Source organism: Mixophyes fleayi, chromosome 4 (assembly GCF_038048845.1).
Source record: "Mixophyes fleayi isolate aMixFle1 chromosome 4, aMixFle1.hap1, whole genome shotgun sequence".
Taxonomy (NCBI): domain Eukaryota; kingdom Metazoa; phylum Chordata; class Amphibia; order Anura; family Limnodynastidae; genus Mixophyes; species Mixophyes fleayi.
Genome location: NC_134405.1, coordinates 77,120,496 through 77,408,853, shown reverse-complemented (window position 1 = coordinate 77,408,853; position 288,358 = coordinate 77,120,496). Strand labels below are relative to the sequence as shown.

At 40.8% G+C, this 288,358-nt stretch overlaps 1 protein-coding gene across 2 annotated transcripts; it reads left to right on the top strand.

The window, feature by feature from the left end:
* Positions 1 to 123,140: 123,140 nt before the first annotated feature.
* On the top strand, positions 123,141 to 255,545 carry LOC142151640 (prolactin-releasing peptide receptor-like). Of its 2 annotated transcripts, none has more exons than XM_075207486.1 (3): positions 123,141 to 123,335; positions 180,598 to 181,616; positions 253,892 to 255,545. In XM_075207486.1, exons 2-3 carry the CDS (start codon positions 181,201 to 181,203, stop codon positions 254,523 to 254,525), a joined length of 1,050 nt encoding a protein of 349 aa, XP_075063587.1. In that variant the 5' UTR covers positions 123,141 to 123,335; positions 180,598 to 181,200; the 3' UTR covers positions 254,526 to 255,545. The 2 variants fall into 2 exon arrangements, with proteins under 2 accessions (XP_075063587.1, XP_075063588.1); XM_075207487.1 differs by having other exon boundaries at positions 123,141 to 123,463.
* The last annotated feature ends 32,813 nt before the right edge of the window (positions 255,546 to 288,358 follow it).

Here is a 288,358-nt window from a genome sequence, read left to right as displayed (position 1 = left end):
GATAGGGAATTTAGAATGTAAGCTCCAATGAGTCAGGGAATGATGAGTACAGCGCTGCGGAATTAGTGGTGCTATAAAATTGATTTTCCTCATTGAAATATCCCTCCAATGAGTTGTTGGTATACACTTCATTTCTTCTACATCCAGGGCCGGATTAAGGGAATGGAGGCCCCTGGGCTAAGGGCGCCTCCATTCCCCCGTGAGGCCCCCAATGTGAGCCCCCCCCCCCCCAGCGCTTACCTGTCAGTTCAGTCCTCCGTCCCCGGCGTGCTGTAAGCTCCTTACTGAGGAGATCTCGCGAGAGTTCACTCGCGAGATCTCCTCAGTAAACAGATTACTGAGCGCCGGGGACGGAGGACTGAACTGACTGTGCTCAGCAGCATTGATCGGGCTGGGGGCGCCCCCGCCCCCGTACCGATCAATATTGCTGCTGAAAACTTTGAAGGGCCCCCTGGATGCCCAAGGCCCCTGGGCTATAGCTCAGTTAGACCTCGGGTTAATCCAGCCCTGCCTACATCAGTGACTTATCAAAGTAAAACATAATTGGTTTGAAGGGCTGAAAACATCTGTGTAATTTTAAAGGCAGCACTTCAATTAATTATAGTTACTTGGAAAAGGATAAAAAGTTTGTAGGAAATTTATGCTTATTGTTGGAATAAAAAGCACAGGAGGCTGGGGACTGGTGTTTCAATAAGAATGTGAACTGTAATTGTGCATTATTTGTGCGATTGGCTGGACAATTGTTAGGAGAGTAGTGGGAGGCATAAAGTGGCAATAAAGATTGCATTGCAAACACAAGTACCTCCTGTCACAATACCAAGGCACCTAAAGGCTATTGGTTAAGTTAGCTGGCACAAGACCTAATCGACATTTGCCAGGGTCACCTACAGACCCAGGGTCGGACTGGCTCGTCTGGGTACTAGGAAAATCCCCGGTGGGCCCCAGCACCTTCAAACTCTGGCCCCTATTGTAGGGAGGCGGGGCCACTGTCCATGCTGAGTGGTGAACAGTGGGCCCCAGTGAGGATGCGACACTAGGCTGTGGCCTCGGCGTCGCAATGTTAGGTACGAGGAGCCAGCTGCAGCCAGCCAAAGACAGAAGTGATGCAGGTCCACAATTGCGGTAAGTGAAGTACTGCTCTCTGTTGGTGCAATCAGACTTCCACAAACCTTGGGGACCCACAAGATCAGATGGAACCTTGGTAGACAGGTAAGTAATATTTTCCATAATGTTTAATTTATGAAATGTCACTTAAAACTGAGTTTTCCATTTTGGGTGAAGTTATAGTTCTGCTATATGCATACCATGAGATAATAAATGGAGCATGTACAGTAATTGATACCATCGGAAGTCAGCCCCAAAACCTTTATATGCAGCGTCTCTGCTACCAGACCATGAATTTTCTCCAGATAACTAACATCCATTTTGCATCTAGGTAATCTACTGTACTTTTGGTTTTGATGCTTTTGATCCATCCTGCCACATGTAAAATGTTAATTTTACTACCATAAAAGCCTCATATGGAATATTTTTGCCCAAAGATATAAAGCTTATGGCCATCAATGCAGCCTCATCACCTAATCTATATATTCTACCATCCCTCCACAATTTCATCTTATATCATTGTTCAGAACTAAAATTTGGGTAATAAAGAAACACGATTAAAAAGTGTTGTACGCAGGAATTAAATTCTCAAAAGAGCATAATAGTTATTGAAAAAATGTCAGTACTCCAAATATAGATGAAAAAACATCCTTCACATATTTATTGATCAAAAATGTGTCCATAATTCCTCATGGTTTGAATGATATGATTTTCTAGTGTGAGTTGCTGTGATTGATGGTGCTGATGTTCTTTATGTGCTTCTGATGTTAATAGTTTATTTGCTTCTATTCATATTGTAGGTTGACATTGTTATAGAATGCTTTTGATTTAGGATTCAAACCTTTACAATTGCATGGTTTTCATTTTTACTCGACAATTAAAAGTTATTTTAGATTTGATAAAGAATTTTCCTTCAGCTGTGGGTTCCTCTGTGGCATCTATCATGTTAAATGAATTACTACTTCTGAAGTAGATTTTTGTAAGTTTTTGAGGTGATTCATAAGACCTTCAGAGAACAAAGATGAAGAAATAGCTCCAGTCTTTGCAGTCTTTTGAAGTCTCTCCTCTAGTACCTAGACACAGCTTTTTATACTGGCTCTGATTCCTATGTTTGTGGCTTCTGGGTACAGGGATCGAGCTTTCTCTGCTGGCTACCTTATTAGTAGCAGTTATCTCCCAGTGGCTAAATAAGGGACCAAGGCGCTGCCCATCTCACTCCTGGGTGCTCTGCAAACACTGGCTTCCCAAAGTCTGGAGATAACATTCTGGTTTTCAACAAAGGAACCCAATCACTGATGATGAAGATAGCTGTAGTATCCTCCCTGAACTAACCTCCTTTTCTTGCAGACTTTTTACTTCCAATAGAGTAACAGCAAGGCTTATGGAGTATATTACAGGCTTATAGTGAAGTCTAAATGTGGTCTGTTTATAATAAAACATATAATGATCACAGAAACCCATAACAGTGCATTTTTATGGGGAACAACATTTTCAATAATGGTCCTTGGCAGTCGTAACCTTTATTTACCATGCCTAGGAACCAATTCTACCTTTCCATGGGAATAGTGGAGATAAAAGTACAAGTACACCAGTTACAGTCCATTTATTGAGGGAAATAAGGTACATAGAAAGTAGGGAAAGCTAAACTTTTATTTTGCAACATCACCCCATTCAATAACTTCGCTCACTGACTGCAAAGCCAGCATTCTCAGCAGATTGCACAGGTACCAGTTTGCAGTGCATAGTAATATGCATCATCCTCTAGCATCCGTATGGTCAGACCTTCTTGTTTTACTATATTACAATATATACGATTGCATAGCACAGTCATATATAACACAATTTTAGTTGCAGTGAGTCAAATGATTATTGTATTTAAGAGTCAGATCAGGAGGAAGTACTGGTAAGTATTTGTGGTTATACTATATGTATTAACTGCTTGTCTCTCTGGGGTAGAGGGGAGGGAGGAAAATTAATATTAGATGAAAATTACTCCTGCCTTTTGTTTATACATTAGAAGAGCGGTTTAACACATCTTGAGATGCTTCAAACTCTGCATATGGGCGTAAAATTTATATGCTGCTTTTTAGAACGTTTTTCTTTTTTGGTCTCCTATGCATCCAGTTAAACTCAACTCAGCATCAACTCACCACAGTTCAATAGAATCTGTGGGTAGAGAGAATTGTGAGGAACATTGACAACAACATGAGCAACATGAAAGAGTACAGAATTCAGTTAGCATAGCAAAATCTACAGGACTGTTCCACTCCAACATCTGCAATGTTGAAATATTCCAATGAGTTAAGTGTTCATGTAGGCAATATGTGAAATTGACGAGATTGTTAGACAGTAGGGAGATATGGTTGCTTGTTGGAAATTCCAAACACTTCCTCTGCTAACTAGCAAACAATAACCCCAACCCCAGGTACTAGACAGCTTACCATAATGTAGCCTCTAGTAATGTAGTTGCAGAAAACTGGTTCTCGGTTCTTGTCAGCCTTGTTGTTAGTTGTGGAAAAGAAACTGAAAGCATGACCTGTGGAGGCTTCCGGTAAGCAGACAGCTACAGCTTCTAGAGATAAGAAACAGGTAGAGCGGATACCATTGCAATTGTTCTGTCCTATTGAACGGCATCCCCATTAGAAGACTGACAGTATTTAAAGGAGGAAAGTTTGACACTGGACACACCCCTGATGAAGTCACAACCTGTGACGAAACGCGTTGGGCCAATTGGAAGCATCCACGGAGTAACCACGCCCTCCGGACGTAACAGGGTTCTTTCCGGCACTCTGAGACTGAGGACGGCTGGAGCTACTCAAGAAACAAGGAACTGCTTAATCGCGTTCTCCTGTGGGACTCTGAGTAAAGATATATTTATGGGAACAGACATCGCTACTCAATGTGAGTGTTTTTAATGTCATTTCAATAAATGTACAATACGTTTTTACGCTATGAGCGGATTTTTTTCTCTTCTTACCCTGTATATATGCTAATCGGGTTGAGGAGGAACTACAACATTTCCTACAAAGTGATTAAGGACACCATCCTACACCCGGATAGAACTGTGATTTTGAACTGGTAACGTCAGAAACATTCCCCACAAGAAGTGGGGTAGGACTTTTTCAGCTTGCATAATACAGTATTTGTTTTTTGTTTGTCCCCTTCTGTCTCCACATCCTTCCCCCTGCGCCGACTTCTGTATTTATTGCAATTATATGGTATTGTGAAGTAGGGGCTATTCTTCACTTGAAGTAGTGGCAGCATCCCTTTTTCCCTTTCCCCCAATCCTTGGAGTGCGCAGATCTTAACGTATGTATTTGTCTCGGTAGTAGGGTCTTAGTCAAAAAAGTGGTTTTTAATTTTGGTTCTTCAGGAATGGTAAAATATGGTCTTATCAAACAGCAAGAGCATCTAGAAAATAATTACAATAAATATCTTATTTTGTTATACATTAAGGCACAATGTGTTTTTTCATTGATTTAAATTATCACTACACACCACAAGCATGTACAGTAGCAACCGACGACTCTCCTGAGTGTGGTGCATCTTCAGTATCCAACCCGGTGTTCCACTGTAGAGGCTTGGATTCTTCTGTGTGCTGTGCTACTACAGCTAACCAATCCTACCCTGCTGTGCTGTACCACTATAGAGTCTGCTTTCCCTAATCCTGCCGGATCTTTCATCTACCATCTACCCTCTATCACATCAGGGAGGTACCCTGAGGGTCGTAACCTGCGAACTTCCGGCAGCAAAATCCATCCCACTTTGTGACGGTTCTTGGTGAAGACCAGGGGGTTCGTTAGACTCCGTGCCTTGGGAAGGCCTGCGTCAATACTGACTGATGGGATTCTTCTGTGAGACGTGACAAATTAAGACTCTTTCTGTATACCTAGATTAAGGAATGTAAGAATTGAATAGCAGGAATTCCAATAATAACTGGTGTGACAGTGCCCTTACACATATTTTTAATTGCAGAATTGTGACCTTTGTCATGACTGTGTATACACATCTGTGAAAAGTTTTTTTTTAGAATTAGACCTGCATCATATACCAAAGACACATAATATTTTTCACTGTCCTGATCTGGCCCTAGCAGAGCACATGGATACCATCGCAACTATGCAGTGTGGAAACCCATGCTTTGATGTTCTCCATGTTCCCAAACTGCACAATGCGGGTAGGGTAGACATGGCTTATGGTACTACAAACCTCCCTCACGATATTGTTCAATATGCTTCTGTGCCAAAAAGATTTGTAACGCATGGATATACACGAGTGCTGACTATTTTCCATAGGGTAATTGCAGATCTTTTTTTAATAAAGAAATTGCATTCTGTATTATTGTGTTTTTGTGCTCCAAGTCAGGCCTTAGAACATCCACTAGCATGCAGAACACATCTGGGGTAAATGTATGAATGTCCGATTTCTGCAAGTCGCCGGAAATCGGCGACTTTGCAGTGAAAATTTAAAGCGGCGATGGCTTCTAAAGGCAAGTTTGCCTTTACAAGCCATCCCCCCTTTAAATTTTCACTGCAAAGTCGCCGATTTCCAGTGACTTGCAGAAATCGGACATTCATACATTTACCCCTTGATGTCATACTGGAGTTTACAAGCAATTCAGAATCGTTCCATGAATGACATTTCAGTATTGTGATCACTTTTCATTGTTTGCATAATTACTACTGCTGGCTTGACACAAATATACCAGGCATGAGAGCAATGACAGTGTGACAAGCATCGACTGTTTCTAAATGATTCTCCAGAAATGTTAGTTTCTGTAGTCATGGTGATTTTTTTGGTCATCATGCTTTGGTTATTCTGAACACATTCACGTTCACAGTTTCTGAGAAGACAATACCCAGATCTTTTAAAAATGACATATCTTTGTCATCACTCCAAAATGTCAATTAACAAAAAATGAATTGTCTGCAATGTATAATTCAGATTCAAAAGAAGGTGACATTGGAAGTTTTTTTTTTTTGTCTTTAGAATCCATTCTAATACTTGATCATCTAAAGAATATTGTAGACTGCAAACAATAAAACTAAATATTATTCAGTTATTTTATATTTATATAGCATTATTTATTATTGATAGGAAAATGTATGACTTTAATTGCAGATTCTAAATATTTCAAATGCACAGTTTCCAAATCACGAACAAAACAATTATCAGGTTCAGTTCAGCTAGCAATTGATCCAAACTAACCTTTACTTAATGTCCTTAATAGAATTAAATTAAGTGATGGTGATGAAAAAAATGATGGTTAATCAGCTACTAGCAATTGCTCAGACTAAATTATGGCAACCAAAAGCCCTCTGACAGTTCTAGACCGCGAAGTCTGCGTGCACATAACCGCCCCAGAGCACAAATCGGCGATGATCCTCCTTTTTGAGGGAAGAGTGCTCCACCGCTACCCGAATGCGTAATTTGTGGCTCTGATTGGCATGCTTTCCCTCCACAATGAGACCCTCCTTAAAGAAAAAGACACTGGTCAAACATGTAATTTAAAAACTACTATTTCTTTCCACATATTTACATATTGGAAGTGGAGGTGTATATGGTGGTATGCCATACCGCCACTTCTCCTACTGTCATGATTGTAAAACTAAATTCACTTACCGTATATACTCGAGTATAAGTCGACCCGAATATAAGCCGAGGCACTTAATTTTACCACAAAAAACTGGGAAAACTTATTGACTCGAGTATAAGCCTAGGGTGGGAAATGCAGCAGCTACTGGTAAGTTTCAAAACTAAAAACAGTGCTGGATATCGTTAACACTGGGCTCCCAATAATACAAACGTGAGGTTGTAAATGAATATATCAAAATTTATTGTTATTAAACATCAATAAAATTTTATAAGTACATAATATATACCCATATCCTAATAAATTGTACACAAATGGTTAAACTAAATCCTCTGCACTTGGTATCAAGCCTAATAGGTGAACACAGATATAAATAACATTCACTAAAGACAACTCAGATCATTAATATATAAATCAATGAGACAGTCTGTGGATACTAAATACATGTGCCAGTTAAGTTTATTCGCCTTTAGAAGGTGATGAGCAGTTACTCCTAAGTGTTCAGAACAGTACAGTAATTTAGGCTTTAGTAATGCAAAAGATGCTGCACATACACTAAATAGAATTTGATATAATAGCTCAGATAAAGATAAGTTTGATTTTGTTTGCTGGAAGAAACATTTTAACAGAACAATACAATTTGCTTTGTGTGATTTAACCCTTATTATACTTGAAGTTTGGGATGTTTTTAGACTTTTCAATGATTTCACAGTTATGCAAAAGAATCTTTAGACACTTATTTATAGGTGACAAAAAATGAAAATATTGGACTTTATAAAACTGCTGCAAATAATTGCAGTGGACAAGTCAGGGTACTCACATGTGTCTCTGTCCAGCGGGGCTAGATGGAAATGTCCCGGTCTTTAGCTTTGACTGAGAGGTTCCTTTTCATTTAACTTTATTGTTCCATGTGCAATAAACACACAAAAACGGGCTACAATAAAATGGTGGCTGACAGTGATCCACAGAGGCTGCAGATGCCTGCAGATGAGCGGGGGAGACTGGAAAACGGAGACCAGGTAAGTGGGACTCGAGTATAAGCCGAGGGGGGCTTTTTTCAGCACAAAAAATGTGCTGAAAAACTCGGCTTATACACGAGTATATACGGTATATATTCCTTACGACTTCTAAATTTCCACTTCAATCACTTTGTATAATTATAATGAAGCACTCACTTATACAATTACACTTTGAATATACTCTGTGCTGAAATAAAATGGTGACCATAAAGGAAGGTGCCCTGTCCAAATGTTCCTATCTACACTATACAACAGTACTGGAACAAATGGCTGCTTTATAGGAACAAACATAGAACTTCATGGGTACATTAAAAAAAAGGTCAAAAGGAAGTGACAGGAAGGTCACAGTACATAAAAAATGTACATCTAGATGGCCATATTGGATTGTTTTCTGGCAAATGAAAGCACACTGGATATCTCAAGATTATTATTCTTGGCGTTGCAGAAAGAAACCTCCTGCTTGAACTCTCCAGCAATTCAGTGAGTACAGGGATAAAGCTCTATTGACTATTTTTTTCCTTCGCTTTTCTCTTGGAATTTATACTTGATATAGAATGCAATTCTAGCACTGTGTATATTTTTATGCAGCTAGAACTATATTGATATAAGTTCATTATTGATCTTCTCTAAAAAGAAAATGTGAAATGTTTTATTGGTTTCACTCCTGACATCACAACAACGGACGTAAGTGTCAATTTTATCTATATAAGACTCTGACAAATAGGTGTTTGAGAAAACTGAAAAACGGAGCAATTGTTGCCAATAATGTGGACAAATTTATATACATGTCAGTCAATTCAGAAACACAACGTGCAAAAATGACCGAGACCGTAAGGAAGGTGATTCTAAGCACATTCAACACACAAAAGGGCGAAATTCAAAAATATATGATCTAGCAAGAAGTAGTGGTTTACCTGATATCTCATTATCTGCAATAGACTCTGTGCCTATTATTATTATTATTATTATTATTATTATTACTTTTTATTTATAGGGTGCCACTAGGTGTCCGCGGCGCCGTACAGGGACAAACGAAATTACAATACGAGGTGAGACAGCACAGTACAGTAAACAATAATCACAGTAACTCAGTGAGCTCAAGGCACAGCTAGAGGGGCGGGGGGGGGGGTGAGAGGAAGGTCCGCCAACAACGGCACCTAGGAGGGAGGGCACGGATGAGAGGGAGACCCCCAGGGGGAAGAGGGCCCTCGAGGAGGAAGGCAGGGAAGCTGACGAGCAGAGTTAAAAGTGGTGAAGACAGGAGGAGAGAAGACCCTGCTCAAAGAAGCGTACAATCTAAGGGGTGGGGTAGACTGACAGAGAGTCACAGGGGAGAGAGGGAGAGAAGGAGGAACTGAGGATAAGGATAGGGGAAGGGGAATGAAGCGGAAGAGTCAGAAGAAAAGGTAGAAAAGGTATCCCCCTTCGTCTGTATCATATGCTGAAGTGGCCCGTGCAATTAAGGAAACGATGGATCCTCTGATGAAGGCCCATTTAGTAAACTTACAACAGCCATGCAAATGTTAAATGATCAATTGTCTCATACAAATACAGACTAATGCGCAGAATATTGGATATTGCGACTTTGAAATCCCAAGTTTCTCTTCTACAAAAAATCTCAGAAACAAATGATGAATAAAATAGATGACCTGGAAAACAGGTCTAGATAAAATAATCTGCGCTTAGTAGGACTGCCGGAAACCGTAAAAGGTCCTACATTAGATCAATTTTTATCAACCACTTTGCCAGTCCTCCTTCAGTTAACAGAAGATCAAAAGGGGATTATAATAGAACAAGCTCGTAGTCTCAGTCCATTGATGGAAAATGGGGCTCAAAGACAGTTATATTTAAGGGTCTTAACTTTTCACATAATTTGCTACTTAGGTCTGCAGCTATATATAGGGAAAGCGGAATGGCAACCCCACAATCAAAGGCCCTATAGGTGCTAGATCGCCTCAATTGAATCAATTAGTTTTGAATTTCAACAATTCTTTATTCAAATTTATATTATGTAACACAAAGTGTGATAGGTTAAAAATATTCACATATCACTTGCTCTTTTTTATTTTTGAAAAGTTTCATATTGCACTGTATAAATTTGGTCAAAAGAATAAAAAAGGAATTAAGTATAATAAACGATTTCACTATTTATATCATTAGTTATGGAATTCTCACAATGAAAATTTGATACTGATATCTTTAAATATAGGTATATGTACTATGATGGAAAAATATCAAAGTAGTAAATTGGGGTTTTTGAGTGTATTTATTTACAAGGGTAAAGATCAATATCTGATTATATGTACTATTTTATTATTTTAAATTTTGCAACTTGATCTCTGTTAATGTTAGCTATGATAAGAATTCAATTTACTGGCTCAAAGTTTTTTGAACTTTTATGTTGCTTAGAGCGAATGAGATTTCTTGTGTTCTGGAGTGGATTTTATATCCTTACATCTCTAGATGCTTTCTTTTTCACAAATACCTTTATTTGTAATATTTGTTACATTTTTTAGTTTCTTCTCTTTATCTTTATTGCTTTTTATGTGTTTTGAGTTTATTTACATTATCAATATTCTTGTTTATTAAAAAGATGATTTGGGTGCAAATGCCATTTAAATGCACATTTGTGCACGTGTGAATGACAAACGTACAATATTTAAATGTGTGCATCACAGATTCCCATAAACTAGTAATGTGGGGATCTTTACCTATCACAACATTTGAGCAAGTTTATTGTGTTTTGTATTTTAATGTTTTTATTTGGAATCAAAGCAAAAAAAGAAAACAGTGATCTTCATAATAGGGGTTACACTTACAGAAAGAATAAGGGATTAAAGAAAAATGACACAATAAATAAAAAGGGTTTGTCGTATAAGTTCCATACCAATATTATGATTTTCCTCAAGAAATTATTGCAAAGATGTTATTACAAAGAAGATAGATTTCAAATAATAAAGAGGCATGGAATAATGGTATAAGGGTAGGTAAGAAAAGGAGGAAAGGATGAGGGGGAGTTAGCCTCTCGTGGTCTCTTAGATCTTGGGACCTGAGTCATTAAAGAAAGTAAGGCAAAAAAAAGCAGTAAATATTCTGCGGGACAAACCATGTTACAATGGAAGGGTTGCAAATTAGTTTAATATTTTGCACATATGTTAAATACTGCCTGTTTTTTCATGTAGTACACAAATACTTGATAGCTTTATTTGTACACTGAAATTTAAAGTTAATCTGGGACATGCCCTACCCCAACTATAAATCTGTCCCCACATTTTAAATTTACCTTCCCCTCCAATGCAACATGGTTTTTGCCCAGGCGCAATATTGTTCCTTTTTTATGCTTTGCTTTCCTTAATGACTCTGGCCCTTGATGTTTATATTTGCATCGCCGCAACATCAGTAGTCTAAATTCATACCTGCTTGTTGATCTGAAATATGTTTTCATTTGTATTTTTGTCATCCTAGCAAGGGCTTCAATCAAATTCTCCAAAACTAGAAAACAAAATCCATACTATCTGTTCTCTATGCATGATAGCTTACAGCCAATCCATCATCAGATATTTATATAATACCACTAAATCCGCAGCTCTGTACAGAGAACTCACATCAGTCCCTGCCCCAATGGAGTTTACAGTTTAAATTTCCTAACACACACAGACTAGCATTCAATTTGATAGCAGCCACGCAAACACAAGGAGAACATACAAACTCCACACAGATAAGGCCATGGTCAGAAATCAAACTCATGACCCCAGTGCTGTGAAGAAGACGTGCTAACCACTGAGCCACCGTGCTTTTGAACATGTAGAATAATTTGTCTCTGAACATAGATAAAAAAAAGGTGGTGTTGGATGTATCCATTGTTGTAGAATACTTTTTTTTGCCACTACAAAAATTAAATTATAACTAAGGTTATAAAGGCAAAAGGTTTATTAATTCAGATTTGACATATGTTTCAACCTGTAACCAAAATGTCTTAATTGAATGGCAATTGCACAAGCAATGGTATAGAAAAGCATTTGGTGTATTTTGGAAGCTTCCAATAACCCAGTGGCTTGGGATATAGTAGGAGATAAATAACCTATATATAAAATTCTATATAATTTCTCTGTGATCCCAGTTAGTGAGGGATTGTAATATTGTATGATATAGTAAGATGGGGACAAAGTTCCTGCCACTGTGTGAGCCCTGTTCTATGTTCTTGTCTATAAATAGAATTGGATATAGTGTTGTAGAAAAGAGAAAAAGCCTTATGAGTGTTTTATTTGTTTTGAAGCAATTCTCTAACTGTTTATTCCAGTCAGAAGTTGATAAGATTGAACTTGTTTTGTTAGTGTAATGCTGGGCTGCAGGTAGACTAGTGCATGTGGTCAAATGTGTTGTAGGTTAGAAATTGCTTTGGTGTAGGATATTGGTTTGTTTTTTTAAATCCGATAATTTTTATTTGTTTTTTTAAGTACATACAAAACAAAAATAAATCAAACAAAACAAATACACAAACATGGCATCTCAGAAATGTAATGCTTCCAAAATTTCACAATAAAACCATTTTTTTCCCGAATGTACTTGACAGCGTTATGAAAGAGTAAGATTATATGGTTCACTACAGATAGCTTTTTAATAGTAAAAAATAAAAAGTGCAGCAGAATTCCAAGCCTTTACACTGAACGAGTCTTCCACTTTGCCCCCTCTCCCCAACCTTCAAAACATGTATTAATCAGAAGACACCAAGGGGTAAATGTATCAGGGTTCCACTGCCATAATGACAACCAACCCCAGGCTGTTCAGCATTGGGCTGGATTCCCTAGGGAGTGGGGTCCGCCAAAAAAAATGAGCGGGGACCCTCCCTCTAGGGACATTCAGGCCAGTGCTGAAAGCACTAGGGCTCTTCCTACACCCCTGGGCAGTGGCTGTAGGGTAATAACTAGAGATGGGCGGGTCCGGTTCTCCGAGAACCGAACCCACCCGAACTTTGGGTATCCGAGTACCGAGCTGAGCAGCTCGGTACTCTCCCGCCCATTCCGAATCCAAATCGAGGCCGAACGTCATTGTGACGTTGTCGGATCTCGGGACTCGGTTCTCGCGATACTTCAACTTTATAAATACACGCCTCCACAGCAATCCATCGCCATTTGACAGAGGGAGAGAGCAGGGTATAGTCATAGGCTAATTAGAGCAGGGACAGAGAATACAATATTGTTCTTGCAATTGCTCTAACCAAAATCGCTAGTGCAGAGAGGAGGATAGAGGTTTATTATTTTTTCTTCATATTTGGCACTCCCCAGCGCTTTTGGGGTGTCCCCCATAATTGTGCATTAATATTTCTGGCTGTCAAAAGTCATATCTGTCAGCAGTATCTACTAAATAATTTGTAGCACACCTCAGTGCTTTTGGGGTGTCCTCCCTAATTGTGCATTAATATTTCTGGCTGTCAAAAGTTATATCTGTCAGCAGTATCTACTAAATAATTTTTAGCACTCCTCAGTGTTTTTGGGGTGTCCTCCTTAATTGTGCATTAATATTTCTGGCTGTCAAAAGTCATATCTGTCAGCAGTATCTACTAAATAATTTTTAGCACTCCTCAGTGTTTTTGGGGTGTCCTCCCTAATTGTGCATTAATATTTCTGGCTGTCAAAAGTCATATCTGTCAGCAGTATCTACTAAATAATTTTTAGCACTCCTCAGTGCTTTTGGGGTGTCCTCCCTAATTGTGCATTAATATTTCTGGCTGTCAAAAGTCATAACTGTCAGCAGAATCTACTAAATAATTTTTAGCACTCCCCAGTGGTTTGCGCTCAGAATGGATTCAAAGCAGTCCACATATGATCTAAATGAGCAACCAGGTTCTGTCACCAGTCCTGATGTTAGTATTCCCAGTACGTCATCTGGCCAAGGCGATGTCAAACAACAGAGTGTTTTCAAATTAGTGCAAAAAACAAAAACCAAAAAAAAATTTACTGTATTGAAGCGAAAAAGAAGTGTAACTGAGCAAAAGTTAAGTGACGATAAAAAAAAAATTGCAAGCATGCCATTCTACACACGCAGTGGCAAAGAGAGAATGAGGCCTTCACCTTTGGCTATTAGTGGCAGATCCCAAAAAGTTACCCAGCCTACAATTGGTGCACAACTACTGTTACGCGTCAAAGCCGAGCTGCAAGATAACAGTGAGGCATTACAGGAGAATATTTGCTCTGATTCACAAATGACAACAATCCCTGTGGAGAGTCCATCCAACGTGGGAATGTCTAATCGTGACCATTCTGTTAGTCTACCCATAAAGAAGGGCCCTTTCAGCAGTTCTGCTGATGTGTGCCTGAACAGCCCGAGTGTAGCCGGTGATACACCAAGTGAGGATGACACTTTGTCTTTAGAAGAGGATGTGGGGGAGATTTGGGTATCCGACGATGAGGATGCGGTTGATTGTGTAAGTCCTGCAGCAGTGTGGCACCAGTGGGAGCAGTTCTGGCATGTGAGGTTCTGGCACCAATATGCACTTTCCAAACACAAGCAGGGATGACGCAGGGGGCAGACCACAACAGTTTGGAATTATGGTCAAGGTCACACATTTTTTTGACAAATCCTTCAAACCAGCCCAGATGTCAACCAATCCTACTATTAACATGCAAAGGATGGTGGAGGGCCTATCAGGGATTAAACTGTATTTTTCATAATTTTCACTAATAATGTTTGGGTGTAATATACACCCAAAGACGAGTGCTCAATTGCTAAGAGTCATTGATGGAGAGGAAGACAAGCAGGCTTGTCTGTAGAATTTGCAGGCAAATTGTGCTGCGTTATATAGGTAACACCCAAAGAGAAGAGCTCCATTGCTCCATTGCTAATTGTAATTGCTGAAATAGAAATAATAGGGCTGACAGTCTTGGTCTAAATCTGCAGTTACATTTTATTGTACCATAGCTCATTGCGAAACTGGAGAGGTGGCAGGGTTTAGTGATAATCTTCCTCCAACAATACTAATTCATCCCAATATCCCAATATCATAGAAGTCTGTGTAGTATGATGTAATTGCTGATAATGGCCTTCCAAAGGGAATGACTAGTTGATTTTAGGGCAGAGCTGTCACGGTTTTTGGGCAATTCTTTTACAGCACAGCAAATATCAAAATGTTTAGCGGACTCATCTGCATCACCACTGGGTGTCTTGGGAAAGCAATTTCTTTTACTACAAGCAGTTGCCAGAGAAACTGAAGGAGAAGACGTCCCAACAAGATGTTGATAAGTCTGGGATCCTTGCAAAGAAAATTAAGTATTTCATCTACAATTAAAATATAGTTAGCACATTTACTTTGTTTTATTGCACACTATAATTTTATGTAGCACCTTTTCAAAATCTATTATTAAGGCAATCACTTGACTCAAGCTAACCGTGTCTGCACTTTCTTCACAGGTAACTACTTCGCTGGACTAAAGTATATTCCCCTCAAATGCTAGTCTTCTTGCAGCTGCTGTATTCTCCTACATGCTGTTGCAGAAACCACAAATTGACCCTAAATGTTTATGGACACAAACAGCATCTCCTGCATGTCATTTTTCAAAAGTTCTGTAACACCAAGTTGATAGTGTGTGCAAAACAGGAAATGTGATGGAATTCAGCCCCGCTGTAATGCTGGACCAATATTGGGGTCGTAATCAGAAATGACATATCCTCAGGAGACTCCAAGCAGGATTAGCCATCTTTCAATGACATCCCTTAGTTTTTGGAACAGTTTGTCAGCTGTATGCCTCTTAGTGAAGCTGCTGATACACAGAGTAGCCTACTTCTCAAAAATGTGATGTACCTGGGTACATGCTGCTGCTGTCCATGCTGGGGAAGGCGAAAGACCAACCCAGTGGGCTTTCACAGTCATATAATCTTTTGTTTGCCCAGTTCCGCTTGTACACATATCTGTGGTTAAGTGTACAGTGGGTAGAATACCATTTTGTCACCCAATAATGACATTTTTAGGAACTTTCCGGTACAGGAGAGAATAAGCTTTTCTAGTAAAATGGTATAGTGATGACATTTGCTAACAGGGACATAACACCTCAATTAAATGTCTTAAACCAACTGTATTAATAGTGGACATTGGACACAGATCTAACGCTAGCATAGTACCCAGGGCGTCTGTGATCTGCTTTGCGACTGGGTGACAGGTTTCATTCTTGCTTCCTCTTGCAGAGGATTGTTTACTTGCCAATTGTTGGGGGGGAAGATTGCAGGTGCTGGGATGTAGATGAGAGAAGGGAGGTAGATTATGCTGGAATGCTTGTTGTTAATTTTTTTTTAACCAAAGTTTCTGATTTTCCCAACAGTTTGCCAATAACTCGCTGAAAAATGACGAAACATGGATGAGGATCCCAGATGGTTAAGGTCCCTACCTCTACTGAGTGTGGCTTTCAAAATGTTACAAATGGATAGACAACTCTTGCCAGGATTCGTGTAAAAATAATTCCACACTTAAGAGGTGGATTTTTGGTCTTATGCCCAGGCATGACAATGGCCTTTTTGTTATCACTGGCAAGAACTGCAGCAATTTTTCTTTTCAAGTGTATGAAAATCATATTGTGACATAGGAGGTGTTCAAAATTGAATAAAAAATGACTGGAAATTAGTGTTACTGAGGTTAATAATAATGTAGCTACAAAATAATACCTAAATTATGTTATTTTAGCACCAATAAATGTAATTTTTATAACAAATTGCAAAACAAAACCAAACAAAACCAAAACCAAAACACGCAATGGCGGTTTTGCAAAACCAAAACCAAAACACGACGGTAATCCAGATCCAAAACCGAATCCAAAAACAAAACACGGGGGTCAGTGACCATCTCTAGTAATAACGGCGATATAAATGTATAAAAATAAACAGATGCCATTTTGTTTTGTGGAACTACAAGTCCCAGCCAGCCAGGGAGCTGATACTTGTATAACTACAAGCACCAGCATACCTATGACAGCCATGGCATGTTGGCACTTGGAGAAACACAAGTGCCAACATGCCCTGACACTCATGGCTGCCTGGGACCTGTAGTTCTACAAAAGAAAATGTTAAATACACCACCACACCTTGTTTAGAACCACATACATTTAATAAAAATAATAAAACCCCAATAAAGACATAAAACATTCTCACTTATACCACATACTTTTATTAAAAATAAGTTCCCAAAATACTCACCACTAATGTTTTTATCTGTTGTCAGCAGCTTTTTGTAAGCCTAAAATGTCTGTAAACCAAGTCCCATATAAATTTGTATCCAAAAGTCCGGCTTGACCATGTCCAAAAATCAATTTGTAATTTCCAAAGTCCATACTTAGCAAATTCTTCATTTGTTCTGGCCAGGAGGGCCCCATATTTGTAAAACCCCATCTGGAACATGCTTGTAAACAAAAAGAAAAAATGATGAGAGCCGACGCAAACAGCTTCTACACTCTAAAAGCTCAGACGCGCAATGAACTTCGTTCATACGCAAGGTCTCTTTGTAGTATTAGGGGATTTTCCCACGCTGTCCCTGAATGGGACAGAGCCCTAAAATCTGGACTGTCCCGTTGAAATTGGGACAGTTGGGAGGTATCCTCTCCGTGTTGGAATTCCGTCTCTCCCAGCACAGAGAAACAGAGAGGTAGGTTTTAAGGTTCTAGCTGTTTTTAATCTTGTGCCAGGCAGACCATGTGGATATCTACAATGGGTTTTCTGCAATCTCTAATGGTATTTCTCCTTTACAGAGATGAAGGAAGTTAGATACAATTTTGACATGAACAGTTATATGGAGGTGTTAGCATATACGTCATATATGTCATGTTGGGCAATTCAGTCCTTTATGTAGCAGCATATTGCTGCTTGATTTATATAAGGTTTATTTTTTTAGGCTTAATTTTGAGTTTTTTGGACATTCCAAATAAAATGTTTAAATGCTGAATCCATCACTACATTAGAGGTTATATAAGTGACATAGTTTTGTGTATGGGCTTTCATAGCTGTAATGACTAAGATGAGTTTCAGAAAATACTGTGACATCCAGGTAGTATCAGCAGAGAGACAACTAGATACCTGGGTTAGGAAGGTGGGGAGAGAGGTCAGGGGATGAAAAATAGATATGTGTGGCATCAGCATAGAGGTGGTATTGGTGGCCAAATTATTGAGTAAGATCTCTGAGAGAGGTGGTGTAGATAGAGAAGAGCTGAGGGCCAATGAAAGTGCCTTTGTGGACACCAATAGGAAGAGGTGAGGAGAAAGAGTCAGAAGCAAACAAACTTAAAGAGTGGCCAGAGCGGTCAAAGGCAAACCAGGAGAGCTGTTTCATGAAGGCCTAGGGAATGAAGAGTGATAGACTCTGTCCAAAGCAGCAGAGAGGTCGAGGAGTATGAGAAGAGAAGTGATCTTTGGACCTTTGGTCAGTTTCAGTTGAGTGAAAGGGACGGAAGCCAGACTGGAGAGGGTCAAGAAGAGAGTGGGAAGAGAGAAAGTGGGTCAGACAATTGAAGTCGTTCTTGAATTTTAGACGCAAAGGGAAGCAGAGATACAGGGTGATAGTTGGAGAGGGGATGGGGCAAGGGAGGGTTTATTGAGAATAGGGGAGATGAGCGCATCCTTGAAGGCCAAGGGGAAGATACCAGTGGGGAGAGAAAGATTAAAGAGGTGAGCAAGGTGGCAACAGGAATTGGGCAAGAGGGACCAGAAGGGACAGGATCGAGAGGACAGGTTGTAGAAGAAGAGGAGTAGAGAACACAAACTCAGGCACGGTTAAAGGAGGGTAGGAGCCAAAGGTGGCAGAGTGAGTAACAGAGAGGAAAGGTGGGGGGAGGCAAGTCTGACAAGAACAGATATCTTTGTGGATGGAGTCAATTTTGTCTTTGAAGTAATTGGCAAAGTCAAGTGCAGTGATGGAGGAGGTGAGGGAGGACACAGTAGATAATTAATGGTAGCAAAGAGACGCTGGGTTTTATTGGACAGGAAGGAGATTAAGTACCGTATGTGAAATATCTCTAATATGGAGAAATGCGTAAAATCTGCTATTATAAGGACCAGCACAAGATTTGTTCTTTTTACTCTATGAAGGAAGATTCCAACATTTACATCTGTTGATCCAATTCTGTCAACTCTTCTACTTGGGAACACAACATTGAATGTGAGCAAACAACTCTTTTTTGAGATTGCAATGCAGGGAGTTACGAGGGAACAGAGGTGTCTGTAGCCGATGGGTGATCAAAACCGCAGACAGTTTGCCAGGTCTCACCTGTGAAACCTCCCCCATAGAAATGGAATATGTATTTAGTTCCAGAAATGCAGTTCCTACTTAGAGTGGAGAGGCTAAGTGGATTCTATATGTAGCAATATATCTATTTGCATCAACTCTTCCTTCTCATTTTTTCTGAGTTTTTGAAAGACTCTCTATTGGAGCCCTTATAAGTATAAGTGGTATCCCCCTTTTTTCATACAAGTGGACTTGTAGGTCAGACCAATAACTTATTGTCAAAATAGCGCTGTGTCCTGATTGCGAGAATTAAATTGGACTTATTTATTTGACTACTAATGTTTGTATTTTTTTGTTTTTCATGTATTCACATTTGTTTTTATATGGTTTTATGCATCAACCAGTATATAACTATTTTATAATACATTTTTCTATATGAAATTTATTGAATTTGTGCTGGTTAAATTTACCTGGCATAGAGATTTGTGCTTTTCATATTTTCTATTTAATTTTTGTATTAGAAACTGAGGATTGATACACAACAATCCTATAGAAGAGTTGCAATCACTATTGCAAAGTTTTATTGTTTTTGTGGCAATTTTTAATAGTGTGGAACATATTGATTTAATTAATTTTCCCTACTGGGACCTCACAGAAGCGCCCATTTGTATCCTTCCTTAGGATAGGATATTTTAAAAAATAATTATGTGAAATAGGCTTGTTTGGCAAGAGAGTGGGTAGAATAGTAGGAGGAAAAGATTAATTGAAAGTGGATAAAGCCAGCAGTGGACCAGGATTTCCTCCATTGGCGTTCAGAGGAACAGAAGCACCTTCGGAGGAGACTATAGGCTTGGGCCAGTAGTATGGAGTAATGATGTGAGGACCCATGTGGGGGAGTGGTTGTGAAGTGTTTAATGAAGAGTAAATATGGTACAGGAGATTTAGTCATTGAGACCTTTGAGAGTCATGATATAGGAGAGTGGGCACGGTCCAGTCCAAATCCAGTTCATACTCTGTTTCAATTCATCATACTTATGGCAGGCAAAGCCTTGAGTAGGCTTGAAAATATAATGATAGACTGAAACAGCAGTTGCAGGGAATGGCTGAGCAATTGGAACAGCAGACTGATTAATCAGAGGGGATGTCGCAGTGAAATACACTGACAGATAATATACACTTTCTTGAGGTGAGAAGGAAATAAGTTCAGTGGTCAAAACAGAGTTCTTGAGATGTGAAACTTGCAGACAGGGAGGGATGGAAACATCAGGAATAAAATATAGAGTTGCAGGTTTATGAGGAATGTTGTCCTCATGTAGCTCATGTAGTTATGTTTCCACGTAGAATATTCCCCTCCAGATCTCCTTTTGTTCAAGTGTTTAATTCATACTTTGCTATACAAAACAGTGTATACGCTTGTAACAAATGCACACTGGCCTCTGTTCAATAAGTGAATTAACCCCCATGAATAGCACATTACAAAGACAGTCAGAAATTATTAAGCAAACTAGTAATTAATGAAATTTCAAATAACCCAAAGCACCTGAGAACTGTAGGATGATGACCTCCTGTAGCAGTGGTATTGGGTAGCATGTTCTTCTCCTTTTTATGTCCTATTTAACTCCGAATTATGCTATATTAATTTTAGTACACATGTAACTAAACACTTTAGAACTAGACATACACTAGCTATGCAGCCATGATTGGCTTGTAGCCATAGTACACTGATTATATACTTTATATATTTTTTGGAATAAATGCAGTAAAGTAGGTACCAAATCATCTTGCAAAACTTTATAAATAATCTTCTTTGAGTCCATCCAGACCTGGAGATTTGTTTAATTGTAATGATTTTATGGCAAAACTAACTTCTTGTTCAGTCATGTCCTCGTTATCTCTCCCTCTGCTCTGAAGTTTTGGGAGCTTCTGTCAACAATGAGTGTGCTAAAGATGAGTAGAATCATAGTCTCTCTCTCTCTGTCTGTCTGTGTCTGTGTGTGTTAGGGAATTTAGACTGTAAACTCCATTGGGGCAGGGACTGATGTGAATGAGTTCACTGTACAGCGCAGCGGAATCAGTGGCACTATATATATAAATAAATGATGATGATGGTAGTATGATTTAAATTGCTCTGCAATTTCTGCATGAGTAGTATAAATTTATCCTGTGATAAGACTTTTAATTTTAGTTATTACATTTTTTTTTTTTTGTTTGACCGGGTTGGGTACCTTACCGCAACTATGAAAATGCCAACAACAGTTTCCCCAACATAAGTGTGATACTGTCATTCATGAAAGACAGGTTATCCCGAATGTTTGAAAAACAGACCTCCAACAATTGTGAGGAATGAACGTTCCGGCACCAGAAAATTACATCAGTTTTAAGGTCGATATTATTTGTGCTGTTAAGGGGGTAATGCAAGGAGGCGCCGGCTGTACAATGTAGAAGCTTTGCTAAATAAACATTGTACAGCCAGCGCTTCTTTGCATTACTCCCTTAACAGCACAAATATTAGTGTCAGCGTTTAAACTGACGTCAATTTCTGATGCCGGCATGTTCATTCCTCGCGATTGTTGCAGGTCTGTTTTTCAAACATTCATGCTTACTCATCTGTCGTGAATGACAGATTCACAAGTAGGTCAATCAAATCCGAACCCTTTAGGATTTCAGGGATTCCTATAGATAGGAGATCATTCCGCCAGTGGCAGCTTTCTAGCTCATCCACCATACCTGTGAGATTTTGTATCGTTGTAGTTTGAAATTCAACTGTTTTGTATTGAAATATAGCATCTTTGTTAACACTTACTCTTTATTCTAATTCTGTTTGTTTGGTATTTAATTCTAAATGAGATATCATTGTGTCAAAGGAACACTGTATTCCATTCATTTTCTTTTCACTCGGCATAATAATCAATAACATTTCCCTAGCCGCTTACATGCATTAGAGGGAGGGAAATTATCTTGTGAAGTGAGCGTTTATGAGTCGTCTGGGGAGTTGTTGTGTTTAGAAGAACTCCTATAACACAACAACTCGCAAATTTTGGATTCTATTAGTACCGCCCTCCACGGCGATCCAGCCCCATTTCACAGAGGGACACAGAAGGGGTAGCACAGTTCTTGGCAGTCTCTAGTGCAGCCGGGCAGCGTCATAGGTAGAAAGAAAGAGGAGGGGTAGAAGTGTTCTTCAAAGTCTCCAGTGACATTCAGGAGAGCTCCATTGCTAATTGTCATTGCTGAAATAGAAATAATAGGGCTGGCAGTCTTGGTCTAAATATGCAGTTACATTATACTGTACCATAGCTCACCCAGAAACAGGAGAGGTGTCAGGGTTCAGTGCTGAAACAGAAATTGTAATAATAGGGCTGTCAGTGTTCTTAAAAGTCTTCAGTGACATTCTACTGTGCCATAGCTCATACAGAAACAGGAGGAGTGGCATTGTTCTTGTCACTCTCCAGTCTCAGTCATGATTATACTAATCCCTCTACCTCATGTGCTAAAGCCTATGTTCAAGTGCATAGTGGTTTTAAGTCAACTAAGCAAAAATGTAAATAAAAAGCTTGTACCTTTTTAAAGAACTAAACAGCTCTCTAATAAAGGTGAAAGTTTACTGTAGAAAAACATAAAATTCCTAACATGCCATTCTTCACAAAATATTACCCAATATACCAGCATCAGCTAGATCCCTTCTCTCAGATAGATCTCAGCACCTGCAATCTACACTTCCATCATATTCACCCTCATATGTGTACATCATCCTTAAACAATACTAATTCATCCCAGCTGGAATCCGCCATCATAGAAGTCTGTGTATTTTGATGTAGTTGCCGGTAATGGCATTCCTCAAGGAATTTGTAGTTCATTTTATGGAAGAGCTGTCACGGTTTTTGGGCGATTCTTTTAGACCACACCAAATGTCAAAATGTTGTGCAGACTCATCTGCATCACCACTGCATGTCTTGGGAAAGCTATTTTATTCCTAGCAGAAATCTCCAGAGAAACTGAAGGAGACCTCATTGTGTCATGTACCACTTGAGCTGTCAGCTCGCTGACCAGGAGATCATTGGAAAGAAAGAGAAGACATAGCTCTTAAACCTAGGATCAAGCACAGTTGCCAAAATGTAATGATCCGATATTAAGATGTTGATAACTCTTGGATATTGGCAAAGAGAATAAAGTACTTAATCTACAAGTCCAACATAATTAGCGGAATTGATTTGTTTAATTTCCTCCTTCTATTTCTCTTGCTGCTTTTCAAAAAGTCTAATTAGGGGAATCACTTGACTCAAGCTAACAGTGTCTGCACTCTCTCCACAGGTGACTACTTCGAGTGGTTTCAGCACCTTGCACAACACGGAAAGTATTCTCCACTGTGCTGGACTAAAGTACATTCTTCCTAAATTCTATTCTTCTTGCAGCTGCTGCATTCTCCTACATGCTGTTGCAGAATCCCGAAAATGACCCTATATATTTCGGGACAGAGACAGCATCTCCTGCATATCATTGTCATTTTTTAAAAAGTTCTGTACCACCAAGTTGATTGTGTGAGCAAAACAGGGAATGTAATGCTCTAACAATATTGGTGGCGTTATCAGAAATCGCATATCCTCAGTAGAGTCCAAGCAGGATAAGCCATGTTGATATGACATCCCTTAGTTTTTTAAACAGGTTGTCAGTGGTATTACCTCTGATCTGCGTCTTGTTTCGTCTCTGATAACCTCCTCTCGCTCCCGCCTTCAAAACTTCTCCTGTGCTGCTCCCCACTTATGGAATTCCCTGCCAGACTTCAATCAGACTTTCCCACAGCCTTCAAATCTTTAGATGCTCTTTGAAAACCCATCTCTTATCCTCAATAACACTATACACACTAATGCACCCTCACAACTATCCCAATCTCCACTCTGAGCCACACTCACTCCTTTTGTTTCTGCTGTGCCCTCTTCCCTTTAGAATGTAAGCCCTCTAATGAGCAGAGTCCTCCATACCCTTTGTTTTCATGTCTCCATTCATTTTGTCTGTTCTTGTTTTACGCATGTCTTGTTTTATGTATGCCCTTGTCTTCCCTACTGTATAGTGCTGTGGAGCACTGTGGTGCCTTACAAATCTACGATAATAAAAATATGCCTCTTAGTGAAGCAGATTATACATTTTTCAGAGGCAGGCTACTCTGTAACGTTCTTGGGTACATGCTGCTGCTGACCCTGCTGGTGAAGGTGAATCACCAACCCAGTGACCTGTCACAATCATATAATCTTTAGTTTGCCCAGATTCTCTTGTCCACATATCTGTGGTTGTGTAGAGTTGGTAGAATGGCATTTTGTAGCCTAATAATTACATTTTTACGAGATCTAGCTGAGAGAAAGGAGGTACCTGATGCTGAACTGCTTGATTTTATTTTTTAGCATAAGTTTCTGATTTTCTCAAAAGCTTTCCATAAAATTGCTTCAAATTGCATAATATGGATGAGGTTCCTAAATGGTTAAGGTCCCTACCGCTACTGACTGTGGCTTTACAATTCTACAAATGGCTTGACAATTGTCAGGATTTGTGTAAAAATAATTCCACACATAAGAGGTGGATTTTTTTGGTCTTATACCCAGGCATGGCACCCAAGCTTTGTTTGAAAGTGTGTGAAAATAACATAGTGACCTGTAAAGAGGTCAAAATTGACTGCAAATGTTCAGGTGGGGAGTTTGACTGGGGCGGTACACCTGTCAAACCGTAATGCAGGTGTCCTAAGGCTAGCTCAGGGAGGACAGAAACCTCCCGAGGAGCAGAAGGGAGGATAGTGTTATTAAGGTTAATAATAATGTAGGGGGGGAAAAAAGCTAAATTATGTAATCTTAGCAAAAAAATAGGGATTTTAGATATTAGTTAATCCAGATCCAAAACCAGAATATATATATATATATATATATATATATATATATATAAGTCCATAACTACTGGGACATTGACACAATTCTCATATTTTGGGCTCTATACACCACCACAATCGATTTGAAATGGAACTAACAAGATGTGCTTTAACTGTAGACTTTCAGCTTTAATTTGAGGTTATTTACATCCAAATCAGGTGAACGGTGTAGGAATTACAACAGTTTCTATATGTGCCTCACACTTTTTAAGGTACCAAAAGTAATGGGACAATCGAATCAAAACCTATTTCATGGACATGTGTGGGCTATTCCCTCGTTATTTCATCATCAATTAAGCAGGTAAAAGGTCTGGAGTTGATTCTAGGTGTGACATTTGCATTTGGAAACTGTTGCTGTGGACTCACAAAATGAGATCGAAAGAGCTGTCGCTATAGGTGAAGCAAGCCATCATTAGGCTGAAAAATCAAAACAAACCCATCAGAAAGATAGCAAAAACATTAGGGGGTAAATGTATTAAGCTCCGGGTTCTTCAACACCCGCGAGTTCGGCGTCTTCAGCGCTTAAATTTAAAGCGGCGCTGCCTTATAAAGCAGCGTTTTCTACCTAGTATTTAATGTTGCAGATCATTATGCAATGTAGAAACATAAGGAAGAGCTCAATTCTAAATTGCAGTGTTAAAGCTGCACAGTATTTGTGTACAACGTACAAAAGCAGTCCGTATTTTCCCTGCATGCAAAAAAATGCATTTTCAATTCTTGATTTGCAACTTGGTTTGGTCAGGCGCAAATTTGTTCCTTTTATTTTCACTTTAAATGAGGCCCATCCTGTGACTTTACTACTGCTTCCATCAGCAAAACTGAGTTTAATGCGAGACTGTGTTGGCAAAAACAGGAGATCACTCAGATAATAGAAAATGATCTATGAATAGAATGTAAATTAGTGTAAATGATTGCAAATTTATTTCAGCGTTTTTTTCCCATCAATTTTAAATTTTTTCGGTTTTTAACAAAGCGAACACAGAAATATGAAAATGACACTCATCTCTAGTTGAAACCCCTCAGATGTCCAGTATACAGCTCATAGCCCAAGCTAATGGTCATTATACTATGCAAAACCACATCATGTGACCAGCATACAGTGCATAGTACAGTCTGCAATTCTGTTGGTTATTACAAACCCGTGCAGAAATTGACTGCTTCTAAAGCATACATGCCTACTTTTGAGATCCCCTATTCACGTTGCCCCCTTCTTTCCGTACATTCTGTGAGGCCATTGTCAGCTCACATGTGTTCGCAGCACGTCTGATGAGGACACAATAATGCTGACTAAGTGAATGAAATGGTGTCCCAACCGGCGATGGGCAGTAAGAGAGGAGGCCTGACATAATCAGTGAGTAGTGGGTCCCTTTGCGTGTTTTGGCCCCTGTATACCCCTAATGACGGCCCTGATACTGTGGCCCTTTCCTAACAGCACAAGAACCATACTGTCTGGGTCTCAGGCAACTGATCACTGTATACATAGGAATTTCATAAATATTAAACGATAAACCAGGGCACCCACATGACCTGAAGTTTGTTCAACCTTCACCATACCACCTTTTAGGCCCTAAATAAGATAAACAGTTATAGGAATGTATTCCAACAAGCCCTGCTAATTTATGTTCATTAGTGGGTTTGATTAATGGGAAAATTATATTGAGTTAGATTTTGGGTAGAAAAAAAGGGGACTGTCATGGGAAACCTGGGGCACATTGGAGCCTTAAATAAACATAGCATTGTATGCTATTTGATACATGCTGCCTAAGGATAGCCTAGTTTGTCCAAAAACACAATAATACATTTGTGTTAAAAATAGAAAACACAGTTAAAATAAAACATAACATTGGTCTGCTCATGTAGACAGAGGGGTTCAAGTGGTTATGTCTAAAAATTGGATCATGAGTCAAGCTTGAAATACAAAAAATATTTTGGTGAGTGCATCCAACATAACTAAACTGCAATTTAACTTGCCATTTCTGAAAAGCTTGTTGCCATAAACGCTAGCTATTACAACATCTCGGATAACAATTTTAACCCAAACGCTTCATTATGGATTCTTGGCAAGTTCTGATCCAAAAATAATCTATTGCATGCCTCAGAAGTTGTTGACTGTGTTGCATGTAGAAGCCTGCCTTAAATGAAATCATAAATGTAGAGTCCTGTCCTCAGATAGTTGTTAATCAAGTAATTGTTTTGGCTAGACTGCCCATTGCGCAGTTCACCTTCTGCTGTATTGTCTCCTAGTGAGACCTCCACTGTCTCATAATGTAAGAAATCTGTCATACCTGTAATTTGACAGATGGCAGCTTTGCACACATGTTGAAACACAAGCTACACCTCACTGCAGCTGCTGGCAACAGCAATCAGGGCTAAAGAGCAACACCTGATTATGATCACATCTCAACACTTCTGCAGCCCATTATACCCTTAATACCCCATTCATACTGCACCAAAATCCCTGGTTTTTCCCGGGTCGAGCTCAAACGACCCGGGTCTTGGTGCAGTATGAATGGTACAAGTGAAAAATCCCGGGTCTAAAAACCCGGGTCTTCAACCCGGGATTTATCGAGGGGTAATTCCTGGGTCGGACCCGGGTTGCCTGCACTATGAATGGTGCAACCCGGGTTTTTGTGTGTGTGTGTGTGTGTGTATATATATATATATATATATATATGAGAGAGAGATTTTTTTTCCATATTCCAGCCAATGAAAAGTGCTCTGGTGATGACTCCTACAAATTGCCAGGGCACAGACTTGTGCAGTATGAATTGGGTCAACCCGGGAAATTCCCGGGTCCAAGGTGCAGTATGAATGGTGTTTCTGAGCTGGGACACTCCGAGCCCCTGCAAAAACCCGGCTTCAAAAACACGGGATATTGCAGGGGTGGCAGTATGAAAGTGGTATTACTTAAAGCCTAGTTTTGCCGGACAAAGAAAAATGGATTTTATCATTGTCTTGTGTGAGGATACCAGACTCACATGTAGCTATTTTGCCCACTCAGCGCTAGCTCGTCCGATCACATGTGCCTTATGTGCAGGCGTAGGGTACCCAATACCTCTTCGAGCTCCATATCACTTAGGCGTACAGCTGGAAAAGTCTAAATGTACAGCCTACAGCTGTCTGGCACTTCTAGCCCAATATGGCCAACCGGTAGTGGAGAAATCCCGCATAGTCTTGAGTAAGCAGTCGATGCAAATTCTCACGTTGCCACTGGGTGCTATAAGGTATAAATAGGAGAATTTAGCGGCATCTAAAAAACGACCTGGCGACATTTAAGAACAAGTAAAACACAGCACAGTACTAACACCATGTTGCAATATACTCGACAAATGTTCCTTAACACATAAGCAATGCAATATTACAGTCAGAGATAATTACAACTGGGATAACCTTTATTAGACTATGCCTGCCACCCAGATCTTGCCACACCATGTTTTGTGACCAGTTTCATATTGACGTTTATGGTATCCGCCTTCCTACAACCATTCTCTAGTTTCCACTGTTATGACCACGACTTATTCTACAATTTCCATTCCTAACTACATCAACTTACATTTTCCTCCATCCTCCAATGGGCCTCCTCTTGTGCATCTATACTCCAGGAATATTCAGCCAGACCACCACCGAGACAGGTTCATCACACTCTAGTATGGAGTGTAGCCCGGCCTTAATCTCATAAAGAGGATTGAATGGCCTATCAATTCTAAATAAAGGTGCATTGTTTGAGGATTAGTCAACAGAAGGACTGCCAGTTCCCTCACAATCTTTTACTTTGCAAACTCCCTTTGTCTCAATCAACTTCTTTTCTCTTCTCCTCTGTGTCCTCCACAACATTCTTCCCACTGTCTATGCCATTCTCTTCTTCATTTTTCCCCATCATATTTTCCAACAACCATTGTACTCTAATATTTACATTATCTTATCCGTCAAAGCTAATTGCTCATAGATAATGAGGCTGATACTCAAAAGAGAGAATAAATCTTGAAAGTGATGCTGGGCCTCTTAACAAGACTGACATATTACTAATTACTTTATTGTTTTGTTAAGAATTTCAGACATTTATCCTGCAATATATGTATACAACATTGTTATAAGTTTCCCTTCAGCATTTTAGTCACATTAATTTAATTCTCATAGCTACATTTTCTCTTTCAAGAAATTTCTATTAATCTTAGACTCCCGGGCCATTCGAGGTAAGGTGAGGTTAATGCTCGAGTACACAGAACTACTGCAAGCTGCGTCTGTGCTTCATCCGTCATCCACACGACATTGACTCCACTGGCCACGTGAACTGCCCTTGTGATCATTATAGTGATCAATGTTTTTTTACAATTGAGTTTGAGCTGCATTTTGATTTGTTAAATGACAGTTTTTGCATATCTGCTAACATTTCTAATCATAAATTTAAGCGAAATAGAGCACACTTTACCCTGCAGACCAAATCCATTATGACCATCAAAAATCTTGAGTTTTTTTGAAACATTAGGATTGTGGATTCAGAGCATGTAAAGAAAAAATACATTATAGTTGTAAAAAGAAAGCTGATCAGGATAACTGTACTCGCATATAACTTTTCCTGCGTTGCATGTAGTTATACAAGCAATATTCAGTCTGGTTGAAGAAGAAATGTAATTTCAGTCCTTTAAAGCACATTGCTAGTCTGTATTCGATTTCCCTTAACCTCATCTAGAGGCTGCCAATATATAATTGATTGCAATATTGTTGTTGCTTATGATATTTGCTTGTTCCCTTGTTATGTTACAGGCATCCTTCTGTGTAATCCTCTTATTGAATATTATATCCTTCCTCTCACTGAGAGGGAGTTTAATGCTTTAATGATGTATACAAGCTTCTGGGAAAGTAATTGGTTTCTTGTTTCAGAGCTCGCTGGAGTAGTCTGTAGAGTTATGTAAAAGACTCTCTGATTTCCTGTAATTTCCTAGAGTGGTGCGGTAGAAAGGAGAGAAAAATTAAGCAAAAGAAGAGCACTGGAAGAAGAACAAAGACTTAAAGAAATTAAGAGATGGTAAAGAGAGGGACAGACAGTGAGGGTATTTTATTAATGTTTTTAGTTTTTCTTTTTGTGGTTTTTTTTTTAGCAAAAATCAAAGTTTATTGCTTTTATAACGTGCCAGTTTGTAATGGGTAAGAGTCTTATGAACCCTTTGATCTATACACAGGTACTGTATGGGCATAGACAGGGGTGGGCTGGGCTGGGGGGCAGGGGGGCTGGTAGGGCCGGCCGGTAGGCCCCCCGAATGCAATTTCTCCTGATTTTTACCGGAGGCCGCATCTCATGACACGGGATGTGGCCGCGTCAGCGCACAGCCGGCCGCATCACATGACACGCGATGTGGCCACGTCGTCAATGACGCGGCCGCGTCCCTTGTCATGAGATGCGGCCGCATGTTGCTTTTTTTTGGGCCCCTATGATAAGAAACCGTTATCAATCACACACTTTAACTCTGTATTCACTTCAGACTGGGATCCATTATCTATACTTTTTGTTTTTAAGCTTCATCATTTAAACTAGAGATGTTCACTGACCCCTGTGTTCTGGTTTTAGTTTTGGATCTGGAAGAACTTTGTGTTTTGGTTTTGGCAAAACCGCCCTTGCGTGTTACTGGACCAGAACACGGGGGGAAGGGGGGCAGTGAACATCTCTATTCAAAACATGAAACACAAAGGCTTGCATATTTATAAAACAGGCAATGAATGTAATGCATTATACGAACATCGGTACTATACCACCTATGTTAGAAGAGTAAATGAAATCTGTTGAGTTTGTGTAAAGTACTGTTAGACTTTTATACTGTTTTATAATATACATAGGTTTTACAATTAGAAAGTTAATACAACACATTTTAAGTGAAGCTATATCTTGTGTGCGTTTTTTCTTGAAAAAGCATAAGTTATTATATGAATATTGAGAACTCACGTCAGGAGGCAGTTATGGAGAAGTTCGCTGCAGAAAAGGAAGCAGCTGCCATAGCTGAATCTGAATTCTTGGTGGCTGCAGATCACACTGATATAAAAGGAACCATCATTGGACTTGATTCAGAGCTTGGATCCCCAAAGATCTGCTGCAACGCACATCAGAAAGTATCCATCATGTCTCTAAAACTAGTAGCAACCCTCCAGAAGTGCAAAGTATGCAACCAGTCTTTATCAGTGAAAAAAGTCAAACATGCTGTGCAGTGCAACCACAAGTCAATGACAAACTGCAAAATTACAAGCAAGAGAACCCCACACAATGTGAATCCACGTGGGACATGCCTCACCCACATCAGGAGTTTGAGTCTGAAAATTACAACAAAGGCAGCGCCTCCTGCCCACAAAAGTGATATCACACAAACCGGCTGTAATCAGACAATCATAGCAGGCATGAACACACACCACTTACTCACCATGTTCACACAACATCATCTCCTAGAGCCAACCAGGACACATTAGACTTTGCAAAGTTTCTTGAATGATAACTAGTAACTTTCAAAGTTTAGTAATCTCCTGAAAGTTTCAGAGCTTGGCGATCCTCCTTTCAAAATGCAATCAAAGGCTTAGACCTAGTGAGGAGATAGACCTCTTAATTGGTTTGGAAACAAGTCTGTTGAACACTCTAAAAGGATTGTAACGATCAATATAAACTACTCAGTCTGGCTTTAAAATGATCTGGGATGGACTTGACAAATGTTATGGCTTTCCAGAAGCAATTTAAAAGAATTTTCCTAGATTACCTAACAAAGGTTATCAGAAACTTAGAGAACTGACTGACATGTTAATGGAGATTCAAGTAGTCAAGTCTGAAGGAGACTTACTGAGACTGCCTACCTTGACATAGCCAGAGGCATTAACCCTATAGTGCAAAAGCTACCATACAATCTGCAGGAACAGTGGGTGACGCACTGCTTCAAATACAAACAGCAGGACAATATGCCATTTCCCCCAATCTCTGATTTTGTAGACCAGCTAACTAAGAACAGGAATGGTCTTAGTTTTGCCTTTACCCTGTTAGGTGCTACCTCCATGCTACCTAATTGACGCAAAACATCAGTCTCAGTTCACAAGACTGATGTGTATCCTCCAGAGTCCTTCCACAGATCTGCCAGATATATTAAGCAAGAAACTAGAGACAAAGACCCTGGCAAACAGTGTCCTCTGCATTGGAGACCACATCCTCTCCTGAAATGCAGAATCTTCAGGAAGAAGTCCCTGGAGAATCGCAAAGCCTTCCTGCAAGATGATGGCATCTGTTACAAGTGCTGCTCTTCAACATCCCACTTCGCCAAGGACTGTAAGATCAGTGTCAACTGTACAGAGTGCAACAGCACAGATTACAACACAGCTTTACACCCTGGGCCTCCCCCATGGACTTTACTACACAGTCAGTGACACTGAGCATGGTGAGGAGCACAATGGAGAGGGTAGAGTCACTACTGCAGTCACACCAGAGATTACTTCACAATGTACCGAAGTCTGCAAAGAAGCCATAAGTGGCAGATCTTGTTCCAAAATCTGTTTAGTTAAAATCTACCCAAAAGGCCAGCCAGACAAAACTGTCACACTCTATGCAATCCTAGACGATCAAAGTAACAAGTCTCTAGCCAGGTCAACCTTTTTTGAGATCTTTAGTATCAAAGATCCTAATACTCACTCCTTAAAGACAAGCGCAGGGAGTTTTGAGACAACATGGAAGAGAGCTACTGGCTATCAAATAGAGTCCATGGACAGAAAGACATGCCTTCCCTTACCAAAAATCATTGCATGCAACCAGATTCCAGATAATAGGTCTGAAATTTCTACACCAGATGCAGCTATTCATCATGAACATTTGAAAAGTATAGCACATCTGATACCAGAAATGGACCCCCAAGCCCAGATAATTCTACTCATAGGGAGAGACATTTTAAGGGTCCACAAAGTCAGAAGTCAGATCAATGGTCTGCACAATGCTCCTTTTGCTCAATCGCTAGATCTAGGATAGGTCACAATAGATGTATGTCTAGGAGACATACACAGACCAGCTTCTGTTAACCGCATGCTTACCCATACTTTAGAAAACAGAGGTCCATCTCTCTTATAGCCATGTTACAATCGCTTTCTCCTAAAATTACTGCCACACTGTCCTGTTATAGACTCCTCTAGTGACGACCACATCTGTAACACTACCAAGGGCATCTAGTGTGTACAGTCTTCCAAAGAACAAAGAAGAATGATCAGGTGGCTATGTCCAATGAGGACAAACTATTCTTAGAAATAATTCAGAATGGACTAGTCAAAGAGGAGGCAAACAGCTGGGTTGCGCCTCTACCCTTTAGAACTCGCAGACCTCGCCTACCTAAGAGACAAGAAGTACATAAACGCTTCTCTTCACTTAAATGTAACTTTCACAGAAAACCAGAGATGAGATCACTTCTCTTTAATGGCTACGCTGAGATAGCTCCCATCCTCAAAGATACTGAGGAATGCTGGTACCTACCTATGTTTGGCGTATATCACCCAGAGAAACCAGGTCAGATCAGAGTTGTATTTGATTCCATTGCCAAGTTTGAAGGTATCTCCTTAAATGACATTCTGTTGACAGGACCAAATCTTAACAATAAACTTCTTGAAGTACTCATACAGATCCGGAAGGACGCTATCGCCTTCACTGCTGATATTCAGCAAATGTTCCATTGTGTACATGCAAGGGAAAAGACAGATGACAATGACTCCTCTTAATACATTGCAGAGTACTGAATGATGGTACACATCTTTGGTAACAGCCCCTCTCCTTCAGTTGCCATCTATGGACTCAGGAGGGTGAGCTAGAGAGTTCAGATAGACAACTCCTAGAAAAAGATTTCTACATGGACGACTGTTTAAGTTCTTTATCAACAGATCAAGACTGCAATCAGCCTCTTCAAGAGAGCTCAGGAAATGTTTCTCTGCTCATATCTCAGGCTTCACAAAATAGCTTCTAACAGCAGATGAGTGATGGAAGCCTTGCCTTCTCAAGATCATACTAGTGATTAAAAGGCTCTGGGCTGTTATGGGAATTAAAATCTGATTCCTTCACCTTTCAAGTGAACAGTGAAGAAAAGCACATCACTCGCAGGGGTGTCTTGTCTACAATAAACAGCTTGCATGACCCCTTAGGATTTGCAGCTCCCGTCACTATCCAAGGTAAAACCCTGCTCAGAGACCTAAGTTGCAATTATCGTACTGGGATGCCCCACTGCCTATACAGAAAAGGGATCAGTTGGACGAGTGGAAGAACTCTCTATCTGCCTTAACTAATATCTTTAAATAATTCCTTTATATTACCCATTCATATTCTCCTGTGCCTTCTACAGAGGTACAGAAGCAGAGACTGTGTATTCTCCGATGCTTCAGTTAAGGCAATAGCAGCCGTTGCATATCTTAAAACTGTGAACATAAAAGGACAATGTCATATCTGATTTTTATGGGCAAATCAAGGTTTGCACCACATCCAGAGCACACTGTACACAGACTGGAACTTTGTGCTGCAGTACTAGCTGTTGTATTATCGGAACTCATTTTATCTGAGTTGCCTATTGAGCTTGCAGGGGCAGAATTTTACACAGACAATAAAGTATTCTTAGGCTACATTTACAATGAGACCAGACGGTTTCACGTTTAAAAAAGCAATTAAGTGCTACGCATCAGGAGATCAACCACTACTAAACAGTGGCACTATGTATTTAGTATTCACAATATTGCAGACAACGCTACAAGAGTTGTCACAGCCAGTCTCTTTAACGACATTTCATGGCTCACAGGACCTGAATTCTTGCACAGAACAGATTGGAACATTCCAGAATGCAACATTTTTGAGTTGCTAGATGTAAACTCAGATGTCGAAGTCCATACACAAGTGATTACAATCCATACTATGATTTCAGGTTGTCAATTTGAGCCGCACAGATTCCAAAGACTCAACTTAGAAATAACTTGTTAGAGCCATTACCTTCAACCAACCTCATTATTCTCAATGTCTTGCAAACATCTTCTGGGACAGGTGGAAGAGACAGTACATCTCTACCTTGCAACCAAGAAACAAGAGGATTGGCAACTTGCCAAATTTAAAACCTGGTAACATTGTACTCTTCAGAGATTGCCAATCATAAGTGCAGTGAGTGGCCTTTAAGTTTTGTCACCAAAACATTCACAAGCAAAGATGGGAAAGTCTATAAGATCTGCAAGCATGGAGAGACTTGGTTGTTTTAGACCAGTATCTGAGCTGATCTCATTGTTACCTTTGGATGACTTAAGTGGTGGCATCAGTTGATACCAGGCGGGGGGAGTGTTATGTCCTCAGCATTGTTTTTACATATGCATTTATTCCTGTGTAAACTCCACCTAGTGGTCAGCCTAGTGTCAGCTTAACTAAATAACTCGGACATCTATAGCTAGTTCTCAATGCATCCTGGGTAATGACAGGAGGTCACCATTTTAGATCCTATGTGCCAAATCAGAGAAGCAGTCTATTCTTCCCCTTAGCACAGCATCGATGGTAAGATATTCTGTTCATTTGTGGCATACTTTTATAATATGGTATTGTATGTGTTCATTTTGTGATTGCAATCTACCATATATTCGTTAGTTTTACCACTTGTTCTACCATGATGTTTACTATTTGAATAATCACCATTCTTCAGATTTTCACATCTAGACTGGATTGTTAAAGTAGGAGTGGTTATGCAGTCTGTGTGACTGTACTATACTCAGGCCAATGGGAAGTTATATTGTTATAGTGAGGACGAAACAATAATGTATTATGAAAATAGAATGAATAATGGTATTATATTAGTTATAAGATGAGAGGATACATTTGCCCTTTATTATTGCAATGAGGCTGTGGTTTGGGCTGCCAATGTCATTTTTGGGGTCCACAGTGTAACAATGGAGATTGTTCCTTTTTCTGAGACTTTGTCCACTTTCACCCACCTATAAGCCTCTATTGGAGCATTTTGTGCATTTTATTAGGGATAGAATATTGTAATAAACACAAATATAACTGCTTCAAATACAGTATTCCTCCGAGGAACTTGTATTTCCCCTGCACATAGGATGTGTGAGTAGGTCTCACATCTTTTCATTTCAAAAGGATGAGTATCCTTTTGTGTAAGGTTATGACAGACAGCTAGTAACTAGTATGGACTAGATGGGCGCATTTATTAAGCCTATTCTGGAATTCTATCCCTTTTTCCCAAAAATGTTGAACAAAGCAACAGTCACCAAGGATAATCTACTGGAACACCACTGCTCAACCGATTTTCTCTATGGTTTCCCATAGTGATAACAGTGCAGATTGTTTAAAGTACAATACAAATAAAGAAATGTAGAAATAGAAGATGGTCAGTGTCATGATGAGAGCATAAATCTGATATGCTGAAATAGAATATTGGATGTCAGGACCCAAAATAACTCTTGGCATGAATACCTAAATTAACCTGATCATCAATTCAGATAAAGGTGTGACCAAATGAGCCCAGGAGCAGGTAATTGAGTTAAGCAAACCCTGTGTGAAGAGACCAGCTTTAGATATGCAGATCACAGACATCCATTGTATTTGATCATGTATTTCCCTAGTGTCTAAGTAAATTTTAACGAAACTAACAGAAATACATATGAATTCACATAGAACACTAATATATATAACCAATGTATTATTAAGACCTGTACTTGTAAGAAGACGAACTTTACCCTAGTTTTAGCTGGAAAAACAACTTATATAATATTACTAATGAAACACAGGTTTTTAGTAATTTTCCAGTTCTGCACACTTCAGGAGAAAAAACAGATTAGATCATGGTCATACGATTTGTATTGAGCAACCATCTCCGGATATTTCCATATGCTGACCATCCAATAGAACATGTTATTTTAATGATAAAGTGCCAGCAGTGATGTAAGCTGGGAAGGTGTGTTTTAAAGTAAGAAAGAGTTGCATATCCTATAAAAAGTATAAGTTAATCAAATATAGGGGTCAATTGGCATTTTTTGAGACCCTAGATGTACTGCTTCGTCCAGTATGGCTGTATCTATGTATTATATCTTTTTAATAAATTATAGAAATATTATATTTTGGAAACCTGCTCATCTCATTTATTTAAAGAGACGGAAAGAAAATAACTTATACAAGCTGGGGGCTTGGTCCTATCATTATCACATACCACATCTTCCTCTCTTTCATGACTGATTCAACAAGGGGGATGATTTGATGACCTACTCTCCTCTGTATTGGGGAGTATCAGATGTAAATATATCTGTGCTCCGAAGTGTATCGAGGTACCGAAGCAGTCAGTGAAGAGAGGGTGGGGGTGGATGCTGATATGTAAAGTAACCTAGGACCTCATTTCTAAATGTGTAGTAGTTAATTAAATGTGTTTCTGCAGAAACTTAGTAACTTAAGAAAAAAATTGTTGTTTTCAATGTTGCTAAAATGTGCTTTTTTCCAGTGTGGACTGGCCACCCATAACTGGCAAAAGACATTTTAGTGTTTTAACACTGTATACACTTGTTTGCAAAGTTAAGAGATGTGACTTGCAAAGTTAATGTGTTAAATGAAATGCTTTTGCAGTATAGGCTGATGACCTATATTTGGCAGAAAGCGTTGTGATGTTTTGTGATCTACTGTAGACTTATTTGAGGAAAAAAATAAGTTATAAAATACGAGTAGAAACGTTGGTTTCTCATGATGGACGCATCCCTTAAATAAACAGAAAACTCTCAGTCGGGATGGAGTTTGCTGTTTTTAAGGAGAGAAAGGGCGTGGTGGCTCCCCGGGCAAATAAGTGTGTGCCTATAGAGTTTAAATCCTGATTTCATGAAAACTCTAATAAAAGGGATGTGAACCTAGACGTAACGAGAGATTAAATTCTTTTATAAGAGTAAAGTGGAAAAAAATAAGATGTTAAAAATGCTATTCCATTATTAGTTGTTAATAAGTGACATGAGCAGTGAAAAAAAAGAAAAGCAGAAATAAATATATAATGAACAGCCAGCGCGCAGCATATATGTGTTAATACTGAACGGGTTTGAGGTTTTTTATATAGTCCTAGAGGTTTACAGATGTTGGAAATACATAGAGCTAAGCCAGAGGACGGGATTGGTAAGAAGCTGTTTAGATGTAAAATACTTCAGCTGTTTTTACAATTGCAAACCTTGAAAAGTGAATTTTTTTTGTTATATACATCTGTCTCTTACTTCAGTTATCCATGCTGATATTCAGCTCTATTGTGGTAAATGCTGGACATTTACAGAAATGAAATAAGTTTGTTTTGTGAAGACAATAGGCTAAAGATAGTCTGATTTTTTTGTAGTGCCTGTTAAGACTTGTGTAATGCTTAAATGTGGTTTTAAAGCATAGATAAATGTCCCGTTGCAAGTGTTAAAGTCTTTTAAGCTTATCTTGTAAGCGTGCATTCCAGAGGTTTTTTTTGTGTGTGTGATTTCAGTGAAACATCTGGTTTTAATAAGCGTAGTCCGTTATGAGAAAATGATGTGTTTAATTTTCAAAACGGCACGGAGATATATATATTGGTTTTATGAATCTGGAAGATGTACAGATTAAATTTAATGTTTAAATAAATTTTTATGGAGGTATTAAGTAAATAAATAGTATTTGTCAGTTTTATAGCGAGCAACAGCAAAAGACAGGGTCACACCCATATTGGAAGGGACTTTGTTGATTGGATCGGCAGAAAGGCATGAGATGAATATTTAATTAAGGTCTTTAATGTGTGTTAAATAGTGAAATAGTAATTTTGCAGATTAAATGTATGTTAAAATGTTTTCAGAGCGATTGCATAATATTTTTGGCAGGTAGTGTGAACCGAATCTCTGGTTACACATAGAACACAATGTTTGTGTTTAAACTTTGAGAACTATGTGCTGTTTAATAAGTAAAATAATTGTTATTTGAAATACGACAAACAAAATCTGTGTTATGTTAACTTTATCAGAAAATGGTTGCATTGAAAATGATAGTGGTTTGAAAATGACATCTGTGCAGTGATTTACATAGGGGAATTGAGAAATAATAACTGCGTCAATGATCCATTTGTGTTTTTTGAGGTTTCGCCATTTTGGAAAAATGTCTCTCCTTCCATCTTCCACGTCTGATGGAATGGGGCGGATTTTTCATTTGTCTTGCCAAGAGGAGGAATTAAGTATATGGAAAATTTTCTGTGTTCTGAGTTTGTAACATCGAACGGACAAAGGACTGGACCCCACCCTGTATACCAATGCAGATCTCAGTCATAGATTGCGCAGCGATGATTTTTAATGCTAATAAGAAGTATTCCGAATATTTTTTTGCTGTTGCCGACAGGGGGGTTCAATCTTTATAAAGTTTTATAGACAGTTCTAATTATTTGTTATAATGTGTGCAGAATAATTTGCAATCTTTTGTACCCACAGAAAACCGGAATATGTGGATGTTCTGCAGTGAAGAAACAAAATAATTCTATTAAAAAGATTAAATTGTTGGACACCTGGTCAGAGATATTTAGATTTCCTAAAGGGTGGTCCTGATATTTGAATACTCTCTACCTCAGAGTAATGAAAAGAAGAAAAATAAATAAAAGCAGTACATTTATTTCTTGATATGTCATAATTCTGAAGCCAGTGAATATTAGGATTTTCAGCCACAGCTGTATGCTGGATGAAGTTGAAAAACATTATCTAGCATACACTCCTTAATACATTGAGGCAGTTGAAGAGATTAAATGACTCTACCCCGGCATCAGACATCTAAAATTGTAAGAAATGTTTTCTTTTGTACTGATGATAACACTGTTTTCGGATATTTAGAAGATAATTAGTATACCATTAGATAGGTAGCAAAAGCATTAACTTCATGTTTAAGGTTTATAGCCATAGGAGCTATTATTGTGGAACAGACACAGGATATTGTGTTGCAGCGTGAGTTACATTTGTTTGTCCCTCATGTTGTCACATAACTCCTGAATAATGCACAGACTAGACATGTGTCTGTAGCAAGGTGTATACAATGGGAAATTAAAATTAAATTAAATTGCATTAGTTCTTCTAACATTACAATATGCAAATGTCAGAATCTCAATTTTGCTACATCATTATCTTAGAAACCTCACATGACAAGGAAGGCAATGAGCATTATTGAATTGAGTAAATGTGTAAGTTTTTTTCTGTATTACCAGACATTTCTGAGACTACAGTGAAGAATCTAGATTAAAGGTTCTTTACTGATGAAATTGTTTTATAGATAAATGCATGATGAGCTCACTAGTGACAGTGACAGGATGTGCAATCACTATACATAATGAGTTAACAGCACTCATCAGAGCGTGTCAACTAGGTAAAGGAAAACGAGTAAACATTTACACAGAGTTACGCGTAGTAGCTGAATACCGTAGTTTATGATTTTGGAATTATTTGAAAATATAGCAGTTACCTAACATCAACAGGAACACCTATATAACATGCACAAACAGTCAAGCAACTGAAAGAGGCTATACAGTTGCTAAAAGAGGTTGAAGCCATTAATTGCCAGGCACATACCAAACAGACAGATAAAGTCTTACTAGAATATAAAAAAAATAAAGTGAAAGTTATTCAATCAATTTATAGGGTATAGCAGGTGTTTGAAAAGGGATGGGTTATCCTGAAAGGAACAAATACACAGAGAGATCTCCCAGTAAACTGCTATAGCCAGCAACAGATTTGCAAGAAAACATACTAGCAGTCTCAGCAGCTCAAAAAGCAGCTTTTAAAAAAAGGGGCAGCCACATACCCAATTGATGATTTTTAATGATATCACACTTGAGAACTTACGACAATGTCAGTAAAAGGCTATATTGAATGAAATTAATACATGTAAATTGAAACAATGTTATGAAACAAAGGACGAAATTTGGGTAGATATAGAAAATAAACCAGTAGCTTTAAAAATGTTATGCTTTACAAAAAGTGTTCATGGGTTAGTTAGTACACATGGGAGCAGATAACAAGATTAAAATTGTTATTTCTTGTTGGAATGCCCAGACATACTACATATGCTAAGTTTAAATGTGAAATGTGATAATTTGTCTTAAGAACAATGACGGAAAGTGAATGCCTACTAAGGTCACTAAGACAGTTGTCTAATATAACCTTTTCAGAGGCTACAAATTAGTGTATTGATTTTATTTAACGAAGAGATAAAAAAGAGTGAAGAGGGTTACAGTATGTGTTAGTTGGTATTGATAAGTGTTGGTGGGATGAGGCCTAGTTAATTGCCTCAGACATAGTGCAACTTATTGCTAAGAAGATTTTGCCAGAATTTGTATGTAGATGTAGTTTACCCAGAGAGTGGACTCATTTCAGAGAAAAAGTGTTTCAAAGAATGTGTAATATGATGGGAATATATTCAAACTTTATACACTATATCATTCTCAAGCTTCAGAGAAAGTTGAAATAAATGGAGTAATTAAATAATAATTAAGCTTACTAAAGAAACAAGAATGGCACTTCTTTACTTTATCATGGTATTAGAATCACTTCTAAACTTCTTCTCAATATCTCTCCATATGAACTGTTATTGGAATTCAGCCAAGATACGTTATTAATCCACAGCCTTCAAGCTGCATCATGATCTAATTGTGTAATATGTCATACAGTTGTCTAAACCGTTGCAGAAGCTTCGGAAGGTCCAGAAGAACACTTGAACAATGATATTCAACCAGAAGCACTTAAAGACTATTTCATGGTAAGAAATCTCTTACACTCTGGTTCCCTTACAGATCTATGGGATGGTCCTGCTAAAGACAAGTTCTATAATGACTGTTACTGCCATAAGAGTTGCAGAGAAAGACATTTGAATCCATAGTTCCCATTGCAAACAGGTCAAAGACCCAAGCTTAAAAGAACCAAAGGACTCAGATCTGAATACAGATAAAGAGACTGAGTTATGTTTAAAAGAACTCTTCAATCAAGATGGAAGTGATGATGTATAATCAGCTACAAGTTTATCGACTTATGACGCAAAGAAAATTCAACCTTGCTGCCTTTCTTATAGGAACAATGATACGTGAAGCCTCAACATGTTATTTATATATTTTGGAAAGGAATTGAGGAGAAGTTGGTAAGGTGATAGCCCATCTGAAATATTAGATGAGGATGATTTTAATAAGACCATTTCTGCTTCTTTTCTAAACAGGGGAACCAGAGAATTCAGAAATTGTAAAGGATTACCACCAATTCCAAAATGTATTTGTGAGTATTGTGGTACTCCGCCAAAAGAAAGGTGGTTAATATGGAGGTCTGATACTAATGAATATTGCTAGAGAGAATATCTAGTTGACAGTATGTATGTTAAGTGAAATGTTAGGAGTTATAAATTGTTGGATGTGTACTAAAACTCCTTTATTGAGTAAAAATATGCCAATGTTACCATTTCCAGGACCTTATGAAGAATGACACTCATTAGTCCTGATATAATATGTAAAAAAACAAAAGTGAGATTTTAGTGATTATGGTCGAATTGTTGAAAATATATATATAACTTGACTAAATCTCCGGTTATAGATTTAGCACCACATATAACTGAATACATTTTTTTATGTTTAATAAAGCAATAAATGAGGTTAAAACAATAACACCTCAGATAAAGGACAGCTTCAGGTATATACATGGCTGCCATAAAACAATAAGTATTTCAAAGTTGTAAGAACTTGCATGAATAAGTATAACACAGTGGTTATAGTGCCCAAACCATATGGGCCGGAGTGTAAAGAACCGTGTACGTTTGATGTAGACAGAGATTTAGAAATTACATAAAATAAGAAAGCTAAATTAAAGATAGAGCTTCAAACGGGATTTAACTACGTTTGAAAGGTATGCCACCGAAGCACTAAAGAGTAAAATATGTTCACAATCCACTTTGTATTAGTATAATAAATTTTTGAAGCATACACTACCAGAACCAGACTTAGGCGAAGAGATACTAGATAAGAAATGTCACGTGGGGATGATAATCTCAACCATGGTGTTAGAATATTGTGGTTCATTTATTTTACCAGGAAACATTTATTATATAAACATATATTGAAAATATGCAATTAAATGATTATTAATTAGGTATTATACTGTTTAAGAAAAGTGGTTTGTCAGTTTTATACAGTGTTGAACGATGAGTTAAAAGATATTATTAATAAAAATATGTTCTACTCATTAATAAGTCAGTAAGACATAAAGTGTTTATAAATATAAATAATATGTTTACTTATGGAAATTATAAAATTATGGATTTATTAAATTGAACGTTTGCCAGGATTTAATTGATAATGTGACTGAAATTTATCATGATCATTTTCATTATGTTGGACTTGATTTACAGGTATTTAAATATGAACTTTTACAACACTGAGTAGTTTTGGACTATTTAACAGCTCAAACAGGAGGATAAAGTTTAATTCTTGAGACTGAACTTGGAGTCCATTGTTTATTACCAAATCAACGGTACTTCCGATCCACAAGTTATAATTACGTTATATAAACAACGCCTATAATCGGAAGAAGGATTTTGATGACAAAATTATTATAAAGACTTTTAAAATGATTCATCATGGACATGGTTATAGCCAAGCATATGGTTCTTTGGACTTGAAAAGTGGCTAACAAACCAAATGTATATTTACATGAAACTTATTGTGATAATAATTGTGACAATATTGTTTCTGTGCACTTGTTTAAAGTATGGTTTGTATTGTATACAAATATTTGCGAGAGTCAAACCTATCCGAGAACATCAGTGCTGGCAGAAATATATACTCCTATTCAATTAAGTATAGTCACATGAAAAGGTATCTTTTATGTGTATACAAAGGGTGGAAACTGTCAAAGTAAATTATAACGAAACTAACAGAAATACATATGAATTCACATAGAACACTAATATATAGAACCAATGTATTATTAAGACCTGTACTTGTAAGAAGATGAACTTTACCCTAGTTTTAGCTGGAAAAACAACTTATATAATATTACTAATGAAACACAGGTTTTTAGTAATTTTCCAGTTCTGCACACTTCAGGAGAAAAAACAGATTAGATCATGGTCATACGATTTGTATTGAGCAACCATCTCCGGATATGTCCATATGCTGACCATCCAATAGAACATGTTATTTTAATGATAAAGTGCCAGCAGTAATGTAAGCTGGGAAGGTGTTTTAAAGTAAGAAGGAGTTGCATATCCTATAAAAAGAATAAGTTAATCAAATATAGGGGTCAATTGGCATTTTTTGAGACCCTGGAAGTACTGCTTCGTTCAGTATGGCTGTATCTATGTATTATATCTTTTAAATAAATTATAGAAATATTATATTTTGGAAACCTGCTCATCTCATTTATTATTTAAAGAGACGGAAAGAAAATAACTTATACACTAGCTAATTTACTTCCTTTCAATAGGTAGTGTAAACACAAACTAACTCCTGGGTGTAAATTGGAGAACCATATGCCTAGAGGAGATCCTGGTAGACAGCATGTGAAAGCCTATACAGGTATATAGATATGTGAACTTGAAAGGAAATTAATTCATTTTTCATATTTTGGGAAATCTGGATGCCACTCTGTACTGAGGGGCAAAAAACACACAAGGGTCTTGAAAGATAGATACCCACTACACAGGGAACAGCCATAGGCACATGTATTTCAGGATGAGATTGGATATTGTTGTAATTCCCTTATGTTTGGTATTTAAATGTGCGGGAGATTATGACCAGTTTATTGAGGGGGGTGTTATTTCTCTGAGGTATATCTGTGAAGAATTACCAACAGGTCAAAACTTAGGAATAGTTTGACCAAACCTGAGGTAACACCCAGGGGACATTTCCGCCCCCCACATTAGCATTCACGCTGCCCCTGTGAATGCCGTCCCATTTGAGTTTGCTTAAAACCCTGTGTCTGGAGGGACAAAGGGTCAGACTTTTTGGGAAATCAATTGACATTGATAAGCTGTCCATCTTCTTAGCCACATTTCTCTTTGGCCAGAAATGCAATTCATGTAAGTGCAAATTTGAATGTAATCCTTTTTATTTTAAACTGTTTTTGCTTGTTATGTCAAATTTATTATTTGTTTATTCATTTTTCTTTATATCTGAATGCCCTGTACCTTTTGTATATTAAATCTAAAATTTAATAAGTTGCGTCCTTGATACTCTAAAGAATCCATAGCCTGTGTAGAAGAGAGATTGCTCGTCTAGGTTACCCTGTGTGTGATTTGTTGATACATTTGATTAACAAGCAGTGTGTGCTTGTATTTACATTTGTGTAACAGTCTGGAGGTGTGAAGAGTTAACCCTGTGTGTGCTGGTGTAAGTCTTGCTAGTTTGTGGAACTAGAAGCCTGGGTGCCAGTGTGAGACCATATATTGGGGTCTTATTGCCCGTACCCAATAGGTGGTGGCTGTACCTGAAGTGTCTGGGGGTGTGCGAGCTCTGTGTTTGGGGGCGATTCCGTAGGTCTAGAACCTGTGTGATAGGTGAGAGAGACTGAGGGCTGAAATCGTGTGTGACCTCATACAGCAAACACCGCAAAGTCACGGCAGCTCGGAGCACGTTCGTGACAATCAGCATAAGCCCCCTGTTGCCATTTCAGGGGTCCAAATTTTTGTAATGACTCAGGCCCAAATATCTCTGGGGTGGTGAAGAAGAGCACCAGCACTTTTCAGAGCAGGGTGTGACAGAAATTATGGGATACTTGCTTTTCTCTAGATTTGTGCTGGCTGCCAGTGGTGTGGAGTCTAACGAACCCCCTGGTGTAAGAACTGCCACATAGCGGGATGGGCTTAGCTGTGGAGGCTCGCAGGTCGTGGTCCACAGGGCAGTCCCTAGAGGTAGGGCTGAGGGAGATGACCGAGGTTAAGTAGGGAGAGTTTGGTAAACTAGAGAATAGCAGATATCGTGGTCAGGTAAGCCGGGTCTTGTACACAAGGATTGGAGAGCAGGGAATATCAGCAAGAAGAACTGGTACACGAGAGGAATAGGCACAACACAGGTACTGAGTCAGGAACGGTGCCCAAGTGTCAGAGCGAGGTTTAAATAGAAAGGAAGTTTGAATTCCCTGCCCCGCCGTGCGATCATGTGAACTGCCGACACCCGGAAGTGAGAGCCAGGAGTGGAACGGGCAGAGGTGAGTGTAACACAGGGCTGTTAGCCTCTGGGGGGCTCTTTTTTGGAGCCCTTCCAATCCCTCCAAATCAAAGCACCAGCTCTATGCTCAACAGATGAGGGTAAGTTTTCACTGAGACTGGAGGACCCCATACTCATTGTCTCCCTGTTATAGTGGATCAAGCTCCGACAACGAACATACCTAAAAAAAAAAAAAAAAAAAGGAAACAAGGACTGTGACACCGACAGGGATATAATCAAGACTTACCTGAAAAGCAACATCTGACGAAGACATGCTGACAGTTACTGAATCCGAAGACACTTCTAGTCAGCACTTCACTTACACGTCAATTAACAGTGCGACCTAGAGAAATCAGAATTTATAGCGGAACCTGCAAATACACACTTGACATTAAATGTACCCAAAAACAACTGAACATGTGAGTATGAATTTATGTAGAAATTGGGAGCTGAATGAAAATAAGATAGATACCTGAAGGAAGGATAAGGGTTAAGATATAATTTTATATCATGTTCTACTTCTCATGTACTGTAAACTTGATGAACTTATGTCTGATGGTGTCCCTCATATATATTAAGTAATGGAAACTGTCAGATTTCAGTCTCTTCTTTGTCTGAACGTATTCTGGTTAATTGGTGCCCGAGTGGAAGCACTCAGGCTTAGAAGGGCCTTAACAATGAACTAATTATCTATCTCAATTAATGCTCTGTATATATCCTATAAATGTTTGAATAAATTAATAATTATAGGGAGTTCACTGTCGTAATTATATATTCTTTGACACTTTAGATATGATGTTTAAAATTAACTTGCAGATGTTCTGAGACCCTCGAACCATATTGCTTAATAGCCAATAACAGTCAAGTCACTCGTCATATGATTTAATGGGGTCTTTGGACAAAGATTATTATCTTGTATCTATGCATGTTTTGTTTATTGAAGACATTAGTTATAAATAATGATGTTTGGACAAGTGCCAGCCAAAAGGCTATATAACTGTATGTAAGCTTTCGATGGTATGTCTATTCTTGTATGAATTAGACATCTGCGTATAATTAAATAAAGGAAGATTTGCTATGTATCTGACTCTGCATTCTGAGATATTATTTCCATATCGGAATGAAGTTGACTGCAGAATTAAGTGCATATTGAGTTCCACAGAGTTAAATAATTCTTGCCTTGTCATTCTGCGGTAGGACTGGGAAACATTTATGAATATATTCTGCAGCCAAAAATGCAAATGTTCACAGTGAAATCTGTAAAGAGGTGAATATTTTGTTGAAGAGTTTAAAATCTGTCTCATATGTAATCATTAATTTTGGGCTTCTTGGTGTGTCATTGACGGAAACTGTCATTGATCAGATTTGATGTTCTGTCTGTAGTTGTGCAGTTTAAATAATCAAAGTTGTAGTGAACATTAAATGAAAAATTCCACCATCGAAGCCTGTGAAATTCTGCAGCCAAATGTGGAATTAAGCGATTATTTCTCAGAACAGGTTTGAAAATGTTTCTCACTTCTAGTTTGCGGAATATGGAATTTTATATGATAAAAGGAAAAAGAAATTAGCTCGACACCAGATTATGGACTCCTTACTGCTAATGTGTTAATATTACTATATTGTGAGGGGGTGCTTCATTCAACATATCAAATACCATAGAAAGAAAGAGAAAAAGAGTTGGATATTGAAGCACTCCAGTTCTTGATTGCTTTTATAGTTAAAATCCAAAGCTTTATTAGATACTATTAAAATACAATTGTTAACCAGAAAGATGTAGGCGAATTATAGCTAAATATATAAAGATAACGTAGGGTAAGTGATTCAAATAATATTGCATTGATAAGTGATCATAATCAGTACCACTTTTCTATTCGCTTCATACACCAGCCACATTATATGCTCAAATACTTTTTATTATAGATTGTATTAATTATAAGAAATATGATAGAGAATGCACAAATATAAATAAACAAATGTCATAAAAATGATATAAAAAAATAAAAACAAATATACAAAAATAGATAAGCAACAAACAAACTACAAATATAAAATAACAATAAAAATAAAAAATGTATAAAAAATTAAATTTAAACAATAAGGTAATTATTTTGTATTTTCAATTTTCTTTCACCATTCACCTTTTCTTTTTCCTTTGTAGCTTGAAATATAGAACCAAATATTATTATTAATGTTAAATTTAAATGTTTATTTTCATCTGGATAGAGATTGGTAACTTAGTATTTGCGGGACCTTAATACTGTAGAAGAGTCAGAGAATTCATACATGTAAATAAATACAACCATTTACATTCCTCCCTCTGAGCAATAACAATTTAATATTAAACAATAACATGTTTGACATGTCTATTTACCGCTGAAATATTGAAAGGACTACTGTAGAATAACCAATGTTAGCCTTGATTGTGTCCTGTATGAGGGATGTCTGCATTAATAAGGAAATTTGCCCCCTCTATACATTACATGGGAGACCTGTGATTGGCTGAATGATGAATCAATCTAAATGCAGGACTACAATTGGCCACTCAACATATATAATCAATATCCTGGCAATAGACAGGTAATTCCCATGACTAAGCTGTAACATGCGAAACGTACGTCGGGCCAGACGTCCCATCATGTGACGTAAGACCCGGAAGTGGTAGGGACTGATTGCGGTGAACGGCTGCTAGCTGGTACTTAGATCAATTAATTTAGAGACTAATAACCACCTCAGAAACGTCTATAGAATACCAGTAGAGAAGTGAATGTGAATAAGCTAGAAGTGTGTTTTGTGTGACCTTCTAGAAGTTCCAATTCCAATAGATAGAGCCTGAATTGATGCAAACTATATATCCCTGGTGTCTATTGGACAACATAGATAAAATAATTAACAGAGCCAAGAAGAGCTCAGGTACCTGGCTTGAAGGTTATGCATGGTACCAACAAGAAATAAAAAACAAAAAAAATAAAAATAAGCCCTAGGCACACTAGCTAAGGATACTATATACACATCCTTGAAAACGTGGTTCTAAACAAATTTTGAAAAGATATGATATAATATCAAATATCTGACATATAACCAGTAGATAAACATCTGTCTTTGATTAAGTGAACTGGGATATCTCAGTGGCTCATATTCACCTCTGCACAAATATAAACATAATTAATGTGCATAGGAGTAGTATATATGATCATTTTTGAAAATATACACATACCCTTTGGCAACAATAAGGGCCTTAAGAAATAATAACGTGTACTTAATACACATTTGAAAAAGGATATTCTGTTCATTGTCCAAATACTGAATTGAATTTAATAAGAATCATGTAACACATGGATGGAATTAACGTTCTCTCTATTTGACCAAAATATTATGGGAAACAAATCTTACCTTATGAGATCTAAGCATTGGAAATAAATAATAACAATAAATAATTTTTGTGATCAGTCCCACCCTAGTTCAACTTATTTTAATCACTTTTCCTACTTTATCTCTATGGGCCTGATTCATTAAGGAAAGTTAAGCAGAAGTAAGCAAATAAGACAAACCCATGTTGCATTGGAGGGGGATGTCATTTTAAAATGTGATGGCAGATTTATAGTTGGGGTAGGGCATGTCCTAGATCAACTGTAAATTTCAGTGTAGAAATAAGCTATCAAGTATTTGACCCTTGAAGAAGTCTCCGTTCAAGATGAAACGCGTTGGGACACCTTTTTGACCCATTCCGGTATCCGTAGACAGGAAGTGACTCTGCGCTCCACTGTGGAACGCATCTCCCCCGCGGATTCTGGCATACACGATCCGACTGTTGCAACCAGCCTGCCTGTTCTGGTGCTCCATTCTGAAGGAGATCATTGGACCTTGATTCTCCTTCATCCAGCAACGCTTCCACGCCGTTTACCAACACTAGCGTGAGTTCGGTGGTGCACACTTCGGTCATCACTCCATTTTTCTATTTGTATTTTAGTTAGCGTTTCATGCTGTGCATGGTTTCATTGTAGTTTATTGTTATGGCCAACATTGGGTCTTATTAAACTGCTTTTTAGTCAACTCCTCCTGGTCACATACTTTTGTTCAGTCTGAGAATTGCATTTCTAACTCCAATATTATTGTGTATCAATCATAGCACATATTACCAGCTGATATAACCCTCTTTTTCCTCCTTCTTTTTTCCTTTCCCTTCTATTTTCTCCCCCCCCTCCCTCTTTTCCTTTCTTCTCCTTCTTCTTTTTGAGGTTTATCCTGACAAACGTAGACATGTGTGGATTTCTGGATTGATCCCTAATTGGTTTATACTCCATTGACAGCAATTCCAAATCCTGCAAGTGGTTTTCAGAGACGTTGTGTGTTTTTTTTTTTTGTGGACTTATAGAGCCAAGGATTTTTTGCCTTTTCTCCATTCAGACTATCTTATAGTCCTATCCTTGGTATGTATTGATACACCACCTTTAGTTTTGTCATATCCAGCCATTGTATGTGATGTGTTTTATTTATTCTGCTGCTATATTCACCCCTTTTCTTTATTAACACTTTGCGAGCGCAGTTGGAACATATTTATTTGTACTGTATCTACAAGGAGGGATTCCTTGGTTCCCCCGCTGCTCCGAGTGTGTCACCTAGTCTGATATTGAGCGCATATGTATATCTATTGTATCAAGTATTTGTGTGCTACATGAAGAAGCAGTCAGTATTTCCCTTATGTGCAAAATAAGAAACTTATTTGCACCCCTTGCATTGCAACATGGTTTTGTCCAGGAATCTTGAATAAGAAAACTTACTCAATATTTTGCTTAACTTTCCTTAATGAATCAGGCCCTATATTTTTATCTATAATTTGCCTATATCTTTCTGTTTAACAATTGTATTTTAATGGTATCTAATAAAGTTTTATTTTTTAACTATAAAAGCAATCATCAAGGACTGGAGTGCTTCAATATCCAACTCTTTTTCTCTTTCTTGGAATATGAAAGTTGTAATAGGCTGTATTTAATGTAAAAAGTTGTCCCCGGAAAATGATTGTGGGATAAATGAATGGTTATTTTAGTTATCAGATGGCTGGATGCATTTTATTAAACGTTTCATTAAATTGGATAAGGTCCTATTCTCTACCAGTACAAATGATCAGGTTACCATTAATATAGTCACAATATGCTAAAGATCTGGTGATCTAGAGAAAAAGTAATTGTTCTCAAGTTGTTCCATAAAAAGATTTGCAATATATTAGGAACAATAGTTGTATGTTAATATAAATTCCATAAGAAGTACAACCATATCCAAAGGCAGGCTGTTGGGGTCATACCTGGGACTTACCTTCTTCCTGGTGGAGACTGCACTTTTCCTTTGGCGCTATGTTGGATTAACTTTTCCTGGCCAGGGATCTCCTCGATGCCTATGGACATCAAGCCTAAAGATACTACAGATAAGCCCAGTTTTTTTAAAATTAATGTACGAATAATATACTCATTTTATTATTATTTTTTGTGGAATTAAACCCTTTTGGTAAAGTTCTACATCTGGTGGTTTTCTTCACTGAGCCCTCATTATTAATTTATGTGTTTTATCTAACACTGTTTTTTGGTACACATATTTATTAGTTTCTCTTATCTTTTGAGAATATACTACACTATAGTATATATTTTGCTTTTTGGCTAGCAGCTTCCCATATGGTCATACCAAATATTGAAGGGTATGTATCCACACTAAATTTTTTCATCCTAATCAGATAAGCCTTATTTTTGTTTACTTTTGGTATGTGGCTTGAGATGAATCACTGTTTGAATTCACTATGAATTGTATATATTACACTATGTTTGGTGCTTTTGTCTTGGTTTATAAAAACTACACAGCCTGTGGTTGTCTATTATGGTAAATACCTGCAAGGACTGACCATCTCTCCAATCAGTGATATTATACTTTCTGCCTCTTATTTATTTGGCTTTCCCTATAAATAATTTAATTTTGTCACATCTGTGCATTTGTCTGTATTCTCCTTCCATGTTTCTGCCAGGTGCCTTAGTGCCTGCAACTGATTTACTCTACAGTTAGCTATTGTATCATTTTTTTAAGTCACATTTGTTTGTTTTTTCATTTATAAAGTGTTCTATCTGTAATGCTGCCCAAGGGATATCTATGATAATACATATTACAATGTAATATATCTGTCAAGTGTTAATACCCAGGTTGTAATATGATAGCCAGCAGGATAAAATATGCTAGTGATAATATCAGTATTATGAATAATGCCAATAATAAACTCATTAGTATGTAATATGTTGATCATAATGCCTATTAGGATAAACTATTGCATCAATACTCAGTAGTACGTATTATACCAGTGATGAGCCTAATAGGATAAAGTATCATAGGAAGATTGTCCAGTAAAATGTAATGTTGGGTAGTAATGACCATTAGCGAATAATAAGACACTTATAATCGCCAGTAGATTGTGGTGCTCAGAAAAACTTAGTCCTCTTTACCACTGCTTCCTCCTGTGCCCAGTAGTGCTTCCCTTCCATCGCTGTCTTCCTTCTGTTCCTCCTGGTGATCAGTATCACACATTCCATGACATTGACAAAGCAAATGGCAAGACAAGGCTGTAGCGACTAAAACTTGACGTGTGGTAGCTCTCAATGATGATGAAAGGATCGATCCAGGGGATAAATGCATTCCTGATCCCTTTTTCAACCAGCCCCTGATGTAACGTGAACAAGGGACTGTATATTTGTGATCATGGGACTATGCCTTATTAGGCATTAGGCAGCATATTACTGGGCTAGTAAGGAGCCCCATCATTACACTAGGCCCACATCTAGTCTAAAACTGACCAGGTTGGTATTGTATTGTCCATATGGCAGGGAAAGTTTTCTCTGTTTTATGTTTAACCAAATTATAACCCTGTAAATGGGCACAAAGACCATCTGTTTCAATTGCAGTTTTTTTAACACACAAGTCCAGCCAGCATCTGATTCAAAGCTGCCAACATTTTAATTTGTTTCTAAACAGCAGCTATTTCAATAATTAACATTTCTGAATATACTACAAAGAAAGAACACTTGCACAAATATATTCCAATCTAAATCTGCCAAGTCCTTTTCTCTGCAAGGTTAGTTTGAAGAACCTGTTTTTATTCAATTCTACTGTAGCCAGACCCAGTAATCATAATTGCTGCAATGCAAAGGGGAACAAAGGTGTTTTTATGCACTGTTGATAGCAGCACGCTAGTACTGCAGTCCTCTGTAATGTATAAACTAATAAACACTTTGTTATAGTGTCAAAGGCTTTATGTTGGTTCACTTCTATAATGGTCCATTAAAGGTTATCACATCTGGGACCAATGCTGCTGAAGACTTCCACTTATCCTGGAACTGCCACCTATCATTCTGATTCATACCTGTCATTTGACCCTGATCATTTCACTTTCTCTCCAACAGCCTGGAGGCTCAGTACCAGAAACACAGAAAACTAATACGCTTAAGATGTAATCTGCCTCTGTCCATTTCCAACTCAATCCACATAAACTTTTGTTGGCTTCAACTTGACAACTCAGCAAGCCTCGCTTACAAAGAGCATGTGATGTTTAAATTGATCATGAAAGTGCGGGGAAACTTTTTTCGTATGTAAACCTTTTTTCTTACATTGCTTGAATTTTGCTTCTTCACTGAAATGCAACATTTAGGAACAAAATAGGTCCCATTGAACTCCTGGTTCTCCACGTCTGCCTCTACCCCTTCCTCCTTGTACCTTTTCTTCTCCCTTTTTTCCTGGTCCTTTGCTATCCTTTTCTTATTTACAACTTTACTGGAAAACCTGCTTTGTTGTATTTAACAAGATATAACAAGGAACCAATTGAATGTCATACTGTGTTATTCGTTGAATATGTTCTGTATTGTTGTGTCTTGAACAAAGTGTAAAAATAAACAGATTTAAAAAGAAATAAAGGTCCCATTAAAGAATAAAACCCAGAGATCACCAGCTTTGAGCTGGTGGAAAATCCAGGTCCTTGTGGGAAGTGATAATGGTTGTGCTCCCCTCCACATGGCAAAGAACTCTGCTAAAAATGCACACAAAAACAGTCTGCACACATAAATGCGCATAGAAAGGTTTGCTAGAAACACTTGCACCTGATTGCAACTGGAAAGGTGGGACAAGGGAGAGAAGGTCTTAAAACAATAGGGATAGATGGGTCACTACAGACGACAGGGGTGGAGACGACAGGTTTTATTTATTTATAAACACCCTTTGGGATTAAATATTGATATAGCAGCCTTTTTGATTTTATCAGTTTGTTCATATATACCCAGCATAATTTAATAATACAATGATCATTTTTAAGTTGTGTTATAACATATTATTGTATATATTGATTCTGATACATATATAGCCTTGCGTTCAGAATCTAGTATGTATTTAGCTGTATTTATTTTATCATTTTAGTGTGATATTTTTGATTAGAATATAACCTCCCATTCTTTTTCATTTATTTATGAACCCATATATTGATTTATATCTATTTTAAGGCTTTAATTACTGAATTGAATATATATTTTTAAGAAATTATTTGAAATATATTCTTTTGGGACCAGTATTATATCAGACTACTGATTGACCTATTTATGTGATTTAATTCATTTTATTTGTACATATGCCCCTCGGGACGAACCCAAAAAAAATATTTTGGGCCGCTCCCTATACTTGCCCAGTCTGTACTTGGCTGGACCCTCCCTCTGGACCAGCCAACTTCTCTCGTTGGACTTGGACCCTTACGATCCGTTCCCCCTCCCTTCTTTCCACTCTGTGTGCTGCTCTATTGGTGTCACATGGGACGCACATCACGTGACAGGTGCCGTCCTATGTGTCAAGAAGGGGACAAGAAACTGCACGCGCATGGATGGAAATAGACAAGTGCCTGGGGGGGGCGTTGGTAGTAGTATATTAATAGTGGGCGTGTGTGTCAGCATATGAATGTAATGTGTGAGGGGGCCAGCGTATGAATATAGTGTGTGTGAGGGAGGGGGCTCTTAATATAATGTGGGAGGTAGGCTATTTCATTTAATCATAGAGTGTAGCTGTGGGCTAATTATTGGGTGCTATTTTATTTGTGGGGTGATGGTGGGGCAATTTAATAGTGGGGCCTATTAATTTAAGATGGGGTTATTGAACCTTTAATTTAATGCTGGGGTAGTTTGGGACTATTAATTGATTGAGGGTTGTTTGGGGAAAATGAGGTCTATTTATTAAATGTGATTATGAATTATATATAATGATTGTTCTGGGAAATGGTTAGATTATTTTTTAAATGTAAATGCTATTTAAACTATTGCTAGGGCTGTTTGGAGGGGAGAATAGGTTTATTTATTAATTGTGTATGCTATTAATTTAATGTTGGGGCTGGATGGAGGCCTAATTATAAAACGTGGGTACTATTTTGATTTAACATTGTGGCAGGTTGGAGATTTCTACATTTCATGTACCCGTTTTTTCCCAAATAGGGACCCCCAACATTCCAGGATCCAGACAAGCAGCAACTGATCTAAAGACACCAGCAGCCACAGGTGGTGAAAGTGACAAGAACAGGTAGGAGAGAGCAAGACAGTCTACCAGCTGTTCTGAATCTGTTGGAGCAGTCCCAAATTTGGGTGACTGTCTCGCTTAGTCAGGATTTGGTCTGACTGGAAGCACAGTTGGGAGGTATGTCCTGCTTCACACTGTACTACTCTTGAAGGCAGAACTGCATACACTTAACTGTAGTGCTCACAGTATTGCCTGTGTATTTGTCTGAAATGATAACCATGTTACATCATAGGGGCCCCCCTGTCAAAAGTACTCCAGCCTCCACATAATCTCAATCCAGCTCTGGGCCAGTTTGTCAGATTGCCACCAAGTGCTCTGCTCCTCCTCCCAGTAGCACACCTTAGATTTGATTTAGGTTAACCCTATAACAAATAATAACCCTATTAGTATATAGTGCAAAGCAAAAAAACAAGCCCTTTTGCTGGCACAAACATCAGTGGGTGTATTTACTAAACTGCGGGTTTGAAAAGTGGAGATGTTGCCTATGGCAACATCCCCCCCAGGTTTTTAAAGCAAAGGTACTTTTTGCATTTTGATAAATCAGCCCCTATATTCAGTACTGTAATAGAACATTATTATATAATCTATTGCTATATGATTTATTCTCCATTATAATCAACCAGGTATGTGTAAAAATAAATAAGTGCTGTAGGGAGAAAGAAATTATAAAAAACGATGCAATACAAAAGGGAGGTTTCTTTTTTGTTGCATTATTTGTTTTCATTATTTAAGATTTATCAATTATAATAAAATATTGCTGGCTTAAGCAACCGTAAAATGGTCTTTTTTATATTGATAAATATATATTGTACCGAAAACCACCCTTTAAGGAAGGGCCTCTATTTATGTGCCAGTGAAATGTGCTTGCCCCCGCGCTAAAGTCTGCCAGCCCCTGAATTCAGGTGTCTGCCATTCTTCATTCACTGGGTTACCACTGATTCCTAAGCAGTCTCCTACCACATACACAATTTATTTGGTTCTTATTAGGTTGTAAGGGGATATTCTCAAAGAAAAGATTATAAAATCATGTTCACCTGCATTTTCCCTAATAAATATCATTCACTTTTTTTCTTTGTAAGCACATTGAGCACTGTTGTATTTATCTTTTGACTTCACCGTTTTCACTTTATTATTCTCTCTTAGAATATGAGACCTAGCCCCAAAGAATACCATGTGCAGTATATTGTATCAAGGTAATACAAGCTCCAAATTAGAAAGACAAGGATGTATTCAAATACCAATAAATCAGATAGAATGGCAACTGGAAGAGAACCCCCAAATAATTATAAAACCAACCTATAAGGGGGAGGGATAGCAATTCTTTACAAAACAGACTACATGGCGGAACAGGAAAGGCAATTGAAGGATGAAACTACACATAAGCTACTCCCAGAAGCACCTATCAAAAGGAATTATAAAGCCTTCTAAGCTGGACAGCACTAAAGGGTATACAAAAATGAATATCAATACCTTTCCACAATGCACCCAAAACTTCCGGTTATATATCATTTATTCAAAATCCATAAGTCACTTGAAAAACCTCCCGGCAGGCTGATAGTCTCTGGTATTGGATCCCTGACAACCAATCTATCTAAGTACACTGACTGGCATTTACAATGTATAGTAAAAAGACAAAAGAGATATTTGATAGATACCAGACACCTGCCTGAGATCCTAAAAGACATTGAATAGACACCTGAATTTACTTTTCATGACCTGCGATGTGGTATCCCTTTATACCATCCTTGAGCATAAGGCTGGGTTTAGACACACGAAAGCCATACTGAAAAAGAGTCAGATCTCCTACAGGATCAAATAGACTTTCTGGTTGAAAGTATTGAGTTTGTCCTTCATCATAACTACTTTTGGTGCAGTGGGGATTACTACAAACAGGCTTGTGGGATTGCGATGAGTGCGGAATTTGCGCTCAGTTATGCAAACCTGTTTGTAGCCCACTGGGAAGAAATGCATATATGTAACAACCCATTCCACAGTAGCATCCTTAAATGGTGTTGTTTTCTAGATGTATTTTGTATCTGGACAGACAGTAGAGATCAACTTACTCAATTCCTTGAACATATTAATACATTAGCTTAAATATAAAATTCACAAGTAACATCAGCAACCAAAAGTGTGAGTTTGTAGACCTAGAAATCTTTGTTAATAATGGTCAAATTGCAACTAACACATTTTTCAAGCCGGTGGACTGCAACTCATTCATACCTACATCCAGTAGACACCACAAGAATTAGCTCAAAAATATACCTATGGGCCAATTCACAAGGTTTAGGCGAAACTGTTCAGACCTGACACGCTTGTGTAGAAAAATTATGAGGAAGGGATAATTGAGGGTGGTTACTTGCAATTAAGAGAAACTGAAAGAGAGTCTATTCAAAAACAGATATGAAAAAAAGAACCCTAAACATGAAAATAAAATGACTCCCCTTCAATCCAAAGTACAACAGCGACCACAAAAAGGTGGAACAGATTATCAGCAGACACTAAAACATACTTTTAGGTGACAATCAGCTCAAGAAATTACTTCCCCCAAGACCAACATTTGTATACAGAAAAGCAGATAACTTAAAGACCAAACCAGTCCACTATCCCATCTGATAAAGCAACCAAAGAGGATGGCACTTGGCTAAAAGAGAAAACAGAGGAGTTTTTCTACTGCAACAGGTGTATAGCATGTAGAACCAGTCAGACCAGGGACACAAGACCGGTGACAAATTTCATGTATAAAGCAACTGGTGAAAGGGTTATCAATAGGTAGGGAGCACAAGAGTGGCAGAGCATCAAAGAAATATTAAAATCCATCTCAGGACATAGTGTCCTGGACTATTTTTTAAAGTATCATGAACATGACCCCTCCAAATTACACTTATGGGTATCTGTAAAGTGAAAAAACCCTGTTGGGGAGGTGACTATGTGAAACTTATATCACAAGTAGAAACAATGTGGATATACAGTCTTGGGACCCTTTCATCGAATGGTCTGAATATAGATATTAACACCTTTTTATAACTCGGCCACCTTATATAGCAGTCTCTGCAGAATATAGATGTCTTTTATGCAAAAAGCGTGAATGATTGATAACATCTGTACACCTTGACAATATGAATTCTGAGCATAGTATATTCTCATCTCTTAACAAGATTCGAAGGCTAAAATTCTTTGCTAAAATTTTATTGCTATGATAAAGTCTGAAGTACTGCAGACACTATGAAGACACAAACTTTAATGCATGGACATTGCCTGTACAATATGACAGTGTGCGTTTCTAGTTTGAAACCTCTGTATGTGAAGCAGAATGTTACAATACACCTTTTGAACCACTAAAATTTCATATTTTACCGTATTTTCCAATATATATCTTTACCTGTATTTTTTTTACATTAATTCCCATGCTATCCACCTAACAGAAGGAATAAGGACTGCTCAGAATGGCTAGTCTAAGTGCCAGTCACTTATGAGAACCAATTATGGGACTTTTATGTTGATTATGTTTCCTTTAAATATGGGACAATTACAACTTACAGCTAATCTACAACCAGCGTTCCCTGATGAAGTCCGCAAGGGTGAAAAGCGTAGGAGCTTAATTATATACTGATTTGAAGATCATGAGCCTAATTTCCTATTGCCTTAACTTATATTCTACTGAAACAGAGAAATCAGAATGCCCTTGCGCATGCACAATAAAGCAGTCACAGAACACAGCCTCTACGATCACATCTGTGCAGGATCAAACAGCGGCTACATAGAGGAAAGATATCATCCAGACACGAGGATGAATTATTGCAATTATCCCCATCCTGAATATATCGATCGCCACTGCTATTCCCTCTGGGAGAAAGTTTCCCATATGACTATATCTGTGCTTCTACATTTCTCGTTTGCATATATAAGACGTGACTATTACTTAGAATATAAAAGGACAAAGTGAACTCTTACAGGTCTGATCGCCAGCCCTCTGGCCTGTTTTCTGATTACAAGGCGCCACAATGTTGAATTTGGACAAAAATGCCTCCACACTACTTATCATAGGACCAGTCTAATTTTGGACACTACCATCATTCAGTACTAGTGCTTATTAAGCCTAGTTCATTGGACTGATGTTTTCCTGTTCTGGACAATACCATCGTTTACTAGTGTCATTTCAGAATAATTCAATTACTGTGATTCATTGTCAGCTATTGTTTTGTATTTGTTTTGATTTGGTTTTATTTGTTTGTATTAGTGCACTGAGATTACTAATTTTGGTGATTTGTTTTAATACATTGCTTATAAACCATTTGCAATATTATTTTTCTTTTGTGCATAATTTATTGTTATTTTGACATACACCCACAAGTGCATCATTTATTTCACTGACATCATGTACATTCTCTTACTGCGCCTGAGATTTTGTGTAACTTTGTAATATATGCTCCAGAGCCTGAAGTCAGCACCATGGATAGTTCCCATCTCTCACTTGATTTAATTGGCAAACTAATCAACATGGCCACTCAATCTGGATGAAAATAGTATTTCTGACATGTCTTTTTCTGGTCCCTGTCATTACTTTAAGTGCTTATGACTTGGTCTGTTATTTGCACATCTAGAAATACTTCGAGTTATGCTCTGGTACGTCAAAAGTACACTTCAGTAGCAATTTCCACAAAACATGCAGTAAATCTCTGTGAAATATTTGGGATGTGTAACCAATATAACATGCTTTTTGCTAAACCTTTCGTTTCTCTTAACATAAAAAAGCTTTTAGAGTGCGAACATAAAATATGTAATATTCCTTTATCCTTATACCATTTTTTTACTGCTTGTGATTTCCTGTAACCAGACTAGGAAAGATTGACACTATATACTATGCTGTATATTAGGCCATTTCAATCTTGTACATTGTCAAGTACATCTGTCAAACAGAAGGAACATTTTTGTTACAATCGCACATCACAAACAAATTGTTTCATGATAGCTTTTTGTTCCATAGATGTTTATTCATTTGTCTCCTTCCTGTCCTTTGATGAGAGCTGATCTTTTGCACCAATGGCATTAGGAGCAAAGAGGTATGTGAGAGGCAATAGATTTAGCTGGCAATATGAGTGTAACAGGGTTTAGTGTCTGACACTGCAGAGTGGGTAAATACTATAAAACAGATTGTACTGAAGTATTGGAATTAGTCCACCGTTGTGCTTAAGAAGTATATAAATAGTTTTCCATCCAAAATGAATATTAGGTCAGTCCCTAAAGGTGGCTATGCATGGACTTCTCCTGCTGCATGACTGTACAACAGGATCACACACTTAGTCACCTAGGAAGGTGGCCATATTGGATGAGATCTGGCCATTTCACACCCAGGTTGAGATTACGGATAATTTTCTAGGGATATAATGTGAGCTTCCAACCACATTTTCCTACATGACTGGAGAGTTTGATTTTGTCAAGATCGTTATTAGGGATCACACATCTTGGGGCCACATAAAGTGTTATTTTGCCAGTTGCCTAATATTGCCTGCACTATTACATCCTGGCTAATGGAGTGAAATGGAGACGCCACCAAACTGTTTTTTTTCCGCATGTCTTAAGTCACAAAGAGTTATAGAATTATTTAAGAGAGAAAATTCTGCCTTTAGTTGATCAAAAGATTTAAGATAATTATTCACATACTGTTGGCTAAATGAACGTTCTCCCAAGGCATTACGATTGCTGTTCCTGCATAATTTACTTAGCTCCCTAACTTTGGAGTTATTCCAAACAAAGGGCTCTGAATCAATGTCTGTATTAACTAACGCCACAGGCATGATATTCCAAATTAGCACTGCCTGCCAGAGAGGTGGTACCACGTCTCTGGAGATTCTTGTGCTCAACAAGTTTTGAAGCAGAGAGGAGGAACTGATATAATTTATTAAATGATGAGATCATACAGCAAACCTTACACTAAAACTGCCAACATAGTTTTAAGGTAAAGGATGATGCATTCTTAATTGTAATCTGACTATTCTCTTTTCTTTTCTTTTTTGTATAGCTGCTGCACGCATTTCTGTTAATCATATGAAAATATAAAATAGAATATACTTGATTTGCAATAGAATTATGAGGTTCGACTAAGCAGCTGAAGTTGAAATCGGTCACCTAAGTTTCCGTTTATATTCATTGTTTAAAAAAAAGGAGTCTTTATTTGTCATGTTACAGAAGCCATCAGTAAAAGTAAAATGAGCCATACACACTGCTTTATTTATTTGGAAATTGCCATCTGGATTTTTTTTTTTAACTCAATTATTTGTATTAACATTTTTAGTTACAAACCACACCCAAAATAACATTTAACTCCAAACCGCAAGTGATAATTAATATCTCCAGCTGCTAAGAAATAATTACATAACATAAGTTAGTTTGGGGTTTTTTTACGGAAAAGCAGGGAAGCAAACGCTGCAGAAATTCAATTGCCAGATACTGTAGACAATCCAGATCAGAATGTGACTTCGGAGAACAAGAGGACAACAGGTCATATATCACAAAATATTTGAGAGATTGTCTGTTGATGTCAAAGCTAAGGAGGAATTTACACATAAACAATTTTATAATACACATACAAAAATAAAAGTACACAAGTAAGCCAAGCCTGGTGCACAGTACCAAATACTCAGAGTCCTCTGCAACTGATTGCACAGCATATCGAGACTTGGTCCACCTGGACAAAGTTTTATAGTATTTTTGCGTGGCATTCTTAGATTGGTAAGTATACCTACATAATTTACTAAGGCGATCCAAGTGTGAAAACTCAGGCACTCACTAGCCATCCATGTTCTTGCAATAATAACTTTGACCAAAGTAAACAGATTGATTACATATTGCATTGAAGCATTACTTAAAAGCAATTTCAGTTCATCCCAAATATACAGGTTTTAGAGCAGGGGTCGGTAACATTTTTCTATCAGTGTGCCAGCTAAACTCTTGTCAAGCCCAGAGTGTAAATGTATTAGGCAGCAGAATCTGCAAGTCGCAATATTGAACAACTTTGCAGGGGAAGTTTTGCCTTGAAAGTCATTGCTGTTTTAAATTTCCCCTGCAAAGTCACCAAATATCGGGGACTTGCAGAATCCGCTGCTCAATACATTTACCCCCATGTCTCTCGCTCTCTCTCACTCCTATCCAAAGGCAATTTTACCTCCTGTATGGTGTTACCTCCATCGATAGCGGTATTATATCCAGAGGTAACCATCTGAAGAAAAGAGTGCTTAACCGCCAGACTCAGGTTCAGTTATGTGGTGTTGGACGCGGTTTTAAATTTTTTCGGTTTCAGCACTTCTGATCGGCAGCCAACAACACTGCCTACCACATTCAGGAGAAGAGAAGGAAAGGTGTGAAAAGAGGAGAAGTGGAAGACAATGGGGTACAAGGTGTGGTACAATAGGACTGTGGGGGAAAAAGGAGGAGGAACAAATGGGATGGGGGCACTATGGAGACATGCACACAAAGACACAGGCAGCCATAATGTAAGACAGATACACAAAAACAGTTTGGGCACATATGTCAGGGGACAGAGGCACACATGGACTGAGGCACACATGGGGAGGGGGGGGCAAGGGGCAGAGGCACACTTGGGAAGGGAAAAATGGAGAAACGAGAAGGCAGGGTTGGAATGCAGACGGGAGAGCTAACTTACTTGGTTTAGGCCCCTCATTTACTGTGCACTGTGAGAAAGGCACTGACTTTCTATCAGGCACGGCCATTAATGAGTTTGAAGGGAGGGAAAAAAGAGGTAGCGGCAGGGACGCAGCTGGAGGCTAGATGCTGTGCTGCAGTTAATGTTTAAATAACCACATGCATGCTGCAGTCCAAACAGAAAGTACTTGTTCCCCCAGAGAGACCGGCAGCAAAAGCTTGGAGCTCCCAAAAACAGTATTCCCCCTTGATGTCTGGATGTGGCCTAAGGGACAATGTACAAGTGAAAACACTTCCGCGTGCCACATCTGGCAAGTGTGCCGGGGGTTGCCGACCCCTGTTTTAGAAAATAGGAGAGGGACATTTATAACAGTTTTTTTGTAGCTTCCAAATTAACGAGGTTTGAGCAGACATCTTGATAAGTGCTCTTTTTTTCCCACCAGACCAGAGAGAAGAGAGATCTATTTTTCTTTGAGAAGATCCATCCCGGGAGATATAAGTGGACATGTTGCAACAGGTATAAGAATTTAGGTTGGAGAAACATATGGATTAAGTTGATCCTATCAGACATGGTCAAAGGATATTTTTCAGGGGGAATTTTTTTAAGAGTCCTGCTCAATGCCCATCTGAATTTTTATTATTATTATTATTATCTTTAATTTATAAGGCGCCACAAAGAGTTTGCAGCGCTCTCCATGACATATATAGAAAACATTGACCCATGACACAACATAATGCAGAAAGAAAAAAAATGAAGAACAAAAAATGCAAAAACACAAACAAAAACACATACACACAGGTAACATAGTAATGCAAATCAAAATATATCTGGAACAATGTGTGAAAGTGATGGTAGAAATCAGCGAGAAGTAGGCCAAAGCTTAAAAAAACAGGTCTATGGAAGCAGGCCAAGAGGTACAGAGGGTGATGGAACAGTAGAAAGAGCACCCAAGGAAAGAGGGCCCTGCTCCTGAGAGCTTACATCCTAAAAGAAAGCGGAAGACACAAATAGGGTGGTTCTAACTGGGGGAGAGAGCCGGGACAAGGGAGTTAGGAGGGGGACTGATAGACTTGTATAAAGAAATAAGCCTTAAGGGCACGCTTGAAGCCTTGAGAGTAGATGCTAACCTAATGGAACGTGGAAGATTTTTCCACAGCTGGGGAGCAGCCCGGGCAAAGTCCTGGAGACGGGAGTGAGAAGATGTGATCAGTGAAGTAGTGAGGCAGTGGTCACAGGCAGAGCAGAGGGGACAGCTAGGAGTGTAGGTAGAGATGAGATTGACGATGTAGGGAGGGGAGGAATGATTAAGAGCTTTAAAGGTGATGGTGAGCAGTTTAAATTTAATTCTGTAGGCCAGGGGGAGCTAGTGTAGAGAGAAAAAGGTGAATTAATGAGGTCGGAGACAGTACTGAGGTGTGAAAAAACTAGATCAAGGGAGTGACCACTGCGGTGGGAGGGAGAGGAGGTCCATTGAGAGAGACCAAGGGAGGAGGAGAGGGAGAAAAGTTTGGAGGCAGCAGGGTCTGAGGAATTGTCTATAGGAATATTAAAGTCCCCCAAGATGAGGGAGGGAAGGTCAGAGGCGAGAAAGTGAGGGAGCCAGGTGCCAAAGTGATCAAAGAATTGACAGACACGACCAGGAGGGCGGTAGATAACAGCAACACGGAGGTGGAATAGGCAGATAGAGTGTACCTCAAAGGAGGAAAAAGAGAGGGGAGGGTTCAGGGGGAAGAACCCGAAAAGAACAGCAGGAGGAGAGAAGTATGCCGACGCCACCACCTTGTCGGTCCCCAGGTCTGGGTGTGTGGGAGAAGGACAAGCCCCCAAAAGAGAAAGCAGTAGGAGAGGTAATTTCCTCAGGGGATAGCCAGATATCAATGATGGCAAGCAAGTTGAAGGATCTAGAGATAAAGAGATCATGGATAGAGGTCAATTTGATACAGACTGACCTGGCATTCCAGAGACCACAGGATAGAGGAAGAGAGGGAAGAGGAGAGATGTGGATGAGATTGTTGGGGTTGATCGACTGCAACGGTGAGTAAGATTTGGAGAGAGGGGCATGGCACGGAGAAAGGGTTGGAATTGAACGAGAAGCAGAAATAAGATGGGACTTGTCAGCAGACAGGAGATGAGGGGCAGGGAAACAAGATGTCCATCTGGATTTTTATATGATCAATAGTAATAGTGATAACTTGCATGTGTGAATTTACTCATCAAACAGTGTGTATCCAGCGTAAGATCACTAAAAATGTTTCACAATTGAATATGCAACAGATATTGAAAAGTACGACAGGATGATTGTGATCCACGGACATATACGATTTATATACCTCAGGTTCCGAGTTATGGATATTCGACTCCAACCTAAAATAAGGGAAAGATTACAACATCGCAAGGTACTATCACAGTACTTCACTATGTTTTAATCTTAGTTTACCACACATCCGGATAAACATCATTCAGAACCTGAGGCATACAAATCATATATATTGCTGGAAAGCACATACAGAATGGACCTATACAGAGGAGATGTTTCAATTTTCCATTTTTCGAACTTAGTGTTTTATTTTGTTTTGTTATGTGAAATAAGCTAAGAAAATCACGTATAGACGGGAAGTGGAGAAATGGTTTAATGTTTCTGCTAGGAAATAATAATGCACCAGCCTGTACATGAAAACATGACTAATGGAGCTGCACTCTCCACGCACTGCAAGCACAGTCATTGAGGTTGCTATTTTACTAAATGCATTACCATCCTACAATGATTAATCTATTTACATTCACATAGAGATATGAAATGCAATAATGAGCCATTATGAAATCCACAAATTAGGCATTTTGTTATATGAGCTAATGCTTTAACCTCTAAACTCCTGCTTGTGCAGTAGACAAATTACTTGATCAAGTGAAGGTTTAAAAGAGACATTCTAAATAGCTCCCAGGAAAGGACATAGAATCTGCTCTAATCACCTGTAGGACATACAATGGTGACAAAATCTATTTTCTATTCACTCCTCTAAATCATAGGAGGTTATTAAATAGTTCTCTTTAAAAAGAACTTATTTTGAAGTCACCTTTATGTAATGCTCCCTTTGTATGCATGAGTGTGGGAGTGTTCTGTTGGATGGCAGGTATCACTCACCCGTGCAATGCGACAGAGTGCGTGCGGCACAGTTGGGGGGGGGGGGTTTAAAAGTAGCTATTTCCTATTCCATTTCAAGTTGGTTCCCAGGAGGTTTACATTCTTACTGAACTTGCCTTACACATTAGGTTTGCACAGCAGAGTGTTGAGTAAATGTGCATCTAAGATCAAGTTCATGTCTCTTCAGGTTAGTCCTGAATGTGATAATCGTTGGGTGTTGAGACCTATTTGACTGCAGTGAGACGAAAATATGATGAGGGAGCTTATAGTCAAGTGTAAAGAGAGTTTGAGTTCCAGAACCCAGTGAATGCCTTGAGATAGAAATATTCAGATTGTATGAAGGCTTGATGTAAGAGACTGGTGCAGAGTACAATAAACCCAATCTGACAGGGAATTGAGCAGTTAGAGATGGGAGGTCTGCCCACTTGAGACACCTGAGGGTGACAGCTAGCAGAGATTGAGACCAGATGCTGAGAGAGAGCAGTGACTGGCAGTGTAAAGATGAGTAAAATTCCCTAAGAAGAGAGAGAGTGTCAGCTCTTTTGACCATCTGTGTCTTTGTGACCTGCATCGAAGAACTGTGCTGGAGAGAGTAAAAAAACATGTAAGTGTGCATTTATTTAATCGATAGAGATGGTACTAATTCCATTCTAATAACTATGTGCCTGTTCATAGGGGTGCTGTAATTCCCAGCTGCAGTCAATTCTGACTTGCTAAAACTGACTGTGAAACATTCCAGCATTAGAACATAACGTTAGTGAACTTCAGGTCACTTTCGATCGTGACGGTTACATTTATGCTATTAAGGAGGCAATGTGAGGACCCGACGGGTGTGCGATGTGTTTTAGGAAGAAAAGGTCAATACCCCGGCGCGGGGAGGGGAAGAGAAACGGGGGAAAAAACCTAACAGCAAAGGGACAGAGAACCAAACCAACAACAAAACCAAAAAAACACACGGTTTGTTCATCCAACTCTGTTCTGGAATGTTAGAGGATGTGTTTAATTAAATCTATAATACCATTTTGGTGGCGAAAGTTGCTAAAGGTGAAAAATAGATCCAATGTTCTATTAAACAAACAAGTAAGGAGCCAAGGAATGTACAGCCCCTTTTAACGGGAGCCAATGACACCATCTAGTGGCCTTAACAAAATATTAACCATTTAATGGCTGCTACATGTTTTCTCCAGAAGGCATATGCACAAGCCTAAAAGTATTTCAACCAGGTATGAGTTGCACAAAGATGTTAAAATCTTTCAAGATTTTGTTGACTGACAAATGAATTAAATAAAAGGTCTACTGAAGCACAAGGAAAACTATAGAGTAAAAGAGAGTTAACTGAAGTTAAATGAGTATTACAATAATAAAAACAAACACGCATGCCCAGACCTAAAACTAGAAGTTCAGCTTTCGGACCGTTACTTCCATTAAGACTAGTGAGGGGACAAGTCGTAGTTTAGAAAGCTGCGTGCCACATGTATAATAATTACCTCAAAGTGCCCATAAATATAACCCTACTGTATCCCTATACATAGGAGAGTCTACATGTCCACAATAAGATTCTGCACGGCTGTGCAGTATATACTGAGATCCTGCATAAGAGTGCATTATAAGACTGCATCTGCACACTAGCTATATACAAGTGTGTACTGCATATAACTTGTATTGCCTGATTAATGCAGCTGTTGTTACTGCTGAATACTGCTGTACTACAAGCAACTGTGATTAACTGCATTCATCTGTTATCATCTTTAAATAAACAGCAATGTGTTTAAGTTACAAAAGTTTTGTGGCATAACATCCACATTAATACCGCTGAACACCTTTAGTAACATTAGAAGGTATAACCAGGGGCGGGCTGGGCTGGGGGGCAGGGCCGCTCAGAATCACAGCTGTTAGGGCTGCCCCCCCGGATGCAATATCGACTTTTTTTACCGGTGGCCGCATCTCATGACACGGGATGCGGCCGTGTCAGCGCACAGGCGGCCGCATCACATGACATGCAATGCGGCCGCGTCATGTGATGCGGCCGTCTGTGCGCCCCACGGGCTGAAATCTGCCAGCCCGTGCCTGGGTATAACCTACAGTTAGTTACTGAGTAATTCCACAGCTAGGAATCATAGATCCCATAGTGGACTGGTGAAATGACTGTCTTTGATTTAGGAAACTCGGTTTGAAATATTGGATTAACTATCTTTAAATATTTTTGTGACTGGGTTCTCTTCCCCCCTTCATACATGCTAAGTGCCCAGTAATCCTTTTAGGGAGTTTTCTGGTAAGGTGGGCAGGAAGGATGGATGGATTACCATTTGGTTGTGAATTCATGTGTGCCACAAATAAAACATTGATAACATTACTTTACAGTGACTGCTATTAATTGCATATGTGGCCCCAGTATTCCTAAGAATCTGAGTTTAATTGTGTTGAATTAAACTTACAGGGATACATTGCTGGCAATAAGGGGAATCTTTCTAAACAAACGTGCAGCTCACACTATAAAGCATACATAGAACATGCTGCCCCAGCATGAACCTTCTACTGGAAATATTCATAGTTCTGCTGTATTGTAAATATTTGTCTTCCAGCTAAACATAACATTCCTTTCAGTGTTCAGTTGTCCATACATAAAGAGTAAGAAATAAATACTAAGAATTGTATGCAACATATAGAACAAGAGAAACCGTATTACAAATAACATTAAGTAACTTCAGGGCAGATATTATAATTCTTAAAATTGGAACATTTCAATGTAATGTAAATGTACAAAAACTTGTCCTTAAGTCATGTCAGATGGGGTGTATGGAAATGCATCCAAACAGAAACAGTCCCCTGAATTGAAAACTTATGTCAGATTTTTTTTATCAGCAAACAAATAATAATTAATTGAGTGAATGAGAAAATCAAGTGATGTAACGAACTGAGGTCGGGGCTGGATTGTGTAGAGTGCACTATGTTCAGCCTCGGACTGGCCTGCCGGACAGCCGGGCTAACCACCGGTAGGCCCCGCCATGATTAAGCTCCGCCCCCTCCGTTGTTAGGGCAGAGCTTACAGAACAGACCAACACTTGCTGCGACGGTGGCAGGGAGACGCGGCTCTACCTGTAATAACAAGTATTCCAACTGTCACTGACATTCCAGACCGTATGATACTTTCATTACATGTATGCGGTAAATCTCTGAGGACAGAGCGGAACTATTCTTTGGATACATTGTTTTGACACGGACAGCCTGGAGGTGCGCACCTTGTGACGATCAAGATCTCCCCCGCTGTAGAGACGCCAGGACGGAGTGCAATATCTCTCTGCGTGGACAATCACAATTGCAAGTATCTTGCTTAAACTTCAGAATTCATTACTTTATTATAGGGATGCTCCAAATCCAGGATTCGTTTGATTTATAATGCAGATCTTTATTTCCCTGTAATTTTAGTGCAAAGTTCTTGTTTGCATAAACAAAATTACAGCTATCATTTTAACATTTATATTCCTCCTGCTTCATTTATAGTTTGCCATTTATGGCTTTGATTTGTAATGTATGCAGGGAAATCTCTTGAAAAAGTATTCGGTATTGATGCTGGAATAGGTTTGTTCATACTTCGTCATGTACCTCTGGAAGCAGGTAGCTTCTCTCAATGACAGTGGTATTTTGTGCAATGTAAAGAAGACATGACAATTAAGTCGATTTAAAAGAAAGATGGTCACTACCATTTTCTTCTGTCATCATCTAGAGACAAGGTTTATAGAATGACAGTTTCAGGATTTTGCAAGCACTCCAGGTGCTACAACACCTGGAGTGCCACAGGTTAGCCAAGCCTGGTCTAGTGGGACAATCCCGATTTTTGGTGACTGTTCTGCCCAATCTAAGGGGCAGGTCAAGACTGTGTACTCTTTATACACACTGCATTCTTTATATACTACTCTATGGTGCGAGCTGTCCTTCGTGGGCTGACCATTCCCCCTCTAGTGTCTGGTCTCGCCTTTATAATGGCTGACCACACCCACTCTGGTGGGCCCCTAGCGTTGCAGTCTCCCGGTGGGCCCTTCATGCCCCAGTCCGACACTGACTATGTTCATATCTTTATTATAACTAGCAAAGCTACAAAGGGCTCCGTGTCTACATTTGGGCATCTCTTAGACTTGTATACCTGGCCTGGAGTGGCAGAACAGGGACAGACAAGCATAAGCTGAGTACAGTAAGGAGGCCTATCTTTTACAGGTGTCGGAAGTCTGGAGTAAAGAAACGTGATGACATCAGCAGCACTAGCAGCTTCTGATTGGCTGATTGTGTACTGGCCCCTCCAGCTCAAGGTACTCCATTCATTAGTGTTGCAGCTATATTATATCAAAATGTGTTTTTAACTCAGATTTCTGATTTGTCTTTTATATTTGGATTACAGCAGTAAATAATATTACCATTGGCAAATAAGGGATGTGCGGGTGTTTGTAACGGGGGAATTCATGTGGCTGCGGTGTTCCTCAGAACATCGCGGCTGCACATTTTCACAGTAACTACGTTAAAATATCTGCTCATTTTTCCTCGCACCTCTATGGGAAGCAAGGACAAAAATCTGTGTAGATTTCTGTAAAAAATCTCCACCACAAAGTGTCTCCGGAATGGTCGCGAGTCACTTGTGGCTAATTGAATTGCCCCCCTATCACTATGGGATTTTCACTTCAAAGGTAACAGCCTTTTGGTTAGTGACTAAGTTGTAACTGTTGGGTGAAGGTAACTGGAAATTTAGTCAACTTTATTCAGCTGTAACAACAAAGGTAAAAATAAAAAGTATGAAATAATGAAATAAAACAACAAACCTAGTCCCATAGGACGTGCTGACACACTTCTTCACCCTTCAGATGAGCAGCAAGGCTGCTTACCATGCTTATAGTGGTGTAACCAGGACTGGTGCTAGCATGTCTGGCACCCCCCTGCAAAAAATAAAAATTTGCTCTCTCCTCATTTATAAATTATTTGTTCATTCATTAATGCTTTTTCTTTTAATACAAATCATATAATACACTTTTATAAAGAGAGTAATACAAATAAATACATTAAACAGCAAACATGAATTGCTTAAAATGCATAGCGTGGATGTTTCCCGACAGACCATATTATTTCAACTTACATATAATAATCTTATCTACATCAAATAACAACACAGACACCAATTTAAAGTTTGGAAGAAGAATATTGTATTTATTGAAATAAACTGAGGACTTGGTGGCGGACAAGAGCAGGGCAGTCAGACTATGCAAAGCCAATAAAGGTGGAAATGTCAGATCATTATACCACCATTTCAGGATCAGACCTTATCTATTGGCCGGTGCTAAAAATCTGTCCAAGCGGATTGACTACACCCCCTCTGCAACTGCTGGGAGTAACCAGAATATATTGGCAAAGTGGTCCTCCTCACAGGTGGACCAACAATATGATGACACCGAGCGGGGTAGTGACCTGTGGTGTAGTAATATTCAGCACTTGAGTCTAACTAATGTAGTACAAAATATATATTGATATGTCTTGATTGTTAAAACATATATATTTATTAACAACATACAAACATATGAAAGAGATTCCTTTGTAAATAAATGTTGCTTGGGTATTGCGTAAAATAAGTATTAAAATTCACCAAGGATATACATGTAATAATCCATAAAAAAGTAGGACAAAAAGATATAAAATTGCAACAAAAGGAGTCCTTGCTGCCAATGATCATTGGTAGTCTCTAAAATTAAGGAGATCCCCTCCTATCATGTAAAGTCTCTACATCAGTGGGAAAACTGTCAAGCTTGTAGAGATGCTTGATAACAGAATGGAAAATAAGCCAAAATACTTGCGATTTGTCCTTTTCTTAAGATATGATGAACAGTGGAATGTCCTGATGAACATTCCACCTTAAAAAGCACCTTGAAAAATTTGAAGGAGATTAAACAAAGAAATTACGCTAAGTATGTCAGACTTGTAGATGAAGTACTTTAATCTCTTCACCAGGATTGAAGCGTTATCAACTTCTGGAAATCATATCACTACATTTTGGTGACTATGCTTGATCCTAGGTGTAAGAGCTATATCTTCTCTTTATTTCCCACTGTCCCAGATCACAAGAGATGCAATGAGCTCCTAGTGAGCAAGTTGATAGCTGAAGTGGTACCTGACACGACAGCGCCCCCTCCTTCAGTTTCTCAGGCTACTGCTGCTAGGAAAAAACTAAGCTCTCCCAAGACACCCAGTGGTGATGCAAATGAGTAAGCACAACATTTTGACATTTGGTCTGGTGTAAAAGAATTGCCCAAAAATCGTGACAGCTCTGTTGTAAAATGAACTACAAATTCCACAGGGAAGGCCATTATTGCCAATTACATCAAAGTACAGAGATTTCTGTAATGGTGGATTCCAGCGGGGATGAATTAGTATTGTGTGAGGATGATGTACACACTGATTAGGGTGAGGATGATGACAGTGTAGATTGTAGGTGCTGGGATCTATCTGAGAGAAGGGAGCTAGCTGATGCTGGTAAGCTTGTTAATATTTTGGGTAGAATGGCATGTTGGCAATTTTATGTTTTTCTATAGTAAACTTTCACCTTTATTAGAAAGGTGTTTTTTTCTTTAAAAAAGTACAAGCTTTTTTTTTTACATTTTTTTTCCCTGACTTAAAACCACTCTTCACTTGAATATAGGCTTCAGCACATGACGTAGTGGGATTAGTATGAGACTGGAGAGTGACAAGAACAATATGACTGGAGAGTGACAAGGAGACTGCCACCCCTCCTGTTTCTGTATGAGCTATGGCACAGTAGAATGTCACTGGAGACTTTTAAAAACACTGCCAGCCCTAATATTTGAATTTCTGTTTCAGCACTAAATACTGCCACCTCTCTTATTTCTGGGTGAGCTATGGCACAGTACAATGTGACTGCAGAATTTGAAAAAGAAAGACAGCCCTATTATTTCTGTTTCAGCAATGGCAATTAGCAATGGAGCAATGCCACGTAAACTGTAGACTGGCACCAAAACTGGATCCTCTCCTGTTTCTGTGTGAGCTATAATAACACAGTACAATGTGACTGCAGATTTTCAAGAACACTGACACTATTATTTCTATTTCAGCAATGGCAATTAGTAATGGAGCAAAGGGCCTCTCCTATTTCTGTGTGAATTATAACTCAGTAGAATATCACTGGAGACTTTTAAAAAAGCTGCCACCCCTCCTCTTTATGTTTTAGATATGATGCTGCCCAACTGCACTAGAGACTGCCAAGAACCGTGCTACCTCTTTCTGTGTCTCTCTGTGAAATGGCGCTGGATTGCCGTTGGGTGCGGTACTTATAGAATCCAAAAACTCATGAGATCCGACGAATCAACAATGTTTTGTCTCGTTTTCACTTCCAAGGGCGCGCGAAAGTACCGAGGCGAGCCGGCACGGTACGCGGATCGGCAAACTTCGGGTAGGCTCGGTTCTCCGAGAACCGGGTCCGAGCAACTCTATTTAATTGGATTAATGGACCTTACTGTGTGTTGGGAAATTCAGACTTAAATTTCCAATTGATGTAAATGATTTTATATTTTGCGCATTATGGTGGAACAATACAAATAAATTATCATATTAATAGTACATTTGCAGTCTTGGCACCGCTTGAAATGATTCACAGGATGAAATGTCACTTCTAAATCCAACATTTTAATACTTTAGGACCATCATCATCTTCATTTATTTATATAGCGGCACTAATTCCACAGCGCTGTACAGAGAACTCACTCACATCAGTCCCTGCCCCAATGGAGCGTACAGTCTAAATTCCCTAACACACACACACACACACACACACACACAGAAACACAGACTAGTGTCTATTTGATAGCAGCCAATTAACCTACCAGTATGCTTTTGGAGTGTGGGAGAAAACCGGAGCACCCGGAGGAAACCCACACAAACACGTGGAGAACATACAAACTCCACACAGATAAGGCCATGGTCAGGAATTGAAATTATGACCCCAGTGCTGAGAGGCAGACGTGCTAACCACTAAGCCACCGTGCTGGACCAACCACTTTATTCAATTTTTCACCCCAAAACTGCTCAGTTTAGCTTAATTTACATATGACTTAACTTAATCATGAGTGTGAGGGGATATTGGTACAGTATAATACAGGGGTGATCTGAACTCCACTGTATTCGTCCTTCCTTTGTTCCCATGATATCTTCCAGTCACTTGTAGCTTGTTGCTCTTTTCTCTATCTCCCACATATTCATTACATATGAATGGCAGCCACTTTTTCTTTGCATTGGAAAATAGTGAGCGACAAAGGGCTCATGAAAACATGTCAGTAGCTCAGATTAAACAAAACTTCATTACTCTACTTCATAGGCATATTTCTGCACATTTCCTAAAAAAAATTCTCATTGGATGTACTGAATGAAAAATATTTGCAGCTATTCTGCTAGGAGTGTGATACAAATTCCAATGTTTGTCTCATGTATCTGCCCGTTCTGTAATTGAGAACTAGCAAATTTATTTTATTTATCAACATTTAATGGCGACGAATTGCGTGTGAGCAGGTGAACCAATCACTAGCCAGTATCTCTTAGTTGCAGCTTATGATTGGTCTTCCTGCTCACTAACTCCGGCTGTTTACTGATGAGGGTTTAAGAGAAAAATGGAGAAGCCACAGGAAAATGGCTGAATGCAGCATCCCATGAGGCCACTTTAGTAAGATGTTTTCCTAGGTGGCAGTACACTTTTACATGTTAATGGTACATTGTCCCCTGTAAACTGTTCCCTTTAAAATGAATGTATACTGTATTGGTTTCATCAATCTCTATTTTGCATTTGGCCTTGTTTTCTAGACTAGTTTTTGTGCATATATAACAAGATAAAGATTTCCTCTCTAGATATTTACTCTTGAGATATTACTTACCACTTTACAGTCATTAGTAAGTGCTCAGCCTAATTATGTTTTTCATAGACCTGATTATATCCGAGTGAGATGCTTCTTATTTTCAAATGCTCAATCTACAACTTGCCTCAAAAACTTAAATGCAGAATCCCTTTACAATCAGTGCACCATATACAGTCATGGCCAAAAGATTTGAGAATGACACAAATATTGGTTTTCACAAAGTTTGCTGCTTCAGTGTTTTTAGACCCCTTTGTCAGATGTTGCTATGGTATACTGAAATAAAATTACAAGCATTTCATAAGTGTCAAAGGCTTTTATTGACAAATACATTAAGTTTATTCAAAGAGTCAATATTTGCAGTGTTGACCCATCATTTTGACCTCTGCAATTCGCCCTGGCATGCTGTCAATCAACTTCTGGGCCTCCAGAGGCGGGTGGACAAACAAAAACCCACAAATTTTGACAAACTTCAAGCACTGATTCGGGAAGAATGGGCGGCCATCAGTCAGTATGTGGCTCAGAAGTTGATTGACAGCATGTCAGGACAAATTGCAGAGGTCTTCAAAAAGAAGGGTCAACACTGCAAATATGAACTCTTTGCATAAACTTAATGTAATTGTCAATAAAAAGCCTTGGCACTTATGAAATGCTTGTCATTTTATTTCAGTATACCATAGCAACATCTGACAAAAAGATATAACACTGAAGCTTTGTGAAAACCAATATTTGTATCATTCTCAAAACTTTTGGCCATGACTGTACAATAAAATATACACCTCTATATGTTTGTATACACCTGTTTACACACTGCACTTATACTAACTATTTAAAATTTGTAAAAAAAATAAATAAATGGATTTGATATTTTAGAAGTAGTGGTTTTTTTTTATAATTATGTTAAAAAGGAAAATAACTATGTAACTGTATTGAAAATTAGACATTTGCTAATTTAATCACTACGGTAATATATTATGGCAAAAGTAATGCCTAGAATATTATTTCTACTAGTTATGTTCACATGATTATATAACAGCAAGATGACTTCATGATCAGCCAGATGCCTGCGATCGTGTTAAAATACTGTAATAAGTAAAATGAACTACTTCCCTTATCTCCATTTATCACATGTTAGCCCACACCTATACCCCAATATAGAAAGTGCCTCCTCTGCAAGCAGTGGCTACCTAGTTGTTGTTCACAGCTGCTGGAGAACTAGAGTTTACATAAGCTTAAGCAACTTAAGCAATGGTGACTTAGGTCACTTTTTTGCCATTCAACATATTACTCCCCAAATCAGCTTTACACAAATAAGTGACTGCACTGAGGGCAAGTGCGGCTCTACTGTAGTAAAAACCAAGCGCCAATCGGCACCAGCAGGACTGAAGCGAGAGTATGTAAGGGGGGGGCTGATATTTTAATAAAGGGCCCAGGAGGAGTTTTATAAATGAAAAAAGTTACCGGTAAATCAAATGAGATCCTTGTATTTTGCATAGACCTGTGCTGTACTTCCGCGTATTATGTTGAGCCTTAATGAGTGATAGGCTATTTAGATAATTCTGTGTATGCTGGTCAAAAAAGAATTTCTTTGATATAAATAGAAGATACCTTACAATGTAAAGCATACAATGTCCTTTCAGCTTTCTAGGATACACTTTAGCAACAAAAGACATGTAAGGACCATACACATAACTTTTTTTGCATAAGCACAAGAAGACAGCTTTATTTAAATTGTTCCCTTAAAAACATACTTGCCATCTCTCCCGGAATGTCGGGGAAAGTCACGAAATCCGGGTAAGTCTCCTGGACTCCCGGGAGAGTAGGCAAGTCTACCGCATCCTGTCTCCAACAGGCCTCAATGATGCGATTCAATATGAATCGCGTCACATTGGTCCTGCCACATTGGACAAAATGCAGATTTGTGTCATGGGGCGGGGCCAAATGATGTGAATCGCCATGCCACGCCCCTGTGGTGACATTATTAATATCACCCTAACCTCCCTCGTTTCTCACAAAATGGGGAATATAGCATGTACTTTTTATAGCCCTTGCTTTTGTTCCCCAGCTCAACAGAATACCACTGCAGAGTCTACTTACATGTGGATAAGGGGACATTGTAGCTCATTGTAAATATGTATATTGTTTATTGTATCTTGTTGATATTACATGGAAGATATTAGTCATTGTCCTCAAAGTGAAGCCCGGTGGGTTATGGGTAAAGATCAGATTGCAGGATACAGATGAGGGGGGAAGGCCAATTAGTATCTTTTTTTCTCAACATGACTAGTTGAAACATTTTGTCTAGAGCCCAGCAGAGGACCTTCTGTGGAAGTACAGCTCATCAATCCCGTGATACAGCACCCATCTGGGCCGGACTGGGACTAAAAATCAGCCCTGGCATTTAAAGTACACAGGCCCACCTCAGTTCCAGCAGGAAAGAAACTATGTGCCATCGCGCAGCGGCGACTCGGAAAAGGGCGTGACCACCTTATGCTGTGGCAAACATGGGGCATTGATACATACATTACAATAAAACATTACATTTATCACGCGCTCCCAGCCACATCACGACATCGCCACAGGCACATTATGACACCCCCAGCCCACTGTACTTATCTTTGCTTCTGGTGCTGCGGACATCTATAAGGGTGGGAGAGTGAGCAAGGAAGCTCTTTGTCTCACGAGAGTACAAAATCTTGTGATACTTAGAGCTCTTCGGGTTACTCTGCAGTCTGTGTCCTGTCCAGGAACTGGGAGCAGCTATCAGTTCCCTTCCCCTAACCAGAGCTGGATTAAGGCTCAGAGGTTCCAGGATATTTAAGACAGCAGGGCCCATATTAGGTAACATGGTTATCATTTTAGACAAATACACAGACACTACTGTTAGAAGCACACATCTCTGCCTTAACAAGCAGTACGTTGTAAAACGGGACATTCCTCCCAACTGACCTTGCATTCAGGACGCCCCACCAGATTCAGGACAGTTGGCAGACTGTCCTGCTCTCACCTACCTGTCTTGGTCACTTTCAGCACTTGTAGCAGCTGGTTTCTTTAGCTTAGTTCTTTCTTGTCTTGATCCTGGAATATTGAATGCACTATTTTGGAAAAAAAATGGGTACATAAGCTTTAGAAAACTCCAACCAGCCCCGGTGTTAAAACAATAGCACTTACGTTTTATAATTAGGCCTCCCTCCAGTCCCCACAATAATAATATTCACATTTAATAAGTAGACCTATTTCCCTCCAACCAGTCCCAATATTAAATTAACAGTATACCCATTTACTCAAAAAATAATTCCCTCCCTCCAAACAGTCCCAGCAATAAATTAAATAGCATTAAAGTTTAATAAATATAGCCATTTTCAACAACCATCCCGGCAATAAAAAATTAATATTCACATTTAATAAATAGCCCTCCTCACCAAAATCAGCCACATATTCAATTGATAGCCCTAAACCACCCCAGCATTAAATTAAATGTTCCTTCACCTCATCTTAAATAATTAGCCCTCACCTACACTCCACCATTAAATAGCCTACCTCCCACAATATATTACGTTCCTCCCGTCCCACACATATTATATTAAAATACTGCGCGCACACACACATGCACGCTATATTAAAATACTGCACGCATGCACACTATGTTAAAATACTGCGCCCACATACACGAACACTATATTAAAATACTGTGCACGCGCACACACACTATATTTAAAATATTGTGGATACACGCACACTATATGAACATGGCTAAACACACACGCTATATTAACATGGGGCCGTACGCACACGCTATATTAACATGGGGCCACACACACACTACATTAATATGTGGGGCCACACACACTACATTAACATGTGGGGACACACACACACACTTACCTTATTACATCCGATCCAGCCATGTCTGCCCGAGCAGCAGCACTTCCTTCCTGTGCTGCTCAGCGAATGGAGAGTCAGTGACGTGTCGCTTATGCAAGTGGGACGGCACCATGTGACAGGAAGGAGGTGCTGCTGCTCCGGCGGGCATGCGGACCGGCACATCCAGCCATCGGCTCTTCTGGCACTGCCAGATGGCCAGTCCGGCCCTAGCACCCACCAAAGGTTAAGAAGGATAGACCAAGGGGTTTGCCAAGGGAGGGGAACACTGTGGAAATTAGTCCCTAGATATAAGGAGCCACTCCAGGGGAGGGGGATATTCATTCTGGTACTGGAAGCTGCATGGTGGCTGGTTTTAGAGTTGCCATTCTCTACCAATGAAATACATCGGCAAATCCACGGGTCGTCAAGTCCAGACAGCCAGGTGACTTACTCCTTAAGCTAATGGGATAAGGGACAGATAATGTGGTAAACCTGCCTAGCATTTATTTACTGTGTGTATATATTAATCTAGGGCCTGATTCATTAAGGATCTTAACTTAAGAAACTTCTTATTTCAGTCTCCTGGACAAAACCATGTTACAATGCAAGGGCAGGGCTGCCAAGAGGAATTCAGGGCCCCGGTACAACAAATTCATGGGGCCCCCCTTATTGTTGAGTATGGTAAAAAAATTAGGTAAAATTTTTTTCGGAGGTGTGGTCATGCATTTGGGGGCGTGGCAAATGCACCATTGGAACGTGGCTAACACATCAAAATCACTAGGCTCTCAATTCACCCGAGCGTCACATATGTCCAAGCACTCCTGACTTTCAGGACATCTAGCACCACAGTGTAGTATAGAAAAAATGCAGTGTGTACACAAAGAGTTCAGTCTTGGCCTGCACCTTACATTGGGCACAACACTCACCAAAAATTGACATTGTCCCTACTAGAATCACAACATTTCACATACTGTCCTGCTCTCTCCTACCTGTTCTTCTCACTTTCACCACCTGTGGCTGCACGTTTCTTTAGTTGCGGCTTGTCTGGATCCTGGAATGCTGGGGGCCCTATTTGGAAAAAAATAGCTACATTTAGATAATTCCAAACAACCCTGGCGTTAAATCAATACCATCCACGATTAATAATTAGGCCTTACTCCAGCTCCAATATTACAATAATGTGCCCCTTCATCATCGCCATGCCTTATGATCACACTGCGCCATCCATGCTACTTTTGCCCCCTTCATCTGGCTCCCCTTCATCACACTATACTATGCTGCTCCCCATTTTTTAACCCCACTGTGCCATGCTGACCCCTGTTTTTTAACACCACTGTGCCATGCTGCCCCATTTTTTAACCCCTCTGTGCCCCCCCTCATTTTTTAACCCCTGTCATGCTGACCCCCCCGTTTTTAATTCCTCTGTAACCCCCTCATTTTTTAACCCCTCTGTCATGCTGACCCCAGTTTTTTAACCCCTCTGTACCCCCCTCATTTTTTAACCCCTCTGTCAAGCTGCCCCCCTTTTTAACCCCTCTGTGCCCCCCTCATTTTTTAACCCCTCTGTCATGCTGCCCCCCGTTCTTTAACCCCTCTGTGCCCCCCTCATTTTTCAACCCCTCTGTCATGCTGCCCCCCCTGTTTTTTAACCCCTCTGTGCCCCCCCTCATTTTTTAACCCCTCTGTCATGCTGCCCCCTCCCCCCCATTTTTTAATCCCTCTGTCATGCTGCCCCCCCCCCCGTTTTTTAACCCCTCTGTGCCCCACCTCATTTTTTAACCCCTCTGTCATGCTGCCCCCCCCCCATTTTTGAACCCCTCTGTGCCCACCCTCGTTTTCCTCCCTTCACTTACCTTTTCTCCTTTCTTGGTCTTCTCTGCTGCTCTGTGCTCCATTGCTCCAGACTGACTGAATGATAGGCATGACATGATGACATCACACCCGGCAATCAGACAGTCTGAATGGAGCACAGAGCAGCAGAGAGGAGGGATGCCGGCTCCGATCAGGTGAGTATGGTGGGGTTTTTTTTAAACTAGCCTGCTCCCCCCACCAACGACCGAGCCCCCCCCCCCCACCGCAAAAAAGAAAAAAAGAACGATAAAAAAAACACCCAAAAAACGGCAGCGCAAGGGCCCAGGCCGGGCCCCCTGACATGCCCGGGCCCGGGTAATTAATACCCACCCCCCCGTCAGCGGCCCTGTGCAAGGGGTGCAAATTAGTATTCTGTTTTGCACATACCGGTAAGTTAAATACTGTCTGTTTTTTCATGTAGCTCACAAATACTTGATAGCTTATTTGTACATTGAAATTGAAAGTTGATATTTGTGTGCTACATGAAAAAACAGACAGTATTTAACTTATGTGCAAAACAGAATACTAATTTGCACCCCTTGCATTATAACATGGTTTTGTTCAGGAGACTGAAATAAAAAGTTTCTTAGGTTAAGATCCTTAATGAATCAGGCCCCTAGTGATTGTTTTTGTTACAATAAATGTATTTTTTTACTTTCTATCTGCATTTGCCTGAATGATTAATAAGAACCTTAGAAGGTACTGGGTAGGCTTTCCTGGCTTAGGAAGGCACCCGTGGGTGGCCAGCCAGGGTGAAATGGGTAGAATTGGGCCAGAAAACCTATTATCTTCACACCCCCTTCCACCCTCCTACCACACTCCTCTTCAGGGATCGGAAGGAAATCCCTCAAAGTAGGCAAATATACTTGAAAAGGACTGTAATTGGCAAGCTCTTCAGCATATGCAGTACATTATAAATATAATAACAGTACAACTTTAGCTTTCATTTTACTATCCCTATCAGAAACAAAACAGACAGAAACTAAAGTTTAAAAGTACATACAAAAAAGATGCTATGATAAATGAACTTAAGTAGAAAACGTTCACAAACAAAACATGTTCCTGTGGTAGGTCTTTAGTTCTCAGCACAATATAGACTGCATATATAGATGTAAGGTAAAGCACATAATGGAACACAACCCCAGCTTGACATGATTAAGGGCAGGCTGCAATTTCACTGGCCGGCAACCTCACATATGTCTTTTAAATTGCACATATTTTAAGATATACGCAACTCAAAATACACTGTAAATATACAGCTGTATCGAGCCATGTATCTTGATGATGATCCACTACCGCCCCATTTCACTTTTCTCCTATGCCTCCAAACTACATGAGCGGGTTGTCTGCAGCCGCCTCACCAGACACCTCTCGACCATCTCCGGTCTAGCTTCCATCCCTCCAATTCACCAAAACCACTCTGCCCAAAGTTACCAATGATCTCCTCTTGGCTACATCCAGGGGTAACTTCTCTCTCCTCATCCTCCTGAACCTCTCTGTGGCCTTTGATACCATGGACCACCCCCTCCTGTTGCACACCCTTTTCTCTCTTGGCCTCTCTGGCTCTGTCCTCGCTTGGTTCACCTCTTACCTCTCTGCTATTTCTCTGTTTCCACGTCTTGTTCATCCCCCCTTCCACCCTCCCTTAGGGCTCCGTTCTTGGCCCTCTACTCTTCTCACTCTATACTTCTTCCCTGGGTGCTCTCATCTCTTCCTTTGGTCTTCAGTATCACCTTTATGCCGATGACCTTCAACTCTACATCTCTTCTCCTGATCTTTCCTCCCACCTCCTTTCTCGTGTATCTGACTGCCTCTCCACCATCTCCTCTTGGATGTCGTCACCCTTTCTCAAAATTAACATTTCTACAACAAAACTCATTGGGCCTGAGTCATTAAGGAGAGCAAAGCATAAAAAAGGAGTAACTTTGAATCTGGGCAAAACCATGTTGCATTGGAGGGGGAGGTAAATTTAAAATGTATGCACATATTTATAGTTGGGGTAGGGCATATCCTAGTTCAACTTTAATTTTCAGTGTAAAAATAAAGCTATCAAGTATTTGTGTGCTAGATGAAAAAACAGCCAGTATTTATCTTATGTGCAAAATAATAAATTAATTTGCACCCCTTCCATTGTAACATGGTTTGTCCTGGAGAACATTTACTCTTTTTTCTTGCCTTACTTTCCTTAATGACTCAGGCCCATTGTCTTTCCTCCTTCTAGATTCAGATCCAACCTTGACCTTTCAACACCATCATCTCCTCTGTCCCACACCTCTGCTGCCATGGCGTTACCCTTGACTCCTCCCTCTCATTTGTCCCCCATATTCAATCCCTTGCCCAATTCTGTCGCTTCCAACTTCCGGCCCTTCCTTTCTCAGGTAGCCACCAAAACCATTATCCATGCACTCTTGACTACTGTAACCTTCTCCTCAACGGCCTCCCCCATATTCACCTCGCCCCGCTTCACTCTATACTTAATGTGGCCGCGACACTCATCTTCCTTTCATGTCACTCCTCTTTTTCCTCTTGTCACGGTTCTCAAACAGAAGTACAGCTAGGAGTCATGAATTCGGTGAAAACACTCTGTGTTTATTTGCAGAGAGGTGATAACAACAGGTAATAAGGAGCAGTGATAAATACCAGGTTCCAGCTGATGCAGCAAGTAGCATGAATGTCCAGAAACAATCAGGTAAGGACAACAGGAAATGACATCAGGATTAGGGCAACAGGAAAGGACATGACAGGATGGGACAACAATAACCAGCAATGACTGCTGGGAGGAACAGGTATATATAAGGGGAATGAGACACACCCAGGTGCATGAGATAATTAGTGAACATACAGGTTAACTCCTTAAGCACAAGAATAATGCACAATAGCAGCACCTCTGGTGAAAAGAGGTACTGCTGGAACACAAAATAGCAATACAAATAATAGAGTCCAAAAGTCCAGGAGGCAGGTTGTTACAGTACCCCCTCCCTAAAGGGCGGATTCCAGACGCCCATATCACCAAAAGTGTTTGAAAGTGTCCGAGTCATAGTCCACTATCGGGCATGTGGTGGAGAAATCCTCATCCATGGACAGAGAAGGTACGGAAACCATGTCCAAGGAATGCGGGAATCCCGAAGTCTCACCTCTCTTCTTTTTACATTTCTTTTTCTTTGCTTTCTTTTTAGGGACACAAGATTGCTCAAACTGAATAGAACATGCAGGTAGCCTCAAAGGTTGGGCCACTGGAGACAACGAAGTTGGCACAACAGACATGCAAGGAGTAAAACTGACAAGTGCTGGAACAAATTCTTTGAACACTGCCTCACAAAAAAGTTGTAAATCGGAAAAGGATGGGATCTCTGGTCTCAACAAAGGGGCTGGCCCATTCCAGAGCTTTCCCTGTAAAATTGGACAACAGGTAATATACTTGCTTCCGTTGGCTATCTAAGAGGTCAGGTACTGATGGTAAATAGGATATAAAAAATTTAATCAGAGCATTAAATTGCTGTATATCCCCATTGAAGGTAGGTGGTAGTTCAGACTTGGTGGCAGGCCCGGACTGGGCAGCAGGCTTGGCAGGAGACCCAGAATGGGCAGCAGGCTTGGCAGCAGGCCCGGCAGCAGGCCCGGACTGGGCGGCAGACTTGGGAGCAGGCCCGGACTGGGCGGCAGACTTGGGAGCAGGCCCGGACTGGGCGGCAGACTTGGGAGCAGGCCCGGACTGGGCGGCAGACTTGGGAGCAGGCCCGGACTGGGCGGCAGACTTGGGAGCAGGCCCGGACTGGGCGGCAGACTTGATAGCACTTTGAGAAGCCTGAGGGCAGACAGCACTTTGAGAAGCCTGAGGGCAGACAGCACTTTGAGAAGCCTGAGGGCAGACAGCACTTTGAGAAGCCTGAGGGCAGACAGCACTTTGAGAAGCCTGAGGGCAGACAGCACTTTGAGAAGCCTGAGGGCAGACAGCACCAAGTGGTAACTCGGGCTGAACCGCATGGACTGGCAGCTCGGGCTGGACCGCATGGACTGGCAACTCGGGCTGGTCCGCATGGACTGGCAACTCGGGCTGGACCGCATGGACTGGCAACTCGGGCTGGACCGCATGGACTGGCAACTCGGGCTGGTCCGCATGGACTGGCAACTCGGGCTGGACCGCATGGACTGGCAACTCTTCTGGAGCAGACTGGAGGGACAGGACCCCCTCTGGAGCAGACGGTAAGGGCAGCGCCCCCTCTGGAGCAGACGGGAAGGGCAGCGCCCCCTCTGGAGCAGACTGGAAGGGCAGCGCCCCCTCTGGAGCAGACTGGAAGGGCAGCGCCCCCTCTGGAACAGACTGGAAGGGCAGCGCCCCCTCTGGAGCAGACTGGAAGGGCAGCGCCCCCTCTGGAGCAGACTGGAAGGGCAGCGCCCCCTCTGGAGAAGACTGGAAGGGCAGCGCCCCCTCTGGAGAAGACTGGAAGGGCAGCGCCCCCTCTGGAGAAGACTGGAAGGGCAGCGCCCCCTCTGGAGCAGACTGGAAGGGCAGCGCCCCCTCTGGAACAGACTGAAAGGGCAGCGCCCCCTCTGGAACAGACTGGAAGGGCAGCGCCCCCTCTGGAGAAGACTGGAAGGGCAGCGCCCCCTCTGGAGCAGACTGGAACTCAGGAACAGAGACAGCGGCTGAAGACTCAAAACTGGACACAGTGGCAGGAGACTCGGAACCGGACACAGTGGCAGCAGGCTCCAAGCTGGAGGCAGATGATGTGACCTCAGAGCTGGAGGCAGATGATGTGACCTCAGAGCTGGAGGCAGATGATGTGACCTCAAAACTGGAGGCAGAGGCTGGCACCTCGGCACAGGAGACAGAGGCTGGCACCTCGGCACAGGAGACAGAGGCTGGCACCTCGGCACAGGAGACAGAGGCTGGCACCTCGGCACAGGAGACAGAGGCTGGCACCTCGGCACAGGAGACAGAGGCTGGCACCTCGGCACAGGAGACAGAGGCTGGCACCTCGGCACAGGAGACAGAGGCTGGCACCTCGGCACAGGAGACAGAGGGAATGGGTGCCTCAGGACAGGCGGCTGGAGCTGGCAGATTGGGTCTCTTCGCAGAGAACAGGAATGCTGGAGCATAAACAGATTTGGAGTGCCGAGAGGAAACAACAGGAGATAGTTCAGTAAGCTGACGTGGTCTACGGACAGGACAGTCCTGCAAGAAATGTGCATTGCTGGCACAGTAGAGACACAGTTTGTTGGTTACTCTGCGCTGTCGCTCCACTTCGGTCAGATGGGGGCGTGGCCCACTTGTGAACCGGGCATTAGTTAAACTGCAGTTGTTAGTTAAATGCAAATTTGACATGGTATTATTGCAAGGTGTTGGCGGCACGGATTCAGCAGCAGACAGAGTTGGCTGGGTCAAATCAACAGCATTAGATTTCAGTGAAACCGTCTCTGATAGTCTCCTGAGTGGGTCCAAAAGCAAAGTGGAAAATTTGGCCAGCTGGGAGCGTAACAATATAATGTCCATTTGTAAGGTTTCTAGCAGGGGTAATTCCATGATTGGTAAAACAGACATGTTGCAAAGGACAAATGAAAACTTGATTGCAGCAAAAAAAAGTCCCAGAATAAAACTAAACTTTCACCTGACTCCAAAGCTGTTTTTTGGGCTGGTTATACTGTCACGGTTCTCAAACAGAAGTACAGCTAGGAGTCATGAATTCGGTGAAAACACTCTGTGTTTATTTGCAGAGAGGTGATAACAACAGGTGATAAGGAGCAGTGATAAATACCAGGTTCCAGCTGATGCAGCAAGTAGCATGAATGTCCAGAAACAATCAGGTAAGGACAACAGGAAATGACATCAGGATTAGGACAACAGGAAAGGACATGACAGGATGGGACAACAATAACCAGCAATGACTGCTGGGAGGAACAGGTATATATAAGGGGAATGAGACACACCCAGGTGCATGAGATAATTAGTGAACATACAGGTTAACTCCTTAAGCACAAGAATAATGCACAATAGCAGCACCTCTGGTGAAAAGAGGTACTGCTGGAACACAAAATAGCAATACAAATAATAGAGTCCAAAAGTCCAGGAGGCAGGTTGTTACACCTCTCCTCTCTGACTTGCTTTACACTGACTCCCCTTCCCTCACAGAATTCTTTTTAAATTCCTTACCATCACTTACAAGGCCCTCTCCCACTCAACTGCACCATACATCTCCAACCTCCTCTCCATTCACTCTCCCACCCGCTCCCTGTGCTCCGTTAATGACCGTCGCCTCCTGTCCTCCCTGATCACCTCATCCCATTCCTAAATCCAAGATTTCTTCCGAACTGCCCTTCTCCATTGGAATGACCTCCCACGCTCCATCTGGCTGTTCCCTAAATTATGCTCCTTTAAGCGGGCACTTAAAACTCACCTCTTCCTCAAAGCCTCAAAGCCTACCAGTCTTCCACCTAACCCTCTCTCCATGCTTGTCTCTTCACCTCCCTCTCTCCATCTCCTTGCTTGATCCTCCTGCTCTTGATCCCCTGACTCTCCTATGTGCCTGCTGTCTGTTTGACCTCCCTTTAGGATGTAAGCTCTCATGAGCAGAGCCCTCTTCCCTCCTGTCTCTGTACCATTTTTCTTCTGCTCCATAATTGTTATGCCTGGAGCTTCTGGAGTCTTGGCAATACTCGTCTATTGTTATGTACTGTATTACCCTGTTTGGTCCATTGTTTGTATTGTGTATGGCGATGCAGAAAAATTAAAAAGTGCTCCCACAGTGCTCCCACACCAGTTTTTAAAATCACAGTACAGATGGCCAGGGCTGGTGCAGCTGCAACAGATGCGCCTCCCATGTGGTCTACTCTAACTAAACACATTTCTGTTGCTGTACATAACTTGCTCTTGCACGCTCACAATCTGCTTGGGGAGCCGCGAGTGAAAGTTACCTGCCTGCAATTGGACTGATATCCAACTCTAATGCAGGACGATAAAACCATGCTACAGGTTAAACGTGTAGTAGAAAATAATCCTAGAGTCATTGCATGATTATATCATTTATAAGAAATGAAATGTATCAAATTGACAGCCGAAAACATATATTACAATTACTATCGTAAAATACAGATAATTACTTATGTCACCTCTGATTACATGATTGCTATTTTGGCAAATCAGTGGTTTTGGAAGAATTATTTATCTAGCTATATTGTACAATTCATTTAAAAGAAGTTATATGCCTGTACAAAGATGCTAGGGTTATCATTTTATACAGTACACTGCATAAATGTTTCCATGAGCCACTTCGTTATTTGACAAAGATTGATACTGTCCAAGCTTATTTAATGCTATTTCGAGCACCTCACTTCTTTATTTGTAAACCTGCCATTCTCGATTTTCTTATTCTCATCTTCTATGTGACAAAACCTAGAATTATATTGTTGAAATATAATATTACGAAGATTTTAAAGGATTATTAAATTTGATAAGCACCTGAGAGATTGAATTATGGATGTAAGGAATGGTATAGAGAACGGTATAGAGAAGATAAGTAAGAAATTAGTGAACAGGGTAGAGATAGGCAATATTTCCTATACTGTTCTGCAAAATATTCACCTCACTCCTTGTTTGGTTGCAAATTTTTTTCCATTTCATTTAGCCCAATTTGCTCCCAGCCCTACCCAGGGGCAGGCTGGGCTTGGGGGCAGGGGGGCATCTGTCCCCTGGGCCGGTCCAATAGTGGGCTATCTTGGGCTCGGTCACTGGGCCACCTGTATTTTCTTCCCTTTAAAATGTTCCTAATAGGCTGCTGAGTTGACTCTTACCCCCAGGCTACAATTTGCCAGCCCTTCCCTGGCCTAACCCCAACAAAACCACACATCAGAATTAATTGACCATTGTCCCCCAGCTCTGTTCATTCAGTGAAATTCAAATTTACAAACTCAAAAATTGTATCGTCAGAACTTTGCACTACTGTGTCACTGTTGTAACGTAATTAATGCAAAATTTTGCTACAATTTCACCCATGTCTACTCTGTGCTGGTATAAATCTTCAGATTGGCTATATGTTGGCCTAGCCCCTCCCACTTCAAATTGGTCTACACATTGATGGCTTGCCCAGCATACACCAAGGTGCACATCTGTTTTCTGCTTTCAAACAATGTTTTTGGGAAAGTAGAAGTGCACATGGGTATATGGAGAGACGAAAAGATCACATCGACACTCCAAATTCCTACTGCTGTAGAAACACCCCTTTCATCATATAAAACGCTTCCGTTTTTTGAATCTCAGCCAGCAGAAATCTGGTACAAAATTCAAGTTCTTTTGTGGAAAAGGCTGTGCGCCCTTCCACACACAAAGGAACGCACCTAAATCTAAGCCCTCTCCCATCCTTTACCTCATTTCAATAGTCTTGTCTCGCGAAATAAAATCTAATTTCTGCACTGCTCTGCAAAACTAGGAGCCTTCTCCATACTTTGCAACCAGCACCACCCAACCCATCCAATAAGCCAGTGCAAACTACCATGTACTTTGCCATAAACCCAGGCATACGTGCGCAGATGTCACCACCAAAGAGGTTCTTGCTCTGCATCCTAAGCATTTTGTACTTCTTAAAGAAACGCCGTCTGTGCTGTTAACATTATGATTGGCCACATGATTAGCAACACCCATTTTATCTCCTGAATGTCTGTGTGTAGTTTTGAAGAATGAAAATTGTTAATGGGCCTTTCAGCTGCAAAGTCAAAAAATCCAATGGGCAAAAATCCTATAGTGACTGACCTTGTTTCACACTACACTAATATCTACTATATAAATGCCTAGTGACGTGTGTGAAAAAAAAACCCAACAAGCTGCAGCGCCACCTGCTGGGCAGATTTATACACTGACCTATATATTTCTTGAAGGAGAAGTGACAGTTGGGAGTGGTTGGTGGTTGCCGGGGGTGACAGTGGGGAGTTTTTAACACCTTAAGTAGCTTGATGAAGGATGTGGCGATGAAGATGAAGGATGAGGTGATGGAGAAAAATGATGAGGTGGTGACATGTTAAAAAAGGGCGCTTGCATCGGGAAGTAACGCTCTTCCCCTGAGGAGGCCTGGGCTAGGCCCAAATGCATGACAAGAACCTTTTTAACACCTTAAGTAGCTTGATTTGACTAGAATGCATGAGTATCATGCACGGGTTAACTTGTGTATATATATATATATATATATATATATATATATAGTGTATATATATATATATATATATATATATATATATATATATATATATATATATATATACACACACACACACACCCACACATATGTAAATATATATATATATATATTGGAGCCACATACCAATTGACTTTTCTTTTTATTATTTTCCATTTATTACCATAACACCAGAGGTGTTGAGAGAGGCCTCAGAGTTATCAGCGTGGGGCTGGGTTTTCCTTTTTTGAAGATAATCATTTTAATCATGAAAAACTGTATTTTGCTTTGCTATTTTATCTAATTCAGATATCCTGCAGATTTTTCGTTTTCAGTAGGGTTGACGTATGCAATCCCCTATTAGTAACCCCCATGACCATCATCCCTGTTTTAGCTGACTAACATCATTGGTTTGAATGGGGTATTTGCCCTTTTCAAACACAATATTTGTGGTTTGTGACATGTAGAAGGGTGCTGAGTGTACAGTCATAAGCAAAAGTTTTGAGAATGACACAAATATTACTTTTCACAAAGTCTGTTGCTTTAGTTTTTATGATGGCAATTTGCATACACTCCAGAATGTCATGAAGAGTGATCAGATGAATTGCAATTAATTTCAAAGAAACTCTTTGCCATAGCAATGAACTTTATCCCAAAAACATGTCCACTGTATTTCAGCCCTGCCACAAAAGGACCAGCTGAAATCAGGTCAGTGATTCTCTTGTTAGCACAGGTGAGTGTTGATGAGGACAAGGCTGGAGATCACTCTGTCATGCTGATTGAGTTAGAATAACAGACCGGAAGCTTGAAATCATTATTTTTCCTCTGTTAACCATGGTTATCTGCAAGTAAACACGTGCAGTCATCATTGATTTGCACAAAAAGGGCTTCTCAGGCAAGGATACTGCTACTAGTAAGATTCAACCATTTATTGGATCATCAAAACTTCAAGGAGAGAGGTTCAATAGTTGTGAAGAGGGCTTCAGGGCACCTAAGAACATCCAGCAGGCACTAGGACGTCTTCTAAAATTGATTCAGCTGCGGGATCGGGACAACACCAGTGCAGAGCTTGCTCATGAATGGCAGCAGGCAGGTTTGAGTGCATCTGCGCGCACAGCAAGGCAAAGACTTTTGGAGGATGGCCTGGTGTCAAGAAGGCCAGCAATAAAGCCACTTCTCTCCAGGAAAAACATCAGGGACAGACTGATGGTCTGCAAAAGGAACAGATATTGGACTGCTGAGGACTGGGTTAAAGTCATTTTCTCTGATAAATCCCCTTTCAGATTGTTTAGGGCATCTGGATAAACGCTTGTCCGGAGAAGGAAACATGAGCGCTACAATCAGTCCTGTGTCATGCCAACAGTAAAGCATTCAGAGACCATTCATGTGTGGGGTTGCTTCTCACCCAAGGGAGTGGGCTCTCACAATTTTGCCTAAGAACACAGCCATGAATAAAGATTGATACCAAAACATCCTCCAAGAGCAACCTTCTCCCAACCATCCAAGAACAGTTTGGTGATGAACAATGCCTTTTCCAGCATGATGGAGCACCTTGCCCTTGGTTCAGGAATCAAAACATTGAAATTTTGGGTCCATGGCCAAGAAACTCTGTAGACCTTAATCCCATTGAGAACTTGTGGTCAATCCTCAAGAGGCGGGCGGACAAACAAAACCCCACAAATTCTGACAGACTCCAAGCATTGCTTAGGCAAGAATGGGCGGCCATCAGTCAGTATGTGGCCCAGAAATTGATTGACAGCATGCCAGGGCGAATTGCAGAGGCCTTAAAAAAAAAAGGTCAACACAGCAAATTTTAACTCTGTAGATGAAGATTCTTAAGAAAAAATACTAGATACACTCTACCAAAGAGTGTATCTAGCAAACTATTAGAAATGGAAAATGTAGCTTGTAAATATAAATGGTGTCCTATTCTAAGTCTATTTTGCTTATTTAACAAATAATTCCTTTTCCTAATAGTAATAGTTTTTTTCTGAATAATTTGTTCCCAAGTCAGTTCTTCCCAGCATGCATTGTACTGTAAACCATTTGAACAATTAATATTTGAGAAGTAAAATCAGTTTTACAGGCTATGCGGCAGTCAAACTGTGGTAAAGCTTTATAACTGTTTACTTATTGTGATTACTGTTCCGACACACATCAGTGAAATTGTAGTTACATTTTGAGGATATGGATTTGTAGTGGGAATTAATATACTGTCAGTCAGCCATGACTATAGGTAAAATGTCATATCACTGGTCCTGTAGCAAAACTGTGCTGCTCTCCCAAACTTGGATTCTACTGTGTTTGTAAAATATGCTTAATACTCAGAAGGCATTTAACATCACTGTAGCCATAATCTTTCCACCAATTTCAAGCTGAGTCTACAATTTGAATCATACAGAACATTCATTATCACAAGCGCTTGTTCATTAAATCAATCCTCTGATCAGATTGGAATACGCAGCACGTTCTTACTCCCATGGGCCACTGTTCTACAAAATGATAGCTAATGCCAAAGTTCCACAGTCTACAGTAGAAGCTGGCAGGATACCGGGGCAACCACAGGCTATTTACACACACCAACTCGCAGAGATTGTTAACATGCAGTTGACTCCTGTACCAAGTCGGTACTCACCTGGCTAACTTTCAGGCTGTCACCTGCCTCTATTACCATGAACGTGGGAAAGTACTCTCACACCTAGGCAAAATGTATCTGAAGAAATCTTAAGTTTTTTAAACACACAATCACCAAAAAAGCCCTAGCACTTTTATGAAAGGGTTAAATCAATCACACTATAACAGCTATACATAGCACAAAGGGAACACAATACAATACCTTTCTGATCTCTTTGTAGCAAACCCTGGGAATTCCGCTTCAAGCTTAATACAGTGGTAGTGATGTTCCTTTCCAGACTCTGCAGGAACAACAGCGGTCCTGCTTCAATATCATATTTTGGCCAGGAACATGAATCCATAAGACCCACGGGGAATGAGAATGAGAAAGAAGATCACTGGTCCTTGCAGTCCTTTACTGTAAACTTTGCATTCTTGATCAGTTCAGCAGAAGTTGGACACCCTAACCAGTCCTGACTTTCAGCTTCCGTAATCTCACTGCTAAATGTACGCTCCAGTCACAGGGCAGGGCCTTTTCTTCCCGCCCTGTGCCCTGTGACTGGAGCATTATCTCTGAATCCTTGTTGGGAACTCCCTCTTCTGATTCACTTATGGAGCAGACTGCAATTGGGATAGTATTTTCAGGGCAGCTACAGTTTAAACACAATGGGCCTGAGTCATTAAGGTATACTGAGAGCAATTTGCGTTTGTTTCAAACCACACGTAAATCGGCTCTGCATACTCCCGAAGTCCACAAGGAACAGATCTAAATATGTGTGGTGCTGACTGCGGGTGTAGACAGGGGTGGGCTGAGCTGGGGAGCAGGAGGGCATCTGTTCCCCCGGCAGCTCTGTCTGGTACCTCTTTTGGGCTACCTGTTAGTGAATGCGGTGCCGCCCGCATATACAGAATGCTATCCAGTGCACAGGCAGCCATATCACATGTTACGCGATGCGGCTGCGTCATTCATTAATAAAATATTGTACTACAACCTGTAGTACAATATTAATGAATAACACGGCCGCATCGCGTGATATGTGATGTGGCCGTCTGTGCACTGGATAGCATTCTGTATATGCGGGCGGCACCGCATATACAGAATGGCAGCAATACTGCTCCATGGACAGTGCTACAGGGCTCCTCCCATAGCCTACCGGAGCCCTGTAGCAGCAAATCACTGAGGGCCAGGTGTCAGATTGACACCCTGAGCCCTGCTTTTCCTCAACCCAGTACCAGCCCTGATTGGGCAGCCCTAACAATAAACATATACATGGGAGCCTCAATCTCACTAGGAGGCTCCCATGAACTAGGTAAAGATTAATTAATAAATACATAAATAAATATGTAAAAATATATACATATATAACTATATAATTTAAATAAATTAGTCATTAATATAAATACAGAAATTATATATATATATATATATATATATATATATATATATATAAAATTTATTTAATTTTTTTCTTTATATGCTGGTGGCTTGCAATGGGAACTTCCAATACAGTAGGAGGCTCCCATTTAGGCAGGGCAGGACAAACACCCACCCCTGCAGCCATTACTGAAGACAAGAGCAAGGAAAGCACAGCAAGAAGAAAGAAAGACATTACAATCACTTTTATTCAGGTAAGTGCATGTTCAGTTTTTTAATATTATCTTTTTCATTTTTATTGTTAAAAAAATAGCATTTTTTTTGTATGTGTGCGAATAGATAATCATACAAATAGTGTAGTGCTATTTGTATGATGATCTATTAATAGTGCTTGATAAATAGGTTCCCCCAACAGGCGATATCGCCAGCGATAACCCTATTAGCAAAATCATGCCAGTTTGCTAGTAAAAACATCAGGTTTTTTTTTTTTTAAAGAAAAATGGCTTTTGTATCTTTGATAAATCAGCCCCTGGGTTCAGTACTGTAGTAGAACATTTTATATTCTATTGCTAAACCCCCCTCCCACCTTCAAGGACAAAGAGGCAAAAGCATGTAAACATGCAAAGCCCGTTGTACAGCACCGCGCGACAGCTGTATAGATTATCCCTGGCGAATTGGAGCTGCTGCGCATGTGCAGTCACAGCAGCTCCTCCCAGGCATAGCCAGACAGTGGAAATCGTCCCTGGCGCCCTGCGGCTGAACGGTGAGTCCCAGTGACACTGGGCGTTCAGCTAATTATATATAAATATATAGGATATATATTATTTATTAAAATAGATTATATTTTTTACTTTAACTGTATTTTACAGTTACTGGGTACTATATAAAATGAAAGTTAGCTAGATGGCATAGGATTGTGTTTATCAGTTGAAGCAGCAAAAATGTTATAGGATCCGCTATTTTATATTTTATTAATCATTACTAAAATATAATGAAATCTAATTCAAGCTTTAATATAAGAGTCAGGCTTCAGTAATTACTTTAACTACTGACTAATAAAATAGAGGATCCTATAACATATTTGCTGCATTATATATATTGCATATATGTATGTAATATAATCAATACTGGTGTCATAGTGTCAATGCTTTTTGTGTTTTTTTTATTGATCATGTTTTAAATATGTGTTATCATTTCAAGTTTTAATGTGCGTTATCAAAATTATTTTTAATGTGGGGTATCAATTGTATTTGTAATGTGCATTATCAATAGAGATGCTCACTGACCCCCGTGTTTTGGTTTTGGATCTGGATTACTGTCCTGTTTTGGTTTTGGTTTTGGTTTTGCAAAACCGCCATTGCATGTTTTGGTTTTGGTTTTGGTTTTGGTTTTGTTTTGCTATTTTGTTGGAAAATCAATGTTTTTGGGCATAAAATACCACATGTTTCCTGGATAAGTAATGTAATTGTAAAGCTAATAAATTATCAAAAAAACTGTTTAATTCCTGGTAGGTAGGCCTTCATTAATTCTACACACAAACCAGATTGTCTTCCTCTCCATCTATGCATATTGGCAATGCAGCCATTGTCTTTGGGTGTATATTACACCCTACATTTATAGTTAAATATGTATAGAAATGGACAAAGGCAGTTTGGTTTCTGTCTCTCTAGGCTCCCCTCCACTTGTAGAAAATACAAAAAAAAAAACAGCCGTTATAGACTGTAAAATATTTATTGAAATGGACAAAGCCAGTTTGGGGTCAGTCTGTGTATGACACCCTACCCATAATGAGAAATTGCCAAAACAGCAGCCTTTCAAGACGGTACGTGGTATGGAAATGCCCCAAGTCCCTTTAATTTTTGGGGGTACATTGCACCCTAGACTTAAATAGAAAGTTTTAAAAAGATGTTATCGTCATCATCTGGAGCTTCATCTTCACCCTCATCAGTGTGTACGTCATCATCACAGACTATCAATTCATCGCCGCTTGAATCCGCCATTAGAGAACAGTCAGTGCTTGGATGTCTTGGATGGTGAAGGCCTTCCTCGTCGAAGATGTAGTTCATTTTTATAAACATCATTTTCTCCACATTTTTGGGAAGTAACCTTCTACGGCGATCACTGACTAAGTTCCCTGCTGTGCTGAACACTCGTTCAGAGTACACACTAGAGGGTATGCAGCTTAAGTATTGCAAAGCAAGTTTGTACATGGGTTTCCAAATGGCCTGCTTTTCTTCCCAGTAAGGAAAGGGACTGTCTGACATTTCCATATCAATTACCTCTTGAAAATAATCCTCCACCATCCTTTGCATGTTTAATACTCGTATTGGATGGAGTTATGGGCAAGGTGACAAATTTTTGGGAGAAACCCTTCAAACCAGCCCAGATGTTAAATTGTTCTGGTCTGCCCCCTGCGTCTTCCCTGCTTCTTTTTGGGAAATTAAATTTTTTACGAGCAGCAGCAGTAGCTTGAAAAAGTGAAGGAGGACACGTCGTCATGCCGAGGCCCAGTTCAGCGGCCAACTTGCTGAGCAATAGCTCCTTGCAAAAGTTCACATCTCGCTCATTTACAAGTAAAGACTCAATGTAGGTCTTAAACCTTGGATCAAGCACAGTGGCCAAAACGTACTGATCCGAGTTCAAGATCTTAATAACTCGAGGATCATTGTGAAGCGAATTAAGTACTTGATCGACAAGGCCAACATACTTTGATGAATTGCTTGCTTTCATCTCCTCCTTCAGTTTCTCAAGCTGCTTTTCCAATAGTCTAATTAAAGGAATGACTTGGCTCAAACTAGCAGAGTCTGCACTCACCTCACACGTCACAACTTCAAATGGTTTCAGCACCTTGCACAGCACTGAAAGGATTCCCCATTGTGCAAGACTGAAATACATCCCCCCTCCTTTCCCAATGTCATGGCTTGTGCAATACGCTTGGATGGCTTTGCGCTGTTTCTCCATCCTCTGGAGCATGTACAGGGTGGAATTCCACCTAGTTACCACCTCTTGCTTAAGTTGTTGGCAGGGCAAGTTAAACTGCTCTTGGAGCTGCTGCAATCTCCTACATGCTGTGGCCAAATGCCTGAAATGGCCTGAAATTTTACGGGCCACCGAAAGCATCTCCTGCACCTCACGGTTATTTCGTAGGAAGCTCTGCACCACCAAGATGATGGTGTGAGCAAAACAGGGAATGTGCTGGAAATCACCCAGCTGTAATGCTCGCACTATATTGTTGGCGTTATCAGGAATGACATATCCTGGGGAGAGTCCAAGTGGTATAAGCCATGTATCAATCACATCTCTTAGTTTGCGTAACAAATTGTCAACTGTATGCCTGTTAGTGAAGCCGGTGATACAAAGAGTGGCCTGCCTGTGACAAATGTTACGTAGTGGTGTACATGCTGCTGCTGTTCCTGCTGGTGAAGGTGAATGACCAACCCAGTGGGCTGTCACAGTCATATAGTCTTTGGTTTGCCCACTTCCACTTGTCTACATATCTGTGGTTAAGTAGACAGTGGGCAGAATTGCATTTTTCAGCGCAATCTCTACATTTGTACACACTTTTTGGTATAGTTGTGGAATAGATTTACGGGAAAAATGGTGTTGCGATGGAATTCTTTAACGCGGACACAAAACCTCAATTAACTGTGAAAAACCAGCTGCGTTTATTGTGGATATTGAATGCAGATCTAACACTAACATGGCAGCCATGGCGTCTGTGATTCGCTTGGTGACTGGGTGACTGCTGTCATATTTGCTTCCCCTAGCAAATGATTGTTTTCACAGTTAATTTTTTTTTTTTCTTTTTTAATTCTTTATTTTAAATGGTCAGTCAATGAAAAAGAAACATGTACAATCTGAGGTAAAACATTTACATTGTATGCTCACAGTTAATTGTTGAAATGTAGGACTGGTCTTTTTCTTGGCCTTACTCTGGGCTGACGATTCACCCCCAGCAGCAGCAACAGCAGCAGCAGTGGGACTAACACTTTCTTCAGAGGAATCAATAATAGTGCAGGAGTCATCCAGCCTTACTAAGTGGGATACAGGGCTAACTCAGAGCGCTACTGAGGATATTGATGAGGATGGTGTGGTGGGTGTATTTTGTAGCCGTCGGGATGTCGGTGACCGGAAGCTCCTAGCTGATGATGGAGTGCTGGTATTTTTTTGGGAAGAACTTTCAGCTTTTCCCAACACTTTGCCATGAACTCTCGTCAAATGGCGTAACATAGACGAGGTTCCAAAATGGTGTTGCGATGGAATTCTTTAACGCGGACACAAAACCTCAATTAACTGTGAAAAACCAGCTGCGTTTATTGTGGATATTGAATGCAGATCTAACACTAACATGGCAGCCATGGCGTCTGTGATTCGCTTGGTGACTGGGTGACTGCTGTCATATTTGCTTCCCCTAGCAAATGATTGTTTCACAGTTAATTTTTTTTTTTTTCTTTTTTAATTCTTTATTTTAAATGGTCAGTCAATGAAAAAGAAACATGTACAATCTGAGGTAAAACATTTACATTGTATGCTCACAGTTAATTGTTGAAATGTAGGACTGGTCTTTTTCTTGGCCTTACTCTGGGCTGACGATTCACCCCCAGCAGCAGCAACAGCAGCAGCAGTGGGACTAACACTTTCTTCAGAGGAATCAATAATAGTGCAGGAGTCATCCAGCCTTACTAAGTGGGATACAGGGCTAACTCAGAGCGCTACTGAGGATATTGATGAGGATGGTGTGGTGGGTGTATTTTGTAGCCGTCGGGATGTCGGTGACCGGAAGCTCCTAGCTGATGATGGAGTGCTGGTATTTTTTTGGGAAGAACTTTCAGCTTTTCCCAACACTTTGCCATGAACTCTCGTCAAATGGCGTAACATAGACGAGGTTCCAAGATGGTTAAGGTCCCTCCCTCGACTGACTGTGGCTTGACATACACTACAAATGGCTATACAATTGTTGTCTGGATTGGGGTAGAAATAATTCCACACAAGGGGTGGATTTCTTTGTTTTTATGGCCAGGCATGACAATGGCCTTTTTCTTGTCATGTGTCAGAACTGCTGCCACTGGTGCAGAACTTACGCAAACAACCTCATTCTCATCAACATCCTCATTAGCGCCCTCGTCGCCTACACAAATCTCCCCCTCATCCTCTTCTAATTCCAAAGTGGCATCCTCAATTTGTGTATCACCGGCTACACTCGGGCTGTTCAGGCACACATCAGCACAACTGCTGAAAGGGCCCCTCTTTATGGGTACACTAACAGAATGCTCACGATTAGACATCCCACTGTTGGATGGACTCTCCACAGGGATTGGTGTCATTTCTGATTCAGAGCAAACATTATCTTCTAATGCCTTACTGTTATCTTGCAGCTTGGCTTTGAGGCGTAACAGTAGTTGTGCACCACTTGTAGGCTCGGTAACATTTTTGGATCTGCCACTAATAGAGAAAGGCGAAGAACTCATTCTCTTTTTGCCACTGCGTGTGTAGAATGGCATGTTGGCAATATTTTTTTTATTGCCACTTAACTTTTCCTCAGTCACACTTCTTTTTCACTTCAACAAGGTAAATATTTTCTTGGTGTGTGTGTTTTTGCCTGATTTCAAAAGACGGTGTAGTTTAACATCGCCTTTCCCAGATGACGTACTGGGAACACTACCATCAGGACTGGTGACAGAACCTGGTTGCTCATTTTGCTCATATGTGGACTGCCTTGAATTCATTCTGAGCCCAAAGCACTTGTAGTGCTACAAATTGTTTTTGACACTGCTGCCAAATAGGACTTTTTGGACAGGCAGAAAAATTTCTGCAAAAGAATGGGGGACACCCCAAAAACAAATGGGAGTGCTAAATATATTTTTTTTACACTGCTACCAAATAGGACTTTTTTGACAGCCAGATAAATGTCTGCAAAAGAATGGGGGACACCCCAACAGCACTTGGAGTGCCAGAAACTGAATACAATCAATCACTGTCCCTGCGCTGATATAGCCAGTATGACCTAACCCTGCTTTCTCCCTCTGTCAAATGGCGATGGATTGCTGTGGAGGCTGGTATTTATGGTTTTCAAATCTCGCGAGAACCGAGCTCAGAAAAACGAATACGTCACAATGACGTTTTGCCTCAATTTCGAATCCGAATGGGCGGGCGTGCTCGGCTCGGTACTCGGATACCCTAAATTCGGTAGGATTCGGATCTCGGGGAACCGAGCCCGGCCATCTCTAATTATCAATGCTATTTTGATGTGCGGTATCATTGCTAGTTTTAATGTGCAGTATTAATGCTAGTTTTAATGTGCGGTATCAGTGCTAGTTTTAATGTGCGGTATCAGTGCTAGTTTTAATGTACTGTATCAATGGTATTGTGTAAAACAATTTGGCTAGACTAAAAAGTGTATGTTGAAGGTTTATTGTGTAACTTTTTTTTTTTTGGCCTTGTTAGGAATTCAAACATTTGGAACCCCCCGCTTAAAAACCCTGCGTTTGCCCCTGTCTAAACACACTGGATTTTCCCTCTTTGCCCCTGTGCAAAGTGTTTGTGGGTGTATGTATGTGAATATAGTAAATATATATATATATATATATATATATATATATATATTTATATATAGAGATATATATATATATATATATATATATATATATATATATATATATATATAAATAAATATATATATATATATATAGATAGATATATTCTTTCTATGGGCCTGATCTTGATTCTGAGTGTGTTTAAGTACAATGCAGTTCTGCTTTTATCTCAGCATTCCCAATCACCTTCTGCACTATGTTAGGTACACTTAGGAACCAGGTACATAACATACTGAGTATTATAAGTGGTATTCAATTGTTATTACATTTGCTTTAATCATATTGTGTATTCTATTGTTGTCAAAGATAGCAAGTGTGAAGCCGTATAATGTTGTATATTCTTAGTTACATAACCTATTATTACAATCTGTTATTTGGAGCCATATTTTTATACTGGTCTTCTACTCACAACATTTTTTGGGTGATTCCGAAATGATAGTTGATTCCAGACTGATATTGGAGAGCTCCAAATCAAAAACGAAAATGAACGGAGGTGCTCAGAAAGCTAGACTTGGCTGGAAAGGATCCTAAACAAATGAAACTGTCTATTACAAGGGTATGTTAGATGTTAACTGTTTAAGAATACAGACTCAACTGGTTTTGGATAGGTACCCACTGTTATTTTCGGTGTTTAAAACTGCAAGAGAAAATGCATTTACCATGTGTTTGTTACTAGCATTTTCCATAGCATTTGGAGGTCATAGGATTGCCTAATACATTTACCCACTGTAACAGAACACTAAAATAACAATGTGTTCCTGAATAGTGGAACTCAACATTAGCAGTAAAAGTGCTATGGGTGCGGTGACACTACAAACAATAGTTTCTGATATCAGACCCATTACATGCCTTTTACTAGCATTAAAAATGCATACCAAAAAATGCCAGTGGGTCCAAGGCCTAAGCGTGCATTCACTCTTACTTGTTTATCAAGCATAAAATACTATTATTCATTGTGCATGGAACATTTGTAGAGAGGACGGGCGCTGACTGCATCCACAATACAGCAACTGAAGCCATCAGTCTCACCTCACAATGACCTGGTGATCAGATCTGCACACCCTATTCTTTTGTATGCAATCCCACCCAAGCAGCACTTCACTATGTAGATTTGTTTCCTTTCATCCGAGCACCCAGCTCCGCGCATGCACGGTAGTAGCTGCACACAAACACTCGGTCAAGAACATCTCGCGGTTAACTGCAGCGTCCACCGACCATCGACCCGAGCACACATCTCAGACTGCACGCAGCCGCCTCGGGAACCCCTTACCGCCTACACTACGACCTGCCCAAGCAACTACGGTCACACAGCGGGAAACGACTAGACAACAGCCGACTGCACCGCAGAATCACCTGCCGAGCGCACTAACCTCTGAAGCAAGGTAATTGCAACCACCTATACAATCAGAGGTTAATAGCAGCACCTGCTGTTACACAGCCATCCCCGGCACACACAAACTGTTACCACAAGCACTGGCATTACTTCCCAGCGCCTGGGACATTTATTACCATCCACTGTATTACTGTGCATCTATCATTTATCCTTATTTGACTATTTATCACTGTTTATCTGTTATTTTTGCTACTGTAACGCCTGTTTACATATTTCATTCACCACGCAGTGCCCACCGTGAGAATATACAAGATATTGTATATAGCAGATACCATACATTTTGCCTCACCCCATTGTACTTGAGCGCACTGTGGACCATTTCTTTTAGAATTTACTTAGGGGATTGGTTAACCCCACCCCGATGCAGCCCGTACAATTCTATAACTGTCTTGTACATCCTCCACCCCCCCTCCCCCTTTCAGTCATAAAATACTAGTAATTATCTAAAATACATTACAAAACAGTTAAGTCACGTTTTGTGAGCTTTCTGCTCTGAAGTTTAAGCAGCTATGTTTTATCATACTTAACGTAATGATTATGCTACAAGTATTGGAAATATTATGCATTATACAAAGTATTGATCAAGGTGGTGGTACTTGTATGAGTGAATATACAGCACACAAAATTTTGTATGAAAATGTTTTACGTTGTTACAGTGCATGGATTTTGTTGAGAGAGCATGTGTTCATTTTTAGAGTTTCAGATACATATTTATAAATTGATATATTTGTTGATGTTCCTTTTGTTTCTCCATGCCGAATATTTAAAGCTGCACTAATGTCTAAAGTGGTAAACATTTCGTTCACAGCTTTAAATTGGCTGCAGTTGAGTGGGGAAGACGGAGTGAGTGAGAGGACCAGAATCTATCGATCAAAAGCCGCAATGTTCACAATTACAGCTTATCATTGGTTCTCCCCCTCTAAATCACTCAAAGCATCACAAAGCCCAGTTTTCATCCAGAAAAAAACTCCCTAGCTATGGGAAATATATTCTGCCCTAACCAGTCCCCATGACTGTGTTGAAGGGGGTGGTCCTACAAAGGTCTTGGTGGTAGTGCAGCTTAAAGTTATATAGCTTAAAGATCTGGAGCTTCCTTGACACAAAGTTTATTTCAGGCAACCGATGTACCACATAAAAGGCATACCGAAGAGATTATTGCTGGGCACAAGTGATAATACAAACCCTCCAGAAGTGTTATATGAGACGGAAGAGGATTCAGAAGCCAACGTCAGTGATTTGGAGGTTTTCCCTGACAGCAGCTCTCAGCTAATCCTTCAATTACAGCCACACAGTCATTCCCTGGAAGAACCTAGGAGCTCTTCTGAGATAGACTGTTTCGCAGTAGAAGAGAGCCATGACTTGGACGTGGTTGTAAAATCTACAAGTCTGTTGTATGTGCTTTCTCCCAGCTCTATTGCAGAAAAAATTGCATTTATTGAGCAGCACCCTTATCAGCCAACTACCATTGATTGTGACAACATTCCATTTAACGAGGCAGATTTCTATTATCGGAAACAACAAAATGGAGAACATGTTAGGCGCTCTTGGCTAACATTTTGGGTACAAAATCGAAAAATTGAAGCATTTCTCTGCAGCATATGCATTGCTTTTTCAGATATTGTGTCACCGTTTGAGAAATTTCAGACACTGCCATCAAGCTGTCAATAAGCAGTGCCGTAACGAGGGTGGTGCGGGCGGTGCCCAGGGTGCAAAGCCAAGGGGGCGCAGCAGCTGCCCGCTACCTGCCTTCAGCCCTTAAGTTCCACTTAAGGGCTAAAGAGAGAAATAGATTTTAACTTACCAGAGTTTGATGCATGCGCGTTCCACTGACAGGAAGTTCGGCATTTGGAACACAAACTTGCGTTACAAATGCCAAACTTCCTGTCAATGGAACGCACATGCGTTCCACAGGGGAACTTAACGGCTGAAGCATCAAACTCTGGTAAGTTAAAATCTCTCTCTCTCTTTCTGTCCTCCTACCCCCCTTCCTTAGATGGGGGGCTCCGGTGCCCTGTCTCGCCCAGGGCACCAAAATGTATAGTTACGGCACTGTCAATAAGCATGAATCCTCAAAAAGTCATTGTAATGCTGCTAGTGCATACTTTATTGTAAGGAAGAACAGAAGCATTGACACATTAATAAACAGGGATCAAGCTTCAAGACAAAAGAAAAAGATACTTCAAAACATTGAAGTCATGAAACGTATATATATGATGTAATAAAACTTCTTGGGAAACAAGGTGTGCCATTTTGCGCCCATGGAACTAATGAATCACTCTACAATCTTAATAACAGGGAGATTAACCATGGTAATGTTTTAGAAATTATTTTACTGTTATCCCATTATGATGTCCCATTAAAAAGTCGCCTTGAAAAATGTATTCAAGAGAGTGATAAAAGAAAAACACGTTTGCAAGAAAGAGGAAAAGTAGGAGCAGTTGGTCGTGGAAGTCTAGTGACATTTTTATCATACAAGACCGTAGTTAAAGTGATTATGGCAATTGATAATCGTATTAAGCAATTAATTGTTACAGAAATTGGTGCAAAGAGATTTAGCATTCAAGTTGATTCCATACAAGAAGCAGGAATTTTAGATCAAGCAACAGTTGTTATTAGGTATGTGAAAAAAGAAGAGATCAAAGAACTACTCATTTCTGTTCTCCCGGTTACTGATACATCAGGCCGAGGATTCATTGAACTATTGATGTCTACTTTTGAAGTGCTTGGGCTTGACTAAAATAAAATTGCTGGTGAGTCATTTGATGGTGCACAAACATGAGTTCATATGTAGGCTTCCCAGCACAGATTGCTGAAGTAGTGCCTGATTTCATTTATATTTGGTGCTATAATCACATCCTCAATCTATGCATTTCTGATAGTTGCAAAGGCCTTGAAGCCAAAAATTTCTTTGGTCTGTTAAATCGCATGGCATCTTTTATTGGAGATTCCCACAAACGTATGAACATATGGGCCGAATAACTGCATAAAAGACAAGGACAAGAAAAGCTTTTAAGATTGCAGAAACTTGGCGAGACAAGATGGTGGGCAAAGAAGAAGACCCTTAATTGGGTATTTGGAGAGAGGCAGTCCCTGTATTTGGATGCTATTGAAGTTTTATTTTTAATCTCGCAGATGGGAAATTGTGATTCAAGGGCCACTTCTGAAGCTACAACTTTATATGAAAAACTGTACAAGTTCAAGACCATTTTAACAGCAACAATCACATTTTTTATGTGATTGGACCAGTTTCAAAATACTTACAAACCAGTGGTCTTGACTTTTTGGTGGCATGGAAAATGGTTGAGAATGCCATTGACCCAGCTAAAGAAAATTGATTTTGATAATATTACAGAAAAAGTTATACATTTTGCATAAAAAATGAATGACCTTATAGCCAATTGTGAAATAATCTCTTTCCTTGAGATTGAAACTGAGATCCCAGTGAGAAGGGTTGGCAGAAAGAAACGAATGGCAGGCGAGATCTCAGTTGATGAACGTCCAACCGATAAACTCAAACATTTTCATGTGACAGTGTACAGAGTAATTTATGACCAAATTTTAGCAAGTCTGACAGAGATTTTCTGAAAATAAACAGTTGGTGCTGGACACCCAGTATTTAGATCCTAGATTTTTGAAAATATTCAAAATGAACACTTCTTGCAGAGGACACTCTAAAAAAGATTTCTGAATTGGCTAAAATTAATGAAGAGTCTCTTATTAGTGAACTTAAGTTTTACGAACCTCTTTCCTAAGCTGACAGGACACTTGGATGAAACAAGAAGGCAAGAGGTAACTCCAGAAGAAGCTGGAGGGGATTAAAATGAATGGGGTGTATCTGCTGATATAGAGGATGACAAAACAAAGTGCAAATCATGTAAAAATTGCTTCCTCTGCTGTCACAGATTACTTCTAAAGTATAATCTTTATTCAGCTGCTTATGAGAATCTCTCTGTGGCATATGAGTACTTGCTGTCTTTCACAGAAGTGGCATGTGAAAGAGCATTCAGCAAACTGAAAGACTACAAGTTACAATGGGACAAGACCTACTTGAAGCATTTATGATCATGTCTGTAGAGTGAGACCTTTTGGAACTTGTTCAATTTCAAGATGTGCTGGAAATTGTCTGTGAAAATTCACCACTGATGAGATCTTTGATAACTGTGTGAGAAATCCTCATTGTTTTAAGACACTTAATTTTACAGCAGTTTTGTCTCTTTTCTAGTGCTATTATGTTTGATTTCTGATCAATCTGACTTAAATTGGCATATGTTGTATGTGTACATAACATTTTTTTATTATGTGCACTTTTGTAAAGGTTATTTATGCATACATATGTTTTTGGTCCCATTATGTATTTTCATTATTTATAAGTTATAATAATAAAGTACCGCTGATTAAGTAACACTAAATCTTATGAAATATATATTGTGCCGAAAAATATAATTTAAGGCTGGGCAGCTACTTATGGGCCAGTGCTGTGTCTTGCCCCCGGGCTAAAGTCTGCCAGCCAGCCCCAGGGTGTAGGTTTACTCTGTTCTACTAGATCAGATACAGGATACATACAATACCTATGTGAAATATAAAATCTCAAAAGAACGCACAGAAAAAATATATTACACAGTTAATGTTACCTGTCAATAATATAGTCATGTATGATACATGAAGATTTAAAAAAAAAGTTTGCTTTTTTATATTTTTTTCCCCTTGGAGAAACATTTATTAAACTGTTCTTAATATCTGCTGTACATAAAATAAATTTTTACAGTTGTTCCTTATTGCAAGCACATGTTTTTGCACACACACTCAGCCGTCAGCACTAGTATCTTATCTTCGGATCTTAAACTAGTCCACCAGTTGGAGCAAGAGATCTGGCAGAAAACCAGCTTGTGTGCGCCTGAGTTTGACTTGGACGTGACTGCACGGGATCACCCTTACTGTACAGTGCCTACATGCATCTGCAGATTCCCCACCCCGTTCACTCCCCTAAATCATAGGCTTTAGTAACTGTTGCTTGCGCTCAAAGCTGGCTTGGACATGGCTGTGTTCTATTGCGTATCATCTGGTTCTGAGCAAGCGCAGCTTGATATTTGCGAACAATACTCACAAAACTGGCAGATATGTTCTTTAATTGCTCAGGCCCAAGATATATAAAATATACATATACGGAAAACACACGAAGAAGAGAGAGTCCCAGCAGGCTTAAACATTGAATGTTCCCAGTACCCACCTCTTCTTAACCACAGAGATCTGGGGGACATAAAGGAGTAAAAATTTCCCTGGCCACAAACCACAATCCATTTTCTATGGAAAATTAGTTGCCACAATGGTGAAACACAATTAATCCCAATAATAACACCCAGATATTTTAATAATTGAGGGCATTGAAAATCTTTTCTCGCTTGGTTGATGAGTCAAATTTCACTGATTATATTTTGCTATTGTTGTGAACACGTTTGTTCTCAGTTAGCCAAGTCTGAATGTTTTTGAAAAATGAAACAAGATGGGGATTAATATCAGCAGCATTTTCAGCACTGTGGTAAATGGCTACTTTATAGGGCAGAGGTGAGCAGTTAGATGCAAGGACAGGTAGGTCATTAATGAAATAAGGGATTGTAAGGGTCCAAGGGCTAGATTTACTAAGCTGCGGGTTTGAAAAAGTGGGGATGTTGCCTATAGCAACCAATCAGATTCTAGCTGTCATTTTGTAGAAAGTACTAAATAAATGAAGTATTGAGTTTTGAAGGCTGATATGTTTTATTTGTAGAACACCAGATGCAGTAGATAGGGGAGTGATTACTTATGGCAAATGTGCATTTTTAGAGCCTAGTTGTAAGGTTGCATTGGTTGCTTCACATTAAGATATTGAGTGAGCTGGACACTATGAGATAGCAGCAACCAGGGTTTATAGAGGACAGAAAAGCCACCTCCACATTTTGTTGATGGCCTATCATGTCTGATTGAATTGTGGTAGACCACTGAGGATATCTGTGATGGAGTGACTTTAGCCAGATTTCAGATAATGAAAGGATATTGGAGTGATATTGAGCAACCCATGTCTTGAGGTCAGATGTAATATGTAATATTCATGCATGCAATGCAGAGGCCCTTTGCATTATGGTATGATTTACTTAGGAGCTACTAACTAATCTGAATATCCTTAATCATCTTGCAAATAGAACAATAGCCCACCAACAGCTGCGGGCTTGTGCAAGACAGGGTACACATTAATAGTTAGACTAAATAGTAATTAAGGCTTCTAAAAATGTTAGCAGTGTAATGGTTATGTAGTACAGCTAATGAGTCACTTATGCAGTACAATTACAATAATATACAATTAGGTATACACAAAAGTCTGAGGGCACAGGTTGAGTATAGGCAGAAATATACAGATGATGGACCTACAGATGCATCAAACACAAATACAAAACTTCATAAAACAACTACAAGACAGGTTTGTGGAATGCAGCATGTCATTGTTCCACAGTGCACAGACCATTAACAATAAACAATAGATGGCAAAATCACATGATAACAAAGAGTGGAACAGATTTTAAACAAGCATATATTGGCAGGCTATGAATGCAAATGACATAGGCAGATGTCACAGTAACAACAGGATAGGATGTAATTAAAGAAACATAATATGATGGAGTGTATAGGGAAAGGAAGATAAAACAGCTTAGGAGAGTAGGTAGAGTACAACATTGCCTTTGGTGTATTAAAATGCATTGAACAAACCTTAAACTACAAATGCCTGCCCTAAAAAGTGTTTTGCATCCCACCTATCCCTGCATTAAAATAACCTCCTCACCAGAGTTTGTCAAAAGTATAATGTTCTGATCAACAGACAGTTATTTCAGGTAATGTTTCTGCAAAGATGGAATGAAGTTGTCTAAACTTAAAGGACAGATTTCCAGTAGCTGGAAACAGAGAGAGAGAGATAAAAATAGAATGTTTGCCTATATCAGGAGTCATATGCAGTTGAATGCAAAGCTTGTTATGTAGCACCATGAACTGATGGTGCTTTGCAAAGGATCCAAGAAGGACACAAGAGGTGTTTCTTCAGTTCTTGCTGGAAGTGGTGATGGCGCTGAACAGGATGGTGAAGGAAGGAGTGAGAAAGCGGGACAATGCAATATGCTAATGAAATACACAAGGCAGTATAAAAGAGAGCTTAAATGCCAACTAAACTATACCCGGTTCTAGAACACATTATTGCATGCCTATCTGATTAAAGATAATCTATTCTAAATTCTATATTTTTAGTTAATGAACAGTGAGATCTTCAGTTTTAATTGTTCTTTCCCATAAAAGGTAGATGAGCAATCAACGAGATGATACAGAGGGTGGCTGCTGTTTTTCAGGGAGTGGAAGCCTACCTCAATTTCCCCACACTCACCCCATGGATAGAACCATTAGAAGAAGCCGAGGTGATGTGACCATGTTCCAGCATGTCTGAGCCAGATCTCACACATTTGAGTAAAATTTGACATATTTTGTTTTTTTTATTGTGAAAATCCAACCTCGAAAGCGAATGTTAAACCTCAAAAAAGTGAATGCTTACTACAAATTTTGAACCAACAGTTTGAATCTGACTCTATAGGCGATTGTACAGTGAATATGTTGAGGCCATCAAACTGGTGAAATGTGATTGAATTTTGAGTTGGCACAAAACTTTGGAGCCTCCCTGGTGCCTACGCAAAGGAGAAGAGTTTAAGTTCTCCCTCATCATCATCATCATCATTTATTCATATAGCGCCAACATATTCCCTCTTTCTAGCCTGACTGTTACAGGCCCAAATAAATGATTCTAACATTTATTTTTATTTTTATTTTTTTAAATCAGATACTGTTTATTGAATTTTTAGTCACATATAACAAAAAAGTGACCATACAAAAACATTTAAACATACACCACAATTAGTCTTAAAGTGCTTCTCAAATACATCAGGTATTTCCATATATAGTTATACATGGAACAAGCTATATATACAAATAATTGCACCATTCAATAATTGGTCATTAATCTCATTCCAGTCCTTAAGAACAGGACATTAGTGAGGCACACTTTATAGCCTATACCATTTACGACTTTATCTTTACAGAAATGAACAATTCACGGAGTGATCCGCCAATCATATATTGTATATTTGCAACATATTAATGCATAGATTACACTCCAACGCCCCCATACTGCACATTATGATTCTAACCTTTTATTTATCAAAGTATACTATGATGGTGTCACGACACAACAGTTATAACCGCTCATAAATTAAATAAACTATAATCCACAATGCAGCTAAATGTGATTAAAGTTATTACTAATACAAAATATACAAATGCAAAATAAAAAAAAAACATTGTTGTATAAATAGAAACAAGTTAGTAATGTAGATATCTAATAATGTCGTAGTTTAGTACTGGCTGTAATTCAATTTACATATTGTCTTGTTTAGTGCACATTTAATTCAGATATTAATGCCTATTTAGGAATGATAATTGCACACCGGTGACATTGTAGGCGAAGCCCTGAGAAGTATTATTGAGGAGAAAGTGCTTACACTTGAAATCATGATGAAGATTTGAGCGTCACATTGGTTTTATAAATAGAATGGCATGATTCAACAAGTAAAAAGATTAAATATAAGAAAGCTCACAGAGTCTATGAAAAGGACACTGAAACATTTGGCTCTTCATGAAACAAAGCCATTTGTGAATATAGTTTAGAAAGAGAATGATATTGATGTGTGTGTGTCTATATGGTACAATTCTGCCTATCAGACTGCATTAAAAACAATTAACGCTAAAAACTAATTCCAAAAATGTCTTAAATGTATTATTCTCTTTACAGATAGATGTAATAAATAAATACACAAATCATAAATGATTCTCTTGTACTCAGTTATATTTTTAAACTTCATGGGAGGTTCCTATTTTTATATTATGTTCCAGCATGATTTTACATGAACTAAGTGTAGCTCGCTGAGTCATTTTGCACATGACATAGCAGGTGCTTACTGGTAAAGCTAGTTTAAGACATATATCAGTACAGTGCTCACAGTAGGGAATAATTAAAACAGGCTTTAGAACCAGATGTGTGGAGCCCCCACATTCTACATATAGGTATCACCTAGCCAGACACACTTATGGAGTAAATGGATTGACCTGGCGGGAGAGAGAGAGGAAATTGGTGCTTGGAGTTACATGGACTAAGATTGTCCAAAACGTTTTTTTTTTTTACTTATATGATTGTGAATTATAATGTAAGTAAATCTGAAATCCTTTTTCTAATTTCTTAAGATGGCCACAAATACAAATTAGGTATTTTCTTAACTAACTGACTTACTTAACTAATTGTATACAGCAATCAAATTTCTATTAGATCTTTTGTTTTGACACAATAATCCTAACACACATACACACACACACACACCATGATAATAATAATAATCTATGGATATGCTCAGTTGTAAGATGTTCTTTTTACTAAATTTAGCATTTGGTCAGCAGAAGCTATGATTAAAATTTTAATGACAATGAATGAGTTGATGACTGTGCATCTGATTTTTGCATTCCAGTTACATTGTATCCGATTGCACACATAAAGTAATAATCATTCAAGCCAGTTTGAACAAGAAAATCTGTGTGCTGAGTTAGTTTCAACTATTTGATTTGTAGATGCTGGATATCTGCAACACAAAGCGGTACTTACATGTAAAGTTTTGTGTGATTCTCTGACTTAAACTCATTGATGATGATGACTTAATAAGTGTGTCCAGGTTATTATATGTCTCTACCACACCTAATCAGACTCCCTGTCTTCAAATCATTAACACACTCTGAAAACCCACCTGTTTACTAGGGCCTACTCTACTCCCACCTATACTGGTCACACTGGTGCCACATCTCTGCTGGTAGCCCATTCTGGTAGTAAGATGTTGCTTGTTCACTGCATATGTATGCACACTTGGAGCAAGTGTTCCAAGGTTTATACCTCTGTGAGAAATGTGAGCAATTGGTCTCTTTGGAAGCCCAGGTAACTGATCTAAAGCAGACCATTGCAACATTGAGAGACATTGCCAACCTGGAGCAGAGTTTACAGATCACCGTTGATGCGTTAGCTGAGCAGGGTGGAGCAGAGACAGAGGAGGATGCACAGGTAGGCAGCTGGGTAACAGTTACTAGGGGTAGCAGAGGGAGGAAGAGGCAGGCCAGTTCTGAGCTAGGCAATCCCAGCAGATTTGCCAGATTGAATGAAGATACTGTGGAAGGCAGTTCAGAATTGGTAGAGTTGGATGACACTGCTTCCTCTAGCAACCAGGGGAATGGTCTCTCCAGCACAGAGGGGACCAAAGTTACTCAGGGACCCAGGCAGATTGTGGTGGTAGGGGATTCAATTATTAGGAAGGTAGATAGGGCAATCTGTTACCGGGACCGTGCATGCCGAACAGTGTGTTGTCTCCCGGGTGCTCGGACTCGGCATATTGCGGATCGGGTGGACAGATTGTTGGGAGGGGCTGGGAATGACCCAGCAGTTTTGGTGCATGTTGGCACCAATGACCGAGTAAGAGGAAGAAGGGGTGTCCTAAAGAATGATTTCAGGGACATAGGTCGCAAACTTAAGACAAGGACATCCAAGGTAGTATTTTCGGAAATACTACCTGTGCCACGCGCTAGTCCTGGGAGGCAGCGGGAGATTAGGGAGGTTAATGCGTGGCTAAAAGATTGGTGTAAGAAGGAGGGTTTTGGATTCTTAGAGCACTGGGCTGATTTCGCGGTCAGTTGCCATCTTTATTGTCGTGATGGATTGCACCTGAATGAGGAGGGGGCTGCAGTGCTAGGGGAGAGGATGGTTAGAAGGTTGGAGGAGATTTTAAACTAGGCTCCGGGGGAGAGGGGCAAGCAAGTATTTATGGGATAGACATTGAGAGTAGTAAGGAGGAATTTAACAAGAGTAAAGGGGGTGGAGAGGGGGGGAAAGGGAAGCATAGCCGATAAGGAGCGGCCCTTTTTAAAGCGAAAATAAATACCTAAGGGAGGCAATAGACTTAAGTGTATGCTTGCAAATGCAAGAAGCCTGACAGGTAAAATGGGGGAGTTAGAACTAGTAGCAATGAATGAGCAGTATGATATTATAGGTATTACTCAGACCTGGTGGGATGATACACTTGACTGGGCAGTCAACTTGGAAGGCTATTCTCTCTTCAGGAGGGATAGGGTAAATAAAAGGGGAGGAGGAGTATGTCTTTATAGTAAGCCTGAATTAAAACCAAGTATTCAGGAAGTTATATACGAAAGTATATTGATGATAATATAGAGGCATTGTGGGTGGAAATATCCAGCGGAGGAAAAAGTTCAGAGAAGTTTCTGATAGGGATATGCTATAAACCGCCAGATATTAGTACGATTGAGGAAGCCCAACTTCTACAGCAAATTGAAAAGGCTACACAACTAGGTCAAATTTTAATTATGGGGGATTTTAATTATCCGGACATTGATTGGAGTACTGAGACCTGCGGTACAGCTAGAGGAAATAGGTTTCTGAGCACGCTAAAAGACCATTACATGTCCCAATTAGTAGAGGAACCAACTAGGAACCGGACTATACTGGACCTAGTAATAACAAACAATGTAGACCTAATATCAAATATTCAAGTAAAGGAGCACTTGGGAAACAGTGATCATAATATGGTCTCATTTGAAATTAGTTTCCAGAAACAACAGTATAAGGGATCAACTAGGACTTTAAACTTTAAAAAGGTAAATTTTAATATGCTAAAGGAGTCTATAAAGAGCATAGACTGGGACAAAGCCTTTGAAGGAAAAAATACGGAAGAAATGTGGGCTGTCTTTAAAATGTTGTTGGAAACATACACGTTTAAGTTCATTCCTATGGGAAATTAATGTAAAAGTATTAAGTCTAAACCAATGTGGCTAAATAAAAAGGTAGGGGAAGAAATGCAAAGCAAAAAGCGTGCATTTAAATTGTTTAAGTCTGAAGGGTCAGAGGAGTCCTTCCATAGGTACAAGGAATGTAATAAAACATGCAAAAAGGAAATTAGATTGGCTAAATTAGAAAATGAAAGGCACGTTGCAAAAGAAAGTAAGACAAACCCCAAAAAGTTTTTTAAGTATATAAATGGCAAAAGGATTAAAAAAGATAATATAGGACCCCTAAGAAGTGAGATGGGTGAATTGATAAATGATACTAAGGAAAAAGCAGAGGTATTAAACACGTTCTTTTCTTCAGTATTTACCAGAGAGGAACAAATGGCAGGAGTAACACATAAAAATGGAAATGAAACCATGCCATTAATTAATACTTGGTTGTCAGAGGAAGAAGTCCAAAGGCGACTGAAGAATATTAAGATAAATAAAGCTCCAGGTCCAGATGGCATACACCCAAGGGTCCTTATGGAGTTAAACTCGGAAATAGCTAGACCGCTATTCTTAATTTTCAGAGATTCAATCTCATCAGGCTCAGTACCAAGGGATTGGCGAATAGCAGATGTGGTGCCGTTGTTTAAAAAGGGGATGAGATCCCAACCAGAGAATTATAGACCTGTAAGCCTGACATCAATAGTGGGGAAACTACTGGAAGGTATTTTAAGGGACAGTATTCAGGATTACTTGGTACGCAATAAAATTATTAGTGGGAATCAACATGGATTTGTGAGGGATAGGTCATGTCAAACTAATCTAACTAGTTTCTACGAGGAAGTTAGTGGGAACTTAGACCAGGGCAGGACAGTAGATGTGGTCTACTTAGATTTTGCAAAGGCCTTTGATACAGTGCCACACAAAAAGGTTGGTTTACAAAATAAAGGAACTGGGTCTAGGAATCAAAATTTGTACTTGGAGAGAGAGTTGTGATAAATGGAACATTTTCTAATTGGTCAAAAGTCTTAAGTGGAGTACCTCAAGGTTCCGTGCTGGGACCACTCCTTTTTAATATATTTATGAATGACCTTGGTGATGGTTTAGAGAGTAAAGTTTCTATTTTTGCAGATGACACTAAACTCTGTAAGGTTATAAAATCAGAGCAAGATGTAGCTTCTCTACAGAGGGACTTAAATAAACTGGAGGATTGGGCGGCTAAATGGAATATGAGGTTTAACACAGATAAATGTAAGGTTATGCATTCAGGGATCAAAAACAAGAACGCAATCTATAAATTAAATGGAATTAATTTAGGAGAATCTATAATGGAAAAGGATTTGGGAGTGCTCGTAGACAATAGACTTAGCAATAGTGCTCAATGTCAAGCAGCAGCTGCAAGGGCAAACAAAGTATTGGCATGCATAAAAAGGGGCATAGATGCAAGGGAAGACAGTGTAATTTTGCCACTGTATAAATCGTTGGTAAGACCTCATCTTGAATATGCAGTACAGTTCTGGGCACCACTCTATAAAAAAGATAATTTGGAACTAGAAAGGGTTCAGAGAAGGGCGACAAAATTGATAAAGGGTATGGAGTCATTAAGTTATGAGGTAAGGTTAGCCAGTTTAGGCATGTTTACTTTAGAAAAGAGGCGTCTAAGGGGAGATATGATTACTATGTACAAATACATTAGGGGTCAATACGGAGAGCTTTCATGGGAACTTTTTACCCCAAGGACCATACACAGGACACATGGTCACCCCCTAAGGTTAGAGGAGAGGAAATTTCACAACCAGCAAAGGAAGGGGTTCTTTACAGTAAGGGCAGTCAAGATATGGAATTCATTGCCAGGGAAGGTTGTGATGGCAGATTCAATAGATATATTTAAGAAAGGGTTAGACAAATTTTTAGCGGAAAGGTGTATCCAGGGATACGACCGTTAATTTAAAATAAAGGATAGTAGTGGATATAGGGTAAAAATTGGATTGCAATATTGAGTCTGGGGGGATTTTCAAAATTGAAACAGATTGGTGGTTGCTTACTCTGGATTAATTTCAAATATAAGTGCAGGATCGCAGGAGATCCAAAATAGGTTGAACTTGATGGATTTGTGTCTTTTTTCAACCTCATCAACTATGTTACTATGTTACTATGTTACTTGCAACAAATGATTTAAAAGTGTGTGTTTTTAATCCTATATCTGCTATTGAATAGCAATATTACTGCACTATCCGGCACCCCCTCTGCTTTGTGTTTATTTTCAGATTGGCCCCACATGAGGAGGTGAGCTGCAGATTGATGTACTCTATCATCTAGAGACTGGATACAAGAACCTTCTGATTATACTTCTTAATGTAGGAGGGTAAAGCCAGCTAAAAGACTTGTGATAGCAATATAATAGTATAAAATACATTAAGTGGGAACTTAATGCAGCAAACCCCTGAATTTATAGGTGCCATAACACCCTTGCTTTTGTCAAATGCCTTTGTACATTTTGATATATACATGACATACATATAATACAAATACGTAAAGTATATAAATGATGTAAGTGTGAAATGAACATAATTGTACTATTGTATATATAAACACTGCACTAGAGTAGTTTGGGATAGTTTACTCTACAAACTATACTGTACACAATATAACAATGTGTGTATGTAGGGGCTATTTATGTTATTACTTTGGACAATATTTCTTGACTTGGGCGATGCCGGTGTAACCATTAAGCAGTTGCCTGGGGCACCGGGTTCTGGGGGTCAGTAGTGTGGACGGGTAAACACATTAATAATGTCTCTGACTGAGAAATTATTAGTTACCTTAATGCTGGCATGCAGGGAAGTAAAACGGGATGTGTGATCACCTAGGGCGCAACGCCCATCTGCTATTTCCCCATGCTGCAGACCCCCAGGTATATATAAGTGAGGTGATGCTGCATTTCAGCATCTGCCTGGCTCCTGGCAGTTTTGCAGCATCAACACGCGTCAGTGGAAAGGAGCCGAGAGAAACCAGGAAGGCAAAGAAGAAAGAAGATACAAAGAAGCGGACAACAGAGAAAGGAAGAAGAGTAAGAGGCTGGAGAAAATAGGGGGGTGAGGTGGATATAGAAAACTGGGGGAGATGTGGCTGGAGAAAACTGGGGAGAAGAGTACCTTCAGAAATGCCCATAAGATACAGATTATTCATTTAAAGGGACTGCAGGGATGAGCGACCATTTATGTTTTTAGTATTGCCCACTATTTGGCTCTTCTCTGTTGCTGTCTATTAGTATAATTGATTTTACAACTGCAGAAAACATTGACAGATGCAAATAAATATAGAAAGTTGATCTAAATGACATAGATACAGGAATAACCTGTTAATTTATTAAATACTTGTGGGCAAGTGGGCATGTGAGAAAAAAGCTGGTGAGCTTGGGGGCATTTGAGAAAAGCTGGTGAAGTGGGGGTGGCATGTGTGACAAAAGTGGATGGGCAGGGGATAGCAGAAATGAGAATAGCTGGTGGGCATGGGGCATGTGTGAGAATAGCTGGTGGGCAGGAGAGGGAGTGTGTGGGCATGTCAGTATGTAACGGGTGTATATTAAGTTTTTTGTTCAGAGATCTAACATATGGAGTCGCCCCTCTAGATAGCCTGAATTTGCTCCTGGGCAGTAGTGGAGTCTGGACAGTGTTCTGCATCAGACATCTGGATGTCAGTGCATCTGAACTGCACCCTTGCCAGCCAGGAGGAGGTAATAGGTTTATTTTACAAGTGTGTAGGGGGCTAGAAAGTGAGTATTGGGGTGGGGGAGTGTAGGCTGGAGCTTTGCTTAGGGTGCAGAGCAACCTTGCCCCAGCCCTGCTTGAAGTAATTCTACATATCTGTAATTCCCCATAAACACATCTATGCCCATACAGTATGTAAACTGTATGTAGACTGCAAAACTGAGCTGTTCAGTACTTATTCTTTAACAGGAAATATTTCTTTCTAACAATGAAATATTAAAATTAGAAACAGCAGATTATCCACAGTGATGCAGCATGCAAATATATTTTAAACATAGTGTATAACGTCAAACATATTCACAGACAGAAATTAAAGTTAGTACAGTATATTGATTGAAAGCTGCCTTCTCTACAGTATTGAGTGCATCTGTGAATTATGTTAGCATGTATATGAAATGTTGTCCCCACACCACATAACACCTGGGTGAGGTGCAAGTTGAGGAGGGAAAACCATATGTATAAAATGCAAGTGGTCTCATATTAAAGGGCAAGTAACTTCAACTTGTGTGCCATTATTTGTCTTGTGTACAGCAAAGTACATGTAAAAATGTCTGTTTTTATGTTCTGTAATTAGGTAAAAACATTTTGAATCCCTCTTTAAGAATCTTACAAATGTATCTGTATGAAGGGTTAAAAACTAAAGAAGGGTGCACTCCTATGCAAAATGAGCATTCAGGGGTGTACAGTAATATCTCTGTATTGGGTGCAAACCACATTATCTTGTCATTCTTTGGTGTAGTATTGCATGTCAATCAGTTTCAACTATTCCTTTTCTTTACATATGATAGTTTTAGTATTTCTGTTGTAAGCCAAGACATTAATGAAAATTCTACTGATTTAAAAGGACATTATTCAACTTTTAATTATATGGACACTGTAAATTGACACTTCAAGGCACTGTCCTATCCTGGTTCTCATCCTACCTTTCTAATCGCTCTTTCCGTGTTAATTTCTCTGGATCCACCTCCACTCTGCTTCCTTTATCAGTAGGCATCCCACAAGAGTCAGTCCTAGGTCCTCTGCTGTTCTCTATCTACACCACTTCTCTTTAAAAACTAATAAGCTGCTTTGGATTTCAGTATCATCTCTATGCGGAAGATACCCAAATTTGTCTGTTCTCTCCTGATCTCTGTCTTTCTGTGATATCTGTGTTGGACTTTGTTGACTGTCTTTCTGACATTTCGTCTCGGATGTCCTGTCGTCAACTCAAACTCAATCTTTCAAAAACAGAGTTAATAATATTCTCACCCAACAACAGAAGTTACCTACCTGACATTTCTATTTCTGTTGATAACATGACTATAAACCCCACCCCTCAAGCTCGCTGCCTAGGTGTGATCCTTGACTCTCAACTATCCTTTGCTCCCCACATCGACCCTATATCTAAATCATGTTACATACATCTGAAAAATATTTCCAGAATATGCACATATCTTACACAAGACACTGCAAAAACTCTAATTCACGCACTCATGATCTCCCGCATTGACTATTGCAATTTCCTCCTTACTGGTCTTCCACTAAATAGATTCAAACCCCTACGATCTATTTTGCACGCTGCGGCCATACAGATTTTTCTTGCAAACTGTTCTTTCCTCTGTTAAGCCACTCTGTCATTCTCTACATTGGTTGCCTGTTTGTTACAGAATTCAAATAAAATTAACATACATCTCCTCACTTGTCTCAAAATATCAACCAATGCAACAACTCCGTTCTGCACAAGATCTGCATCTCCCATCCACTCTCATTACATCCTCCCGTTCCCGGTTATAGGACTTTTTTCAAGCTGCACCCACTCTGTGGAATTTCCTCCCAAGCACAATAAGACTTTCCTCTAGTCTACAAAATTTCAAGCGTTCTCTGAAAACCCACCTCTGCAGGCAAGCTTATAATGTTCCTCAACCACCCTATTAACCTCAATAGGTTACCCTATTATCACCCTTTACACAATTCACACAAGACAACAACCCTCTGACCCCAGACCAGCATTGCTGTGTGGCTGGATCACATAACATATAAATCACTTTTTAGTTTTGCAATCTGGCTGGACCGAAATCCAATATAGAGACTTATCCTCATGTATCCAACTGCCATTGTCCCATAGATTGTAAGCTTGCGAGCAGGGCCCTCATGCGTCTTTGTCTGTTTTACCCAGTATTGTTTATTACTGTGTTTGTTCCCAATTGTAAACCACTATTGAATTTGCTGGCGCTATATAAATAAGTGTTGATGAGGACAGGGGCGGATCTAGACTTTATGTTTAGGGGGGGCGATTTTGCATAATCACGCCCCTCCTTTGCTCTGATTGGCTAGCCTGCGTTAACCCCACCTTTCGCTCGCGATTGGCCCCGCCCCCTCCCGTTGTGGTCGCCTGCTGGGACCACTCTGATTGGCTGGCCCACATTTAGCCCCGCCCCCGGTCGCGCTTAGCTCCGCCCCTCCCGTTTTAATCGGCGGCTGGGACCTAGCTTTTTGCTGCTAGGGGGGGCGAATGCCCCGATCGCCCCCCCCTGGATCCGCCACTGGATGAGGATAATATTGTCGCTAATTTGTAAGGCACAACAGTGCTTCAGAGAGCTGGGCAATGGGGCAAACAGAGTGTAAAACAGGGATATACAAGGTAGACAAAATAAATGCAGTTAAGGGAAGGGAAGGCTATGCTCATAAGAGAACTTACAGTCTAGCTTGCTAGTTCTATTGGATAAATGTGAACTGGATTTAATAGAGCTGGGTTACACCAAATGCTTTAGTGTTGGCAATAGGGGAGACCCATAAAACAATGTGGTCCTCCCAAATCAACTTTAAATCTGAAAACTGAAAAAAATATATACAGCTGTGTGCAGATCATGAGAACTGCAGCTTGTATACAACAGAGAAATGATGAAATGGTCATCCATGACCAGTGCAGGCTTTTACCACCAGGGCTGATCTGCCTCCCAACTTTGCTTTATGTAAAATAGTTGCAGGCTGCAAACTAATGGGCACTCTGCTCTCTATCCCACTACAGCAATTATGCCAATAGATAGATACAAATGTAAGCTGGCATCCTTCTATTTTACATATGGAAAGCACCAGTTACACATACAAAGTAAAATGATGATCATTTACAAATGGACTGTGCCTCAATGTATTCTTTTGCACCTGGCTTAATACATTTATGCATCAATAAGCAAAGCATTCTTATTAAACTGAACTTTTTATAAGTTCTCCTAATGTACCCAGTATGGATTTAAGACATCTAGAACCCCATGGTTTGGAAAACACAAGACGCAATATGCAACTATATACCAGACAAAATAACAATATATTTTTTAATTTGATACAAGTTATTCTGGTTTCTTTTTATTGTTTACATTTTTTTATTGAAAGAATATAGCTAAAGATCTAGCAATGTAACAATATAATGCATAGATTCCAATGCTTTCCATTTTTAAATATATCAATCAAAAAACAACATAAAAGCAAAAACAAGAAGATACATGTAAAAATATGAACTAAAAAGAAGGCAGAAAAAGGACTAGGGGTGGGGGGATATGGGATGATGTAGGGAGGAGGACCACAAACATTGCACATATGGTCAATGCCCCAATCTCCAAAAGATGAGGGAAAATAGGGTGATATCATGGTAACCCTACGCTAAAATCTCTCAATAAATATTCAAACATCTGCTGCAAACATGTAATCTATATAACAATCAGTGATCTTGAATTTCAACCAGGAAAACCAGGTGGTGTTAAAAGCAATGACTAATTATTGGCAAAAGAGGTGAGGAGGTATATATACTAAACTGCGGGTTTGAAAAAGTGGAGATGTTGCTTATAGCAACCAATCAGATTCTAGTTTATATTTATTTAGTACATTCTACAAAATGATCGCTAGAATCTGATTGGTTGCTATAGTCAACATCTCCACTTTTTCAAACCCGCAGTTTAGTAAATATACTCCCAAGTCATCCATTGACATATAGTAGTCTATTTAAGTATACCAGTCCTTGAGAGATGGAGGATCGGGGCATTTCCATCGGATAGAAATAACTGCCTTAGCTGCGTTGCTCAGGTGACTGAGCAGCAATTTTTTTAATCTATTAATAGGGATTTTAAACAAGTTGAGGAGCCAGAAAGCTGGTTCTAAGGAACTTCATAATTTAGAATGGTCTTAACAATATCCCCACCAAATGTGCAGGTAACTCCCCAGAGCACCAGAGCACCTCCAACAATTGCCTGAAGTATTTGGGTAGATCTTCTGAAGTAAACTCGGATGTCTATACCAAAGTGTCAATATTTAATATTGTGTTTCTACTACAGATGTACTGATGGAGCATACATGGAAAAGCGGGAAGACCTTCTGCCATTCTTCTAATACATTTTCTGGTTTCTTAGGATAACCTTGGACATACAGCACACTTGGTTAGGAAGCCTCTTATTTAATGCAATATGTTTGTATCTATTACACCAGGGGTATGAGTTAGAATCTAATCTTTTGATTAATCAACTCAGGCTTCAATATCAGGTTGTGATGGGCATACATGCTGGTAGGCCCAGGACAATTGCAACTTTATTAAAACAGCCCTGAATGTACTGCTCATTCTATCCTTAATAGCATATTAAAAAACTCAACATAGCAAGGTGAAAATTGGGCAGATCATTAATCGTCATCAGCTATTTATACAGCGCCACTAATTCCACAGCACTGCACAAAGAACTCACTCACGTCAGTCCCTGCCCCATTGCAGATTACAGCCAATTAACCTACTAGTATTTTTTTTAAATGTGGGAGGAAACCCACACAAACACGGGGAGAACATAAAAACTCCACACAGATAAGGCCATGGTCAGGAATCGAACTCATGATCCCAGTGCTGTGAGGCAGAAGTGCTAACTACTAAGCCACTGTTAATACAATAAAAGTATTTGTGCTATGTGAAATATTAACTAAGGCTGTTCAGTATAGTAGCAACTTATTGTGGTCCAACAAATGATCTGCTCCTAGCTTACAGAAACAGCACTCTATTAGAAAAGTATAGGTGCGATGAGCAGAAAGCAGCAACAAGCAAACACAGATTTTGTGTTATGCAATGTGTTTCCTTTATAATTGATCACTCATGCTTCATGTATTCACTGCCTTCGAAAGGATAAGTACTTAATTAATCAACACATACCTTGCTTTCCATCTGTCCACTTCCAGTAAATACCCAGTAATTAATGTAACACTCGCTATTTAGAGCACCATTTCTTCCCACTATCTCATCAGCATCATTATATCAAACTACTGGGTAAATGCATTAACTCTTCTGTTGTCACATACACCCATCAGATCACAGGGAGGGATTTACAGGCAGGATAAAATACAGAGCTGCACACACACAAACTTGTATTATGCATTGCATCCAGGACCAATAGAGACACCAGAGCGAACCCTCACTGAATACAGCACTTCAGCCAGTGCAAGCTATTTAACCAGCTCTGTAATAGACTAGTTCATTCAGCACACACTCTCAGTGGCTTACTCTATCCCTCCAGGTTTCACTGCTTATGTTACCCTGGATGTAACACAGGATTTACAATAATTTCACCACTATCATTCACAGGTGAGAGGATTTACTTATGAGAAGCCAGAGGTTAAAAGGGTCTTTTTGATGGGCTTCCATGAATCAAGCAGAAATAAATATGTTGGATCTCTTCTTTAAAGGCTAATAGAATTTCATGTACAGTATATGTAAGTAACCATTTATTTTGATTACCAGTTGTCACCTGAAGAAAACAAATTTCCTTAGCGTAGCTACAAATATTAGGTTGCTGGAGCGATATTACTTGTTTTATTCTTTATAGTGGGAGCATTTTCTTTGTAAATACTTAGTTTATTTATTTTTTTGGAGTGTACCAGGTCCATACAATTCTTACAGCCAGTAAAGAGAGATTAGATTTCCATTGAAGTGCTTGTATAGCTGAGAGACGTTAAGATTCTAAAAAATAGTAATGTGTCTAACTTTTTTCTGCCTAACAAATCTATGCATAGTTTACAAGTATCTCTGTTTTTGAAGCACATTTATAGTTTTTAATCCCTGGAAATGACTTTTATATTGACCATCTTCACAGTAACACATTTATTTTTTTAATTTGTGCATTTTTGTAAACTGTTCATATACCATGTGTAATTAACTAATGATTTATTGAGACTGTTTAATTAAAAAACATGATTGAATAATGGTCATAACCAGTGCTGTGGTCATATCTGCCCAGAGAACATCAATCTCCCTGCTCAGCAGAAAATGATCCATGGTTTATGCAGATGTTTGTAATCATGATCCATCCACATGGTCCTAATTGTGCCCAGTAGCTAGAGTGAATGTATCCATTCAGCAAAATGTATTCTATTTCTTTGCAGCTGCTATTAAACTGTAGCCTCCAGCAGCTCTATATGGAGCACACAGAATTGCTACATCCAACAATACAAACATGTTGTCAAGACCTGAGGATTATTGCAGGGTTAAAAATGTAGATCCTCAGTTAGAGTTAGAAGCAAAGAAAAAAAGGAGAGAAAATTTACCTCTTGGCAAAACAATGTTGCACTACAGGGCAGGCAAGTTTAAAATGTGTGAACAGATTTATAGTTGGGAGGGGCCATGTCCTAGCTTAACTCTAAACTGCTGTGTAAAAATAAAGCTGTCCAGTATTTGTGTGCTACATGCAAAATCAGCCAACATTACTATTTTCCATGCATGACCTTCTGTCTGGTAAATCTAAGGGTCACTTCTCCCTGCTCATCTTCCCTCTATCTCTGTTAACAACATCACCATCTTTTCCGTTTCCCAAATAATCTGCCTGGGTGTCACTCTGGACTCTTCCCTTTCCTTTGCCCCCACATTCAATCTCTCGCCCAATGCTTTTGCTTCCAACTCCAGAACATCACCCGCATCCAGCCCTTCCTATCTCAGGATGCCAAGAAAACCATCATCCATGCAGTCATTATTTCCCATCTTGATTACTGTAACCTTCTCCTCACCGGCCTTCCCCCTTTTTCACCTCGCTCCCTCAGGTCTATACATAACGCGGCTGCAAGACTAATTTTTCGCTTCTGCCTCCCCTCTCTGCCTTGTCTTACACTGGCTCCTCTTCCCCTACAGAATCCTTTTCAAACTGCTCACCGTCACCTACAAGACCCTCTCTCATGCCACTGCCCTTTACATCTCCAACCTCCTCTACATTCACACTCCATCCCGTTCCCTATGATCTGCCATTGACTGTCCATCGGCCATTGCCCATTTCCTCCACACTGATCACCTTATCTCATTCCAGAATCCAAGATTTTTCCAGGGCTGCCCCCTCCACTGGAATGACTTCCCATGCTCCTTCATCATCATCATCATCATCAATTTATACAGTGCCACTGATTCCGCAGTGCTGTACAGAGAACTCATTCACATCAGTCCCTGCCCCATTGGAGCTTACAGTCTACATTTCCTAATATATATATATATATATATATATATATATATATATATATATATATATATATATATACACACACACACACACACACACACACACAGACAGACTAGGGTCAGTTTTGATAGCAGCCAATTAACCTACCAGTATGTTTTTGGAATGTGGGAGGAAATCGGAGCACCCAGAGGAAACCCACGCAAACACGGGGAGAACATACAAACTCCACACAGATAAGGCCATGGACGGGAATTGAACTCATGACCCCAGCGCTGTGAGGCAGAAGTGCTAACCGCTAAGCCACTGTGCTGCCCGACTCCTGCTCCATCCGACTGTCCCATAATTTGTGTACCTTCAAATAGGCACTTAAAACTCATTTGTTCCTCAAGGCCTACCACCCATCCACCTAACCTTTTCTCCATGCTTGATCTCCTCATATCTCTTCCCCTGTCCCGCTACTCGCTTCTCTTGCAATTGATCCCCTCTGACTCCCCATTGTGCATCCTGTCTGTTTGCCCTCCCTTTAGGATGTAGCTCTTACAAGCAGGGCCCTCTTCCCTCCTGTCCCTCTATCTATTCTTCTCCTCCACTCCACTGTGCTAGCTATGATTGAAGCTACTGAAGTACTGGTATTTTTGCTCACTTGTCTGTACTGTTTTTCTCTGTATTGTTCACTGTCTGTTTTCTGTACGGCGCTGCAGAAATCTTGTGGCACCCTATAAGTGTATAAAAATAATAATAATAATAATAATAACAATAATACACGGAAAGAAATGGGTGCACTTGTACTGCTTGAATTGCAATATGGCTTGTCCAGAAGCAAATTTGCCCCTTTTATTTTGCTTTACTCCTAATTCCAGATAAGGCCCGCAAACTTTTTTGATGCATTAAGGGTTATCTGTTTTTCAAGGGGCAAAATAAACTGTTTCAACAAAAAACCTTACAGTAGTTCTAGAGTGCTGCTCTGACCACCCTATTTTTGTATTGCTCCTTCCATATGGTTTTATGGTTTACCATAAAGGTTTTAATACAATGTCATTGAATAGTGTATATACATACGTGCCTACTCTTTGGACCTCTTGGGAGATACTCGAGGGAATGTCCAAAGAACAAGTGCGTCATTATTCAGCGGGCCAAGATTAAGTAATTTGCATCAAATTGCATCGCCAGGGCCCTGTCAACTTGAGAAGAAAGTGATGCAAGATCCAGGAAGGTGGCCTGCAATGCCATGAGTCCAAGAGGACTTCCCGAAATTCATAAGTCTCCCAGACATTCCAGGATAGTAGGCAAATGTGGGGATATAAAATACCATTTTGTGCAAGGTTTGTCTTTTACAATTATTCTTTTTATTTTTAACTATTCTAGTGAATAAGGAAAAGATAAGAGTGAAGAGCTCACTTTTTGTTGCATGAAGACCATTTCAAAGTACTAGTAAATTCAAATCTGACGGGTTTTTTCCCACCAATATCCCTAACTCCCTTAGCTGTGGAGGGCTTCACCGTGAAGTAATACTGTAAAAACACAATTTCTCCAGCAGGGCTTCTCAGTGATGCCCCACGCGGTTAGGGGAGTAGATAGAGGGAGAGGGCTATATTAGTAAGGGTTGAGATTTGAAATAAATATTTTATAGTTTTGGGTTTACTGATCATTTAACACAGTATAAATGTTTCTGGCAAGTAAGACTACATTGTTTTTCCATACTGCTTGTTAGCATAATGGTTTCTTCAGCTTCATTTTGTTTCTCTGTATGAGCGGATGTGCACAAAGTGTTAGATACAGAATGTATTTTGTAGACAGAATGTAGGTCATAGACAACACTTCTAAGAGCAGAAACAGGACACAATATTCCTTTTACAAGATCCACTCAAACCACGCTCAGATCCACCCAACCAAGTCAACATTCTCATGGGACACTCCTATGAAAACAGAGACTGCTGGATGGTATGTGAACAGGCAGTTCCCCAAATCAGAGTGCACATTGCACCTCCAGATACACCTACAATTTTCCCTCTCCAAAATGCACCACCAACTGGGAAGATATCGACTCCTCATGTATGACAATTGTCCTGTGCTCACCAGTCCCCCCTTTCATTCTCTCTTACACTGTCTTCTCTTTCCATTTCCAGCCCTATTTGTCTGACACAAAATGTTTTATCCATCCCAACGATCCTGCTCCCACTACGACCCACTACGGCCCACTATGCTCCAGAGAACAATTGAAAACAAACACACTAATAAAACAAGACTGGGTATTAACAACAGACAAAGGTAAAAGGGCCCTGCTTCCAATCTCACAATGTATCATTAGTACAATCACATGAAACATTAAATAATTATGTCAAAAAAACTCAAGCTCTATGGAGGTCTACCTATACTGCTGGTTGTGGGTGCAGACACATTACAGAATTTGCACGACATCGTTCCAGCATTTATAGAGATTTTTAGTCTGTTTATAAAATCAAATCAAATGATATGATATGATGTGCTTTGGTATGATTAAACTTGATTGTTGGAAATTGCACACTAGTGCGATATCGGACCTAACAGTCTATTATCGTGGCACAATAATCAGGTGAAAAACCTGTAGTGTGCACCCAGCCTTAGCGTCTCATTTTGAGTTAGGAATATTCCAAATAGAAGGAGAAATTTTGCACCTTGGCAAAAACATGTTGCTCTGCAAGAGGGCAAATCCAAATGTGGGGCCATATATAGAGATTCCCATTATTTGTGTCATATTTGCCAGCTTTAATTCCTCCCTTACGGGAGATTCCGAAACAGAAATGAAGTGCGAGTAAGAAGGGGGTCAGGGAGCTGCGAATTGTGTCATAGGGGGTGGGACCAAAATGATGAGATTCACGACTAATTGCATCATGGAGGCCCCCATCCCACCCACTATACTAGATGCGGGAGAATAGCCTGCTCACCTGGGAGACCTACCCGGAATCAGTAGTCTCCCGGACTTTCCAGCAGTATGGTTTGTGTGCTACATGCAAAAGTATCCAGTATGTTTCCTGCATGCAAAAATAAACTGCAATTGCTCCCCTTGCATTGCAGAGTGGTTTGTCCAGGTACAAATATGCTGGATTTATATATACCCTTAGTATTCTTTTAATCTACCTGTATTTTAAAAGTATGTTATTGTTATATGTACTACATACATGTAATACTTATTGGTATTAGTACTATAACATTAGTGTATTAATACTTTGCAGTACTACATTTATAGTGCATCCATTAGTTCTAGTTAAATAATACTCAGAGTTTTAATTTTAGAGAATGTATCTCTAAATAGCTTAGGTAAACTACTGTTAAAGCCACCCAGCATATATGTCTTGTATTATGCATGTACTTCTAGAACAGAGTGAATTCTGCTGTACGTTAAACTGGCAACACTGAAGTTTATTGACAAATGTAAAGGAATTTTCTGCTGACTGATCAGTCATTAGTTGGCTTACTTGTGGAAGGGGCTGCAGACAAAAAATAGAAGAATCTTGGGTCAAACTTAGAAGAGGTATATGGAGTAGCGTGGAGAAGATTAGACACCCCTATAAATATGCCAAATTGGCTTATATTGGGAATGTCAGTTCAGGTTACATTGCTCCATCAGGATGCTTCCACTAGCAATAAGGGAAATGGCTGATTCAGTAGTGTAGTGTAGGTCAGACAGTGGTAGGGGATTCAATTATTTGAAGGACAGATAGTATAATATGTCTCCAGGACTGTGAATTCTGAATGGTTTGATGTCCCCTTGGTGCTATAATTTTGAAGTTCCTGCCACATGGCAGGGTCTGAGGAGGACCTAGCGATCATGTTCCATATTGATACCAATGACAAAAGTTAGAGGTTGATGGCTGGTAGTCCTAAGTGATTTCATAAAATTTTTACTAGAACAAACCTGCAGCTGTGAATTTAATCCTTCCATATAGTGGTGTGTAGCTGGATTCATTGTGCAAAAGGATTACAATGAAAATAATGCTCAGTTTGGTAGAGCTACACTGGTGTCTCACTGGGAGTGGTGTGCCATAGGGTGTCGCAAAGAACGTATCCCTGTGGCTCAGTCTTTGGAAACCATTATACCTTTGTATCACTATCAGACCACATATATGTGTAACTGGAGAACTTCAGGTAAGACTGAGTCACGGTGACAATGTTTGTACAAGCCCATGACAAGGAGTGCCCACTGTGACTGTATGACTCCATTTATGTAGCCCCCAGACGGGTGCCGGTAGTGGATTCAGTAAGAGTTAGATGAGTGATACTCAAAACTGATTTCAAGGAATTAAGCTTTAAACACAAATCAAAGCAGAAGTTACTGAATACTGCCCATGCCCTGTGCTACACCTGAAACATGGTAAATACGTAGCTGAGAAGTGTGTGTAAGTAGGAGAGTCTTGTGTTTTGCTTAACTGCAATGGTTTCTTTCTTGGTCACCAGATCTAGACGCTGCATGGACAGACAGGAAATGAGCAGCTGTGCTAATGGATAAGGTGGTTAAAAGGCTGGAGGAGATTTTAAACTAGGAGGAGCGGTTAAGATAAAAACAATATGCAATACAGTCTAGGCAGGAACAGGACTTAGCCAAGGAAAATGGATGCTAACTGTGGGTGGGGTGGGGGTAGGAAGAGGTGAAAGTTATAACCGGGCAATGAATGTGGAAGTATATTGCATCTTCTGCCCTACAGTATTAACCTATATTAATTATTCCTCATTGTGACTGGATCACTTATAAATAACTTATGGTATAAAATTATTTAAAGGAAATAGCGCAGGGCGCTTATTTATATAATTGCAAATGTACTTATTTTTGATATTTTGTGACAAAGAAATATCTTTATTTCTGAGACCAGGGGAAGAAATTAGTTTTTTGTTTTAACTTTGCTAGAGGAAATCCATTATTTCTGAGGTATATATCTGATGCAATAAACATTTTTTGAGGAAGTCTTTTATGTATTGTGGTGTAGGAAAATGACTTATTTGGGTTTTGTAACTTTTCTTTGGGAATTCTCAAGTGGAGGAAATGTGTATTCTGCAACTGTCTGAAGAAAGGACCCATGTTAATCTCATTTTAATTAGACCTTTTGATGTGTGAGGGCACAACACCTGAAGGCACAGGAAGGTTTTATTAGACTTGCTGTTAGATTTCCTCTGTGTCTAAAGCAAGAGGCAGGAAATCACAGCAAGTTTTAGGATATCACATATAAGTGTAAATATTGTTAGCTTTGCATTTTATGTAAATCCATGTTTGGGTAAACATATTGCATCCTGATAATAAAAATAGCTCAGACCTCAGCGGGCTGGCTTACCCTGTGAAGCTGTGTCCATAACTGTATAAAAAAGCACTGTTTGTATTGAAAGTTGTTCTTCTTGTTTCATCTGACCTGCTCACTGGTACCTTCAACCAGTGTGAGCAAATAAACATCACTTGTTTCAAAGACCTGCTTGGAAACTTCTTTATCCCTGTGACCTACAGATTAGACCCAACTCTAATGCGTTTCCGGCTGTCCGAGGTTTGGACACCGCTTTCCAGTACCACCGCTCTGCCCACTATCCAGCAGCTTTGGCCAGTGTGATAGGCCAGGGGGGATCCATCCACAGCAACTCTGATCCATAGGAAGAGGTCAGGGGTACCAGCCCAGGTACACCAGTAAGGGGGTACACTAGCAGCGTCAGTTACCCATAAGAAACCCGGTACTGGATGCCAGTAAGGAGTCCAGTGGTGGCAGCATTTGTAAGCCCCTCCTATTGCGGTTAGAGGGTGCATTTGAGATAACGAAAGGGAACGGTGGCAAAGTGAGCCCAGTCGGTTCCCAGCAACAACAGACAGGGTGGCATAAGCGGTACATCCTGTCACACTCATATTTTCCCAGAACTCGCTACATTACAGTTTTAGTGCATTTCCTCTTGTTCTAATGCCACTCATCCTGCATAGAATGCTTCCCTATTATACCTTGTTCAAATCCATGCTATGCTTGAAAGCTTCTGTGATAACCTCTTCTCTCTCTATTCATATCTAGATCCTTTAGTTCTTCCTGGTAAGTTGTGCTCCATGTGGACTATGTTCCATTTTAGTTGCCCTTCTTTTCCCAAGCTCTATTTTACTTAAATACTCTTGAAGATATGTCCTCATTATTAAATACAGTACTCCAGGTGAGGTCTCACCATAGACCTATACAGGGACATTAGCAATAAATAATGGTGAACTACATCCATATGTGGTGCCAACTATAGATGGGTGAATTAATTCATCCAATTTTAATTTTTGTCTGAATTTCACAAATTTACTGCATATTGTTTTCCAGATAAATAAAACCCTCTAGCGAATAATGTGACCCCCATCCACATTTACAGCACAGCTACTGGAAAGTGCAGTAAATGAATAAACCATTTGAATGCAGTACCCATAAACAGTATAATGTATAAAAAAATAAACAAAATGCAAATAAAAAACAAGAAGCATGCCCTCTGCCCCAAAATCCTCAACCGTTAGATGGATGGTCTGGTTTCAACTATAACTTAAGCACAGCAGTATTTCTCTTTATAAGTTAATGAAAACTCCCTCCCAATTGATGTAAATATCTATCACATATTGGAAGTGATACATGAATACTTCTCTACCTCTGTAGAGTCTTTTCTTCCTGTACCCTGTGTGGAGACACCAGAAAATTAAAGCCCCGAATAGCCCTCAGCTTGGTTGGTTTGGAGCCTAGATGCCAGCTGGAAGACCTGGTACAATGATGGGTTTCAGAATTCACTTAGGCAGAGATCAGTGGAATAAAACCAAATATAAAGACATTATTATCAGAAATACACACACTTAGCAAAACAGGGTAAATTAACAACAGCCAGAAGCATCACCATAACTAAATGTATTAAGCAATCCTCACCCCACTGCAGACTCCAGTACCACAGGACATCCACTTCCCTTTAACCAAAACACAGACACGTCTTCGCTCTTATACCGCAAGGTATAGTCCTAGCTTACTGTCTCCCTGCATCTGGCAGGCTCACCGCTTCGCTGAAACCACAGAGCCTTGCTGAACAGTGATTGCTCTTTCTAGACCACCAAAGCAAAAACCTATAGGTAGTCAAGTCCGTACCAACAATCCCTGCTCCCAGGCTGGCATACCGCCTTTTAAGCCCCCTAGAATTCCATTGATATGGGGATTGTAGAAGGCTGACTTAAGTGTTCTGGAGCATCATTGGCTCAACAAGCCCCAGGGGGTTGGCATGCTGTTTGCCTACAATGCTTGGATGCTCCCCAAGCCCCCCTGTGGATCTGGCTCTGGGCTGTCTACCAGAGAACTTGGAGAATCAGTAAGTCCTTAAATTTTCACACAATAGAGCTTAATCATGTTAAAACCATGATTCAATTGTTTTTGGGAGTCCTTTCTTCCAAGCCAGCTCTTCCAGTGTGATTCCACCAACCACTAAAGCCACCAATACCTGCAGAGATCTGAGTCAGGAGTCATAAAGAAAGGGGTGACAGGGCCATTCAGGTAAAGTAGCAGTACAATAATGTAGCTCCCTTGGGACATATTTTAAGTGACCCTCCCCACTATGACTCTCCTTTTAAGATCAGAGCTTTGATTTTGTTTATATTTTACAACAGAGCATATCATTGTCAGCACAAATTCAATCTATGCATTTTCATTGTAGAAAGATGCCACATGAACTAATCCTTTATTGCATAGGTTGGCATATTTCCCCTTTGTATCACACCCTGTTAAACCCCTTGCTATATTTGAAAGCTTCTATCAATCCTGCTCTTCTCCAAGCTGTACGTACTGAGGTCCTTTATTCTATCTGGCATGATTTGTTGCAAGCAGACCATGCCCCATTTTATAGGCCATTTTTTTATTTAAGTCCTTCTGGAGATATGAGCACATATAACTTAACAGAGTATTTTAGGGGAGGTCTCTCCAATGACCTATATAGTGACATCACCATCTCTTTTTTTTTCTCATTTTATTTTTTTTGTTACTAATCTTTCTTACTATGCAATGTTAAATCCAAATAGTCTTCCTTGTTGATTTGTTACATTGTTTTCCTATGTTTAAGTCTGCTGAAAATGTCTCCTAGATTGCCTTCCTCCTCAGTAGTTGCATGTCTATGCCATTAATACTATATACAGCCATTGGATTTGTGAGACCCAAGTGCACCTTTTTGTATTTGTTTAGTCTACTTATATCATCACTGATTTTATTCACCTTCGTGGTGTGTCAACACTGTTACTTATCTTTGTGTCATCTGCAAAAAAGACATGCTTTCCCTTCAATACCAGTTGCGATGTCACCAATAAAGATATTAAAAAGGACTGCTCCAAATTCAGATCATTAGGGCTACTCCACTGATATCATCTTCTGAATGCATTCAATTAATTACAACTCCCTGTAGTCTATCCTTCAACCAGCATATTCTCCTATACCCAACATTCCAATGTATTTATTATTCTGTAGGGTATTTGATAACACAGTGTCAGAATGGTTTCATGAAGGACCAGGCAGGCCTAATTTGTTTTTATGAGAAAGCAATTTTGAAACTGGATCTTGGCAAAGCAATTGATATTTGGGTTTTGCGAAAGTTTTAGATACTGTTACACATGAGTACTACATAATGATAGATATAAACTGAACGTAATAAGGTAACGTTACAATTTTTGTGGTGTGTCCCAACTATCAGTATTGGAATCTGTAGTTTTTAATTGTTTTATTGCCCTTGTAGATGGCCTAGAAATGAAGTTTAACATATTTGTGTAAATGAAATAAACATGGTATTCACATTGTATAAGTTGCTAGTTAGACCACACTTAACATGTCGGGTAAAGGTTTGGAAACCCTAAATTAAGAAGAATATAAGCGAACTCAAGAGTCTTCAGTGGCAAGCAATCTTATTAATAAAGGGAATGAAAAGGTTAAATTAGAAATATAGGTTATTAAATTTGATTTATTTTCATCCTAAAAAGGGATTTTTTTTAAAACAAAATTTTCAAACAAAGATTTAAATAATTAACTGTTTATATGTAGGACCATACAGAGGACAAAAGGATATCAATTGTGAATAGAAATAAAACCGTTTCACCACCAGCATAGGAAGGGGCTCTTTACTGTAACCATGGTCAAGCTGTGTAATTTCTTTTGACATGAGTTGACAATGGCAAATTTACTAACAGAATGTAATGGACTGGATGCGTTTGTTATGAGAAATGGTATCTGTAGCTATAATTAGAAAAGTACATTATAGGGTGATTGTTCCAAGGAATTTATGTGATTGACATTTTTGAAGTCAGGAAAGTTATTTTTTTCCACTGTGAGGCTGTGTGCTGTCCTATGGATTAATACAGTTAGAAGTTCTGAAATGTTGAACTTGATGGAGTTGTGTATTTTTCAATACTTACAATATGATATTACAGTATCATGCAAACCAGATGGTTATTATTGTTATTTTATTTCGTACTTAAATATAATGTGCCGGCATTCTGCAGTGTTCATGAAGGGATAAGCAACCAGATAAAAATACTAGGTGATGATAAACTGTATTTAAGAATTATAAAGTATACAATGCACAGGTAATATGAATATATGAATATACTCCTGTAAAGATCTATATAAATTGTCAGTAATCTCTCATCTCATCATGTGAGATCGTTCTTATGTGTGCATAGGGCAAATGACTACGTTAAATCAGTAGGCAGATGTAAAGGTACATAAATTATGTTAATCAGACTGCATGCAGTGTTTTGTAAACACATGCTGGTAGGCACATAGTATACATAAATTTTATTTCAAAATAAAATTATTTGATTAAAATAACAAGTGGTCATCAATAAAGATTGATAAAGTAATACTTCAAATGGATAAATGCAGGAGTCAGCACCCCGGAGCCGTTTTCACTGGCACACCGGCCCTCAGAACTAATCCAGACATCAAGGGGGAACACTGTTTTTTGGGAGCTCAGAGCTTTCACAGATGGTGAAAGTGACAAGAACAGGTAGGAGAGAGCAGGACAGTCTGCCAACTGTCCTGAATCAGATGGGACAGTCCGAATTTGGGTGACTTTCTCGGTCTCGGTTAGTCAGGATTTGGTCCGACTGCAAGGACAGTTGGGAGGTATGTCCCGCTCCACACTGTACTGCTCGTGAAGGCAGAGCCGCGTACAACTAACAGTAGTGCACACAGTTTTGCCTGTGTATTTGTCTAAAATGATCACCCCCTGTCTTAAGTGCCCCGGGCCCCCCAGAGTCTTATTCCAGCTCTGGTGATACTTTAGTGGTTCTTGCATTGATTCCATTGTCTGCCTTCTATCTTGCACTGGTCCCATTCTCAGATCAATTTTTTGAACATATGGCCAGCCCCAATTGCATTGACAATATCATTAATCCTTCCTCCTTTGCACTTATTATATCACCAGCAAATACTTGGAATAGCTCTCCCCTTCACTTATGCCATTGTCTGGCAACCCTCCCTACATTGTTATTAGTTCAAACCACCACCAATCACTGGGCACATTTAGGGCTCATACACAATAATTACAAAAGTGTTTCCCTGCAGCATTTCACCTTTGAAATCACACTGGATAGCCATTTATTATTAGAAGTACTGTTAGTGCCTCTTTTGAAACACACCATACACATTTTTATATAACACACACACATATATATATATATATATATATATATATATATTAGAGAGAGATTTGGCTGGTAGTTTGCATCTCAGGACATCAGGGAAAGTTGCCTCAGTGCGTTGAGGTGCTCATATGCTCCTCTGGCAGACTGATCAAATACGATTGTGCCAACATGTTTCGTAATAGTTAAACCTATTAAACAAAGTCAGATATGAATCTATGAAGGTAATATTGGAAGGATATGTTAGTAGGTAACTAAACAAGTTTGAGCACAGAGGCATAAAAACGTTGCAAAGGTTTCATGTATTTTTATAGCACAGGACTGTCAGCTTTTTCCCTGCATTGCCTTAGAGATGACCCACTGTGTCTTAAGTGATCACATCAAGGTTTTTCAAAATGTTGCTACAACCAAATTCCAGTAGTTCTAAATCCCGCTTACATTTGTGTTGGCCCCACCTACATGAGGCCACTTCAATAATTTTTTCAAGGGCCACTTTAAGTTCCCAATCTGCCCCTGAATACATGTATTAACTGACATAATATGGATGGATGTCAGTAATTTATAATTTGCTGTTCTTAGACAAACATGAGCATCTGGCATGATTAGTACTTCTGACGGTTATGGTGTATTCAGAATCTACAGTGTCATGAAATCACTGTGCTTCTGTCTGACTATGGACAGCACCGACCTTTAATAACACAAAAGTTACCCTGATATCCTCTAGGTCTGTCATAAGACAAACCCTGCATCCATATCCATTAGGCATTATTTCCTGTAATATCTATTTAGTAGGACCAGGCTTCTCCTAGTACACACATTTCCTTGTCACTGCTGTGCATAATAAGTGTGACATGTATCATATCTGTGTTATTTCACTCTGTGCATGCAACCTGTGGCTTTGCCAATGATATGTGGCATAGACTTATGCATGACAAGCATAATCTTGGAAGAAGCAATAGGACAGAAAATATGAAATAATTCTTACATTACTGCAAGTTCAGCTCAGTTTCAGCAAATAACAAATACACTCCACCCTAAGAGATTGCAAAACATGCTGGTCCAATTGGAACAGAAAAATTAGCTGAAGAATTTTGAGGGAGATGACAAGAGAGTAAGTAATACATATAGCAGACAAATCAGCCATTCCAGTTGTGGGACCTAGCAATCTTTAAGAGAGGCAAAGAATTTATGAAACGTTGACTTCAATCGACTGCAGGACAGGACACGGGAGAGTGGTTTGGTCTAGTTTCTGACTCAATAAAAAAAAGCACTAAGAATAATATATGCTTAATTGGGGGGGGGGGGACTCTGTCACAATTTAAAGAGCACTACCAGTAGCCTAAAATATATATATATATACTGTTAATGGGGTTAATGGGGAGAGCGTCTGACATAAAGAAGCACTAGCAGTAGACATAACATGCTGTATACTGTTAATGGGGGATGTGGGGTTTCTGACACATTAAAAAAGCTATCACAGTCAGTGCACAAATAATAATAAAAAAAAACCCTACTAGAAAAGATTATATATACTGTTATTGGAGGGGGGGGGGGGTGGTTGACATAAGACGACAAATGAACACAAAATACGCCCTACTAGAATACATTATATATACTAGTACCGGGGTGGGGTTTTCTGCCATAAGCCAGAGCACACACCTAAAGTAAATGAAAGTCCTATTCATAAATACTATATATATTATTATTATTAGGGGTGAGGGTTCTTGCAGGGCTTGATTATCCAACAGGTTGACTAGGCTGCAGCCTAGGGTGCAATACTGTGACAGGGAGGTATAAACTGAAATTCACTTCAATAGATAAGGGAATATTTGTTCTCCAAAGTAAAAAGAAAACATGAAAGAAAAATGTAGGTTTTAATCTTGACGTATTCCCATTATAAAGGCTGGATACAATGAGTCATCTTTGGGCAGGCACTTGAGAATAAGCAAGTAGGAGAGGCAGGAACGGTGACAGGCACAGGAGTGACAGCCCCCTCATATCTTCACTCTCAGTACCTCTCATTCATGCTTCCATTCTGCTATACAGTTCTGATTTTACAATGACAATGAAATCAGTGACGAACATTGCTGTAACCCAGTTAAAAAAGCCAAGTGTAGTGAAATTTCATCTCTAGTTCTTTTACATGCTACATGTGAAATTGGCCTTATTTGCAATGTCCACTTTTTCTTTATGAACCACACTATGGTACTATACTTTGTTCTCCATGGGTGACCACACCCCCTTTAATGACTGACCACACCCACTTACAGTTGGTCACACCCCAATGCAGTGGGCCCCTACCACTGCATTCCGCAGGTGGGCCCTTCATGTCGCAGTCCGACACTGGCCCAAACTGTTTGTGTGTATCTGTCTTACATTATGACTGCCTGTCCCTTTCTCTCTCACTCTGTGTCTGCATGTCTCTCTTGTCCCCCCTTCCCATTTGTTTCTCCTCCTTTTTTCCTATGTGCCCATACAAGCCAGAGTCCTATTGCACCACACCTTGTACCCCCTTGTCTTCCACTACTGCTCTTTGCACATCTTTCCTTCTCCTCTCATGAATGTGGTAGGCAGTATTGTTGGCTGCCAATCAGAAGCGCCGTAGATGAAAACCAGCAAAACCGCGTCCAACACCACATAACTGAACCTGAGGCTGGCGGGTAAGCACAATTTTCCTTTAATGAATCGTATGTGCTTTTCTTCAGAGGGGTTACCTCTGGGTATAATACTGCTATCGTTGGAGGTAACTCCTACAGGAGGTAAGATTGCCTTTGCACAGGAAAGCCTATTTAACACAAAATACCTGTTCTTTTATATATATATATATATATATATATATATATATATATATATATATATATATATATATATAGCACAACTGGGCTTGACAAGATTTTAGCCGGTCCACTGATAGAAAAAGGTTGCCGACCCCTGCTGTAGTACAATACACACCGATCAGCCACATTATTAAACTGAAAAGAGAATGGTATCTGAGGTACTCTTGCACCAGACAGGCTGTGGAGAACCCCAGTATAAACAATTACTCTGTATACAACTGTGTCTGTGCTAAATGACCAGTCAGCTTAATTAGACATTGAATAAACTAGTAATATATGGATAATAGTCGCATTCCTTTATAAAGTCCAAAAATATGCATTTCATTTATACCAGATAATAAAAATTAGCACATAAAATATGTATAAAATAATGCTAACATCACATAATGCACACTAAGATATTATAAAGTATATACACATCTGATCCAATTAGAGCAGTATCCAAATTAATCAATAATCTTATAAAGCTTCCTTTGCTAGAATATTATACTCAGAGTATCTATAAAATAAAGCAGAGCTCCAAAAAAAATGGTATGGCAGATAATTGAGTTGAATCTTATCAGCGTTGTATAAATACCGGCTAAGTTCCCATTCACAACGGTCTCACCACATATAAAGTATCACATTCAGCGTGAAATTCTTTCTTAAAATGTCATTTGAGCCAGTTGGTATAGCGTGATTAGAATCAAACACCAGGGGGTATATTTACTAAACTCCGGGTTTGAAAGAGTGGAGATGTTGCCTATAGCAACCAGAATCTTGGTAACATTTTTTACCATGTACTAAATAGATGATAGCTAGAATCTGATTGGTTGCTATAGGCAACATCTCCACTTTTTCAAACCCGCAGTTTAGTAAATATACCCCCAAGTCTGAAGTCTCATAGTGCAGTGATTAGATCCGGTAACAGATTTGCAATATACCAGAAGAGGAATCCTTAACGTATGCAGTTAGCGCAGTAGTAAGGCTCATTGTGTATTTAACACCTCAATCTCTAGGAAGTAAATGCTTCTGATGAAAGTGCTAGATGAGCACAAAAACGCGTCAAGGCTATTTGATTTGAATTGATATAGCACCTTTATTATAGAGATTGAGGTTTTGAACACACTGATCCCCACTGCTGGGTCCACAGCGTATGTGAAATAATTCATCATGTACCTTGTTAACAACCTTGATATATTTGAAAGTTTCTATGTTATTCATTCTCTTTCTTTTATGTTGCATGTGCACCATTTTAATAGCCTGTCTTTGCACAAGCTCTAATTTATGTCCTTCTGGATATATGGCCTTCAGAACGGGACATAATATTCTAGGGGAGGTCTCGCCGCTATATAATGCTAAACTGCATCCATATGTGGCATTGACTAAAGATTGACAAGTGATTTCTGCCGATTCTAAACCTCAGCTGAATTTCAAAAATTTGCTGCTGGCGAATTGAATTACAAAAGAATCCAGATTTGTGAAAAAATTGACAAATAAATAAAACATAGCAAAAAACAGAAAAAAGTTTTGGAAATAGCAGAGCACTCTGGTCCAATATTAAAATGTAACTTTTATTATAGATGCAATTAAAAGAATTGTTGTTTTATTAATGGATACCCCTCCAGATAAAGACGGTGAAATCTAAAAGGAAGGAAATGTGTTTTGTGCAAACTGTGTTGTGAAAGAAAGTAAAGAAAAATATTTTTTATAGTTTTATGAGTTATTGTAAAAAATTCAGAGGGTAGACACGACTTTAATAGAGTACATGGACATGAGGAATGATAAATAGATGAATCCTGTTAAATTGCCATGTGGAATATCAAGTATACGTCCCTCAGAGTTAGTCCCTGAAAAAACCACACTGAAACTTACTATCTTAATAAAATTAGTGCCTGTAGTAGGGTCTTAGTCTGTTATGGTTTAATAATTGTATTGTTCACCCATACTTGTATCAGGTCACGAATTATAGAAAGACTAAGGGCTAGATTTACTAAGCTGCGGGTTTGAAAAAGTGGGGATGTTGCCTATAGCAACCAATCACATTCTAGCTGCCATTTATTTAGTACATTCTACAAAATGACAGCTAGAATCTGATTGGTTGCTATAGGCAACATCCCCACTTTTTCAAACCCGCAGTTTAATTATTCCCACATATACGTGCCTAGAGTAAAGAGAGATATATTATATCTGATATATTCAAAGTAATGAACTAAATTCAGCCTAATCAAGAACCAAAGTATTGGTTATGCATCACTTTTAATTTTATATGGAGCCAGGTTATATTGCAGAATCATTTATCTGCAACATGGAAAGAGTAGTATCGGCGTGTCTTGACCCATATTATAGCCAATGATATTCAAAAACGTGATACAACTAACAGAAGTGTCAGTGGTATTATTCGGGGATACAGCGTGTTCTTTGAATAAAGGCCTTGTCAGTAACGCTGTTAACATAAACCAAAGCACCTCAGATAGAGCCAGTACTGGGAAGAAATGAGCAGTGTTCCAGCCGCTGGTATTTGTAATACCATGACGCTGAGTTCGACCATTACTGATGTCCTGGTCTGTATGCTGTAACTAAATCTGCAAACCGTTGTCCCGCTGTGTCACGGGCTACTGCGGTGCATAGATCGACTGATTGTATCTGACTGAGCTATGTCACAGGTTAAAGCATTATATCAATCAACTAGCAAACTGGCTCTCTAATAAGGCAACTGAAGTACATTCATTCAAAAATGGTATCATGCAGTAATACGGACTTGTACTTCAATCACTTATGAGATCTGAGTCAGTGGGATAAGAGTGGCCGAAATCACCGCTGCCGGGTCTCCCTCTGAGAGAGTGATGTCACAGGAGACGTCTTAGCCCCAATGTACGTTTCACCTAACAGAAGACTTTGTCAAGGGAGTTACACAGTAACTAATGACGGGGATTCTTATCTGACCAATCGTGTTCTGATTTCTATTACTGATTGACATATATATAAATAATACACAGAGAATGGAGATATGGACAACTCTATTCCATTTTTGGTCAGTGAAGGACATGCCCTCCTCCCAGAGGCTCACCCTCATGCACTGCAAAGCACTAAAGCTCCTCCTAAAACCAATGAGCTGTGGGTACAGGGCTGGTGCTACCACTAAGCGAACTACACAGTTGTGCTTGGCACCAATGGTTAGGGAGAGCCTAAAACATTATTTTTGATTCCCCTGAAGTGCTCCCACATGGAGCGTTGGCCGCTGGCATGAAAGATGGGGCGGCTCCATGTCAGTGTTACACCCAGAGTGTGGCACTATGATGTCACAGCCAAACACCACACTTATAGTCCGAGGAGGAGAGGGTGCCACCCTCACCTGTGGCCTGCTGCTTCAAGCAGTGGGGGGGAAGGAGTTCAATGAAAAGGTTGGGGGGACGGACACGTCCATCAGGTAGGGGATGTCCTCATTGCTTGCAGAGGCCCTGTTTGGGTGCCAGAGTTATTAATGGCTGTGATAATATCAGGATGTAGCACAGTCCTAGACAATTATACAGCTATAGCAGGGAGGAGATAATTATTACAGATTTGGCTTTCCGATGCCTTGTTGTGGATTTCTCATTATTATTCTTCCACGTTAATAACAGTTCACAGCACAACACCACTTACTGAATACAAGAAATGTGGAGAACACAGATAAAAGCAGCATATACTGTTACGAGCCGCGGCGGTGTCCATAGCAGCCATGGCTCGCTCTCCTTTGGGCCCGGTGTCCCGGCCGTCTCCTTGACGACCAGGATGTCACTTCTGGTTTCCGGTCTGACCGTTGCCAAGGCAGCGAACGGACGCTGTGCTGTCAAATGCCTGGTGGGGAGATTAGCCCGGCACGTGCGTGTTAGGGAATAATTTATTATCGGCCTCCTGAGGCTGATTAAGATAGGCTGGCCTGCTTGGTTCCCATTGGCTGCTCTAGGTATTTAAGGCAGGGAGGACTGGACTTCCCTGCTGGTTATAGCGTTTCCAGTCCTGTGCTGTTGCTGACCTGCTATTGGTTTCCTGTCTGCCTGATCTTCCGTTGTGACCTTTGCTTGTACCCTGGATTTTGCCTGTTTGTCTGTGACCCTGACCTTTTGGCCTGTATGCTGGACTTTGTCTATTTGCCTGTGACCCTGACCTTTTGGCTTGTATTCTAGACTTCGCTGTTTCGCTACGGGCCTCTGACCTTGGCTACTGATCACCCGCTCTAGTCTGGGCTAGCGCCTCCGGTTCCATTTGTGCCACGGCAATCATTGATGAGCTTTTACTACTCTGATCTTAAAGACCTGGGGGCATCTGAGTACCTGTGAGCATATAACGCTCTACGGGAAAGGGGGCTGCTAAAGGTGAAGATCTCTACACTAACTGTTCTGAAAGCTCATCTTGGTGGTCGCGAGCCCTAACATATATAAAAACAAGGTGGGGAGCCAGCTGCCATGCCATCTGCTCAGCAGCTGCTGTGTATTCACCACTGATGAAGTGCCTGATGTTATCACTAACATCAACAGATTAAAACTGTTGATCTTGGATGAAGGACAGAAGAGAAGCAATACCAAGCGGTGCGTATTCAGCCTCTGATGGAAAAGTATTCCTCTCCTGGAGAAGGATAAAAGTTATAAGATTATATTTTACGCTTTCTTAGCTCATTCATCAGCCATGGCAGTAATCATGTTAAGGAATATTTTCTGTTTTGGGGTGTGCTTGGATTAATGTGTATTAATTCATTATTCATTATTAAATGTTGTTCAATGTTACAGATGATTTAACTACTTGAAGGTATAGACTTTATAACCCTACAAACCCTATCTCTTTGCTTTTATTCAGGTCAAATTGCTGTTACTAAGAAAATATTGTGTCAGGTCACACCAAACATAATTTACTACTAACAGATCTTTAAACTATCCTCCAAATCTCTATATTTTGGCATGTGAACAGCCATGCTTCAGCCTTCCCAACATGAGTGACTGACTGCAGAGTGGGACAGTTCTCATAATTCCTCCACAGGAAGATCAAATGGCATATGTCTTGTGCAATAAACAGCTGTTAGCAACATGTCATTGTTCTCCAGTTATAAAGTAAAAAATTACATCTTAAAGATTTAAACTGCTATGTTACCATCAGTCAAGCAAAGGAACACAAAACATATTTTGTAAAGTGTTACCATGGCTGCACCTTTTATTTCATTTTAAGAAGAGTCACTCTATTTGTGTGCACATATTGAAGGTGACACATAAATCAAGTGCTAAGCTAGTCAAGATCAGTGAACTCAATAAAACCAAAACCATATTAAGTATAATGGGCTCCATTTTAAGGGTCAACTGAGCACCTAAGTAAGAGACTGAGGTAGTGATAGAGTGGACCAATATATAAAACAACGGTATGTCACAACGGAACTTCTCTCCACTGCTGTGAATCTAACTCACCACTTGGTGATCACAGTCACAATCAAATTTGTCTCCAATACAGAAGCCACAGTCTTTAAGCTATTTACATGGGCCCAGTGTATATTAGTCTACAGGGAAATGGCTGTCATTTGTAAAATGTAAATAATAGTGACATACTGTAAAATAGAAGTTAATTCATCTGAAACTGGCAAAGCTTTATTTAGGAGCTTTCCCCCAGCAGAATGAACAAACCAGGATTTCTACTATTCTTTTTATTACTTTATTACTCAATACCATTCTCAGCATCTATATCAGGACACAGGGGGATAATTTACTGACAGAGACAGATTTCTGCACACTGGATGTTATTTTAGTATATGTTATATGTGAGTGTGTTTGGTCATGTGTGTGACATGTGAGGGGCAGAGTGAAACAGAGCCCTAATTTTATGTTACCCCAGCTTTGTTCCGGGCTCTACACCAGACAACTGGGGAACACTACATGCCCCAGCAGCCCATGCGGCTGGAGGTGGGTGAGTTTCCCCAAGAGGGACGTACAGGGAATGGAAGGAGCAAGAGAAACAATGTTTGCACTAGAAAGAGAGAGACACGCCAGGGAGAGTATGTGGGAGTCTAGGTGAGGTGGTGGTCTGGTACCCACCATTTCAGTCCCAGAGAGGGAGTTAGGATGGGCTCCAAGAAAAGTGTTGAGACAGACAGCGCGGTGAGAAGTGGACAATCAAAAGAAAGTGAAACAGGAACAGGGTGGCAGCACTAGAAGACAGCATGCATATTCCCCATCCCAAAAACCAGTCTTACTACACTTCCTGAATGAGACACACATTGAGAGACAAAACAGAACACCTGTAACCAAGTGCCATTTCCCCAATACTCTTGGCAAAGCACCCCGTCTGCTTCCCCAAGCACAAAAAGAGCCTGCAGCACTTTTGAAGGGGAGAGATCACCTGCAGCATCTGGAGCACAGACCTGTGTGGAAGATTACATCCTGCTCTGAGTGTGGGAAGTGTTTTACCAGCAGAAGAGAAGACAGTCAGATTAAATTGTTGCTACGCCCAGGAGAGCTAACAGCTAAGTGAGTAGCTTCATCTGCAGAATTACTCTTAGCTGCACCTGGATTGTGCATTTAAACTTAGGTGTTCTGAATGAAGGAAGTGTTTTACCAGTAACCCAGAGTCTTTCACTGCTGAGAGTATACACCTATAGATACATTATAGGAGGAGATAGAATCCCCTTTTCTCAAAATGCAAATATTGTTTTGGGAGATATTAAGTGTCTTATTCGCAAGTCGGCACTGACAAGAAAAGGACTGTAAGGGTTTCTCTTGCAGAAAAGTCCACCAGGATATTTACAGACTTTGCTGACACTTTTGTTAAAGTTCATATGGAGACTTACTGGAGGCCCCTGCAGCCGTAAATCAAAGGATTTGCATACTACAGCCTCTCTGAGTCATGTTTGCTCTGCTACATTTGTACTCTGTCACAACCCTATATTTGCCATATTTAATACACCAGACGATTTTCCATTAATACTTTGTGTGGTGTGTTAAGTGTGTTTAATGTAGCTGAAGTGGGCAGGGAGTCTCCAGAATCAACCACTGTCCTTTCGTGACCTGGAGGACCAGACATGATTTGGATGGAGAAGCTGTGCTGGAGATTGGAGATGAGGAGGAAAGACAACACCATACACATACTTCTACACAAACACTAGGAAACTTTTAACACTATTTAGTAAAATATCACTAAATATTTATTTGTATTTTATTAAATGGTGTTGAAAATCATCTAAAACTAGGGCTAAAAATAATGTAAACTTCAAAATCCCTAAAGCTTTTGGGATTAGATAGCCCCAAGCCATTCAGTTACATTTACCAAACCACCACTTCTAAATTTTCACTTCGGCCACTGGTTGGAGGTAAGTCCAGCTACGGACCTCAAGGATGCACTTTGAGGTTCGAAGTTGTAAAGGGAAGCCATGTATAATAGGGGCAAGCACACGTAAGTGTTGCAGCCACTGTCACCCAGTGATTCAGTCTACTTAGAGTAGGCGGTTGGGGTACCTTTTTACGATGCTCATGTCGCAGATACCAGATACGCCGACAGGAATACACCTTCGGTGTATTCCCCGACATATTGGTAATACTGACAGCTTTAAATAGTGACCGGAAACCATGGCAAGGAATGAAGAAGACGGCAGGTAAGGATGACGTCACTTTCATGCCGCACATTATGTTTGTTGTTCTGAACCTGGTATTTTAAGGAGGCGCCACCTGTACAATGTACTAGACCTGGCCTGTCCAACCTGCGGCCCTCCAGGTGTTGTGAAACTACAATCCCCAGCATGCTTTGCAGGTAGACAACCAGTTGATAGCTGGAAGGGCATGCTGGGACTTGTAGTTTCACAACATCTGGAGGGCTGCAGGTTGGACAGGCCTGTACTAGACTATCTAAATAACATTGTACAGGCAGCAGCTCTTTAAAATACCAGGTTAAGAACAGCAAACATAATGTGCAGCATGAAAGTGACGTCATCCTTACCTGCAGTCTTTTTCATTTGTCGCCATGGTTTTTGGTCACTGTTTAAAGCTGTCAGTATTACCAGTGTGCCGGGGAATACTCCTGCAGTGTATTCCTGTCGGCGTATCTTGTATCGGCGACATGGGCATTGTTTTAATGACTACCACTGGAGTAGGCAGCATCTCCAAATATGCCTCTTAGGAAACATACCAATTGCAGCTCCCAAAGGCCTCTGAAGATACAAGCTAATTATGATGGTCATCAACACATATCTTTACTGTGTTTAAAACATAAAAAAAGAAAATGTATTTAAAAAAATTGTGTCTCCTCCCTAAAATAAGCAACCAGTGCTATAGCCTGGGATGATTACTGCTAAAGTAGGGGGACAATGAGTGTAGGGATCCCCTGCAAAAGTGGCAACCAGAACCAGGATGTAGTAGGCTGAGCTGGTCTCACTATAACAGTAAAACCTGCAGTGTAGGGTTTCCTTTTCTTATTGTGAAAACAGCCCCAGACTGGTCAGCGCATGGTGGAATTTCCTAAGGGAAAGCAGTACCATATTCAATAGCACTGAGGCTCTTTATATAATCTATTGGGTGGTGGCTGCCATGGTAATATTGGAAAGTCATGAAATTATTAAGTACTGTTGAGGAGCTACAAGTACCAGCATGCTGTGACAGGGAATATTCTTTCCTTAGTCTTGCAGCAGTTTAATTGAAATAATAAAAATAAAACAAAAATTCTGAGTATGACTACAACTTGCTCCTTGCAGAGCTCCAGCAGGAATGAATGAAGGCGTCAGTACGGGGGGTGTTATCCCCTGCCAGCCTGTGTGTCATGGTCCGGAGACTGGATAGGAGCCCAGTGGCAGGGAGGAAGGCTGGCCAACAGGAGATTAGATGATAAGAATGGTCAAACGTAGCCGAGATGGTACACAGAGAGGTACTGCGGTCCAATGTTTAAGGAAGAAGCAAAGTCGAGGGTAAGCTGAGGTCGATACACGAGTAGTAGATGTCTGCAAGTAGGAAAAGCAACAGGAACAGGAGCTAGATCACAGGCAAGGAGCACAATAATCAGGCACTGAAGACTGGAAATGGCCAGGCTTTTATAGGAAGTCAGGGGGTGGAGCTAAGGCATGCTGGTACATCAGGAGATTACTGGGACTGATCTGGAACACAGGATAAAAGCAAGGAACTGTCCAGCAGCAAGAATAGCTCAGTCAGTAGAGCAGCAGTCCACAGAGGCAGAAGCCCTGGGTTTGAATCCTGACAGTACTCCCCTCCTTCCAGTTCGTCCTCTGGATGTTTCAGGAGATGGTTTGTTAGGATGTCTCTGGTTAATCTGGAGGCATGGACATTTTCTGTAATCTTCCCCAAAAAAATTTCCGTACCATATCCCCTCCATTTCACCAAATATTGTAACCTATTTCTGTGGATTCTGGAGTCCAGGATCTCTTCAACAATAAATTCTTCTTCTCCTTCCACCATGACTGGTGGTGGTGGGGCTGAAATCCGGCCAGGGAAGGGGATGTCTTGAAATGGTTTGAGCAGAGAAACATGGAGTACCGGATGTATTTTCATAGAGGCTGGAAGTTCTAAGCAGAGGGCAACTTGACCAATTTTGTATAGGATTTTAAATGGCCCAATAAACTTTTCAACCAATTTTGGTGAGGGTATCAGCTGTTTAAGGTTTTTAGTGGATAACCAAATTTTGTCTCCAACATGAAAATTGGGTACAGCTCTACAGTGTCTGTTGGCAGCTTGTCTGTAATGTTCCTGGGCTTCTCTCAAATTTTCAATAAGCCTCTTTTGAAATTTGGAATAAACGGATGGAGTTCAAAGTTGGCAAAGAAAAGGCATCTGGGAAATTGAACTGTGTTGAGAGTTATTGTAAGAAAATTTAGCAGTGGGTATAAAATTCCTCCAATCATCTTGAAGGTAACTGATAAAACGTCTTAAATATTGTTCAAGTGTCTGATTAGTCCTTTCAGTTTGTCCATTTGACAGTGGGTGGAAAGTTGAAGACAGATTAAGTTTTATTCCCAGGGCAGTGCAAACACTCTTCCAGAGCTTAGAAGTGAACTGAACACCTCAATCAGAGACTGTGTCTTCAGGGATGCCATGAAGCCTGAATATTTCCTAAATTAAAAGCTCTGCAGTCTGTTCAGCAGTGGGTACTCCTTTAACAGGGATAAAATGAGTCATTTTAGTTAGACAGGTCACTACCACAAGAATTGTTGTCATCCCTTTCGAAGGAGGTAGATCAACTATGAAATCCATAGAGATAAAGCTCCAGGGACGAGATGGAATAGGAAGAGGCTGTAGCAAACCCAGTGGTGAGGTGCGAGGATTCTTGTTTCGGGCACATGTTAGACATGATGAAACATATTTTTTAACATCTCTTTTAAAATTTGGCCACCAAAAGGAATGTGCCAACAATTCTTGAGTCCTGTATACTCCTAAAGGTCCAGCAGGTTTGGAATCATGGACTAATTTCAATACTTCAACTCGTACTGACTCGGGTACATAAGGTGATGAAGCTGAGTCCAGTAGCTATCATGAAAAGTTAAATTAACATCTGAAGAATGACTTCTGAGGAAAGGATCAGCGTCATAACCATTCTTCAAAAGAGAGAGAGTAAATCCATAGAACCAGTTGCCCCTAAGAAGTTGTGCTCAGGTAGAATAGTCTTACCAGAATTTTCTTCTAGATGAGGCTCGGAGAATATTCTCGAGCGTGCATCTGCTTTGCCATTTCTGGCTCCCGGTCGGTAAGAAATTATGAAGTTAAAGTGAGAGAAGAATAAAGCCCATTTGGCCTGTCTAGGGGACAATTGTTTAGCAGTGCGCAAAATTTCAAGATTTCTGTGATCAGTAAGAAATGTCACGGGGTGGATAGAACCCTCAAGAAGGTGTCTTCATTCTGAAAAAGCACCCTTGACGGCCAGTAATTCCTTGTTTCCAATATCATAGTTTTTCTCAACTGATGTCTTCTGGCAAGAAGAATAAGAACAAGGATGCAACAACATCTTCTCACCGCTACGTTGAGAAAGAATTGCTCCCACTGCGGAATCAGAGGCATCAACTTCGACAATAAAGGGTAATTCAGGATTTGGATGTATCAGAATTGGTGCTGATGTGAAAAGAGTCTTAAGTCGGGTAAAAGCTTCTTGAGCTTCAGGTGACCATTCAAAAGGAACGCCCTTCTTGGTAGGTTGCGTAATTAGAAAAAAGCGATTACAGAGAAGTTCCTTATGAATTTCCGGTACAAATTGGCAAAGCCAATAAACCGTTGTACTTGCTTTCATTCTTAGGTACAGGCCAGTTAATGACTGCATCAATCTTACTGGGATCCATGCTCAAATCATCAGAAAAAATTAAGTATCCTAAGGATTGAATCTTGGCTTGTTCAAATTCACACTTTTCCAATTTGATATACAATTGGTTCCTCCGAAGTCTTTCAAGTACAGTACAGAGATGTTTGCGATGTTCCTCTAGATTATCGGAGAATATAAGAATGTCATTCAGATAGGCAACAACAAATTGATCTAATAAGTCTCAAGACATCATTGATGAAATGCTGAAAAGTTGCTGGGGCATTACATATGCCAAATAAGCACAACCAAAGACTCAAAATGTAAATATCTTGTCCTGAAGGCGGTTTTCCACTCATCCCCGGGTCAAATACAAACAAGATTGTATGCCTCACATAAATCAAGCTTTCTAAAGATCTTTGCCTTTTGTAGCCTCTCCAACAATTCAGGAATTAGGGGAGAGGATAACTATTCTTGACTGTAATCTTATTAAGTTCCCTATAATCAATACAGGGGCGTAAGGTAGAATCTTTCTTTTCGACAAAGAATAAGGCGGCACCAGCAGGAGAAGTAGAATGGCGAATGAAGCATTTGTTTAAGTTTTCATCCAGAAATTCCCGGAGGAATTTTAACTCTGGTTCGGATAGAGAATAAAGTCGCACAAAAGGTATTGATGATCCTGGTAACAGCTCAATGGGACAGTCATAAGGGCGATGAGGAGGTTATATATCTGCATTCTTTTTATCACAGACATCTGAAAATTCACTGTATTGCGGAGGCAATTTCAAATCTTTAGAGGGAAGTTCTGTGATCTGCTGGTCTACAGATACCACAGTTCTGGATAGGCAGTTTAGTTTGCAATGCTCAGAAGGAAAGGATAAAGTGCAAGTATCCCAGTTGACAGAAGGATTATGGGTAGACAGCCAGGGGATTCCTTGTATTATGGGAAATTTAGATGAAGCTATCAAGGGAGGCTTATAGCCTCCTGATGCCCTGGTTCGATAGTCATTTTTAGCTTGATGGTTTCATGAGTTACTGACCCAGAAGACAAAGGGCATCCATGTACCTTCTCCAAATGTACAGGAGCTTGTTTACTCTTTGATTCAATGCAGTTTTCCTGTGCAAAGGTGATATCCATGAAATTTCCACCAGCACCCGAGTCAAGCATAGCCAGACTGCCAATTAGAAGAGACCCAAAAGAAAGCGTTATTGGGAGAACAAAATGTGATTGTTGTGGCAGTCAAGGGATTTAGTGTGGCAGTCAAGGGATTTAGTGATTGCGAGATGGAAATGGATTGACTAGACTCTTTAGAATCCATTTGCTTAAAGTCAGTCATAGCGATGGTCTGGCGAATCTTATTTGGGCAAGCGAATGCATAATGTCCTTGATCACCACAATATAAACGAAGATTCTCATCCCGCCGTCTCTGTTTCTCATTAAAACTGAGTGGTATTCCTAATGACATCAATTTGCATTGGTTCGGGTGAGAAGTTAGGATTGTCTGATGGTGGGACTTTAAACACTGTAGCTCTATTAAACTGATGCAAATTACTGCCCACACCAAATGCTCTTAATCTTTAATTTTTACTCTCACTTAGTCTTTGAATAATCCAAATGCACAGTTGGATAAAATTGATAAGATCATCAGGGGTGTCTACTCTGGCTAGTTCATCCTTTACTTGCTCATAAAGGCCACGATGGATCTGGCTTTTTTTTTGCAGAATCATTCCATGTGGTGTCTCCAGCCAAGCATTGGAATTCGACAGTGTACTCAGCCACAGAGTGTTTTCCTTGTCGCAGTCTATGGAATATAGCTTCAGTGGTGGCACATTGATTATGATCTTCAAAGACTTGCCCCCTAGCAGATGTACAAGATTCCTGATGTTCCAGAATAGCACTGTTTTGCTCAATATAAGGAGAGACTCAGGCTAGGGCTTCCCCTACCAGGAGACTAATTATGAAGAAGATCTTCATCTTATCATTATTGAACTGTGTAGGTTGCATCTGAAAATAAATGCTGCACTGGTTTAAGAAGCCTTTGTATAAGCAATGATCGCTACTGAATTTTGTAGGCAATGGTGAACGCGAAATTTGTGCAGCAGTGGCGTCATCATTTTTTAATTATTTCTGCAATTTAGCTATTTGTTCCAGCTGAGCTTTAACACGGGTTTCTAGTTCTCTGATTTTGTTCTGAGAAACACAGGCAAACTCTTGCAACTCCTTTATTTGGTTCTTCTGAGTATTTAGCGCAGCTACTCCGACGAGATCCATTATTGGGCCTGATTATTGTGTCACAGTCCGGAGAGTGGATAGAAGCCCAGTGGCTGGGAGGAAGGCTGGCCAGCAAGAGATTAGATGATAAGAATGGTCAAACGTAGCCGGTTACGGTACACAGAGAGGCAATGAGATCCAATGGTTAGGGAAGAAGCGAAGTCAAGGGCAATCGAGGTCGGTGCAGGTAGGAAAAGTAACAGGAACAGGAGCTAGATCACAATCAAGGAGCACAATAATCAGGCACAGGAGACAGGAACTGGCCAGGCTTTTATAGGAAGTCAGGGGGTGGATCTAAGGCATGCTGGAACATCAGGAGATCACTGGGACTGATCTGGAACACTGGAAAAAGGCAAGGAACTGTCTAGCAGCCAAAATAGCTCGGTCAGTAGAGCAGCAGTCCACAGAGGCAGAAGCCCTGGGATCGAATCCTGACACTGTGTCCAAAACTGTATAAAAAGCACAGTTTGACCATGTAATCATCACCATTTATTTATATAGCGCCACTTATTCTGCAGCGCTGTACAGAGAACTCATTCCCATCAATTCCCTAACATACACACGCAGACGACAGAGAGAGAGAGAGAGACTAGGGTCAGTTTTGTTAGCAGCCAATTAACCTACTAGATAAGGCCATGGTTGGGAATTTAACTCAGGACCCAGTGCTGTGAGGCAGAAGTGCTAACCACTTAGCCACCGTGCTGCCCCGTATTATTCGATCTGTACACTTTTGGAAAGGTCGTTAGTACCACAAACTGATGTATGTAACTGTTGAGCTAATAAAACATCACTGCTTTAAGAGCCTGCTTTAACTACTTACCTTGCTGTAATTCCTGTGACCTGCAGATTAGACCATATCTCATCCGCTATCTGCCTGTTCTGAGGTTGGAACCCTGCATCCTGTACCAACGCTCTGCCCGCTACCTTGCAGCTAGTCAGTGTAATAGGCCAGTGGGAACCATCCACAGAAACCCTGATCTAAAGTAAGAGGTCAGGGGTACCAGCACAGGTGACCGGCAAAGGGGTACTCCAGCAGCAAAAGTTACCCAGAAGAAACCGGTTCTAGGCACCAGTGCAGGAGCCTAGTGTTGGCAGCAGGCTCCTCCTACTGCAACAGTTTAATTGATGTGAACCAGTCATTAGGCAGCAGCAGTTATTTCCTTTAAAATGAATTCCAACACATTTCATATTCTTGTTAGTTTCAGTCTTTCCTGTAGTAATACAACATACAGTACATGTAGATGAAAGACACAAAGCATTTTCATAGCATACTTTCACTACAATATAATCACTTACATTAAAAGCAGATGCTTGACATTTTACTATAAGTGTCATGTAGCTTTCAAAGTAAATTTATTTTACAGTAAAGTGCTTGTAATTAGCTGCCTTTCACTAGTGGTTGTGGAATTACAATACTTATAATTGTGCTGTTCATGTGTTGTCAGATGGCTTTTTCCACTTTAATTACTGCTATAGGCAAAAAATAACTGCAATGAAAACCGCGGGAGCATAGATCATTCTAAAGTGCATAAATAACGTAACTGAAATGCATGTTAGTGAAACAAAATGATAATCATGCTATCTAAACGTCCATATGGTGTTTCTACACGTTATACCAAAATATCCATTCTTTCTGTCTGATTATCCTATTCAAGGTCCCTTTCAGTAATGGAAATATACTTAATAAAATTATACTTAGACATTTTGGTTGGGTACACAAGAATAAATGCCAACAAAAATAGGCTTTGCTTCTTATCCACCTAGACCAATCCCTTGATCTGCCCAAACCATGCCCATATTCAGATAGGTAACATCCCTTCAATAACCAATTCTATTTTAGCGGGTGGACCAAGGGGAATAATGATGAAAGGCAAGTAGGAGGTCGCCAAGTTTATTGAGTTGGAAAGTAGAAGAGTACCAGGAAGTCTCCGACTAAGAGTTAGAAAGTAGAAGGGTAATAGGAAGTCACCAACTAAGAGTTATAAAGTAGAAGGGTACCAGGAAGTCACCGACTAAGAGTTAGAAAGTAGAAGGGTATCTATTACCACATGGTAGTGCCTGCACATATGTACTCAAGTGTTGTGAAAGATTAGTGAGTATAGATAATATAGTTATGAATTGTGAGAAAACAAATTGGTTGTGTGAAGTGATATCCTTAATTAGGTGAGTATTGTTTTGATGAATTGACATATACATAATGGACCACTATAAAATGTCATGTGAGTAATCAGAGCATGTCCAATGACAGCACACATGTTGCATATTACACAGGGGCAAGTAAAAGACCCCTCAGTGTTTCAAAGTGGTGTACAGACATGGTCTAAAGTAGTGGAAAGTAAATAAAATAATTCTTGGTTTGTGTGTACTATAACATCATGAAAACACACTGACAGAATTGTGAGAGCAGAAGGTATTGTATCTATTGACAATTAAAAAATGAAATCTAAAACATGATAACCTTTTTATTTGTTGCTATAATAATCTTTTTGATGAGGTCTTACGGAGTTTTATAGAATGTGAGTTGTTAAGAGCACTCAGCAGGGAGTCTTAAAGTTAATAATGCTATAGGCAGTAAAAGTGAATTGGATTAGTAATTGATCTACCCAAATATTCATGCCACCTCAAATAATACTCCTCCTATATTTTACTAGGAAAATAGCAAGTCAATCAAATGAACATAAATTTACTCCACACTTCCCTCTGAGTGCTCCCCAACGCATGTGCCTAATTTGCCTACATGGTAAATCCAGCCCTGTGACTTAGATTGGATTCTCAGATTACCTAAAACCACTTTTTTCTCAGGAGCTTCCCTAGACATTACTGTGTCCGATAACCACATTTTAATGGGTCCCTCACCAATTTCCATAAAGGGACACCTACGACTACCAGTGGTTGCATCCCAACAGAGGGACAACGTGTAAGGTAATGAAGAGAGGTATGAGGATTTTGGTCCAATTATCAGTTGGAAGGTACATCATGCGTAAATTGAAACAAAATACTTTAATATTATGAATGATTGTGCTTCGCTATCTAACTCCTTCCCCAGTTTGGGCCTCTCATTTTCACTTCTATAATTTCCCATTTAATTCTAGAATGCTACATTTCTGTTACGGTTTTTCAGTAACCCCCAGTGCATTGTCATTGTCAGACATGCATCACTGTCTAACAGTATTTAATTGCCTTTGTATTGTTAACCCATTAACCCATTTATATAAAAGCATTTTGTATTATAAAGCCACTTCTTCATCATTCCCAGACTTGAATTGGCTAAATATTTATCCAAAATGGTACAAGTTGGTTTATTCATTTACTGGTTGACCTGATACCATAGTCATCCTTCTTCAGCTTTATAGGAGCCTCACATCACTACTATGTGGTGTTAGAGACAATTATGCTTTCTAACTCTCCCTCTGTGGCTTTTTTCTTGTCTTAAAGTTGGGTATATATACAGGGTGATTCAAAAGTCGCAGTACACCCTTTTATTTCAAAAACTCTACAGGAAATTGGGAAACCTGAATACTCCAGTAAGGTATGGGTGACGTGGTCTATCTTTTACGGTATGTACCAAACATGGGCGCCATCTTGAAATTGGCCAATCGGCCCAATACCTGTAGAGTTTTTGAAATAAAAGGGTGTACTGCGACTTTTGAATCACCCTGTATAAACCAATTACCGTACCAATCACACAATAAATTACTTTTAGGTCCAATATTGCATTAGTATGTAGGCTCCCACAATCATGTTTTATCGTACCAAAGCACATCTTATCAGTTGATTTTATAAACTGACTAAAAATCACTATCAACGCTAGAACGATCTCAGGCAAATGTAGAAGTGTGCACTCACAACCAGCGGTGTAGGCAGATCTCTATAGAGTGTGCAGAGTCACAAGCTTTTCAGCAGATGGTTATGACAGATGAAGATCATAGATCTTAAGGTAAATCATATAAAATGTATATAGTGTGTACACATGAATCGGCATGCTCATCGGGACTTTTAGTCATCGGTAAAATCGTTACAGAAATCGCATATGCAGTAATTTTCAGCAGTATGTACCCAACTTAATTCCCCTCCTCATATCATGACAGTGCTCCAATTACAGTCAGCCCTGTCCTCATTGATCTGTCCACCTGTTACCAGAGGCTCCCTAATAGGTTTAGGAGACTTGACCACCACATATAAGTACTACATGGACGTGCAGCATATATAAAGAACCTGCATATGAATAACAGTGCATAATACCAAGCAAGACTGCATTTGTAATACTGCTTAAACTGCATTGCCTGAACTGCTGCTGTACTGCAAGGCAAACCAACTGTGAGTACCTGCATATATCTACTGTTGTTCAACGTTCAATAAACAGCAACCTGTTTAAGTTCAAAAGCGTTGTGGCTTCACATCCACATTAACATTGCTGACACCTTTAATTACATCCAAAGGTAAAACCAACATCCAGGACCAGGCACAGGGCCTGGGTCTGAAGGAGAATTTCATGCCATCATAATAGCTCAGGGACCAGCTGAGCCTTAGGATATCCTAGGACACATTCCTGCCTCTTTGTCTAGATAGATGGTTAAAATGCTACCTATCAATAGTAACAGACAAGAAACAAGGTCAGCCAATGGAGTTTTGAAATTCCAGCTTGTTTGGGGAAGGATTCTGCCTCTGAATTAAGTTCTCACAGAGTTGGTGGATAAAAACTAGAGATGCTCACTGACCCCCGTGTTTTGGTTTTGGTTTTGCCAAACCATGATTGCGTGTTTTGGTTTTGGTTTTGGTTTTGTTTTGCTATTTTGTTTAAAAATCAATGTTTTTTGGGCCTAAAATTACCAAATTTAGTGCTCCACTTGTTTCTTGGATAAGTTATGTAATTGTAAAGATAATAAATTATCCAAAAAACTGTTTAATTCCTGGTAGGCCTTCATTAATTCTACACACAGACCAGATGGTCTTCCTCTCCATCTATGAATATTGGCAATGCAGCCATCGTCTTTGGATGTATAGTACACCCTACACTTATACTTAAATATGTAAAGAAATGGACAAAGGCAGTTTGGTTTCGGTCTCTCTAGGCCCCCCTCCACTTGTATAAAATACAAAAAAATTCAGCCATTATAGACCGTACAATATTAATTGAAATGGAGAAAGCCAGTTTGGTTTCTGTCTCTCTAGGCCCCCCTCCACTTGTATAAAATACCAAAAAATTCAGCCGTTATAGACTGTACAATATTAAGAGAAATGGACAAAGGCAGTTTGGGGTCACTCTGTCTATGACACCCTACCCTTAAGGAGAAATTGCCCAAACAGCAGCCTTTCAAGACGGTACGTGATATGGAAATGCCCCAAGTCCCTTTCCTCTTTGGGGGTAGATTGCACCCTACACTTACATAGAAAGTTTTAAAAATATGTTATCTTCATCATCTTCAGCTTCATCCTCACCCTCATCAGTGTGTACGTCATCATCACAGACTATCAATTCATTGCCGCTTGAATCCGCCATTAGAGAACAGTCAGTGCTTGGATGTCTTGGATGGTGAAGGCCTTCCTCGTGGAAGATGTAGTTCATTTTTATAAACATCATTTTCTCCACATTTTTGAGAAGTAACCTTCTACGGTGATCACTGACTAAGTTCCCTGCTGTGCTGAACACTCGTTCAGAGTACACACTGGAGGGTGGGCAGCTTAGGTATTGCAAAGCAAGTTTGTACATGGGTTTCCAAATGGCCTGCTTTTCTTGCCAGTAAGGAAAGGGACTGTCTGACATTTCCATATCAATTACCTCTTGAAAGTAATCCTCCACCATCCTTTACATGTTATTACTCATATTGGATGGAGTAATGGGCAAGGTCACACATTTTTTTGAAAAATCCTTCAAATCAGCCCAGATGTTAAACTGTTCTGGTCTGCCCTCTGCGTCCTCCCTGCTTTTTTTTGGAAAATTTAATTTTTTACGAGCAGCAGCTGTTTGAGAACCTGAAGGAGGACATGTCGTCAAGCCAAGGCCCAGTTCAGCGGACAACTTGCTGAGCAATAGCTCCTTGCAAAAGTTCACATCTCGTTCATTTTGAAGCAAAGACTCAATGTAGGTCTTTAACCTTGGATCAAGCACAGTGGCCAAAACGTACTGATCCGAGCTCAAGATCTTAATAACTCGAGGATCATTGTGAAGCAAAATAAGTACTTGATCGACAAGGCCAACATACTTTGTGGAATTGCTTGCTTTCATCTACTCCCTCAGTTTCTCAAGCTGCTTTTACAATAGTCTAATTAAAGGAATGACTTGGCTCAAACTAGCAGAATCTGCACTCACTTCACACGTCACAACTTTAAATGGTATCAGCACCTTGCACAGCACTGAAAGGATTCCCCATTGTGCAAGAGTGAAATACATGCCCCCTCCTTTCCCAATGTCATGGCTTGTGCAATACACTTGGATGGCTTTGCGCTGTTTCTCCATCCTCTGCAGCATGTACAGGGTGGAATTCCACCTAGTTATCACCTCTTGCTTATGTTGGTGGCAGGGCAAGTTAAACTGCTCTTGGAGCTGCTGCAATCTCCTACATGCTGTGGCCGAATGCCTGAAATGGCCTGAAATCTTACGGGCCACCGAAAGCATCTCCTGCACCTCACGGTTATTTCGTAGGAAGCTCTGCACCACCAAGTTGATAGTGTGAGCAAAACAGGGAATGTGCTGGAAATCAGCCAGCTGTAATGCTCGCACTATATTGTTGGCGTTATCAGAAATTACATATCCTGGGGAGAGACCAAGTGTTATAAGCCATGTATCAATCACATCTCTTAGTTTGCTTAACAAATTATTAGCTGTATGCCTATTAGGGAAGCCGGTGATACATAGAGTGGCCTGCCTATGACAAATGTTACGTAGTGGTGTACATGCCGGTGCTGTTCCTGCTGGAGAAGGTGAATGACCAACCAAGTGGGCTGTCACAGTCATATAGTCTTTGGTTTGACCACTTCCACTTGTCCACATATTTGTGATTAAGTGGACAGTGGGCAGAGGGGCATTTTTCAGCGCAATCTCTACATTTGTACACACTTTTTGGTATAGTTGTGGAATAGCTTTACGGGAAAAATGGTGTTGCGATGGAATTCTGTAAAGCGGACACAAATCCTCAATTAACTGTGAAAAACCAGTTGCGTTTATTGTGGATATTGGACGCAGATCTAACACTAACATGGCAGCCACGGCGTCTGTGATTCGCTTGGCGACTGGGTGACTGCTGTCATATGTGCTTCCCCTAGCAAATGATTGTTTCACAGTTAATTGCTGAAATGTAGGACTGCTCTTTTTCTTTGCTTTCCTCTGGGCCGACGATTCACCCCCAGCAGCAGCAACAGTAGCAGCAGCAGTGGGACTAACGCTTTCTTCAGAGGAATCAATAATAGTGCAGGAGTCATCCAGCCTTACTAAGTGGGATGCAGGGCTAACTCTGAGCGCTATTGAGGATATTGATGAGGATGGTGTGGTGGGTGTATTTTGTAGCCGTCGGGATGTCGGTAAGTGGAGGGTCCTAGCTGATGATGGAGTGCTTGTAATTTTTTGGGAAGAACTTTCAGCTTTTCCCAATACTTTGCCATGAACTCTCATCAAATGGCGTAACATAGACGAGGTTCCAAGATGGTTAAGGTCCCTCCCTCGACTGACTGTGGCTTGACATACACTACAAATGGCTATACAGTTGTTGTCTGGATTTGGGTAGAAATAATTCCACACATAAGAAGTGGATTTTTTTGTTTTATGCCCAGGCATGACAATGGCCTTTTTCTTGTCACATGCCAGAACTGCTGCCACTGGTGCAGGACTGACACAAACGACCTCATCCTCATCAACATCCTCATTAGCGCCCTTGTCGCCTACACAAATCTCCCCCTCATCCTCTTCTATTTCCAAAGTGGCATCCTCAATTTGTGTATCACCGGCTACACTCGGGCTATTAAGGCTCACATCAGCAGAATGCTCACGATTAGACATCCCACTGTTGGATGGACTCTCCACAGGGATTGGTGTCATTTGTGATTCAGCGCAAACATTATCCTCTAATGCGATACTGTTATCTTGCAGCTCGGCTTTGACGCGTAACAGTAGCTGTGCACCACTTGTAGGATCGGTAACATTTTTTGATCTGCCACTAATAGACAAAGGTGAAGGCCTCATTCTCTCTTTGTGTGTAGAATGGTATGTTGTCAATTTTTTTTTATCGGCACTTAACTTTTCCTCAGTTACACTTCTTTTTCGCTTCAACAAGGTAAATTTTTTTTTGGTGTGTGTTTTTTTAACTGATTTCAAAAGACTGTGTAGTTTGACATCGACTTTCCCAGATGACGTACTGGGAACACTACCATCAGGACTTTGTGACAGAACCTGGTTGCTCATTCTGCTCATTTGTGGACTGCTTTGAATACATTATGAGCCCAAAGCACTTGTAGTGCTACAAATTATTTTAGATACTGCTGATAAATATGACTTTTGACAGCCAGAAAAATTAATGTAAAAGAATAGGGGACACCCCAAAAGCACTTGGAGTGCTAAATATTATTTTTTTAGACTGCTGAAAAATAGTACTTTTGACAGCCAGAAATATTAATGCAAAAGAATGGGGGACACCCCAAAAGCACTTGGGAGTGCCAAATATTGAAAAAAAAGACTCCTCTATCCTCCTCTCTTCTCTATCAATTGTTATCAGAATTGTTATCAGAATTGGATGAAGAATAAGGTATATTCTCTGTCCCTGCTCTAATCAACCTGTGACTACATGCTGCTCTGTCCTTCTGTCAAATGGCGATGGATTGCTGTGGAGGCGGGTATTTATGAATTTCAATTATCGCAAGAACCGAGCCCCAAGATTCGACAAAGTCACGATGACGTTCAGCCTTGATTTGGATTCCGAGCGGGCGGGAGAGTACCGAGCCTGCTCGGCTAGGTACTCGGATAGGCAAAGTTTGAGTGGGTTCGGTTCTCGGGGAACCGAGCTCGCCCATCTCTAATAAAAACCATGCAAATGCTCAAGTAAGGAAACTGAATATGGGATCCTGGCTTTATGAAGTACTTGTGTGTAGAAATGAGTAAACATTTTAATACTACTGAGTGAAATATTCATCTTGTTCTGCTTTTGACAATGACATATAGAACATTTCCCTGGCAGACTTTTGCCCTAAATTTACAGAGCAAAACAGCAAAACAAAAGCATGACTTTTTTATGATTTTTATAAATAAATCTGCACCTGTATTTGCACTTTTGCAAATACTTAGGAAAATGGACATGGTGGAAGTAATTAAAATGCCACATCAAAGTTTACCTACTTATACTTAGGACCACCCATATTCATTAAACTTTGTCTCCTAAAACACTGCTCAGTTTAGGCAAATCTCTGTCTTAAATTATTCAATTGAGTAAGGGGACATCAGGACTGTCTTTATAATGTGTGCATTTTATTTGCTATAATTATTACATTGGTTGAAGTGCATCTAGAAATGTGCTTAATGGTTCCTTTTAAACTGTAGGGATAGGACCTGACTTCTAAGGTTGAATTTCGTGCTCTTCTGACCAGCCAGAGAATTCAAGCCCTTTACAGGGAAGAAAAGGCTTTGCCTCTACCTAAAAACAGGGACACCTGCCTATGTGCATCTTCTTCTCCCTTCCCAGCTCATTTACAATATCCCATCCCTGCAATCTTGTTTTTCCACTCATGGTAAAGAAGAGGAACACCAGTATACAGCTTACATTTTATGTGTACACCACACATGTAGAGTGTGGTCATTCAGGAATCTATATTCCCCTTGAATCCAGAGAATGTTCCTGGTAGGAACTGGGTGGGGGGGGTTTTCACAGTAGTGCCTCAAATGATATTGTTTCATTGTTCAGTTCCACGTAGATTAAGATAAAGTTATCATAGGGATGGATTTCATTTGTCCCAGGTCTGAGGTTTCCAGTGCTTTTTTTGTAAGAAAAAAGGTGCCAGAACTCACATCACATAGTCAATCACTGTACACACACCCACACACGTCAGTTGTGTAATGATACATAACGGTTGCCGCCCGCAGTAAGCACTCAGTGCGTGACCACACGACCAATCACAAGCTGAGCAGCGCCACAAGCCGAGCAGTGACATCACAACCAGCGCGGACGAGGTACGCCTGCATCGGACTCGACACACAAGAAGCCCGCATGCACCATTTTAATGATTTTGCCGACGACCTGCTAGTTTCGGTTAGTTCTATGACAAAAAAAGCGCTGGAGGTTTCTAAGGAGCAATAAGCAGGTATAAATAATGACCATGGGCCTGATTATATCAACTTTAAATTTCAGTGTACAAATAAGCTATCAAGTATTTGTGTGCTACATGAAAAAACAGTCAGTGTTTAACTTATGTGCAAAACAGAAAACTAATTTGCACCCCTTGCATTGTAACATGGTTTTGTCCAGGAGACTTAAATAAGAAACTTCTTAATTTAAGATCCTTAATGAATCAGGCCCCATATTATTAACAGGTGACATTAATTCAATAGTTTTTTGTTTTTTTGTATACGATCTTTTGAGAATTTATATTCAACATAAGTATTGGACATATCCTGCAGTGTCCTGTATAGTAGAGCAGAGCAGACCTACACTAGTAATTATTAGTGCACCTTGTTACATTGAATCATGTGCATTTTAAAACAAATGCCCATTGCGCTCAGTATGCGTGCCTTGATAAATCAGGCCCATAGTGTCTTAGTATTTTGTAAATATGGGTAAGTGTTATTGACCTGTTGCAGTTTTAAGTTTCTCAAGTTGCAAGTGGCCAGTGCAGTGTTTGGAAGAAAGGTATCTGTAAAAGTTCCATCCATCAAGTCTTCCAGTAGATAAAGTGCATTAACTTTTATCTTCAAGTTCTGCTAATCTGGCTGGCCAGGTTTGGAGAGAAATCCTACTCATCAAAGTGTGAGTTCCTACCACGCAATATTACTTCCCCCTCTCCCCCTATCAGGTATAAATGTAGCGCTTAATATACAGACTGATTGTCAGCAGACTTCTTATGATGGACAATGCTTAGCACAGTAACAGTAACGTATTTGATATGTTTCAAAAATGAATATTATAATTTTACACAGCATAAAAAAAACTATTTTGGTGAAAACCATAATTGCTTAATTCACAGTATCACTTGTGGGTTAGCCATTATTTTCAGACCTACAAAGAGGCATAGCAGTCACACAGCAATGTAGGTCTGGGGTTCAGAGGGCTGTTTGAGTATAGAGAACATATATATATATAGGTTTTGTGTGAACTGCATAGAGGGGTGATAATCAGGTAGAATAACTGAGGGCAGGTTAAGAGGGTGGAATTTGAAAGGCTTGCTTAAAGGGACACTGTTGCTGCACAGAATGGATGGGTCGAGTTGGGAGTTATTTTGAGACAAGTGGAGAGATGTATGTTGGTGCAGTTTTGTTTATGGCGTTGTATGTTATTATTAGAAGTGTTTTATATTGGATTTGGAAATAAAGGTGACCAATTGCGGGACTGATAGAGCAGAGCAGCAGTAAGAGAACATTTTACAAAGAAAATCGGTTAAGCCATTGCTCCCATAATAAATGGTAAGGGTGAGAGTCTGGTTTTGGGAATACCAGTAATGATGGTATTACAATAATCAATATGGGAGATAATGAAAGCATGAATTAATGTTTTTGCAGTGTCTTGTGTGAGATATGTACATATTCTAGAAATGTTTGTTAGATGTATGCAACAGGATTTAAATACAGATTGAATGACAGGAACAAAGGGCATTTCTGAGTCAAGGATCACACCTAGACAGTGAACTTGGGGGGTAGAGTGAATTGATGTGTTGCAAACAGAGATAGAAATGTCAGGTAGATAACTTTTGTTGGCCCAAGGGAATTTTTGTTAGCTATGTTTTTGAAATATTGAGCTTGAGGAGGCGAAGGGACATCCAAGATGAAATTGTAGCGAGACATTAATTAACGCAGACCAATACAGATGGTGAGAGATCCAGAGAGGATAGGTAAATTTGCTAATCATCTGCATATAGATTATACTGAAATCCAAATGAGCTTATTGGTTTTCCAAGAAAAGTGCTACAGATAGCAAAGAGCAGAGGACTCAAGACTGAGTTTTTGGAACTCCAAATTCTAACAGAAGCAGAGAGGAGTTAGATCCAGAGAAGCAAACACTGAAAAGTGAATCGATAAGTAGGATGAGACCCAGGATAGTAGAGTTTCCAGAAAACTTAGGGATTATAATATTTTTATGAGAAGAGAGAGGTCAACAGTGTCAAATGCAGCTGAGAGTTCCAGGAAAATTAGAAGTAACTAAAGGCCTTTAGATTTAGCAATGATCAAACACCTTAGTTAGTGCAGTCTCTGTGGAGTGTCGGGAATGAAAGCCTGGTTGCACGAGGAAAGAAAACATGGCAAATTTAGGCAAATCTCAGCATGGGAGCTGAGACATGAGACAGTAATTTGTAAACATTACAAATTTAAAAATGTGTAAAAAAAATAGCCATAACCTCTTGTGGCATTAATTAAATCCACATAAAACAGTATACATTTAAAACATTAAAGCTCCTATTCACCAACATTTTAACATCATTTCCATAGTTTCCAGGGCATCTGAGCATATTGCAACATTCTGGTGCATTGCAGTCCCCATCAGTTAATGATTTCTAACCTTAACAATATTTTACATTTTAAATACTCCTTTTCAATAAATGCTAAGAAGGAAGGCTAATTACAATAAAACAAAAACAGTCACTAACCATAAAAGATTCTGCAGTCTCTAGACAAAATTTCACATATAAAAGTAAATTGACAGCGCTATAAATGTATCCGATATACAAAATACTATACTAGGCAGAAACCAGTAATTCCATAAAATGTATTGAATCATAAAAAGATAAAGCTGATCAGAATCTACCAGTTAATTCACATATGGAACTCAGAAGTGTAATTCCATAGGAGAGAACCGGTGAATCTTAAAGTTACTGTGGTTTATAAAGATTTGGGAACTAGTGAATCTGGACAATTGGCTCAATAAAAGCAATGTAAATCCCAGTGTATGGCTGTCTAACCACTTATAGATAATCCTTGATCAGGTTACAAGTTCTCTTCACAGTTGGTGGTGAAATCAAATTATATCCACAGATGGCGATCTCATGCAGCTCTCATAATGAAAATGGTGGTAATAGTAAAATCTTTATAAAATTATCGATGCGTTCCTTCGTCTATTCTGATTTCAATAAATATTAACTTATAAAGCCAGTAAAATAATGCTAAAAAGTAAGAGTGATATACACAGAGAGTATTGCATCCAATGCTGTAATTATGGGGAAAAATCTAGAGATAAATCTTTATAAACTTCACATTGTCCTTAAATAACTAAGCAACTGTGAAATGCACACCTCAGTGGTATTAAAGGTCAATTACTAACCAACTAATAATATGTGGGATCAAAATATCTATATATATATATTTGAAATCAGGTTCTCAGAATTTCTCCCTGTAACAATTCCTCCTACTCCAGGGGTAAACGTATTAAGTAACAGATTCTGCAAGACGCCGATATTCGGCGACTTTGCAGAGGAAATTTAAAACCGCAATGGTATTTCAAGGTGTCTTATTGCTAAAATGTAAGGCCAGTGCAAGGATTCTCTGTGCCGTCAGCAAACAATCAACCTACCCCCTCCCAAAACCCCCACCCTCACACGTTTTACTTCTGTAAGATAAAAACCTCTTGCTAGCAGGTAAGGCTGCAATCCAGATGTCTGATGCAGAACATTGACCTAGGGGAAAACGCAGGGGGTTTGCCATATGTTAGATTTGTAAACAAAGTAAAAGAAATCTTAAACTGGCAGCAGAATTGCACAAATTCCACCCTGCCCCTCTCTCCACACATTACACCAATACCACCCCCACCCCTCTTCCCCCACATTACAGCCTTACCACCTCCTGGGCCATCTTAACAACATTATGAGCCCCCGGGCAAAGCAGTGCACCGGGGCCCCTGGATATAGATATAGATATATAGATGTATACAGATACAGATATAGATATAGATATATAGAGATAGAGATAGATAGATGTACTTGCTCAGAGACCCTTGTAGGTTTTTTGCAGGTTTTTTTCTTTTGCAGGATTATTTATTCTCATTACCGTGCCTATGGGACCCCCTTGCCCGTGGGGCCCCCGGGCAGCTGCCCATCATGCCCAATGGAAAAGATGGCCCTGACCACCTCCCCTCTCCCAACACACATTACACCAATACCACTTCCACTCCTCTCTCCACACATTACACCAATATCACCGCCACTCCTCTCCCCACACATTACAGCATTACCACCTCCCCTCTCCCCACACACATTACACCAATACCACTTCCACTCCTCTCTCCACACATTACATCAATACCATCCCCCACCCTTCTCTCCACATATTACACCAATACCACCACCACCCCTCTCAACACACATTACACCAATACCACCACCACCCCTCTCAACACACATTACACCAATACCACCACCACCCCTCTCCCCACACATTACATCAATACCACCTCCACTCCTCTCCCCACACATTATACCAATACCACCACCACCCCCTCCCCTTACACATTACACCTTTACCACCTCCACCCCTCTCTCCACACAGTACACCAATACCAACCCCACCCCTCTCTCCACACAGTACACCAATACCAACCCCACCCCTCTCTCCACACATTACACCAATACCAACCCCACCCCTCTCTCCACACATTACACCAATACCAACCCCACCCCTCTCCCCACATATTACATGCAGGGGCTGGCTGACAAATTTTAGTCTGGGGTCCATCATAAGTAACCCATAATTCCTCAGAAATAACCCCTCACCATAAGTAACTTCCTCATAATAATCCTTAAACCCCTCATTAATCAATCCCATCATCCTGTCATTAACCTCCTCAAAATCATTAAATCTCCCATCATCATAATAACCGTTTCATTAACATTAACCACCCCTCATTATTTAACCCTTTACTTTACAAATTAACCCCCTTAAAATCATTACCTCCCTCATCCCCATAATAATTAATCCATCATCATTAAAAAAAACCTTTTATGTTCATTAACCCCCTTAATCATTACCTCCCTCAGCCTCACCAAACGCACCCCATTCAAATCATTAACCCCTTAACCCTCATAACTCCCAATGATTATGCTTAACCACTTCAACATCAATTCCCACCAATTACATTAAATCTTCCCTCCATCCCCACTTGCCTGTTGCTGATTCGACATTGGTCAGAGGGGAGCTAATCACATGTCGGTTAACCTCTGGGTGCTTTCACTCCATCGGTACGCCCTGCAGTACTCAGGTTCCACAGCTGTCTGTCAGTGTGACCAGCCATCTGTGGGAAGGTAGGAGCAGTGCGCTCTGTGCCCAATGCACTCGGAGCGCTCTGTGCCCAATGCGCTACATGTGGAACACTTAACCTGAAGCATTTTCTCCTTTCTGGGAGGTGGCAGATCGCATAAGTACTTGGCAGCTGCCTACAGTCCCCATTTTTATCCCCAAAACCTTGTATCACCCATTTGGAAATAATTTAAATTGCTGCTGTGTCCAGAATACCAGGACAGGTTGGAATAGCACATAAATCAGGTGCCCACGTAACATGAAAGCCTTCTCCAGATAAAAAAACAGGAAGGAGGTTCAGTTACTATAAATGGCAAAGGACAGTCTGATTTTCTACATTGATAAGCTCTTGTTCTGGTGGTAATTAGTATTCCGGGATTTGGAATACCGATACCCAATACAGTGACGAAAAAACCATGATGACTGTAATAACGACATCAATTAAAATGTAGACTTACCTTAACACAGACAGTGTAGATTTCTGAAAACACTGATATGCGACTGCTGCTAATTCCGGAGATACTTGATGCCGGCGCTTGGATTTGAGCAACATCAACATTTAAAGCAGCATTTTAATGTAAGGATTAGGGTTAGGAGTTAGGGTTAGGGTTAAACTTCTGCTAGTACTATTGCCACTTTAAATTTGCACATTTCAATATCGCTCACTTGCGTGACATCAAATTCAAGAGCCGACATCCAGTGTCTTCGGAATTAGCACCACTCGCATAGCAGTGTTTTCGGAATTGGCCGCTGTGTCAAGGTAAGTCTACTTGTAAATTATGTTGTTATTACAGTCATTGTGTTATTTTTGACACATTAGTGGGTGTCGGTATTCCAAGCTCCAGAATACCGAACCCAACTTCATATTTCATGTCTACCCCTTCCTCTATCTCTCCTCATACTAACGGTACCACTCCACCGGTAGCTGCTCAAAAGGAACAGTCACCAATGGCTAATTTCATATTGATGGCTGATACCGGTTCTGTCTTACACAGCAGCCACACACACTGCACACACCAACTGCTACAATTGTTATTCCACTAGCTTATGTATGACTTATTCCCGGTGCCTCTTAGATTGTATGGTAATTTGGGCAGCACCATCTTTACCTTCTGTTTCTTGTCTTGTTTTATAATGATTGGAAGTCCAATATGTTACGCACAACACTGCACACTGCGGATAATACACACAAGCTAATAGTGGAATAAATATGTTCAATATTAAAGGAGAGTAACATTTTCACCATATTGAACCCCATTAATCATTATCTCCCTCAGCCTCATCAAAAGTACCCAATAAGATCATTAACCCCTTCGCCCTCATAATTAACTCCCAATCATTATGATTAACCCCTTCAACATCAATTAAGGTTATGAAGGTTAAAAATGATTTATTTTTTTTCTAGTTGTTTTTATTCTAAAATGAAAAGTGGAATAAAGGAACTGATGTTATATAATGATTGTCGAGGTTAAAATGTCATTTATACTGAAAAATTATTCCAGTTACATAGAAGATTACATAGAAGATTATGGGCCTGATGCTGAGCTGAACTCAGTTGAAATCCGTTTTCCTAGTGTAAATTACATAAATTTGCTCTGCACTTCTGACACTTCTATGGCGCCTATCTATGGCTGGAGATGTGGAACAGGGATGGAAGGGCGGGTGTTACTTAGACTGGATATAGAAAAGACATGTTAAATGCAGCTGATGTGGACTGGCACCGATACACATACACACCACTCAGGGGCCTATCTATTTAGGTGCTAGAGGACAGGTGCAAATACACGATAATGATCATGACAACCATCACCATCATCTAGTCCCTTCTGATTGGCTTTGTGGAGTCACCTTTCATGCTTATTGGTGTTTTCTGCTTTGATCATGAATATATTAAACGATTTTGTGGCTGTGTTTTAAAAATATTTTATACTAAATAAGTAAAATATTGCATTAAAATAGTAATGGAAATATTGTTTATTGTCTTAATATACTAATTGGTCAGGAGTGCCCATACTGTAAATTACTTTGACAGCATCCTTACTATTGGACGTCATGCCGGTGATGTCGGAAAAAGAGCAGTGTCAAATAGGCAAGCTCAGCAGGCAAGCAAGCAGCGCCATTAAGCAGACAAACCAATGGGAATGCTTTGCAAGGCAACTTACTACTGCCTGACAACAAAGAAAGAAAAGCGAAACAATCGGGTAGACACACCAGAAGATAGCAAAGTCAATACGGAGAAAAAGTGAAAATAAAATGATGTACAATACTGTGCAAAAGTTTTAGGCAGGTGTGGAAAAATGCTGCAAAGTAAGAATGCTTTAAAAAATAGATGTGTTAATAGTTTATTTTTTATCAATTAACAAAATGCAAAGTGAATGAACAGAAGAGAAATCTAAATCAAATCAATATTTGGTGCGACCACCCGTTGCCTTCAAAACAGCATCAGTGCATCAATTCTTCTAGGTACACTTGCATACAGTTTTTGAAGGAGCTTAGCAGGGAGTTTGTTCCAAGCTGTTTTTTCATGTAGCACACAAATAATTGATAGCTTATTTGTACACTGAAATTTAAAGTTGATATTTTTGTGCTACATGAAAAAACAGCCAGTATTTAACTTATGTGCAAAACAGAAAACTAATTTTCACCCTTTGCATTTTAACATGGTTTTGTCCAGGAGACTTAAGTAAGAAATTTGTTGCCTAAATTCCTTAATGAATCAGGCCCTTATACATTAATGCATAACAGTCTCTTGTAGAGCTCATTTAACCATGATTTCAGTGGGTGCAACCCAATAATGAGACAAGTGTGAGTGAGTCACACACACCTTTCTTTATAACTATCCTTAGAAGGTTCTATGACTTCTATTCGCATTCTACAGCAACCTTTAAACTGAGTTAACAGGAACAATCTCTTCTGAACTATGGGTAGATTTATTCACATTAATAATATTGTGCTACACTGTGGCTATTCGCTTTGTGGATGAATGCACACTTTGAAAGTTAGAAATATACATTGTATGCATTGGCAGCTGGAGAAGAAAGGGAGCTCCTTCAGCTGTATGCACTCTTTTATCTTACAGAATTCTTAGAGCAAATAACAATATATATAAATCAGCAACTAAACTTAATTTAACAATTATTTTATTTCCAACAGGAAATCTAGGTGGTTAGCTCTAATGAGACGGGGAGTCAGGACATTGAAGTTAAGGGTTTAGCTTGCTGGACAGCTCTGTCTCATCCAAACTAAGTTTTACATTGCTTCTATTGTGTAGTGTTAACCAGTGGTAATCATATTTCAGACGGAAATAATACTGACGGAAATAATACTGACAAGAAAATCCAGACACTGTAAATGCTATAATAAAACATGGATTTGGTGTAAATAGCGCTCATGAAATATATATATATATATTTACCACTCCTATTTCATCAAAATAGTGAGTCAATGCAATTTTCAACAACTACAACATTCGTTGAACCGAGTGACAATTTGTTGCATTTCAAAGTATATAAATAGTCCAATAACCGTGTGAAAAATTCTGGATGTCTCTGGAATAGTGTGTTGTCTTGTTATGAACGTGATTTATTCCTCTTTCTCCCAGTGAAACATGTAAAATAAAACAATGAAAAACATCATAGTGCAGACCGCACCTTCTTTTGTATTCAATATTTTAAATGATCCACAATAACACTCAAAGTTTTATAAAAGTGCCAGTAAGAAAAAGATAATTGTTACCTGTTAGAATCTTTCATTCCGACTGTGCTTTGGATAACATATTTATCCCCTCTCTTTAATTTTGGGTAAGCACAATCAAACATTCACTACCAATCAGGTACAATGCAAATACTGAAACCGCCTAGATTCACATACCGATAGTGCCAACCCTGCAGGTACCTATATGTATGGGAAGGATATAGCTGGTCTTCTAAATTATTTTATTTAGAAGAAAAAAGAGCCTGAGTACGCTCAAGGGATTGGACTATCCTCATCAGACAAATACTAATATTTAATAAATGGTATTGTATAAGGTAGTGCTTTCCAACTAAGTAAATGGGCAGCACCGTGGCTCAGTGGTTAGCACTTCTGCCTCAGAGCACTGGGGGCATGAGTTCAATTCCCGACCATGGGCTTATCTGTGTTGAGTTTGTATGTTCTCCCTGTGTTTGCGTGGGTTTTCTCCGGGTGCTTCGGTTTCCTCCCACACTCCAAAAACATACTAGTAGGTTAATTGGCTACTATCAAATTGACCCTCCTCTGTCTGTGTGTGTGTGTGTGTATGTTAGGAAATTTAGACTGTAAGCTCCAATGGGGCAGGAACTGATGTGAGTGAGTTCTCTGTACAGCGCTGCAGAATTAGTGGCGCTAAATAAATAAATGATGATGATGATGGATACAAAATTTACAATGTGAGCTTAACCACAAAGTTAAGGTTGGATATTACAGCACTCCAGTCCACTAACAATAATAAAAACAACTTTATTAAAACCATATTAAAGAAAAAACAAAAAACATTTCCATTGTTTGATTATTAACCAGGCCACAAAGGGGTGAAAATATTAAAATCTGAGAGGTGAAAAATAGTGAAATAAACTACTATTACTTATGTAAATCTAGTCTTGTACTTGCTAGAAATGCCTCATATTATCAGCTTATTAAAATCTGATATTGAACACAAGAACTTTTATAATTTTCTTGTAGTACCTTATTTTACAATATTGCGTAATTTCTTGTGATTGAGGAGTGAGCATATCTCTACTTGTACCAAGGATATTTATTCAGTATATTAAGAGCCAGCCCATCAAGTATCATATCATAATACAGGCATATCACACATCCTTTCATTAATAATCTGACATGATTACACTCTAGCATCATTGTGTAGTGAAAGAGAAGTTCTTAGGTCAATAGTGCTATGTTTATTGAGGTCATCCTTACAAAGAGAATATTCAAGATATATGGCAGCTAGAATGCTTACACGGGTTACTTAGCAAACTAGATTATTGAAAGGTAGAGTAGTATAGGAAAATAATAACTTTTGTACTAATAGGTTATTGCACTGTAAAGTAGTATAGGGAGACATTATCTTTTGTACAGACTAAATCCCCATATTTTCATTTCCTTATGTGATAACTCAATTATTGATATCTCTGTAGTGGGATTCCTTCATACTAGGATGTGTGTAAGATAATATTTATGTTCCCTATCTAATTATAACATTTATTTTGCAAATTAGAAATCTGTACTCTAATAGTGTAATTAGGTACTTTCCACTCTTATGATGGCACAAAATAATCTCTGAGTTTTATGTGATTAAATGGTACATACAAACAAAGAAGAATTCTAATCCGCTCAAGGGATTAAACTATCCTCATCTATATGAATACTCAAAGCAAATAAAGAGTATGATCTGAGGGGGGTGCTCTCCCAACTATATATCTGAATCAAAGAACATATTGTGAAATAAATCACCAGAAAGAAGTTGGCTCTTGAGGCACTCCAGTCCTCTAGTAATGTTTAATATAAAAACAAATTTATTGAATAATATCTTTAAAACACTTGTTGTCTAACCAGGTCTCTAAAGTCAGCGAACATTTTTAAAATCCAAATATGTGATAAAGTATTAAAAAAAAGTGTGAATAGAAATAAAAACAAAAACAAACAGACCCTTCAGGGAAGCCGGTTTAAGATGATGTGCAACTGTTTTTGTCCTGATCTCTATAATTGCTAGTATAGGGTTTATACATCACAAGGTGTTAGTTAAAATTAGTATTCACATATTGCAATGTATTGTTCTTTATAATAACTGTATATTTATAAACAATGAATCCAAAAACTTCTATCCTATTGTATCTTATTCCACTTCATCCTTTTCATATTTTGCAAAGCTGCAGCACTATTATTTATTTTATATTATTAGAATAGATGTTCTTATGTCTAAATATAATAGATGTAGTAAGATATATCAGTCCAAGGAAAACAGAAGAGACCATGGGGTAAATATATCAAGCTGAGAGTTTTCTGGCGGGTTTGAAAAACCAATCAGATTCTAGCTATCATTTATTTAGTACATTCTACAAAATAATAGCTAGAATCTGATTGGTTGCTATAGGCAACATCTCCACTTTTCAAACCCGCCGGAAACCTCTCAGTTGATACATTTACCCCCAGATGTATTCATTGAGTAGATATTCCTTGTTCAAAAGAAAGAACAGAGAGAAAAATTCTTCAGTAATCCCTTTTAGTGGTGATATTATTATAGATTCTCACTATAAGATTTATATAACTTTCTTGATAATCATCTGTTGAATACTTACAAATATAATAAAGGACTCTCTGTTTTTTGCATCACGTATTAATGTAAGTATGATTGATTTTACATGCACTCTGTAGGGCATAAGTTAAATCTTATTATGATTTTCCGTTGTGTGGTGTATTCCACTTATTTGCTGTTAATATAGCTTCTCCTTCCTCCCATTTCAAACACTTTCCCCTGTTACATATATTAGCCCCATATAACAGTGCTGTCTAATAAAGCCATTACTACTATGTAATTTCGCCGTACAGACTTACTCAATGGCAATTCACAGACCCGGAAGTGAGAAGCCGATAAGCGGCTTGTTTTAAAGATATTATTCAATAAATTTGTTTTTATATTAAACATTACTAGTGGAGTGGAGTGCCTCAAGAGCCAACTTCTTTCTGGTGATTTAGTTCACAATATGTTATTTGGTGCATAAAATGCTACAAGATCTATTCCCTGTGTACGCATCTAAGTGTGGGAGCGTGGGCATAGTAGTAGAGTCTTAGTAATCTGTCCACAATGCTTATTCACTTTCCAAATCTCCTTAGACCGCTTACCTCACATATGTGCCTTCTTTATATCTAATACCCCATGCCATATCTGATACAAAGCACAATTATTAATACTGCATGCCCTGTTCTCATAGATGTGGCTGTTCATCACATGCTAGTTTGTAATTTTCGGGTCTGTGACGTCATACGTGACATCCAACCTGACACGCGTTTCGCCCTATAGGCTTAATCGTGGGTATTGCTCGTTTGTCATTAGTGTATAGTTTTTATAGTTAAGCCAACCAATCGTTGTATTGCAGTTTGATTGATGTGCTTCTTATTCAATCATGATACCCTGTATGATGATTACATGGAATAGCTTCCTTGTTCCTAGGAAACGTTACTATATTAACATTCAGATCTATAATGCAGATATTTCACAATTACACTTGGATCTCTAAGGAAAGGGAATTGAAAATCACAAAATATTAAGAATTGCACAATAGCTTGAATTTCCCATACGTTTTCTTCACCACCGTTATTATATTAATATTAATTTGTTTACCAAAGTCTATATTATGGTTTACTTCAATGTCAGAAAAATGTGCCTCATCCATAATTAGACAGTTGATATATAAAATTCCAAAGAGGTTTATATCATCTATAATGATAATAATATAAATGACCTTATTATGTTGAAAGTAAATCCATGGTATCACCTTTGTTATGATAAATCTATAGTATCGGGTTAGTAATATTCATAGTATCCTGCAATCTTACATTGTAAGTGATGTGTATATAGGACTAAGTTTACTCTAGTAAATGGAAGTGACATTGCAATGAAATCAGTTATAAACTTAATTTTCAATTTGTGTTATATTTATTTATCATTGTTTTTACTTTTTATTTGTTATTTTTTATTACATATTTTTTATTTTTTATTAGTTGTTATGTATTATTGTTTATTATTATAATTATTTCAAAACTTACTTGTGGAACAAGTGTATAGTGCTTAATAAATTGTGAATATGGGTGTAAAATGAGTGTAAACTAGTGACTCATTATGATGTATCAAACTTAAGAAAATGAATCGTACAAAAAAAAGGATAATCTTGTCTCTATAGATTAATCTAATTTTCATAGGGGTATCCTATATCATTCCAGAAACTTTTGATTCTAAAGGTAGTGGGTGTTACTTGTCACTCCTATCATAACAAATTTAGCTTATTTTTCTTATATTAAAATATAATTCCATAGTGGCATAATAATTATAATCAATGTGTAATCCTATCCTCTTTTTTTCAAGAGACCTGGTTAATAATCAAACAATGGAAAATGTTTGGTTTTTTTTTAAATATGGTGTTAATAAAGTTGTTCCTATTATTGTTAGTGGATTGGAGTGCTGTAATATCCAACCTTAACTGTGTGGTTAAACTCACATACGTTGTAAATTTTGTATCATTCTAATTTATTTGGAAGTTAATGCAAACATATCAAATGTAAATAATGTGAAAAGGGTCATGTCGAAAGGTTTGAGGATAACGACTGGCACTTTCTTTACGCAATAATTACTTCAAATAAAAGCTGAAATTAAATGTGTTAATGATTGCACATATTCACCATATGTAAAGTGTGTTTGTTTAAGGTCCTGATTTCTTGCCATGCTTTCCAGTGAGATAAATAATTAGACAGTATTAAGTAGACAGCAGCTGTGCATTCTGCAGATTGTACAGAAAGGAGTGGTGTTACAGCTCTCTATGCATCTCACAGTGGGATGAATGGGATCATGAATTGCTTTTGAAGCATAGATTTTATTTTTAGTGTTATTCAATAAATATACGAGCCTCTGGCTTTTTTCTCTTTTGCCTGAACTATTGTTGAATTACTCTGTGCTTTGATAGCTATAGTAATTATGCTACCGCTGTGACTATGAAGCCATGAGCATGCCTTTCAAACTTCCTTCATAATGTATGAATGCCAAATGCTTTAAACTATACATCTATACAGGTAACACCTTCAGGTATCTGCACTAGCAAATGATAGGACGTGGGCAGCACAGTGGCTGCCCACGTCCAAAAACATACTGGTAGGTTAATTGGCTGCTATCAAAATTGACCCTAGTCTGTGTGTGTATGTTAGGGAATTTAGACTGTAAGCTCCAATGGGGCAGGGACTGATGTGGAATTAGTGGCGCTTCATAACTAACTGATGATGATGATAGGGGGCATCAAATGCCTTGTTCAGAAAATGTCTTACCTGAGCAAAACGTGCCTATAATGAGGTACAGATGCAGCTGGCAAGAGAGGAGCAGGCACAAAATATGGAAAATTAATTACAAATGCTTATTATCCTTATTATGCTTAATATGCACTGCCAGCATGATGCCTCAATCAACAAACATTTCCCTAATTAAAATGTATTACCACAGCAAGCAAGTTTTATTTGCCTGACCCAAGTAGAATTTTCATCATTTTGCAAACTTTATGCAAAATGAGTTATTGATAATTTTAGCTGTTTCATGATATTAGTAGAGTTTGGTTGGTAAGTCCTATTGCAGCCTTGTATTATCTCTGTAGTTATACAATAACTCCCATTTGCCTCTTTATTTGGGAGCTAAACTAGAAACTGCCAGGAAGGAAGGTGCTACAGTGCTAGATAGGGGCTTGATGTTCATTACCCACCCAACTGAAATGCCTGTAAGTTGGTGCCGTTCATGGGGATCTGTCTTACCAGGACTGGAAAAAAACATTGGCAAGTACATTATGCTTAACAAGTCTGAGGGCTAGATTTACTAAGCTGCGGGTTTGAAAAAGTGGGGATGTTGCCTATAGCAACCAATCAGATTCTAGCTTTTATTTATTTAGTACCTTCTACAAAATGATAGTTAGAATCTGATTGGTTGCTATAGGCAACATCCCCACTTTTTCAAACCCGCAGCTTAGTAAATCTAGCACTGAAAGTTTGTTTGTTTTAAAATGCACATAATCTGCGTACTCCTGAATTCAACAAGGAAAGGATCTGCAGATAAGTGCGCTGATGAACTTGGGTGTAGGTCTGCACTGCTCTACTGCACAAGACACTGCAAGATATGTCCAATGCCTATGTGGAATATACATTCACACAAAAACAAACAGAAAAAGAAAAAATATTTAATTAATGTTACCTGTTAATAAGCTAAGCATTAATGACAAAACATGACGTGGCTGCATGTCTGTGTGTGTCTGTTAGGGAGTTTAGACTATAAGCCCCAATGGGGCAGGGACTGATCTGAGTTCTCTGTACAGCGTTGCAGAATTAGTGGCGCTATATAAATAGATGATGATGATGATGCATGCGCTCGAGTTTGGCATCCCCTTACTGTACATCGACTACGAGTGAATGCCCCTTCTGTGCCCCGTTTTGACCCAGAACTCATAGGCTGTAGCGAGTGTGCTCTGTGTGTGAAGATGAACATGCAGTGAATATTGCTGTGCTCTGTGGCGTATGACAAGGCTCTGGGCACGCGCAGAGCAATTCTGTGTACGATACGCACAATATCAGCAGATACGTGGATACGTGCCTTGTTAATCAGGTCCTAAATGTGTAAAAGTATCCACATGTTAAAACTCAAGGGGCCTGAGTCATTAAGGCAAAGAAGGAGTAAATGTTCTCTGGGACAAACCATGTTACAATGCAAGGGGTGCAAATTAGTTTATTATTTTGCACATAAGTTAAATGCTGGCTGTTTTGTCATCTAGCACACAGATACTTAATAGCTTTATTATTACACTGAAATATAAAGATAATCTAGGACATGCCCTACCCAACTATAAATCCGTCCCCACATTTTAAATTTACCTCCCCCTCCAATGCAACATGGTTTTGCCCAGGTACAAATGTTACTCCTTTTTTATGCTTTGCTCTCCTTAATGACTCAGGCCCAAGATATTTTACATTCTTTGTTCATTTAATTTGGAAGGTGCACAGAGATTTATTTCATCAAACCATGTTTCTGTTAGAAGCCAGAACCTATCAGCAAATTAATTGGAAGAGGATAAATAGAACTATGCAACACTTAGGAGACTCATCTTGTAAGCTGGAGGGGGCAGGTGAATTAGGCCGTCCACATTAGCAATCCCATTAGCTTTGCTGTGGATGCCACATTAGCTCTCAACCAGAGAAAGGGGAAACTCCAACCTGCTGCACTATATACATATCCCATATGTTTTTCTATAGACATTTTATGGATTTATAATCAAAATGACAATAGATATGTATAGTCAAATAGGCGCAAATAGGATAGGCTGCTCGTGTAGCCAACCAAAAATAGGTCACCCCAACAACCTATATAATAAATCAATTGTCAAAATAAAGGTAAGCCTAACCAAGCACCAATCCCAAAATCAAGATATAGCTATGAATGACCAGAATGGTCCAACGAGAATTACTGACTGACGGTATTCTAGTTGTTCATTGCAAAAATAATTAAAAGGAAAAAATATAAATACTGCAACAAACGGATTTAGGAATCCTTCCAATAATCAGGTATTATAAAAGGCAGTCTCTGTATATAAATTCTGCCACTGAAATAGGTTGATATCTCTGTAGATTTGTCACATATGGTATCCTTAGTCCGATAATAGATGCAACAGTCTTTTCATAGATACATCTCCTACCGTATCTACCGTCTCAGGACAGATCCGGAAGATGTAAAATCAGAGATCACGTAGCGGAGAAGTATTAGACATGCGTGTTCTATTGTTGAGATATGGGATGGGTGAAATTCATTGTCTGTGAATCTGCACAGCAAACATGGAGAAACATGTCCAAGTATGCTGCATAACCCTGCTGAGCTGTATTTTATATTGGTCAATTATGTATCTTGCTTCATACAGTACTGTAGAAGCTCTGACAGTTTACACTGTAACTGCCTACCTGTACATAGGTGTAAGTTGCAGCAGCTGTTGTAATCTTATGTTGTTGTATAACACTAAAGTGATCAATTTGAAATGTATTTACCCTTTGCCTGATTTCCTTTTCTTCTTCATTGTCCCTTTGCCCCTTTACACATGCCTAGTGGGAAATCAGACTGAAATAAAGCACCTAATGAGAAAAAAAGGCGATGCGTAGTGTGACATTAACGGCAAACACAATGTACACTGCCCTGGAATAAATAAACATTTGCTTAAGAGCTGAAACTGGCTTCAGGCAAAAACAAGAGCCGATCTTACACAAATCATTGCTAATCTAGCAGCATTGATCTCACCCCACAATGCTTTTATGCATATATAATTAAATTGTTAATTAAATCAATGCAACAGGTAAACAGAAAAGATGGAAATGTCAATTATAGATCGACTGTGATCCCTTGATGCTATAGGCTATAGGCTTAATCTTAGCACCGGTAGATAGGGCTGTTCACCCTGTACACTCTTCACGAATAGCAGATTACCGACAAAGAAGAGTTTCAGAACAAAACACTAAATTTAATCTGAACTATGATCAAATTGTTGTAGCAGAATATATTCACTGCTCAGTTATATGTCACTTTACAAATCTTAAAAATGGTTTAATAGTTGTCTTTTTAGGGTATGTGTATAGTGGTTATTTTGTCTTTTATCCACTTGATGTGTGTTTTGTTTCCATTGTGGGATCACTGAAAACTGAGAACGAATGGACAGCTATGCCTATACGTTTCCTATCAAACCACACTATGGGATCTATTTGGTAATATGCCACGAACAGGCTGATTTTGTTCCCCCCCGCCCAAAATCGCCTATTGCCGCAATTTATCAATGAAATACTTAGCTGGCCTGAAGCAGTAAGGATTAATTTACTGCTTGGCTGGGCCAGTCTGATGGAATATGCTTATATGTGACCTTGCTAGCCGGTCTACGGCTAGCAAGGTCACGCAGTGTAGCTAAAGAGCCTAAACTTGGGCTTTCACTTCCACTTGGGGGACACAAATAAATAAATAAATAATTATTAGAAACATATCAAGTAGTAATCAATGCTACCGTCAGCAGTAACCCCTTGATGTATACTGCAAAACTCTATCCCTAACCCTATAACACCCATATTTGCTGGCTATAGGGCTTTTCACTCTGTGATAAATATACCCCTATGTGTCCTAATTGTTTTTTCTTTAGCATTCATGCTCTGTAGTGGTATTTAACTAGAAACCTGCCCATATGTCAGTAGGGATCAACTAACCTTTCTTAATCTGCAACCAGATTATATCCTAACAATATCTCTTATGTGCTCTCTCTAGGAATAACGATTCTATATGAGGAGAACAGAAGTAAGGAGCCGGGACAACTGCATCATTTCATCAAGAAAACATAATCTGATGATGTAAAATCAGAAACATCCCAACAGTGCTATCGAGAGGAATATATCATAGGACGAGAGATGCTTTGGAGAATAGAAAGCATTACATCTTCCTTTACACACAAACCACTGTGCCACATTCTGGATCTTTCATCAACAGTAATGAAGAGTAAATGATGGAACTGAAGACATCATAAGGGTTCCAAGTAGAATGTTAGTAGTCTCTTAAGCTTTAAACAGCTCAATTATAAAGTATTTGCAAACTTTCATGCAGAGCTAGATTATGCTTAAACAATGTTGACAAATGACAATGATTTTGACATTACTGAGTAATCCAGTGGTCACAATTAAAGTAATTGCAAATCCTTAAGTTTCCGGTTTGAGAAACCAGTTCCTTCACCAATGACACCTAAGATGCTTTCTAATAATACTACTACACAAGTCTTTTACATGTAGAATTGCCCTGAACTAATACGCTGATATAAGGTTGTCAATTATGATATCTAACTGGAATATGAAATGATTTCAAAGATTGACTAAAACTATGGAGACCACTGGTGGCCGGAGCTATGGACCAACCAATCTAACTATCTACATGGTCAAACTGAACAGCTCCAATTCAAGCTCTGAGTTCATTGGTGTCCAGCTAATACAGTCCTACAAGCTTCTCCTCATACCATGCTATACTCTGGTGGTACTGATCGGCATTTTTGGGAACTACTTGCTCCTTTACGTCATCTGGAGAACTAAGAAGATGCACAATGTCACTAATTTCTTTATTGGAAACCTGGCCTTTTCTGATATGCTTATGTGTGCCACCTGTGTGCCCTTCACTCTTGCCTATGCTTTCAACTCCCAGGGCTGGATTTTTGGCAAATTTATGTGTTACTTTGTGTTCCTGATACAGCCAGTGACGGTTTATGTTTCGGTTTTCACCTTGACTGCCATTGCTGTGGACAGGTAATCTTATCTTATTTCTATTTATGATACAGATTTAAAATGTCTGAAAGAGATACTGTTACACAACCGTTGAGGGTTGTGTCACGTTGACACTTTATACACCAGTATATGGAATCCTGGATTTATTCAGGCTTTTTTTTTATCCTTTTCTACTTGCATATAGCAGACAGTAAATGTGGGTTATGGCCATACTAGCGCTGGTAATCTCTGTGCGTTCAGAGTGGCACTGCCCTTACGTTGTGTGGGAAGATGGGCAATAAAGTAGTGTTATACCCAGAATGTTTGTTCATATCAGTGCAGGACAACATGTGAAAATGGACACATAACAGATAATTTTATTAGTCAGTAGATGATCTATGCTTATAAGATATACTCTTAGGTTGACATAAGATTCTACACCTTCATGCAAGATATGACCATTGGACTATTATTGTATTATTATTGTTATTATTGTTAATTAATCATTCACCATAACAAATAGAGGTTCTTCCACCGAAGGAACCTCTCTGTTATCTGTATAGGAAACCTGGCTTGCTGCAGGGAAAACGTGTACTTGTCCATAGCACTTTAATAGACCTTTATGGACAAATTACCATTGAGCTCTATTAAACTGCTATACAAACCCTCAGTGCTGACAGCTGTGGGGAAATCCAGTGCTCTAATTCAGGTAAAAATGGGGGGGGGTCTCCTATTTACTGTTTGCATTCTGGGCTGGTTGATTAAAATATGGTTTTCCAAAGAGGACATACACTGTAATTTATGTATTTGTCATCTACTAATACTGTACAGACAATAAATGTCCCTATCTATTCCCACATATATATAGTGATATTTTGTAAACTGTCCCAAAAAATACAAAATAAGCTACATAATTTTTTTAAGATTGTACAAATACATTCATGTCAATTTAAATGGTAATTACACATTGTAGAAAAATAAATGTATTTTGTAGAGAAAAAAAATATTGTTTTATTTTGTTAGCCAATAGTCTTAGCTCTGGGCTTGTTCGGTTTAAATGTAATATAATAATAATAATAATAATAATAATAATAATAATAATTAATAATGTATTAATTATATAACACAAAATCACTTATTGACTATAGTAATGTCATTATAAATATTGAAACAATCTAATTAAATAGATATGTGTAGAAAGTATGCCCTGTTTTAAATGTATTATTGTATATATTTTCAGTAAGCCAAATAAGCATATTATAAACTATATTGCACAAAGAACCAACTTTCTTGACACACATGTCGCTCATACTGATATACTGTTTGTATGCCCGAGATGAAATTAAATATCAGCCATAGGGGTATATTCAATTGTGCGTGGAGTTCCTCCGAAATAGGTGCAAAGGCATTCTGCGTTACAGCAACATCTCGGATTTCCCTTCGCCCAGCCCCCCCCCCCCCCCATAGGTTTGCGAAGGGAAATCTCCAATGTTGCATTACCATATTACCATAGAAAATGTGCAACCGCAATATTCATCTGAACATCCCTGCTAATTGAATTTGCCCCATAGACTCCATTAAAACAGTCCCCTAAAGTGGCCAATGTCCTGAAACTGTGTTTGTTAGCCCTGACTAGATGAGGTCACTTTTATTTTCTATATTTTTAATTAACTACGAAGTATATTTCACAGATGATGGATTCATTGGTGGATTTGTAGTAGACACAGTTTTGTGTGTGGATTGTCGCTGATCTGTGGGTCTGAGTGATGCCAATCTGTAAGTGAAATATTCTTCTGTGGACTAATTCCAAGTGGTTTTTATAACAGACTTCTTTTCTCTGTTTTGAATGATAAACTGTGGCTGTGCTCACAAAGCCACATGTCTGAGAGCTGTTGGAATTCATTCATTTAATTACAATACTATTTGACACCTTAATTGTGACCATAGATAGCTACAGGGAGTCCAGCTGAATATTAGGAGAAGGGTTTATATAAGGCAATTTATGTATTTATAGCAGATATAAAAATTAGCTTTTGTCCCAGCCTCATTTCAGTTTTTTAAGCAAAATTTGCTTAGTAAATTAACTCCACATATGCTGTAAAAGTAGTATTCTACAAAAACTTATTAGGCTGAGTACCAATGGGTGGGGGGTTGGTGGACATTAGAATGCGCTGGACATTGGGGCATTGGGGTATAATACTAACCACAGGGTAGGTTGTGCTAAGAATGTGGTTGTGTAACAGTCTGGAGATTGGATTGGAGTCCTGTGGCATGTAGGAAGGCAGGACACTAACGTTAGTTATGATAAAAATTGTCAATGGTTCAGTACACGGTGAAGCAAGCAAGACAAAGGGCTCAGAAAGAGGCGTAGTGAGGACAATCTGAGGTCAGTACACAAATAACAGCAGGAACTAGATTACTGGCTGGAGCACGATAATCTGACAAGGAATACATGAATAGGCAAGGATTATATAGGAAGTCAGAGGGTGGAGCTGGAACATCAGGAGATCACAGAGTAAAGGCAGAGAGCTGTCCAGCAGCCAGAAAGGGAAGAGAGGCCATTAAGCCAAAGGCAATTAAAATCATGTGTTTGTGGCCAGCATGTACTTACCACTTCAGGGTTAAATCTTCAGAGTGAACAGCCAATAGGATCCAGTGGGAGTGCCTGGCACGTTCATATTAACAGTTGTATAAGAGAGCAACTTCCTCTTTTCCATGGATCCGGATACCTCCCCCCCACCTGGCAATTAGAGATGTTTATATAAGATTTAACATGTTTTTTCTTCCCATACAGACGAGGCACAGTTGTTGTGGGAGAGCATCCAGTCGGCTTGCAGTTAGCAGACAGTACTTACTCAGGTTGTGGTTATTGGTCACTGTCCCCTTCAAAGTCACTAGACTCTGGGTTGCTCTAGTAAGGAGGACCCTGGGATGCCTAGTAAGGGCATAACACTGTTGAGTCCAGAGGGGGTATAGTTGCTTATTGCCTCACAATAGTACTGGCCAATAGATAAGGTTCAACGTGGGTCAGTGGGAATGTGATCTCCCACCTTATTGGTATATGCTTCTTAGCTGACTGCCCTGCTCTCTCCACCACCTCATTTTGAATAGATATTTTAAATAAACTGTGACCTTTCTTCGTCTTTTTTGACCAAATTTGTCAGAGAATATGTGATCCCAATATCAACCACTCCAAAAAATGCAATCTATAAAATTTCATAATTTAAAAAGAAAGTAAGGTTGATCAATGAGCCTCCATCGGCCCACAAGATCTTCAGCTACCACAAGAGGTAGTTCTTAGAGTTTCTTTATATTTTTGGGATTTAGCCTGACACCTGAAGAGCTGGATCCATACCTGCCTTTTTGGTCACAGACTCAATTCTTCTTGATCGACCCCAAGATCATCTCATCAAAAAATCAGCCCAACTACAACTCGCCCACACCCCAGTCCATATACCTTTTGCAAAATCTAAACCTGGATCTGCCTAGTGAGAAACATTGTTCACCAGATTTAGTAATTTGGTAATTGGGCCGCTAAGAAAAGGTTATATATTTAGCCATTAGGAAACAGAAGGAAATTAAACCAGTTTGGGTTTATATTTTAAGGGTTCTGAATATAATGGATCTGAGTCATTAAGAAGAGTAAATAAAAAAAAGGACTTGATATGATCTTGGACAAAACCAAGGGCCTGATTCATTAAGGATCTTAAATGAAGAGGTATCTTATTTCAGTCTCCTGGACAAAACAATGTTACAATGCAAGGGGTGCAAATGAGTGTTCTGTTTTGCACATAAGTTAAATACTTACTGTTTTTTCATGTAACACACAAATACTTGATAGCTTATTTGTACACTGAAATTTAAAGTTGATATGTGTGTGGTACATGAAAAAACAGTCAGTATTTAACTTATGTGCAAAACAGAATACTAATTTCCACCCCTTGCATTGTAACATGGTTTTGTCCAGGAGACTGAAATAAGGATCCTCTTCCTTAATGAATCAGGCCCCAAGTTACAATGCAAGTGGTGCAAATTAGTTTATTATTTTGCGCATATAGAAAATACTGCTCTTTTTTATGTAGCACACAAATACTTAATAACTTTATTTTTACACTTAAATGTAGCATAGATATAGGACATGCCCCATCCCAACTATAAATTTGTCCCAGCAATTTAAATTTACCTCCCCCTCCAATGCAACATGGTTTTGCGAGGTGCAAAGTTACTCTTTTTTTTATGCTTTGCTCTCTTTAGTGAATGAGACCTTTACTTATTCCATCCAGAACCTGGTAGATTTTTAGTTGCTGTTTTATTATTGTCTTTTCCTGCAAATTGTTTCTCTGTTTAATTGCACCACTGATTTAACAACATAATTATGTTGGAGAGTAAAAGCTATTATACACAATTATGTAGAATACTTTGTATGATTTGCCTATTATTTTACAGCCTGTATATTGTCCATGACAGGTAGCGTACTAACCATTGAGATAAAGGAAATTCTAGAGAATGTTTTGTGTAAAGGACATCTGTTAGTTCTTATGGAGGTAATTAGCCGTTAGTTAAAAGTAAACCAATGGATTCAGCTGTCCCAATTTGCATTTATGAAATGTGCTGAAAGCATATCTTCTCTGCCAAGTATGGTGTTTGCTTCATTCAGGCATTTGTTTCTGCTAATGGTGCTCACTTTAGACCATTTGCTGGTACAGGCTGTGTGTGCAGTACTTGGAGTAAGAACAAGGCATTACTTCTCACTGCTTCTGGATATTGGGTACAGAGCCAGCTCCATCATTGGTCCATTAGAATATCTTCACACACTAACCTGAGACAGGCACCTAAGGTTACAGACCATGCAAATAACAAGCGATTACTATTCTTAGGTCTCTGTCTAACATAAGGACATTATTTGGTGTCTTGGTTTGTTACATTTATTTTATAAAGCATTTTTAATGTTATATATGCAATGTAATAAAAACAGGCAAAAACATAAGAAATTAAAGTTTCCATGATTCCTCTCTAGCGTTATTCTTACAAAATGAATTCAGTTGCGGAAAGGACGCCTAACCTTCAATAAACTACTTGGCAATTGTGAATTATCATAAATGCAATGTTAGTTTTTGTTTTCAAATTTATTCTCCTTTGTATTTGCTAATTCTCTCTGTCTCTCCTGTCCCTGTTTTTGACAGGATGTAAGTATCATGTATCACAGCTGCTTTCATGTCTGAGGGCCTCTGTACAGTGAGCTGAGTAATATAAAAATGACAGTGTAACAGCATACTTGCCTACTCTCCCGGAATATCCGGGAGGCTCCTAAATTTCAGTGAGTCCTCCCGGACTCCCGGAAGAGTAGACAAACCTCCCAGAGCCTGTAAAATGCTGAAATTCACGGCACTGAAAGCAGGGGGGGGAGGGGGTGGGGCTTAATCACATCATTAAGATCCGCCCCCCGCTATGCAATACCTTGAATTTCTGTATTTTATAGTAGGGGCGGGGCTATAGTGACGTAATGACATTGTCACACTCCCTCCTACCCTTTGTCACATGATCTGTACTTCTGGGATCTCCCGGAGTACACATTCAAAAAGTAGGCAAGTATGTGTTCCAGTCTTGGTACAGAATATTGGTTGTGTAGGGATGCATCGAACAGCAAATTCTTAATACAAACAGTCTTTCATTTCCAGATTGTACAGCTTATAGGGAACAGCTGTTGAGGTGCATGCATCCCTATCAGGGTTGATATTTTTTTATACCTGTTATAGTGTGCATGTATGTGGCCACTCATAAAGCTATGCCTATGTCATTTTTAAAGGCTTTACTCCATTACAATAATGACCCTAACAGTCTCTGAAGATCCTAGAATATTTCTTTTGCCATAATTTCATTTTGGTGACACAGTATTTACTCCAGCATTGTCCTTGACGTCAGTTCTGTTCTTGCTGACCTCCGCTCTTAACTTGTCTTCAGTTTGCTTATTCTTGACCATGATTTGTGTTCTGTCCTTTTCTGCAAAGGGGTTATTTAAGTTGCTTAATGCCATGTGGGGGAGTAGCTTATTTCTTTTTGCACTGGTTCACAAAGGTTCAATCAGAAGGAACGCCATACATCTTTCACTGAGGTCTGGTTTAGACAAGGCAATAATCTAGCTAGATATAGAAGTGGGCAGGGCCATCTTTTCCATTGGGCACGATGGGCAGGTGCCCAGGGGCCCCACAGGCAAGGGGGCCCCATAGGCAGGGCTCTTAATTAGAATAAATAATCCTGCAAAAGAAAAAACCTGCAAAAAAACCTTCAAGGGTCACTGAGCAAGTACATCTATCTCTATATATCTATATCTGTATCTCTATACATCTATCTATCTATCTATCTATCTATATATATATATATATATATATATATATATGTAGGGGCCCCGGTGCACTGCTTTGCCCGGGGGCCCATAATGTTGTTAAGATGGCCCTGGAAGTGGGTGCAGTCTCCTACCTGGGCTATGTTAGTCCCCCATAAATTTGCTATAACGGGGTCCAAGATTTCTCTTGGCGTCCCTGCAGATAGGTGCAAGTGTATTTTTAGATGTGACCTATTGTATAATTGTTCACAATCCAAAAACATCTCCCTATTCTTTCTAGAAATTTGCTGATTGTAGTATTTTACTGTAATTTACTGACCAATTTACTGATCTGAAGAATATTATTATGCTCCAAGTCACCCTTGAAAGGTACACAGTGATACTTTCACAGCTTCTCTCACTTAGATATCAGCAATACCACAACCATTGGATTTACTTTAACAGTGTTACATGTAATTGTTAAAGCAATTCAATCCCTGGAAATAAATTCTCACAACTCCAAATCTGACATTTATCCTTTATTGCACCACTCTTTGTTAGTCCGCTATAAAGTATTTTTTCATATATGCAACCACCCACTGACTAAATGTAATAACCTGCAAATTACAGGTATATTACTGTATGCACTCTTTCAGAAAACTATAGTTCCCCAGAGTGCCTCTGGGGAGTTAAAGTAAATTGTGTCGGCCATTTAACGATGGACGAACTGCAAACTACAGCCCAGGCTGCTCTCTAGAGCCCAGGAATGTACTAAAAGGCTTCTGGAGATTCTTGGGAAAAAAAGGGGAGTAGGAAAAAATGGACTGTTGGAAACTAATGGATGTTTTGGTGTGAAGTGTGCTATGAAGGCTATCTGTGATAATGGATATTCCCACAAAGAGCCACTGAATACTATTGCTTAGTCCTGAGGGACTTTTGCAGCTAAAGTTCTAGACTTAAAAGCCAGCCCAGAAGAAAACATCTTTAGAGCATACTTGACAACTTTGGCAGATTGTCTTCCTGGAGGTCTGGGGGGCAAGTGGGCATGTGAGGGCAGAACTCAGCGAATTGCGTCATTTGTCCCTGCCCCCTAAACTGTCATCACTATTTTTGGCCTATAACAGCAGGGTATGGGTCCACGATGATGCGTGAATCGTGTCCTAAACCCCGCCCCCACCACCTAAGTAGAAAGGATCTGGGAGTTTGCCCTGATCTCCTGGGAGTCCTGGAAGGTGTCCTGGACATTTCGGAAGAGTAGGCAACTATGCTTTAGAGTACAGGAAAAGACCTAGCTTGCCACTGCCCATGCGATGTCAGCAGGACTCATATGAAGACAGATAAGTTTATTTTGCTTTGCTATGTTCAAGTTTTTAAGTGAGACATCAAACTGTGTTATTAAAACTTCTGACCGGGACTGTAATATTGCTATTAAGGTGTTATAGCACTGTCTGAAGGAAATGTTTATTCCAGCCAAATTTGCTGTATTTTAAGTTATCTGCGAGCTGACTGGGACATAGAAAGCAATCGTTTACCACAAGAGTTGTCTATATTGCATCAGAAGGTTTATTCTATTGTGGAACTACCTAAAATGGTTTGCTGATGAGAGAATTGCAAGTTGTTTAACCATACATTTGCTGGGACAGATCTGTTTAGGCCATTAGATGGATTGCTAAGCGGACACTGTCCTTTATACTGGAAATCGTTTATTGTGCAGAATTTCTATTTGCACTGAGCTCAGGAGTCACACATTCATCAAGTTGACTACTGATTTCATCTTGTACAAGTAAATTAGCTTCATGTGTCAGCTGAAGCTTTGCGTATGCCCGTGGATTACAATTTATCCCTTTGGGTTCTGTATATAATAATGTGACCCTAATCTACAGTTATTTCTTCTAAAGCATCTAACCTGAACAAGCTGAATTAATCATTGTTGCATCGCTAATGATTTTTGTGTGATAAGTATAATCAGTATAATTAAAAGTCTATTGTGTTTCATTTGTCTAGATAATCAGCTGCAGGGCCTGTAGAATCCTTCACTACACTGCGTCTGAGGTGTCAACCATCCACGACATTACATATGTAAAGTGACTACTGGCTGCTAAAGTCAATATAATAATGTTATAACATATCATCATCATCATCATCATCAGTTATTTATATAGCGCCATTAATTACGCAGTGCTGTACAGAGAACTCATTCACATCAGCCCCTGCCCCATTGGAGCTCACAGTCTAAATTCCCTAAGGTACACACACACACACACACACACACAGACAGAGAGACTAGGGTCAAATTTTTGATAGCAGCCAATTAACCTAACAGTATGTTTTTTGAATGTGGGAGAAAACCGGAGCACCCGGAGGAAACCCACACAAACACAGGGAGAACATATAAACTCCACACAGATAAGGCCATATATAACATAGTATATTAGTAGCCAAGGTATGAAGGAGGACTCAGTTATTTACTAAGCAGCTTAAGGTTATGTCTGTGGTAGTCATCATCAACCCAGTCTAGCATTAAGAGCCATATTTGATTCCAATTCTAGCTGCTCAGCTGACCCTTTGATGCCAGACTTGGCCACACATACTCTCTGGCCCACCAGCCCTTCTGTCAAAGTCTAGAGTTTCCAGACTGCCAGTTCGGGCCTTTGTAGCTTTATATTAATCTCTGATTTGTGTCTGTGGCAGAGTGATAACACCGTTCAAGCAAAATCCATCCACATGGCTCTAGCTCACACCCTTGAAGATTCTCTAATGTTATTGTGTTGCTCAGAGATATATAAGATTCATGGCCTTATTCAATATCAGAGGCTTGAAATTCTCTTCTGGGAATTTGGGACTTGAAACTTTATGGAAACAGTAGGAAATATTTCTCTATAAACCTACTTATCAATTCTTGTGCACTTACCATTACAACTTTACAGAGAAAAAAAACGTTCCATTGGCACAAGCTACATTTGCTGATTGGATAAAACTGATGCTGTGATATATGACCCTGTAAGTGTATTTCATTCTACCAAACAATAACTGTCAGGTGCAGCAATCATTCTAGAGACAGCGCTAGGCAAAAAGCGCTTAGGTCAGGAGAACATAAATCATATAGAAACAAAAAGTGAGCCAGAGGGAACAAATATGTTCCTGCGTATTTCCCAATGAGTCAGGGGAAATCAACATTGGTGAAGCAAATATAAGTACTTTTCCTTTTATCATAAATTGTAGAAAATAGAGGCCAAACATCTGCCCTCTGCTGACTTGGTTAAATGACTTCAATATTGCACTTGTAAGCAGTGGATTCCTGTTAAATATTTAAATCCAAGTAGTTAATGTTAGCCACTGCCCTAAACTGTACACTGTGTAAAATATGGGGAGCTGCATATATAATAAATACTCACCATTGCTTACAAATAATAGAGATAAAGTAAACAGCAACAGTTTATTTTGTGAACTGTTCAGTCTGTAAAAATTAGAGATGGTCACTGACCCCCGTGTTTTGGTTTTGTATTCGGTTTTGGATCTGAATTTCCTTTGTGTTTTGGTTTTGGTTTTGGTTTGCAAAACCGCCCTTGCGTGTTTTGGTTTTGGTTTTGTTTGGTTTTGCTTTGCTATTTTCGAAAAAAATACAATTTTTTTGGTCTAAAATAGCCTAATTTAGTGCTCCACCAGTTTCTTAGATAAGTGAGGTAATTCTAAAGCTAATAAATTATGAAAAAAACAGTTTAATCCCTGGTAGGCCGTCCTTAATTCGAACACTTGTCTGCAAATTATACAGACAAACCTGGTTGTCTACTTCCTCCATCTTTGATTATTGGCAATGTAGCCATCATCTTTGGGTGTATATTACACCCTCCACTTGTAGTTGAATATTATAAAAAGCAGCCTGCACAGACTGTGGAACTATAAAGTAAAATTAAATGGACCACGGAAGTTTGGTGGCTAAAATGTACAATATCAGTAAATTAAGCTTAATACGCTCCCCTGACACCCATTAGTTGGTGTCTACGTATTGAGATTGGGTCCTATTTAGTTACGTCTTTTTTTCATTATATAGAATTGTGTAGGGGTTAAATTCCATCTATCATTACTGAGTTGAATTGCTTGAACCTGAGTTTGAATTTCTGCCTTGAAAACAATATTTCTCTACAGATGTGTAAATCTGATTATTCATAGTAACACTGAACACTGCGTTATATGTAATTGGATATGCCATCGTGGAAGAATATTTTTATTTAGCATTCTCATTTTCTCAGCATGACATTTCTGATATCTGTGTTTGGAATATTTTCTTCTTTGGATCTTCAAACTAAAAATACTTTTTCCAGTATAGCTGACCTCTCAAAACATGAAATCACTATCATATATGGCATTTCAATTCTAAGCAATGTTTTTAAGTGCAGATAGACTCTACTTAAGAATAGTTATATACAAATATATTTAAATTTACCTTAAAAATGGGTCCGTTTTTAAGACGACTGTATTTAGCAGGGTTCCAGCACTTACATGTATTCGGGACCCTGCCTATGGTAATTGGCGCTGTTCTCCATAGGCGGAGAGCTCCGGATCGTAAAGCTGTTGAGCCACAGTTTCCCTGCCATGGAAAGAGACAACAAAGTCTGTAGGTGATCTCCAGAGGTCCCGGCTTTATAAGTGCAAGTACCCTGCTAAATAGGGCAAATTGTTGAGATCCCACTTGAGGAACCTCACCAAAGTACTGTTATTGTAAGAGATATAATAAAGTTCCCAAATAAAATGGAAAACTCATTTAGGATATTTGTGTGCACATAGAAAGATCGCATTAGCCATATCCTTTGCAAAACACAAGGGTAACTTGCAGCTCTGTTCCAAAAGTTAAAGTTGTCAAGATTTCTCAGAGGATATATATTTATAACTACAAATTAGACTGATTGAGGGTTTCTTATATTTAGAATTTTGAGATCTACTGTAATATGAGAGATCTGTTTGGATAAGGAATTTCTGCTGATAGTTTTAGAGCATGAGCTAGGTTTACACTTACCAAACTTACAAAATCTGGTATATTTCAAGGAACCAACTTTCAAAAATGCTGCACATTACCCTTGATTTTAAGAATGATACACAGCCCCTAAGTTACCTTGGCACTCCCAATCACTCATCCCAAAATGCCCCACTTACCCCTCACTTTCCATTCAGACATCCTACCTGCTCCAGAATGACCCCACTTGAAACAAAATGCCACCACATGCACGCAGACCCCACTTGCTATAAAATCCAATCACATGACCTCAGACCATCACAAGCTCAAGATCCCACATGTGCTCCAAAGTCCTTTGCATGACACTCTGACCTCTGCACACGCATGGGTGGATTGGGAACCTAAAGTAGACCAAATCAACTGTAGGCAGGACCAACACAAAAATAGGCGGGATTAGTACAAAGTTGACTATGCCACCAGAGGGCTGTAAAGTGTTAGAATGCCCATTACATACCACCCTTCCCTGAACATTCACACCCGTGAGACAAACATGTCCCCAGATGGGACAGAGCCCTAAATCAGGATTGTCCCACTGAGATTGGAATAGTTGGGAGGTATAGTTATTGGCTCACCCACATAACGACTGCCTCCTCTGTGCACGGCTAATGGGTACACTTTTACCAATACATAACAAGTGGAACAAAACAAGCAACTAAATTTAGCAGTAGCAAACCAGTAACAATATATACATATACAGATATTCATGTTTATTTAATGTGTGGGGTACGGTTTTTCGGGTGTGAAAAATCCAACACCCACCTGAAAAAACCCCGAAAGTATTAAAAAGCGATATCAATATTAATAGACATAGCTGAAAAGCGACTGTCTACATCACCGATGATGCATAATGTTGACTGCAAGTGATTTTGAATGAAGACCTGTCCGGCACTACAGTTTAGTGTCATCGCAACTTCTATTAAAGTTAATTTAAAGTGGCAATGTTGGGACCCCGCAGGTTAAGTGTTTAAACACTTAACCTGACATTGCCACACATTACATAGCCTTATGGCCCCCTGCCATCGCACACATTACATAGCCATATGGCCCACTGCCATCATACACATTACATAGCCATATGGCCCACTGCCATCATACACATTACATAGCCATATGGCCCCCTGCCATCATACACATTACACAGCCATATGGCCCACTGCCATCACAAACATTACATAACCATATGGCCCCCTGCCATCATACACATTACATAGCCATATGCCCCACTGCCATGATACACATTACATAGCCATATGGCCCCCTGCCATCATACACATTACATAGCCTTATGACCCACTGTCATCACACACATTACATAGCCTTATGGCCCACTGTCATCCCACACATTACATAGCCATATGCCCCTCTGCCATCACACACACACACACATTACATAGCCTTATGCCTCCCTGCCATCCCACACACACATTACATAGCCATATGCCCCTCTGTCACCACACACACACACACACACACACTACATAGCCTCATGCCCCCCTGTCATCACATTCACTCTAGAGATGAGCGGGCTCGGATTATCGCAATCCGAGCTACCCGAACAGTGCGGATCCGACGGCGATCCGAGCACTGTTCGGGTATTTCCGGCGGGGAGAATCAGTGAAACCGAGGCTGTGAGTCCAAATCCCGCTGTCGGATTCTCGCGAGACTCTGATTCTATAAATTCTCTCGCTTGCCGCCGCCATCTTCAGTCGGGCTCATATCAGGGAAGAGGGAGGTTGGATATTTTGAAAATTATGAGTGTTGTTTTTTTTTGTGTTAACTAATGGTGTTGATAAAAGTTTTTGGCACAGGTTAGTAAAATCCCACATGTGCGCTGGTACTACTGTCAAATACTGCCCAGGGGATTGGTTTGGGAGGTTTGATCATTGATAATTGTCCTTCAAACTGCTTTTACTATAAATAGTTGTGTGCTTGAAGATCTTCCCACATATTGTGTGCAATGTTTGTTGTAAAGTGGTCATGAATTATGGTGCATTAAAGTTTTAGCCTTGTATTGTATCATGCATGTGACAAATTCTTATATCAAGTTTGTTCATGACTTTGTTAAGAAGTTTTACTCTCATGTGTAATTAAGTTCTGTTCTCAAATTTTCTATGTATGTATTAGCCATATGTATGTATCTATGCTGATTGCTGTTATTTTGTATGGTCAAATATTGTGCCATATGTTTATGAAGCACAGACCACAAATGATCTTTTGGAGATTACCATTGATCTGATCACATATGGTCACCACTGTGTGTTATCAAATGCTGGCTACAGGTTTTTTTTAAACAAAAATTTTTATTGTTTATTTAAACAGGTTTACACGTATAAAATATCAGCGGTGAGTTGTATATATGGAGAAGAACATAAATACATGAGGATAAAATGGTAACATTTGCAGGCGTATGATAAATAAAGTAATGTAAAATCCAAATGTAGATTTGGTGTATATAATTCAAAGAGAAAAAGTTTGTAGATAAGGGGAGACATACAGGGGGTTAAGGGGGAAGAGAAGGGAGGTATCTGATGAGGGAGAGAGAAAAATAAAGATGAGTGAGTTTGTCTATGATAACTAGAGCAAGAGATTGGCATATTTAGTCAGTCATCTCCAATCAAGAAGAAGTAAATAGAAAGTAAGTTAAAATAAGAGAATGACAAACGGTAGAAAGGGGCGGTTCTGCTTCATAAAAGGATGTCCAGGGGTTCCACACAGCTTTGAATTGAATTGGAGTATCATTGAGGGTGGCGGTTATACTTTCCAAGCGATATGTTGACCATACAAAATTTATGGTCGCAGTAAGTGAGGGTGGGATCGAGCTCTTCCAGTGCGAAGCAACCAGGCAGTTAGCTGCATTCAGTATATGTCTAATTAGTTTTTGAGTTGGGCGGGATATGTTAGGGAGAGGTCTAGGGAGTAGTGAAAAAAGCGGCGTGTCAGGAATTTGAATGTGAGTAATGGAGGATATCAGTTTATAGACTTGTTGCCAGTATGAGATTATCTTGGGACAGGACCACCAAACGTGCAGCAGGGAGCCCCTACAACCACATTCCCTCCAACATCTGTCCGAAGAGGCTGGGAATATAATATGAAGACGCGATGGTACCAAGTACCATCTACTATATATTTTAATTGAATTTTCTTTGATTCGAACAGAGATAGAGGTTTTAGCCAGATTGGTTCTAATCTTGGTCCATTCTTTAGGATCTATAGTTTCTCCTGTGTCTTTCTCCCACGCGAGTTCATGTGGTTCCTTAGATGGGAGGTCAAAATTATTAATTAGTTGGTATAATGAGGATATGAGGCCTGTCGTTGAATTTGGGTGCTGCTGGCTACAGTTTTTACGCTTCAAGTGTTAAGCTTTGATCACAGATTGTCACTTCCCTGTTTTCTGATCTATTCACAAATCATCGTCCCATATTTCTTCCAAAGCTTGCAGAAACATTAGCACTAATTGTCACATAGTTTACATTTGTTATATTTATCACAATACTGTCCCTGCTGCTACATCTGATCCCAGATTGCAGAATTTTAGTTGAAGATTTTTTTACTTTGAATGTCCTCTGAATTATTGAATGCATTGTTGAAACAAGTGCATTTGTCAAACCTCTGAGTTTTCTAGGATTGTTAGAGAATCTTGGTCTCAGTTTGCCCATTCCATATCTGGACAGTGAGCTTTCAATGTTGAGAGAAATGTTTTAAGGTTGATCTAGGTGTGTGTGTGTGTGTGTGTGTGTGTGTGTGTGTGTGTGTGTGTGTGTGTGTGTGTGTGTGTTATATATGCAGACGCTGCATGTCATTACGAGAAAGACTTCATTTTTGTACTGTACTAGATTAATTTAGCTCATGTGTCCATTACTTATTGTAATGTGGAATCAGTGATTGTTCTATCTGATCTCGTTGATCTGCAAGTAAATTTTCATTGGAGTGTTACTGAGATTCTAGTTTACCATTTGGTTTAATGGACATGGATCTGATTTACTTTGTTCCTATATTAGAAGCAGAATCTGAATGATGGACTTGTGTTTGATCTGTGACTCTGTTCCTTGTCTAATCCCTTCATGTGTCAGTGAACCTGTAAACTGTTTTTTTGCCAATGCTTATAGTTTATGTTTGAAATGCAAGCATCCTGTGATCTAGTCTAATGCCCAGGAATGTCTTAGATCACTGATATGGTCAAAGTGTTTTCCTTAACTGAAAGAGATTTATAATTTAATTTTAATTGCATTGTATACAAGGGCCCAAGGACAATTCCATCTTGCACCTCTTTTTTTGGCATTATGTGCTCTTTGGGGCCTAGTTTTTCAAACTGCCATCCTGTCTGCCACTGCAGTGCCACTCCTAGATGGGCCACGTGTTTGTGCCGCCCACTTGTGTCGCTTAGCTTAGACATCCAGCTACCTCGGTGCAACCTTTTGGCCTAAAAACAATATTGTGAGGTGTTCAGAATAGACTGGAAATTAGTGGAAATTATTGTTATTGAATGTTATTGAGGTTAATAATAGCGTAGGAGTGAAAGAAAAACAAAAAATTGGTTTTTAGCACTTTTTATGCTTTTTTTAAAAAAAATCAGAACCCAAAACCCTAAATCAGAACCAAAACCTTGAGTGGGGTGTTTTGGCAAAACAAATCAGAACCCAAAACCTCAAGCTAATCAGAACCCAAAACCCAAAACACTAAAAGTGGCCGGCGCACACCCCTAATTCACTCATAAAATAGCCATATGCCCCTATACACATACATTACATCTCCAGAGGCCCCCCCCTTACACATATATTACATTTGCAGAGCCCCCCCCATACATACACATTATATTTCCAGAGGGCCACCATACACATTTTACATTGCCAGAAACCCCCACCCCGATATCCACATACATTACATTTCCAGAGCCCCCCCATACACAAGCAATACATTTCAAGAGCCCCCTTCCTACACAAACACTTACCTTCCAGACGCGCTTCTCAGCACAGATGGGACGGCACCTGTCATGTGGTGTGTGTCCCATGTGACCTCTGTGGCCACACATAGTTGAAGTGAGGGATCTGCGGCAACTAAAGGGCTGGCTCCTTTCCCAGAACCAGCCACCAAGTATACCACTAGTCCCGCGATTAGCATTTCTGTACGGGGAGGCATGTGCCCAAGATCCCTAATGCGGCAATGCGTTGGGTTGCCCAGATTAAGCAGATCCGGGCCCAAGTGATTTAAAGGGAAAAAAAAATTATTAAAAAAACAGGCGGTCTACGGACGGCCTCATTAGGCCACCAGCCTATTGGGAAAATTCCTGAGAAGGCCTATGGCCAATCCGCCCCTGCACACACACAACCTCACCACATGCCACTAACTCTCCTCCTGCTCACACCTCTCCTCCTCTGTATTATAGACCTCATAGTGCCCCATGAAAAATGGCTGAATGCAATAGCCCTCAAGGCTCCAGGGTAAGAAGCACCTTAGGAAAATATTTTCCTAGGGGATAGTGCAGCTTTAAATATGTAATATTTGGAAATGATGGGTATTCTGGTGGTTGGCTGGGAATTTATTATGTTGGGTGGCTGACACTGAAACAGATTGAAATATGAAAGTGGACAGAGCAGTCTGATAAACCAAAATTAATGAGCATTCAGCATCAGTTTAATATTCCAATATTTATAAGCAATATAAATCTACATGTCAATGTTTTGCAATAAACTACTTTAGACAATATTTTCTTCATTTTTTTTTTACGTTGTAATTCTATTTAGGAATCGTTACAAACAGGAAAGAAAAACAGGATAAAAATACGGGTCGTTATCATAATAATAAAATTAATAATAATAAAAAAGAAATTAACCAAACTGAAACATGCAATAATATACTTTTTGTGTTAAAAGGATGATATGGGCGGGGAAGGGTAGGGAAAGGGGGGGCGGTTGTCACATATAGAGAATATTGGCTGTGACAAATTTAAAGGGCCTTAGGAGAAAGAGGATATAATTTCATAAATGGTTCGATAGTGAAGATGGTGGGGATCTTATTCAGGAGTCACTCTGGAGGACGTAGGGAACAAAGCTGCATATATATCCCATAGTTTACTACTCTGCCGGAATGTCCAGGAGACTCCCAAATTTTTGGGAGTTCTCCCGGACTCCCGAGAGAGCAGGCAAAAATCCTGGATCCAGAAGTTGCCGCTGTTGAAAATGATTGGGGCGGGGCTAAATGCGGCATCGTGGCCCCACCCCCTGCTGCGATTGGCTAAAATGGCCTTAGATTGACAGGAGCGGAGCCTAATGGCGCGACACGCGTGGCCACTCCCCCTCGACGGACCCCCTCCCGGACAGCTACCTCTAACATTGGGCAAGTATGATATATCCAGGGGTCCCAGATCTGGTGAAACGTATCCTTATCATGCAGGTGGTAAGTGATTTTTTCCATGCAGGCAATAAACCAAATGTAAGATCTTAGTGAGGGGAGCAGAGAAGCTCATCCTGTTTCCGCAGTAAGGATATGAGACACCAGCTATTCTCAGTGGGGGTCGGCATCCTGGACAGGGTAACAGAGGAGGAAGGACCACGGGTTCTTCCAGACAGGACACAGGAGGAGTGAAGCCAGAAGGTTCCTGACTTTATTATAAAAGAAGGAAATGTTTGGGCACAAACACCAGATATATATAAAGTTACCCTTTGCCCACAGCCCCACCAGAAATTTTCTAATGAGCATAACTAAATAAACTGAAAACTTCACATCAGATATATGTTTATGACATGCATTATATAAAATCAATAAAAAAACAAGTACAACAGAACACAAGAGTTATTAGTAGAAGCACATAATCTCTCAATCTGTGGGTATATTAAAAATATATATATATATATATATATATATATATATATATATATATATATATATATATATATATATTAAAATGTTCTATATTGTTTTATACAAATATCTAAAACATAAACATAATTGTGAGCACACATACATCCAAGAATATTTTTTAAATAATAGATGCAATCAAGCTATATATTTGTGAAGATTGATATTAGTAGTTACAGACTGCTCGCTAGAAATGGCACTAGGTAAACCGTCCATTAGAGCTGGTGATTCAAGCAGCAAGCTATAGTGTGTCTTGTGTTAGATGTTCATTGAAAGCAGCAATGTGTGAGCCATGCCCGATGAACAAAAATAATGTAACAAGAAGTCACGAGATGCTCCTATGAGAGTATAATCTCTGTGGTGCTTATAATGAAGCACACACCAAAAATGTAATTGGGGTTTGAATATTCATAGGGGTAAGTCTCCATGATGAAATTTGAGACTTTAAGTCACAATGATAGGCTCTTTGGTGTTATCAGACACTTGCTGCAGGTCAGTGATGTGTATCAATCAATGATAAGAATGGACAGAGCTTGTATAGTCCTTGTAGCTTGTATAAGAGACGGTCAATCAATGACACTTTATTGACCTATAGCCAGCTCAAATTATAAGCGTAATGGTAAAAATAGATATAATGCAAAGGATTTCAGTCCCACCTCTTAACAGAGAGTACATGTGTTTCAAAGTGACACATGTAATAAAGAGTCCCAATGCCCCGTTACTCTTATGATTTATTTAAGCAATAAATAATGCTAAACCAAGTAGTATTTTAGGATATAAACGGAAAAGTTTAGTCATTGGAAGTTATAGTACGAATGGTGTATGTAAGACTTTTACATTGTCCCTCTCAAAGATGTTTCCAAGGTGGGCATTGATAGCACTGGGCAGACCATAGAGGCCGGACTAGGGTGTTGTGTTGTGTGTGTTGAGCACACTTAGTAGATCCAGTGGGCCTGATTCATCACAATGTGAAGGCAACTTGCATTAAAATAAATCTGCATACAACTTGAGCGAACGTGTGGCTGTATTCAAATACAATCTGCTCTCAAGAAAATTTTTCCTCTGAATCTGGGTATAAGTACGCTCTGGCTATACATTGCTTGTCGTACCCAGTGCAGTATACGCACAAGCATATGTGCAATATAATGTCCCATCAGAATGGATGCAAAAAAAAAAGGATTTTATAAAATTAATTTATAACTTTTAAAACTACATGAAATATATAAATCAGGATGTGCTTAATGCGTTCTGTATATAAAATTAATTTTTAAAGTTTTTATTACTTGCAAACACATGTTCTGGTACGCGTACATGTAGTCATCACTATCAGTCGGTACTAAGACCTGCCCTGTTGCTGCTGCATGTAATACGGCTTAAGAAACACATACCTAAGAGATGCCTTGAACTTGTATCGGCCGCATGTGCGTACGCTCGTCATCGGCACACCCTTACTGTACATTGCCTACTTTAGTTCCTCCTCTTTCCACCCCCGTTCTACCCTTCAAGACGGCGGCAATCGTAAGTGTCATTTGCTTGTGGACATGAATTGCACGCAGTTGCGTTCACTGGCATAAGTCCTGTTCTGGTGCAGAGCAATTTTACGTAAGATACGGCACACAAATGGACTTGTGTTCCAAGATGAATCAGGCCCAGTATTGCTTTCTTAGTTTTTTGTAATCATTCATAGTTTATTCTGTGATTTCTTTTTGCCTTAAGCTTCTTTACTGAGCACAATAAGTATTTCCTTGAATTACCAACTTCATCAGCTCCGATCATTTGTTCACAGTATCCTTCAATAACTTAAAATAACTTTATAATAGAACTGTTCCCCAGAACAGGTAGTGAAAGCTGCATAGGAAAGGTGCTTCTAGAAGAACAGTTATAAATCTGTAACAATGTGTGAATGTTATAAAACTATTTGTACGTTAATGTAGCTAATGGAAGGAGAATCTTAACTTTACAATTTGCTGTATTTTTGAGTAGGACGATGCTATAGTATCATATTTTAGTTTAGTAATGCCCTCGCCTCCAGGTAGCTTATAGGAAATATATAAACATGGATTCCCTGGCGCTAAAAATAAAATGGTGAGCATAATATAACATTGCTAAATGCTTCATATATTTATTAGAATATTCATATAAACCTATATTGCAAAAAAAATTGTATACAAGATCATATCTCCCACTTGTCATATGGTAATGGAATGACTCAATCATGTAAAATAATCACACTAAAATTGAATTAAAATGTCCATCATTTAGTATGTGGCTCTGATAGTCCAGTATATCAAAACATCTGACACCATAACTCTATACACACTCGTCAGTGTTGTATACGTTAAAGATGACACTTCAAGTCCCCTTACATATCTGGTATGAATATTGGTGCATGAGTATATATACACTCTTATGGCTTTCCAAAGGAGCTCCTGTATAGTGGTCCGTTAGTATATTGTGGGTCACAGTCGGCAGTCGAAGTTTGTATGTCTCCAATTTTGCCCGTTCCTCACCTTTTATTCCGTGCTGCAAGATTATGTTATGTTGTTAAGTCACTTAAATACAGTCCGGTGCTGCATATATGGGGTCTCCTCTACATACGCGTTTTACCCTTTAAGGCTTCAACAGGGATAAGGATTCCCTCATGGTATCTTCGTTAAATAGTCACTCTAAATTGTCCAGCTAATCAGATTGCGGCCTAAATTCACTCTTAATTGTCCAGCTAATCAGATTGGGGCTAGACTCACTCTTAATTGTCCAGCTAATAAGATGTGTGCTGCAACGATTCAACAGCGAAATTGGAGACATACAAACTTCCACTGTCGACTGTGACCCACAATACACTAACGGACCACTATATATGTGAGTACTTATGCACCGATATTCATACCAGATCTGTAAGGGGACTTGAAGTGTCATCTTTAACGCATACTACACTGATGAGTGTGTAAAGAGTTATGGTGTGTTGATATACTGGACTATCAGAGCCACATACTAAATGATGTGGACATTTTAATTCAATTTTAGTGTGATTATTTTACATGATTGAGTCATTCCATTACCATATGACAAGTGGGAGATATGACCTTGTACACAATTATTTTTGCAATATAGGTTTACATGAATATTATAATAAATATATGAAGCATTTAGCAAAGTTATATTGTGCTCACCATTTTATTTGTGGCGCCAGGGAATCCATGTTTATAGAATTTGCATAACAAGCAGCTTGGATAACTGCTAATCCCTATTGATACTTTCTTGAATAAGACTTAGCTTATGTCTCTATGAGAGTATGGAACGGCTGCCTTAATATGACATAGGAAGGCGCTACTCTTTATTCTGTGTACTTGTACTATAGAAATAATGCTCAATGCTAAAATGTGCAATCTATAGGAAGAGTCTGCTGCTTAAGCTAAGGATAGATTCCACATAATGCTCAGACAACCTGCAGTGTCAGGATGGATGCATAGTGAAAGGGATCAAGGTTGAATATTCCTGACCCAAGTACTCATTGTGAATACCATAATAGATCTGGAATAAGAATGACTTTGGGGAGTAGTTTATAATGAATTCAAGATATCAAACGGTTGACAATAATTAAAGTGTGAAATGTTAATGAGGACTAATGAATTTTAACATCACGAGGAAGAATACAGATGAGTCAACGTATTAGTCTTGGGTTACAATACCAAAAGTACACTGAGCTCTGCTGAGCAGGTCATCTGCCTAGAGAAAAGTGATTCCTTACGAATAATACAAATAACTTTGTTCATGCTTTATTTTCAGTTCCTACATACTTACATAAACTCTTAAAAATCTTGAAGGTAAAATATTATATTTGAATTACCTTTTAGGTATATTGTCAGCAGTAGGAGTGGCCTGCAAATAGTAAGTGGGCCACAAACCACCTGATCCCACCCAAATATCATTCATTTAATATTATTATTCTTGCCAAACCACCAAATACAGATTTGATAAATGAAATTGAAAAACTATATAATGAATACTATATCTTGATAGCAGATGCCAGCCACTGCTGTCCAGCGGGCATGTGGTACAGGAAATACCAAGATCAATTGCAGATATCAGCTACCTTCCCAAGAATCTGGCATATTTATAACTAAGTTGCATGGACCTGAGTGCTGCTGTCACTCATTGTTTTTACAGGAGAACCCTACCTATGTTTTTCAATAGGTTGACAGATGCAGTATGATATTATGTGGTTGAATTACGCCTTTTCCATCAGGTAGAATCTTTTGCTTAAACTAGGGACAGGCAGCAACAGGTCATTAGGTTATTAGGTCATGAGGTCATTAGGAGGACTTGACTAGACAGACTATTTAAAGCCAGAAATCCCAGAAGTATGGATTGCCTTGAAAAAAATATATGCTAGCGAAACGCGTGCCAATGTTTTGATGGAATTTTTTCTGTATGCTGCCTCTGAACTTAATAAGCATGAATGCTATTATATATATGAATGAATGCATGTTAATCATTATTGCCTACTCTCCCGGAATGTCCGAGAGACTCCCGAAATCAACGTCAAACACTGAATAGCAACTGTTATTAACACTAGGAACAGATAAATATATAAAAATACTACCTATATAGTATATCAAAAATATCTCAATATAATGCTGTATGAAATAGCATCCTTTCTGATGTGAGCTATAACAATAATAGGAGATCAGATGCTATCTAAACCCTCACACTGGTGAGTATACCAGTGTGAGGTTAACACTGACTTAAAACTTGGAATATTTCCGGGGTGAACCCTGATTACCCAGGTCGTGGCTCAGTGTGAACGGGGGTCCCTGCATCTACCCAGGTCTGTTGACCCGGGAATTAGACCCAAGACTTTTGCAGGGTTTTTTCCAGGTCCTTAGAGCTCACAGCTCTTAGAATGTTACGTGAGGGCGAGGGGGAGATATCACAGTGCAGACAGAGCTCAGTAGAGCATTCCAAATCATTTCTGCTCATATCATGTGCCATATGACTGTGGTTGCCAGGGTGGTCCAGAATTATAAATCATTAATAGCAAGGGAAAAAAAAACAAGGGAAAATGGTAAATACCAAAATTCTTTTTATAGCCTGCTACAATGATTTATCCTTAAAAAGCACCCAATTTTTTTTTCATGACATTGTTGCTTTAGGGGAAATTGGTATGTTTAGTAAGAAGTGTAATTCAATTGAGATATCCTGGTAACACTAGATTGTACAAGTACCATCTATACATAAGAAAACATGGTATTAGCCAGATGGACAAATAATTGTTATATTTTTGCTGCTCTGCTGTCTCAGAATCCATTCTAGATTCTGCTGTATGGCAGAACTGTTGCGTTTCTGTATGCTGGAGGTTGCTAAGCATACTCACAATGCTTTCTCAGGTGCTAACAAGGACTCCACACTGCAGCTGATTATCAGCTCTTGTAAGACTCATCATTGTTCATTACCTAGCAGCTGAGCAGTCAAAACTCTCTGCTAATATAATTTCTACCGAGCAGCTGATTGGCCAGGATCTACATAAACAAACTCATTGACAATATTGCCTTGCTGGTGTTCGGTTTACCTAGGATAGTTCCTGTACCATTGTTCTATATAGATTGATATATATTCTGGATTTCGGGTGTTTGACCTTGGCTACATTTACTGGACCTTGCTGTTGGATCTCTGCCTGCCCTTGAACTATCTGCCTGTTTATTGACCTTATGCACCTCTCCTGCCCTCTGACTCTGTCTGTCTTATTTTTGCTTATGTGTGACTCCATAGCTGTAAATTTCCCTAATTCTACCTCAGTCACAGCTGTTAACAACTGTACATTACTAGCATCAAGTCCAGGGATCATCTGAGTACCAGTGAACAGTGTGCTACCAGGAAAGGCAGCTTCTAACGGTGAAAAACAACCCGTGCCACAGGTTCTGTATAGGGGTTGTCAGTCGCTGATCCATTGTTAACACAACATATGATGTTAGTTGCAACACAGAACAGCACAGACTCCACTGTAATGTAGCAAAAAATGCCTCAAATAGATATAAATAGGTGAGAGGACTCGTAGTAGGCAAAAAATTAATGCATGAACAGCATTCAATCGTTGTAAATTGTCACAGTTAAATAAATAAATGAGTCTGTCCTAAAATGGTAAGAGCACTCCAACAAACCAATAGAATCCTTGTCATGTTTCTCTGTAAGACCGGTTTCTTCACAAGGGATATTGAAATTACTTTCTTTCAGCCGGATATTTAATGGTCTGTAGACCCTTATCCATATTCATACTTTATGCATATTAAAAAAAAAAGATAAAGAACAATATTGGTATAAATATATGCTAGCTGTTTAAAACAAAAGATATATATATATAAGATTATGATTAGTACATTAATATAAAAGAACATATATGTGACAGAATATTTTAAAAAAATAATAATAATATAACCGCAAATTAGCGGTGATTGTATGTTAGTAATGTGAGAAACACTAATGGTATAGAAGAAGCTTTTAATTTTACCATAAATATAAAACTTAACCAGAATATCGGCATTAATTCTGTTACTGCTACAATAGAGATTACCATAGCAGTTTTACCATTTTAAATTCACTTCTCACAGATACATTTCACTTTTTTTTAACATATATCTTTTTTTTGCAATTAATAAAAGTTATATTTTAAAATACACATTAGGGGGTATATTTACTAAACTGCGGGTTTTGAAAAAAGGGAGATGTTGGCTATAGCAACCAATCAAATTCTAGCTGTCATTTTGTAGAATGTACTAAATAAATGACAGTTAGAATCTGATTGGTTGCTATAGCCAACATCTCTACTTTTCAAACCCGCAGTTTAGAAAATATACCTTTGTGGTCTATATGAAATTTTTTTATTAATTTTCCACATAAGGACTGCATTGTGTACCAATTCTTGAATCCTGCCTTTCTTGTTCTTCCTAGTTACTATTTGATGTGGATGATGGCTGATTGGTAGTACCTCCTTCCAATTTATTTTTGGAAATGATCTAAGACGTATATGAAAAACGAAAATTGGATAATATTACATGAATAGGAGTATAACGGTCCTCTTAATAATTTACTAGTGCAACAATATTCCTCATATATATGATAGAAAGGTGTCAGAACACAGAAGGGAAAGACCAGTCAGAGTGCCCATACTGACCCCTGTCCACCACCGAAGCACCTACAATGGGCATGTGAGTGCCAGAACTGGACCATGGATCAATGGAAGAAGGTTGCCCGGTCTGATGAATCATGTTTTCTCTTGCACCATGTGGATGGCCAGGTGCTTTACTTGGGAAGAGATGGCACCAGAATGCACTAAGGGAAGAAGGCAAGCCGGTGGAGGCAGTGTGCTGCACTGGACAATGTTCTGCTGGGAAACCTTGGGTCCTGGCTTTCATGTGGATGTTACTTTGATACGTTCCACCTACCTAAACATTGTTGCAGACAAGGTACACCCCTTCATGGCAATGGTATTCCCTGATGGCAGTGGCCTCTCTCAGCAGGATAATACACCCTGCTACACTGCAAAAATTATTCAGGAATGGTTTGAGGAACATGACAAAGAGATCAAGGTGTTAACTTGGCCTTCAAAAAAAAAGTGCCTTTGAGATGCCCAAAGCTTGAATCTGATGTTGCTGTGTGCGTTTGAGCTGCAAATCACTTATATATCAAAGTGAGAAAATACAATGATAGAAAAAATTATGCTGAAACCAAAGGAAAATAGTGCAGTGCTTTCAAATGAATCAATAATCAAATGTGAAACAGAAAACAGGAGACAGTGTGAATCAAAATAATCATAATAAAAGTCTAACAAGAGTAATCCCTGTCACAGTTACTGTAGAGTTTTGAAATACGCTAAATGAAATCATTCCAAGATTACACTTCCCCAGAGAGGTCAATAGCATCCCAATAAATTGTCCAATAAGTGTTCTCAGAGTGATGAAACTCCACAAGATAAGATTTCAAGCCAATCGGAGAATATATTGTGTAGAAAGTAAATACTCATTCATATGCTAGAGATTTCAAATACCATGCAGCAGGATTCTCATTAGAAGTCTCTTTGTGATATCTCCTATGCCAGAGGAGATCCATATTATGTCAAATACAGATACATTCTTAAAACTGAATTATAAGATGCTACTGAAGTAAATGCGTCTCCTTTATATCCTGGTCTGCATTACGCACAGTAGATCTCAGGTTTTGTATTTTTTTATGTAAATGTTGTATGGTCTGTCCCGGTGGTAGTCATTTAATTGGCCCATTACAATGCCGACACACGTTACACCAGCAAAAAATAACAATTACGATAGCAGCAACAACCTCCAAATAACGACTTACCATATACCAGTCAGGCACTATTTCCGGCACTTTGAATTACCTTCACTAAAAAGCGACTTTCCCAAATATCTACATTGACAAATCACGTCACTTATAATGGTCAGAGTAAAAACAGCACTTTTAAAACGGCAATTGCCGTTTTTAGATGTGGAAGTAATTCAAAGTGCCGGAAATAGTGTCAGTCTCTTATATGGTAAGTCGATATTTGGAGGTTGTTGCTGTTATAGTAATTGGTAAAGTGTGTCGGCATTGTAAGTGCCAAAAAATCCTACCACACCCGTCTGTCTAACATACAGCTACATGAACATTTTATTGTATAAACTACAGTTTTGTATGTATGCTTTTATTTATACTGTCCAGAGCTACATATCACTGTGGTGTTTTACAAATAAATCATACTAACAATAATTAGTAGTTTTACAATTCACATATCATCATCATTTATATAGCGCCAACATATTCTGTAGCGGAATATGTTGTATATTAAATTATAGCTATGGCTAACATGCTGCAACACTGTTCTGCTATTAAATTGTCAATATATAAAATAATAAAATGATTGGACATATAACAGATAGGAAAAAGATCATAAATAAGTCACATCACCAGTACAAGAACCCTGAAGAGAAAATGATAGTATACTCTAACAAATAAATGCATCCTATGAATATAAACTGCAATAGACAGGAACATGTTTATACTGTAAGATGGCCTGATTAATTCTCACATTCAGTGGGGTTTCTAATCCTAGTCATTGCTTTAGGAAAATTGCTGAGGGTTCCTGAAGGGACTTTCATACATAACTATACTTAGGCCTACATCATTTATATACTAGTACTTCCTACAGTTACAGAAGCATTGAATCACTTCAGTGCCCCTCTGTCAATAATTAGATGGATGATTTGTCAGCCCAACCCATAAAAGGATCAGATGAACTATGAATTGTAAAACTGATGCGCTTAGTTTATAACAAGTAAAATGTAATGAAATTATTTTAAAATCTTCTGCCTGAAAAACTCTAGTTTCTATGCTAATGGTAGATGTAATATTATGGGTTCTATTTATGAAATGGAGTAAAGCCCTATCTCTGGCTTTTTCCTGTCTATCATAAGGTCACTACCAGCCACAGTAGTGCTAAAGATTTGCCAGGTGTCTCCAGCAAAAGCTTCCTCATGTAAAGCATGAGTACGCCTAATTGATAAGGCTCAGTCGGGGCAATAGAACTAAGGGATAGATTAGGCCCAAGGGGAAAATAAAAGCTGAGGTTTGTGTGCATAACTATTTGGATCACTAAGGGTTCACAAAGCAGGAAGGTGTGGTGTTCTCTGGACAAGTGTCATAGGGGCATGAGCAAAGTGAATGGATTAAAAGAGCAGGGAGGTTGTTAGTGAGCTCTCTTGGTTACACGGAAAGCATCCCTCTCTCCCATTCCCAATTCCTGGAGCCAATGTTCGCTTTCTGGTTGAGGTGTATCCTTTCCTGTTGATATAAGTATCCTGTAGTGAGCAGGGGTGGATCTAGACTCTTGATATACCCAGGGCGATTTTAGGGGGGGCGATTTAGGCCCCGCCCCCTTTTTTTATTTCTAAGGCTGCCGGTGGCTGCACAGTATGTGCAGGTCCGCTCGGCAGTGGCAGTGTACTGTCCCGCTGCTCTGATTGTGTTTAAAACACAATCAGAGCAGCCAGGCAGCACACTGTCACTGCTGAACGGACCTGCACAGTGTGCAGCTGTCGGCAGCAAGCCCCTGCTAGGGGGGGCGATCGCCCCACCCCCCCTGGATCCGCCACTGGTAGGTAGAGGGGTGTGATTACCAAATCTTGGTGAGCAATTGATACAAGGGCTTGGTTATCTAAAATACTAGTACAGACACACAGGAATGTGGAGCCACTTGGTACACAGGCTCATGGTATCGAACGGGGTATCTTTCAACCCCAGAGGTATGATGAGACAACATGGATCCTAGGCCATGGTATGGTACGGGTGTGCTGATTCGGCCACGGAGGTATGTTTTTGAACAACATAGGTTCAAAATAATGTAATCCACTTTATGAGGCAAGCAGTATGACCAAATTTATCACTTTGTTCAACATTTCATCATCCTCATCATCATTTATTTATATAGCGCCACTAATTCCGCAGCGCTGTACAGAGAACCCATTCACATCAGTCCCTGCCCCATTGGAGCTTACAGTCTAAATTCCCCTAATATAGACACACACTCACACACAGACAGACAGACAGACAGAGAGGGAGACAGACAGACAGAGAGGGAGAAGCTAGGGTCAACATTTAATCGGCTTAATGAAGACACAAATGTAGAAAATACCCTTTACTGCTAGCAGTTTTCTGCTAGCAGTAAAATAGAATAGTATGTAGCCAACCTGTGCAATAAGAAATGAAGAATAGCCTAGAATCAGTTTCAGCTTGCAGGTAACAATAAGCTCAGTACTTGGAACTTGGGGAAAGCACGCCTATCTCAGGAATTAATTTCAGAAACTTCCATAAGTACATTTTTTTCTGATTCACGTTTCCATGGAAACAAAACAGATTTATAAGTACTGTGGCCCATGTTACAGGATGCAGATGAGAACTAAAGAAAACAAATAGAATAGGCTGAAAATAAATGTACTTTTATTTGTTACATATAACATTTTATTTGATATTTTCTGCAATTCAGTCTATATTGTAATAAAGTGCTTCTCATCTGGGAATATAGTCTTTTGTCATAGCCTATAAAAATATTGAGCTATGGTTATAATTAGCCGGCCTTGAGGACTGCCGTGTACATTTCTGGAAAATATAATTAATGCTCAGAAACTTCAGATGTGATCATTGTTTAATTTCTGAAAATTAAAGCAGTGACATGTTACAAGAAAAAAATATACTATATATATATATATATATATATATATATATATATATATATAGTGTGTCATTATATATATATATATATATATATATATATATATATATATATATATATATTAAACACACATTTGTACATCTTACTGAATTGGATAACATAACCATTTATACAGACATTCCTGTATATACAGGTGTTCACTCATATACTGATCAGCCACAACATTAATACCACCTGCTTAATATAGTGTGGGTGCCCCTTGTGCCGCCAAAGCAGCTCTGACCCGTCGAGACATGGACTCCACAAGCCCTCTGAAGGTGTCCTGTGGTATTTGGCACAAAGACGTTAGCAGCAGCTCATTTAAGTCCTGTAAGTTGCGAGGTGAGGCCTCCATGGCTCGGACTTGTTTTTCCAGCACATCAAACAGATGCTCAATGGATTGAGATCAGGGGAATTTGGAGGCCAAATCAACACCTTGAACTCTTTGTTATGTTCCTTATACTATTCAAGAACAGGTTTTGCAGTGTGGCAGAGCGCATTATCCTGCTGAAAGAGGCCACTGCCATCAGGGAATACCGTTGAAGTGTGTACTTGGTCTGTAACAATGTTTAGGTAGGTGGTACGTAACATCCACATGAATGCCAGGACCCAATGTTTCCCATCAGAACATTGTCCAGAGCACTACATCCACCAGCTTGCCTTCTTCCCATAGTGCATCCTGGTTTCATCTCTTCCCCAGGTAAACGACGCACAAGCACCCAGCCCTCCATATGATGTAAAATAAAATGTGATTCATCAGACCAGGCCACCTTTTCCCATTTCTCTATGGTCCAGTTCTGGCACTCACATGCCCATTGTAGATGCTTTCGGCAGTGGACATGATTCAGCATGGGCACTCTGACAGGTCTGTGGCAACGCAGCATCATACAGTGCAAGTTTTGATGCACTGTATGTACTGACACCTTTCTTTCATAGACAGCATTAACTTTTTCAGCAATTTGTGCTACAGTAGCTCTTCTGTTGGATTGGCCAAGACGGGCTAGCCTTCACTCACCACGCACATTAATGACCTTGGGCGCCCATGACCCTATTGCCAGTTCACCAGTTGTGCTTCTTTGGTCCACTTTTGGTAGGTACTAACCACTGCATACTGGGAACACCCCACAAAACCTGCCGCTTTGGAGATGCTCTGACCCAGTCATCTAGCCATCACAATTTGGCCCTTGTCAAAGTCACTCAGATCCTTAGACTTGGGGCAAGAATATTGCATATACTCATGCACAAGTGAGATGCCAGAAATAGCAATGCCCCCTGTATAGAGCTTTGCTACAGTTTGATGACACATGCCCTTTTCGCGTTGTGTCCATCTTCTTTTCTCTATTATAGAAAAGTGTCATCTGGTATGCTCTAAGAAAGGACCAAGATATACACATTTATAATAACCTCATGCCCTAACAAAAAATGTATCCTCTACTCTAACTACATACCTTTAAGGTGGATGTCTTCTTTCCTGGGATTCTGGTTTTTATTCATTTTCATATCTCAGACTACTGAGCTCAGTTGCTTATCAGGCTGAAGATCCCAAAAATTACCTGGTCCTCACTACCCTGTGCAGGACTGCTAAGTATATAGGCTGTACCTACCAGATTTGATGTCACTTGGCTACCAAAGTCACAGCACAGATCATTTCCCATGCTGGAAGTTGGAAAATCTGGTGAATGTCAGAAAAATGAGTTGCTGGGAGGTAGGGCCCAAATGCCACACCAGCATCACACTACCAGGTCCCAGTTACATAGGAAGTTATCCAGCTGATCGGCCACAAGATTGCTTGCTTTCTTACAATTTGCCTGGTTTAGCTCTGCCCACCATGGAGGTGCGGAGTCTAATGTGGTGAAGGATGTTAACCGACAAGAGAAGACTAGAATAGGAAAACCAGGATACCAGGATTACTCGAAAAGCAACAGACGTAGGATACTCCAGGATACCAGGATTAGAAGCATATAGCGCTGAATACCAGGATCTACTGAGTATGAACGGATACAGGATACCAGGATTAACTGAGAAGCATATAGCGCTGGAAACCAGGATCTACTGAGTAGGAACGGATACAGGATACCAGGACTAGCTGAGAAGCATATAGTGTTGGATACCAGGATCTACTGAGTAGGAACGGATACAGGATACCAGGATTAGCTGAGAAGCATATAGCGCTGAATACCAGGATCTACTGAGTAGGAACGGATACAGGATACCAGGACTAGCTGAGAAGCATATAGTGTTGGATACCAGAATCTACTGAGTAGGAACGGATACAGGTGACCAGGATTAGCTGAGAAGCATATAGCGCTGAATACCAGGATCTACTGAGTAAGAACGGATACAGGATACCAGGATTAGCTGGGAAGCATATAGCACTGAATACCAGGATCTACTGAGTAGGAACGGATACAGGATACCAGGATTAGCTGAGAAGCATATAGCGCTGAATACCAGGATCTACTGAGTAGGAACGGATACAGGATACCAGGATTAGCTGAGAAGCATATAGCACTGAACACCAGGATCTACTGAGTAGGAATGGATACAGGATACCAGGATTAGCTGAGAAGCATATAGCGCTGAATACCAGGATCTATTGAGTAGGAACGGATACAGGATACCAGGACTAGCTGAGAAGCAAATAGTGTTGGGTACCAGGATCTACTGAGTAGGAACAGATACAGGATACCAGGATTAGCTGAGAAGCATATAGCACTGAACACCAGAATCTACTGAGTAGGAATGGATACAGGATACCAGGATTAGCTGAGAAGCATATAGTGTTGGATACCAGAATCTACTGAGTAGGAACGGATACAGGATACCAGGATTAGCTGAGAAGCATATAGCTCTGAATACCAGGATCTACTGAGTAGGAACGGATACAGGATACCAGGAATAGCTGAGACGCATATAGTGCTGGATACCAGGATCTGCTAAATAGGATGGATACAGGGTACCAGGATTAGCTGAATAGGAATGGATCAGGATACCAGGATTCACAAGGAAGACACAAGAAACTGAGTACCAAGATCCACAAGGAATACAGTAGCCAAAACAGGACGAAGATCTGGCACTACATTGCCAGAACAGGTACTTTAAGGAGTGCTCAGGATTAGGGGGAGTGATATATAATAAGACAATGGGGAAGAAAGGAATATTACAAAAGATGGAAGTGCGACGGAGGAGGTCAGCCGCACCGGACCCTGGTTAGTAAGCCGGAGGGTCTGGTGCGTGACACTTGGCTCTTATGCTGAGCACTAGATCGATCAAAGCAGACTGGTTGCTATGGGTTACATGTTATGGATGTACATTTGCACTTTGCTATTAAATAACTCCCTCTTTATTAATGAGCAAGGTGCTATTTGTCTTGTTATCATGTCTGGCACATTGAGTTCTACGGGCTATTGATTTGCTTCAGACAGCCTGTCCTGCTATCACTTCAAGGTGCTTTCTTACAATTTGCCTGGTTTAGCTCTGCCCACCATGGAGGTGCGGAGTCTAATGTGGTGAAGGATGTTGACCGACAAGAGAAGACTAGAATAGGAAAACCAGGATACCAGGATTACTCGAAAAGCAACAGACGTAGGATACTCCAGGATACCAGGATTAGAAGCATATAGCGCTGGAAACCAGGATCTACTGATTAGGAACGGATACAGGATACCAGGATTAGCTGAGAAGCATATAGCGCTGAATACCAGGATCTACTGAGTAGGAACGGATACAGGATACCAGGACTAGCTGAGAAGCATATAGCACTGAACACCAGGATCTACTGAGTAGGAACGGATACATGATACCAGGATTAGCTGAGAAGCATATAGCACTGAACACCAGAATCTACTGAGTAGGAATGGATACAGGATACCAGGATTAGCTGAGAAGCATATAGTGTTGGATACCAGAATCTACTGAGTAGGAACGGATACAGGATACCAGGATTAGCTGAGAAGCATATAGCTCTGAATACCAGGATCTACTGAGTAGGAACGGATACAGGATACCAGGAATAGCTGAGACGCATATAGTGCTGGATACCAGGATCTGCTAAATAGGATGGATACAGGGTACCAGGATTAACTGAATAGGAATGGATCAGGATACCAGGATTCACAAGGAAGACACAAGAAACTGAGTACCAAGATCCACAAGGAATACAGTAGCCAAAACAGGACGAAGATCTAGCACTACATTGCCAGAACAGGTACTTTAAGGAGTGCTCAGGATTAGGGGGAGTGATATATAATAAGACAATGGGGAAGAAAGGAATATTACAAAAGATGGAAGTGCGACGGAGGAGGTCAGCCGCACCGGACCCTGGTTAGTAAGCCGGAGGGTCTGGTGCGTGACACTTGGCTCTTATGCTGAGCACTAGATCGATCAAAGCAGACTGGTTGCTATGGGTTACATGTTATGGATGTACATTTGCACTTTGCTATTAAATAACTCCCTCTTTATTAATGAGCAAGGTGCTATTTGTCTTGTTATCATGTCTGGCACATTGAGTTCTACGGGCTATTGATTTGCTTCAGACAGCCTGTCCTGCTATCACTTCAAGGTGCTTTCTTACAATTTGCCTGGTTTAGCTCTGCCCACCATGGAGGTGCGGAGTCTAATGTGGTGAAGGATGTTGACCGACAAGAGAAGACTAGAATAGGAAAACCAGGATACCAGGATTACTCGAAAAGCAACAGACGTAGGATACTCCAGGATACCAGGATTAGAAGCATATAGCGCTGAATACCAGGATCTACTGAGTAAGAACGGATACAGGATACCAGGATTAACTGAGAAGCATATAGCGCTGGAAACCAGGATCTACTGAGTAGGAACGGATACAGGATACCAGGAATAGCTGAGAAGCATATAGCGCTGAATACCAGGATCTACTGAGTAGGAACGGATACAGGATACCAGGACTAGCTGAGAAGCATATAGTGTTGGATACCAGAATCTACTGAGTAGGAACGGATACAGGATACCAGGATTAGCTGAGAAGCATATAGCGCTAAATACCAGGATCTACTGAGTAGGAACGGATACAGGATACCAGGATTAGCTGAGAAGCATATAGTGTTGGATACCAGAATCTACTGAGTAGGAACGGATACAGGTGACCAGGATTAGCTGAGAAGCATATAGCGCTGAATACCAGGATCTACTGAGTAAGAACGGATACAGGATACCAGGATTAGCTGAGAAGCATATAGCGCTGAATACCAGGATCTACTGAGTAGGAACGGATACAGGATACCAGGATTAGCTGAGAAGCATATAGCACTGAACACCAGGATCTACTGAGTAGGAACGGATACAGGATACCAGGATTAGCTGAGAAGCATATAGCGCTGAATACCAGGATCTACTGAGTAGGAACGGATGCAGGATACCAGGACTAGCTGAGAAGCATATAGTGTTGGGTACCAGGATCTACTGAGTAGGAACAGATACAGGATACCAGGATTAGCTGAGAAGCATATAGCACTGAACACCAGAATCTACTGAGTAGGAATGGATACAGGATACCAGGATTAGCTGAGAAGCATATAGTGTTGGATACCAGAATCTACTGAGTAGGAACGGATACAGGATACCAGGATTAGCTGAGAAGCATATAGCTCTGAATACCAGGATCTACTGAGTAGGAACGGATACAGGATACCAGGAATAGCTGAGAAGCATATAGCGCTGAATACCAGGATCTACTGAGTAGGAACGGATACAGGATACAGCACTAGATCGATCAAAGCAGACTGGTTGCTATGGGTTACATGTTATGGATGTACATTTGCACTTTGCTATTAAATAACTCCCTCTTTATTAATGAGCAAGGTGCTATTTGTCTTGTTATCATGTCTTGCACATTGAGTTCTACGGGCTATTGATTTGCTTCAGACAGCCTGTCCTGCTATCACTTCAAGGTCAGCTTGTGTTTTCTCATTAATCATTTAAATGTATTGATAACTCTGCAAGAAAAAGAAAATAAGTCTCATATATAGCTGTGTAATTTATCACTGTTTTATAAACTGCTGGTATCTGTCAACTATATGTCACTCATAACATTTGAGGCTGGACCATAATGACTAGCGAGATTATTTCTGGTATAGTCATTTATATTTTGTTCCAGACTGTAAGTAATAACAGTCATGTTGGACTTACAAACCCAAGTCCACTCCAAGACTCATTTTATTGCTTTTTTTTTTTTTTTACAGATATCCGCATCTGCCCCCCCTCCCCATAAAGTGAATTAGATATGTAACCCTGCAATACTTGTACTAAAAGCTGTCTGAAGTGTGATATTCTCAAATTGGTGTATATCAATCAAGTTGGTCAACATAGTGATTTAGAGAACACATAATGAAGACTGGCATTAGATATCATGTACCATGCATTTGTGGTAAATTGATAGAATTATCTGTGCCAATTTCCAGTTAGAAATAGTCTATATACATTTCACTGACACAATTTCAGATTGTAATTTGAAACTGTGTGCATTCTGTTCAATGCAGGTCCAACAGCAAAAACAACACCTATTTTATTGCATATACCACTATTGCTATGTAACCCCAGCTACCACTGCTCACCTGGACTGGGGCATGCAGCAGGAGGGGGAGGGCCAGACTTCTAGGGCAGCACTAGCTGACCCTGGATAACTACATCCAATAGCTTGCCTCACACTGAAGGTGAACTGTGGCTGAGTTCTGATTTGAGAAGAGCCTTCAGAATCTGAGTCTAGCATGTTCCTGGTTCCAGTGTCCGGAGGGTACCCAGTGTCTGGAGAGGATCCAGCGTCATGGGGATATCCAGTATCCAGATAAGGTCCTGTTTATGGAAGGTAACCAGTGTTCAAAGTGTGTCTGGTGTCCAGCTATTTTCCAGCACCCAGATTGTCCAAAGATTTGAGCGTCTTGAGAGGGCCAGGCAGGGCCGGACTGGCCATCTGGCACTTCTGGCAAATGCCAGAAGGGCCGATGGCTATATGGGCCGGCCCAACTCCCCCTGTCTTCTTGGTGGCTGGTGGTTCCAGGAACCAGCCACCTCTGCTGCGCGCTCCCCAGCTCCCTTCCCCGTTATGCTGTGCAGCCAGTTACACTGGTGAGTTTCCTGGTTTTTTTTCTAATTTGCTTTTTTTTTTACTGAAGAGGGGGGGGGTGCCGCGATTTTCGGGGGGTGCCCGCGATTTTCGGAAGGGGGGGGGGTCGCGGGGGTGCCGCGATTTTCGGGGGGTGCCCGCGATTTTCGGGGGGTGGTCGCGTGGGTGAGAGCCAGGGGGTGCTGGGAAAGGGGGTGAGAGCCAAGGGGTGCTAGGAGAGTGGGTGAGAGCCAGGGGGTGCTGGGAGAGGGGGTGAGAGAGCCGAAGGGGGTGCTGGGAAAGGGGATGAGAGCCAGGGGATGCTGGGAGAGGGGGTGAGAGAGCCGAAGGGGGTGCTGGGAAAGGAGGTGAGAGCCGAAGGGGGTGCTGGGAAAGGGGGTGAGAGCCAGGGGGTGCGAGAGCCAAAGGGGGTGCTGGGAAAGGGGGTGAGAGAGCGGAAGGGGGTGCTGGGAAAGGGGGTGGGAGAGCGGAAGGGGGTGCTGGGAAAGGGGGTGAGAGAGCCAAAGATGGTGCTGGGAGAGGGGGTGAGAGAGCCGAAGGGGGTGCTGGGAAAGGGGATGAGAGCCAGGGGGTGCTAGGAGAGGGGGTGAGAGAGCGGAAGGGAGTGCTGGGAAAGGGGATGAGAGAGCCGAAGGGGGTGCTGGGAAAGGAGGTGAGAGAGCCAAAGGGGGTGCTGGGAAAGGGGGTGAGAGCCAAGGGGTGCTGGGAGAGGGGGTGAGAGAGCCAAAGGGGAAGGGGGCCCTCTAGGAACAGAACACAGGATGCCATAATCAGGTAAGTTCATATATTTTCTCGTGTGCAATATGTTTTTAACCATCCTTTCTTGAACTGGGGACACTACAGCGTATCCAATAATGTTTAACACTATGTATTGCTCATTATTGCGCTGTAAAGTTTTTTGCATATTTATCTGTACAGAGATTTTTAATTAAGAGGAAAAAACATTGCTTGTCATAAATTTTATCTGTAATTGTGTCAATATATCTATTTTTGTTTGCATTGTAAATGATGTATTAAGCTGCTCTTGGGAGACTCACACTCAGTATCTGATATGCTGTACCAATTTTTATTTGTGAATGAGTTTTTATCTGAGCTTTACTAATGATTTGGGGGCACTACTATGCCATAATATGATTTGTGGGCACTTCTGCATGACCGAATATGTATTGAGGGTACTACTATGTGGCATAATATGACCGTGGGGCACTACGATGTGGCATAATATGAACTGGGCACACTACGGTGTGGCATCATATGAACTTCTGCCAAAGGCAAGTCTTTCATTGTTGAATATGACGGGAGCCCAAAGAAGTTGCTGTATCGGGGCCCAAAATTCCTCCTTTCAGCCCTGCTTATGAGTCAAGGCGGTAGACGCCTCCATGTAAATAATCTAGATGTTTCCTATCTAATCAAACTGATGGATCACATCCAATTATTTCTCACCCACCTCCTCTATCCCCCTTAATTTATATACTGTGTTATTTAAAATGAATAGAAAAGACGCATATCCAATTACTGTAGTAAAACAAAAATATTTTTCTGAGACATTTTGCTGTAGATGGAAATACTTTTAATGCGGCCGTGTGGGTTTAACTGATCATTCAATAGTTATGTTTTTTTTAGATATATGTTAGTTTTATTTCATGTGGAATGATTCATGAAAATTCTGCCATTACTATTTAATTAAGGGAATAGGGAACCTGTTACCTATATGTGTGTGTAAGTACTCTGTTCGTTGTTGCTATTTTGTGGGAGATTTGAAAAAAGCAAAACATTGTTTCCTACAGTGGCGTCTGTATAATTGGTGGTATTGCTGTAGTATGGGGTGGCGTGCTGGTGGCAATGTTGTAGTGTGTTTGGTGCTTAGTATTGCTAATAAGTAGGAGAGTGTATTGCTATAATGTGGGGGGTGACGCTGGACGCTGTAATGTGGGGGGTGATGCCGGTTGCTGTAATGTGGGGGGTGATGCTGGATGCTGTAATGTGGGCGGTCATGCTGGACGCTGTAATGTGGGGGGTGATGCTGGATGCTGTAATGTGGGGGGTGATGCCGGTTGCTGTAATGTGGGGGTGATGCTGGATGCTGTAATGTGGGGGGTGATGCCGGTTGCTGTAATGTGGGGGTGATTGATGTAGTATGAGTGTGTGTGGGGGGTTATTTATTGCTGTAATTTGGGTACTAATAATGTATTGTCATGGTGTTTATTGATGTAATTGGGGTGCTAATAATGTAATGTTGAGGGTCATTAGGAGAAATAAATACCCCCCCCCGCCCCCACACACACTCATACTACATCATGTTGTACTGCGCCAGCATCAGTGTGCAACAATATAGTGCATGGAGCCCACAACACGTGGGCCTGTGTGCTTTAAATGCCAGGGCTGATTTTTAGTCCCAGTCCGGCCCTGGGGCCAGGTGTCTGAAATGTCCTGCATCTTAAGAGGGCTCAGTGTCCAATGTCCAGAGTGTCCAGTGACAGGAGGGCCCTGGAGTCAGGAGGTGGTAGAACCCCAGGGACAGTGCGAGTAACTATATAACTATATAAACTATTATTGTTAGTCATTGGGCTGCTGCTAGAGTCTGCCTTGCCTGTTTGAGCTAAGGGTATGTTTGTAGTTCCTAACACACTCAACTTGAACATTGCCATAGACTTTACTAGCGGGACAGTAGCCAGAGAGTACCATTACAGATTGAAGTCCTCTTCGTTACCTTAGCTCTCGCACAGATTTTGCAACACCTTGGGAGGTCTGCAAGAAAATGTGTCCACAAGGACAGTGTTACTCAGGGATCAAGTACATGCCTCACTCCCTCTCTAGTGGAATATATATATATATATATATATATATATATATATATATATATATATATATATATATAATGTGTGTAGTATCTCTCTTGCCTGCCTAGCTAACCTGGATTTCTGGTGAGAGCGCATGTAGCGTAAGTGTAAGTTTTCATTTGACTCTAGACTCACTGTAGTGTTGAGAATCTGTCCATATGTTGTGCAACAGGTCCATTCTTAATGCCTATTCATCCTGTTACAACTACCCACTCAATTAATGTGACTCATTGTCAATGCATATTGTGTTTGCTCAGAGATCCAATGATAGGCCTGCTATAGTAATACAGGAGCCAATCATGATTGCCAGTAATTGTAATATCCTTTTCCAAGCCATCCAGCATTTTCTTCTTTACGCCATGTGTTAATAAATGTTAGAAGTATCTTATCTTAACTGTGAAAACCCAGGAAAAGAGCCTGGTAGAACATAATGATACTACTAAACTGAGATTCTAATGGAGGAATTCCACCAGAGGCCAAGGTGAGACCTTATTCAGAAACACATCTACAGACATGAACCCAGGAACAAATTTATTCTATAGAACTATAAAAAATGATTAATTTGAATTCCTCATTTAAAGACTTTATGGTGATGCTTAATAATACATTTTGATTTTAATACTTTAGATTCAACTCACTTAGCAAATAAGAGTAAGCTACTTTAACATGTCTCTATGAGGCAATTACCCTAATTGATCCCTTTAGCTGCTTTGATGTTGTTTTTGATTTGAACATTTATTGCATAATATACTAGAGCCCTTTTGTGTTACATAACTGACTGCAATTGCCATTTAAGATGTTTTACCCTTTCTTCATCTGTTTTTATTGTGTGTTTGTTTCCTTATAGCTTTACCTACTGTCACTCACTCTTCCATTCATTCACTATATCCAAGTACTTGTGGTATTGCCACTTGTACATCAGCAACTTCCCCTCTTTCCATTATTTCACAAAGAGATAGTATATATTGTTTTCTTTTCTACATTATTGTTTTCATACTGTAAGTCACATTTTTCCTGGTTACATTACATTTATCATATTATTTACCTTTAGTACAATTATTGTTGTATATTAAATATTTATCCTTATTATAATTATGTCATTTCTTCTTTGATACTTTGATACCATAGAGCAGTGGACCCCAACCTTTCTCAGTTCGAGGCACCCTTAGGGTCTCCATAATTTTTTCAAGGCACCCCTAAGGCAAAATAATTACCAAGTAGTCCCTCACCTTGCTTACCATCAGCCCTGACAGAGGCACCCCTGTGAGAATGCCGTGGCACCCAGGGCAATGAGAGGGGGGCCACTAATTTCCCAGGCCCGAGCATGCCAGGGGCCCGTACTGCTGACCAGTGACTTCTTTTTTTTTTTTTGTCGAACGGGGCGGGGCTTGTACTTGCCTGCCGAGTGCTCTACTGACAACATGTCCCCAGCCTTTAGCACACCTAGGTAAAGTCTATAAGTTTGTGCTAGTGCTACTACTATATTATCCTTTTATTAATCTAAGTAAAGCATAAATATATTTATTGTAGAACAATCTGATAGTCATCACTCTCTTAAGTTTACTCCACACAGTAACTATTTTTCAATATCTTATTTTGATAGCACAGTATTGATTTACGCATGTGTAATGCAAATAAAATCAAACCTTGCAAAGAAATACATTTATTATGTATTAAAGCTAAAAACAAGGTCACTGTCCCCCTGTCCTGAAAGTCAGAACTACTGGGACATATGTCACACTCCGTCGAGCGGGCGCTTCACACTTTTGCCAATAGTGTATGCAGCAATGCAGAGTTTTTTCTGAGGAGGGTGGCCTAGCGCTTTTCACCTGCTAGGCATGCCCCCAATTATGCACAGCTACGCCCCATAATGACATCGGGCCACACCCCCTTTGACGGTGCGGCACCACCCAGCGGCGGCACATGAATTTTCATACTAATTGACTGTAGGGGGGGCCCATGAAGTTTCTATACCGGGGCCCAGCATTTACTCTTGGCGGACTGGCAGCACCCCAGGGAGTCGGTTGTGAATGCTGAAAAGATTTATTTGAGAACTTGAATCTATGCAAACCGATTGGGGACTTACTACTATTCCAGAAACATTAGACTGATCATGAGAGGTGTCATTATCCCCTGCTTGTGCATTCATTTCATCCTTCTTGCACCATAGATTTATCCAAGTAATAGAAGAATGTATTGGCAGACTGCACACATTATTCCTTAAAGTAGGAATTTTTTCTTACTTTTTCGCTTAAGTTTTATAGTCAATTTGTCTTTATTGTTTTTGCCTCAGTAAATACTAGATTTTAATCTGAAATTACACTTTTTCGGTGGTTGTGTAGTTAGTGTTTCTCCTTATTTTTGTTTGCTTTTGTTTATAACATGCATTTGATGTCAGTGAACTGGAAAGAGCAAATTTTTATTGTTAAGCTCCCTGGCTTGCTTATTGCCGTCTTATAGCTGCCGGGCTTAAAGGGAAAGTAGAGTATTGCACTGTATTCAGCAGACAGCCTGGGAAATCTAGCTTTAAGGCACACTATTTTGGGATTCCACCATTTCTGCTTTTACTTGAATTAATTTTCTTGTAAGCAGACGCCTCCTATTCAATGACCATGAACCATTATAATATTGGTGTTGTACATTATTCCATATTTGAGTCAATATTTGTAGATATCACTCTTGTCTTCCATTGGGACTCAGCTGTAAGTTATTTAAACAATGGATTGCTTTTGACATTGTGCACAAGCTATTATTTCTATGTGTAAGTACTTTTATGGTACATAAGAGCGTTACTGTAGCTAGTCACATGTAAAAACCCTAATGGGTATGAACATATTTGAAACAATGATTTTTAGTGTTACATGCATTATACATACAATAGAAATGCATATAAAATGCACAATTCAAATGTCAGTGGGTATGTACCTTAAATGTCATATAAAACTCTGCAAAGGATATTATTATGCAATCTGACATGAAAGTGTTAGTAGGCAAGCAGTGCTGGTGCCAGCGATCAGTGCACCCCAAGTTTTTACGTAATTATAATAATTGGTGCTGTGCTTAATTTAAATCATCTGGCAGTCAGCACTCAGTTCAGACACGCCACACGTAAAATGATACAATGGAAGAGTGACATTGTGTCATTCATTCAGCGTTTTAAGATGCTCCTAACCTTGAGACGCTAAACAACCTCCTTGATTTGTCAGGTGGTAGAGCTGACACTACACTTGCATTCCTAAACCTCAACAAAATACTTTCTGCTAACACAATGCAAATGGGAACAAGACACATTTAAACAGATTGTGGATAAGTGTTCAATTAAATACATAAACAATTCCCTTATCTATTGTTAGGAACTCCCAAGCCTGTACAGTGGAAATACTCAGAAGGCCAGGTGTTCGCTGGAGCCCCTAGTGGTGGGGACAGACTGGGCTGCGCGCCAACCGAGGGTCAAGTGATGTATACTGACTTAAAGGAGTTCCCAGAAGTGGAGTGATTGGCGGGCTGTAGTTAAGTAGAATCCTAGGTCAAAGGGTCACAGGCACAGATGCAATATCTAAAGACAAGCGAAGGGTCAAACACACAGGTAGAGAAGCAAAATCCGAAGTCCAGGCAAACGGTCGAGGTCAGAAGAGAAGGGTCACAGGTCCAATAACAAGCAGGGGTCAAAACACGGGTAGTCAAATCCAAGGTAGCAGGAACCAAAACGGATAGCACAAGTAGGCAGCAGGACTGAGGACAGAACGCTATAACCGGCAGTGAGGCTGCAGACCTCACTGCCTTAAATACCAGTAGTGGCCAATCAGAGCCTAGCTCTAAAATCACATGGGCAGGCTCAATCCTGCCACATTAATCAGCCCACAGGCTTGTGGGCGCTTCTGCGCATGCGCCCGGCTGTTCCCAGCTGCCGGGACGCAGCGCCCCTGTAATTAGCGTCCGACCGTTGCCCTGGCAACGGTCGAGTAAAGGCAGGAAGTGACGTCCCGGTTGCCATAGCGACGACCGGGACGCCTACAGGAACTAGGTGAGAGTCGCGGTGGTACCCGCGGCCGCCGCGACTGCTAACATCTATTATATAAAAAATAAACTCATGTATGAAACAGTTTAGAAGAACTTCAATGTTGCAAATGAGCGCCACAAGTAATACAGAAACATACATTAGAGGTAGGAATAATTTTTGAAAAATTTAATAAAAGAATAAAAAAGTTAGGTATAACAATAGTTAGAGATGAATAAATTGTAAAAAAAAAACACTTCCTGATGCATTTGGTGAGCTAATCAGAAATGTGGTTGTATCTGAAAATTTTCATTTAAACTTTTTCCTTGCTAGGCCAATTTAATCCTGAATACCTTACTGGTCATTTATGCACATTTAGACTATAGGACCACATATATAGTCTAGGCTGGAGACCTGGATATTGTCTCAGGGAAATGGTGTTTTTCAAGCTGAGGGCTTGAACCAGGAGTCTCTGTGCCTGCAGCTTTCAGCACCATGCAACTCTGTATGCTCTGTAAGAAAGTATGTAGCCACTTATGGTCAGGACTCTGAAGAAGGTCAGAGGTTTCTGGGAGTGTAAGCCAAGGAAGAAGCCTGGTGCTAGGTGTATAGTTGTCAGCATTTTAAAATAATTTTCCAGGGACACTTGGGGGCATATTCAATTGTCCGCGTTACTCGCAAAAGTAAAGTAGCTGAAATCCTGCTTAGAATTACCGTAATAACGGTGACACTTTCAATGCCACGTTACTTTAGAGTGTAACCCGGACAATGGAATATGCCCCTTGGGCGCAGAGCTAGTGCATCTACGCAGGCTTAAAGCAGGTGCAGTGTGATGTAGACACTAGTGGTGGTGCAGTGCAAATGACAAACTGATGGGCGCCAGATGATAAATAAACAATAAACGAACATTTTATTTAAGCTTCTCCTCCTGCATATAAGGTTAATGGTTGCCATGGATCACCATATACAGACCCCAACTCCTCCAGAGCAGGCATCATAATAGTTACACATGCAGCTTCTCCAGATGCCTCCAGCACATTACTTCAGCAGAAGTTAATGCTCTTAAATACATCTCTTTACTCCATCTGCACAGTCCTTTCTCAAGTCCATTATTAGTAATGACACAATTGTATACCCGGTGTTGGTGTGTGCAGTAGTTCCACACATGCTGGAATACACTTGCCATTCTCTCACAGGTACCAGGAAACAAATCATCATCATCATCATCATCAACATATATTTATATAGCTCGCAAGCTTACAATCTATGGGACAATGGGAGTTTGAAACACAAGGGCATGTGCTACATCATATTGCACACTGGACCAGCTAGAATGAAAAGATAAAAGTATTGAGTGGGCTGTATTTGCAGCAATGTTGGTCAGAGGGTTGTTGACTTGTGTTAGCTGTGTAGAGGGTGGTAATAGGGTAACCTAGGAAGATTAAGATGGTGGATGAGGAATATCATAAGCTTGTCTGAAGAGGTGGGTTTTCAGAGAACGCTTGAAGGTTTGAAGACTAGAGTAAAGTCTTACTGTGCGAGGGAGGGAATTCCACAAAGTGGGTGCAGCCGAAAAAAGTCCTGTAGCCGAGAATGGGAGGATGTGATGAGAGTGAGAGACGTAGATCTTGTGCAGAAAGGAGGTGTCGAGTTGGGAGATATTTTGAGACAAGTGAGAAAATGTATGTCGGTGCAATTGTGTTGACGGCCTTGTATGTTAGTAGAACAATATTATATTGGATTCGTTGAAATACAGGCAACCAATATAGAGACTGACAGAGTGGCTCAGCAGAGGGAAAACGGTTTGCAAGGAAAATCAGTCTAGCCACAAAATAGATTGTAGGGGTTCAAGTCTGACTTTGGGAAGACCAGTAAGGAGGGAATACAATAGTCAATGCGGGAGATGATGAGTGCATAAATTAAGCTTTTTGCGGTGTCTTGTGTCAGATATGTGCGTATTCTGGAAATGTTCTTTAGGTGTATGTAACATGATTTAGTCGATGTGGGGAATAAATAATAGTTGTGAGTCAAGGATTACACCTAGGCAACGAGCTTGCAGGGTGGGATTTATGGTCATGTTATCAACAGAAATGGAAATGTCAGGCAGGAAGCTTCTGTTTTTGTATGGGAATATTATTAATTCAGATTTTGAAAAGATTGAGTTTGAGTTGGCGAGAAGACATCCAACATGAAATGGCAGAAAGACAGTCAGTAACGCGAGACAACACAGATGGTGAAAGATCAGGAGAGAATAAATAGATTTGTGTATCATCCGCATAGAGATGATATTGAAATTCAAAGGAGCTTGTTAGTTTTCCAAGAGAAGTGGTGTAGATAGAGAATAGCAGAGGACCTAGGACTGAGCCTTGTGGTACTCCAACTGATAAAGGAAGTGGAGCAGAGGTGGATCCAGAGAAATTAACAATAAAAGAGCGATTAGATAGGTAGGATGAGAACCAGGATAGGACAGTGCCTTTAAGACCTAGGGATTGTAGCGTTTGTATGAGGAGAGAGTGGTCAACAGTGTCAAATGCAGCAGAGAGATCCAGGAGAATTAGAAGAGAGTAATGGTTTTTATTTTTTGCTGTGATCAAATCATTGACAACCTTGGTCAGCGCAGTCTCTGTGGAGTATTGAGAGCGAAAGCCTGACTGAAGAGGATCCAATAGGTTGTTTGCTGTAAGAAAGTGTGTAAGGGGAGTGTAGGCAATTCTCTCGACACGCTTGGAAGGGCATGGGAGCTGAGAGATAGGGCGGTAATTTGAGAGAGTTTGGGTCAGAATTTAATTTTTTTAAAATGGGAGTTATCACTGCATGCTTGAAAAGTGATGGAAAAATACCAGTAGAAAGACATAGATTACAGATTTTAGTTAGAGGGGGAATGAGCACAGGAGACAGGGACTTGCTAATTTGGGAGGGAATGGGATCAAGCGGACAGGAGGTAGAGTAGGAAAATGAGAAGAGAGTAGAAACTTCCTCTTCATTTGTGGGATCAAATGAAGAGAGGGTGCTACAAAGGAATTGAGCCGATTGCTTGTCGAGGGAGATGATACCATTTCAAGTCTGATCTTATCTATTCGGGGAAAGGAGTGTCAAGGAAATCAGAAACTGAGCATGGTCTAGAGAAAACAAGATCAAGACATCCTGATGAGTAGTGGATTCAATCCACTGGGAGAGGTCAAGTGTGGAGGTTAGAGAGAGTAGTTTGAAAGCAGCATTGGAATGTGGATTAGAAATAGGGATGTTGAAATGCCCCATCATGATGGTGAGGATGTCAGAGGATAAGAAGTGAGGGAGCCATGCAGAAAAGTGTTCAAGAAATTGTTGGTGTGGTCCAGGGGGGCAATAGATGACAGCAACACGCATAGAGAACGGGTTAAAAATTCTAACAGCATGTGCTTCAAAAGATGTTAACGTGAGTGATGGGACATTTGGTAAAACTGTGAACGTGCACTGTGGGGAGAGAAGTAGTCCAAATCCCCCTCCTTGTCTGCCTCCCAGTCTGAATAAATCACTTGACATACAGATAACAAGTCAGCATAAGACATGACAGGGACCAGTGATGAAGAGTGGAAGACATAAAACATAGGTAAGAGACACGAGACGTAGGGTAGAGGACCCTGAGAACTTACATTCTAAAGGGAGGGTTAGCCTGAGAGACAATAGGAGCAAATGGGACAACAGTCATGGAGGGATTCGCTATGGTACAGAGGTCTGCAAGATGCTGAAGCCATAATTATACAGGGGCTTAAATAATACAGATTCTGGAAGATCAGATGGTGCCGAGGCCTAGAAAGTGTAGAGGTCACGATGGTGTTTGTCTATGATGGTGTCCATTTATGCTGCAGTCCAGTGGTCAGGTCATCCTGGGTAGGTGTGGTGTCTTAAGCTTAAATAGAGCATCCCATACACAGTACAGAACTATTCAACTGCCCAACGGGAAAATGTCTCTGGAAATTGTTTTTAAGTATTGTGTTTTGTATGAGTGTTTTATGTATGAGACAGGTGTGCGTTAAATAAGGATAATACTGAATACATAAATTCTTAACAGATTTCATAGCGGTGTCAGATAGATTTTTCAGAAGTGTTTGATTTGGTCAGGCTGTCATGTTATTGCCTTGTAAGACTTGAAATCAAAGTGAGCTTCAAAAAACGCAGACTTGACACTGCCAAATACGTTGGATTAGACTGAGCTGCTATAAAATAATGAGTCACACAAGGTCCTCTGACAGAGTAAGGTCAATAAGATTTGAATCATCTCATTAACCTCTGTCAAGTCTCATCCCCTCACACTCAGGAATTCTGCTCAATCATTTGATGTGCACCCTTGGGGTTGCTGTGAAGTGTTTGCATTGAGTCAGATAGTATATTCACATGCCAGAGGCAATTAAGCATAGATCCTCAGCTTAATTTGTCAGATGAATTAGCAATGATTGAATTATTTATACAGTGCATGACAAGAGAAGTTCTGAAGTCATTTTCTTCTGTGAAAAAGTGTACATATGAATAAGTGATTCAAAACAGCGCGGTACACAGGGATGCAAAACGTTTCACTTGATGGAGGAGTTAGACAGATTGCTCCACACCGTGCTAAGTATGGAATAGGCACACTAATTCACCCACTATGAGCCCAAGTGGAAACAAATATATTTTGTTTTGTGATATGGGGCTATTTAAAGGAGTTATTAGGGGTAAAAATGATGATTTTAGGTTTACGTCCCAGTTTTACAGGGCAAAGTGCCTTTTTCTCCATATAAACAGACCTGATTTTTCCTTAATGGTCAGTGTTGGTATAAACCAAACCTTGTTTTACAATGATAATGGAAAGTAATTTATACCATTCAGCCGCATTTTGGCGGATTAGAGCATTTTTAGGCACACTTTGACCAATGTAATAAAGATCTTAAAAAGAAAAGTTCCTGTTATTTAATTTGTTTTGCTTTATTCCAAAATCACTATATATATATATATATATATATATATATATATATATATATATATATATATATATATATATATATGGAAATTTAAGCAGAAGGAAAACAAGGAGCCTGATAGTGTAGTATGTTTCTGTGAAATAAACCCCAAAAACTCATAGGTGTTATATATGTGTACCAGATGTGTAAGGGCTCATCAATCACAAAATGCTGGGTATACCGATATTACTTGTATCTTCCATCATCTCCAACCATATGTGAACATATGAACAAAGGAAAAGACCAAAGAATAGTGTAGTATGGTTATGACACCAATGTGTATTCTACACATAACAATATAGCAGCGTACCAGAAAAAAATCATAAAATTGCTTATCTGTATCAAATCAGCTGTGAACTCGTATCTATCAATCCTGGCTGTTCCAATGCTCTTCGCTGGACAGCATCTTACAGAGAGATCTGAAATCAGCAGAGCCTGAGGTCCGCAGGGACAACTTGAAAAGGCAGCGAAGAGCATTGGAACAACCAGGATTGACAGATACTGAGTTCACAGTTGAGAGAGATATATATATATATATATATATATATATATATATATATATATATATATATATAATTCCTCTTTGTGACAGTCTTTAGTTAACAACCTCAGTATAGGGGCTCTCTAGTAATCTATTTGCTGTACTTGTTTGGCTATCCTGCTATGAACGAGTCATGGTCTGAGTGATTCGAAAAACAAGGTAGGCAGAAGGTGGATCATACATAAGCAAAGATCTGGATATATAACATGAAATATTGACAGCTTCCATCCTTTTAACAGTCATATGCAGGCAAGAGAAGTGCAGTTGCACATATGCAAGAAAAACAGCCGACATGAATAACTACATATACAATTTTGCAGCTGGTAGGGAAAAAGCTGGGAGACTGTAAAATATGTAACTCTCTAATAAATTATTTTATAGTTACACAATTAAGTTAGTAAGAGACTATAAGGGTTTCATAGTATCACCCTTTATTGTCAGGTCTGTGACTAATCACTAACAGAAGACTCCCTACCAGGGTCGGACTGGCCCGCCGGGGGACCGGTCTATCCCCCGGTAGGCCCCGACCCTGATCGCTCCCCTCTTCGTTGGTGGGGGAGCGAGTAACTGAAGACAAAAAAAACAGAAAAAAACCTTGCGTGTCTGCGGCGCCGGCTCCGTGTGCACTGAATGCCGGGCGTGACGTCATCACGCCCGACATTCAGTGAGGAGCGCCGCAGACAGAAGACAGAAGAGAAGAAAGAATCAGATAGAAAAGGTAAGTGAGGGAATGGAAGAAAGAAGAGAGCATGAAGGCAGAGCGTGAAGGGGAGCATGGAGGGGGAGCATGAAGGCAGAGCATGATGGCAGAGTGAAGGGGGAGCATGATGGCAGAGTGAAGGGGGAGCATGATGGCAGAGTGAAGGGGGAGCATGATGGCAGAGTATGAAGGCAAAATGAAGGCAGAGCATGAAGGCAGAGTGGAGGGGGAGCATGAAGGGGGAGCATGAAGGCAGAGTGGAGGGGGAGAACGATGGCAGAGCATGAAGGGGGAGCATGATGGAAGAGTATGAAGGCAGAGTGGAGGGGGAGCATGAAGGCAGAGTGAAGGGGGAGCATGATGGCAGAGTGAAGGGGGAGCATGATGGCAGAGTGAAGGGGGAGCATGATGGCAGAGTGAAGGGGGAGCATGAAGGCAGAGTGAAGGGGGAGCATGAAGGCAGAGTGAAGGGGGAGCATGATGGCAGAGTTAAGGGGGAGCATGATGGCAGAGTGAAGAGGGAGCATGATGGCAGAGTGAAGGGGGAGCATGATGGCAGAGTGAAGAGGGAGCATGATGGCAGAGTGAAGGGGGAGCATGATGGCAGAGTGAAGGGGGAGCATGATGGCAGAGTGAAGGGGGAGCATGATGGCAGAGTGAAGGGGGAGCGTGATGGCAGAGTGAAGGGGGAGCGTGATGGCAGAGTGAAGGGGGAGCGTGATGGCAGAGTGAAGGGGGAGCGTGATGGCAGAGTGAAGGGGGAGCGTGATGGCAGAGTGAAGGGGGAGCGTGAAGGGGGAGTGGAGGGGGAGCATGATGGCAGAGTGGAGGGGGAGCATGATGGCAGAGTGGAGGGGGAGCATGAAGGCAGAATGGAGGGGGAGCACGAAGGCAGAGTGGAGGGGGAGCACGAAGGCAGAGTGAAGGGGGAGCACGAAGGCAGAGTGGAGGGGGAGCACGAAGGCAGAGTGGAGGGGGAGCACGAAGGCAGAGTGGAGGGGGAGCACGAAGGCAGAGTGGAGGGGGAGCACGAAGGCAGAGTGGAGGGGGAGCACGAAGGCAGAGTGGAGGGGGAGCACGAAGGCAGAGTGGAGGGGGAGCACGAAGGCAGAGTGGAGGGGGAGCACGAATGCAGAGTGGAGGGGGAGCACGAATGCAGAGTGGAGGGGGAGCACGAATGCAGAGTGGAGGGGGAGCACGAATGCAGAGTGGAGGGGGAGCACGAATGCAGAGTGGAGGGGGAGCACGATGGCAGAGTGGAGGGGGAGCACGATGGCAGAGTGGAGGGGGAGCACGATGGCAGAGTGGAGGGGGAGCATGAAGGCAGAGTGAAGGGGGAGCATGAAGGCAGAGTGAAGGGGGAGCATGAAGGCAGAGTGAAGGAAAAGCATGATGGCAGAGTGGAGGGGGAGCATGATGGCAGAGTGAAGGGGGAGCATGAAGGGGGAGCATGAAGGCAGAGTGAAGGGGAGCATGAAGGCAGAGTGAAGGGGGAGCATGAAGGCAGAGTGAAGGGGGAGCATGATGGCAGAGTGAAGGGGGAGCATGATGGCAGAAGGAAGGGGGAGCATGATGGCAGAGTGAAGGGGGAGCATGATGGCAGAGTGAAGGGGGAGCGTGAAGGGGGAGTGGAGGGGGAGCGTGATGGCAGAGGGGAGGGGGAGCATGATGGCAGAGTGGAGGGAGAGCATGATGGCAGAGTGGAGGGGGAGCATGAAGGCAGAGTGGAGGGGGAGCATGAAGGCAGAGTGGAGGGGGAGCATGAAGGCAGAGTGGAGGGGGAGCATGAAGGCAGAGTGGAGGGGGAGCATGAAGGCAGAGTGAAGGGGGAGCATGAAGGCAGAGTGAAGGGGGAGCACGATGGCAGAGTGGAGGGGGAGCACGAAGGCAGAGTGGAGGGGGAGCACGAAGGCAGAGTGGAGGGGGAGCACGAAGGCAGAGTGGAGGGGGAGCACGAAGGCAGAGTGGAGGGGGAGCACGAAGGCAGAGTGGAGGGGGAGCACGAAGGCAGAGTGGAGGGGGAGCACGAAGGCAGAGTGGAGGGGGAGCACGAAGGCAGAGTGGAGGGGGAGCACGAAGGCAGAGTGGAGGGGGAGCACGAAGGCAGAGTGGAGGGGGAGCACGAAGGCAGAGTGGAGGGGGAGCACGAAAGCAGAGTGGAGGGGGAGCACGAAGGCAGAGTGAAGGGGGAGCACGAAGGCAGAGTGGAGGGGGAGCACGATGGCAGAGTGAAGGGGGTGCATGAAGGGGGAGCATGAAGGCAGAGTGAAGGGGGAGCATGAAGGCAGAGTGAAGGGGGAGCATGATGGCAGAGTGAAGGGGGAGCATGATGGCAGAGTGAAGGGGGAGCATGATGGCAGAGTGAAGGGGGAGCGTGGAGGGGGAGCATGATGGCAGAGGGGAGGGGGAGCATGATGGCAGAGTGGAGGGAGAGCATGATGGCAGAGTGGAGGGAGAGCATGATGGCAGAGTGGAGGGGGAGCATGAAGGCAGAGTGGAGGGGGAGCATGAAGGCAGAGTGGAGGGGGAGCATGAAGGCAGATTGGAGGGGGAGCATGAAGGCAGAGTCAAGGGGGAGCATGAAGGCAGAGTGGAGGGGGAGCACGAAGGCAGAGTGGAGGGGGAGCACGAAGGCAGAGTGGAGGGGGAGCACGAAGGCAGAGTGAAGGGGGAGCATGAAGGCAGAGTGAAGGGGGAGCATGAAGGCAGAGTGAAGGGGGAGCATGAAGGCAGAGTGAAGGGGGAGCACGATGGCAGAGTGAAGGGGGTGCATGAAGGGGGAGCACGAAGGCAGAGTGGAGGGGGAGCACGAAGGCAGAGTGGAGGGGGAGCACGAAGGCAGAGTGGAGGGGGAGCACGAAGGCAGAGTGGAGGGGGAGCACGAAGGCAGAGTGGAGGGGGAGCACGAAGGCAGAGTGGAGGGGGAGCACGAAGGCAGAGTGGAGGGGGAGCACGAAGGCAGAGTGGAGGGGGAGCACGAAGGCAGAGTGGAGGGGGAGCACGAAGGCAGAGTGGAGGGGGAGCACGAAGGCAGAGTGGAGGGGGAGCACGAAGGCAGAGTGGAGGGGGAGCACGAAGGCAGAGTGGAGGGGGAGCACGATGGCAGAGTGGAGGGGGAGCACGATGGCAGAGTGGAGGGGGAGCATGAAGGCAGAGTGAAGGGGGAGCATGAAGGCAGAGTGAAGGGGGAGCATGAAGGCAGAGTGGAGGGGGAGCACGAAGGCAGAGTGGAGGGGGAGCACGAAGGCAGAGTGGAGGGGGAGCACGAAGGCAGAGTGGAGGGGGAGCACGAAGGCAGAGTGGAGGGGGAGCACGAAGGCAGAGTGGAGGGGGAGCACGAAGGCAGAGTAGAGGGGGAGCGTGATGGCAGAGTGGAGGGGGAGCGTGATGGCAGAGTGAAGGGGGAGCGTGATGGCAGAGTGAAGGGGGAGCGTGATGGCAGAGTGAAGGGGGAGCGTGATGGCAGAGTGAAGGGGGAGCGTGATGGCGGAGTGGAGGGGGAGCGTGAAGGGGGAGTGGAGGGGGAGCAAGATGGCAGAGTGGAGGGGGAGCACGAAGGCAGAGTGGAGGGGGAGCACGAAGGCAGAGTGGAGGGGGAGCACGAAGGCAGAGTGGAGGGGGAGCACGAAGGCAGAGTGGAGGGGGAGCACGAAGGCAGAGTGGAGGGGGAGCACGAAGGCAGAGTGGAGGGGGAGCACGAAGGCAGAGTGGAGGGGGAGCACGAATGCAGAGTGGAGGGGGAGCACGATGGCAGAGTGGAGGGGGAGCACGATGGCAGAGTGGAGGGGGAGCATGAAGGCAGAGTGAAGGGGGAGCATGAAGGCAGAGTGAAGGGGGAGCATGAAGGCAGAGTGAAGGAAAAGCATGATGGCAGAGTGGAGGGGGAGCATGATGGCAGAGTGAAGGGGGAGCATGAAGGGGGAGCATGAAGGCAGAGTGAAGGGGAGCATGAAGGCAGAGTGAAGGGGGAGCATGAAGGCAGAGTGAAGGGGGAGCATGATGGCAGAGTGAAGGGGGAGCATGATGGCAGAAGGAAGGGGGAGCATGATGGCAGAGTGAAGGGGGAGCATGATGGCAGAGTGAAGGGGGAGCGTGAAGGGGGAGTGGAGGGGGAGCGTGATGGCAGAGGGGAGGGGGAGCATGATGGCAGAGTGGAGGGAGAGCATGATGGCAGAGTGGAGGGGGAGCATGAAGGCAGAGTGGAGGGGGAGCATGAAGGCAGAGTGGAGGGGGAGCATGAAGGCAGAGTGGAGGGGGAGCATGAAGGCAGAGTGGAGGGGGAGCATGAAGGCAGAGTGAAGGGGGAGCATGAAGGCAGAGTGAAGGGGGAGCATGATGGCAGAGTGGAGGGGGAGCACGAAGGCAGAGTGGAGGGGGAGCACGAAGGCAGAGTGGAGGGGGAGCACGAAGGCAGAGTGGAGGGGGAGCACGAAGGCAGAGTGGAGGGGGAGCACGAAGGCAGAGTGGAGGGGGAGCACGAAGGCAGAGTGGAGGGGGAGCACGAAGGCAGAGTGGAGGGGGAGCACGAAGGCAGAGTGGAGGGGGAGCACGAAGGCAGAGTGGAGGGGGAGCACGAAGGCAGAGTGGAGGGGGAGCACGAAGGCAGAGTGGAGGGGGAGCACGAAAGCAGAGTGGAGGGGGAGCACGAAGGCAGAGTGAAGGGGGAGCACGAAGGCAGAGTGGAGGGGGAGCACGATGGCAGAGTGAAGGGGGTGCATGAAGGGGGAGCATGAAGGCAGAGTGAAGGGGGAGCATGAAGGCAGAGTGAAGGGGGAGCATGATGGCAGAGTGAAGGGGGAGCATGATGGCAGAGTGAAGGGGGAGCGTGGAGGGGGAGCATGATGGCAGAGGGGAGGGGGAGCATGATGGCAGAGTGGAGGGAGAGCATGATGGCAGAGTGGAGGGAGAGCATGATGGCAGAGTGGAGGGGGAGCATGAAGGCAGAGTGGAGGGGGAGCATGAAGGCAGAGTGGAGGGGGAGCATGAAGGCAGATTGGAGGGGGAGCATGAAGGCAGAGTCAAGGGGGAGCATGAAGGCAGAGTGGAGGGGGAGCACGAAGGCAGAGTGGAGGGGGAGCACGAAGGCAGAGTGGAGGGGGAGCACGAAGGCAGAGTGAAGGGGGAGCACGAAGGCAGAGTGAAGGGGGAGCACGAAGGCAGAGTGAAGGGGGAGCATGAAGGCAGAGTGAAGGGGGAGCACGATGGCAGAGTGAAGGGGGTGCATGAAGGGGGAGCACGAAGGCAGAGTGGAGGGGGAGCACGAAGGCAGAGTGGAGGGGGAGCACGAAGGCAGAGTGGAGGGGGAGCACGAAGGCAGAGTGGAGGGGGAGCACGAAGGCAGAGTGGAGGGGGAGCACGAAGGCAGAGTGGAGGGGGAGCACGAAGGCAGAGTGGAGGGGGAGCACGAAGGCAGAGTGGAGGGGGAGCACGAAGGCAGAGTGGAGGGGGAGCACGAAGGCAGAGTGGAGGGGGAGCACGAAGGCAGAGTGGAGGGGGAGCACGAAGGCAGAGTGGAGGGGGAGCACGAAGGCAGAGTGGAGGGGGAGCACGAAGGCAGAGTGGAGGGGGAGCACGAAGGCAGAGTGGAGGGGGAGCACGAAAGCAGAGTGGAGGGGGAGCACGAAGGCAGAGTGAAGGGGGAGCACGAAGGCAGAGTGGAGGGGGAGCACGATGGCAGAGTGAAGGGGGTGCATGAAGGGGGAGCATGAAGGCAGAGTGAAGGGGGAGCATGAAGGCAGAGTGAAGGGGGAGCATGATGGCAGAGTGAAGGGGGAGCATGATGGCAGAGTGAAGGGGGAGCGTGGAGGGGGAGCATGATGGCAGAGGGGAGGGGGAGCATGATGGCAGAGTGGAGGGAGAGCATGATGGCAGAGTGGAGGGAGAGCATGATGGCAGAGTGGAGGGGGAGCATGAAGGCAGAGTGGAGGGGGAGCATGAAGGCAGAGTGGAGGGGGAGCATGAAGGCAGATTGGAGGGGGAGCATGAAGGCAGAGTCGAGGGGGAGCACGAAGGCAGAGTGGAGGGGGAGCACGAAGGCAGAGTGGAGGGGGAGCACGAAGGCAGAGTGGAGGGGGAGCACGAAGGCAGAGTGAAGGGGGAGCATGAAGGCAGAGTGAAGGGGGAGCATGAAGGCAGAGTGAAGGGGGAGCATGAAGGCAGAGTGAAGGGGGAGCACGATGGCAGAGTGAAGGGGGTGCATGAAGGGGGAGCACGAAGGCAGAGTGGAGGGGGAGCACGAAGGCAGAGTGGAGGGGGAGCACGAAGGCAGAGTGGAGGGGGAGCACGAAGGCAGAGTGGAGGGGGAGCACGAAGGCAGAGTGGAGGGGGAGCACGAAGGCAGAGTGGAGGGGGAGCACGAAGGCAGAGTGGAGGGGGAGCACGAAGGCAGAGTGGAGGGGGAGCACGAAGGCAGAGTGGAGGGGGAGCACGAAGGCAGAGTGGAGGGGGAGCATGATGGCAGAGTGGAGGGGGAGCGTGATGGCAGAGTGAAGGGGGAGCGTGATGGCAGAGTGAAGGGGGAGCGTGATGGCAGAGTGAAGGGGGAGCGTGATGGCGGAGTGAAGGGGGAGCGTGAAGGGGGAGTGGAGGGGGAGCAAGATGGCAGAGTGGAGGGGGAGCACGAAGGCAGAGTGGAGGGGGAGCACGAAGGCAGAGTGGAGGGGGAGCACGAAGGCAGAGTGGAGGGGGAGCACGAAGGCAGAGTGGAGGGGGAGCACGAAGGCAGAGTGGAGGGGGAGCACGAAGGCAGAGTGGAGGGGGAGCACGAAGGCAGAGTGGAGGGGGAGCACGAAGGCAGAGTGGAGGGGGAGCACGAATGCAGAGTGGAGGGGGAGCACGAAGGCAGAGTGGAGGGGGAGCACGAAGGCAGAGTGAAGGGGGAGCACGAAGGCAGAGTGAAGGGGGAGCACGAAGGCAGAGTGAAGGGGGAGCACGAAGGCAGAGTGAAGGGGGAGCACGAAGGCAGAGTGAAGGGGGAGCATGAAGGCAGAGTGAAGGGGGAGCATGAAGGCAGAGTGAAGGGGGAGCATGAAGGCAGAGTGAAGGGGGAGCATGAAGGCAGAGTGAAGGGGGAGCATGAAGGCAGAGTGAAGGGGGAGCATGAAGGCAGAGTGAAGGGGGAGCATGAAGGGGGAGCATGAAGGCAGAGTGGAGGGGGAGCATGAAGGCAGAGTGAAGGGGGAGCATGATGGCAGAGTGAAGGGGGAGCATGATGGCAGAGTGAAGGGGGAGCGTGGAGGGGGAGCATGATGGCAGAGGGGAGGGGGAGCATGATGGCAGAGTGGAGGGAGAGCATGATGGCAGAGTGGAGGGGGAGCATGAAGGCAGAGTGGAGGGGGAGCATGAAGGCAGAGTGGAGGGGGAGCATGAAGGCAGAGTGGAGGGGGAGCACGAAGGCAGAGTTGAGGGGGAGCACGAAGGCAGAGTGGAGGGAGAGCACGAAGGCAGAGTGGAGGGGGAGCACGAAGGCAGAGTGGAGGGGGAGCACGAAGGCAGAGTGGAGGGGGAGCACGAAGGCAGAGCGGAGGGGGAGCACGAAGGCAGAGCGGAGGGGGAGCACGAAGGCAGAGCGGAGGGGGAGCACGAAGGCAGAGCGGAGGGGGAGCACGAAGGCAGAGCGGAGGGGGAGCACGAAGGCAGAGCGGAGGGGGAGCACGAAGGCAGAGCGAAGGGGGAGCACAAAGGCAGAGCGAAGGGGGAGCACAAAGGCAGATTGATGGGGGAGCACGAAGGCAGAGTGAAGGAAAAGCATGATGGCAGAGTGGAGGGGGAGCACGAAGGCAGAGTGGAGGGGGAGCACGAAGGCAGAGTGGAGGGGGAGCACGAAGGCAGAGTGGAGGGGGGGCACGAAGGCAGAGTGGAGGGGGAGCACGAAGGCAGAGTGGAGGGGGAGCACGAAGGCAGAGTGAAGGGAGAGCACGAAGGCAGAGTGAAGGGGGAGCACGAAGGCAGAGTGAAGGGGGAGCACGAAGGCAGAGTGAAGGGGGAGCACGAAGGCAGAGTGAAGGGGGAGCATGAAGGCAGAGTGAAGGGGGAGCATGAAGGCAGAGTGAAGGAAAAGCATGATGGCAGAGTGGAGGGGGAGCACGATGGCAGAGTGGAGGGGGAGCACGATGGCAGAGTGGAGGGGGAGCACGAAGGCAGAGTGGAGGGGGAGCACGAAGGCAGAGTGAAGGGGGAGCACGAAGGCAGAGTGAAGGGGGAGCACGAAGGCAGAGTGAAGGGGGAGCACGAAGGCAGAGTGAAGGGGGAGCACGAAGGCAGAGTGAAGGGGGAGCACGAAGGCAGAGTGAAGGGGGAGCACGAAGGCAGAGTGAAGGGAGAGCATGAAGGCAGAGTTAAGGGGGGCCAGGAGAAGGGGGGGCAAAAACAGCATGGAGGGCGCAGTGTGATCATAGGGAGGCCCAGCATGGTGATTAAGGGGCACAGTAATGTGTGTGTGATGGCACAGCGGGCTTGTGGCAATGTAATATGTGTGTGGTAGGTGGTAGCTAAATAATGGGTGCTATTTTCTTTGTAGGGTGAAGGTGGGACAATTTAATTTAAGATGGGGTGGTTTGGGGGCTTTTAATTAAATGTGAATATTAATTATTTAATGGCAGTGACGGTTGCAGGAAATAGGTATATTTATTATACGTATTATACATAAATGCGATTTATTGCAGGGGCTGTCTGGAGGGAGGGAAGTAGGTTTATTAAATGGGAATACTATAATTTTAATGTTGGGGCTGGAGGAAGGCCTAAGTATTAATTGTTGGTCCTATTGATTTAATGCCAGGGCTGGTTGGAATCTTCTAAATGTACCCATTATTTTTTCCAAATAGGACCCTCAACATTCCAAGATCCAGACAAGCAGCAACTAAAGAAACCAGCAGCTACAGGTGGTAAAAGTGACAAGAACAGGTAGGACAGTCTGTCAAATATTCTGAGTCTAGTGCAGGCTTGGCTAACCTGTGGCACTCCAGGTGTTGTGAAACTACAAGTCTCAGCACACCCTTCCAGCAATAAGCTGCTATATATTGGCAAAGCATGCTGGGGCTTGTAGTTTCACAACACCTGGAGTGCCACAGGTTAGCCAAGCCTGGTCTAGTGGGACAATCCCGATTTATGGTGACTGTTCTGCCCAATCTAAGGGGCAGGTCAGACTGTGTACTCTTTATACACACACTGCATTCTTTATATACTACACTATGGTGCTAGCTGTCCTTCGTGGGCTGACCACTCCCCCTCTAGTGTCTAGTCTCGCCTCTATGATGACTGGCCACACCCCCTCTGGTGGGCCCCTAGCGTTGCAGTTCCCCGGTGGGCCCTTCATGCCCCAGTCCGACACTGCTCCCTACCAATTTTATTATAGAGCTCGCTGCAAAAACTGTTATCCAATTTTCACCAAGCCCTAGCAACTGCCCTGGATCAAGTGGCTCCAGCGACACTACATACTCCGCATAGACTTTGTTGCCAACCGTGGCACACTAAAGTAACACAAACTCTACAAAAACTTCTCGGAAAGCAGATCGTCACTTGCGAAAATCTTGCACCTCTAATGATTTCATCACATATCACTGATATCAGATATCATCACTGATATCTACCACTTCTAAAGAAATGCTCTGAACACTGCAAAACAAACATACTTCCAATCTCTCATCTATGATCAGGCATCTAACCCCAAACGCCTTTTTAACACATTTAAATCTCTTCCCTCTTCTCCCACCTCAAACCTTCCGGCTACTATCAGTGCCCAGGATCTTGCTTCCTATTTCAAGAACAAAATAGATAAGATGAGACTTGAAATGGTATTATCTCCCTCATCAAGCAATCAGCTCAATTCGTAGCACACTCTCTCTTAATTTGATCCCACAAATAAAGAGGAGGTTTCTATTCTCTTCTCATCTTCCTACTCTACCTCATGTACTCTTGAACCCATACCCTCACAAAATGGATAGTTCCCTGTTTGTTGTGCTCATCCCACCTCTAGCTAAAATCTGTAATCTCTCTCTCTCTACTGGTATTTTTCCATCACTATTTAAGCATGCAGTGATTACTCCTATTGTAAAAAACAAAATTGTGACCCAAGCTCTCTCTCATATTACCGCCCCATCTCTCAGCTCCCATGCCCCTAAAAGATTCTCAAGAAAATTGCCTACACTCGCCTCACACACTTTCTTATAGAAAACAACCTACTGGATTCTCTTCAGTCAGGCTTTCGCTCTCAACACTATACAGAGACTGTGCTGACCAAGGCCATTACTCTCTTCCAATTCTCCAGGATCTATCTGCTGCATTTGACACTATTGACCACTCTCTCCTCATACAAACGCTACTATCCCCAGGTCTTGAAGGCACTGTCCTATCCTGGTTCTCATCCTTCCTATCTAATCGCTCTGTCAGTGTTAATTTCTCTGGATCCACCTCTGCTCCACTTCCTTTATCGGTTGGAGTACCACAAGGCTCAGTCCTAGGTCCTCTGGTGTTCTCTATCTACACCACTTCTCTTGGAAAACTAATAAGCTCCTTTGGATTTCAATATCATCTCTGTGCGGATGATACACAAATTTATCTATCCTCTCCTGATCTCTCACCATCTGTGTTGTCTAACGTTACTGACTCTCTTTCTGCCATTTCATCTTGGATGTCTTCTCGCCAACTCAAACTCAATCTTTCAAAAACTGAATGAATAATAATCCCACCCAAAAACAGACGCTTCCTGTCTGACATTTCTATTTCTGTTGATAATATGACCATAAATCCCACCCTGCCAGCTCACTGCCTAGGTGTAATCCTTGACTCGCAACTATCATTTGTTCCCCACATCAACTCTATATCTAAATCATGTTACATACACCTAAAGAACATTTCCAGAATACGCACATATCTCACACAAGACACAGCAAAAACCTTAATTTATGCACTTATCATCTCTAGCATCGACTATTGCAATTCCCTCCTTACTGGTCTTCCCAAAAACAGGCTTGAACCCCCTACAAACTATTTTGCATACAGCGGCTAGATTGTATTTCCTTGCAACCTCTGCTGAGCCACTCTGTCAGTCTCTATATTGGTTGCCTGTTTTTCAATGAATCCAATATAAAATTTGTCTACTAACATACAAGGCCGTCAACAAAATTGTACCAACATACATCTCCTCACTTGTCTCAAAATATCTCCCAACTCGACACCTCCATTCTGCACAAGATCTGCGTCTCACTTCCACTCTCATCACATCCTCCCATTCTCGGTTACAGGACTTTTTTTGGGCTGCACCCACTTTGTGGAATTCCCTCCCTTGCACAGTAAGACTTTCCTCTAGTCTTCAAACTTTCAAGCATTCTCTGAAAACCCACCTCTTCAGACAAGCTTATGATATTCTTCACCCAGCATCTTAATGTCCCTAGGTTACCCTATTAACACCCTCTACACAGCTAACACAAGACAACAACCCTCTGACCAACATTGCCACACACACAGCCCACTCAATACTTTATACATTTGCATTCTAGCTGGTCCAATGTGCAATATGATGTAGCACATGTCCCTGTGTTTCAAACTCCCATTGTGAAATAGATTGTAAGCTTGCGAGCAGGGCCCTCTTACCTCTCTGTCTGTATGTCTTACCCAGTTTTGTTTTATCAATGTTTGTTCCCAATTGTAAAGCGCTACGGAAATTGCTGGCGCTATATAAATAAATGTTGATGATAATGATCATCTGTTAGTGACTTTCCCGGGTTGTCACTCCCCCTCTCTTCACAGGTGCGTGAGGGTGAGTGCATGTGCGCAGAATAATAGTCTGACTGTTGAGGTCTGTGCCCCCCAGGCAGGCCCAGGCAATTTGTACCCCTCCAGGGGAGGGCAAGATTTAACTCAGCAGCCTATTAGGAACACTCTAAAGGGGAAAAAATGCAGGTGGCCCAGCGACCTAGCCCAAGGTAGCCCACTATGGGACCGGCCCATGGGGGCAGATGCCCCTCTGATCCCAGCCCAGCCTACCCCAGATCCCTGCACACTCTCAGCGCCCCTGAGCACACCTACATGGCTGAAATATCTGTAGATCCTTTCTGTGGCCCACTTTGTTGTGGGATTGTTTTTAGAGTCTATTTTAACTACAGGCATTACCACTACCTGTCTGTGATATTCTGCAACCTGACCGTGATATCCTGCAGCTTGACTGTGATATCTTGCAATAAGACCGTGATATCCTGCAATAAGACCGTGATATCCTGCAACTTGACTGTGATATCCTGCAACCTGACTGTGATATCCTGCATCCTGGCTGTGATATCCTGCAACTTGACTGTGATATCCTGCCACTTGACTGTGATATCCTGCAACTTGACTGTGATATCCTGCAACTTGACTGTGATATCCTGCAACCTGACTGTGATATCCTGCAATCTGACTGTGATATCCTGCATCCTGGCTGTGATATCCTGCAACTTGACTGTGATATCCTGCATCCTGTCTGTGATATTCTGCATCCTGTCTGTGATATCCTGTATCCTGGCTGTGATATCCTGCAACCTGACTATGATATCAACATTTTCTAAAGGTCGCTCCCATTTTCTGATTGGCCCACCTCTTTTGAGGTTTGCCAAAATCTAAATGATTGGTAGTGTGGTTTACAATCAAAAGACATGCTCAATGTTTGAACACAATGGAAGTGCAGATGTCCTGAAGATGTCCAGTGTTTTTGTTCTCCAAGTGTGTCTGTCAGCTCCGATATACAAAGAACATGAACTTACTACTACCACTAATTACTACTGTAGCAATTTAAAAAAGGAAATGTAATATTAATAGGTAACAGGTAAGAATTATCCACAGTCAACTAACCCTAACCCTCTTTCTCTGATCCTTGACCCATTTTACCCATAGACTACCCTTACAAAATTCATAAGAACGTAGCCTCACCTGCAACCAATGACATCAGTGAGGTAGAAAATAAAAAATGTGTTTCCCAGTGATGTAAGTGGAACGTAAATTTTGGCTATGCAGTGTAAAACTAGCTTTGGTCCCTGTAATGGCAATATGGGTAAGGCACCCATGTCAGTAGTGGCCACCTGGATGAACATTGGTAGCAGTAATACCCAATAAGATAGACACTAGTTTTCCCATCAGTAAACTTAATGGCCAGTAATACTTTTCCCCCATTGCCATTATCTCCTCCGCACTCCAGTGTCCTGAGGTGGTAAACGGATTGTTAGTCTTCCCTGTGGCATATTATTGTCATCAGTTGCTAATTAGAAGGCAGTTGACACCTTGCTCCTTCCCACCACTCGTTACATTTAGAAGTCAGTCTGGTGGGTTGGAGGAGGGAAAAGAGTAAAATAAATTTAAAAATGGAAAAAATTCCAATGAAAAAGTCTGTGACACTTACCAGGACTCTATAAATTCAGGACTCAAGTAAAAGGCCTGAGGCTGTCCTGGGAGATTTGGGATAGTTGGTAGGTATTAAAGTTCAAATCAGCCAGGTGGTTGGATTACATGAATTCAGCTCTTAGGCAGAGCAGCTGGATGACCTCTGATTTCACTGGGGCCTATTAGGGCTGATGGAAGATGACAACGCACACAGGTCAATAATATTCTTCTTCCGACCACATACTCTAACATGCCTTATAATGATGCCATCACAGTGGTTTTGAGGTTGCGCATGTCAGTCATATAGTGCCATTTTTATTTACAGTGCAGCTATAAGTTCATAGCTGCACAAGAGTAAAGTATGTCTGGATGCCGTATTCACAAGCTGGTAACGATGATAAACTGCAAACAGTTCTACACAGATAACTATCTTCTATGGCAGTGAAATAGTTAGTAACGAGACCAGCTCACATGCAATCTTCCCTTGTAGAATAGTGTTGATCTTATTGTGTGCATTAAGCCTAATTCAATAAAACAGGAACCACAGGGCAAGGAGAAGTTGTTATAAGTTAATAACAGTTTTCTTTATTGTCAGTCCCACAGCAATGCAATTATCTTTGTAGACACCAGAGAATTCATTCTTAAGACAATCTGTTCCGTATGTGTCTGTTTGTCACTCCAACAGGAGGGTGTTGGGCTTATTTACCTTCATGTGCACTGTCCTTCTCCTGTGAGTGACAATCTTTAAGGTTACAGATACACCAACATGCTTTTGAAAAGCACAACCAATTTGCAGAGAAATTCAATATTCACTGCACATATATTTAGCAAACTGCAAATGCGTTATAAAGGTCAATTGGAAAATGAGCATTAATAATGATGAGAAATGGGAGAAAAGGAAGACAAGCGGGGCATGCTCTGGAAATGGTCTGGTTTTGGGTCTATTGCTGATGCCAACACACGAGGGATACTCCCTCACCAACCCCCAAAAAGATGAAAAACATAAGCTGAGGATATTAGGGCCTCCCTTATTATTTTAGGTATTTCACCAGTCAGTTGATTTCTTTTCTCCATTCTCCATTGTTGCTCCAGATGAGTGGTTGAAGGTTTTTGTGAGATTATAGTGAATTGGCTGTGGTTGCGCAATAAAATGACCCTTTAATGTAGAGATAATAGATAAAAAATAGAAATATCTGGGTAAATAATGGACACAAAGCATATTGAATGCAAGGTGTGGCTGAATCACATAGAAATAACGTATTGTAGATATTTCTTTTAAGTAGGGGTGCAGTGCACCTTTGTATATCATTGCAAATGTACTGATTTTTTTAAATTGGGTCACATTGTGGTATTAGAAATGCATTATTTTCTGAAGTATTAATTTCTGATGCAGTAGCCATTTCTTGGTGGAAATCTGTTTTGTAACTTCAAGAGGAAATCTTAATTAGAAAGTTAATTAGACCTTTCATGTGAAGTGACCAACACTTGTTTAGCCTGAATACACAGCGGGGGGCTGTTATCTTATCTTTCCTGTGTGGCCTTCCTTCCTGTGTGCTAGAACCTGTCTGAACAATGGAAACAGCATGTAATTTGAGAAATCACAGACTAGTGTAAATTTTGTTAAGTTTAAACTTCATTTAAAATCCAAGTTTTTAGAACATATTACATCCTGATGCTAATCTTTGAATGTAATATTTCAGACTCTTTCATGTATGATCGAACAAGGGGGCTGGTTTACCCTCTGCAAACATATCAGTCAGAAACTGTATAAAAAGTGCACTGTTTGACCATGTTTTGTATTATTCCATCTGTAAGCTCTGGAAAGATTGCTAGTACCATAAACTGGCGTGTAACTGTCCTTATTAGGAATACTTGAGCTAATAAAACATAACTGCTTCAAGATACTGCTTTGATGAATACTTACCTGCAGTAAATGCCTGTGACCTACAGATTAGACCAATATAATCCGTTATCCGGCTCATCTGAAGTTGGGAGCCAGCATCCAGTACCAACGCTCTGCCCACTACCCTGCATCTCTGGCCAGTGTGATAGGCCAGGGGGAACCATCTACAGCAACCCTGATCTAAAGGAAGGGGTCAGGTATACCAGTACAGGTACCCAGCAAGGGGGTACACTAGCAGCGAGAGTTACCAAGAAGGAATTGGTTCTAGGTGCCGACAAAGGAGCCTAGTGGTGGCAGCATCAAGCTCCTCCTACTGCGTTTAGAGGGGTGCACTTTTGTGGCAAGGCAAGCCCAGTCGGTCCCCAGCCACACGGACAGGGTGGCATAGGAGCTTCTTCCTGTCACCCAATGGCTTCCACACAAGTATGGCTTCTGTGTTAGTTACGCAAATAACATCTTTATATAAAATCCTGGAATGCCCTGGTTGCTCATAATAATAGCAAGCATGGCTACAAAATAAAACCTCACTAATTTGAAAAAGGGGAGATTTTTTGGGGAGTATTTGGCAGGTGCTTTAGTAACCAAGACAGCTCAACTTGCTAATGTTTCACAAGCAGCATTGCTTAAGGTGATGTCAACATGGAATTCTAAAGGCAATCCATCATCAGAAAAAGGTATCTTTGGGTGCATACTCCAGGAGCGTCATATCCCTGCATTAATTGACATGCAAGGCAGTACAGGTGGTAACTGCAGATCAATTAACTGCAGTCAGTTACATCAAAAACAGTCCGCAGGATATTATAGTTCGCTGGATATTACAGTCAGGTTGCAGGATGTCATAGTCAGGTTGCAGGATATTGCAGTCAGTTGCTGGATACCACAGGCAGGTTGCAGGATACCGCAGGCAGGTTGCAGGATACCACAGGCAGATTGCAGGATATTACAGGCAGGATGCAGGATATCACAGTCAGGCCACAGGATATCATAGATTGCAGCATATCACAGGCAGAATGGAGGATATCACAGTCAGGCTGCAGGATACTATAGGCAGGGTGCAGGATATCAGAGGCAGGCAGCAGGATATCAGTCAGGTTGCAGAATATCACAGTCAGGCTGCAGGATATCACAGTCAGTCTGTGGGATATTACAGTCAGGTTGCAGGATATCACAGTCAGGCTCCAGGATATTCCAGTCAGGCTGCCGGATATTCTAGTCAGGCTGCAGGCATGGCCGGATTTACCACTAGGCAACCTAGGCATTTTCCTAGGGCCCAGAGGTCCCCAGGGGGCCCGGTGGGTGGTGAGGACGCCCCGTCACATGCGCTGCTCCTCTTTCTGTGAGTCTTCAGTGAATATGCCGTCGGAGGGGGGGGAAAATCCAAAAAAAAATCACATGATTACAGCGGCCCCCGGCAGCCTCCTCTCCTCTTTCCTGCTCAGTTGCGTTCCACTGAACAACGTGCATGACATCATCATGCCCGACGGCATATTCACTGAAGACTCACAGAAAGAGGAGTAGCGCATGTGACGGGGCAAGAAAGAAAACTGAAGATGAGAAAACAGAAAGAAGAAAACAGAAGAGAAGAAAGCAATAGAAAGGTAAGCAAACTAGCGGAGGCACAAGGGCACACTATGGAAAAGGGGAAACAAATTGTTCCAAAAAAATTATGGAGAGACACAGAGCTGATGTGAAGGGCCACAGAGGTGATGTGAAGGGCCACAGAGGTGATGTGAAGGGCCACAGAGGTGATGTGAAGGGGCACAGAGTTGATGTGAAGGGTGACAAAGGTGATGTGAAGGGTGACAGAGGTGATGTGAAGGGGCACAGAGTTGATGTGATGGGGCACAGTGGTGATGTGAAGGGACACAGAGGTGATGTGAAGGGGTACAGAGTTGATGTGAAGGGGCACAGAGTTGATGTGAAGGGTGACAAAGGTGATGTGAAGGGTGACAGAGGTGATGTAAAGGGGCACAGAGGTGATGTAAAGGGGGACAGACTTGATGTGAAGGGGACAGAGGTGATATGAAGGGGCACTTACTTGATGTGAAGGGGACAGAGGTGATATGAAGGGGCACTGACTTGATGTGAAGGGGACAGAGTTGATGTGAAGGGGCACAGACTTGATGTAAAGGGGCATAGCCTTGATGTGAAGGGGCACAGTGGTGATGTGAAGGGGCACAACGGTGATGTGAAGGGGCACAATGTGATGATGGAGGAACAAAAAACACAATGAAGGGGCACATGTGATATTGTGAAGGGGCAAAAGTAACAATGAAGGGTCACAGTATGAGGATGGAAAGTGACAATGAAGGGGCACATGTGAAGGGGCATAGTGTTAATGTAAAAGGGCACATGATGATGGAGAGAAAAAGGTGACAACTGTTAGGTTGTTACTAGGTACATTGGTTGTTGCTGCTAGGTACGCCCCCCAATATGCAAGCCACGGCCCAATGATATGGCCACACCAGCTTTGACAACGCACCGTCGCTGCGTGGTGGCACATAGCTTTCCTTCTACTCATCTATAGGGGTATATGGTATGCTAAAAAAGCATATGCTGCAAAATATCATAGACAGGTAGAAGGATATCATAGGCTGCAGTGAATAAACCACTTATCACACATGGCAATAAGCACATTTACTGGTACAGTATTGTAAATAGCAGAAGCATAGAACAAACAGTTGAGGCAGGCAATATGGTCATATGAATCATTTTTCACTATTTTCTTGACAACAGATAAGTGCATGTGTGGCACCAGTCTAAATAACACCGATTGCTTTTTCCAACAACAAAATTAAAATGGCCATGTATCCAAAACTGAATTCTAATAAAATATTGCATTCACCATATAAAACAACCTGTGTTTCTCTAGTTGTTCTGGAATTGTATCCCAGCATGCCCTGCAAGTCTTTGCTGAGTCTTGAAGTTCTGCAGGAGCTGGATAGAAATGGACTACCTACATCTAATATAGGAAAAGAGAAGCAGCAATGTTTAAAAACGGAAACATTGTCAGAGATAAACATTTCCAGGAAATCTCTGAAATAAGCCTACAGCTCTGGGAAATCTGGTAGTTGCCAAGTAATGTACAAATTAGTCCTTTGTACAATTATGATGCACAACACTATATATGATGCGTTTAATTCCACTGTGAAGTTTGTTTAAAAGAGAAATGCATATGTTTGTTTTCTGTGGTCTAGCCATCATAACCAGAAACATTAAAGGCTAGTTTTACTAAATGGCAGGTTTTAAAAAGTGGAGATGTTGCCTATAGCAACCAATCAGATTCTTTCTGTCATTTATTTAGTACATTCTACAAAATGATAGCTAGAATCTGATTGGTTGCTATAGGCAACATCTCCACTTTTTCAAACCGGCAGTTTAGTAAAACTAGCCCTAAGAACATAGAACATTCCACCCTAAATTATATGAAAGAGAAAATATACTGGGCTTGAATCATATAGGCACGTAAATGCTGATAAGAACCATACGCCATGGAACGCAGCAACGTTCAAATCACCTTCGAGTGCAAAGTACCATTACTACAGCCAAAGATTTAATGTGTTAAACTTGAAAGGGAATTGGCATATGCACGTAGTCAATGTACAGTAAGGGTGTGACAAGCTCAAGCACACGCATCAGCCTCCAATTCAAACTCTTAACATCTCAAAGATATGTGATTTTCTGTTGTATCACTTGCACCAGCTACAGGTCTGCTGTAAGTGTTCATTACTAGTGATGACAGCTGTACATGCAAGCTAGAACATGTGTTTACAATCAATAACAACTGTAAAAATTTATTTTATGTACCGTAGACCTTAATAGCATCCTAATTAACTATGGAAAGTAGGAAATAAAAAAAATACTTTTTTTTTTTTTTTTTAATCTCTCATTAATGACTATGGGCCTGATTCATTAAGAATCTTAACTTAAGAAACTTCTTATTTCAGTCTCCTGGACAAAACCATGTTACAATGCAAGGGGTGCAAATTAGTATTCTGTTTTGCACATAAGTTAAATACTGACTGTTTTTTCATGTAGCACACAAATATCAACTTTAAATTTCAGTGTACAAATAAGCTATCAAGTATTTGTGTGCTACATGAAAAAACAGTCAGTATTTAACTTATGTGCAAAACAGAATACTAATTTGCACCCCTTGCATTGTAACATGGTTTTGTCCAGGAGACTGAAATAAGAAGTTTCTTAAGTTAAGATCCTTAATGAATCAGGCCCTATATTATTAACATGTGACATTAATTGTATATTGTTTGTTCTATGCAATCTTTGGGGACTTGATATTCAACATATGTATTGGACGTATCCTGCAGTTTGCGTTCATTGTGCATTTCTTGATGAATGAGGCCCTCTATGGTTATTAGATAGGCTTATTTTCACCTTGCTTTATATGGAACTTTGTTATAATTTATCTTATTTGCATGGATAAGCATGCTGGAATAAGTGGGATGTGAACAGAAGTTTTATGTGACATCTCTTTCTGTTGTCAACATGACAATAAACCCTACCCCTCAAAATCGCTGCCTGAGTGTGATCCTTGACTCAGAATTATCCTTTATTTCCCACATCCAATATGTATCTAAATCATGTTACATACATCTAAGAAATATTTCCAAAGTATGCACATATCTCACACAGGACTTTGCAAAAACTTTAAATCATGCACTCATCATATCCCACTTTGACTATTGTAATTCTCTCCTTACTGGTCTTCCCCAAAACAGACTCTCACCGCTCCCATCTATTTTGCATGCACCTACTTGATTGATTTTCCTTTGAAATTGCACTGCTGATACACTCTGTCAGGTCCACATCGGTTGCCTGTTTTTACCAAATCCAGTATAAAATACTTCTACTAACATACAAGGCCATCAACATAACTGCACCAACATACATCTTCTCACTTGTCCCTAAATATCTCTCAACTCAACCCCTCCATTCTGTACAAAATCTGCGTCTCACACTCATTACCTGCTCCCATTCCTGGTTACAGGACTTTTTTTGGGTTGCACCTACTTTGTAGTATGCCCTCCTTCACACAAGACTTTCCTCTTGTTTCCAAACTTTCAAGCACACTCTGAAAACCCACCTCTTCAGGCAAACTTATCAAATTCCTAAACCACCCTCCTAACCTCCTTAGGCTATTCTATTATCACCCTTTACACAGTTCACACAAGACTTACATGTATTCTTCCTATATTCAAACAACTCTCTGACCCCCTGACCAATATTGCTGTGTGACAGGTTCAAATAGCCCAATACATTTTGGTTTATTATAGCTATACTGAGTTCTTAAGCAGTTTAAGTGCGTTAAATAAGATGCTATCAATCAATAAAAATGCCTAAAGGTAAAAAATACTTTTTAAATTAATTAATAAATTGTTCAAAATGACCCAGGTCACTGTGCTTTAGACTTACTGATGGTATTTTTCCCAAAGATCATGCTTCTGTGCCTAGTGGAGAATTTCTTTATTATATGAGGTGAAAGCATCAGTATCTCCTATGTTAGGAAAACATTAGAAAATATTCCTTCATTGGATAAACCCTGCCTCTCCAATGCTACTTTCCTAGCTACTCTGTCTAAAACGGTCCCTGTTATTTATAATATATATACATAACATAGTTGCCAGCATTTTGGAATAGTTCCCAGGGACACTTTGATGTTTAACCACTGCATCTAAAGACATCACTTGTGGCTCTAACTCTAGAAATGATGGACCTGAGTTATTAAGGAAAGTAAGACAAAAAAAGGAGTAAATGTTCTCCGGGACAAATTATGTTATAATGCAAGGGGTGCAAATTAGTTTATTATTTTGCACATAAATTGAATACTGGGTGTTTTTTCATGTAGCACACAAATAATTCCTAGCTTTATTTTTACACTGAAATTTAAAGTTGATCTAGGACATGCCCTACCCAAACTATAAATATTTCCCCACATTTTACATTTACCTCCCCCTCGAATGCAACATGGTTTTGCCATGGTGCAAAGTTACTCCTTTTTTATGCTTTGCTCTCCTTAATGACTTAGGCCTCATGCCTCTTACTTGGGATTTGTATTCCTGTTAGCTCTAAGGCTCCCTCTTCAGGGGTAGTAGGGATGTATCAAGTGCTCCTTCTAGGTGGTGGATGTTTCGGATATCAGCATGGTTGTAATCTGGCATGTTCAATCACAGATATAACCTTTAACCGTTCTTTGCTGTATTATTATATGTTCTATTATATTGTATGATATTGTGTTAACATTTTATTTTCTCACATGGATTTTAACTATGTTTGATTATAGTAGTAAAGTAAAATAAGTAATATAACTTTTGTGGGTATTCTTCCTCAGTGTCACACAGTGAGGGCCTAATTCATTAAGGAAAGAAAGCAAAAAAAAATGAGTAACTTTGCACCTTGACAAAACCATGTTGCATTAGAGGGGGAGGTAAATTTAAAATGTGGGGACAGATTTATAGTTGGGATAGGGCATGTCCTAGATCAACTTTAAAATTCAGTGCAAACAGAAAGCTATCAAGTATTTGTGTGCTAGATGGAAAAACAGCCAGTATTTAATTTTAATAAATAAATAAAATAATATCCACCCCTTGCATTGTAACATGGTTTTGTCTAAGATCAAATTTACTCCTTTTTTTGCTTTCCTTAATGAATCAGGACCTGTGTGTCTCTGTCAATTCATTTGAAGTTAATGCAAGCTTATTTATCTTTAATCTTTTGCTCCCTCAGAGTAAACTCTTCATGTCACTTTGGTTTTTCAAATAGTATTGTGGTTCCTCAGGTTATGCTCTCAGCCTTGTTGTGTTACACTGTATCTTGTCTCCTTGGAGTGTATTCTACATATCACTTTGTTGTGTCACATTGAGATGTTCTCCCAAATAATGTATTCAGCATATCAATGTTTTATACTCTTATACTGTGCAATCTTCCACAATGCACCAGTGACTGCTGAGAATGTAAAGAATCCAATGATTTTTTTTTATGGAAACAATGATTGACAGATAACTTACCACACTGTTGGACCTAACATGATCCTGCCCATGTCCAAATTGCCCAACGAGAGGATCTATGCAATTTGGCCATCCACGTGTGTATATAGTCAGCCAGAATCTAAATGTGCCTGGTCAGCTTTCTCTTCAGCAGCATTATAAAATTCTGATCCACATGGTGAAACCTCATTCATTCAGGGAGCATTGCAATTAGACATAACATGGATCATTAATTAGACATAACATGGATCATTTGCCAAGTTCTGAAAATAACATTAACATGCTACAGATGTAGAGTGGGTGAAAAATGACACAAGGCTGAAAGTTAACTGCATAGCCTTCTCCTGCAAAAGCTAAATTACTGTAAGAAGTAATTAATGTATCAGGAGACATTTTGAAGCCGGTTTAAGTGCAACATAACGAAAGCTATATGAAGTCTAATTATTTGTCCTGTTTTTTTCTTCTCATTAGGTACTATGCAACAGTACACCCTTTGAAGAAAAGAATAACTGTTACCACTTGCGTCTACGTCCTGGGGGGCATCTGGCTCTTGTCCTTTGCTTTGGTTGGTCCAGCTATTGCTCATACTTACCATATAGAGTTCCAACAGGAAGGGTTTACCATCTGTGAAGAATTTTGGTTTGGCAAGGAGACAGAAAGGCTGGCCTATGCCTATAGTACCCTGATTATTACATATATCCTGCCCTTGTCTGCGGTATCACTTTCCTATATTTGCATCACTGTTAAGCTGAAGAACAGGGTGGTCCCTGGCCACCCCACCCAGAGCCAGGCAGAATTTGACAGATTGCGGAAGAGGAAGATCTTCAGACTCATTGTGCTGGTGGTGACGGCCTTTGGGATCTGTTGGCTTCCCATTCATGTCTTCAACATCATCCGGGACATTGACATCAACCTCATCAACAAGCATTATTTCCTTCTCATTCAGCTTCTCTGCCACTGGTTTGCAATGAGTTCCTCCTGCTGCAACCCCTTCCTGTATGCTTGGCTGCATGACCGATTCCGCAGTGAGCTAAAGAAGATGTTTACCTTTAAGCGCAAAATCATTCCCACTAACAACTGTGTGGCAGTGAGCGTGATGCTCTAAAGTCTTACATATATATCACTATATGTAGTGGTCCCAGTGGAAATTTTTAACGTGGCAGTAGGAAAAATGATAAATGAATGGAATTTGATAGTTTTATAATGACAGTTGTCATTATACTATAAACCAGTCCACTTCGACCATTGACTGTACACTTATTCACCAGGTCAGTCATTTGAATGATCTCTATTAAAGGCAGTCAACCTGTGGTTATGCAACTACATGTTCCCATCAATCCTTTGCCAGCCTACGCTCTGAAGACTTAGTCACATATCACTATGTACATATTCACTAGAGAGGCAAACAACCTGAATCCTGGGACTTGTAATTCCTCAACAGCTGGAGAGCCACATGTTGTCTGAATATGAACTATTACGAAGATAATTTGGGAAAGACTAGACTCTATAAATGAAATCTTGCACTAATTCATTAAAATGACAGTGTGGTTTGAATAAATTGGGACATGATGGCAGGTCTCATATCCTGTCGCCACAGAAATCAATGCCTTGTGTCTCACATACCTACCCAACAGGAAAAATAGCAGTTATCACTCCAGAATTCTCCCAACAATGCGGAAGTACAAGACTGACAAACATTCGTGCCTTCTAAGGTGGGGCATCAGCTGAGTCTTTTTCTGTTTATTACAAGCTATGAAGTTTATTTTTGCATCCCATACTGTACATTGGACTTTATTATCAACTTAAGGGCTGTCACTCTCAGTCTACCCGTTTGCTGCATGCCAGTAATGTATCTTGAAGCTGCACTGCAAAACCACCAGCGCATGAGTCAGTTAACAGGACATTAATCATTAGAAAGAGTATCTCATCTTAATGACTCCAGACATTGCTTTTCCAGCTGCAATCCCAAGCTAATTATCTGTGCATTTACAAGTAATGAATGTAAAAGTCGACATTCCATTTTGAGAAATGTTTGAAATGCTTTTCAGAAACAGAAATGTTAAAAGGAGAATCAAGACTAAGGGAATACAAATAAAGCAATCTCCGTAAGCTCTTTGGTCATACACGACTTTAACTTGTGTTGTCATCTTTAGTCTGTTCTGTGCCAGTTACGTGTTTCTATAATGTGTTTTCCATATAAAACCAAAACCCACGTCGAACCATAAGACACAAGTGTTGCAGGCAGTATGAGTTCCTATGATAAGTCCCTCAAAGAGGTTTTCCAATTTTACATGTAACTTCACCAACCCCCCTTGATTCCCTATACGAATATTATGTATGGGGTCCTTCCCTGAGACTGCACTTAGCAATGTCAGGCAACATGACAGAAGCAGGATCTGCTAAGTACTGCAAAACTCTAGTAGAGAACGGAGGGGTGCTTAAATTCAAAATTAAAGCACAATTAATTTCACTTAAATCATCAAATAATCCCTAATAAAGCTAATGTCTACCTCTGTGAATCCCAGTAACAGTTTTCTGGCTGTGTCTTTTATTAAAGTAATGGCATACTGAGTGCAATCGACCAATAAAACAATATTAACCAATATACTTTCGTTCATCCAATTATATGACTTCAACACTTTTTTTCAAAATGAAGTTCTAGTTTGCAGGGTAGTTTGCAGTGTATAATGGTTGGGGTAGAAAATCAGCTCTAAATACTATCCGTCTCTCCTCTGTGCATCCCTACTGCGCAGCAGAACAACAGGGAGCGGGGCATACATCCCAACATTCCTAGTAGGGTACTGTGGTATATGTCACCTCCCAGGAGACAAGGAAAAAGGGAGCGTTGGCTCAGATGTGAGTGAAGAGTGGGTTCAGGGCCACTTTGACTGTCAAAGTAACAATGACAGTCAGAAGAACTCTGAACCACTCCTCACTCACACCATCACTGTGTCCTTGGGTGCCAGAGTATAGCAGGCACTCTCAGACAGCAGCCTTACTCTTTTTTTCCCCTACAGCCACCGCTGTGCCTCTGGTGGCTGGCCCCTCGCCCGTAGCCAATCAGCTTGTTCTATGTGCTGCAGACCGGAGATCCATTTCTCCCCTCTCTTCTCCTTTCTCTCCTCCACTACCCTCTAGCGCAGTTTTGCTATGAACTGCCATGTGTTTGTGTTGTTGCTCTGTTGCTTGGCATCCAGCCAGCTCGCTGCAGTCTTTGTCCGCAAGTGTATTAAAATAATATTGTGACCTGTAAGGTGGTCAAAATTGACTGGAAATGGTTGGAAATTAGTGTTATTGAGGTTAATAAAAACGTAGTAACAAAAAAAGAGCAAAATGTTGATTTTAGCATATTTTAGCAATTTTTCTAAAATCAAAACCAAAACCGAAACACGCGAGATTGGTTTTGCCAAAACCAAAGCCAAAACCAAAACACGACCTTAATCCAGATCCAAAACCAAAACATATTGTTAATTTTTACTATTTACATAATGACATGTTGTGATTCTAGTGGGACAATCCCAATTTTTGGTGAGTGTTCTGCCCAATATAAGGGGCAGGTCAATACTGTGAACTGTTAATGTACACACTGCGTTCTTTCTATACTACACTATGGTGCTAGATGTCCTGAAAGTCAGGAATCCTGAGACATATGTCACCCTCCGGGAAGCGGGCACTGCACCCTTGCGTCAGTGGTGTACACAACAATGCAGTTTTTTTTGTGTAGGAGGGTGGCCTAGCACTTTTCACCTGCTAGCCATGCCCCAATGATGCATAGCCACGCTCCAATAGCATGACCACATGCACACCAAATTCTGTGTCGCGGCCGAGCAGCGGCGCAATAATTTTTAGCATGCTCAACTATAAGGGGGGCCCTATGAAATTGTTGTACCAGGGCCCTGAATTCCTCTTGGTAGCCCTGATTAACATCAAAAGGACACCTTTATTGACAACTAAGGAAAGAAGAAATGGGTTAGGCTGTTATTAAAAGCTGAGTTTTTAGGGCACTTTTGGAGTTGTGGACACTGGTGGACATATGAAATTTGTCTGTTATGACTCCGGTTTTCTCCCACGATCCAAAAACATACTGGTTGGTTAATGTTGTAGAGAACTTATACTGTAGGCACAAATGGGACAAGAAATCATGTGAATGATTAAACATTCTATGTCAAGGGCTGCATAATAGGATAATAAATAAATAATAATAGAAAAGCAAGAGTCTTCTGTTAGCTCAGAGTACAAATGTAATTGACACTGCAGCAATGTTTGATTTAATAAAGAAGGCCTGTGTGACTGAAATATCTATAACTGGATACAGTTTCTCTCTATTTTTTTCAAAACTAACAGTTTGTACAACATTTAAATTACAATCAGGAAGAAATAGTAATTTCTATTGTTTAAATATTTTCCCATGACTCCCTCATCTGTATGAAACCAGTTCCTGACTTTGGTCCTCACAATAAACAACCATTACATGCACTGTATTTAATCTGCTTCACCTAACTTACTGTATGTTAGTCTCAGAATACCCATAGGGGGTGCTACAAAAAGCAAATAGCAAATCAAGAAGCAAAACTTTCTGAAAATACTACACCAAATGGAAGGTTCAGCAATAATTATATTTAAAATTAGCAATGCTACCTTTTGAAAGGCAAAGCCGTTTATTACAGATGATTTGAATACACAATTAAGACCTCCTTTTTTTTAACTTGGATAGCCAGACCTGATGAAATAAAAGGCCATATTGAAATAAAATCTACTTTAATACTTTAACCCTATAGGCAATGTTGTGCCCTGTTCTCAGTCATTCATTTGTAAACTTGCCTGATGAAGGAGCCTCTGTTCTCTGAAAGCTAGCAAATATAACAATTTTTTTTGGTTAGCCAATAAAGGTATCACTCCTATAATACTTTTGTCTTTTTTGACACAAAAGTATTCAACATCACATAGATTTTTCTGGCAGACACGGTACTGCAATAAAAAATATATATATATATATATATTTTGCTACACATGATAATTATTCCACAGTCTAGTAAACATAAGCTTGTCCATAGTGATCTTACCCTCCTTTGGGCACAATACCAAGCGGTGCTCGTCTAGAGTGGTGATCAGCTCCTCGTAACGATTGAAATATTAAGCATATCACATCCAGTAAAAAAAGAGTTCACTAAAGAAACCACGCTATTATAGTGGAGAAACGCGTCAGGTAGATTTCATTCCCTGCCAAATAATATGAATAGAACCTAAGGTGAACTTTATTACTGGATGTGATATGCTGAATATTTCAATCATTACGAGTTGCTCATCTGCAGTGTTGGAGTTTAATCTTTAATTGGGAGTACACATGGGATGGGAGGAGATGAAATACTTGGTTAAGTAATGGATACCAAGCATATGGAAAGCAAGGGTGTGGCTTGTTTGTATTTGTCAAAGAAATAACATTCCAGAGTCATATATAAAAATGCTGGCTACCTAAAGAGGGGTGATTGTTAGGCATGTTGGCTACCAAGACAGTTGCTATGGTGGAATGTCATATGGTAAAATGAATCATTCTTAAATATTTTCTCGGCCAACAAATGATTGGAGTACATGTTGCTAGCATGGTTTGGGTGCAGTATCTCCCTAAAATATCAATGTTAGTCACCTCATTATCATACTGGGTGATTATCTTCACTCCATGTTGCAGCAATTTTGTAGTCAGGTGTCTTTCAGGAAGACAATGCCCCCATGCACAACATACATGTTGTCTCCAATTGATTTGCTGAGCCTGACACTGATGTTACCCATATGGCATGACCTTCTCAGTCAACAGATTTAAACCCAATTAAGCATTTATGGAATATTCTGGAAAGATACCTGAAACAGCATGTTAGACCACCATCAACCAGGTGTGTGCTGAGTGAATTTCTTGCCAAACAATAGCGCTCCATCCCTCTTGTACAGTCATTGATGTACCCAATGTCATGGTGCCTGCAAAGCTGGACAAGCGGCCCAGCGACTTATGCGATGTTATGTCGGTGTTTCCATTTATTGTCCACTAACTGTATATCCCTTCCAGTCTCCTATGTAGTGTTGTGGGAGTTTGCAACTTGTTTATAGCTAAAAAAAAAAGATTAGTCCTCACCATCACCCTCACTTGTAACCCTAATACTCATATATAGAGAAGTGTCCAGGGGCCTGATTCATTAATGATCTTAACTTGGGAAACTTCTTATTTCAGTCTCCTGGAAAATTTCAGTGTACAAATAAACTATCAAGTATTTGTGTGCTACATGAAAAAACAGGCAGTATTTAACTTATGTGCAAAACAGAATACTAATTTGCACCCCTTGCATTGTAACATGGTTTTGTCCAGGAGACTGAAATAAGAAGTTTCTCAAGTTAAGATCTTTAATGAATCAGGCCCCAGGAGAGGAACACTGTCCAAGTACGCCGTGGTAATTCTGAAATCCAGATATTGCTGACCTTATCCAATTTATTATTTTATATTTAACGTGCATGTTTAACAAGACTATATTTACATTGACATGGCAAGCATATCCCTCTCAAAAATAGTGGCATTTTAGCTGAATTTAGCTAGATCTGGTAAGTTAATTAATGATCTTGAGCTCAAAAAGTTACAGTTTAATTAATTGGGTTTTGTTCCTGAAAGGTTCCTTCATATAATATTCTTTATTCTTAGACGTTATCTTAAATTAAATTTCTTTCTCACAATGCATTCACTCGATCACTGGTGATTTATATTTAAACCCAGACAGCGCAGGCAAACGAAATGACACATTTTGCAATGTGGGCAACAACAATTTACTTCATCAGACTGTATCACGTCCCTTTGACAGTGTATTTTTTGTTGTAAATGCCTAGAATTGCTATTGATCCTGCCATTATACCAATCAGACATTTACATTTCTATCCATCATTCCATTTGGAATGTATTCTTCCAAAATAAGGAGCTTGTCACTTACTGTATTTGAACATCAATTGGTCTTCTTGCAGTAGATGACCTACCGTTAAATTATACCAAATTGTGTCTAAATGTATTTCACAGTCATATTACAAGCAGTTTGTCTTCCACCTTGAAAGGAAATTGTTGCCCCTAGGGAACAAAGCAATTTCTAAGAACAAGGTAATATTGAGCCAACGCAGCATGTGATGAGGCTGAATTTCTTCTAAGCACGTAATAGGTGATTAGAATAGAAGAACAATAGGTTAGGTATGCAATGTAAGATAGAGAATAAATTACAGACTAATAAGTAGAGAAAGAATACAAAGAAATGCTCTTGACTCTAAAGAACTAAAAGCTTAGGGGGAAATTTACTAAGCAGCGGTTTTGTATGTGTATCGTCTCGCATCCAATGTGTGAGACTACTAAATAATTTACAGGAAACTGCCAGTTTTCAACCCAAACCTCGTTTGCATTTGCAGAGGAGTTATCAAGGTACTTGTTAATTAGGGGGTTGTGAGTTTTGAGGGTTTTGGTTGTTTTATTACTTTGTTATTTGTACTGAGTGCTGTTTTTTTTTTACTTTAAGTTCTGTCTGTGTTATTTATGTATGAGTTGGGTGTGACTGGTACTGTCGCTAGTTTGCTGTTTTTGTGTGTCTGCTTTGTGTTGGAGGAAGGCTATGGAGAATGGGGTGCTGGCAGTGAGTGTGGAGAAGGAAGTTAAAAGAAGTAGACCAGGAAGTGACAGAGGAGGTGCAGGAGATGATGACAAAGGTCAGGCGGCCAAAACTAAGTCTGGTCACAATATTCTGTTCTCCCATGATGAGAACTGTGTATGTACTAGGCTGCTACCATCTAATTTTGGATAGACAGGTACCAACAACGCCACTGAGCTGTGAAATGGGGTTTGCCATGCTGTCAATGCAGTAGGCCCTTTAAAACACACTGAGGCACACTGGGAGGAAGTAATATTCAGATACCAGGAGGCGTCTGAAAGAAAAACTTTCTGAGGATAGAGGGCTGCTGCAGTGTCAGGAAGTGCCCCCACCCCCCATGCTTGTGGAATACCTCTTGCATGAGGTTGAGCTAAGGTGCATCCTCCCATTGGAGCTCTTGGAAGGCATCAATGTATATGACAGCGTTAGGCCTCCAGGCTGGTGAGTATAGCTATGATTTTACCCATACATTTATGTACTGTACATATTTTTTTGCTGCTTTTTTTAAAGCATAATAAATGTGTACAAATCATCATCATCATCATCATCATCATCATCATTTATTTATATAGCGCCAACATATTCCGTAGCGCTTTATTATCAAATGGATGAAAACAGGCTGATAAACGTAAGTACAGAATTTTCCACGTGTTTGACATGTTGTTACTTCACATTGTGTACATTGATAACAATCTTCATAAAATAACTTTGGCATTGTCTCATGGTTAAATCAACAGATTCCTCTCACAGACAACCCCCGGCAACTGCATCATATCCAACCACAGATGAGAAGTCAGATCGTGAATCCACCTATAAAAAAAGACAATGACACTAGTATATGACCAAAAAAGAAATCCTTACACATGTTTACATTTACATGACCAGCATGGCAACATGCTAAAGAAAAAGTACAGCAGCCAAAGATATAAGAATCAGTCGCTACATAGACAGAGTTAAGCAAAAAATTAAGTTTTCTTACTCAATTCTCTGTCAAAACCATGGTACAATGTAAGCGGTGCAAATTAGTATTCTGTTTTGCACATAAGATAAATACTGGCTGTTTTTTCATGTAGCACAAAAATACTTGATAGCTTATATGTACACTGAAATTTAAAGTTGTTCTAGGACATGCCCTATCCCAAATATAAATCTGCCATCACATTTTAAATTTACCTCCCCTCCAATGCAACATGGTTTTGCCTTACTTGCTTACTTTTACTTAATTTTCCTTAATGAATCAGGCCCAATATCATTACCCTTCTTGTCGTCTGCACCACCTGAAAATTATACAACTCAGCAGACACAACATGAAGACACTTCCTCCCCCTAAATTATAGTTTCTCACACCACTAGCTTAATCAAGGCACCGGAACCTGTTCTTCAAAGGTCCAAATATACACTCTATCACATCCCTAGTGCTAATATGTTTCTCATTAAATTTGTGATGGGCAGAAATATGTGGATTCAATAGAGGTGTAGTTAGCCAGAGGAACACACATTTCCTGAATCACCTGAAATGACACACATAGTACCTATTACATTTAGTAAACATATTTTTCAGTGAGCATATGTGTACAATATAAAGGCATTTCCCCTTGAGAGTCTGCTGCTACACTCATCAGAACAAACCAGCAGCACTTTAAGAGAGTGATATAGATATATATATATATATATATATATATATATATATATATATATATATATATATATATATATATATATATATATATATATATATATATATATATATATATATATATATATAGTGACACAAGCACTCTTCAGATGACGCACACATGGCAACTTCTTGCTTGTACATAGCTTTTATTTTTCAGGAAGGTACAGTTCACAACACGAAATTACACACACTTTTTTGCAACCCTGATGTTAAGTTAACAGAGATCAGCTCCCTAGTCACCGGCCAACTTGTTCGGCATCAGTAACAGAGTTCTGACTTTACTCTCCTCCCCAAGCCCTAGCTTGATGGACAGGTGACATTCCCACCTTCCCACCTGGTCTGTATAGATTAATTCTCTCCAGGTGCTCTGTTTGATTAGTCTCACTGCAGACACACACTGCTGTTAGCTGTGGAAAATGATACATCTAAACTACTTCAAAATATGCAAGTTAGATCACACTTTATACTATTATTTTGTCACACATATGTCCCACACCTGTATATCTTTAAGCTAGGTGCATAGGTGCAATAGTCTTTTTAGTGAGTGTTGAAGTGTGAAGTGTAATTTTGAATAAATCAATTTTATTATAGCTTTACCTCAGTTTGTTGTATTTCACTATGATGCCATATTTGTCTTCATTATTAATAATAATAAAAATAATGATAAGTTAAATAAAACCTAAGATTCCTATATTGAATAAAATTCCTTTCAGTCACTACCTACTTTGAATATAAATTAAAGCCTTATGTATCACTTGTGAAACAAATCTATATGTAAAACCTAGATTTGCTCATAAATTTAGCATGAGCACAGCCTTTTGATGTATTCACAAGTCATATATTAACATCTACGCGTGGAAAGTAATTGATTATGGGTACCAGGCCCTGATTAACATTCTGAGAACGACTGGATTCTCTGTTCAGTATCTTAATAAAAAGATAACTATTAAGTAAATGGTTTGGAGTCTTGCAAAATGTCACCATAATACCATTCTTATTAATTTAAGACTAAATATGACTTCACTAATTGTAATATTTCTATTTAAGAATTACCTGTGACCAAAATGCCAGATGTCAACAAAGACACAATTTCATCCGCCCAGAGAGAAAGAACTTATTGCATGTTAAAAGTAACTTCTTTCTGGAATTGCTGTATAACATGTAATAATAATATATATGTATTTGTGAACTGATCCCATTGTATAGTATAAATCCTCCACTCTGTGAATCAGTAACTGAGATTTCAGTCATGAAATCTCCAGCTAACACGTTAGTAGCACTGCGCAATTCATTTTTAAACTAATGTTTTAATAAATAAATGTATTTATTTTCCCTTTAAAGAAGTGAATAGGACAATCTATTTTTTTTCACTTGAGAAAAGTGTCTTGAAAATGTCAACTGGGTAATGGCTTGCACTTGGGAGCACACAGATTCAAATGATCCTGTGACCTTGAAGTATAAAACACATAATAATTTGTGCAGGTCAGAAATTGCATTGGAGCATGCAGCTAAAGGGTCCAAGTCATCTCTGCTCCTAAATATTCAGGAGGTTCCTGAAGTTCAAGCAAAAATCTGACTGTCTTCCTGACCAGAGAGGGGTTCCGGGGACAACCTTGGTAGAATTAGGGTCACTCTGTGGAATCTCATCAGCACGTACTGCTACTGCTGCTTCTACTACTTCTAACCCCTTAGACCTCCACAGTGCTTTTTTTTGTAAGAAAAAAGGTGCCAGAACTCACATCACGTAGTTAATCACTGTACACACACCCACACATGTCAGTTGTGTAACTAAACATAACAGTCGCCGCACGCAGTAAGCACTCAGCGTGCGACCACATGACCAATCACACGCTGAACAGCGCCACAAGCTAAACAGTGCCATCACAACCAGCATGGATGAAGTACGCATGCATCAGACTAGATACACAAGCAGCCTGCATGCACCGTTTTAATGATTTTGCCGACGACCTGCTACGCCCCACTTTTTATAAACAGCACATAAAACGGCTAAAACAGGCAATTTTGTGAAACACCACTTTAGTAAATCTCCCCCTTACACTTTTCAGTACAGACTCTCAGTGCACAGAATTTCTTGATATTAAATTGGCACAGAAAATTGAACTAATATATTTACCATCTATGTTAGTTAACTAGTAATACTACTTTTCATAATTTTTATAATTTCTGTATCTGTTGCCTGGGAGCTGTCATGATAAGCAGTTCTGTGCCGTACATGCTAAAAGCTACATCTTGACTTTAGGTGGCTATTTATAAAAGGTAGAAACAAACAAACAGAGATAAATCGCATCTGCTAACAAGGAAGTGCAGATACTCAGCATAAGTCGATAACTTGAGATGAATGGACTGGCTCAAAATGTTTTGCCTACTCGTTTTATAGGTAATTGCCATTATTATGATGCTAGAGTTTTGATTTCCTGCCTGCTATTATAAATGGAGAACCTCCCATCGTTTCTTATTTCTCTAGTTGCCTCTTATGTTCAACTCACGCAACCAGCCAAAATAGAAATGCAGAAAAAATCTTCGCTCAGAAGCACTTTCCTTGATTGCCCCAATATCCCTCAAGCACTAGCTCTCTGGATGTTTATTACACATCTGAAAGTCTACCTCTTGAAGAGAACATTCAGTTTCTCTTAGTAAGACGTAGTCTAATTGCACCTAAAGCGCTCAAAACTTTCTGTTTATACTTTTCTATAAAATGTTTATACCAGTGCAATATATTTCAGATTTTGATGGACCCAAAATGCCAGAATTTAAATTCATTTTCTAGGTGAACAACAGACAGTCATATTACTGTTAGACTCCCTACAATCTTCGATGGTGGTTTATTATGATGCAAACTGCAAAACACCTGAATGGTCTACCAAGCGCATTTCAATATGCACACATACTTTCCGCTCTTGGGAGAAGCCACCACAAACTAGAAGTGGAAAAATCTATAGAGGCTGAGCAAAAATGCCAATATCACATGTCCAACCTAATACCAATAAAATGTAATGCATCCAGCATTACCTAGCAGCCCCTCCCACCCCCGATGATGGCAGGCATGGTCACCGGAAGGGATGTTCCTGGACAGAGAGAGGAGGGTCATTGTGACAGGATGGACCGCCTATGCCACCCTGTCTGTTGTTGCTGGGAACCGGCTGGGCTAACTTTGCCACCGTCCCCTGTCTTCTGTTTCACTTGCGCTTACGCTAGGTTAGCCCGAGCGAGCCCCATGAGATTCTCTAACCTATCTCTGAGCTTCAACACATACTCCACCACAGAGACATCCTGGGTGGGTAGCTTCCCTTCCCAAGACTCCCGGAATAGGTCAAAAGGTCCATTGACTCTGCGGCCATATAGTAGTTCAAATGGAAAGAAACGGGTAAACTCCTGTGGCACCTCCCGATAAGCAAGCAGGAGGTGCGGCAGGAGCTTCAGAATGCCATTGAACCACTCGCACAGTCGCACAGTCCCTTAGTCTGGGGATGGTAGAGGGCAGTATGGAGTTGCCGCACTCCGCACTTTGCCCAGAGACACTGGACAAGTTCACCCATGAACTGTGTCCCTTGATCGGTTAGGATATCACTAAGGAACACTACACTGCTAAATACTCCTAGCAGAGCGTCCACTACCTCTTATGCAGTTATGGAGGACAGAGCCACAGCCTCTGGATACCGGGTAGCATAGTCCACCACGGTGAGGCTGTGCCTCTTCCCCGATCTAGTGGGCATAGCCACTCACTGAAAAAGTTCTCCAATTATTGGCAAGGACCTGAGGGGAGCACAAGCACTGGGGCGCCCAAGACGCTGAGCTGCCCTGAACTCTTACCTGCGGCCCTCACTATCATCTAAGTCAGGATACGCTGCAGAGGGGTCTATGTTGGGGGGGACTAGAGTCAGTCAAAGTGGAGTCAGTCAAAGGGAAGTCACTGTGATCAGCTATACTCACCGCTGGAGCTGGCATACTGCTAGGGACAGGAGCATCACCGGACACCCCCACAATAACAGATTGGCAGGAGACAACATCCTCTGCATTGCTAGGGGATTTAGTCTTTCCAAAGGCAAAGAGCTGGCTGTTTCCTGAAGAAATAGCAGATGTGGTCTTTTTCTCTGGGCTGGCTGAAGCTGTGGTTTCTGGTGATGGTTGTTGTCTAGCAGCTGTGGTCTTTTAATCTGGGCTGGGTTGTGCAGGTGTAGATCCTGAAGACTGGGCAGCTTGGCTCCGGGTAATGGAGTAGAGAAATGTGGTCATAATTCTACCCCCAACATCGCCCAAGATCACATCAGTTGGGAGGCCATCCATAACGGCAACATCTCGCAACGTCTGGCCATCTCCCCAGTCCAGATACACCCTTGAGACAGGCACTTCCTTCTCCAGTCCATCTGCCACAGTAACTTTGGCAGTGAGACCCTGCAATACTGCAGCAGGATCAATAAGACGAGGATTCTCAACAGTAATTGAGGCCCCTGAGTCTCTAAGTCCTTCACCCTGCAGGGGTCCCACTTGGACAGACTGCAGAATCCTCTACATGTGTTCGGGGGGTCTTTTGAACAAACGAGTGATTCTCTCCGCTGGGGTGGAAATAGTCTCTATAACTTAAGCAAGTCATGCAGGGCCCCAGGACTCGGGTTGGGGCAAGAGTCTAGGGTGCTGGGGCTGTGGGACAGTTAATCCTTAAATAACCGGTTTTCCCAGAGCTGTAAAACTTCTTCTCCAGCCTGGGCTCTGATGGTCTCTGATAGCACCCAGGGACAGGGCGGGGCGGTGGCTGGTGAGGTGTACCCGAAGGGTTAGCTACTTGCTTTTGGGGATGAGTAGAAGAGGGGTGTCCCCCTGATTGTACAGTCCTTTGGTGTTGGCTGTTAACCTGGTGCTTCTGCCAGTGTGGCCTCACTGCCACATACTGATCTGCCAGCTGGGTGGTTGCTTCCAGGGTGCCTGGCTTCCTGTCCAGCACCGATCCTTTCACCTTCGGTGCACACCGGTGGTGAAACTGTTCTTGCCACATTTAATCTATTACCTCCTCCGCGGTCTGGACACCTGTTCTGCGCACCCACTTCCTGGCAGACTCCCGTAGCAGGTTGGCAAACTCCTCATGGGTGGCGTGGAGGTTCTTGGTAATGTCCCGGAACTTTAGATGATAGGTCTCTGGGGTAATAGTCTACTGTTTAAGAAGTACCCTTTTCACTATATCATAGTCCACACAGTCCTCTGAAGGCACCCTACAGCCTCCACTGCACATCCTAGCAATGTGGGCACCAGATGCTTAACCCATTCCTCTCTGGGTACAGCATGTAGCCTGCAGGTTCTTTCAAATACCTGCAGGTGCTCATCAATATTCCCAACACAATCCTCAAATTTAGGGCAAGGTAGAGATGACAGTCCTTTGCCCCTAAGGGGCACCTCCACCCTAGGCTGCATGGCAGGTGCCCTTCCCTCTTGGCGCAATGCCTGGATGACCTGTGCCCGCTCAGCTGCAGTCGCATTGTCCCCCAAGGCCGCCAGCTGGATCTCTAGCCCGGCGGCCATGCGCTCATCATAGAACAGAGGAGCTGGTTGTGCAGGTACAGTCTGTTGAGAAGAGGTTACTGCTGTCTGGGGTCTGGTTCACCTAGCTCCTGGTCATCAACTGAGACGCTGCCTTGGCCAAAACAGTCATCAGTTTCATCCGGCTGGGTACCATGCTGTAGGTGCCATTCTTTCAGCAACTCTCTCATCTCCACCCTGTTCGGTGAATGGCTGAAGCCAATGCCCTTGGCACTGCACAGAGTCTCAAGATCCACCCTGGATACGCTAGTGTAATCAGACATCTTGTGCGTTCTCCTGGCTGCAGTTATTCCTCTCCTGAATAACTCGGCTCTCCTGACTGGTGCACTAAAAGCCGCATGGGCTTATCCCAATGCTTACCAACAGAAATCTGTGACAGGATGGACCGCCTATGCCACCCTGTCTGTTGTTGCTGGGAACTGGCTGGGCTTACTTTGCCACTGTTCCCTTTCGTTATCCCAAATGCGCCCTCTAACCACAGTGGGAGGTGCTTACAAATGCTGCCACAACTGGACTCCTTACCAGCATCCAGAAGCGGGTTCCTTCTGGATAACGGTCATTGCTAGGGTACCCCCTTGCTGGTACACCTGGGCTGGTACCCCTGACCTCTTACTACAGATCAGGGTTGCTGTGGATGGATCCACCCTGGTCTATCACACTGGCCAGAGCTGCTGGGTAGCAGACAGAGCTGGAAAGCTGGGTCCAAACATCAGACAGCCGGGAACAGATTAGAATTTGGTTCTAATCTGTAGGTCACAGGATTTTCAGCATGGAGAAGTTCTCAAGCAGGTCTTTGCAGCAAGTGATGTTTTTTTGCTCAAGTAGTCCTAAGAAGGACAGTTCAAACGTCAGTCTGTAGTACTAGCGATCTTTCCAGAAGTATAGATGGTACAAGAATGATACATTCAGTACAAACCAGTGCTGTTTTATACAGTTTTGGACACAGCCTCACAGGGTAAGCCAGCCCCCTGAAGTCTGAGTTATTTTTAGTAACAGGATGCAATATGTTTACCCATAAATGAATTTAAATGCAACTTATACTTAACATAATTTACACTTTTCAGCGATATTCTGAATCTCATTGATCCCCTTAGGATGTAAGCTCGTATGAGCAGGGCCCTCTTCCCTTTGTTCTCCATACCTGTTCTTCTGCTCCCCATTTACTGCATTAGCCTGCCTGGAGTCTCTGAAGTTTTGGTATTTTTTGTTTACTGTTTGTAATGTTTCACCTTGTTTAGTCTACTGTTTGTGCTGTGTATGGCGCTGCGGAACTCTTGTGGCGCCTAATAAATAAAGGATAATAATAATAATAATCAGAGATTTCCTTTCACTTTAACCAGGATACAGGCAGTGGCTCCCTGCCGTGCATTTAAGTGTTGGTCACTCACATTGAATAGACTTATTTAGCATTTCATGCTATCCGCAAAACAGACTTCCTCCTCACATATGCCTAATTTGATATATCCTCTAGCAACATTACTAAACCCCAAACAAGACATTTCCTCTACCAAAATACACAAAAGACTTCCTCAACAAATGCATATTGCATCAGAAATTAATACCTCAGAAATTAATGGAATTCCTCTACACGATATAGTAAAATCAGTACATTGCAATTATATAAATAAGCGCCCTGAGCTATTTCCTTTAAATAAACTTATACCATAAGTTATTTATAAGTAGGGATGTGCACCGCGACTTTTGGTGTCTCGTGTTTTGTGTTTTGGATTCGGATTTTCTTGAGGTTTTGGGTTCGGATTTGTTTCGCAAAACACCTGCCGAAAGGTTTTGGTTCAGGTTTTAAGGTTTTGGATTCGGATTTTTTTTTAAAAAAGCATAAAAAGTTTAAAAATCAAGTTTTTGGGCTTATTTTCACTCCTACGCTATTATTAACCTCAATAACATTCAATAACAATCATTTCCACTAATTTACAGTGTATTCTGAACACCTCACAATATTGTTATTAGTCCAAAACGTTGCAACGAGGTATCTTTCTGGACTGCGTATTGGAGTGGTCCCCACAATATAATAAGAAGACCATCAACTGGTCTTAATTACACCAAAAATTGTATCTGGACTGTGTAGAGGAGTGGTCACCACAATATAATAAGAAAACCATCAACTGGTCTTAATTACACCAAAAATTGTATCTGGACTGCGTAGAGGAGTGGTCCCTACAATATAATTAAAAAACCCTCAACTGGTCTAAAGCGCACCAAAAAATGTACCTGGACTGCGTAGAGGAGTGGTCACCACAATATAATAAGAAAACCATCAACTGGTCTGAATCGCACCAAAAAATGTACCTGGACTGCGTAGAGGAGTGGTCACCTATAATTTAAAAACCCTCAACTGGTCTGAATCGCACCAAAAAATGTACCTGGACTGCGTAGAGGAGTGGTCACCACAATATAATAAGAAAACCATCAACTGGTCTTAATTACACCAAAAAATATACCTGGACTGCGTAGAGGAGTGGTCACCACAATATAATTTAAAAACCCTCAACTGGTCTGAATCGCACCAAAAAATGTACCTGGACTGCGTAGAGCAGTGGTCACCACAATATAATTTAAAAACCCTCAACTGGTCTGAATCGCACCAAAAAATGTACCTGGACTGCGTAGAGGAGTGGTCACCACAATATAATAAGAAAACCCTCAACTGGTCTGAATCGCACCAAAAAATGTACCTGGACTGCGTAGAGGAGTGGTCCCTACAATATAATTTAAAAACCCTCAACTGGTCTAAATCGCACCAAAAAATGTACCTGGACTGCGTAGAGGAGTGGTCACCACAATATAATAAGAAAACCATCAACTGGTCTGAATCGCACCAAAAAATGTACCTGGACTGCGTAGAGGAGTGGTCCCTACAATATAATTTAAAAACCCTCAACTGGTCTGAATCGCACCAAAAAATGTACCTGGACTGCGTAGAGGAGTGGTCACCACAATATAATAAGAAAGCCATCAACTGGTCTTAATTACACCAAAAATTGTATCTGGACGGCGTAGAGGAGTGGTCCCTACAATATAATTAAAAAACCCTCCACGGGTCTGAATTCCAAAAAAAAAGTTTATGGACTGCATAGTGTAGTGTTTCCCACAATATTATTTAAAAATTTTGCAGCAACAGTCAACGTTGTTTAATATCTGATACACCTCTATCTGGACTGCGTAGTGGGGTGGCCCCGGTACACAATTTTTTACCGGGGCCACAATATAATTAAAAAACCCTCCACGGGTCTGAATTCCACCAAAAAAGTTTATGGACTGCATAGTGTAGTGTTTCCCACAATATTATTTAAAAATTTTGCAGCAACAGTCAACGTTGTTTAATATCTGATACACCTCTATCTGGACTGCATAGTGGAGTGGCCCCGGTACTAAATTTGGTACCGGGGCCACAATACCTCCTCCAACTTCCAAGTGTAGTGTTTATAACATATAAACACTACAGTAATTCTAGCACGTCAATACCTCTTGTTTTAAATAATGACAGGGCATTTTACTCTTCGTTTAAATTTTTGAATTTGTTGACATTTTGTTTTACTTTTTGAACATGGCAAACGACTGTTGAATGATCACATAATGCCAAAAAAAGAGTTGCAAGATGGAATTGTCCTTGGGCCCTCCCACCCACCCTTATGTTGTTGAAATAGGACATGCACACTATAACAAACCAATCATTTCAGCGACAGGGCCTACCAAACAACTGTGGCTGAAATGATTGGTTTGTTTGGGCCCCACACACCAAAAAAACAATTAATCTCTCCCTGTACAAACTAAACAGGCTTTACTGAGGAAAGATGTCGTCCTCATCCTCAACCTCTGATTCCTCTCCCCCTACAGTGTGTACTTCCTCCTCCTCACACAGTATCATGTCGTCCCCGCTGGACTCCACAACCACAGGTCCCTCTGTACTATCTGGAGGGCAGTGCTGTACTTCATTGAGGAATTGATTATTCATTTTTATAAACATCATTTTTTCAACGTTGTGAGGAAGCAACCTCCTTTGCTGCTCACTGACCAGGTTCCCCGCTGCACTAAAAACTCTTTCCGAGTACACACTGGAGGGGGGACAACTCAGGTAAAATAGAGCTAGTTTGTACATGGGCTTCCAAACTGTCTTTTTTTCCTGCCAGTAACAATATGGACTGTCTGACATGTCAATTTGGATGGTGTCAGCAAAATAATCCTCCACCATTTTTTCAATTGTGACAGCATCCAATGCAGCGACAGTAGACATGTCTGCAATGGTTGGCAGGTCCTTCAATCCGGACCAGATGTTATCAGCATCCCCGCCAGCGGCTCTTTTAGGAAAACTGAGCTTTTTCCTCGCAGCCATAGATGTGGAAGAAAATGAGGGTGGAGCTGTTGGCATGTCACGGTCCTCTTCAGAGGACAATCTCCTGACCAGCAGGTCTTTGCACCGCTGTAGACTTGTGTCCGCCGGAAACAGAGACACAACATACGCTTTAAACCGAGAATCGAGCACGGTGGCCAGAATGTATTCCTCTGACTTTAAAAGAGTGACCACCCTCGGATCCTGGCAAAGCGTACGAAGGGCTACATCCACAAGAGCTACATGCTTGGTGTAATCGCAATGGTTTACCAGCTCCTCCCTCACTTTCTCCAGCTGCTTCTGCAACAGCCTGATCAGGGGAATGACCTGACTCAAGCTGGCAGTGTCGGAACTGACTTCTCGTGTGGCAAGTTCAAACTGCTGGAGAACCTTGCACAACACGGAAATCAGTCTACACTGTGCTTGACTCAGGCGCATCCCCACTTCTTTGCCTATGTCGTAGGTGGCTGTGTAGGCCTGAATGGCCTTTTGCTGCTCCTCCATCCTCTGCAGCATATAGAGGGTGGAGTTCCAGCGCGTCACAACCTCTTGTTTGAGGTGATGGCAGGGCAGGTTCATGGTTTTTTGATGTGCCTCTAGTCTGCGGTAGGCACTGGCTGAATGCCGAAAGTGTCCAGCAATTTTGCGCGCCACCGCAAGCATCTCCTGCACACCCCTGTCACTCTTGAGGTAATGCTGCACCACCAAATTAATGGTGTGGGCAAAACATGGGACGTGATGGAAATTGCCCATATTTAATGCTCGCACAATGTTACTGGCATTGTCTGACACCACAAATCCCCATAAGAGTCTAAGTGGGGTAAGCCACTGGGAGATAATTTCCCTCAGTTTCTCTAATATGTTGTCAGCGTTGTGCCTCTTATTAAAGCCTGTAATACACAATGTTGCCTGCCTTTGCACGAGCAGCCATTTTGTAGATGCTGCTACTGATGCAGCTGTTGCTGTTGCTGCGGAAGGGGATGCATCTACCCAGTGGGCTGTCACAGTCATATAGTCCTTCGTTTGCCCAGAACCACTTGTCCACATGTCCGTGGTTAAGTGGACAGTGGGTACAACCGCATTTTTTAGAGCACTGACATTTTTGGTATCGCCTGCCTAGTGAAGTGGAATCTCGACGGGATTTGGTACCAGGGACACAATACCTCCATCAACCCTCTAAATCCCACTCCACTGATGGCGGACACCGGGCGCACGTCTAACACCAACATTGCAGTTACAGCCGCAGTTATACGCTTTGCAATAGGGTGACTACTATCGTATTTTGTGGTCATGGCAAACGACTGTTGGACGGTCAATTGTTTTGTGAAAGACTTAGCGGTCTTACGACTTCCCCTCTGGGAAGATGACCGACTAACAGCAGCAACAGCAGCAGTGGCAGTAGTAGGCGTACCGCTGCAGGATTCCTCGGATGAATCCCGTATTGAAGAGGACTCAGTCTGGCTGCTAACTTGGGCTGCAGGACTGAATCTGATGGAGATCGTGGAGGAAGTTGACGAGGAGGGTGTTGCTGGTGTGTATCCAACTGAACCACTGGATTTAGGTGTCCCTGTACCGATGACGGTCCTAGCCCCAGTTCCTGAACTAACCACTGAACTATGAAGGTTATTCAGGTGACGTATAAGGGAGGATGTCCCTAGGTGGGCAAGATCCTTACCCCTGCTTATTTGAGCTTTACATAAGCTACATATGGCCATACATTGGTTGTCCGGATTTGGATAAAAATAACTCCAGACCGAAGAGGTGCATTTTTTGGTCTTCTGACCAGGCATGACGATGGGCTTTTTCAGCCCATGGACATCAGCTGTTTCCCCCCCTGGTGCCTCATTTTCAATAACCACATCACCATCCTCATCATCAAGTTCCTCCACAGCGCCAGCTACATCATCAATAGCCTCCTCCCGAGCCACCTCTTCCCGTACAGTGATGGGAAGGTCAGGCTTGACAACCACCAACACCCTTGGACTCGCTGTGGGGATTTGTGATAATTTCTCTTTAGAAGGCAGAGTTGTTTGCTGTTTTGTTGCTGACAGCATAACTCTCTTAAATTTTTTGTAGGGGGGGGAGGAGGAGGAGGGCTAAGATCCTTGGGTGAAGCTGAACCACTAGTCATGAACACGGGCCAGGGCCTAAGCCGTTCCTTGCCACTCCGTGTCGTAAATGGCATATTGGCAACTTTACGTTTCTCCGCAGATGATTTTAAGTTTCTCTTTTTGCTACTTTTACTTAACTTGGGCTTTTTGGATTTTACATGCCCTGTACTAGGAGATTGGGCATCGGGCTTGGAAGACGACGTTGATGGCATTTCATCGTCTATGTCATGACTAGTTGCAGCAGCTTCAGCATTAGGAGGAAGTGGGTCTTGATCTTTCCCTACTTTATCCTCCAAATTTTTGGTCTCCATTATATGTAGCACAAGATACTGCAGAATGTGTGAACTTGGTAATATTGCAGTACCAATGGACTTATACTGCTGGATTGGTTTTGCAAATTTTGTTATAATTACTTTTTTTTTGTATTTTTTTTAATGTTTTTTTTTATTTTTTAAAAACTTGGGAATAATGGGGAAATAACTATGCCCTTAGAAGCACAGAGCACAGGACACAGCACCACTGGACTGAACAGGACACAGCACAGGACCCAGCAGCACCACTGAACTCAGAAGGACAGAGCACAGGACACAGCACCACTGGACTGATACTGCAGAATGTGTGAACTTTGTAATATTGCAGTACCACTGGACTTTTACTGCTGAATGTGTGAACTTGGTAATATTGCAGTACCAATGGGCTTATACTGCAGGATTGGTTTTGCAAATTTTGTTGTAATTAAAAAAAAATTTAATTATTTTTTTGTATTTTTTTTTATAAGTTTTTTTTAATTTTAAAAAACACTTGGGAATAATGGGGAAATAACTATGCCCTTAGAAGCACAGAGCACAGGACACAGCACCACTGGACTGAACAGGACACAGCACAGGACCCAGCAGCACCACTGAACTCAGAAGGACAGAGCACAGGACACAGCACCACTGGACTGATACTGCAGAATGTGTAAACTTTGTAATATTGCAGTACCACTGGACTTTTAATGCTGAATGTGTGAACTTGGTAATATTGCAGTACCAATGGGCTTATACTGCAGGATTGGTTTTGCAAATTTTGTTGTAATTAATTTTTTTTTAAATTATTTTTTTGTATTTTTTTTTATAACTTTTTTTTAATTTTTTAAACACTTGGGAATAATGGGGAAATAACTATGCCCTTAGAAGCACAGAGCACAGGACACAGCACCACTGGACTGAACAGGACACAGCACAGGACCCAGCAGCACCACTGAACTCAAAATTGACAGAGCACAGCACACAGCACCACTGGACTGATACTGCAGAACACAGCACAGCACAGCACAGCACAGCACAGAACTAAACAGCACAGCACGAGATCTACCAGGACAGAGGACCACCTAACACACCCTCCCTCTACCCTGATCAATGCCCGAGTGAAGATGGCGGCGACTAGCGGGGAATTTATAGGATCCGAGTATCGCGAGATCCGACAGCGGGATTATGACTAAGAGCCTCGGTTTCAGGTTTTCATTTGGCGCCAATACCCGGATCTGTCTCGGATCCGATTCGGATCGGCAACGTTCGGGTGGGCTCGGATTCACGAAATCCGAGTGCGCTCATCTCTATTTATAAGTGATCCAGTCACAGTCATACTTAGAGGATGGTTGTAGGAAGTGAGGTGTAGGCCTTGCAAGATTGTAGAACGATGACGCAGACAGCCTAGTCGATCGCCAGTGCTAGCTATGGGAGCCCAACATGGGAGCCAGAGTCTATAAAAACTCTGGCTTCCTGCCTTTTAGCAATGCAGCCCTTTTTAGAGGTATGAACCCAAAAAGGAGGAGGGTAGTCCTGGGTCCCTGGAGAGGGGGTTGTACAACGAGTGTCACAAGGCACAGTTGTGTGTGGGTTAAACATCCCAATTAATAAGAGCCTCATAGAGAGGGGAGTTTGACATCAGAGGGATCTTAGAATAAAACAATTGATAAATATGGTGCTTCACTAAGTATGCAGCCTATTGTATGTGATGGAGCGTCTACTTCCCTCCACAAAAAACACAGTATATACAAACAAAACACATACAACTTGACGCACACCTTTTTCACATATATGAAGATTGTAAATTCCTATTAACTACTATTTCAATCCACTTTCTCCATTAGAATGGCAATCTTAATCCTTCTTTTCAAATGGATACCTATAGCCTGAAAACCAGACTTATATCATTTAAGAGCTTGTAAGTGTATGCTTACAAGCTCTTAAATGATATAAGGCATTTCATATGTTGTCCATTACCATTCTTTAACAGCAGGAGATTTGGTATATGTTTTTTATTCATTTGATGTCTCTATGTGTGAGATACATTTTTATTAAACACGGTGTTTTAAGATAACGCACCAGAGTTTGTTTACTTTTCTATTTCATTATATACAATATGGAATTCATCCTGCGGTTGAATTTGGAGGAGAAATCCGTGGACAACATATGAGATGCCTTATATCATTTAAGAGCTTGTAAGCATACATCTTTTGGGGGATGTTATCGTGGAAAAGACACAAGAATATTGGTGTGATTCTATATCTTAATCACAAGGTGGAAGAGAGAACCTTCTTCTGGGAACCTTTTGGACTACTAGATCTTTTTTGAGACATATTGCACTATTTTCTCTCCATTTTTGTATTTGTATGAGTCTGGTTTTCAGGCTATAGGTATCCATTTGAAAAGAAGGATTAAGATTGCCATTCTAATGGAGGAAGTGGATTGAAATAGTAGTTAAAAAGAATTTACAATTTTCATATATGTGAAAAAGGTGTGCGAAAAGTTGTATGTGTTTTGTTTGTATATCAGAGGGATTTTCACAGTCAGGGGTACCCCAGAAAAAGCACAAGTGAAGATTTGAACAGTGCTTGTGAGCTGACCATGGATAAGAGTCCCCATTAGCAGAGTTTCAAGAAAAGAGCCTTTGGATTGGAGATTGTCTGGAGAGCCTCCTGGGAGAAGAGAGGCATGAATTAGCTGACAAACACAGTCGCTTGAAAGGGGTGAGTGTGTGATGGCTGGAAGCCACATGTACTGTGAGAGGACCCTATGCAGCGTTGCCTTGTAAAGTGAGGATGGGAACCTGCAGAGGCAGCTGGTTAGCATGAGTTGAATTTGGAGAGGGGTTTCCAACTGTTAGAGAGCCCCCTAAAAACACCCACATACTGTGAGGGTGAACTTGGCATTTAGCAGATCCAGAAGAAAGGAGTCCTCACAGTGAAATGGAGATAAAGTGTCCTGTGGTTTGATAACTGAGGCAACAAGTGAGGCAATTGGGATGTTATTAAAGGGTCTGCATGTAGGACTGCCCATGTAATTACACCTGTTACTGCAGTATGTTCCCTAAGCATTGAAAGGTCCCTGGATATGGGGATGATATTGGAAAGTGCAGTGTAGCAGCAGTGGGTCTGTGAGGAATGGTGTGCACAATGGCAAGGAGAATCCCTAGATAGTGGGATGTTAGTTAATCCTTGTTGGAACGTGAGTATGAACCTCCAAAGTAGGGATGTGCACCGGCGACTTTTGAGGTCTCGTGTTTTGTGTTTTGGATCCGGATTTTCGTTATTTTTGGGGTTCGGATTTGTCTCGCAAAACACTTGACGAAAGGTCTCGGTTCGGATTTAAGGTTTTGGATTCGGATTTTTTTTGAAAAAAACATAAAAAGTTTAAAAATCAAGTTTTTGGGCTTATTTTCACTCCTAGGCTATTATTAACCTCAATAACATTCAATAACAAGCATTTCCACTAATTTACAGTGTATTCTGAACACCTCACAATATAGTTATTAGTCCAAAACGTTGCAACAAGGTATCTTTCTGGACTGCGTAGAGGAGTGGGTCACCACAATATATATTAAAAACCCTGAACTTTTATGATTCTCACCAATAAATGTACCTGGACTGCGTAGAGGAGTGGGTCACCACAATATATATTAAAAACCCTGAACTTTTATGAATCGCACCAATAAATGTACCTGGACTGCGTAGAGGAGTGGGTCACCACAATATATATAATAAGAAAACCATCAACTTGTTTGATTCGCACCAATAAATGTACCTGGACTGCGTAGAGGAGTGGGTCACCACAATATATATTAAAAACCCTGAACTTTTATGAATCGCACCAATAAATGTACCTGGACTGCGTAGAGGAGTGGGTCACCACAATATATATAATAAGAAAACCATCAACTTGTTTGATTCGCACCAATAAATGTACCTGGACTGCGTAGAGGAGTGGGTCACCACAATATATATTAAAAACCCTGAACTTTTATGAATCGCACCAATAAATGTACCTGGACTGCGTAGAGGAGTGGGTCACCACAATATATATAATAAGAAAACCATCAACTTGTTTGATTCGCACCAATAAATGTACCTGGACTGCGTAGAGGAGTGGGTCACCACAATATATATAATAAGAAAACCATCAACTTGTTTGATTCGCACCAATAAATGTACCTGGACTGCGTAGAGGAGTGGGTCACCACAATATATATTAAAAACCCTGAACTTTTATGAATCGCACCAATAAATGTACCTGGACTGCGTAGAGGAGTGGGTCACCACAATATATATAATAAGAAAACCATCAACTTGTTTGATTCGCACCAATAAATGTACCTGGACTGCGTAGAGGAGTGGGTCACCACAATATATATTAAAAACCCTGAACTTTTATGAATCGCACCAATAAATGTACCTGGACTGCGTAGAGGAGTGGGTCACCACAATATATATAATAAGAAAACCATCAACTTGTTTGATTCGCACCAATAAATGTACCTGGACTGCGTAGAGGAGTGGGTCACCACAATATATATTAAAAACCCTGAACTTTTATGAATCGCACCAATAAATGTACCTGGACTGCGTAGAGGAGTGGGTCACCACAATATATATTAAAAACCCTGAACTTTTATGAATCGCACCAATAAATGTACCTGGACTGCGTAGAGGAGTGGGTCACCACAATATATATAATAAGAAAACCATCAACTTGTTTGATTCGCACCAATAAATGTACCTGGACTGCGTAGAGGAATGGGTCACCACAATATATATTAAAAACCCTGAACTTTTATGAATCGCACCAATAAATGTACCTGGACTGCGTAGAGGAGTGGGTCACCACAATATATATTAAAAACCCTGAACTTTTATGAATCGCACCAATAAATGTACCTGGACTGCGTAGAGGAGTGGGTCACCACAATATATATAATAAGAAAACCATCAACTTGTTTGATTCGCACCAATAAATGTACCTGGACTGCGTAGAGGAGTGGGTCACCACAATATATATTAAAAACCCTGAACTTTTATGAATCGCACCAATAAATGTACCTGGACTGCGTAGAGGAGTGGGTCACCACAATATATATTAAAAACCCTGAACTTTTATGAATCGCACCAATAAATGTACCTGGACTGCGTAGAGGAGTGGGTCACCACAATATATATAATAAGAAAACCATCAACTTGTTTGATTCGCACCAATAAATGTACCTGGACTGCGTAGAGGAGTGGGTCACCACAATATATTAAAAACCCTGAACTTTTATGAATCGCACCAATAAATGTACCTGGACTGCGTAGAGGAGTGGGTCACCACAATATATTAAAAACCCTGAACTTTTATGATTCGCACCAATAAATGTATCTGGACTGCGTAGAGGAGTGGGCACTGGGCACCACAATAAAATATATAAAAAACCTTCAACAGGTCTGCATTACACTACACATACGGCTGCTCCTCCATCCTCTCCATCATATACATGTTGGAGTTTTAGCGTGTGACAACCTCTTGTTTTTGATAATGTCAGTGCATTTTGAATATTTTTCAATTTGCCCCACACCACTGAATGTACTTTATCTATGATACGCATCTATCTATCTTGACTGCGTAGTGTGGTGGCCCCGGTACACAATTTGGTACCGAGGCCACAATATAATTAAAAAACCCTCCACGTGTCAGAATTCCACCAAACAAGTATCTGGACTGCGTAGTGGGGTGGCCCCGGTACCCAATTTGATACCGGGGCCACAATACCTCCTCCAAACATGGTACAGACAATTCGTCATTGAGATCCCATCAAGTATGTTAAAGACAGACAGGGTCCAAGTGTTATTGGTTGACTTTGTAAACCAAAAAACTGTCCCTGTTGCACATAGTCGTGCAATGAAGACTGACTTTTTCATTTAAAGGCACCATCTTTAAAGTGTAGTGTTTGTAAGTCTAAGTCATATTATACTTTTGGTAAAATTGGTTTATTTTGTTCCTCTATATGGTAATTAGTAATAGAATTAAAGTATTAAATAGAATTAAAGTATGAAATAGAATTAAAGTATTAAATAGAATTAAAGTATGAAATAGAATTAAAGTATTAAATAGAATTAAAGTATGAAATAGAGTGGTATAGAGTTGTAGTGTGGTATAGATAGAGTGGTCCCCACAATATAATAATAAAACCCTCAACTGGTCTGAATTCCACCAAACAAGTATCTGGACTGCGTAGTGTGGTGGCCCCGGTACACAATTTGGTACCGAGGCCACAATATAATTAAAAAATTGGGCATCAACTGTCACCGTTGTTTAATATCTGATACACCTAAATATGGACTGCACAGTGGAGTGGCCCCGGTAGTAAATTTGGTGCCGGGGCCACAATACCTCCTCCAACTTCCAAGTGTAGTGTTTATAAAGACAGACAGCGTCGAAGTGTTATCAGTTGGCTTTCTTAACCCTAAAATTGTCCCTGTTGCAAATATTCGTGCAATGGACAGTTACTTTTTTATTGAAAGACTCAAGCTTTCAAGTGTAGTGTTTATAAAATATAAACAACAATACAGTAGTTTTAGAGCACGTCAAAAACTCTTGTTTTAAATTATGACACGGCATTTTACTTTTGGTTTAATTTCTTGAATTTTTTAAAATTTGGTTTTACTTTTTGAACATGGCAAACGACTGTTGATTGGTCATATAATGCCAAAAAAAAAGTTCCAAGATGGAATTGTCCTTGGGCCCTCACACCCACCCTTATGTTGTTGAAATAGGACATGCACACTTTAACAAACCAATCATTTCAGCGACAGGGCCTACCAAACAACTTTGGCTGAAATGATTGGTTTGTTTGGGCCCCCACACCAAAAAAGCTATTCATCTCTCCCTGTACAGACTAAACAGGCTCTACTGAGGCAAGATGTCGTCCTCATCCTCAACCTCTGATTCCTCTCCCCCTACAGTGTGTACTTCCTCCTCATCACACATTATCAATTCGTCCCCGCTGGACTCCACAACCACAGGTCCCTCTGTAGTATCTGGAGGGCAGTGCTGTACTTCATTGAGGAATTGATTATTCATTTTTATAAACATCATTTTTTCAACGTTGTGAGGAAGCAACCTCCTTCGCCGCTGCACTAAAAACTCTTTCCGAGTACACACTGGAGGGGGGACAACTCAGGTAAAATAGAGCCAGTTTGTACAGGGGCTTCCAAACTGCCTTTTTTTCCTGCCAGTAACAATATGGACTGTCTGACATGTCTACTTGGATGGTGTCAGCAAAGTAATCATCCACAATTTTTTCTATTGTGACAGCATCCAATGCAGCGAGAGTAGACATGTCTGAAATGGTTGGCAGGTCCTTCAGTCCGGACCAGATGTTATCAGCATCCCCGCCAGTGCCTCTTTTGGGAAAACTGAGCTTTTTCCTCGCAGCCATAGATGTGGAAGAAAATGAGGGTGGAGCTGTTGGCATGTCACGGTCCTCTTCAGAGGACAATCTCCTGACCAGCAGGTCTTTGCACCGCTGTAGACTTGTGTCCGCCGGAAACAGAGACACAACATACGCTTTAAACCGAGGATCGAGCACGGTGGCCAGAATGTATTCCTCTGACTTTAAAAGAGTGACCACCCTCGGATCCTGGCAAAGCGTACGAAGGGCTACATCCACAAGAGCTACATGCTTGGTGTAATCGCAATGGCTTACCAGCTCCTCCCTCACTTTCTCCAGCTGCTTCTGCAACAGCCTGATCAGGGGAATGACCTGACTCAAGCTGGCAGTGTCGGAACTGACTTCTCGTGTGGCAAGTTCAAATGGCTGCAGAACCTTGCACAACACGGAAATCAGTCTCCACTGCGCTTGACTGAGGCGCATCCCCACTCCTTTGCCTATGTCGTAGGTGGCTGTGTAGGCCTGAATGGCCTTTTGCTGCTCCTCCATCCTCTGCAGCATATAGAGGGTGGAGTTCCAGCGCGTCACAACCTCTTGTTTGAGGTGATGGCAGGGCAGGTTCATGCTTTTTTGATGTGCCTCTAGTCTGCGGTAGGCACTGGCTGAATGCCGAAAGTGTCCAGCAATTTTGCGCGCCACCGCAAGCATCTCCTGCACACCCCTGTCACTCTTGAGGTAATGCTGCACCACCAAATTAATGGTGTGGGCAAAACATAGGACGTGCTGGAAATTGCCCATATTTAATGCCCGCACAATGTTACTGGCATTGTCTGACACCACAAATCCCCATGAGAGTCTAAGTGGGGTAAGCCACTGGGAGATAATTTCCCTCATTTTCTCTAATATGTTGTCAGCGTTGTGCCTCTTATTAAAGCCTGTAATACACAATGTTGCCTGCCTTTGCATGAGCACCCATTTTGTAGATGCTGCTACTGATGCAGTTGTTGCTGTTGCTGCGGAAGGGGATGCATCTACCCAGTGGGCTGTCACAGTCATATAGTCCTTCGTTTGCCCAGAACCACTTGTCCACATGTCCGTGGTTAAGTGGACAGTGGGTACAACCGCATTTTTAAGAGCACTGAGGACACTTGATCGTACTTCTCTGTACATTTTTGGTATCGCCTGCCTAGTGAAGTGGAATCTCGAGGGGATTTGGTACCGGGGACACAATACCTCCATCAACCCTCTAAATCCCACTCCACTGATGGCGGACACCGGGCGCACGTCTAACACCAACATTGCAGTTACAGCCGCAGTTATACGCTTTGCAATAGGGTGACTACTATCGTATTTTGTGGTCATGGCAAACGACTGTTGGACAGTCAATTGTTTTGTGAAAGACTTAGCGGTCTTATGACTTCCCCTCTGGGAAGATGACTGACTAACAGCAGCAACAGCAGCAGTGGCAGTAGTAGGCGTACCGCTGCAGGATTCCTCGGATGAATCCCGTATTGAGGAGGACTCAGTCTGGCTGCTGACTTGGGCTGCAGGACTGAATCTGATGGAGATTGTGGAGGAAGTTGACGAGGAGGGTGTTGCTGGTGTGTATCCAACTGGACCACGGGATTTAGGTGTCCCTGTACCGATGAGGGTCCTAGCCCCAGTTCCTGAACTAACCACTGAACTATGAAGGTTATTCAGGTGACGTATAAGGGAGGATGTTCCTAGGTGGGCAAGATCCTTACCCCTGCTTATTTGAGCTTTACATAAGCTACATATGGCCATACATTGGTTGTCTGGATTTGGATAAAAATAACTCCAGACCGAAGAGGTGCATTTTTTGGTCTTCTGACCAGGCATGACGATGGGCTTTTTCATCCCATGGACATCAGCTGTTTCCCCCCCTGGTGCCTCATTTACAATAACCACATCACCATCCTCATCATCAAGTTCCTCCACAGCGCCAGCTACATCATCAATAGCCTCCTCCCGAGCCACCTCTTCCCGTACAGTGATGGGAAGGTCAGGCTTGACAACCACCAACATCCTTGGACTCGCCTTGTGGATTTGTGATAATTTCTCTTTAGAAGGCAGAGTTGTTTGCTGTTTTGTTGCTGACAGCATAACTCTCTTCAATTTTTTGTAGGGGGGGGGGAGGAGGAGGAGGGCTAAGATCCGTGGGTGAAGCTGAACCACTAGTCATGAACACGGGCCAGGGCCTAAGCCGTTCCTTGCCACTCCGTGTCGTAAATGGCATATTGGCAACTTTACGTTTCTCCTCAGATGATTTTAAGTTTCTCTTTTTGCTACTTTTTCTTAACTTGGGCTTTTTGGATTTTACATGCCCGGTACTACGAGATTGGGCATCGGGCTTGGAAGACGACGTTGATGGCATTTCATCGTCTATGTCATGACTAGTGGCAGCAGCTTCAGCATTAGGAGGAAGTGGGTCTTGAGCTTTCCCTACTTTATCCTCCAAATTTTTGGTCTCCATTATATGTAGCACAAGATACTGCAGAATGTGTGAACTTGGTAATATTGCAGTACCAATAGACTTATACTGCTGGATTGGTTTTGCAAATTTGGTTATAATTATTATATATTTATTTTTTTTTTAATTTTTTTTTTTTTTTTACTTTTTTTTTATTTTTAAAAAACTTGGGAATAGTGGGGAAATAACTATGCCCTTAGAAGCACAGAGCACAGGACACAGCACCACTGGACTGAACAGGACACGGCACAGGACCCAGCAGCACTACGGAACTCAGCAGGACAGAGCACAGGACACAGCACCACTGGACTGATACTGCAGAATGTGTGAACTTTGTAATATTGCAGTACCAATGGACTTATACTGCTGGATTGGTTTTGCAAATTTGGTTATAATTATTATATTTATTTATTTATTTTTACTTTTTTATTTTTTTTTACTTTTTTTTATTTTTTAAAAACTTGGGAATAATGGGGAAATAACTATGCCCTTAGAAGCACAGAGCACAGGACACAGCACCACTGGACTGAACAGGACACGGCACAGGACCCAGCAGCACTACGGACCTCAGCAGGACAGAGCACAGGACACAGCACCACTGGACTGATACTGCAGAATGTGTGAACTTTGTAATATTGCAGTACCAATGGACTTATACTGCTGGATTGGTTTTGCAAATTTGGTTATAATTATTATATATTTTTTTTTTTTTTTAATTTTTTATTTTTTTTTACTTTTTTTTTATTTTTTAAAAACTTGGGAATAATGGGGAAATAACTATGCCCTTAGAAGCACAGAGCACAGGACACAGCACCACTGGACTGAACAGGACACGGCACAGGACCCAGCAGCACTACGGAACTCAGCAGGACAGAGCACAGGACACAGCACCACTGGACTGATACTGCAGAATGTGTAAACTTTGTAATATTGCAGTACCACTGGACTTTTACTGCTGAATGTGTGAACTTGGTAATATTGCAGTACCAATGGGCTTATACTGCAGGATTGGTTGTGCAAATTTTGTGGTAATTAAAAAAAATTAAAGTAGTTTTTGGTATTTTTTAAAAAAACTTTTTTTTATTTTTTTAAACACAGGGGAATATTGGGGAAATAACTATGCCCTTAGAAGCACAGAGCACAGGACACAGCACCACTGGACTGAACAGGACACAGCACAGGACCCAGCAGCACCACTGACCTCAGAAGGACAGAGCACAGCACACAGCACCACTGGACTGATACTGCAGAACACAGCACAGCACAGCACAGCACAGCACAGCACAGCACAGCACAGAACTAAACAGCACAGAGGACCACCTAACACACCCTCCCTCTACCCTGATCAATGCCCGAGTGAAGATGGCGGCGACTAGCGGGGAATTTATAGGATCCGAGTATCGCGAGATCCGACAACGGGATTATGAGTCAGAGCCTCAGTTTCACATTTGAATTTGGCGCCAATACCCGGATCTGTCTCGGATCCGACTCGGATCCGCAACGTTCGGGTGGGCTCGGATTTCATAAATCCGAGTGCGCTCATCCCTACTCCAAAGTATGCCCATTGTGTGCTGACAGCTGTAAGAGAGAGCACAGAGCACTAGAAAGTGTGGAACTACTGAACCCAGCAACACCAGGTATGCAGCTGTGTTATTGTACATAATGGACTTTAGCAACAAATGTGCAGATGTAGTAAAGGGGCATTGTAAAGCAATAGCATCTGCTGAAGTGATGTGCAGGAGGCATTTGGGAGAAGTTGAGCTTATAACCATTATGATCTATGCTGGAGGCGTTTGGTCACCTATGTCCCACCCACGCCATAGCTGGAGCAGATGAGAAGGGCAACAGTGACTGGGGTACCACACAATAACAGGATACCCCAAGTAAGTGACCGCACAACACTAGACTAGAGGGTTTCACATTAGTACCCTCCTAAAACATATTGGTAGGTTAATTGGCTTCTAACAAATTGACCCTAGTCTGTGTGTGTGTGTGTGTGTGTGTGTGTGTGTGTGTGTGTGTGTGTGTGTCTGAGTATGTGTCTGAGTATGTGTGTGTGTGTGTGTCTGAGTGTGTGTGTGTCTGAGTGTGTGTGTCTGTGTGTGTGTGTGTCTGAGTGTGTGTGTGTGTGTGTGTGTGTGTGTGTGTGTGTGTCTGAGTGTGTGTGTGTGTGTGTGTGTGTGTGTGTGTCTGAGTGTGTCTGAGTGTGTGTGTGTGTGTGTGTGTGTGTGTGTGTGTGTCTGAGTGTGTGTGTGTGTGTCTGTGTGTGTCTGTGTGTGTCTGAGTGTGTGTGTGTGTGTGTGTGTGTGTGTGTGTGTGTGTCTGAGTGTGTGTGTGTGTGTGTGTGTGTGTGTGTGTGTGTCTGAGTGTGTGTGTCTGTCTGAGTGTGTGTGTGTGTGTGTGTGTGTGTGTGTGTCTGAGTGTGTGTGTGTGTGTGTGTGTGTGTGTGTGTGTGTGTGTGTGTGTGTGTCTGTGTGTGTGTGTGTGTGTGTGTGTCTGTGTGTCTGTGTGTGTGTGTGTGTGTGTTAGGAAATTTAGACTGTAAGCTCCAATGGGGCAGGGACTGATGTGAGTTCTCTGTACAGCGCTGCAGAATTAGTGACGCTATATAAATAAATGGTAATAATAATAAATAATAATACACCTTTTGTCTAATGAAATAATAGTTTTTATCCAAAAATATTGCTTGGTTTAACTCATTTATGGGTTAAATTAATCCTTAGTGTTATGACCGTGGTGACTCTATTACAGATGCCAATTTTGTGGGTGTGACTGTGATGCTTTGTATTATTTGCTCGTGGTGCGTCTGGAAAAGTGATTCTCTGCCACAGTGCAACATAAAGGCACAAATGTTTTCCATTAAATATTAAAAAGACCACCGGTCCCTTTGTGGAGTTAAAATGGCCAAGCGTCTTTCCGCACTGCAAGAAACAAATGAAAACTGTTCTTCTCACACATGTGCCCAGACTGGCCGGTGGTTGATTTTTTTGTTAATTTGAGGAAATACAAAATAATAATTCTTATCACCTCAGATTCAATTCTAAACCTTTTGCTACACGATGACATATAACATTCACTATTTTCTCATCTGCAAATTCACTCTTCAATTATGTATTTGCAAATCATAGATTTGTCTTTATCAGGAAATACACCTGGACAAGATATGTGAACAATAACAGTATCCATAATTCATATAATAATAAATATAATAAATCACAAACTGAAACAATAATCACATAATAATGTAGAGAAGTGGGCTTTTGCTATTCAATTGAATACAGATTATCTGTAACATGTGGCAAACAATGAAGATGAAAAGGATACAATGTGCCTGAGTCATTAAGGAGAGTAAAACACATTTTGCACCTCACCAAAAACCATGTTGCATTGGAGGGGGAAGTAAATTTAAAATG

Excerpts from the sequence above, each read along its gene's own strand:
- LOC142151640 (XM_075207486.1), top strand. The coding sequence starts at position 181,201 with ATGGAGACCACTGGTGGCCGGAGCTATGGACCAACCAATCTAACTATC. Across the intron at positions 181,617-253,891 it reads ACTGCCATTGCTGTGGACAG|GTACTATGCAACAGTACACC; the intron begins GTAATCTTATCT and ends TCTTCTCATTAG.